This window comes from Callionymus lyra, chromosome 14, assembly GCF_982586985.1.
Source record: "Callionymus lyra chromosome 14, fCalLyr1.hap1.1, whole genome shotgun sequence".
In the NCBI taxonomy this organism is placed as follows: domain Eukaryota; kingdom Metazoa; phylum Chordata; class Actinopteri; order Syngnathiformes; family Callionymidae; genus Callionymus; species Callionymus lyra.
The window spans coordinates 17519801-17750132 of record NC_141831.1 but is presented as its reverse complement, the minus strand read 5'-3'; the positions used below and the strand labels follow the sequence as shown (position 1 = coordinate 17750132).

The following is a 230332-nucleotide window of genomic DNA, read 5'->3' as shown; positions in this document are numbered from 1 at the left end:
GAACAAAGTCTCTATTTTTCTTTTAGACGTACAATAAATATCACAGTATTATCATTTTTCATGTATTTCATGTATACTTGTGAATGTTTCAGGCACATTTGATGAATACTTGAAGTTTATTCTATGTACTCTCTTTGTTTACTTTAAATTTTAAGAAAATATTGATAAACTTATTTTTCACAATACTGTATTGTTCTTTTATGGTTTATATTTGTGTGTGAAAAATCAAATGACCGTTTTTTTTTTTTAAATTTACTATTAAGATGAAAATATTCATGCTGTTTGTTCATTTTTGCGTAGCGATTATACTTCCACTGCTAAGTAGCAGCAGTCATTATGTCCTCTGAAGCTAATGGAACAATATAATAACAGCCAGACCCTGGCGATTACTTAGGACGAGAGGATACAGTCAAGTTCAGCAGCCTTTAAAGCTGATGTTTGGACATGTTTTTGTTTTCAAAACAAGTAGCTACAAGAAGTTAAGACTTCATCAAGAGTCATGTGGTCTGTGAATTCTGCAACACCAGAGTCAAGTACTCGACAATACTACAAATATATCCTACAGTATCACTATATCGTACCGTTCCTCTCTCTCTGCGCTTGATGGATCTACTGACTCCTTTAAGAAACATCTTAAGATGTTTTTATTTGTTTAGGCTTTTCCTTGATTTTCTGGAACTCCTGTTGTGTTATCAGTTTTATCTTGATCTTTAAAGTATATACTTTATTGAATATTGTTTTGATTGCTTTAAGCGCTTTGTGACCCTGGTCTGGAAAAGCGCTATACAAATAAAAATGACTTGCTTACTTACTGTATCATAATACGTATCACCTGATTCACTACATCAATGCCAGTACAATTAAAGTACACTTCAAGCGTACTTTAAGTATTCTTCAAGTTTATACTCAAGTATATTTTAAGGATTTTTGAAGTACTTTTCAAGTTAACTCGGAATACATTTTGTATTGTATATATCTGAAGTAAATATTTTGATCATACTCTAAATAATCTTTGAGTAAACTTGATTGTAATAGTAAAATAAAATAAAGTATAATAAAGTACATTTTAGGTATAATTTTTTTTTTTTACAATTTAAGTATCATTGAGTTACATTTCATTTAATATTAACGAAAGGAGAATTAAATAAATTCACAATGTGTTTAAAACGAACATTTAAATATTCTGTGATATAAGGAGCAAGATGAGCCTGAATTAATTTGTTATAAACATTTGTTTTAATTGTCACTAAACCAAAATTATTTTCTTATTTGCTATTGTTTTATAATATTTAATTTTAATAATGTTGAAGTAAATTAAAGAGCCTTTTTGAAAACAACTCCTTTCATATATTTTATATATATAAAATATTTATTTTAATGCCATGGAATTTTTTACATGTTTTAAAAGTTTATTTTCCTTTTCTGTTGGCATGACGGCCCCTTACAGCGGTCACAGAACATCATGTGGCCCCTGACTAGAGGAAGAAGATGAATGGATCCGTTTCAAACATGATACAAAAGTAACATTAAAGAGGTGATAGTAGTAGCTACAAACACACAAACACACTCACGGTGACGCAATGTCTAAACTTAGCTCCACTTATATAAGCGTCATATAAATAGAACAAAAGAATAAAAATACAACGGTTTTCCAGATCTTAACGCGTCGTGAAGTTTCGGTGCTGATGAGACCCACATGTTGAAGAAGTGGAGCAGATGCGTCTCCACTGATCCGACGGTTCTTTTCCAGGCATCCACGAGAAGGTCATTAATGAATAAATCATCCGGCGATGAATTATGAATGAGACGGTGATAGCGGTTCTGTGTACAGAACCCTAAAAAACGTATGGCCCCGTCGTGTCCCGGACCACATCGATTGACTATGAATGAGGTCGTATGAATCATTTAGATATTAAGAAGAGGGATAAAAAACTTCAAATAATGATGTAAAAAGAGCAAGTAATACATGATCTGTTCGACGACGTATTCATAGAAAGTGCGTTCAGACCTCGTCAACTCTCTTCATCGGTGATGAGTTCTTCTCTCCGAGGAACCGCGACAAAAGCCGGCAGACACTGAGCTTGATTGTGAGAGCAGGTGAAGGTCGTGAGGGCGTCGCCCCGCAGACCCTCACCGACAGTATCGCCGGAGCCTTTTAAAAATTTAATCAGCGTCTTTGTTGTGCTCGTGAAAAGGTGCGACCTCTTGTTCAGTCTCAAGATGGAGGCTTCTCTTGACAATGACTCGTGTTTTTTCTTTGATTTTTTTTTTTCTTTTTTAATCGGTTTTTTTTTTGCTTACACACAAAATATTCCACTTGTCAAACTACTCGGATATCATTTATTTTTTTTAGAAGTTCAAGGGAAAAAAAAACTTTAAAAACATACTTCATTTTCGATTAATCTCTTAAGCTAAAGCGCTGAAAACAGAACCATAAGAACCTGTTTATTGGTAAAATGTTAAAATGGTAAAAAGGGTCTGATGCAAAATCACTGATCTTACTAAATGTCCCATAATGCACTTTAATAATTGAAGCTGTTCAACAGTTTTAAGAGCCGAATATCTAAATTATTTATCTACAGTATTTATTCTCTGCTCATCAAAAAAATAACAGTTTGTGCAACTGTTAAGTCTGTCGGCAAAAAAAATAAATCAAAACGTATATTTGAATAGAATGTTAACGACTGTTTCCATCTGGATCTAAAAAGCTTTTGAAGGAATCCTCAATTACTTGTATTGCTTGTGACGGCGGCGTTCACATGTTCGCAGAATCCGAACTAAGCTAACGTTACTAGCAGTCTAGTGGTTAGAGTTCCGGATCTTTACTAAGATTTGTTTTTTTCACTGTAAAAAAAAAATGTATTGGTTTGAGACTATTTTGAGTTTAAAAAGCATACATTTGAATTTAACTCTTTGGCAGGGGTATGTGCAGCCTCGGTGCTTTCTCCAAATGCTTTTTTTTAAAGCTTGTTAGACACGTTTTTATATATAAAAATGACCCTTTCGGTCTGTCCATCTGTACTTTCTGTTCCATCACTCGCTCACAATCCCCGACAGTGGAGCGACAACATGAGCGAACACACACTCGCACACAAGCAACAAAATGACGTTTCGTCGTAAAATGAAAACAGGAAGTTATTCAATGATCGTCTGAACCCTTCATACAACTACAAATCCTCAGGGGTCGCCAGAGAGACGGAGGAATAAACCCCAGAAATATCTTTATCTGAAGAGAGATCGACCATGAGTCATCATTTGTATCTGTTGTCTTGCACTGAAACACGACTCCTAGCAACGATAATAAAACTAGATTAGCGTTCAAAGCTACCCATTAAGTTGCATCTTCTATTTAAAAACATGCATCTAATTCTAAATCAACTTTTATTTAAAACGCTTTTGAGCGAGCTAGTCTTTCGCTTACTAGCATTTAGAGTCATTCTACCAAGCTAACGGGAAGCTAACCTCGCTAACATCGTATGTTTATTTTTCGCTCACTGGTTAGCAACATTGATCGGTCAATATCATGAGCAGTTGATGTCAAAACATGTAGAAATAAATTGATTTAAAGGATGTTCTGGAGATATATTTATTGTAAGTCACTTGTGACTTAATAAGATTATTTAAATCTTACCGACGCGCAGGATAATTGTTCAGCTGTGATTTGTCAGCCCCGTCTAGCCGGACCATAGGCGAGAATTCCCCAAAGAATACAGAGCAGATGCTACGATGCTACTTACGTATAAATAACAGGCTGGTGCCGAGTGTTTAATAATCATGCAAATTTTAATCAAATGCTGCAGTGCATTGTGGGACTTTCAGTATAAGCAGCAGGAGACTGTTGTTACCAATCATGTGTAAGCAATGTTGGGTTTTTTTGCATTTTTTTCTATGTAATTGAATTATTATTTTTATTTACACATAGACTTTGATTCTCTAATTTCATAAATTCCAAACATTTTTTCTAAATGTAATATTCTTTAATTCATAGCCTCTTAAATTAACTCTTTAATACCAACATTTTTTTATATTGAATTTAAAAGGCTATAGATGAGAAAATATTGAGTTTAGGAAATAGATTTTTGATTTACTGGAATTAGAATGTCAAACTCTATATTGAATAAAATCATTTAAATATCATAATAAATGTTTTAATTCAGTAACATATCCAATCGTTCAATGTACATTCCATTGAATTTAATCACTTTCAATCAAGAATGTATTGAATTCATTCATTAAAAAAACATTGAAATGTTAAATTCAACCATTTAATATTCTAATGGCACTACGATATATATATATATATATATATATATATATATATATATATATATATATATATGTACAGTATATACTTGGTTTTTAAGTGTCGCTGCCCACACCCATGTGTTTGTTTGCATAAAGAAAACATTATGACCCGGCGAGTCTATTGCCTTGTTGTCCTGACGTCAACTTTGATGAAAACAACAACTTCCTGTTCTGTATATTATATAACATATTACACTCTTAGTGTTAGGTACTCTGGTTTCCTCCCATGTCATATAGTAATGTCAGTAAATTGTAATTCATTCAATTGTTGTGTAAAAAAACCCCAACATTTTCTATATTATTGTTTATTTACTCACTGGCGGCTGCAGATGTTTTCCCGACCGACTCTAAACGAATAAACTACAGGCGGAGAAAGTGCTTGTGACAGATGTCAACGTCCCGTCAAAAGTGAGCTCCGCAGATTTCCAGTCCAAAAAAATCCGTACATGTACTTCCAAATGTTTCAGTGGAAGCGACAAAGAAGAGAACAATGATAACCAATCACACCCCAGACCCCAGTCAAGACCCTTTTTTCTCCCCTCTCTCTGCTACAAGTCTCTTTTGTTAAAGTCACCATTGTCTGGAGACAAAGAGGCGTGTGTTTGTGTGCGAGCGAGCGGCCATTGTGCGCCACTGTGTATGTACGTGCATGACTCTCTCCTACTTATATTTCTGGTAGATCCAGCCGGGCCTCATCTATAAAGTTCTCTAATGATCACGCGCCAGTGGCTCGCGAGGCTTCACGCGTCACAAGCCATTTGTCACCACAACGGTCGGCATCTCAGCAGAAATGAGCAGCGAGACATCAAAGGCACTGGCATCACTGCGGCCGGTATGAAAACACACTCTTTCACACACACACACACACACACATATACACAAGTGAAAAGGGACATGCAGAGAGACGGCGAGGTGAATAAGCCTTCACAGCAGCCGTGTTAATGGATATCCAGGCCAGCAGATGTGTCCTGTGTGGAGAGCACATGGAGTGTGAAACAGGTTTATATATGCAGACAGGTTCTAAACCACGACTATAGTCTGAGCCGCGCAACATGCCAATTTCACATGATATTAACACCAGCAGGTGAAACTGAACCAGAGTTTTAATTAAAGGTTAAGCAAAACAACCCAATAATATTTATTAATGACACATCTATTTACTGACTAGTGACTGACCCGCTCTAGTAGAAGAACTCACATTTCTCCGATCCTTAAAACTCTTCACTGGCTTCCAGTTTCTTTCAGGATCAACTTTAAAATTCTGGTTCTTACTTTCAGATCTATTCATGGTCAGGCTCCTCCTTACATCACTGATCTGATCCAGCCTTACACCCCAGCTCGGGCTCTGAGGTCTGTGGATCAGAATCTACTTATGGTTCCACGCACACGGCTCAGGACCAGAGGAGAGAAATCCTTCCAGACTGTTGCTCCTAAGCTTTGGAACGATCTTCCTCTCTCTTTGCGCTTGATGGATCTACTGACTCCTTTAAGAAACATCTTAAGACGTTTTTATTTGTTCAGGCTTTTCCTTGATTTTCTGGAACTCCTGTTGTGTTATTAGTTTTATCTTGACCTTTAAAGTATATACTTTATTGAATATTGTTTTGATTGTTTTAAGCGCTTTGTGACCCTGGTCTGGAAAAGCACTATATAGATAAAAATTACCTACTTACTTACTATTTATTTGTTTTCCTGGCGTACTTTTCAGAATCAAGTGTGTTGAAGATGAGAATGCAGACAGGGTGGAACTGAAAAGCAACAATAAAAGGACAAGATAAGGAAAACCTTTATTCTTCCCACATTTGGGAAATGTACGGTTGTCACAGCAGTCCACAAAAATACAAATAATATGAAGACATACAGTACACATATTAAAAACAATACAAGAAACAAGAACAATTGTATAATAATTAAAAGACAATGGTGATTAAAATAATGATCACATGTAAAAGGCAGAATAAAATAGCAGTAAAACATACAAATAATGATACATTTATCAACAAAAATAAACATTGAACATAACGATTAACTCACTACAGAAGCACATACCATTATGGTAACACTTTGATACTTTTGTCCCCAAACCGATTTTATTATTTATTTATATTTATACATCACAATTGTATCATGAAGAAAATAATGTTTATTACACGTATAACAAGTCTTGAGCTTTCTTTGTAGCTTCGGTAAAAAAAATGGCAAAATAAAATTAGGTAAAACGTTGAAAAAAAACAAAAACTACTTAACATTTTAAATTATTTAATACTTAAATAAGTAAAGTGCAGCTAAAAAACCCAATGTATATATCATTTTAACTTTTCTTTTGCATACTATAGCTGAACTAGAAACACTTTAGTTACACTGGGTAGCCAAAGCTTGTTTTAATACTTATTTCTACAAAGGAATTTTGGTCAAAATTATAATAATGGGGAATTATGTGAATCACAGCTAAGGCATGAAATGGTCCAAATCTTAAAAAAATATGTCAATAAAGTTTTAATTTGTAATCATTACTTAATATGTTTTACAATTTCATAAATTTTAGGGCGGATTGAGATAAAGTCTGCAAAATATGATACATGTAAGGAGAAGATTATATTGAAATTAAGAATTTACTTTAAAAGGTCAACTAAGTGTCTTAAATTGATCTTTGACCTCTATTGTAGTCATCAGTATGCGTTTGTACAAAACACTTGAAATATTTACATAAAAAAATATACTTAAGCTCCGCCCACTGAAAACACTTTGTTTTTCTGCAGATGAAATCCTTTTTATCACGACCACCCCCAGTCTGCCTATTTGGTCAATCATCGACGTTTGTCACCATGTGTCATCAATTCCAAAAAAGTCTCCAGCTTATTACGTCATAATGGACTTTGCTCTCGTAACCTCTCGTGCGCTCGGATTTCAGATGGGGGGAGAACTTTATAAAGTAACCAGTTCAAAACATGTGCTGTGTCTCAAATCGCATACTTCTCTTAGTATACTAGAAGTTTGTATGCATCAGGATAGTGTACATACTAACTAGTACGCAAATTCTCCACAGATAGTATGTCTCAAATCAAACACTGACGCTACACACTAACCGGAAATGACTCAACAGCTTCTTCTTCTACTTCTATTTAACGATGTTGCAACCAGCAGTTTGAACGCTATCGACACCTGCTGGCAGCACGTTTTGCAACTTTGGAAAAAGAAATAAAGAAAAATATGAGAATCTAAATATTAACGAGATATTTAAGCTGGTATCAGCACCGAAGACGTGTCATCCTTCAACTGCTGCTGAAAATGCACCTGTAAGTATATGAATATATATGCATTTATATAAGGTAAGGTAAGGTAAGGTAAAACTTTATTGATCCCTCAGGAGGTCTCCTTTGGGAAATTGTTTTTTTACAATAGCCAGCAATTTTTCATAAACAATAAAAAATAATACATAAAAAATAAAATAAGAAGAACATAAAGAGGAAGAACAAGATGACACAATCTAAGTCTAAAGACAAAGACAAAGAACATAGGTCAAGGAAAGAAAAACAACAAAGACAAAGATACAAAGACTAACATGGAACAGAACATCCAGATACTCTCACTCCACTCCTGCCCCCGAACTCAGAATTGTACAATTTAATAGCCCGAGGGATGAATGAGTCCCTGAGTCTATTTGTTTTGCACCTGGGTAGGAGCATTCGTGCACTCATTCTGCTTCTCTGCTCACTGATGACAGTGCTGAGAGGATGACTGTCATCGTCCATGATGGACAGTAGTTTGTTCAATGATCTCCTCTCAGCAACTGTCACCAGTGAGTCCAGCTTCATTCCAACCACAGAACCAGCCCTCCTGATCAACCTGTCCAACCTGTTGACACTCCTCTTGGACACATTTCCACCCCAACACACCACAGCATAGAACAGGACACTGGCCACCACAGACTGGTAGAACATGCAGAGGAGCTTCTTGCAGATGTTAAATGAACGAAGCCTCCTCAGAAAGTACAGTCTACTCTGAACCTTCTTATACACATGGTCTGTGTTGCAGGACCAGTCCAGTTTACTGTCCATCCACACACCGAGGTACTTATAGTTGTCCACTATCTCCACCTCGTCGCCTCTGATGGACACTGGACGTGGCTTTGTCCTGGACCTCCCGAAATCCAAGACCAGCTCCTTGGTTTTTGAGGTGTTCAGCTGCAAGTGGTTCCTCTCACTCCAGTCCACAAAGTCACGTATCAGACTCCTGTACTCGTCTTCGCTATTGTCCCTGATGCATCCAACAATGGCAGTGTCGTCAGCATACTTCTGGACGAGACTCAGCTCTGAGTTGTAGCAGAAGTCTGAAGTGTAGATGGTGAAGAGGAGAGGGGCCAGTACTGTCCCCTGAGGTGCTCCTGTACTGCACACCATAGTGTCAGACTTGATGTCCTTCAGCCTGACATACTGTGGTCGATCAGTAAGATAGTCCGTAATCCAGGAGACCAGACCAGGGTCCACATGCATCTTAGTCAGTTTGTCCTGCAGCAGAGTGGGTTGGATAGTGTTGAAGGCACTAGAAAAGTCCAGGAACAGGATTCTCACTGAACCAAATTGAAGGCACTAGAAAAGTCCAGGAACAGGATTCTCACTGAACCAATATATGACTTCCGTTTAAAACGTCATTAAGATGGCGGCTGTTTAGGGTGGTTAGTGTCCATCGAACCATGCTCAGTTTTGTGGGCGTTTTAGTACGCCAATTTAGTGTGCATGGCGCACTAAATTTCGCATACTAGGAATTGAGACGCACTTACGCACTAAAAATACTAACTTTGAGTACGCTAGTATGCGATTTGAGACACAGCACTGGTCATGATGAGGGACTTGATGCATGTTGGAGAGAAAGGCTTCAACATTTGAAACATGAGTGATTCAGGAGAGTTTTTAACAAAATGTTTTCGGAACATGATCTGGAGCTTGTAATCCATCCCTTTGTGTCTTCTCTCCTGGACTACTAACAGTTTATTTTCATGTCTTAACAAGAAGGATCTGTCTCGCCTGCAGTTGATTCAAAAATCTGCAGCGAGAATTCTGACCCGCTCTAGTAGAAGAACTCACATTTCTCCGATCCTTAAAACTCTTCACTGGCTTCCGGTTTCTTTCAGGATCAACTTTAAAATTCTGGTTCTTACTTTCAGATCTATTCATGTTCAGGCTCCTCCTTACATCACTGATCTGATCCAGCTTTACACCCCAGCTCGGGCTCTGAGGTCTGTGGATCAGAATCTACTGATGGTTCCTGAACACGCTTCAGGACCAGAGGAGAGAAATCCTTCCAGACTGTTGCTCCTAAGCTTTGGAACGATCTTCCTCTCTCTTTGCACTTGATGGATCTACTGACTCCTTTAAGAAACATCTTTTTTGACGTTTTTATTTGTTCAGGCTTTTCCTTGATTTTCTGGAACCCCTGTTGTGCTATCAGTTTTATCTTTACCTTTAAAGTATATACTTTATTGAGTATTGTTTTGATTGATTAAGCGCTTTGTGACCCTGGTCTGGAAAAGCGCTATACAAATAAAAATGACTTACTTACGCATTTAAAACATGAGGGAGTTTTTCACATTAGATTATCATTTACACTCTTTAAGATCTTGTCATGAAACGTCTCCACCTGTTTCAAATATTTAATATTCACAGTATAATAGTGGCTTAATGGAGTGGTGTGTCACTTTAAATCCTTGACTAACGCGTGTCTCCTCTGGATGGGGATCTAAGATTTGGAGGTGACTCCTGAGGAATGTGTTATCAATTCCAAAAAAGTCTCCAGCTTATTACTTCATAATGGACTTCGCTCTCGTAACCTCTTGTTCGCTCGGATTTCAGACGGTTGAGAACTTTATAAAGTATTAGGTTTAAAACATGGTCATGATGAGGGACTTGATGCATGTTGGAGAGAAAGACTTCAACATTTGAAACATGAGTGAGTCAGGAGAGTTTTTCACATTAGATTATCTTTCACACTCTTTAGATCTCGTCATGAAACGTCTCCAGCTGTTTCAAATATATACTATTCACAGTATAATAGTGGCTTAATGGAGTGGTGTGTCACTTTAAAGCCTCGACTAACGCGTGTCTCCTCTGGATGGGGATCTAAGATTTGGAGGTGACTCCTGAGGAATGTGTTATCAATTCCAAAAAAGTCTCCAGCTTATTACGTCATAATGGACTTCGCTCTCGTAACCTCTCGTTCGCTCGGATTTCAGACGGTTGAGAACTTTATAAAGTAATAGGTTTAAAACATGGTCATGATGAGGGACTTGATGCATGTTGGAGAGAAAGACTTTAACATTTGAAACATGAGTGAGTCAGGAGAGTTTTTCACATTAGATTATCTTTCACACTCTTTAGATCTCGTCATGAAACGCCTCCAGCTGTTTCAAATATATACTATTCACAGTATAATAGTGACTTAATGGAGTGGCTGTGTCACTTTAAAGCCTCGACTAACGCGTGTCTCCTCTGGACCGGGGATCTAAGATGTGGAGGTGACTCCTGAAGGAATGTGTTATCTCGCCTCAGTACCAGGGGCTCGGGGTTGCGCATGCGCGGCCGGAGCGCCATACCGCAGACAGGGGGCGTCAACATGGCGTTCTCTCCTCGACGACCGCACTGACTGCAACCTGCCAGCGAGAGACACGGGGAGAGGAGGACACAGAGAAACGCTTCCTTCTCCAACCAAAAAAACGCCCGTCTTTTTTCTCTCTCTTATCCCCCCCTTCTCTCCAGCCTTCATGAAGCCCTTCACGTTTCCCGGAGGTTAGGTGGAACGTTCCAGAAGATTCGTGCTCGGGATAACGTGGATGGTTTTCGCCCGGGCTTGAAGAGCAGGTGTGTGTGAGAGAGAGACTTCCTCTCCTCCCGGATATTTTCTCGAGGAGGGGTGGACATGTCGAGCGAGAAGCCGGCTTCAGCACCGACGGGCTCCGCTTCTCTGCTCACGGATACTGGCCGAGACCCGCCGCCGCCGCCGGGCTCCTGCACCGGGGAGAGGATGGTGTCCTCCGCCGGCTCCATGGTCCTCCCGGCCGGGGTGATCAACCCCGCCGTACCGATCAGGAATATCCAGATGAAGTTCGCCGTGCTGGTGGGTCTGATCCAGGTCGGGGAGGTGAGCAACAGGGACATCGTGGAGACGGTGCTGAACCTGGTGAGTTTCGGGAACAAACCGCTGCGTCCTTTACATCTTTTATGGACGCTGGTTTGTGATGATGTCATTTGTTCTCCTAGTAGCTACACCCGGGTTCATTTGTGTGTAAAAACGCGATGTAAGCGAATGTAAGGGAAGCGTGTGACACCTCGGAGGGTTCGTTCCATCACCGGCCTTTTGTTGACTAAACGTTCCGCTTGTCTTAGGTAAAGAGTCCTGCTTTTCTGACCCCCATATGGACCGTCAACAGATGCTGCTGCTGCGCACAGAACCAGGACACGATTGATCCGCTTTATTATGAAAAAACGATAGCGGATATTTAACATTAATCCAAGGCAAGACAAAGAGCTTTGATGCTAGTCCATCTACAGGAACGTTGTCCCGGGGTCTGCGTCCTAGGATGAGTCCCAGCATCATGCAAGGGGCCTATTGTTGGAGGAGAAGGCCCTGCATCCTGTGCGCATGTTATAGGTACAGCTGCGGTGGTTTGGACGGCAAGAGAAGGTTGTTCACCACCTTTATTTTTATTTTTTTAACCATCACTCCATCCTTAAAGGTGGTGCTGGTGAGTAAGGGTTTGACGCCTGTTTGTGGTGATGCTGAGGAGGAAGAGGAGCTCCCTGGTCACCCATCATGAAGTAAATACACCGAGGGTTGCTTTAGTTTTTCGTCGCCAGCTATAGCATCTGGGCTGAACCATTTTGAAGACCCGGTGAGCACGAGCGAAATCTTGTAGCCCAATCGATTGCTTGTATGACATGAGGGGAAAGGGGTAGGTGGTGGTGGTGGTGGTGGTTGGGGGGGCTCTGCTGGCTCATCCCGACCTCTCAGACCTTTTCTCACACCCCCTCTGGCTGCAACGGGGGAGATAACTATTCACCCCATTAGAGACTCCCCCCCACTCCGCCTTCCAATCCACTCTCAGGAGGCGCTGGCCCTGCACGTCCTGGCTGGCCAGCGCCATGCATTTAAAAGCAGGTGGAGAGGAGGAGGAGGAGGAGGAAGAATGGCTGGAGGAGGGTGGGGGAGGAGGAGAAGAGAGCGGTGGAGGAGGATGAGGTGGTAGGATGCTGCAGTGGCTATGTGCTCAGAAATTACCAGCTGATGCAGCGGAAGAGTAAAAAGAAAAAAGCCCTGGATTGGTCCATATCAGCTCATCAGAGCGTTCGCTCGGGATGCACTCGGCCTAATACGAACGCCTTCCCCCCCTTTCCAGGAGTCGGACAAAAGGACTCTCACCCTGACAAATTAAAGGAGTATGTGTTAGCACTGCAAATCTTTACTTTCCCAAATCCTGAATTGAACAATCCGTTCTGGTCGCAGGACTGCCAATAGCTAAAGCCTGTTAGGGACTTCCTGTTGCCCGGCGCCTTTAATTAAAAGAGTGGAAACAAAGAGGTGCGCGGACAGCAAAAACCTCAGTGGTCGGGGGCTTCTGGTAGAACGTGTCCACTGTGACCCAGATGCTGATCCATTATTCCAAGTCGATGCGGGAGACCACAGCAGCCACATTCTCTGTCGACCCATCGCTGTATTGATCAGATCACACTTTGGCCTCAGTGAGCAGATGGACCATTCAGAGATGGTTGTAGTGCGAGGATGTACGTCTGTGCTTTGGAGATCACTGTGGAGAACAAAAGTGGACTTAAAATCCATAGACTTTCTCAGCCACGCAAACCCAACGGCTGTAATTCTAAAAAAAAAATCTCCCTTAAGTACTACTTTAGGACATAATCTTTTAATATCTAAATATCTCACATAGAAAAGTCCTAATATACGAAAATAAACAAACTTGTTTTGTACAGAAAGTACATTTGGATATTATTTATTTGATCTTTATTTTGGTAGCTGCTGGTCTATTATTTTACTTGTCATTGTATTTACACTGGTTTCCTGTTGAGATGTCACTACAAGGTGGTGTAGGTAGGCGTGTTGTGTATTAGCAAGAATATGGTGGTATATTGTGATACTGTAGGAACAAGGATCCATTTGTAGTATTGTCAAAAGTACTTCTGGAATTGCAGCATTTACAGACCACATGACTCTTGACAAAGTCGTAACTGATTTAATTGGTTTTGAAACCAATATTTGCCCAAACATCAGCTGCTTTGGGCGACTGTATCCTCTCGTCCTCATTCATCTCTGGGATCTTGCGGGAAGTTTAATTGCAACACGAAAATTAACAAATCGATTTGTTTTATTTGATATATACTTTATTGAAAAATCAAATAAATATGGTTGAAAAATGGCTTCAGTGCTGTTAAATAACGATAAGTTATTGTCCCAAAAAATATTGCGATATATTGTTTTATCAATATTTTCTCACACCATGATTATATTATATTTGGAAACTATATATATATTTTTCTGCTTTAAGGATTCTTTGGTTAAATGCCAAAATGTACCACTACATTTTCTTTCTCTCTAGCAATAAACCTAGTGATATTTTATAAATATATTTATTTAAATGTAAGTATCCCCCAAAAACAGATTTTTAGAGATTTTTATTACAAACACGACTACTATTCAGAACCACTCAATAACATATTCCAAGTGCACACGTCAAATGCATTGGGGGGGTTGCTGGTGCTGATGTGCTCGGCCATTATCATCGACAAGGCATCACTGTTGTCACGGCAACCATGCTCTTTGACAGCCTGCCTGCAGACGCTCGACCACCTGGTGTTACGATCTACTTCTGGACTCCAGTCACATTATCGCTCTCTTCATCCCAACCTTTTCGCTCTTTTCCATCCATTGCTATTCGTCTCCGTCATCGTCGACCGTTAGCTTCGTCGCTTCGAGTCGCCAGTAGTCCGTCGACGTCAGATTCTATATCGTCAGATTTTGTCGTTTGTCACTATTTAACGACCCTCAAATGTACGTCCTGATCCTTTACTACACAGACATTGTTACAGGCTGAGTTGTGGCGTCCGATGATGAATGTTTTTAAACCGCCGCTCATCCTTGAAGTTAACTTTAGTCGGCTGTTTACCGTCCGTGATTCATTGCCGTGTTGCTGTAGTTTGTAACACATCGCGCTCGGTTCCTGCCACAGCGCAGCTCCGTGCTTCAGATCGCATGAATATATTAGATTCATAACTAAAAGGAGAGTTTGTCCTGCTTTAATTATTCCCTCGGAGTCCTTTAAGAGATTAGAATCTTTTCCAATGTTATTATTAGGGTAGAAATCGGGGTTAAACAGAAGGAAGTAAATGGGAAATAAAAAAAGCCTAAATACCTGAAGTATTGTATTATAAGGAGCTGAAAATATAACCCTCTTAAAACTTAAATGATGACGCAAAATGTCCAAAATTTCAGTGTAAACACATATAACATTCCTCACAATGAGGATTTAACACTTTTCAGCCAACATTGGTTAGTTTTCTAGAAGGATGTTCAGACTGTCGGCACTTCTACTACTATTTCCTGTAGAATGTTCGACACACAGATTGAAAATAGACGCACAATGATATCAATAATTTAGCGCTTATGTATTGAAGTAGAAACGTTGTCTCCTCGTGTTATACTCCTTGTCGAAGGTGTATCGTTACACATGGGAATGCCTTGAGTATTTCCTTGGTGTAGATATTTCTCATTCGTTGTTAAAGCTTTGTTGTTTAACTTAACTTTGCTTTTTAAGTGTTAAATGTTGCGTCACCTTTACTGGAGCTTCTCGACTTACCCTACATTTGTGGTCGAAAAGAAAACTAAAGTACCGGCAGCGTTGGACGAGCAGAATAGCTTCAGTCGTGTTGGCGCTTCAAACTTTGATGGAAACCAGAGGTGAACTTTCCTAGAATCTATTTTTAACCACTTTGAAAGATGTGTCTCTCTAGAGCCGAACGGGTTGTTGCGGTCGGAAGTGAGATGAATGATGACGGTAATCAATACTATGTTGCATTATTACTGTGAAAACCTTTATCATTGTATTATACAGTATGGATTTTATCGCAATAATAACGGTAACATCGTACTGGTCAGGTTCATAACCAACACTATAAAACTGGTATAAACTATTTGATGATATCCAGACAGGATGTAGTGACAGATTGAATCATCGCCAGAATGGAAACATTTCTTTTGGAGGATTTATATATATTATTTTTATCGTATACCAGATAACATAGAAAGACACAGTTAAAAATAGCATTTATATTAGTGCAAAAATTGATAAAGTTGTTCAGTCTACTTCCTTTTTCTAGCCAGTACAATATTAATGTGTTTCGACGCACTTCAAGCGCCACTACTGTAGTGCTCTCGTCGTGTCGTTCGCGTGGGCTGAAGCCACCGTTATTGTTTCCAAAGATGATGGTCGCCCACCTGTGCCCCCGGGCGGCTGCGTTTTTCGCTTTGACGCGACGTCACTCCGGAGCGAGGGGAGGCAGATCGGGGGTTTATTTGAGCAATTGAGGAGATTTCTCGGTCGCATCTGTGGCGGGATCGTCATCTCGCCGCCTAAGAACGGCATCAGCTGCGCGTGTTTATTGACGGATCAGTCGAGCTGTGATACATTTCTGTTTTTTTTGTTGTTTTTTTTACACTATTGCACGTGTTCAGACGGTTTTCAATATATTCCCGTCACATTGTTCTCCACCTGACTCGCACAGCACCTGGAGGTCACCTTGACGCAACTCAGTCGAGGAACACAATTCTGACGCAAGGTCCCGAATTGTAATATAAATAATACATTTGCAGTGAACCACAAGTCATTCTTGTTCAATGGAAACCATCTTTGTTGACGACATCTAATGAAAAAACTATTTTAATGAAGATCCGTTAAATAACATCCAAGTAAACAGAAGCAACAGAAGAAGAAACTACTGATGGTGTCGTCTAAAAGGCTCAAGAGATCACTGAGTGTAACACAGGGGTGGGCAATTGGAATTCTTCAAGGGCCACATTAAATGTTGTTAGGGGCCGTCAGGCAATAAGAAAGATGAAAGAAATCCCTAAAAAAAATTTTCAAAACATTTCTTCAATTAACTTGAAAAGTTTTGAGAGATTAATATATACTAAAAAACTTAATTACACACAAAAAGGAGGGAAGTACAAAATACATTTGTTAATGCATTAGAAGCATTTATACATGATCATACTTTGACATAACGAGGGCCGCATGAATACAGTCAAAGGGCCGCATGTGGCTCCAGGTCTGATCTAACAAATTAAAAACCAATACAGAAGCTGGAGAAAAAAAAACACACCTTGTAAGAACTGAATACTTTACACATCACTTCTGAAAAGTTGTGGCTCCAGATCAGATTCTGGATGAATCGAAACCCAAAGATGACGAAATATCAATAAACATTCACTTGATTTCTTTGGTTTGTTAGATTCAAACACATTTCTTAATAAGAAAGTTGATTATTCATGTGTTCTGGTTCAATTCCTAGTTTCCAGGCTAATCATTGGGATGTAGTTACTTATAAATGATTGAATAAGCATATTAATTACTAACTTTGTTCTTCCTTTAACTGTTACTTATTGCCTCGACTCATCAGATCATGTTGTTTAACAGTGTGTTGCTCGTGTGTGTAAATGTGAGGTTCATAATTACTAAATTTGACTCTTGTCCTGGAGCTAAAACTGTGCTTCACTAAATATTACTTTTTGTTGTGTTTACAGCTGCTGAAAAGTCAACTTTTTTTTAAATGGCACGATTTGAGAAGTAAAAACAAATGCAAAAACACTCGCCTGAGGGATCATCAGCTCGAAAAAACAAGAGAATTAAGAATCTGTTTAACATTTCTGGCCATAAACACTCGTTGGTTTTTCATCTTTTGGGGGAAAACATTTGCAGGGAAAGTTTACGTTCGACACACACCGGCTCGTGGCTCTTCCTCGCTCGCACAGCCGAGCAGAGGTGGAAGGTGTGGTCGTCCCTGCAAGGTCGCGGTGACTCGCCATATATCACTCAGCAGGGTTGTTTCCGACGCCGGTCCTCAGCCGGAGACAGATGTTCTCTGAAGAGCTTGAGGACGAAACGAGGAGATCTTGAGAGAGACATCAATGAAAAGGAGTTATAGGGAATAGAAAAGTGGAAGTCCTACAGGTTATCACTCCTGACTTGACTCTCCATGGACTGGAAGCGTGGAGTCGGTGATCCTTAACTTTTGCCAAGTCGTTGTAGGGGCCCGCTGCCCGGTTTTCTTGTGAGTAGTCAAGTGAGTAAAAATTAAAAGTGTTTAAGATAAACTAAAGGTCACATTTTGTCAAGTCATTGGATGAGAATACCGGACCTCCAAGAATGAGAGTAAAATACCACAATCCAACTTGTGCTTCTTGTTAAAGAACATTTTGGTAAATATACATTTTGTTTGGCCAAAGAGTTAGACAGTTAAAATGTTTTGGCCCCTCATGAATGGTTATCATCACTGCTTCACGTACTAGGATTTTAATCGGGTGTTACCTTCGCTGTTGAGGTTCCTTTTTTTTTGGATTAAAAAGACACTAGAACTGTTGCAAAAGTATCACACCTTTCAAACCAAACAAAAGGAGAAAACAACTAAACGTGTAAAACAACAATTGGAATCAAAAGCTCAATAAGAAATTATAAATACATTTCACTGTGAGGTCAAAGCTATAAACAAATTCTGGATATTCTTAATCTTTATGGAAACGCAGACGGTTCAATGCTCAAAACTTGGCTTTAGTTTTGCGCTTAAATGTCATAGGAATATTTGCTATTGAAAAGTTAAGTGTCATAGATTATGCTGAGACTTTAAGGGCTTAATAGTTGCAGTGCATTTTGGGCTGGATATTGAAAATCATTGGTCGGCCCTGAATAGCTTGGTTTTCGTTTCGTTTTTGGCTCCAAAATAGCGTTATTCTAAAAATTTCAACTAAGTACAAATTGCTACAAAGTGCTCTGAAAGTGTTTCCATTTTCTCATTTGATTTCAGGGTGAAATTGTGTGTGTGTCACTGTGTGTGAAAGGGCGAAGCGCGAGAGTGTTGTGGATGTAGTGCTCGGTTGGCTTTGAGTTCTCTGAATAAATTGTGGTGACGAATGTATCTGCTTACGCAGAAGACTCGCTTACATCCTCTTATTTTGAATTATAAGTAGTGGAAACCCAGCTATAAATGGACATTGGGAAGAAATGCCGTGGGTTGAATGTGGTCCATGGGCCATGAGTTTGTTTTGTACTTGTCAAATTGATTTTCGATAGATGTTAAAGTTCAACTCGTGCACGTCTCCTTGATTGCCCTTGTTTATTTGAACTCGTGCGAGGGACTTGAAGACTGTGTTGTTGTGTGTTCCGTTTGTGTGGGTTGTGTTCGGCATTGCCCTGTTTTTGGTGTTTTAAAGAATGTTTGACCTACAACCCAAGTCTTAAATATTGCTGAGGCACTACTAGATGTTCATTAGCGTACAGCATTTTTGCTACTGAAAATTTGAGTAGGAATCTAAAGTCATCTGTGATGTATTTTGGAATATTTTAGGTAAAAACTAATCTTACTTTAGTTTTGAACATTGTTTTCCAATCCAAGCTAACTTTATGTATTCAGGTGTACAAGTGTAAGTAAATACCCTTGGTACTTGAATGTCACAACATATTTTTCTTGTTGTTTTATCAAAATCAGAAAACTTGTAAACACAGCACTGGTATTTTTTGTGGTGGCAAAATACCATAAATGTAAAAGTAAATCAAGATACATTACCATAAATTGGCATATAAATAAGTACTTTATACTTAATACAAATACCATACAGGGTAGAAAGAGTTCTTGAACCGTGATATTCAACAGCGCTGTATCAATGTTTTTTTTAAATGTTACTTACAAATAAACTCAAATACATTTATTTTTAAATACAAATACCCTCTATTCCAAGCATGTCACATCTTTGTGTATTTGCTAATCTATGAACGTTTTCCTACTATTTAATAATTTTCGTTGACAAGATTGCGATCATCGTATCGTTGCATCTATACTGCGATAGTTATCTTATCACCTGATTCTCACGATACACAAACCTACTCAGTTGTCCGTTGCCGATCGTTTCTGACGAGTCCAAGTATCACCGCGGACCGTCTGAAGCCTGCATGTTTGTCCAGTTCTCTTCACCAATAAAAAAAAGCATCTGTTTGGCTTCTTTGTTGCTTCAAGATCCTCTGAATTATTCATGACATGTTAAGTCGAACCAAAAAGTGCTTACTATTTTCAAAAGTTCTCTCGGTGTGTTGTCTTGCTATAACGAATATGTATCCAGGTTTAAAGCCCGGAGCTATAAATGCTTGAGCGCTTCGCTCCTGCTCCAGTTTTCCCCCAAAAATTCCTTGTTCATCCTACAATTCTGGCTGGAATTGGGAGTCCCAGGAAAGCACCCCCCCGTCTTACAAATACGTTTTTTTTTGTTTCTGACTTATACATCTCGTCTCTCATCCGCTTTCCAATGCACATCTCCTTCTTAACCCCTGGTGTAATCCATCGTTCCCGCCTCTGTTAAGAGGCTTCTGGTTGAATGTAGATGATCCCCATTGTCGGGAAGGTAATGGAGCCGTCGCCACCGACAATCTTCTCCCGCTCCCTTTCTCCGCTCGCTCTCATCTTTCTCTTCTACATTTTGACTCTGGAGAGAGACTATTTGCCTCTCTGTGATCAAGTCCTGCCCTGGCGCTGCCTTTGTAAGCATTGATGTAGAGTTCAAGACCAGCAGAGAGGAAGACGTAGGTTCATTGAAGCAAGAGGCACAGTGTAGCGAGCGGAGACGAGAGCTTTTTTCGAATGTGTTCTTCAAGTGCTTTATTTTGAGGATTCGGGCTCAACGGCTCCATTTTCGTTGTGGTAAACACAACCTCCAAAACATGTCCTTATAACACACACAAATCTATTTTCAATCAATATTTCTCTCTTTCCCAATGAATTAATCATGAGGTCGTGAACTCTAAATATCAAGAGGTTATTTCTTAGGTCTTGGTCGTGCCAGTAAAAGTAAAAAAAAAAAAAAGTTTTTTTCTTTAAGACTCAAAAAAACATGTAGAAGTACAGAGTCCTCCAGTGGATCACTGAAGTGGACCAGAGATGGTGCACTCTCAGAAATGAAGTGTTTTTGCAAATACACATTGATACAACTTTGCATCTGAAAAGTCAAGTACAAGTACGATATAGGTAGAAATATTTTCTTCAAACCTTTTCTCGAATAATTTCACTCATCCTGATAATTCCTATTCTTTGGTTGGGAGAGACACTCTGGACTAGTAGAACATGTCAGTTTAGTATTCACCATAAGATATACTGTGGTACTGTAGCAACAAGGATATATTTGTTGTATTGCCCAAATAACTTCCTTTATGTAAAACTAAAATATGCCAAAACATCAGCTTTGAAAGCTGCTGCAGTCGACTGTATCCTCTAGTCCTCAGCCATCATTGGGATCTCACAGGATTTTGTTGTTCTTTCAACTGCGGAGGCTATTATGACTGCTGCCATCTAGCGGCCAGAGGTTTAATTGCAACAAAATAAATGATGGAACACCATGAATATTTGCGTTTTAATTGTAAATAAATGAAAAATTAGGTTTTATTTAAAACTTTATACAAAGGTTTACCATGACATTTTTTAAAATTAATTAGCAGCCAACAAATAGCAATATCATTATAGTGCTGTTTAAAATTATGACGAAAAAAATTGCGATATTTAAGTACTTCAAAGATGACAAGCCTGCTACACACACTATTAAAAATAAAATAAAAAAAAGACGACAACAAAAACACTCGCAATGTAAAAATATAATTGACATTTATTTGTTGATTGTTTTTACTTCCCGTACATTTAGTTTGGAGTCACACATGTGTGTTTTTTAAAATGAATGGTTGGCTACGCCTCCGTCGAAGTGTGTGTGGACGCTCGCTGCGTCTTGCAGCACTTTGGCTTCGGAAAAGTTAGGCTCCTCCCACCTACAAGGCGCTAATCTTCATGTGCTAACAAGCAGCATTGTTCGAATCACCTGGTGTTGGTGTGTGTGCCGAAGCTCCAGAGCTGATAAATGAGTGTTCTTACAAACCCCCTGCACCTTCATCTGCACACACACACACACACACACCAAAAAACACACACTTCTTGTAGCCCACATCATTGCCTGGCAGGGGTGATTCTATATTCATGCTGGCCTACTTCGACTCCCTCCCTCGGCTCCTCTTTCTTTTTTTTTTCTCTCTCTCTCTCTCTCCCTCGCTTGCGAATACATCTGTGATAGCGAGTGAGTTGTTTCGCCGTCATGTCGCGTACCGCATCGGTCCGAGGCAAACGAGAGCAAACTTTTAATGTGTTGTACACACGCCTTTGCATCATAACATCATCAGTCATGTTTGCATCTGGAGTCTGAGTCCACCATGTGTCCGGACTAGGTGTTCTTTCAAGGATTCCAGCTGCGACTACCCGTGAGGCATCTGAGGATTTCATTAAATAAATCCATCTCGGCCATTATTCATTGAATAGAGAGAAATATTTGATACATAGTAACATGTGTTTGTCTGTGTAAAGCGAAAACAATTGGTGTTGTATGTATTGAGCCATGTTTGGATTTTTTAAATGTTTCTTATTTATATTTAAATTCAGTTTTTATCTGTGCTTAAACATATATTATTATTATATACTTAACAAATGGCCACATATTTTTAAAATAATAATCAATTATTTCAAGCTGATATTTACCATATTTAAAATAATCTGCTTGTGCTTTGCATTTAAAAATGTCGCTAAAACAAGTATTTGAAAATGCAGCTCCTGGTTTCCCTGCACAGTCATGACTGTGGACTCAGGCCGAGGTGTAGAACATGTCGTTTTTGTTTGAAGTGTCGTGTCACCCGGACGACAAATGCCCGCAGGCGGCGAACCGTGTCGAGCGTTCGCTACACCGATCACTGCGCAAGACTTTGAGTCAGAAACGTAGCAGCGGTGACTCATTGTCCAGCGGCTTACGTCTGCTGCATTCACTGACCCGCTCGTCACGTCCTCCCTTCTTTACGTTTTCCACAAGTGTTTCGGCTCGTCTCGAGAGGAAAAAGGCTGATCTGGGATCATTTTCACATGTGTCTGAACATTCCACTTTCAAAAGGATTTGTTTTCCCTTCAAAACATACTTAATTAGATTTCATAATTCCTCTCTATTTGTCCTCTAATCATTCCTTTCTTCTCAATTATAAATCAGACTTCCGAATAATACATTTATTTTCATCTTAACCGTGCAATCTTTTGAAATTGAATCTGTTTTTCCTGGACCTCTTGATCAAGACGGTGGCAGTTCTGTCTGTGATATTTCACAATGGATTTTGGACTGATATGACCTTTCCAGATGAAATTGCTTTGTGATTGTGTCTGACATTTGACATAGTCTCTCTCCTCGCCTATTATTCTTTAAAAACAAACTCTCTATATGCACATATTTACCGTAGGGAACGATTTGCCATCACACAAGATGAGATGCTAAAAATATTCACTCTAAAACCAGAAAATAAATATTGTCTGAACACTTCTCAAGCGCTGAATGAATAACGTTGCCCCCCTCTGTGTGTCCTATTCGGGACTCCATAGATACACTATATTTAATCAATATTCCCAATTTCACTTCTTGCATTAGCATCTTTTTCGTTCGTTAATTTGCAGAAATACTCTCTGACTCAGAGAAATAAAGATGTTACAATTGCACACAGAAGATTTAAATCACAACAATCTGCAATTAAATGTATGTAAAAAGCTACTTTTTGCATTTATATATTAGGTGTTATAAAAAGTATTAGAAAATATTGATATGGCGATATGTCGCAATATTATTTTCAACAATACAATATCGATATTTGGCTGCACTGTATCTATTTCTTATTTTCTTAATTTTTGGCTTTTCCAATCATCTTTTATTTCTTACCTTAGTTATTGTATGGTGTGTAGTTCAATAATGTGTGTCGAAAATGAAATGATTCCAATTTCTTTTAAATTTACAATTTACCTGCCAATATATAAACCATGCATATTTTTGAAAAACATTGAAATCCCAAAAGATCCCGTCTGTGACTGAGGATGAGAGGATACAGTGGACTTTAGGAGCCTTTATAAATAATTTCTTTACTTATTTTGCTTTTGAAAAACAAATTAAAGCATTAAAGACTTCGTCAAGAGTCATGTGGTGTGTAAATTCTGCAACACCAGAGTCAAGTACTCAACAATACTAAACATATATATCCTTGTTAGTACAGCATTGCCATGTATCATGATGCGTATCGTTTCGCAAGATTCTTGCCAATACTAAGCCCGAGGAGTAATATTATTAGGCCTCTACTTTAATCACAATAAGTAAATGACAAACATTCTTAAAAATAACAACAACTTTGTATATTTATTGTGTATTGAAGCAGTTATCACGGGACCATTGGAAAAAAAAAAAAAGGATTTAAATAAAATGCTGACAAAAAGTTGACAAGTATGTTCTCTTTATTACTTTGGTTTTGTGAGACAGTTTTAAATTATTTTTAAAACTAGATTTTTATGTAAAATAAGTAAAAGAAATGGTCACTGAGAAAGTAGCACCTGAAGAAGAGCTACTCATTAACTCGCCTTAGTTCACTTTAGTGTAGCCTTGTATTTTAAAGCAATAATTTGATCCAATTTAAGATAAACAAAAGCGTGTTGTTTGGATTTTAATTTGTATAATCCTTATTAAAAGCGTGAGGAAAGGGTTAATGCAGTAAATTAATAAAAGAAAAGTGTGATTCTTTATCAAGTATTAATGGCATTAAAAGTCCGCTGCCAAAGCGGATAAGAACTTTAAGACTCTTAGTTTTGAACAAATAGTTCTGAAAGTGTCGGAGGCAGTGAAGACAGGAGTCCATCAGGGGGAGGTTTGGAGGCGGACTCATGGAGGCCAGATGGTCTCGAGTGTGAGGGGAGGAGGATCAACATGGGTCGAGGTGGAGTTAACATGCTGTGGAAACTGATGATGGGCAGAACGACAAAGAAGGAGACGGTGAATCTGACGATCAAATAATAAGACGTCATTCATTATGTATGTATAGTATTTATATATTCCAGAAATAAGTCATCGAGAACACACCGCGAGGAAAGATAATTGAAGAACCCGACGGAGAACAAATTAAAAAAAGGATGAAGTCGAACAATTAAAAACGACCTTGCCTTGGGAAACCACTGTTGAAATAAACTCTAATGAGATGTTTTCAAACACAAATATGGATGAACGAATGAACCACATTCTAAAGTGATGAAACACAAAACATGCCGTAAATATTTAGTTTGTGATTTCGCTGGAACCTGTTTTTTTCTTTTCTCTTTCATAGTTTTATTAAAACTGTAGTCTCTTGAGAGAACTTTGTTCCACTTTTCTTTAACCTTTGCGTTATCTCAGGCTGAAAACAAATGTGTTTGTCGTATCCCTTGTGTCGCCTCTGGCTCACATTAGTTTTTGGCTCTTCGGGTCACTTTGACCCAAGTTTTTGTCCATTGATATGATTGTATTTGGCCCACAAAGATGTGTTTTTTATAGAACTTTAAAAGTATCGCTTTTATTATCCATTGTGATCTGTCTGGTTTTGAACCCGTGACCTCCATGTGTGGTCCCTTTAACTAGAGCTACATCACACTCGACCGCCGAAGTATGTGCGCGACTCGCACGTGTGTCGTTCCCGACCCTGTCTTATGATGATGGATTACGGGGACCCGGTGGGGGGGGGCCCTCACTGCTTACCTGATTCCCCGTCAGCTTTAGCTCAGCCAGAACAGACCACCATTGTGTGAAGTGCGCTTGCGTACACACACTAGCACACACAGGTTCAGGTTCCGCTGGAGAAAACAAACAGATTACAGAGTCTGATGTGGCACCAGAGAGTTCTTTATCAGCTGACCTTTGAGCTCACCGTTGGATACGCTTGACCAGATCGTCACACCAGTTTAGCGTCATGCTAGCAACAGCTCTGTATGGTTAAATTCAAGAAGTAGGAAGATGATGAGCTATGGTGGAAAACAACAACCTTTTTTTAATTTACTGAGTAACTTTCTGTTCGTCCTTGAGACAAAATGAGTTTTGTTCAATTCAGCTTTTTTTTTTTAAGGTAATACTTTTAGGATTTGTTATGGCATGAGATGTTTATCAGGTTTTCTTTTAATAAATTGGTTTCGGACCATTTTTTAATGGAAGCAAATAAATAACAAATTATGAGAAAATAAAGCAACTTTTTGCAGCATTAATTTTGCTGTTAATTCTTTTGAATCTTGTTCAAACATGTTTTTTGAGACTTAAGTCATGGGTGAGCAATCATATATTTTTATTGGGGGGGCAACATTATATCCTGGGACGAAACCACAAGATCTACACAAGAACTACTAAATATGAATAAACCGTAATGTAGAAAAAAATAACTGAAAAAAATCATGTTTTTTTTTTAAATACTCAAACCATTTTATATCAATCTTATCATAAGATCCATTGATATGTCATTATAATTTTGTAATATTTGAAATGTAGTAAAAAAAAAAAAGGGTAAACAAGTATCCACAAAACAACAATATGAAAATATAAAGAAAAACACAACATATATACGTATACAAAAAAAAAATAGGCATGAAATTAAAAAAACGGGAAAATGAGGTCGTATTAATATATATAATACATATTAAATAATAAATATTGATATGAATAATTAAGATGGACATGGAGTCTTGTTTTTCCGCTTTTTCCTCGATTACAATTTATTTTTTCACTTTTTATTGCATATAAAACACATGTATTACAAATGTATACCAAAAATATCCCTTACTGTTGTTGAAATTTGTTAAAAAATGTGTTCAGTCGTGTGATTTGTAAGCAACACGGTCAAGAAGCATTTGATTTCTTGAATTAAAGATAAATACATGTGTAGCTTCTCAAAATAATGAGCTTCTTCAAAATTGTTCCCAGTTTCAAACACATCATAACTAAAGATGACAAGTCTTCGTACAGTGCGAGCCTTAAAACATGTAAAAAAAAATCTGCTTTTTGTTTGTTGACCAATCACATGTGACAAAGCTTATTGCTCCATCCGTTACTAAGCCTCTTTGACCAATCACATGGTCGACATTTTCAACCGCTGTGGGATAAAATCAGACTTCCGGTCACTTGCCTGCAATCCGTGTAAAGTGTGTCCGTGTGCGGGCGTCTTTTGAGTGAGTCGCTGACCTGGATTTCTTTCTGGGAAAACTGGCGGAGAACGGCGTGTTTTCTGCGCCGCGCTGCAGAGAAAAAAAACCTTCCTTGATGATGTTGTGTTGAGGATTTGAGGCGTCACTGAGGAGGCGAGGGAGGGGGAGCTGTCCCTTGTGCTGAAACGTCTGATGAATTCACTTCCTGCTCGCCCGTCATTTTACTCCTGCTCACTGAAGAGACACTGGGGCTGTTCAGGAGTTTGACTAACAACACAATTTTTTAAGTCTTAATGGTCAGAAATGTGTTTCTGGCAGCAAAACTGCATAATAGTGTATAATGCACATTTAATGTCATCTTTGTGAAGTTTTTACATGCAGTTTGTTCAAACCAGTATTTCATTAATTGTAGTTTAGTTCCATTTAAAAATGTATATCTAGTGATTTTAAAATGTTGTGTCACACAATCTTGTCAGTCATTGTGGCGCACAACCATTAGGCCACCTCAACTCAATCCAAATTCTCGTTCCACTTCTTGTTTCCCCAGGAAACACAAACAAAAACTATATGAGAAAACCATAAATATTTGAGCAGATTTACCGAGATCGCCATTTGCACCTACTAAATATGACACGTTATTTAGAAGGGCTGCACCACTGATTGCGGACGGTACACAAAGCTTGTAGGGTGAATCTCAAACATTTGTATCGTGTTTAAGACAATTATTCAAGCAGGAGCCGGATGTTACCAAGAGTTGGAAAAAGCTCTAAATTGAGAATTGAACTTCAGTTAAGTCTTGAAAACAACCAAAAGTAAACTCATAAAAAATAATGTAGAAGTGCCGAAAAATACATTGATTTGCATTTTCTCCTAACCCACAAATTAATGCATATAGTTCACCAATAAGAGTATTTACTGTGCCAGTCACTCTATTTGGAACCAGTGAAAGAAAAAACAACATTTATTTTGTCTGTTAATGAATGAATTTGTTAATTTGTTGCAAAGAAAACAAATATACTGTTTAATTTAATTTATCTTTGCGGACCTGAACTCTCACCTACTGACGAGTGACGATTCTCAATCGACCTCTGTATTCATTTGGGCTGTGGGAGGAAACCAGAGTGCCTGTTATTGTCGTGACAAATTGGATCAAAAATCACTGTGTAGTTCAATTGTGTATTAGATTCACAATGGAAGTGTTTAACTCACGATTTCAGCTTCTTAAGATGCGTCTTCGTCTAGAATTCCTACAGTTTTGGATAAAAACCAAACATCGCGTCGACTGTTTCCACACAAGGAACATGAATCACGCCGGTGGATCTGAAGATTCAATCAGATTTAGGCGAATTTGCGGCAGATTTCCCTGCCGTCTTCGCAGCCGTCATTTGATCCTTGTCTTTTCTCCCATTCTTTAAATCAAAACAGCCGCACATTGGTGTCGATCCGAAACTGTCGGGACAGAAAATCACTCTCTTGTTTTCTGAATTGGTCCCTGATCGGTTTCTCTCATTATTGGCAGGATTTGGGTTTAATAGTTGATGCTCAGAAGTGAGAGGATAGAGTCACGGAGTGATGGTCAGAAGTGAACTGGTGCTGAAATAGACTCTCTCTTCAAGTCTCGTCTTTCATCCGGCGCCCCCTCTGTTCTGACTCCTGGCCTGAGCTGTTAAAAGATGACTAAATAAATCACACAACACTCAGTAGCTCTTTCTTTGATGCGTGTACAGACACAAATACTCCAGTATTTGTTGTAGAAACTGGGCCCGGGGTTAGCGCTCTTGGCGCAAGCAACGCAAACGTCATAGTTTTGGATCTAATGAAAGTGTAGCGCAAACACCTATTTTCTAGATTGGATGTAGCAGTTGCTTGATTGTAATTTGTGCTCTGGGCAGCAACCTCCTCCTCGCTGGCTGATTGAAAATAAGCCTCCCTTGCTCATGGGCGGAGATTTTTATGCATGCATGAGTTTTTTGGACGTCGATAGAATCCTGGAAACAGGAAGTGCTGAGTAGCAAAATTTTGATTTCTGGATGTTTTCTCTCAGAATTGGTTGTATAGTGTCTTTATAACATCTCTGGGAGTATTAAACATTTTGTGAAAGATATTCTTTATTTTATGTTGTGTATGATATGTTTTATTTTCGATGACATGGTTGGAAAAAACAGGCCATGAAATACTTTTTTTTTCATCTGTCTTCTACCGCACCCGCAATACAATAAAATAAACATGTTAAAAACATATACATCGCCCAGTGAAAGGATCAAACTCGTGCTTTCCAGAGCCAGACTCTACCAATCGAGCTTTCTGGGTGAGTTACGAAATGGAAGAAGATAGTAAAATACCACAAAATATCCTCTTTTTGGCCTTGATTTAAAAACTAAATTTCGCCATTTACTTTCCGGTTCTCCGTACTATGAGGTTCATCCGAAGATTAAGAAAAATACACAAACAATTCCACTTTTAAATATAAATTCAATAGAAAATATCAACAATAGCAACCATTAAAAAGCGTTGGCGTTCCTGTTATAGAGCATTGGTAGCCACCTTTACTGTAGGCCTTATTTTCACGGAGACACCTTCATATCAACACGTTTTTCCACTAGTTTACAGTTTATTTTTGGAGTAAACTTGACTGAAACCAGCCTCTTGGCGTGTCAAGAGTCACAGGCTAATGTTACTTAAAAGAAAACAAAACATCTTTAGTAGCCAGTAAAAAGCAATAGAGGAGAAATTATATACATTATTTCTTTCTTCCTCTGCTAGTGTTCAACCAATGATGTCTTATGAGGTCATGAGTGTAATGTGAGAAGAAAACTATTATCTATTTTCAGCCTCCAATTACTACATAACACAATGATAAACCCAAGAATATATGATATTTCTTGTTCCCGTCAGTTGTAAGCCGACATCCATGCATCGCTTCTTTCAACCACTTTCATCCGTGACCTTGTTCTCTAATCAGAATGTACACATCATTAGTGTCTGAGAAGATATTGATCGACTGACGGAGAGCATCGACTCCGAGGTTTTACTAGCAAATGTGTCAAATGGTTTTTAAATCCGATAAGATTTACAGGCGAAAAACTGTCCTTGTAAAACTCAAGATGACATCACAACACGGGGAAGACCTTCACAGTCCTGCACATTATTTCATTATTATATAATATCCACATTGAAGATTAAACATGATTCATTTTGTGTTATATATTTTCAACTAAAGACCACAAGCTCAAGTTCCCTCCATTGAAAGCTTCATTATATCGTCAGTTATTGTAAGTGATAAATAAACTAGAAAAGCGACGAGTCAGTGAATGCTTTACAAAGTAAATACTCTTATGACTTTGTTAGATAAAATAACAGAAATAAAGAAAATTCATATCATTTTTTCTGTTTATAACATATTGCACTTTTTTTTAACTTATTTATATTTAGGTTAGGTAGAACTTCTATATGCAATATTTAAAACCTTATTATTTATTCTTTTTAAACTATATTGCACTATTTTTTAATTAATTATATTTATACTTTTATATACATTAATTATTATATGCAATATTCAAAAGGTTATTATTTATTCTGTTTATACTATATTGCACTATTTTTAAATTATTTATATTTATACTTTTACATACATTAATTATTATATGCAATATTCTAAAGGTTATTATTTATTCTATTTATACTATATTGCACTATTTTTAACTTATTAATATTTATATTTATACTTTATTTATATACATTCACTGTGCGTTTTTAATGGTTGCCAAACAACAAAATTACGTTGCCAGTTTCACGGCTGTGTTTTCTGTGCAATGACAATAAAAGAAAGTCTAAAGTATCATGGTAATAGTACTTCAAAATCTTCTAAGATCCAGATGGAAACGAGATAATAAATAAATCAGCATAGAATAGAATAGAATAGAATAGAATAAAAAACACACTTTTACAACAGCACAGTTGAAAAAAATAAAGTGCAAGGAAAAAAGAAATAATAAAAGAGATAATAAAAAAATAAAATAAATGATCTTAAAGATATACAAATTATTTACAATATTAGAAATTTAACACTATTAACAAAATAAAATAAAAATAAAATAAAATAAAATAAAATAAAATAAAATAAGATAAAATAAAAAATAAAAATAAATAAACACACAAGAAGAAAAACACACTACGGATTAGCATCAGGATATTTAAAGTAGAGAGTTAAATATCCTGACACCAGTAGGGATGAAGGACCTTCTATAACGCTCCGTCCTACACTGGCATAGCATGAAAACAAACGTTTTCGTAACTAGTAAACACTTTAAAAAAAGAACAACTGCTTTTTAAAAAAAAAGTGCATTTAAAGAGTTACAATCCCAATCAAACATGTTTTTTCTTCTTCCTACTGGTTCAAACCGACGCTCACTGGATGAATGCGATAATCGGTGCATTATTTCGAAGCTTTTTTTTTAACATCGTTTTCGTTTTTTTCAGTGCATGTTCCAGGTTTGTTCTTCAAACTCGGTCGATAAACATCATTATAATTTGCTGACTCGTCTCTCCGTGGCATATAACATGGCTGATGGAGACGCGTTCGCACTAAATGTTCCATTAGTGTGAGCTGTGGCCCTGCCAATGTGCCAGCTGGACGGACAATGGAAGGATGGCCCCTGGGACATGCAGTTCTAGGGGGCTGTGGGGGGGTCCCTGTGTCCCCTCCCACTCCTTATGTGCCCGTAGGTAACAGTCTGTCAACATGTCAGTGTTGCTCACCATCACAGGAGCTTGTGGAGAGAGTGGCACATGAGCAGCTTGCACAATTACAACCGTGGCCCTTGATGGGATCAAAACATTAAGCTCTTCTTTCATGTAAATATGGATCAGAGTGAGACTGTTTGTCGAGAATCATCATCAGAATCTATTTACAATCAATGTAAACATTCAGATTAAAGTACTGCCTTGATTTGTAAGCAGTACTGTTTTATTTATTTATAGTTCTTTTATGGTTTTATGTTTCAACCAAGTGTGTTTAAAATTAAATAATTGGATTTTATTATTTAAAATTAACATGCAAATATTCACGTCTTTGTTCACTTTAGTGTTGCAATTAATCTTCTGGCCGCTAGATGGCAGCAGTGGTTATGACGTTTGCAGCCAAATTAAAAAAAATGTAATCGCCTAGATCCCTGTGACTGAGGACAAGAGGATACAGTGAACTGCAGCGGCTTTTAACTATGACGTTTGGGCATATGTTGTTTTCAAGAGAGTCTTTACGTACTCGTGTGGACAATACTACAAATATATCCTTGTTCCCACAGTATCGATATGTATCGTATCATGGTCCCGTATCGTGATCCATATTGTAGACTCTTAAACATTCCTATTATTGACATCTTTCTAAATATTTATTCTGAAAGGTATTTTCCGGTATTTTTTAAAAGTTGCCGTCAAAAACGAACAAAGTAAAATCGGGAAATGTGGCTTTTGTAATATAAGCTTGAGCTGTCGGCTGCAGTGCATTATGGACTTCGAGAATTGCATGAAAAAAAGTTCAAATTGTGTTTGCAACCTTTTTTTTTTATTTCGACTTAAATTTTCAAGCATGTTTTTTAGTGTCACTACTAGGGATGTGAAGATACAGTTCCTATCACGATACCGTTGCAACGATACGATATATGTCAATATATGGCAATACTGTAGAAACACTGATATATTTACAGACCACAAAGTCATAACTGATTTATTTTAAAACCACAATATTTCCAAACATTCGCTTTAAAATCTTCTGTAGTCCAGTATCGGAGTATCCTCTCGTCCTCAGTCATCGCTGGGATCTTCCAGAATTGTATTCTTTTTGCTGCTAATGAAGCAATGAATGCCCAGTAGATTAGTGGCAACACAAAAATAAATATATATATGTGTGTATTAAAAAAACAAAAATCAATACAGTAATACATTGCTGCCGAATACCGCTAAGGTATCTTGAAATAAATATCAGGGTATTTAATATTTTCATAAACATCTAGCGACGAACGTCCTAGCACTTGTTTTTGAAAGTCGTTTTTTAACCAAACAGATGCCAGAAGCTCCTTAAAAAACTTTTATCCGTGAATCGATGAGGCGGTTCATGATTTTGTGTGTGCAAATTGGGTCAATCTGAAAATGGAATTCGGATTATCGAGCGTTTAGTGGCCAGTTTATCCCCGCTGTAATCCATCTTTTTTTTAGATTCGTGGAGGTCATCCGTGGAGCACTCGCTACACTGTCGGCCCCCGAAGGCAGTGAACTCGCTCTGCTCGGCAGAACAATGGCTCTCGTCCGGCATCTCGTCCTCATTTTCTTTTTATGCTCAATCTCGCTCGTTCTTCATCGCCGCTCTCTCCTCCGTGGAATTAGCTCTTCCTCCCAGAGTTCACGCTGCTCATTCTCTTGTTTGTTTTTCCTCCCCTCTGCCACTGTATCCCCCCCTCTCTTTTATTCCTCCGTCCTCATCCCCCTTCAATTTGGCTGCGCCGCGGTCCGTCGAGCGCTCTTGCCGGAGCGTTAAGTGTATAATCTGTGATCTCATGTCTAGATGGGCCTCCACTCGCTCTCCCGGCGCACAAAAGGGAACTGAATGGCGGCGGCGTCGCTCAGGGGAGGCGCATGAGTAATGAGCCGCAACACAAAACAAACACACACCTCTCCAAACACACTCCCGGGGGGCTTTTGAAGTTGCATATTGATGATTCCCCGGCACACACAAAAAAAAAGGACGAGGAGGCGTCTGTCGAACCGTCCACTTGCTCTCCTGACATGTCATCTTTAACAAGGCTAATGAGCAACAGGTGCCGCGGATTTGAGTTTTTGATCGGCGCCGGTGTCGGCCGGCCGCGATTTCCTCGCCGAGTGTTTTTGTTCGCATCCTTTGATGAACGCGATGGTCGACCGTGGCTCTGTGAGGTGTCGCTTTGAATTAGTGGAGGATTATTCAACCGCAGAAGAAAGCGCTTGGAAATATTTACATGAAGCGAAATGAAAGAAAAAAATGTTTTAGGAGCAACAATCAGTTTTAAAAGGATCAGCCTGTAGCTAACAAATGACTTGGAGAACTCCCATGATGCCTTTCCACACACTGCTTTTTATATTGTCACGGCTAATTATCCGCTACAATTCTTTATTAAAAGTCCACGTCTATGTTGTGATTTCCAAAGTGATCGACAGCTGAGATTGGTTGGCTGGGCGGCAAAGCGTCATTCAGGCCAGTGTTACTGAGAAGATTGTTGAGAGGGATGACGACTCAACTGTCATTTTTTCAAGTTTAAATAAACGACGTTGATAAGTACAAAAATAAAAGGGTCGCTACCTGTCGATGATCGTGTACTGACAGGGACCACTCTTAAGTTACTTTATAACAGGGAATGAGGATCAGCACCTCTAATTCTAAATGCAAAGTTCTCATTAGAACTTAATGCTAACGTCAAGTCAATTGTATTTTTCTACATCAGTGCAACAATAGTGATCATATCACAGCATCATTATGAAGGAAACAAGCTGAGCTAAAAGTTAAGTTACGCTACAACTTCTACTACTTTTCCTGCTCCTACTTCTGTTACTACTACATCTTCTTTAATTACTACTACATCTACTGCATTACTTTTCCTACTAATACTTCTACTGCTACTTTTTCTACCACTACTTCATCTACTACTTTTACTGCTACTACTTCTATTACCCCTACATCTACTACAAGTACATCTACTACAATTACTTCTACTAATACTTCTAACACTACATTTTCTACTACTATTTCTACTACTACTTTTTGTACTTCTCATACTACTACTACTACTTCTACTACTGCTGCATCTACTACAATTACTTCTACTAGTATTACTTATATGACTACAACTACTACTACTTCTACGACTACTTCTACTACTACTGCTACTACTACATCTACTGGTACTTCTACTACTACTGCATCTACTACAATTACTTCTACTACTACATTTTCTACCACTACTTCTACTTCTATTACTACTACTTCTATAACCACTACTACTACATCTACTACAATTACTTCTACGAGTACTACTTCTACAACTACAACTACTACTACTTGCAACACTACTTCTAGTACTACTACTTATTTAGCTTGTACTTTTTTCTCATGGACATAGACAACTCCGCTAATCACATGGGTTTCACCAGGATACTTTTGACAACATCTTATTTAAAAAAAAAAAAACTTCTGCTGGTGTTTTGCTTGTTTAACTGCTTGAATTGTTGCAGTACAATATGGGACTGGTAGTGTTGTGAGCGACTCTAGCCCAGGAAGGAGAGTGAAAGTGTAAGTTCCAGAGAAGCATGTGTGTGGCTCAGTAAAGGTGATTCTGTACTTGTTAAAACTCATTTGGCTGAGACTGGTGTGAAAAGGTCACATTAGAACCGTGTGCTTGTGGAACTCTGGCGGCAGCTTGACTCGGCCGGTGGAGGATAAAGTCGTTTCTGGTGTGAAAGCAGGCCCAGGATTCAACCCCGCAACCCCAACCTGGCTGTTCTTCTCATACTCCCACATCCCCTGCATAGCAAGAGTGAAGCCAAAGTGAACGCCAGCTGCCTCCAGGGCTGCACTCAACAGCTCTGCAATCTGGTTAGGACGGAATTAGAAACGGAGGAAGAAAGCCAAGGTAGAGGAGATGTGCTGCGAACTGTTACCGTTCAATACACACTGTTTCAGGAATAATGAGCTACAAACAAAACAATAGCTCAAGATGATGGAGATGAACTGAAAAAAAAGGCAAATTATAAAACATTATTCAACTATTTTTTCCCCCATTATTCTTCCCAATAGTACATTTTTTTAATTATTCATTTTAATATAAAATAAGATTAAATTGAGAATAAAAGAATTGTACAATTATACATTTTAATATATAATAAGTTAAAAACTTGAAAAATATGAATAAAAGAGAACTATTTGATTTATTTTTCTCCATAATTCCTTCCAATTCTATATTTTGAATTATACAGTTTAATACTACTATTCTTAATCATTTCTCCCAATACTATAGTTTTGAATCATTAATTTAAATACCTAATTTGATAAAATTGAGAATACAAAAAGAAAATTGTACATCTTTATCAATAATATGATACAAAAACAAACTCAAGCTACTGGATCTTAACTTGAAAAATATGAATGAATAAAACTCAAATACATAAATCGCTCTTAATAATTCTTCTCAATACTGTAGTTTTAAATTATAAATGTATATATATATATATATATATATATAAAAAAAATGATATAATAAGGTTAAATCAAAATTACATCTCAAGATGATGGGGCTTAATTTGAAAAATATGAAAAAAAAGAAGTATTAGATAAACAAATATAATTTCCCAATATTATAATTTTGAATAATACATTTTAAAATGTAATAATATATTATGAGTTAAAATCAAAACGATATCCTAAAATACTGGACCCTAATGTAAATATATATATATATATATACATATATATATATATATATAAAACAAAAATATTTTTTACTTTTTCAAAACATTTTCCTAACACTACGTTTAAATGACTTGACTGTTATATTTACATAATGATACATGTGTCGTTTAATTTTTATAAAATGCTCTGATTTATATTATATAAAATGAATGAATAAAACAACATTTTCAGTTATATTGTTTAGGCTTTTTATGAAACTTTAAAATTTCATTTATTCATCATACTTGATGAAAACGTTTGTTTATATCCTGGTGACACAGGCCAGACGTCGGGGGTGGAAATAATTCTTCATCTACAGCCAAAACAAACGTTCTGAAGCCGCCAAATCACCGAGGTCATTGCTCACGGTGCCTGGGAGGCAGAGACGGCTGGCAACGCTGATCTCCATTTCCCCCCCAAGGTGTGTGTGGCGCAGTCCGGGTGGCGGTTCATGTGTGTGTTAAATTGCCGGAGCCTAATCGGGGAAGTATAGGCCTCTTGTGAATGCTCACTGATGTGTTTACTTGTCCTTTTGTACCCTGCAGTCCACGGTCCTGGATCAGAGTGGTGGTTGTGGTACCACAAGATAATTTTGTGTACACTCAAATACCGCGATTTCTATTTCACGATACCGCATCGATGGTAAATGGCTCTTACTTATTTAGCGCTTTCTATGCTTATTTAGCACTTTACACTAAGTTACAAATTCACCCATTCACATACACAATCACACACCGATGGGAGTAGGCTGCGACGCAGCGCGCCAGCTCAACCGTCAGGAGCAATCAGGGTAAAGTGTCTTGCTCAGGGACACAACGCCTGGGAATCGAGCCCGCATCCTCTGAGACCACGAGTCAACCACTGATAATCAAGAGCACTGTATATATTTTTCATTTTATTAATTCATCATTTTTTAAGCTTTAAAATCATATTTTTGTCATAGCTATTTTGTGGTTTATATTTTAAAAAAGTGTGTTTGAAATAAAATATATAGGTATTTGACAATTAACATCCAAATATTCACAGTGCCCCCCCCCCCCCCACCTTTTTTTGGTTACAATTCAATCCAGCCAGTAGGTGGCAGCATTTATTATGTATCAAGCGGGTAAAAGAACAATAAAATCCTGCAATGACTGAGGGCGAGAGGATACATTCGACTCCAGCAGCTTTAAAGCTAATGTTTGGATGTATTTTGGTTTTAAAACAAATGAAATTCGTCAGCACTCTTGCAGTTTGTCAATTCTGCAAAGTCGTGTACTCAGGCAATACTCCGAATATAACGTTCCTACAATATCACAATATATCGTATCGTTGCCCTTGTATCCTGGTGCGTACGGTATCACCAGATTCTCGCCAATACTCACCCTTAATAACCTCATGTTGCTTTGCTAATGCTAACAAAAGTACATTATATAGGAAGCGTACTGACAGTGAAGGGTTCTATAAATGGGAACATAGGAGGCCCCTGTGGGATGGATAAGTGAGGGCCCCAGGAGAGGAAAAATTCAATGTAGAATGAATTAATTCATCTTCCATTTATGGCACTTCTCATTCAAGGGGTCCTGTCTAATCTGTGCTAATGCTTTGGCAGAGTGCACTGTCTCGCTGCACTGACGGAAGTGAGGGATAGAGAGGGAACGAATGAACGAGAGGAGGAGAAAAGGAATTAGTAGTCCAGAGAGGGAACCATGCAGGAAGGTGTTTTATCGATGACACCCAAAGGGTAAAACTGATCTATTACAAGGTGACATCACCGAATCGAAGGAGGAAAAAAAACAAAAAAAACAGAGATGCTAAAGGTCTCACTTCCATATCGGAGGAAGATAAAATGGGTCAACATGGAATCAATTCTGCCGAAGACGGACGCGGCCGATGTTCGACTATAAATCATGATTATGAGCCTTTTAGCCGCAATTCTCTCTCACGCTCGGGATGTCTCGAGTATTAGTATTCCTCTTTTGTAAAACACAATATGCATACTTTTCTCAAGGGGTTAAACAAATATTGGGTCAAACATCAGATTAACAGCTTTTATTCGACTTTCTATATTCAGATTGTTTTTAAATAAACCACTATATGACTTCATTTCATGTGCGAGTACAAGATAAGTATCACCTGATTACCTGCTTTAGAATTATACCTTGAAGGTGATAAAGGGAACATTTTTTACTTAATATAATTCCAAATATATTGAAAACAATGTACCTTTTTGCAAATAAAGTTAACTTTTTTGGATTTTAAAAAGGAAATTGACGGTTAATCTTGTGATACGTTGTGCTATGAATATCTTTCTAGTTTTTTCTACCAAACTCAAATTAAGAAAATGGCAATGGCAAAGATTTTCAGTCAAAAAATAAACTATTAAGTGTCAGCTAAACAACTTAGAAAGCAGTGTAAGCCCTGGGAAAACTTGAATGCTCCTCACGGAAAGGCATTCTTAAAACAAACTAGCAAACTTCTTGCTGCTGCACTAAACACTACCTTTACCATGTTGCCTTAGATAGTGTAACACGTCTGCAGTAAAGATTGTTGCCGAGTCTGACCATGAATTAAAACATTCTTGGGTCTTCTTCAGGCAAGACTTCAGTTTAAGAAGCGTGCATTATAGAAATACAGTCCTTCCCTTCTATTTAAAGTACTGTAGTGATGAAGTATATAACTGGTTGGTCGTTTAAACCAACTAAAGCTAATTTCAATTTATCTGTGGACATATAAATGACTTGGTGGAATAAATTATTTATACCCTTTTTTCAAAGCACTGCCTCTATTTTTTATTATTATTCAAATCATACTTCATTTTTTTCATAGTTAAAATAAATCAAGGTTTACTGGGTTTATTCATTTTTGTGTTTCAATTACACATCCGGCCGCTAGATGGCAGCAGTCATTACATCCTCCGCAGCTAAAGTCAGTATGAAATCCAAACGATTACTAAATACGAGAGGATAGAGTCGCAGTTTTAAAGCTGATGTTTCAACATATTATGTTTTTAAAACACAAAAACAGTTAGGACTTTGTCATGTGGTCTGTAATTCAAGTACCTGTATCAGATTATTAACAAAACACAGCCCTATAGGGATATCGAAACATATTCATCACCATCCATCTAATATTTCTTGACTTGCTAACGTCTTCTAGCTAATGAATTATCGGTTTCTACCTCGACAGTGAGCGTTTGGCTTGTTGGTTTCCCTGGCGACCGTTTCCTAGATAGAGCAGAGAGTCCTGTGGACCAACGGTTCGGGTGATTTTCTACTCAAACGTGTGTGGAGCCGAGGGATGTGAAGGCTGCACTCGCCTGTAGTTCTAGTCCATCAGCCATTAATGGAAGAGACAGGTTTGCACTTAAAGTTAAAAGTATCATATCCAGTGACTCACGCCATCTCAGGGACTAGACCGTGTGTTCCGGGCAGAGGAGGCGGCCATTGTTGGTGTCGGCTGTATTTTAGGAGAGATTGTGTACCGGCTCACAGCATGTGTGGCCTCAGGCAGGAGCTTTTCCTGACGACAATAAACATCCGTCAAACGCCAGACTTACCTGTCCTTTTGCACAAAGTGTTAAACGCTCTAACAAATCATTTCTCTCCCTCCTCACCTCCCGCTATTACACCTCCTCTCTCCTCTATTCGACCCCCGCCGTCCTCCCCTCTTTCCCTCCTCAGCTGGTGGGCGGCGAGTTTGACCTGGAGATGAACTTCATCATCCAGGAGGCCGAGAGCATCGGCTGCATGGTGGACCTGCTCTCTCACTGTGAGGTGACCTGCCAGGCGGAGATCTGGAGCATGTTCACCGCCATCCTGCGCAAGAGCGTGCGGAACCTGCAGACCAGCACCGAGGTGGGCCTCATCCAGCAGGTTCTGCTCAAGATGAGCTCCGTGGACGACATGATCGCAGGTGAGGCCCCCGGGGTTCAACACCGACCAAAACTGTTGATTCAACTTCACTGCTTCCTTATTAAAGTAACTGTTGAAATTGGTAAATAAACCAAAAAAACACGAGTGGATTTGAAATATTATTTAATGATATAAATTCCAAAAAAACAGGATTTAGTCAATTTATATTATATATTTTAAATTTTAACTATTTTTTATATTACCATTTACTTCTTCTATTATTATTGTTGTTTTGTTTGTCATTTTAAAGGTTCAACATATTTAAACAATCTAATGTAGAGAAAAGACACTTAAAAACATTAGTATTTTTACTATTTTCTCATTTGTATCAGTTACTAGACAATCACATTTGTTTTTAATTATTTAAAAAAAATAATCTTTTATTCATGCATTATTGACAATCTTTCACATTTTATAAACATTGCAATAAAATAAAAAAAAACCTACCTTAACCCCCTCCCAGCCACAAAAATAACAACTAACACAACAACTTCATCCATGAAATCTGTCTTTTTCTCCATTTAATTTTAAGCAATTCATATATATATATACAGTACATACCTAATTTACCGAAGTAGATCCTCAGAGGGATTAATAAAGTTTATCTCTCATCTATAAAAACAAAAAAAACTATAATTTTTACCCAATTATCAAAAAGTTAGTCCTTTAATGAGAGTAATTATTTTTTCTGTCAGTTTAAAATATCTATTTTAAATTTGCTCGTTGTGACTTAAAACGGTTCCTAAAAATGAATTTAAAAATGGGTAAAAAACCTGTTAACACCAGACTCGCCTTGTCTTACCCCCTCTCAGTAAACTCAGCACCGCAGCTGTGTGTGTTTTGTGTATTGTCTACTTCCAGAAACGGTTTGAAAATATAATTGTAATTATTCGGTACTAGATATAAAGTAGATATTGTAGATGTTGTAGATGCAGAGGGATCTTGTCTAGGTCTGGGTGGTGGTACTGCTGTAGTCGCAGGTGCTTAAAGTCTGATAAATACAAAATTAGACAGTTATAGCAGCGTGAATACGTGGTTAACAAACTGTGAGATGAGTCACGAGCTTCACAACAGAAGTATCAATGATTGGCATTACAATTCTTTGAAAAGCTATTTTTGTCGTCAGAAACAAAAGAACAAGAGCTCGGATGCGTGAACGCACACATTAGCTGACACTTTTCTCAACTGTTGATTCTTTCACGACAACTAAACACTCATTATCCTGCTCCGTGGATCTCCATGTTCTTTGCTGACGGAGATTTTCCAGTGGCAAGAACATCATTTTTTTTTTTCAAATTACACGGAGAGCTTTAACTCCCACGTTCAGCGGTGCGGTGTGTAGGTGTAAAACACAACTGTAACACCATAGAAACAAAAGCGTCAGGATCATGAGGTAGATCGCTTTGTTCTGGACTATATTGTGGAACTGAGCTGTGAATCACATCAGAGATGTGCACAATATTTATTTGCTTATTGTGTTTGTTTTGTATTATTGAACACAAGCTGTTGAAGTTGACGCTCTTATCCCTTCTACACCTTTACTAGTCATTGTTCTGAAAACGTTTACACCCTGCAAATTATTTGTTGAGCTTTGTTTATGTGTATGAAAACAATAAAATCACAAGTTAATACATGTTTTACAAACTATCAGATGTTAAATAAAAATTGTGTAAAACTGTTGAAAAGTGAGACTATTGCTGTTTAAAAAACATACAATTTTACTGAATCTGAGACAAGTTGAGACTGAAATATAAAAATAAACAATAATATGTATACTGTATATATATATAAAGTATTTTTAGTCATCAAAGTCATTGTACTGTTTCCAGCATTTCATCAGTGACTAGAAACTTTTTGTATTCATTTTAAATTCCAGACTTTATTGAGAATATGATTCATAAATTTGACAAGAACACCATATTATCAACCATTTATATTTTTTATAAACATGCTAACAAACCACTAAAAACCTAAATAAAAAAAAAACACTTTCTCCAGTTTTTTCCCGTCTATTTTCTTTCGATTTCTCCCTTTATATTATTTTTCGTTTAATTTCAGTAGGGAAATGTTTATTTTAAGCTAAAATACAATTTGTTAATTTTTTTTTTAAACTACCCAACTAAAAAAAATACTTCTAATCAGAGTCAATTTCGTATAAATAGTGCAAAAGAAAAATACAGTTTTCTGTCATAAAAAACAGGAATAATGAAAGTGTATGAAAGCCTTTGTAAATAAATAGAGTCGCTGCAAACATACGTCTTGTTCATAAAACTAATCTTTCCCTCAATGACCTGCTCGATGCCCCCTCGGGTGAAATATCCGTGACACCTCCCTAATGGGCTTCTTTATCTCCTCATGAACTCGCTAACCTTGACTGCCCATGAGCAATACTCCAGCTCCCTCTGAATCCACTTCCCATAGCAGAATGCATTCTGTATTATTGTCCACCGCTACACAACTCTTGGATGAAGCCCTTTTTCTTACACAATCTCTGGAAGCAGGCACCTAAACGCACAACACCAGATGACCTACATGGACCCATCATAGAAGAGCAGCTCAGGGGGATTGAATCTAGGACATGGTGCGTTGTGTTCTGCAGTCCATACCAAGCGTCTCATTGAGCTTCGCCCTCTGCCGCGGCCCCCGTGGCCCGGCGCCGGCTAATGAAATATTGTGGGCGCTCTAATGGGGGAGAAGAGCCTTTGTAAGCAGATTGGCTCGCTGTGTTCGTCGCTCTGCCACGTCCCGCACTGATCTGTTGTGGCTGCGTAACGTGAAGGTCAATGAGGCGACACGACAAGGTCATCTTGCACTGAACTAACCTCAAAGTGCTCAAATTAATGATGTCGTTTAACAATTGCAACAGAAATGGATTGAAATGAAACGGACTTGAGAAAAACAAAAATAATAATGAACCAATAAGTCAAACAATATATACGTACAATACATTCATGTTAAGAGGCAACCAGGTTTCTTACACTAGACATTTTTATAAGGTTTTTTGGATCTTACAGATACATGTAAAAGGAAATTAAAACATTGACAAAATTGAATTTCAACACAAGGTTATATTTGAGGTTATATTTTTATATTTGATATATACAAATACATTTTTTTTATTGTTTTTTCAGTAAAACTTTTTTATTTTATTTTATTAACCCCCAAAAAATGTGCTTGTGGTATCCCTTGTGTTGCCTCTGGGGTCAAGATGAACGACCTCTAGGGCTTTTTTGAAAACATATGCAGTGGTGGAGGTCGTTCACTTTGACCCAGAGGCAACCGAAGGGTTAACTTCATTTAAAATACAAAAAACATAATTATACAGAAAGTTAATAATGTACATGACAGAGATTCAACAATCAAATTAAACTAAAAAATACATAAAAAAATAAAATAGACAAATGAAGTGTTACACTAAAAATTATTTATGTAATAATAATAACATTAATAAAAGAAATGGACTAAAATGCAACATATTTTACTAAATGATATGAAAATGTTTTAACATTGGTGTCTCACTTTTAATAACCGTGTTTGTTTTTAAAATGTATTATTTAATTGGAATGATAAACAAAATATCAACGAACTAACAAGTCATGGAAACTGATATATTCTTAATAATGACCAACTGTGCTTCTTCAATTAAATCGAACCTTAAAGATACATTTGAAGGTAAATTAATATATTTACTAACTCAACATTTGAGCTGCAAGGTTGGAAATGTACATTTGTTTTTATTACGACACATAAAAGGACAAATAATGGGTTTGCTCACTAAAAAAGTAATTCTGCATAAAAAATATGAGTTATGCAAAATTTAAAAAATAAACATGACTGAGATTAAACAATCAAAATAGAAACAACCCAAACCAAAACACTACATACAATAGTTTCAAATGCAAGTGAAACATTTGAGTTATTAACTTGTAAATGTTCTGTTTCATTATCTACACACTATAGAAATGATTGCAACCGGTTTTCTAAATGTATTTTATGTATACTCTATTGAAAGATGACGTGTTACACAAAACAACAGTGAACTAACGAGTGAGAAATGATTTGTTTACAAGAAAACAATTACACTCCAAACATTTGACAGGAAATGAATAAATTGACAGACTCGACTTTAACAATTTAAATTATTCCGATCTTTTTAATAGTCGGTGTTGTGTCTTCAATTTGTCTATAAATGTATTTTCTTTTACCCTTATTCGGTGGGTCGACTGTTCTCTATCATATATCTTATATTAGATTAGATTGACTTTATTAACTCCTCTGGAGATCTGAGTCACAATGTTCAGCCACTGAAACCGTTTTCATTTAGAATTTCAAAATAAAATAATGACACAAAATGATATTTCGCTGCTTCTAAAACATGATCGAGAATGACGTCAAGCATGAGTGCCTCACTAGGGTCTCTTCTGTGTGTTTCCGGCAGACCTCCTGGTGGACATGTTGGGGGTCATGGCCAGTTACAGCATCACAGTCAAGGAACTGAAGCTGCTCTTCAGCATGTTGAGAGGAGACAACAGCATCTGGGTAAGATCTCCTTTCTTTTCCTGCTCTTTCCTGCTGGTGTAGATGGAACATCGACAACTTTTAAGCAACTTTACTATCATGTATATAAATACAGTATATATGTTTAGGAAAGATAAAGCTATAACAAGTCTGCTGACAGGGTCAAGTGAAAACGCTGAGTCAGCCAAATGCAGATGCTTTAAGTCTAATCATTGCAAATCTACTTGCTAATTCCTTTACATATTCGAGAAAAACCGCAGAGAATTATCACACCGAGAATCAAATCTAGCTTGTAAACATCGGATTTTCATGGCTGAGCGGTTATAAGAGAAAAGGCATAAAAGTCGAGGCCGATCAAATATTAATAGAATTTAAAACCCAATACGCCTTTTTCAAGATTTCGCGGACCGAGCCAGAATAACCTGTTTTCCTTACACAACCCCCGGTTCTAGCCGACACTTGGGTTGCGGTAGAGTACATTTCTGGGGCGGAATTTCCCCCAAAATACGATTTCTTGAGATGTTTTTTTCTGTCAGTAATGGAACGTTGTTCGTGTCTCGTGTGTGTCAAACGCCGCAGTGTGCAACCTTTTCTTAATGAATTATGGATGGAAACCTCCTTCAGGAAGGTAACTCCAAAAAGAAGATCACTCCGGTGTGATGGAAAATAATAGAGGAGAAGACTTGTCATAAAGTACAGCAGAGAAGGGAGAATTTTGCCCTTTTTTCAAGTATAAATGAACACAGACACCCTTTATTAAAAACAAATAAATATGTCCCTGTTTTTTTTTGCAGGGCTTTTATACTCTCGTAAAAACCTACTTTCTTTTCATAACATGAAATGATTAACACTTTCGACAAGTTTGAATTATCAACATTATTAATGCTTTATTCAAATACTTTTATTTGCATATAAGGTGTCATTCCTCCCAATGAACAACTCATTGAACAGCCTCTATAAGGCTTTGCCGCCCAGTCAACCCGTCAGAGCTGTCAATCCCTTTTTGACACAGCTACATGGACGTGGAATTTAAACACACAACTGTAGCGACCTATTGGTAGTCACTTAATAGAGCAGCGTGTAGAAAGGTATCATGGGAGTTATTTTATTTTAAGGAACCATAAGTAAGGTGCGTGTTGTAATCAGTGCCTCCCACTAAGTTTTTAATTTTTTCTGCTGTTCAAATAAATCGAGAAATTTGCAGCAACAAAAAAACATTTAAATTATAAATTTAAAATGGAGAAATCCTATTTTACAAATTTGTAATGAAGAATTACAACCTTTAGTTGTATTCATTCAAATAAAAAATAAATATATCATTTAATTATTTGTAAAAAAAAAACTATAAACAAAAGCTTCTACTATTGTTTACTTTTATAATGATTTAAACGAATATTATATTCAATGATATTTATCTAATTTTATATATATATATATATATATATATGTATATAGAAGTGTAAAATAATTATAATGGTATATATATATATATATATATATATATATATATTGCATTATTCATAATGAAATAAAACAACTAAATAATAAATAAATAAAAAAAACAATATTAAAACACGCATACATTCGGGAAAACAAAGAACATTTATTCATAGATAAACTAATATTATATTTTTGTTATTTACATTTAAGTCTGATCTATTTTTATCCTTGCTTTTCTAAACTTATCACGAGGGACTTGTGTAAATGAAACGATATTCATCAATAACAAGCGTCAATGGTTCCGGTCGGACCTCCACGCCGCCGCCGCCAACTGATGGGCTCACGAGGCCCAGATGGTGAACAAAGTGTTTCTGGTGCTTTAGCCGATCAATACGGCGTCTTCGCCTCTCGTCAATCTCCACCTCACGCAGCCTCCAGGACGACGACCACCGCTGGTCAGTGATCAGCGATCCGGAGAAAGAGCATCAACCTTCCTTTCACTTCTCCCTCTCCTCCTGCCTTATCTCTCTCTCTCTCTCTCTCTCTCTCTCTCTGAACTGACCCATCGATCCAGGGTTGCCATGGTATTATAGGTGTTGTTGAGGGGGAGGAGCGATCGAAGGGTCATCGATCCATGATGTGACGCCGAGGGTTTACTTTTCTCTTCCCCCGATGGAGAGACAATGAGCAGATAATAACTCGTCCTCTCTCACGTGTCTTCACAGCCCAGACACGCCATCAAGCTGCTGTCGGTCCTGAACCAGATGCCTCAGAGACATGGTCCAGATACCTTCTTCAATTTTCCAGGACGCAGTGCAGCGGTGAGAGACACTTCGGCGGAACCAACCGATTCAAAACTTCAAAAGCTCTTTTCAAACTGAATGTTAACAGGTTTTTTTTAAGAATATACCTGCAGTTGAATTCATCTTTTCTAATATTCAGAGGAAGATTTTCCTTCTCCTCCAAGATAGTCGGTTTGCATTCAATCAGAAAACAATCTTAAAGTTAATTTTCACTTATTTTCTCCTCATCCTCATGTAGACTAATGGTTGGGATTATTTTCACAGTGATCTGTCTCTTTTTAGAGTTATAGACAAAAATGTTTGTTCATTTTAAAGTATCGACTCATGCTCGGATGAATCTCTGTCCAAAAATACACATTTAAAAACATCCAAATACCTCCGTTCTCCTTGTTTGTAACGACCATCTTGTATTGAAGCCTCGACAAGAGGGATTGTTCCGGGGAAGATTAAACAAGTCCAAGTATATTTTAAGATTGTTTTTAGCAGGCGCTGCTAGGCTAGCTGCTAGGTTAGCTGCTAGGCTAGCTGGTAGACTGGCTTCATCTTCGTCAAAAAAGACGCTTAAAAACATCCAAATACGTCCACACTGCTCGTCTGTAACGTCCATCTTGTATTGAAGTCTATATTCTAAGCATGTTTTTAGCGGACACTGTTATGCTAGTTGCTAGGCTAGCTGCTAGACTGGCTTCATTTTCGTCAAAAAAGACGCTTAAAAACTTTCAAATACGTCCACACTGCTCGTCTGTAACGTCCATCTTGTATCGAAATCTATATTCTAAGCATGTTTTTAGCGGACACTGTTAGGCTAGCTGCTATGCTAGCAGGTAGACTGGCTTCATCTTCGTCAAAAAAGACACTTAAAAACATCCAAATACGTCCACACTGCTCGTCTGTAACGTCCATCTTGTATCGAAGTCTATATTCTAAGCATGTTTTTAGCGGACACTGTTAGGCTAGCTGCTATGCTAGCTGGTAGACCATCTTCCTCTTCAGTTTTGTCCAAAATGACTCGCCTAATAACAACCAAATACCTCCGTTCTCCTTGTTTTGTAACGGCCGTCTTGTGATGAAGCCTCGACAAAAGGAATTGTTCCGTAAAAATATTCAACAAGTGTATGTTTTAAACTTGTTTTTAGAGCACACTGCTAGGCTAGGTGACACTTGCATTGTGTTTCAATGACGAAAGACGTCAGGCAGGAACTGAGAGACCGATAACTTCCACTATTAACCATCTTAAAATATTGAATTACTTTCCGAAACAATTTCTCTTGTCAAAGCTTCAATACAAGATAGACGTTACAGATGAACAGTATGGAGGTATTTACATTTTTTTAAGTGAGACTTTTAGGACGAAGACTGAGCTCCAGTCGCTACATTAAAATGAACAAACATTTTTGTCAATAACTCTAAAAAGGAACTGATTACTTTGAAAATAATCACAACCCGTAGTCGACATGAGGGCGAGTAGAAAATGAGTGAAGATTACATTTTGGGGCGAACTATCTCTTTAAGTTTATTTGATAAGTTTGTTGGAATAATTGTGTTGAACTCACGTCTGAAACTGTTTCTGTCCTCCAGGCCATTGCGTTGCCACCAATTGCCAAATGGCCTTATCAAAATGGATTCACTATCAACACGTGGTTTCGCCAGGACCCGCTCAACAACATCAACGTCGACAAAGACAAACCTTACCTCTATTGGTGAGTAGAGACTCTGGCGCGCCTTCGAAAAGATGCTTCAAAATCCTAATTTTAATGAATAAAAAAAACAGTTATCTCAGGGTCGAAGTGAGATGACATGAAAATCATGGTCAGAACTAACAAATCGTAGTTGCATAATCTAGATACATTAAAACAAATGTATTTCATTTATTGTAAAAAATAATAATTAATACTATTATTTACTATTACTGCTGCTATTAGCATTTTTTTTAAATTATATTCTTTATAGTTATATGTTATATATATAATATTATTATATATAATAATAATGATATTTATTGAAAATGCATAAACAAATCATTCTAAAAAGTTAAAAGTGTAAAATAATTATAATGGTTTATATTATTGTATTCAACTCTTGAATTTAAAATAAGGCAAAATTAATAATAAATTATTTATAAAAAACAAATAAAGTAAATAAAATTTGCTCGTTATTTTGGGATTCTTTAAACCAAAAAAATATTTATAATGTTCTGCTATCAAAACCAAGCTAAAAAAAGAACTATACATTTAAGTAAAGTAATTAAAATAAATATATTTGTTCACGACAGCTATCTGATTTCCGAATCATGAATATTGTTTAATTCAATTTAATGTATTTTATGAATTGTTCACTATTTATTTAGATGCCGTTTTATCGTGACGTCTCTTATTTTATTTAATGATTTAGTTTATTTTATGAATCTCTTTTTACTTCATTCATATTATTTCATTTTTTATGTAACGCCACCACGACAAATTATATACATATTATATATTTAAAACACAGGCAGTAAAAGCTTCATTAACGTTGACCTTTGATTCAACTGAAGCGTTTTTCCTCGTCGCACCTGTTCGAGCCCCATTAGCCACAAAAAGCTTTTTTTTCTAAAGGTCTCAGAAGTTTACTGTCGACAATAGGAGTCTTCCTTCTTTTTTTTTTGAAGGACTTCTGAGAGAGGAGCTCAAGATGTAGTGGTGTTTCCATGGTAACGGGTTGAGGCGTGCGGGTGGGAGCTCCACTTGGCTTCAAGTGTTATCGTCCAGCCACAGATCCAGCTGTTGCTCCAGCTGTTACTCTGATAGTGGCCCGAAGACCCCGATAACACTCATGGATCCGGGGGTCAGATTAGCTCGCTGACCACGTTCTCCTGTGATCCTCCTTTTCAAAGTGTCTTCTCTTTGTTTCCTCCTGGCTGCGAGAATCTGACGACACGTGATTTATTTTCATCCATTTGAGGAACTTAATGACTCGGTTGAAGAGTTTATTGCAGTAAATCTGTGCTGTGGGAAATAACGCTGATGCGATGAGAGACGAGACCAAATTGGTTTCACAAGATCTTGGAATATTAGACGTGTGAATATGAAATAAGATTAATCTCTCAGCAGGTTTTTTTTGTAGAGGTTGAAAGCCTTGTTGGATTGTGGTCAAGTCAAGTAAATATAACAACAATATGATTTTTAACATCTAACATGTTATCCATATTATCTAACATCATTTTCTGCTGAAATATTGTAATATATTTCAATTTAAATGTGACTTAATAGAAGTCAGTGCTTCAAATGTATGTTCATCCGTCTGTTTATCACTAATTAAGGCTTAAAGGTTCCAACTTTAAAAAAAAGTAGAATCACTGATTTCTTTTGATAAATTCGATTTTAAATATTAAGAACTTCAGCTAATGCATTATGGGACTTTTCTTCGTTATAAATATGTTTTTGTTTTCGATCGTTTGATGCATGCTGGTGGGTTATTGATGTCGTACATGTATGTTAAAAACAAACACGTTAACATGAAGATCTGCACGTTAATGTTTAGAAAAATCTGCATCAATTATTTATTTATATTTCTTTGATCGCAAATGATTGCGTTGCTCAACATATTGTCAGTGATGTGTCTTTATTATTGTTTTTTAATTAATAATCATTAAGTAAATCGTTAAGCAATGTTTTAGTTTATTAAATAAAGCCTTTTTTTTATTTAAGTAAAAACAAAATGTCTAAGCTTTGCTTTTCTGCTGAAATGTCGTAATAAATGGAAACTTTATAACAATTTAATTTAATATGTCAGCTGCTAACCTTGCTAATTCAGGCTACAAGTAGCTGTTGCATTGTGGGACTTTTTGTATGTTCTACGTAGATTCAAGCATCCTGGTGGGTTCTAGTTGGAAATTTATGTTAAAAACAACGTATATAACATGACGATCTCCACATAATTGCGTCAGTTATTCATTTATTTGTTTGTTTCTCTATTGTCAGACCATGACGTCTGTTTTTTAAATCGTCTTTGAATTAATAATTAGATTAAAGGCTTAAATCATGTTTTAGTTTATTCAATAGTCTATTTTTATTCATGTTAAAACACCAAAGTGAAAAAAACCAACTCTTTTTTTGTTAAATATTTCACTCCAACATAAAGAAAAAGAGACTAATTAAAGAAACAGGAAGTAGAAAAAGAATCTTCTTAATCATTTTCTTCTTCAGTTTTCGCACGAGCAAAGGCATCGGATACTCCGCTCACTTCGTGGGAAACTGTCTCATCGTGACGTCGTTGAAGTCCAAAGGAAAAGGTTTCCAGCACTGTGTCAAGTACGACTTCCAGCCTCGGAAGGTGAGAGAACACCTCGTCTCCTCCTGTCACGTTTGTGTTGATACGATCTGTCTTTTGAGAACACACTCTGTCAGCACACACACACACACACACACACACACACACACACACACACACACACACACACTTGCTGACCTGGTAAAATCTCTTCGCTTCCTAACAAAGTTCCGAGGCTTCTATTGGATCAATTTAGAAGTCACGGTGCCTCACAGTGTGTTGTGTGCACGTGTAAGAGTGTGCGATTTTTTTTTTTGTTGCCGGCTTACACGAGGGTATTTGTGGATCCTGTGTGGAGTCTTCCCCTCGGGAGCCGTGCATGTTATCGGCGAGAACACTCCTCCTGGGAGCAGATGAATCAATGAAGCATCTTGTGCGTCTTTGATTGAACCAGACATTATTTCTGCTGCGACTTGAGCCGTAGATAGTTACACAAGTGCTGGAATAGCATTTTTTTTTAAGTCAAGTACAGCTTCGTCAGCAGATTCTTTAGAGCCGAGGAAAAACTCATCAACTCGAGGGATATTTTTTTATTGTGTGTAGAAATAATCGTTTATGTTATTTTTTATCTTCACGTGTTCCTCATGCACTGATTGACTGTTCAACGTAAAGTTTGTGTTTGTTTAAATAACACCTATTCTTCTGCTTTTTATAAATTGTACTTTATTAAACGTTAGTTAAAATCTATAATATTTTCATCTCTTATATGTATGTAAATCGCATATATATGTAGGGTTTTCCTCATTATTACAAATGTATGTAATTATATAAGTTGTTTGTATACATATATAAATATATATACAGTATATATATATATATATGTATATATACATATATATATATATATATATATATATATATATATGTATACAAACAACTTATATAATTACATTACATACACAACACTTATTTTTGTTGCTGGGTCTGCTTATTACTTATTGTCTGTTATTATAAATGTAATAATTATATATGATTTTCTAAAATAAAAAAATTAAATATAACATCTTTCTTTAATTATGTTTTTAATTTTTTTATACAATGTCAAATTAAGTCAGGTTTTCTCCTTGTTAATAGTTATATGTAATTATAAACTGTATACATATATTACATTATATAAATATAGTACAAATACATTTAAATATATAACATTTTCATGTTAAAAAAAAATGTTTTTGTAATTGCATATAAAAAAATAAAAACAAGTTTAGTAATTTGGCAACGTTTTTCTGTTATGTGTAATTACTGTATATGATTATTATTGTATAACATTGGCTTCTAAAATGTAAATCCATTATTTAAATTTTCTCTACAGATTTTTTTAAATAAGTTATTTAATTTGTGAGGTTTTTCTGCATATTGCTGTTTTCATGTTATCATACAATATTACAATATATTACAATACATTACAAAATACAACATTTTCTTTTCAAATAATAATCTTTTCTTTTTACTTGTATTTAACTGACTTATATTTAAAATACGACGTATTAATGTGGTACGTTTTTTTCTGCTTATTTATAATTCTATGTATTAATGTAGTAATAATAATACATAATAATGTAATGTAAATATATTAAGTACATAAGTATTCGATGTATTACATTTTCATCTTAAATGTTTCTTTAAATAACTTATTTATGTTGTAAGTTTTAGTGCTTTTTTATGTCATCATACAATACAATATATAACATTAGATAAATATATTGCAAATACAATCAAATACATCACATCTTCATTTAAGATATAAATGTACATATTTTTTATTTGCTGACTCGGCTAATCAAAGAGTCGACCTCTGACCCTCTTGTATGTTCTCCCTGCAGTGGTACATGATCAGCATCGTCCATATCTACAACCGCTGGAGGAATTCTGAGATCCGATGCTACGTCAACGGGCAGCTGGTCTCTTACGGTGACATGGCCTGGCACGTCAACACCAACGACGTGAGAACACACTTTTGCTTTCGCACAAATCATCTCTTCATCGTTGGAAACGAACGTTTGTCCTTTGGATCAGGTTGATGAGCAACTCGCTCTTAGGAATTCGTCCCAGTGGCTTTAAACTTTTGACTTGTGAACCATGCGTATGTTGCCACACACATCCATGTATTTGAACAAGTGCTGGTCTGGGTCAGTCAAGGTTTAGTGGAATTACAACAGAGCAGATTATTGCCTGAATTAAATCACATCCTGAGTTGCACAACTGCTCCATGGAAACGTACTGTTTGGTCGGAGCTGCATTTTATGTGTAAACATGACTGAGGGACAATTGTTACTGGGCCGCAAGGAAAGAAAAACTTGTGAAATGTTTATTATTTCGAAAAATGTTTTCTTTGAAGTAACCTGTTACTTTTGATGCGTCAAGATGCTAGCTTCAGTCAAGATTAGTAAAAGAAAACAACCTTTAAACTAGTAAAAAACATGACTTTTTTAATGTCAACAAATGTTATTTTACTGTTTGAATTTAACATAAAGTTTTGTTTTTTTTAGATAACACTTATTTTTCTGCTCATACAAATATTACTAGTATTAAACATATTATATTTCCATCTAAAATATAAGCCTTTTTTTACAGACTTACTTTCTTTAAACAACTCTTATTTATGTCATATTTCCATTGCAAATGTATGTGATTATTTCAGTATTTACAATATATTACATTTTCTTTACAGATTTGTTTTTTTCTAACACAATTATTTGTGTCATTGTGTTTCTCTTCTTATTACTAATTGTATTTAATTACAGTAGTAATAAATATATGACATTTTCTTAAATATGATTCTATTCATCTTTATTTAATTTTTTTGATAAATGCCGGTCAAGATTAGTTAAAAAACAACTTGTAAACTAGTAAAAAACAGGACTTTTTTTAATGTCAACAAATGTTATTTTACTGTTTGAATTTAACATAAAGTTTTAGTTTTTTTAGATAACACTTATTTTTCTGCTCATACAGATATTACTAGTATTAAATATATTGTATTTCCATCCAAAATATAAACCTTTTTTTTACAGACTTACTTTATTTAAACAACGCTTATTTATGTCATAAGGTTTTACTGCCCATTGCAAATATATGTGATTATTTCATTATTTACAATATATTACATTTTCTTTACAGGTTGTTTTTTTTCTAACACACTTATTTGTGTCATTAGGTCTTTCTGCTTATTATTTTTATTTTATTATATTAGTAATAAATATATGACATATTCTTAATACAATTGTATTAATCTTTTTTTTTTTTAAATAAATAAATGCCAGCCAAGATTAGTTAAAAATTAAAAACAACCTGTAAACTACTGAAAATAAATGAAACACAAATTATATATAATTAGTTTCAACTGTTTTTACGTGAATTTAATGCCGACATTAAACCACGTGCAAAATAGTGTTTGTAGTACTTTATGCGAAGAATATATAAATCCGCGAGAGAGCAGAATAACTGCGATATGGCGAGGGACTACTTTTATAAAACTAATTCAATCTGATTCGTTTCAATGAGCTTTTCTATTCTTCAGAGCTACGACAAGTGTTTCCTGGGCTCGTCAGAGACGGCGGACGCCAACCGAGTGTTTTGCGGCCAACTCGGCGCCATCTACGTGTTCAGCGAAGCTCTCAACCCGGCGCAGATCTTCGCCATCCACCAGCTCGGCCCGGGATACAAGGTAAGACTTCATCATCGCGCCGCGCTTCGGCACAAATGAGTCTCATGCATCACTCGACACCCCGAAGAGAACGACGGTGTCACATCGTCGGGGACGCGCCGTCGATCTTTCCCCGGCTTCTCACGTCGATAAATAATAGTAAATCTTTAGAAAAAGATTTTCAAGGCGGTAATTCTAGCCGAGCAGAGACGATCAAGATGCAAAACACGGCGGCGTGTTCATATTTCCCAGCAGCCAGAGCTGTCGGCTGCAGCTGTCGTCATGCAGGTAATCTAATAGGTGCGTGACTTTTTCAAAGTGATGAATCTCACACACTGTCAGGACATTTAATGGATTCAAACACCTATGATAGATGTTGAGCAACTTTTTGGACCTGATACCATTTAGAGGATTCGAGCAGAGAAATGAGGAGCAAATGGTGACGAATGGGTGAATTAGAGGCAGCAGATGGAAGTTCCAACACGACTCCATGATGCAGATGAAGACGGTTGGAAACTTAAATATTGGAAAATATATATAATTTCTTTCAATTTGTTCTTAATTCGGATCCCAGAAGTCTCTGCGTCTTGGCTGGACCGTCGCTGCCGCACCTCACCAACTGTCTCCCGCTTTTTCTTGGCAGCCTGTCGGTCATCTGGGCATCTTTCAGTTTGTTTACCCACGACGACCTGAGGCTCGGAAGTCTCGTGTAAAACTTCACCGCGGCTCCTTTAAAACACATTTACTCATTTATGATGCGGAATTTAGCTTCCAAGTCAGCAGAGGCAAAGTTTGGCCCTTTAGTTTATGTCAGGTACAAACTATAAAACTGATAATATTTATGATGAATCAATCATTATATTTAGTTTATTTACTATTATTATTTTTACTATTACTAGTTTACTTTAGACAACATTTTGAATATATTTATTCTGTATGTATATGTTAAAATACAGCACCTTTGTTCATGCATTTTTCCGTTATTTGTATTATGATTTAAATAAAATCGTCACCCAAATAAATGCTTAAATTAAATTTTCAGGCTTTTCCTTGAATTTCTCAAACTCCTGTGTTGTTCTCAGTATTATCTTGATCTTTAAAGTATGTACTTTTTTGAGTATTGTTTTGATTGTTTAAGCGCTTTGTGACCCTGCTCTCGAAAAGCGCTATATAAATAAATATTACTTACTTACTTACTTACTTAAATTACCTACTATTCTTTTTTTAACAATCTTTTTTTTTTTTTTTCCAACAATGCCATTTTCACATGGTAAGAAAAACATAATTATTGGCTACGGAATCCTAATTTATGGGTAGCATTTTTTCCCCTCAATTGTATAGAATTAGATCAAAATAAATCCTTTTCAATCTATTTTTAAATATTTGTGTTGTTTTTCGTAGCAATTTAAATACCCAACTATTTGCATTTGTATGATTCAAAATAAGATTTTTATTGGGATACAGTGTTTAATTGAGCTTAAAAAAATCTATTTAATACAGTCCTAGAATATCATGTGGGCTCAGTGGTAGAACTGATATTCTCACTTGATTATTCAGGCTTTTTGAAAGCACTTTATGGTACGTTTTTTAGAAAAGAAAACATTGTATTTCTTTTCGTCAGAAACGTTGTACTGAACGTTGTGATTTAAACCCACTTGTGGCATTTGTACCTGCCAGCCTCTCTTTTCTTATGCTAAAACATCAGCCAGAAAACTCTCCACGTAATGACCCGTTGCCTGGGGTTTGCTGCGTCTGTGGCCTGAATACTGATTTGTTCGACGGCTACACTTCCTGAGGCGGATCGTAGCGATGATTGCTCCGCTGTATGGAGCAGCAGAGGCTCCTCACAGGCCCGCGGAGAACATTAAAGAACCCCGATAGCTCCAGAAGCTGCTCCTCTTCAGGCTGCGTTGACGGTGGAGATGCTTATTTTATCCGAGCTCGTAGCAAATATACATGACACGGCATTTTGTGTTTCTTGCTGCATGTGTCGTCTCTCGGTGTGACAGTGGAACGATGATGCGTCGTGTCGTGTCGCAGATACAATGCGTGTCACTGACACAGAAAAAGCCGCGTCGGTTTTTTCTGCATCTTCTACGTCTCGATGCTGACATTTCATCTTCTGTCTTTTCTTTTCTCTGTGACTTATATTTCTATTGTTCGCGGTTCTTCTTGTCCTTGGTTGAGTCGCGGTAGAACGACGTAACCCGGGTCCAGATGTCCACGTTATAAAACGCTGCCAACAATCTAGACCCTGGTTAATGAAGCGTGTGAGTCAGTCTGGACACTCGTACACTTGTGTGTATTATTGTAAGCCTTTGTGTGTTTGTCGGATTTCTAGAGACAAATATTTGTTGTACCATCCATATGTAGTGCTTGTTGTTATGATAAGAGACAGAATATATGCGTGTATATACAGTATATATATAAATACTATTTTAAAACATAATTTAATTAAATAAATGAATGTATTTAATTGATCTAATTTCATCATAATATGCAGGTATTAGTGTTTAGTTTGTTGATTTAATCAAATGTTGGTCGTAGAATGCTTTTATTCATTCATTTTCTTTACCGCTTAATCCCTTATGGGGGTCGCGGGGGGGCTGAAGCCTATCCCAGATTCTACTTGCGAGAGGTGGGGACACCCTGGACAGGATGCCAGTCTGTCGCAGGACACACAAAGACACACAACCATTGACACGCACACACTCATACCTTACGGACAATTTCCAGAAAATCCCAGCAAATTCCTTCCTAAACTGCGATTAACTATTGATTTCCTTTGATTTAATGAACATTTTAATAAAACTGTTTAAATCTAATCTTCCTAATAATTCATCAGATAACACGTTATTACCCCAGACCCCTGCCAAGCAGCTCATCTACAGCCAGAAAGTATTTTACATGTATTTATGAACGATTCTTACAGGTTCAACCTCTTTTATTTGAATGTCTTCTTTCTCATTTTCTTATTTTTAATCTATTTCTTTAATCTTTCCATGAACTCTGACCTCAACTGAAATTCTGAACATTTAATTAATTGGAAGCAGTGAGGTCAGTGGGACAGTAGGTGGCAGTAGTGTTCAGGAACTCCCTTGCATAAGCAGGCATTAAGACCGTAAAGAGGCGTAACGAGTGACTCTTCAAATAATTTGTGGATCCAGATGGTGATTCGGAACCAAATTGTAATTTCCTGAACATATTGTTAAGATCCGTTTTTGAGTTATTTCACTCAAAGACAGACGATCACATACCGACACTTGGATGTAGCATTGATTCACCTTGAGAGACGTATGTAAAGAAACTGACCCAAAATTCCACTAAAACTCTACCGAAAGGGAACCGCAGACAAAGGTTGACGCTTGGAAACATGTGGATTGTTTTTGTGTTTCATGTGCAGCGCAATCTTGTCGTTAGTGTTAAATCTGGAGCAGCTCGGTTGAAACAGCTCAGGGCACATTTTCCACAGTAGACCTCGGATGAAAGGTTTGGAACAAGACGGGCCTGCAGGTCTCTGAGCCGCCGTGGGCTTTCCTGCGTGTACTGGCTGAGAACCTCTGATGAGCCGAGAAACAATGTTCTCCACTGAGACCGTTTCATCTTCATGTCTTTGTTTGTATCAGCGCCGAAAATACAGACCCTGGATCTGTGATGTATACAATCGTGCTGCAATACTGTATTTCGTTGGAGGTTTATTAGTTCAATAGGAATATTGAAGGGTTGCATTTTTATTTAATACTCATTAAAACAAGAAATTTCAATAACAAAAATTGTATATTAAAAGGTTGTATTTTAATTTTATTGCATTATTAAAATAATTGATTTTTTAGCGTAAGTTTAAATTTGTTTTTATTTAATAATATAATTCACAAACTTTTCCATTATAATTGAATTTAAAGAAATTGAGTAGCGTCAATATAAATCGTTTTTTTAACACATACTGTTTAATATTCTAATTCAAAAAAATCCATTTTCCTTTTTCAAAATATTCGTTGTAATTCTTAGCCTTTTAAAATATTTTTTAAATGATTTATTTAAAAAAAAAATGCAGTTTTCATAGAATTATTCTAAGAAAAAAAATCCATATAAAAATGATTCAATTTAATTTTACGATAAAAAATTAAGTATACTTCAAAATCAAATAATTATTGGAACGTGTTCAATGTATTAATTATTGAATTCAAATATTGAAAGAAAATAATCATAATTTGAATGAACAAAAGGTACTATGTTGAATTCCATATTTTGATGGCACTGATCTACTTCCATATAGTAGTACCATTTATGTAAGCACTTAGCACTGATGTTTTTATACACTTTATAAGATCATGATTTAACGTCTAACGTCGCTCTGAAAGTTGTAACGCAAATCTCTTCTCTCCACCGGACAGAGCACCTTCAAGTTCAAGTCGGAGAGCGACATCCACCTGGCCGAGCACCACAAGCAGGTGTTGTACGATGGGAAGCTGGCCAGCTCCATCTCCTTCACCTACAACGCCAAGGCCACAGATGCTCAGCTGTGCCTGGAGTCTTCACCCAGGGAAAACGCCTCCATCTTTGTTCACTCGCCCCACGCTCTCATGCTGCAGGTGAGCAGACCTATTTACATCCCATAATGCACTGCAACACTTGAAGCTCTGACGAGTGCAACATTGGTTATTGTCTCGTAGTATTTTGCTTTTGAAATATTCTTGTTGGTCATTTTGCTGTAAGAAATCTCTCAATTTAGTTTATCTATTGTATAGTTTCTTAAGAGAGTTGTGTAGCTTCCTGGTTTACTCACGAAGGAGCTTGATTTGTCCACCACAGCAGTAGATCTATCCTTTGTTCATACACGAAGAGATGAGCATCGTTTTATCCGGTAGTTTTGAAGAACTAGGAAAACACTCTAATGGAGCCATTTTAAGTTTTAAATGTACACAAAGTGTGGCTTTATTTGTGCAACCCTTATAAGTTCATAGTAAAACTATAATACTATTACGTAAAAAAAAATGTAAACAGCAAACTAACACTTCGATTTTTGACTTGTTTTACTTTTGCATTACTAGTTCATCTCTAAATATAACTTTACTGTCAGCACTTTACTGTACTTCTTTAAATTTTCCTTATTTTAAATATAATGTTAAATAAAATAATAATTTCCTTATATAATATTTTTGTCTGTCATTTTTTTAAATAAATAATAAACTCATTATAAAATGAAACAATATTCTATGCAGTTATGGTGTGTATTGGCGAGGATTTGTTGATACTATATGTGTACCACAACAGGGACGACATTTAATATATATAGTGATACTGTAGTAACAAGTATATATTTGTAGTATTGTCCAGTACTTGACTCTGGTGTTGCAGAATTTTCAGACCACATGACTCTTGACGAAGTCGTAACTGTTTTCATTTATTTTGAAACCAAAATATGTCCAAACACCACCTTTAAAAGCGGCTGGAGTCGACTGTATCCTCTTGTCCTCAGTCATCGACGGGAACTCGCAAGATTTTATGGTTTGCTTTAGCTGCGTAATCTAGAGGCAGGAAGTTAATTTGCAACAAAAGACGGAATAATACTGTGAATATTTGTAAGTTATTTATAAATAAAATGAAAACTATTAATCATATTTTAGACCAACTTTATTGAAATATAAACAATGAAATAAATATAATAAAAATCATTTTTGTCCTTTAAACTCAAGGCTTGACGACGCCTCACTAAAATAGGTGCAAAACAAATAGACTCAGGAACTCATTCATCCCTCGGGCTATTAAATTGTACAATTCTGAGTTCGGGGGCAGGAGTGGAGTGAGAGTATCTGGATGTTCTGTTCTATGTTAGTCTTTGTATCCTTTGTGTTTGTTGTTTTTCTTTGACCTATGTTCTTTATCTTTATCTTTATCTTTAGACTTAGATTGTGTCATCTTGTTCTTCCTCTTATGTTCTTTTCTTATTTTATTTTTTATTTATTATTTTTTATTGATTATGAAAAATTGCTGGCTACTGGAAAAAACAATTTTTCAATAAAGTTTTACCTTACCTTACCTTACCTAAAGTTACAGTATATATAAAGTGGTCGCCGAGAACTTCTTCCCTCCTTTGTTGTTAATTTGTTTCTCTTCCCTGCAGGATGTGAAGGCCATCGTCACTCACTCCATCCACAGCGCCATCCACTCCATCGGTGGCATCCAGGTCCTCTTCCCTCTCTTCGCCCAGCTGGACTACAAGCAGCTCAACGACAGCTCCGTGGACACGTCCGTCTGGTGAGAAGACGCTTCTGTCTCCAGAGCGTTCGTTACGACCGTGACGTGAGCAGGAAGTAGCTGCTTGTATAAGACATCTTTGTCAGATCCTAATCCGCTCACCATCGCGTGACCTCTAACGCCGTAACAAAGCGACATCAGTCACCGCCGCACACATGTTATCAGCGAGACGGTAGCCATAGATCCACCGTTGATAAACGCTGGAGTTTGTCTCCCGGCGAACTCGACGACACGATGATTTATCGCGCGTGTGTTCGGTATCTGGACGTCTGCGCGGCAGGTAATGAAATGTTTGTGTTGTAGCGCCACTTTATTGGCTTTCCTGGTGGAGCTGCTGAAGAGCTCCGTGGCCATGCAGGAGCAGATGTTGGGAGGGAAAGGCTTCCTGGTGATCGGGTACCTCTTGGAGAAGGTCGGTATCAGAACCTCGTAATGTCTTACCGGAATATACAGCTTTCACGTTTCTCTAAATGTATACATTTGTTGTTTAATTTACTTCTTGTCAAGAGAAATTCAAACAAATTTTGAAATTTTTGACCAAAAATGTAATTAAAATGAAATATAATTTTGGTGTCTGAGATTACAACTATTATAAACTAACAAACAAAAACGTTTTTTAAAGTAGGAAGTCACATTTAACTATATTATACATTATATTTATATATTGTCAAATTTGTCATAAAAAACTTTTTTATACTTTTTCAATAAAGATTATATGCAGTAGTTTCTTTTTGCACACGGTACTTCATGACATTTACAATATGTAGTAAATGATGTATACATTTTAATAATCTCTTAGATCAGCCCTCTGTTACAGCTGTTTTATTTGAATAGTAGAACTTAGTGGGGGGGGGGCACTAATTACCTGGGGGGTGGGGGGGGCACAACACTGAACTCCCATGATGCCTTTCGACACACTTATCTTTTTATTGACAGTGGTTTGGTTGCTAAATCTAAATTCTATGTCTATGTTGCTATGTCAAAAACGGTCGACCGCTATGATTGGTTGGCTGGGCGGCAAAGTATTACCGGGGCTGTTACAGTTACAACTACAGTGACTGCTGATTTAAAGAAGTTGAAAATGATCAGCTATATTTTGATTTTACGTACGTTTCATCAAAGATACTTTCCTGATCACGTGAAGTACGACGTAGCAAACGTGTGATTCCCTGTGTTCAGTCGTCAAGGGTCCACATCACCAGGGCCGTCCTGGAACAGTTCCTGTCCTTCGCCAAGTACCTGGACGGTTTACCTCACGGCGCGCCGCTCCTCAAGCAGCTCTGCGACCATGTCCTGTTCAACGCTGCCATCTGGATACACACTCCTGCCAAGGTCTGTTTACTCTGCTGCACTCGCCGGCCTGACCTTGATGTTTGGGGGGAAATAAGAAGCGAACAAACCTGCATGAGAGAGAGAGAGAGAGGGATGGGTTCTTAGATGGAAGTGGCAGCAGAGATACCAGGAGAATCAGCAAAGATATACATCGTGAGAGAACAAAGAGTCAATGTGACATTTGAAAAAGACCTGAGGATCCAAAAGAAGATGCTTCTTCAACTCGTTGTGACTGTTCCCACACAAGCGTCTTCTCCGATTCTTCTTAGAACTTCCTGACCCCCCCCCACCGTCTTCTCGCCTCCGACCCTCCGCCGTGATTGGCTCCTTTGGCAGAGTGTAGTCCGTCTCCGGGGCGTTCACGGCGTAGACACAGGAACAAGCTGGTGGAGGATTGAGAGCGTGTGAAAGTCAGAGCCTAACAAAGAGTAAACAAATTGATTTTAACTTAAATGTCAGGATAAATCTTGCGGGACTTAATGATTCCCACTTGGCTTCCTGACTTTGGTTGAATGCCAACTCGACTCCTTCTCAACTCTGGTGGTGCCGACGTATCAAAGGGAACATTTCATTAATTTGGAGGAAAAATATGAGAAAATCTTTTCAGCTTTTTAGCTTTTTAAATGTCAGCAATTAATTGTTTTTCACTTTTAAATCATTGAAAAAAGTTGCTCGTTTGAATCTAAAATAGTTTCTGCTTTCAGGATTTAAGGTTTAAATCATATTTTCAAGACTGTTGTATTTATAAAAACATTTTCTGACAAAGTGAATAAACAGAATCTTGTTAATAAACAAACAAAAAGGCACATATTTTTACTTCCTTTGTTTGTTTTTTTCCCCTGAAAATCTTTAAAATCTTGTGAAAAGTGATCAGTATATGTTCATATACTCAAGGATATATATAGTGACCGAGGCCACTAATACCAAGAATATTATAATTAATTAACTTTACTTGTTAGAAGATCCATCGATTCAAATAATAATACTTCAAATTAAAATTAAATAATTATTTTTTTATTACATTTTTTGAGTTATGTATAAAAGAAACATTGATTCAATAGACACATTTTAATAAAAAAGGACAGATAATAATCGTAATTTCAGAAATACAGTGACAATGACAGCAATAAAATCATAATTTTGGCATATTTAGCTTGATTTTATTAATGGATTTTTTATATATACCTGTATATTTGATGTTCCCTCAAAACAGCCACTTTATAGAATATAAACTGCGTAAATTAATATGTTTATTAAGCTTGGCATTTTAGGATAATCTGTCCCACAAAGTTGGTCCTCGGACGACCTTTAGCTCCGAGGTTTACACGAGATACTCGTCGCCAGTAAACTTGTGTGTGCTCGCCAAGAGTGCCCACGTGGGATTTCCTCTCCCTGTAAACTGGGCAGCGAAATGAAGACGGAGATGAAGCCGTCATTGTGGATTTTCACCGCCTGTATTATCCTGATCAGCTGAGATCAGACGAGCAGAGCGAGAACGCCGAGGATGTTCAGTCGAGCGGAGAATACTTGAGAGCAGAGGTGCTGGGTCGGCACTTCCCCGTCCATTTAGGACTTTATCGGAGGCTGGACGTTCGGAAAAGAGAGCGATCCGCCATCCGAACCTTCTCCTTATCTTGTAATGATAGTTTGTCCTTTTGCGCTGAAGCGCTTTCACACGTTTTCCTGCGTATCGAGCAGGTCAACTCAGGGATTCAAACCTGCAACTACCAAAAGAATCCATGCTGACTGAAGGAAGTAGATACAGTATATATCGCGATGTTTACTTCTTACTACTGTATCTATATATACAGTAACATATATATACATATATTCAATAACACAGTATCGGATTTATTTATTTAATTATATTTATTTTTGCTTTCAAATCATGTTAAATTTTATTGTAGTGCTTTTATAGTTAACAGTTAATAAGCATAATTCGATTTTTAAATCAATTATAATGCCAATATTCACACCATTTGTTCATTTGTGTGCAATTAAACCTCCAGCAGCAGTTATTCTGTCCTCTGCTGCTTAAGGAACAATTCAATCCGGTGAGATTCGAGCAAAGACTGAGGACAAGAGGATACAGAAGACTTGAAAAGCTTTGAAATACAGTGTTTGGACTTTTTTTTTTTTTTTTACAACACAAATGAAAACGGTTACGACTTCGTCAAGAATCATGTGGTCTGTAAATACTGCAACACCAGAGTCAAGTACTCGACAATACTACAGATATATACTTGTTCCTACAGTATCACAACATATGGTGTTTATCATTAAACATATCGTATCGGCAGATTCTCTCCATTACACACTTCTAGTAACTAGATTAGTTGATAAACTTCAGAAAATTAAGTAGAGATGTATTATTTTTTACTGATGAAAAAAGTAAAAGAAATGTAACTCTGACTCTCAAGTGAAGTCTTGCCGAGGATTGTTTCTCAGCCACGTCGGCATCCATCAAGTGAACAAAGGCAGCGTCCTACGTAAATATAGAGGCTGATAATTTATGGTTTGCTGCATGTGTGTCTTTTGTTAGTCTGGTGGCTGTGGCTTCCAAACGTTCTCCGATGATACTTTCTCAAATACCTCAGAAAACATGCAAATATTTCAGCACTTGGCTCACAGAACATGGAGGCAGATGTTCAGTTTAGTGTTTTGTCACATGTTAAGGATTCAAAACTGTGCACATGTAGAAAGACTCGAAGAAACATAGTGACTGATACTTTCTCTTCACCGCTTCTTACACTGGAATGATGCGTTCAATGACGCCGGGACAAGTATGATGCGTTCAAGAGCGTATGATACACTGTGTGGAATTGCAAAGCACACTATAACTGAACAGTTTACACATCTATGAACAAACTAACACATAGAAAAACACAATTTAAAAGAAATTCAATTTATAATCTGCATTTTTAAATGTTATTGTCAAATAAATATTTTCATAATATTGTACTTTAATTATTCTTTAAAGCATTTAAAGCAGTTGCGACGCCTTGATTTAAGTGAGTAAAGCATGAAGCAATAACCATAAATAAATCAATCAGAATTTCTGATTCAGTTCATTGCTACTAAAAAAAGGAATTTCAACTGTCCGTTAAGTCATCCGTTGTTGCATGTAATCCTTCTTTTGTCGCCAATATAGCTGCTCGGGGTGTTTGATTAAAAAGCTATGTATCGATTTGTTTGACTTTTATCATATTTTATTTTCTTTAGGTATTTAAAGACTTTTTTTTTTGTTCAGGCTTTTCCTTGATTTTCTGGAACTCCTGTTGTGTTATCAGTTTTATCTTGACCTTTAAAGTGTATACTTTATTGAATATTGTTTTGATTGTTTAAGCGCTTTGTGACCCTGGTCTGGAAAAGCGCTATATAAATAAAAATTACTTATTTACTTACTTATATTCAATTAAGTCAGTTTATAGGAAAAATGTTTGATTTTCTTTTTTAAAATTTAGAATCAACTTGCAAATCCTCACAGTGTTTGTTAATGTTTGTTTTGCAAGATGGCAGCAGTCATTATTTACTCCACAGTTTAAGGAAAAATGTAATCCTGTGAGATCCCAGTGATGACTGAGGACGAGAGGAGACAACACACATTTAAAGCTGTCGTTTGGACTTAGTTTGACTTTCAGTTCTATTACTTTACCAGAAGAGAATGGAAAAGAACTCAATATGTCACGGAAATTCAGTTTCTCTTTAGGATCATAACGTTAATGATGCAAGTGAACCAAATATATCGAATCGCATCTTGAGATCAGTGAATCGACTCAGCGCTAATAACTCAAGTGTCGACTTAAACTCGCCACTTAAAAGTCTTCAGATCTTCTTCGTCTTCATCCAAGTCGTTCGCTCTCGGGCTCTGACACTTCGCTCATTTCATCCGCTTGAATCAAAGCTGTTAAAGCTGGTCTGGGGTCGAAGTAATGAGTTCAGAGATTCGTCACCGGGTGACAAACCTGCACCTGGGAAAAAGGAGTGAACAGAAGGGAAAGGGGAACAGAAGGAGTCACGGGAGGAGGTGGTGTTCCGAGGGACGCATATTTACCGTCGGCGCCGTGTGAAGCTTCCGTCGCTTCAGGCTCTGAAACATCAAAAATAACACAAAGAAAAAAGAACGAGTCGCCGAAGGGGTAGTTTATGGTGTTATCTCTGACCTTCTCGTGGTGTGTTTCCTGTGCACAGGTGCAACTCTCCCTCTACACCTACCTGTCCTCGGAGTTCATCGGCACCGCCACCATCTACACCACCATCCGCCGCGTGGGCACCGTGCTGCAGCTCATGCACACGCTCAAGTACTACTACTGGGCCATCAACCCGCTGGAGTGCAGTGGGATCTCCCCCAAAGGTCTTGGTATGTTGACGCGCTCTCAGTCGCACACTGCAGTTACACAACTAAACTATCATCATGTCGGTCAAAAACAGTAAATATTCATGTGTAATATTGTTCTCTAGAGCGTTCTTTTTAATCTTTATCTACATACTTTTACAACAATAGGGTTTTTTTGTCGTCTCTTTTGACCCATAATTGCATTTTTCTTGCTCAAACCTCATTTATTTTCCTGACATGAACCCATTTAAAAAGGTGTCATTGATGATCCGCGGGTTACATCATGTGTAATAAAAGAAAGTGATTACATGGAGTGTAATAATCTGAACGCTAATGTAACAATCCCATCAAGGCACCAGATGACCCCCAAGGTCACCTGTCTTTCATATATAACCGTGTGTCGTTAAACAATAATTTATTAATGTTTTACATTTTTGACACACTTAAGATTATTGAGCAAATCTTAACAATTAATCAATGAATTTCCTATGTAATAGTGATTATCAACGATCAGGGATGGACTTAAATGTTTTGATTAAATCTAGAAAATAAATACTATTGACCTTTTGGGTTTATTTTCGCCCGAAAAAATGTTTTGAAAAAAAGTATATTTAAGTATTAGTTGAATATGTTACATTTTTTACCGTTGTTACAATGAATAAAGTATAAAAATACCCTTGTACTCTTTTAATCTTATTCTATATTGTAATCTTTATCCTTTTAAACCTTTCTTTTGTGAGGCTTTATTTTACCCCAAAAATATATTTTTGAATATTATATTTTAATACTTTGGTCACAGTTACTTACTTATTTTTGTTTTAATTAAATAAATAAAAACTTTTCGATACATTTTTTCCAAGTATGTATTCGTATTTGCTATCATTCAAATGTCAAATATATTCACAGTGATTTATGATCATTAATAACTGGATAATAATCTGTTAATCAAGTAGAAAGTTTGTTGTAATACACGTATATACTTATTATATATTTTTGTATGTCCAGAACATTTAACTAAGGCCATGGAATTATCAAAAAATGTGTATATTTGCTGGCTTTAAACTCACTGTAGTAAAAAAAAAAGAGGTTGTTCCCTGATTAAAATAGGGAACATTATTTATCACTGAACACAAGGGGAGTTTTTTATTACATCGAGGTCCCCGTTGCAGCCGGCGTCCCCCAGACTGTTATCATATCGTGGTCGTGAGGTTATAAATTGAGGTTTTGTTACGTGTAATTAGGAGAAGAGGCTGCTGGTATTTTAATGATTTACTTCCCAATGGAATAGTTGTGCATTATTGTTTTCCACGGTTCAACACGTTTACGTTTTCTACTGCAAAACGCGGATTTTCACTTTTTCTGTGTCTGATTTAAATGAGTTTCCGTCACAGTCTTTGCAACTTAAACAGATTTGTGCGTATAATTCTTCCCGGAGTGATTGAAAAACACTCATTTTTTTTCTTCACTTTAGGAACGGTTAGTTCTTGGTGATTGAATCATGGTAAATCATGGTTAAAGCTGCACTACGTAAGATTGAACTCTTCTTTCTGAGATCAGTGTAAATGCATTGTCGTGAAAACGGAAGTGTCTCCAGATTACCTTGTTTTTCAGTATAAAAGGTTACATTAAAAGGCTGTTAATAATATATATTTTTATTATTATACTTAAAACTCATCTGATTGAAAACGGACATCAACCAAATAGCCACTTTCATTTTACAAACATTTGTGTTTAATCCTCTCCTCTCTGGCTTCTTCACACGTCGCCATGACAACAGCCAGGTTTGATTGACGGAACCGAGGGAGCGTTTATCAGGTGGAATGCTGGTTCCTCTCTGGTGTTTCTGGTGTTTGACTTTTGGGACTCGGCTTCAGAGAACGGCGGCGGATAACGGCAGCAATTAGCCTCCGTGTATTTCTAATGTTGCTTTGAAGCCGAGCGATGCTCGCGCCTGCAGTCGGAGGAGTGTGGCGTTAATAGAATTAATTTGCATCGTTAGGTATTCACATGTTAAACATTGAGAGCTTTGTGCCAGACTATGAATTTTTGCTTGGTTGGAATAATCTGCCTGAATTTAATTTACATTTATATGCGAGCGTGTTCTACATAAACGCCCTTGTGATGTTTTTCGCCGCAGGAAGCTGTTGCTGGATCGTCAGATGGTTTTTTTTGTACGTTGTTGTTGTGCAAAAGGCAGTTCATGTTGAGATTAAATATTGTAACAGTTTTCAATCATTGATGTTCATAGCTCTGTACAGAGTGTGGCCACGTGCGGCCGCTGTTTATCCTTTCAATCCATTAAAATGAAGAAACGAACAGTCCGGAGATCATCGGAAATGACTTGAATTTAATATTTAATTGTGTGTTTTAATATGTATTTAATCCCAAATTATTTAGTGCAGTAATCAGAATATTTGTTTTATGTTCACTATTTTTATTATATATAGAAAAAATGTAGTCGGGCAGTTTTATTTCTGCATATTTAGTATATTAAGTGTGACGCGTTGTATATATTTTTTTCAATAGAAGTACATTTTAAACAACGAAGAGACGGATAAAATTTAATAGAAAATAATTAGTTTTTTCATACTTGTTGAATTATACTGAAAAATAGAAAGGTTTTGTTGCCGTTTTCTACTCTCAATCATATTGATAATTGTATCCATCTAAACCAATTTTACAAACGATAAATAAATACATGAATTAAGTATATTTTCTTTTCATAATGTTACATTTTATCATTGTTACAATCGATATTATAATATAAAAGATATCTGTTAATAAACCCATGTAGCCTTTTAAATTTTTATGATATATTTATGTCTTTATTCCTCTACATTTTGATTAAACAAACCCAATTATTACATTCTAAAATGTTTTATAAAATATTAACGATATACAGGATAAATTTATTGCAAGCGTTGTAAACACAAAACAGGATATGTTTCGAGGTAATGAGATTATGAACTCTAATAAATGAAATCAATCGAGTGAATAAAATACAATAAATACAATAAAAAGAGGCAATAAAGTGAGAACATCGCAATAAAATAACTAATTAATTCAATACAATTAAATACATTAATTTAAATCATATTCTGATCAGAAAAAACATTATATTCTTGCATCACAGCAGTTATTGTAGTTATTATCTCATGTCAGAAAATAATCGTTTACCTGTCGTAGAAACGATGATTGACAGTTCGAGTCTCCATCTACAAACTTGAGGACCAGATAAGAGCAAGACAAGCAGCAGAACCGACACTTTCTGTTTCATCCTCCACATGCTCGTATGTACCTGTTAAACTCTGCTGACGTGGAACCCGCGAGTCTTTCTTGTCTCTTTGTAGCATCTTTCAATTATTCAGGACATCCTGACACAGCAAAGGGGGGAAGAGTGTGAAAGCTGCAGTTGGGAGATCGTTGATGTCTATGGCTCTCGTATAAGATCAGTGAATCCTTTTGTTGGGAATGAAGAGAAAAAAAAAGCTGTTTTTGCTGGAGAAGGATGAATGGAAGTGCAGGTAGGGAGGCAGACGTGAGCCACAGCCAAGTAAAGTGCCCATTAAAATGCAAACACACTTATTTCTTCGGCTCTTACATCATCCAGCATTGATCGAAGTGATGTATCTGGCAAACTTTTCCATTAGTAACTTCTCTGGCAGCTGTTTTTTGGGCTGATTTTTCAAAGCCGTGGGTGTGTTTGGCATGTACATTAAATATCTCGCTTGTCGTTTTTATCTTGAGCCGTTTCTTCGCTACTGACGGCTTTGGCGACGGCAGCGTAGATGGATCCAACGCAAGTCAAGGATGGCAAAGAAATTGATCGTTTGAATACAAAAACTCAAAGTGCTAAACGAAGTTCACACATTATAGTGAGTTTGTTTTATAAAATGTTTGTCTGCTAGAGTGAATATTGGTGTAATATCAAAAAGTTACCACAATAATTTAGATTTCGAGAAGAGTTTGCAGTTCGTGACACTGTTTTTCCCGCTTACTTAAACTGCATTCCTGACATTTTTAGTATTATTTATGATGCCAGTATTAAAAGTAAACCATTCTCTGACTGAACATTTGAAAAACACGACACTCAAGAATTTAACCTATTTTAATTTTTTTTTAAATAGAACAGAAACTTGCACGCGCCAATAACTAGGGTTATATTTTTGCAAGAATCTGGCCATAGGATACATATCACGATACAGTCAACGATACAATATACTGCGATGCTTCAGGAACAAGGAAATATTTGTAGTATTGTCGAGTACTTGACTCTGGTGTTGCACAATTTACAGACCACATGACTCTTGACGAAGTTGTAACTGCTTTCATTTGTTTTTAAACTAAAATATGTCCAAACATCAGCTTTAAAAAGCTACCGGATTCGACTGTATCCTCTCGTTCTCAGCCATTGCCTGGATCTTGCGGGATTTCGTTGTTCAATCAGCTGTGGAAGACGTAATGCCTGCTGCCATCTAGTGGCTGGAAGTTCGATTGAAACATAAAGATAAACAAACGCTGCCTCAAATATTTGCATTTTAATTGTAAATTTAAAAAATATATACTGTATTTTACACATATTTAATTGAAATAAAATCCCTGAAAGAAATATATGAATCAAATAAAAAAGGAATGCATTTTAAAATGAAAAAAGAGAAGAACATTTGAGCTATTCAATGTACTTCATGTTCATGCATAATGGCCCAAGCAGCTACAGTGATGCGTTCACTGAGAGGGAGTGGGCAAAAAAAGTTGCAGTTCATTTTGTGTTTATTGAGGCAGAAAGACAATTCAAAATTTGATTTAATTTCAACTATATATTAAATTATTATGTATTTATCACTTTGTCTATCAGTCGTGCTGAAGCAGAATCATTTATGATTATATTTTGGGATATAAGTATTAGTGTAACACTTTTATTTCATGATCGTCTCACATCATGTTAATAAGACGCTCCATTTTATGTTTTCGTTTCAGATGGACCACGACCTTCCCAGAAGGAGATCATCTCGCTCAGAGCCTTCATGCTGCTCTTCCTCAAACAACTCATATTAAAGGTTTTTTTTTTTTATTCTTTCATGCTCTGATCTGACTGTATTGAAGTCAATGGTTGCTTCTGTGGATTCACCTCTTCATCTCCACAGGACCGAGGTGTGAAGGAGGACGAGCTGCAGAGCGTCCTCAACTACCTGCTGACCATGCACGAGGTGAATGTTGAGATGGTCCTGAGCTATGATCAGAACGATATTGTTAGAACGAGTGCGACGACATCCACGGAGGCGATGACCCACTTTTAAAACAGTTCAAGCTATTTTCTGTCTTCAGCTTTCCACAATGCTCTCTGAACCTCCTACGTGTCTGAGAAGATACTTTTCATGCCGGTTCACCTGCTCAACCTTTACCTCTCCCTGCAGGATGAGAACATCCACGACGTGCTTCAGCTGCTGGTGGCTCTGATGTCGGAGCACCCGGCCTCCATGATCCCCGCGTTCGACCAGAGAAACGGAATAAGGTGAGGAAAAAAAAAAGCCTTCCATCTGTCTCGCGACGTTATCGTCGAGCGGCGTCGAAACGCTCCCGACAGGAAGCCCTCGCGTGTCAGAAACAGTTGTTTGTATTCCGGGCCGAGGTTCTGACATCACCTCCGGCGCCATTCTTGACAATGACGGAACGTTTGCGGCTCACATATGTGAAGCCGGGGACGGAGGGAAGAGGAATGTTCTTCTTGCTGCTGTCAGGTAGATAACGTTCACCGGAGGATTTGTTTATCAAACATGACATCGCGTTCTCTTGGCGGGGAAAACTCATCGCTGCGTCGACGACAACCGTCTCGGAATCAGCCGAGGTTTTGAAAACGTGAACTTCTGAAATCAATTTAAATCCAAGATTTCAAGGAGATGAAGGAGACATTAAAGAGGGAAAACTGACAAACATTAAATATAAGATTTAGCGACAAGCTTTATTGACTTCCCACTGACATTAGACCCCCCTCTGACATCATTTGTGCTTAAATGATTCTAATAATAAACAAAAAACATGCTTGAATTACTTGTGCTTGAGGAACAATCATTCATTTTTATTCAACAAGAGTTTATTTTCTACAGTGTTTGGCTTCAGGCGGCTTCAGCTCTTGAAAATATATCACATTATTATAATATACTTTATTAGGAGAGATCAATGAATGTCGCCACACACAAGAAAAACTCCTCTTTATTTCAGGCGCCATAAGTACAAAAGGTCGGTCACTAGGTCTCGCACAGAAATCTGACAAATCCAGATGATGTGACGGGAGATTTATCGCGTCACGAAGATACCTATGTTTCCAATTATTTTTATATTTTGCACACTATTCTAAATAAAGTATTGAAAGCTGCAAACAGGTAATTTATTTAAACAGAAAATGAACTTCAACACAACCATAGAACTTATTGGGAGGTAGTATTTGCCACAACCACCTTAATGAAAGCTTATTTTTCACTACAATACTGTATTTAAATAATATGTTTTTTTGTAAAAAAAAATCGATAGCTGTGATTGGTTGCCTGGGCGGTAAAGCATTATGTAAGCCACAGGTGTCAAACTGGTCCAGAAAAGGGCCGAGACGGTGCAGGTTTTGGATCCAACCAGTCAAGCACATATGGTTGAACCAATCAGGCGTCTGAAGACAGTAATCAATTAATTGTCAATCAGGTGTTGCTTGTTTAAGCCGACGCCTGATTGGTTAACTCATGTGTGCTTGACTTGTTGGACCAAAAACCTGCACCGTCTCGGCCCTTTTCTGGACCAGTTTGACACCCCTGACGTAAGCTGTTAAGGTCACCGTAACTGAGAGTTATGGGATCTAGATGGATGGATAGATGGATAGACTTTATTAATCCCTCTGGAGGTCTCCTTCAGGAAACTGTTTGTGATGTTTAAGGGATTCTTTGTCTTCTATTAGGGTCATCATGACCCAGAACTGTGACGCCACCACGTGTCCTCACCGCGTGACCTTGTGTTTTCTTCTCTCTCAGGGTCATCTGCAAGCTCCTGGCGTCCAAGAGCGAGAGCATCCGTGTCCAGGCCCTCAAGGTCCTCGGCTACTTCCTCAAACACCTCGGACACAAGTCAGTACCTTCTCTCCCCGCTCGTCGTCTTCCTTGCGTCTAAATCTTCCTCGGTGTTGCATAAATGACACGGCCATGTTTTTTAATTTACTAATGGGACGTCAACACGCCCACAAGTCTTCACATGACGGCGAGAGGACTGGAGAGAGCTAAATCTAAATGGCAGCCGTGTGTGTGTGTGTGTGTGTGTGTGTGTGTGTGAGTGTGTGTGTGTGTGTGTGTGGAGTGTAATGTCCTCATCATGTCCAGCCAGAGTAATCATTGTGACTGTGGGGGGGGGGGTTTGATGAGCACAGTGAAGGCTCCAGAATTTATTCTCCCCGAGTGACAAGAACCTCTCACTGCTCGACGTCCGATGCCCAGAATGAATATCAAGTTGGTACCAAATGATGAGCAAATCTTTTATAAAGTACGTTGAAATATATTTTTTATGATTTATTACGGAATCTGAAACTTTGCTACTAATACTTACAAGTTAATTTCATGACCTATTAAGATTGTTAACTGTTTAATATAAGATAAGAAGCTGGGATCAAGGATCATAAACACAAAGAAAGTTAAGATGGATTAAGCCTCCAAATGTTGAAAGAAAAAAAAACATCTGTGTTGAGCAGGTGGATCATGATTTAGAGGTAGATCTCAAACATCAAAACAACACAAATCAACTTACGTTAGATGTTGAATTTATGTCTTTTATTTCCCATAACTTTGGTATCTACTATTGAAGTTAAAGCTTACGCATGTGAAAAGACGAGTGTGGATACACTCCTTACATTATTAAAAAAATGTTTTAAGTAAATAAGTAACTATTTGTAAAATGCCTTTCTAGACCAGGGTCACAAAGCACTTGAACAATCAAAGGCAATACACATTTAAAAACTCTAAAAGGCAAAGACACATAAGACAAACACAGGAGTCCCAGAGGATTAGGAAAGCGCCTCGAGATGTTCCTTGAAGGAGTCAGTAGATCATCAAACACAGAGGGAGAGGAAGATCGTTCCAAAGCTTAGGAGCAACAGCCTGGAAGGATTTCTCTCCTCTGGTCCGGAACCGTGTTCAGGAACCATCGGTAGATTCTGATCCACAGACCTCAGAGCCCGAGCTGGGGTGTAAGGCTGGATCAGATCACTGATGTAAGGAGGAATCTGACCATGAATAGATCTGAAAGTAAGAACCAGAATTTTAAAATTGATCCTGAAAGAAACTGGAAGCCAGTGAAGAGGTTTAAGGATCGGAGAAATGTGAGTTCTTCTACTAGAGCGGGTCAGAATCCATGCTGCAGAGTTTTGTATCAACTGCAGGCGAGACAGATCCTTCTTGTTAAGACATGAAAATAAACTATTATAATAGTCAAAACCCTGCTTATCGAACTTAAATAACATGTTTTATGTCTTATTAAGTGTTAAATAGACATTAAAGTTACTCTGACGTCCGAGCATCATCGAATGTTATTTTAAAATGTGTTTTCCGAACTACAACCAGAATCATAATCGTCTCTCGGCAACTGATTACACTGATTATAATTGACTCTCTGCTGACTATAATCCAATAGAAATGGACTTCAATGTCCAGTCAAAACCTCCTCCATCAGGTTTTCACATCAGGGATTTGCTTTGTTTTTTTTTCAGTGCTTTACCAAATTAACAATTAGCATCGAATGCATTGCAACATTTAAAAATAATACATTTATATATTAAATATGAATATTATCTCACTTTTATTATGAAACCTGTGGTAACAAAATACATAAAAAACTAAAGTTGAGATAATTGACGAGTAAAATACAGTAAATAAAATGCGTACGGTATATAAAATAAAAGATAAATAAATAAAACATGCTCATTTAAACTTGGATGGATGGATGGATGGATTCTATCCTTTTCATCTCATCTCCTTTTGCAACTTGGCAAGTTTTTTTAATTGATTTTATCAACAATTGCAGGTATTTTCTTACCTCAGGTGCAAAAAGATGACCCGAAAGTCCTGAAAACAAATATGTTTGTAGTATCCCTTGTGTTGTCTCAGGGTCAAGGTGACCCAAAGGTCCTGAAAACCAATATGTTTGTAGTATCCCTTGTGTTATCTCCGGGTCAAGGTGACCCAAAGGTCCTGAAAACCAATATGTTTGTAGTATCCCTTGTGTTATCTCCGGGTCAAGGTGACCCAAAGGTCCTGAAAAAAATATGTTTGTAGTATCCCTTGTGTTATCTCCGGGTCAAGGTGACCCAAAGGTCCTGAAAACAAATATGTTTGTAGTATCCCTTGTGTTATCTCAGGGTCAAGGTGACCCGAAGGTCCTGAAAACAAATATGTTTGTAGTATCCCTTGTGTTATCTCAGGGTCAAGGTGACCCGAAGGTCCTGAAAACAAATATGTTTGTAGTATCCCTTGTGTTATCTCAGGGTCAAGGTGACCCGAAAGTCCTGAAAACAAATAGGTTTGTAGTATCCCTTTTGTTATCTCAGGGTCAAGGTGACCCGAAGGTCCTGAAAACAAATATGTTTGTAGTATCCCTTGTGTTATCTCAGGGTCAAGGTGACCCGAAGGTCCTGAAAACAAATATGTTTGTAGTATCCCTTGTGTTATCTCCGGGTCAAGGTGACCCAAAGGTCCTGAAAAAAATATGTTTGTAGTATCCCTTGTGTTATCTCAGGGTAAAGGTGAGCGACCTTCCATAAATACATAGTTTCTTACCTCAGGTGCAAAAATCACCCACATTTCCTCCAGTTTTCACAAAAAAAGTAACCTGATAGCACATTTATTTGGAAGGGTAAATGTTGGAGAGTCTGACGCAGAGTCATCCCGGGTTCCTCTCCCGTGATGAAACGAATCCTCGTGACAGATTCTGGGCCCGGCTGCTGCTGGAGTTAATTCAGGAATTCATCAACGTGGCTCCGGCGGCTGCTGCAGCGTCGCCGTTACGATAATGAGTCTTGTTCCACTTTCTCGTTTCTAATCGGGATTCATTTCTCACGTCTGGCCATAACTGACCAAAACCACCTGCCAAAAATCAGGGCGTCATCCGGGCCCCCGGTGACGATCCGGGCCACTTCCTGTTGTCGGTGAGCTCCGCTCTGAGTCACTCACGGCTGCGTGTGTTTTCATGTTGCAGAAGGAAGGTGGAGATCATGCACACGCACAGTCTGTTCACGCTGCTGGGGGAGAGGCTCATGATGCACACCAACACTGTGTCCATCACCACCTACAACACGCTCTATGAGGTAAGCTGTTGGTGAGGCTCGGTTACCATAGCGACGCTGCACTGTTGGCTGTAGCTGTTAATTGCTTCTTCTTTTTTTTTCGCCTCCGTACACAGATCCTGACGGAGCAGGTCTGCACTCAGGTGGTTCACAAGCCGCATCCCGAGCCGGACTCCACCATCAAGATCCAGAATCCTAGTACGTCCACTTGAACCTCGTAGCCTTCAGAAGAATACGAACGATGTCTTGAGCGGTGGAGAGATATTTTAATTTCCTCTGGTTGATCGTTGTTACGCTTCAGGTTAAATCTGACTTTGACACAGATTCACATGAGGCTAAATCATTAGTTCGGTTCGATGCCCTCGAGCCGAGCCTGCGATTCAATTGGACTTGAAAAAACAAATCCCACAATGCACTGCCACAGTTAAATCTATATATTGTTTTGTTTTTGTTTTTATTTGAAGGGTTCAATTTATTAATTTTTATTTAATGATTGAATTTGTTTTTATTGAATATTATTTATATAAAGTTGTATTTTCTAGATAAAAAAATTACAAAAAAAGGACATATACATACATATTTATTTTTCAATAATACAAATGTTGCCACAGTTATACCAACATTACATTTAATCGGCACCAATTTAAACACATATTGAATTCAGAAAATGTATTTTAAAAACATGGGAATAAGATTTTTTAACTGAAAATATTTTCAGACTTTTAACATTTGTGTTATCTGAGGGTCAATATGACCCAAAGGTCCTGAAAACAATTATTCTTGTAGTATCCCTTGTGTTATCTCAGGTTCAAGGTTGCCCGAAGGTCCTGAAAACAAATATGTTTGTAATATCCCTTGTGTTATCTCAGGTTCAAGGTGACCCAAAGGTCCTGAAAACTAATATGTTTGTAGTATGCCTTGTGTTATCTCAGGGTCAAGGTGACCCGAAGGTCCTGAAAACAAATATGTTTATAGTATCCCTTGGGTTGTTTCAAGGTCAAGGAGTCCCGTAGGTCCTGAAAAAAAAAGTTTGTTACATAGTTTTGGAGGTCGTTCACATTGACCCAGAGGTAACAGAAGCGATGCCTCAAATACATTTTTGGGGGGTCCTCGGGTCACTTTGACCCCAAGATAACACAAGAGTGAAGTTTAACATAAAAATGTTTGCACTACTATACTATATTCAAGCCATAAATAAGAAAAAGTCTTATCAACGAAATAAATATTTTTGAATTCTTTTTAATTCTTATTTGATTTTGTCAACCAACTACAGTATATGTTTTTCAATCTTTTGTGGGTCACAGAAAAAAACAGACCTTGAGTTTGGCGCCTCCTTTGATCCTATTTTTCCATCTCAACTTGTAGTGATTCTCAAAGTGGTGGCGACTCTCCTGAAGAACTCCAGCCCCAGCACGGAGCTGATGGAGGTCCGAAGACTCTTCCTCTCCGACATGATCAAACTCTTCAGCAACAGTCGGGAAAATCGGCGGTGAGAACGAAAATCGCCGAACGATCCTCGTGAAATCCCTCGTAAGCGGACGACTCACGGTTTGCTTCGTCCGTTCAGTTGTCTGCTGCAGTGCTCGGTGTGGCAGGACTGGATGTTCTCGCTCGGCTACATCAACCCCAAGAACCCGGACGAGCAGAAGATCACGGAGATGGTCTACAACATCTTCCGCATCCTGCTCTACCACGCCATCAAGTACGAGTGGGGGGGCTGGAGGGTGTGGGTGGACACCCTCTCCATCGCTCACTCCAAGGTCTGTATATTTTAGAAGAAGGTTATATTACCTCCACGGTTGGCGTCACTGGTAGGATTGTGGTCTAACACGCTCCTGGTCCAGGTGACCTACGAAGCGCACAAGGAGTATTTGGCCAAGATGTACGAGGAGTACCAGCGTCAGGAGGAGGAGAACATGAAGAAAGGCAAGAAGGCCTCGGTGTCCACCATCTCCGGCCTCTCGGCGGTGCCCGCCCCGGTCGTCAACGGCAACCTGGAGATCGACGACAACTCCCAGACCCAGACGCCGGAGAGCGAGGCCGAGTACAGCGAAGCCAACATGTTGGCGGACGGCGCCGTGAAGCGACCCAACGGAGACGCGCTGTCGCCCACAGAGCCGGCGGCCGGGCCCGGCGTGAGGGTGGAGGTCCACGACCTGCTGGTGGACATCAAGGCGGAGAAGGTGGAGGCCACGGAGGTGAAGCTGGACGACCTGGACCTGTCTCCGGAAGGCCTGGGCGGGGGAGGAGGAGGCGGGGGAGGGATGGAGAACGGGCGTCTGGTGGAGGTGGACTCGCTCCTGGACAGCGCCTACTGCGCCGTGGTGCAGAACCTCAATGGAAATCTGGCGCCGAAGGACGAGACGTCGGTGTCCGGCGTCGGGATCGGGTCGAGCCTGGGACTATCGGGAGTCAGCCTGGAGGATGACGGGAACATGGGTCCCCTCATCACGCTGGCTGACGAGAAGGACAGTGTCCCGAGCAACAATGGATTCCTCTTCAGCAAGGTGAGCCTGGATTCAGGCACATTATGAGGAGTTACTTTATTTCTTGTTTTTCACAAATATTTTACTTGTATGGGGATGTTTGACCCAATTCAGCACAAAAAATTGATGCTAGAAATATAAAACTGTTCTTTAATATACTTCTTATAATACTTTTAAATATTCCATTGAACGTTTAACACCGGCTTTATGAATTATTATTCAATTTTCTGTGTCGTCAGAATATTGAATAACATTTCAAACGTTGACACTTTTAATTATTTTTAGGCATTGAATTATTTTATTTGAATTATTGAATTAACTTATTTCTATATTGAAAGGTTTAATTTATTTTGATTGAATTGTCTTTCTTTTTTTAATTGTCAAAATTATACTATTTTTTACAAATAAGGTTGGTATTTTAAATACGATAATTAAAAATAGATGTAACATTTTTTCATTCAATATATAAAAATGTTGCCACTATTATACAAACATTTTTCAGTCGATCAAATTTAAAAAATCATGAACCAAGGAGGATTTTATTGTTTTAATTAGAATATTAAACTCAAATATTTAAAGACATTTTTAAATTAAAATGTATTTTTGAAAATATTGGTAGCCTTTAAATTCACTATTATATTGTTGGCTTAAATACCAGAAAAAAAATCTGGTGAAATTTAAATTTGGTAATAATTTAATTCATTTAATTGAAAAAAATCAATACTAAACTAAATACTAAAAAAAAAAAAAAGTCAATTCAATCATTCAATATCTTGATTTCATCGGGTCGTCCCAAACCATGCTCAAAATATAATATTCTTAACAGAAAAAAAAACAAAAAATCAACTTTTTTACACATTTTTCTAATGTTTTCGTGTTTGATTCCTATTCCTTCCAGGTGGACGAGAAGCTTCTTCCAGCGCTGGCCGCCTCGGACTCTCTGGTGCTCCAGAGTCCGGACCCGACCCCAATCCCTGCACACTCCAGCGCCAGCGACGACCTCAGCCTCCTGGCCCACATGACCAGCTGCGGCTCCGACCTGACCCAGAGCGACACCCACGCCACGGGAGACCTGCCCGAGGACGGACCCTTCAAGATCCAGAGCCCGCTGGCCGACATCAGCTCCATCGCTGAGGCAGAGATGCAGAACAAGGCCGCCTCCAGACCGGACTTCCCGGACGGAGAGGGCACGCTGGGGGCCGATGGAGAGGGCGTCGGGCTGAAGACGGCGGGAGACACGGCGAGCATGACCTCCGACACGGAGAGGTCGGATGACGGAAAAGAGAAGAAGATCCAAACCACGGCTACAACTCAGGTAAGATCCGACACTTTAATATACATTTGAATCCAACAGGAAGTGTTAAAACTTAACTTATAAAATGAAATATTCCTATAACTACTCTTAACTGGTAGCGTTTTCTACAATGTGTATTGTAATGATATATCAATTAAATAATTACTAGTTATTCAAATGTTTATTAATAGTTAAGAACATAACAAAAATAATCAATATAAATGAAACGGAAAAATACAAAAATATTTTTAAAGTGTAAGCATTTGAATAATAAGAAGTAAACCGTTTTTTTTTGACGCAAACATATAACAAACTATGGAAGAATTATCTAAGAATAATGGAGTAATATTGAGCACTCAGAGAGTGCAGACCTCTGCCAAGCAGCCAATTCCCACAACATTGTGTTTTTACATTTAATTGATGTATTTGTTTTATTCATATACTTCGATTATTTTTTTAAATACAGTTTAATCGAATTTATGAATCGTTGAAATGAAGGCGCTCTTTTGAACAGCAGGTGGCAGTATTGTTCCAAATATACCAATTTAATCTGCTTGCTTTCTTCTACCATTATTACAATTGTTTGAAAAATATTGGAAATAATTTCAAAACTTGTCTGTTGCTTGAACTGACAGAAGAAATAGTACGAAGTTGGATATAAGATCTGTAAATAAATTATAATGGTGGCATTGAAAGTATCTTTTCAATCATCATCCATTTCAGCTTCATTTCTTTTCGTGACATTTAAAAAACTCATATCTTGAAATTTCTGGATTTAATTGATAATTGACCATTCCCTCTGATAAGTTAAGGCTGAGATCACATGAACAAACACCAAGTATATAGAACATTTATTTTATAAGAAACAAAAAATACTGAAAAATAATAAACAAAATGAGACGAAGATAAAAGTATCGGTGGTTAGTCATCGCGAGTTACTGGAGGTTAAGAAGAGGGTGCCGACAGGGTGGAATTATAGAGATAACTGATCGCTGCTTAAGGCGTTCTGAAGCGTCCTGGCACCATTTATTTTTAGTTTCCATGATTAAAATAACGCTTTATGTTATTACAGCGATTTAATTACTGGAATATTCATATCATCGAAACAAAAACCTTTAGTAAACTTATCAGAGGTCAAAGTTTTCTGCAGAAAATCCGTTAAATATATATATTCTGGTTTAAAGTGGAGGACTTTCTGAGAAATCCTCGCAGACATTATTAGTATTGACTTGTCGTACAAGTCTTTTTAAAAATACCATCTTGATCAAAACTATAAATAGCGACAGATTTCTTCTCTCTCTGGATCAATAATAAACATTCTTCACTTTGAGATTCATTCTGCAGCCGAAGAGTTGAAATGAAAAACATTCCTGCCGGCGACTCAGTAAATCCTTGACCCTCGTCAAGATGCTCGTCTGGCATCTCAGAGGTTGATGGTTGAAATTCCCGTTCCAGGCGCTCCACGGTCGCACGGCCGCTCAGCTGGAGCGAGACCTGCGCGTGGACCTGGGTTTCCGAGGCATGCCCATGACCGAGGAGCAGCGCCGGCAGTTCAGCCCGGGCCCGCGCACCACCATGTTCCGCATCCCGGAGTTCAAGTGGTCCCCCATGCACCAGCGGCTCCTCACCGACCTGCTGTTCGCCCTGGAGACGGACGTCCACGTCTGGAGAAGGTGAGCACGTTTGAATAATCACCCGATTTGACTTCTGTCATACCATTGAAATGGGCGCATATCCTCATATTATCATCCCATTCATATGGGCCAGTAGGGCCCTATTCTACCTACTATATTGTCTCGAGCAGGTTTCGATCCCGCGTCCCTGGGGGCAAAACGATGGCCTAACACCATAACACCTAACACCCTAACACCAACCCTAACCCTAGGGTCTTTAACCCTAACCCTAGGGTCTTTAACCCTAACCCTAGGGTCTTTAACCCTAACCCTAACCCTAATCCTAATCCTAATCCTAATCCTAATCCTAATCCTAATCCTAACCCTAACCCTAACATTTTATTTATTCCGTTTAAAGACAGATAACTTTATTTTTCTTGGACGCAAACCGGAAAGATATGGAAAAACATGAAAGGATACGGAAGTACCGGGTTAGGGTTAGGGTTAGTGTCAGGGTTTAGCTCAGTGGATAGTGCATCGGCCATGGTTGTCGTTTTGGTTGTCGTTTTGCCCCCAGGAACGGGGGGTCGCAACCCGCTCGAGACAATATACAGTATAACATTGGGTCAACCAGATGAATAGCTGATAACAGCCTATTCTACATGCTCGTAGGTAGAATAGGGCCCTACTGGCCCATATGAATGGGATGATAATATGAGGATTTACGCGTATTCAATGGTATGACAGCAGTCAGATCGGGTGCACCGATGGACTATTGGATTATAAATTCTCTCTCTCTTTGCTTTTCAGTCATTCCACCAAATCCGTGATGGATTTCGTGAACAGCAACGAAAACATCATCTTCGTCCACAACACCATCCACCTCATCTCTCAGATGGTGGACAACATCATCATCGCCTGCGGGGGCATCCTGCCGCTCCTGTCCGCAGCCACCTCCCCCTCAGTAAGTGGCTGTGTAGCGCCCCCGTGTGGGAGGAAGAGGCAGCGCCCCTCGCAATGCCGCCTCCCGTCACCTTTCTAACGTTGCTCTGGGATCGATTAAAAAAAAATGTCTTGACACTATACTGACGAGTTTCTTTAACGCAACTAACCACCGTCTGCTCGAACAAGTAACGACAATGAGTTGCCCTCGCTCACTCGCCCAAATAATGTATATATATATATATATATAAAAATATATGTGCTTATTATTCGTACCTGATGAAATTGTGATGAATATATAAAATGAAAATGCAAATTTAGGATATTTTACTGTCCCTGTATCTTGCTTGCATTGACTTTAAAACGATGTTAGCGTCATTGAATCGTCCGATCGCGACAGATTCCGAAAGATGGCTCAAAGAAGGTCGGAAACGTTAGGTGACTTGCGACTTAAAAAAACCCCAAAACATGTAGTTCTTCTTTGGTGGGAAACAGACATCAGACAGTGGTCGTCCATTACTACCACCGAGAATTCTGACCCGCTCCACTAGAAGAACTCACATTTCTCCGATCCTTAAAAATCTTCACTGGCTTCCAGTTTCTTTCAGGATCAACTTTAAAATTCTGGTTCTTACTTTCAGATCTATTCATGGTCAGACACCTCCTTACATCACTGATCTGATCCAGCCTTACACCCCAGCTCGGGCTCTGAGGTCTGTGGATCAGAATCTACTGATGGTTCAAGGAACATCTTAAGACATTTTTATTTGTTCAGGCTTTTCCTTGATTTTCTGGAACTCCTGTTGTGTTATCAGTTTTATCTTTGACCTTTAAAATATATACTTTATAGAATATTGTTTTGATTGTTTAAGCGCTTTGAGACCCTGGTCTGGAAAAGCGCTATACAAATAAAAATTACTTACTTACTTACTTGTGTGTTTTTCAATCCCCACTGCAATGCATTGTGGGTAACATACAGCTCTAACGTGAACATCGATGTTCACTCCATCGCTCTCGATCTCTAGCTGTTGTTAAGAGGGCGATGATCGTCTCCCGATGTGTACAAGTGAGCGAGGGCACCAGCACTAACTATTGGATCGCGGCCCAACTTTGTTTTTAATCTTTCCTCCTTGTTTGTTAATTATCTTTTTTTCCTTTCCTCTCTGTGTTCTATGTTTTCTGTCCACGTTCTCGTCTCTTTTTGTCTGTTCTTTGCATGTGCAGAGTTCTAAGAGTAGTGCCCACATTGTAAGTTGTGGTTTCCTCTTCTCTTCCCACTCGACTAATTTATTTTTTGGATCGATTCTCATCGTGACTGAAACTAACCCTTGCTTGTGATGCACCCATTTATTTGTTGTGCTTCTTTGCTGCTAATCACAATGATTCTCTACCGCTGGTGTCGTCACGACTCTTGAAGAAGCCTCGGACATGACCTGCTTGAAAAAAAAAGTTGCCACAGTATAACTATAACACGTGCTTATAGATACTACTTTGTGGCCATGAATTAGTATTTTGTGCTTATTTTATATATTTTTTCAAGGCCATGAATAACTATGCTGTGCGTACATTATACATTATTACGTAGCCACAAATTTGTATTTTGTGCGTTTAATACTAGTTTCGTGTTTTTTTTAAACAATTTTTACTATTTTATGTGTATTTTATTATTATTTAGTTCCCAACACAATTAGTAGTTTGTGCGTACTTTATGGATATTTTGTGACGATTATTTAGTATTGTGTGTGTATGTTATACTTGTCTCAAGGCCATGAATTATTATTTTGTGCGTATGTTATATTTATTTCAAGGCCATGAATTATTATTTTGTGCGTATGTTATATTTATTTCAAGGCCATGGATTATTATTTTGTGCGTATGTTATATTTATTTCAAGGCCACGAATTATTATTTTATGCGTATGTTATATTTATTTCAAGGCCATGAATTATTATTTTGTGCGTATGTTATACTTTTCTCAAGGCCATGAATTATTATTTTGTGCGTATATTATACTTTTCTCAAGGCCATGAATTATTATTTTATGCGTATGTTATATTTATTTCAAGGCCATGGATTATTATTTTGTGCGTCTGTTATATTTATTTCAAGGCCATGGATTATTATTTTGTGCGTCTGTTATATTTATTTCAAGGCCATGAATTATTATTTTGTGCGTCTGTTATATTTATTTCAAGGCCATGAATTATTATTTTGTGCGTATGTTATACTTTTCTCAAGGCCATGAATTATTATTTTGTGTATAGGTTATACTTTTCTCAAGGCCATAAATTACTATTTTGTGCGTATGTTATATTTATTTGAAGCCCATAAATAATTATTTTGTGCGTATGTTATATTTATTTGAAGCCCATAAATAATTATTTTGTGCGTATGTTATACTTGTTTCAAGGCCATAAATTATTATTTTGTGAGTATGTTATACTTATTTCGTGGCACCAAATTGGTATTTCATGTGTACATTATATATATATATATTCTGTGACTACAAATGTCTATTTTTTGCGTACGTTATACTTATTTCAAGGCCATAATTGGTACATTAAACTTTTTCTTTGGCTACAAATAAGGATTTAGTCTGTACTATATTCTTATTTTGAGGCCATTAAGTAGAATTTCGTGCGTACGTTATACTTATTTTGAGGCCATTAAGTAGTATTTTGTGCGTACCTTCTACTTATTTCGAGGCCATTAAGTACTATTTCAAACGTACGTTATACTTATTTCGTGGCCATGGAGTAGTATTTTGTGCGTTTGTCAAAGCTATATTGTGGCTACAATAGTTTTATTTTACCATGTACTATCCGGGGATGGTAAAGTTCCAGCGTCTTGAGGGACTCATGTAGAGTGTTGAGGGAAACCCTCGGTGGTCGCACCTGCTAAGCCTTTCCCCGTTTGTATCAACACTAAAGAAGACTGGAGGAGCTGGATCCCAGAGGGGGTCAAAGGGAGAGGAGGTCACCCCTGTTCCTGGGGGAGGAGGCGCGGGGGGAGAGGTGCGTAAAGAAGCCTGAGACCCCCACTATCACCAGAAGAGCTAAGAGCACCAAACCCTCGTGTCCTCACATTGTGTGTCCTTTCCTTGAATGTCTGTGCCCCCCCGCTCCGAGTCCAGATGTTCACTCCTCACTCCCCCCACTGTCCCCCGACAGAGACGTCGGGTGCACCGCGGTTGACTCTGAAACATTTGGGATATAAATGTTTGGGTAGCACCAGGATGTTCTTGACCGACCACACACTGCTACGATCACTGTCGCCATCACCCGTGTGTCGTCGATTTACCTCATGATGTCATCAAGTGTCTGCACATGTGACCAGCATGCTCTTCTCGGATCACTCTCGTAGACCTGCTATGACCCCGAGGTCATGCCGGTGAACGTTCTTCTGCATCCCCGTCCTCGCTGCTCCGGTGGAAACGGTTCCGGTCTGCTCTGCGTTTAACAGTCAAGAATCTGTCTCTGTAACCCCTCTCTAGTCGGAGCTGGAGAACATCGAGGCCACTCAGGGCATGTCCTCGGAGACGGCCGTCACGTTCCTGTCGCGCCTCATGGCCATGGTGGACGTGCTGGTGTTCGCCAGCTCCCTCAACTTCAGCGAGATCGAGGCCGAGAAGAACATGTCGTCGGGAGGACTGATGAGACAGTGTCTCAGACTCGGTGTGTTCCTGGATGTTCTGCTGAGATTGACTATTAAAAGGAGGGGTAGATGTTCTTAAGAAGGTTGTGAGCTAGTTTGATCTGATCATTTTTATAGTTTTCACTAAAATGTTCAGATGGAGTTTGAAGGGTTGGAGATGTTTTTTAAGTTAAGTTTCTTGGGCTCAAAATAATAAAAATGAGTCTTGATGAAATATTGAGAATTGATGCTCTGAAGGGAAAGTCTGAAGAAAGGGGTTTGGACGGTTTCATTTCAAACAAAATTATCTTTTCTACCTTTAAAAAAACTTGAATTTGGGCTATCAATCCAAGGCTAATATATATTGATATACTATAGAAATTGAGTATTAAGATCATTTTGAGAATTGATGCTTTCAAGGGGAGTCTGAAGAAAGGGGGTTGGAAGTACTCATTTTAAAACAAAACTGTCTCCTCTACCATAAAGAAAACATATTATTTGGCTTTCAACCCAAGGAGAAAAAATATAGAAAATATAAATGTATGCTCAAATGGAAAATGAATATAAGAAGAAAATATTGAGAATGGATGCTTTGAAGGGAGAGTCTGAAGAAAGGGAGTTAGACGTTTCAATCTCAAACCAAAATGATCTACCTTTAAGAAAACTTCATTTTTGGCTTTCAAAGTCTTTTTTTTTTTTAAATAACATGAAAAATATAAATATGTAAAAATAGTAAAAAAAAAGATTTCAGAAAATATTGAAAATTGATGCTTTGAAGGGAGAGTCTGAAGAAAGGGAGTCAATTTCAAACCAAAATTATCTACCTGTAAGAATAATGTAGTTATTGGCTTTTAAACCTAGCGAAATGTTGTTGTTTTTTTTAATGGAAAATATAATCGTGTGCTCAAAGTTAGATATTTTTTAAATTTGAAAATAAAAATAAGTCTTGAGAAAATAGTCAGAATTGATAGGTGGTAGAACATTTCAATATTAACGCAAAATGATCTTCTTCCCTTTTAAAAATGTCAAAGGAAAATTGATTTTTGTAATTGTAAATGTTATTTTTGGCTTTTAAACCAGGGCAAATGTTGAAAAATATAAACGTAAACTTAAACGTAAAATCTGATACGACTTTGTGTCCGATAACTGTTAGTAAGAGTTAATAGTTATAGACTTGAAAGCCAGTAAATGCTCTCTTATAACCTATAATCATGGATAACACGATCACTAAACCATCTCTGTCTCTCCAGTGTGCTGCGTGGCCGTGAGGAACTGTCTGGAGTGCAGGCAGAGACAGAGAGACCGGACCTGCAAGTCCTCCTTAACCAGCAGCAAGTCTCAGGACAGTCTCCACAGTGCCTCCTCCACCAGCAAGGTACCACACACACACACACACACACACACACACACACACACACACACACACACACACACACACACACTTTATTCAACACACCCTGCAGATAGATGTCACCACTGTGCACATGAGGATCACCCCAGTTGACCCGGAGATGTTCTATAAACAGCAGGATCCGGACCGACTCCTGCAGGACGTGGACATCAACCGGCTGCGAGCGGTGGTCTTCAGAGACGTGGTGAGTGCTGACGTGTTACCTTCGGGAGGGAAGTGTGAATAAAACATGTTGTTTTTTTTTTGGTTAAACTGCAGGACGACAGCAAGCAGGCTCAGTTCCTGGCGCTCGCGGTCGTCTACTTCATCTCAGTCCTCATGGTCTCCAAGTACCGGGACATCCTGGAGCCCCAGCGAGAGATCGGCAGGTCCACGAGCCTATCAGGACGAAGCATCCGCCACGAGATCAACTCGCCGACCAGCACAGGTGAGTCGGACTGAAACACAGGAATTACACAGTATAAAAGGTGCTAATGCTAATTAGCTCATTTAGCATTTTACATTAAGTTTTTAAGGTTTAGTTTTTAATAAGAAGCTAATGCTAACTACATTAGCTCATTTAGTGTTTTACATTAAGCTTTTGAGATTTAGTTTTTAATAAGCAGCTAATGCTAACTACTTTAGCTCTTTTAGCGTTTTACATCAAGCTTTTAAGATTTATTTTTTAATAAGCAGCTAATGCTAACTACATTAGCTCATTTAGCATTTTACATTAAGCTTCTAAGATTTAGTTTTTAATAATCAGCTAATGCTAACCACTTTAGCTCTTTTAGCATTTTACATTAAGCTTTAAAGATTTAGTTTTTAATAAGCAGCTCATGCTAACTACTTTAGCTCTTTTAGCATTTTACATTAAGCTTTTAAGATTTAGTTTTTAATAAGCAGTTAATGCTAACTACATTAGCTCTTTTAGTATTTTACATTAAGCTCTATAATTTAGTTTTTATAAAAGCAGCTAATGCTAACTACTTTAGCTCTTTTAGCGTTTCAAATTAAGCTTTTAAGATTTAGTTTTTATAAAAGCGGCTAACGCTAACTGCTTTAGGTCTTTAAGCGTTTTGTATTAAGTTTGGAATATTTAAATTGTTTTTTATTAAAGCTGTTAATGCTAACTACATTAGCTCATTTAACGTTTCACAATAAACTTGACAGATTTTGTTTTTATAAACAATGCTAATGCTAACTATATTAGCTCATTTAGAATTTCACATCAAACTTTTAAGATTTCGTTTTTATATAAGAAGCTAATGCTAACCACATTAGCTCATTTAGCATTTTATATTAAGCTTTAACGATTTAGTTTTTATATAAGCAGCTAATGCTAACTACGTTAGCTCATTTAGCGTTTAAGGTTTAACTTGACAGATTGCTAATGATAACTTCATAAGCATTTAATATTTAGCTTTGGAGACTAATATATTTCTTCATAAAAGCTGCTAATGCTAACTATATTACCTCCATTAGCATTTCACATGTTTAGGAGATTCAGATAGTTTTTCTGATTGAATCCTCCAGAGCATCCATCTTCCTCCTCCTCAGACCGTGACAAGCAGACCCCCACGCCCGTGGACGACTCCCCCCGCGCCGGCCTCCCTCACACAGACTCAGGGATCGGAGAGGAAGGGCACGTGGCCGGGTCCCTCAACGGTTCCGACATGAGCATGGGACTGGGCCTGGGCCTGGTGGGGCGAGAGACGGACAGAGACCGGGACGTGGGAGGAGGACCCGGGACGGACCTGTTGTGCAGCATCTCGGCGGAGGTCAGGAGGTCCCAGGAGAGTCTCTTGGATTCGCCCCACAACCCCAACCCGGGCCAAGCTCCGCCCTCGTCCATCTCCAGCATTAGCCAAACAAACAAAGGCATCAATGTCAAGGTCAGACCCTTTTCACGCACATTCATAACATTCAATAGATAAATTAATCTTTTAGATGGTTTTGTATAAACTTAAAATATACCGTCTCACTCTTTTTCTTTGCTATTTGTTGGAATCCTGCAGGAGATCCTGAAGAGTCTTGTCGCTGCTCCGGTCGACGGTGGAGACTCTGGACAGGAGTCCGGACCCACACCCTTCCATCCAGACCCAGCTCTGAAGACGCACCCCATGTTGCCGATGCAGTTCCACTCCTTTGACAGGTCAGCTCATTTAGTGTTTCACATTAAGCTCTTAAGAGTTAGTTTTTATAAAAGCAGCTAAGGCTAACTACTTAAGCTAATTTAGTGTTTCACATTAAGCTCTTAAGAGTTAGTTTTTATAAAAGCAGCTAAGGCTAACTACTTAAGCTAATTTAGCGTTTCACATTAAGCTCTTAAGAGTTCGTTTTTATAAAAGCAGCTAAGGCTAACTACTTAAGCTAATTTAGTGTTTCACATTAAGCTCTTAAGAGTTAGTTTTTATAAAAGCAGCTAAGGCTAACTACTTAAGCTAATTTAGCGTTTCACATTAAGCTTTTAAGATTTAGTTTTCAATAAGAAGCTAATACTAACTACATTAGCTCATTTAGCATTTCACGTTAAGCTTTAAAGATTTAGTTTTTATAAAAGCAGCTAATGCTAACTACAAAAGCTCATTTAGCGTTTCACATTAAGCTTTTAAGATTTAGTTTTTATAAAAGCAGCTAAGGCTAATTACTTTAGCTCATTTAGTGTTTCACATTAAGCTCTTAAGATTTAGTTTTTATAAAAGCAGCTAATGCTAACTACAAAAGCTCATTTAGCGTTTCACATTAAGCTTTTAAGATTTTGTTTTTATAAAAACAGCTAAGGCTAATTACTTTAGCTCATTTAGTGTTTCACATTAAGCTCTTAAGATTTAGTTTTTATAAAAGCAGCTAAGGCTAACTACTTAAGCTAATTTAGTGTTTCACATTAAGCTCTTAAGAGTTAGTTTTTATAAAAGCAGCTAAGGCTAACTACTTAAGCTAATTTAGCGTTTCACATTAAGCTTTTAAGATTTAGTTTTCAATAAGAAGCTAATACTAACTACATTAGCTCATTTAGCATTTCACATTAAGCTTTAAAGATTTAGTTTTTATAAAAGCAGCTAATGCTAACTACAAAAGCTCATTTAGCGTTTCACATTAAGCTTTTAAGATTTAGTTTTTATAAAAGCAGCTAAGGCTAATTACTTTAGCTCATTTAGTGATTCACATTAAGCTTTTAAGAGTTAGTTTTTATAAAAGCAGCTAAGGCTAACTACTTAAGCTAATTTAGGGTTTCACATTAAGCTTTTAAGATTTAGTTTTCAATAAGAAGCTAATGCTAACTACATTAGCTAATTTAGCATTTCACATTAAGCTTTAAAGATTTAGTTTTTATAAAAGCAGCTAATGCTAACTACAAAAGCTCATTTAGCGTTTCACATTAAGCTTTAAAGATTTAGTTTTTATAAAAGCAGCTAATGCTAACTACAAAAGCTCATTTAGCGTTTCACATTAAGCTTTTAAGATTTAGTTTTTATATAAGCAGCTAATGCTAACTACTTTAGCTGTTTTAGCATTTTAAGCAAGTTAGTAAAATTTTACATTGAGTTTAGAATATTTTAGTAGTTTTTTTTTATAAAAGCAGCTAATGCTAACTACTTTAGCACTCCTTTGACAGGTTTTTACTGCCGAGAAATCATATTGATCAGCTACAAAAATCTACTCTTCCATGCCTGCGTTAACAGATACAAATATATTTTTTCTCTTGTTATATAAACTAATCCCGTCATACTTTTGCAAAACCTTAAAAATAGTGATTTAAAAAAGTAATATGGAAAAATATCATAAGACAGTAATTAAGAACATGGAAAAACGGGCATTAACAGAAAGATATTGATCGTAGGAAATGAGCTTAATTGATCACTGACAACTTAGATAGATCCTCCCTCACAAGATGGCGTATCATTGAACTCGATGCTAACAGTGAAGAAAAAACAACACAAATAACGCACATTTTTTCCTCTCCTCGCAGGAGCGTGATGGTCCCGGTGAAGAAGCCGCCACCGGGCAGCCTGTCAGTCAACACCGTGGGCACGCCGACCACCGGCGGCGCCTCAAATGCCGGCAGCACCCCCAACATCTTCGCCGCCGCCACGGCGACGCCTAAGAGCATGATCAACACCACAGGTGAGCGAGTGAAGACACGCAAGTATTCTTGGGTAATTCCAAGATAAATAAGAAACATTCTTAAAGAATTAAAAGACATGCATGTCCTGTTTATTTCTTATTTGGGACGAAAGTATTTTAGTGTGTGTTTGGAAATACCTTGTGCGTACATGCGTGTAATTATTAGAGTTTAAAAAATATGTTTGATGAGATTAAATATCACAATATTTTCCTTTATCTATGTTCAACCCTCTCTATATATAATACTTTATGTAGTACCCTTTTTTAATTAAAAAACATATACAGTTCATGTATATATATGTATATGTTCATTGCTTTAAAATCATATTTTATTTTTTATCTTTCATGGTTTGTATTTCAATGAAGTTTCTTAGTTAATATAAATGGATTTCATTACTTATGAAAGGTGTGTGTTAAGAGTTTTTCTTATGTGAATTAAATTAAATTAAATGTATTAAATAATTAATTTTGTTAAAAAAATGTTTACAATTAACATGCAAATATATTTGCGAATAATCTTCTGGCCGCTAGATGGCAGCAGTCATTACGTCCAGCTCAAGCAATGAAATCCAGCGGGATCCTACTGATGACTGAGGACAAGGGGATACAGCTTTTTAAAGCTGATGTTTGGACATATTTTGGTTTCAAAACAAATGAAAGCAGTAACAACTTCTTCAAGAGTCATGTGGTCTGAAAATGTTGCAACACCAGAGTCAAGTACTCGACAATACTGCAAATATACCGTTGTTACTACAATGTTACAGTATATCGCAATAAATTGTAATGGTGTACTTGTATCGTGATACGTATCGTATCAGCAGATCTTTGCTAACATACACTCCAGTAATGACTCGCACCAATATTTGTTTTGGCTCAGTATATTAATCCGAATCTTTCTTCTTCAGGTGCCACAGATTCCGCTTCCTCCTCCACATCTTCTACTTCCTCCTTCGTCAACGGAGCGACCAGTAAAAACCTGCCGGCCGTGCAGACGGTGGCGCCGATGCCCGAGGACACCATGGAGAGCATGAGGTCAGAGTTCAGGCGATGGTTTTTTCGACGAAGAAAAACAACATCTACTCTCCTCCCTCATTTACTACATATCCTCCTTTTTTTAGCTTTTGTTTTCCTGTTGATTTGTCTATTTTTCCACTTCAATCCTGTCCCTTCTCCGATCTCATTCTTTGGTTTACAAACCCCCGAAATATACCTCAACAGCACAGCTGAATATTTCACCAAAGATTGGGTTTTTTCAAGCAACAATACCGTGATTTAAAGTTATATTTCTGCTGCGTAAATAAAGGTTTTCACTCGTAATAATGATTTATTTGTTGGCTGATGATGAATACGGCTAAAAAAATAACATGTAACCTTTGACCTAGATGTTTGTTTCGAAGTGTAAACCTATGGGAGCGTGTGCGTGTGTGTTGCTTCTCTTGATACGTATGTTTGTACGTGTGTTTGTTAATGTGGTTTGTATTGCAGTGCCTATTGTGAGGTGGCGCAGTGTGCGCTGCGCAGCGGTCAGACGCCCCCAGAGCTCAAGTCTTTTAGCTCTCTGGCAGGCTTCCAGGCAGCTCCCCGAGATGCAGGACAGTGTTTTAGGCAAGAAGACCAGAACCTCATGACCCCCCCCCCCTCCCCTACACCACCACCACCCCACAACCTCCTCTGCCCCACATCCACCACTGAACGCCAGGAACGATACTCTTTTTATGTCACTTCTGGCATGATTGACAGACTAACCCTGAACGTAACAAATCTGTCACAAATGATCCATTGAGAGGGTTTAATTTTATAGAAGATCAGAGCCATCAGAATATTGAACGCTTGATCTTAACAATTCAAATATTGAAGAAAAAAAAAGGGTTTTATTTATTTAGACATTTAATTATATTATTTAGCAATACATTTCAATATTAAATATATTCAGTTAATTCAATATTTAAAGTTTGAATTATTTGTTTTTATTATATTATTGCATTGAGTAATTTGTTCATTAAAATTAAAAAAAATTAAAAAGTATTTTATTTTGAAATATTTAAATTTAATAAACATATTTATAACTAACACATAGTTTGATTTTGAAATTTCAGTCATTCAAAAATAACTCTTCTATATTCAATATATATATATTTTTAATCCTATAAAAATGTTTTTTATTGTGTGACCAGAGGAATTTCATCAAATAGCTCGGTACTCAATTGATATAGTCTGCTATTATACCAACATTTGGAACATTTAATTTAAAATGCTATGAGTGAAAAAAATATAGAATTTCAAAAATGTTGGATTAAATGATTGGAATTATGATATTATCTATTAATAATGGAATTTTTTGTGGGGTTATAAACTTGTGTTAACTCCACAAATATAACCTTTTTATTTTTTATTCCACAAAAAAAGATATATATATTTCTATTTTAGACTACTTGCTATAGAAATAATTATGATTCTAATACATAATACTGAATTAAATTATTCAATAAACACTAACCTTTAAATATATATATATATATATATATATATATATATATATATATATATATATATATATATGATTGAATATCATTTAAAAAAAAAAAAACGTATTTCAAGCTTAAAAACCTCAATAGAAAAAAAAATTAAAGTTTCAAAATTTGAAATGTTAAATTAAATTGTCTAATATTCTGATGACACTGATATTCTCTAGGCTTAACTATATTCTTGCATTTAACACGTTGCAGATTTACTTCTAAATATTCACATTTACGACACTAAAAATAAACATAGATGTTTAAACCAAACAAATACTAATATATTGTCTCCATGTGAACCATCAAGATATCCATCAGTGTGTCCTCCGCATGTCTCTTCCTGTCTCTTGTCCTGTCGTCTATTTTTTCCATCCCTTCTTCTCTCCATCTTTACTTTCCTTGCATGCTCTCCACTCCCCCCCTCTCTCTCTCCCCCGAAATCATCTTTATGTGGCTCTCCTCCCGGTGACGTTTCCCGCTCAACTTCCTCTTTCTCTGGCTGGACTCGTCCCCACAGCATCACCACCAAGCTGGAGCGCGCCCTGGAGAAGGTGGCCCCGCTCTTGAGGGAGATTTTTGTGGACTTTGCACCCTTCTTGTCCAGGACGCTGCTGGGTAGCCATGGGCAGGAACTGCTCATAGAAGGTACAGGTGCTGTACACGGCTCCTTTTCCTATAACTGGCGTCTCTGTGGAGTCTCCCCATTTACTGTCGTCAACGTGTCGGAGAGCGTGAGTTTGAGTGAACGTGCTGGGGTCAGGGGTCACTGTCTCGATATTCTTCTCTGTACATTACATTTGATGGTTTTAACATTTAAAACTCAACAGATTTCATAGATTTTAGTTAAAGTTTGACCCAAATGAATCCATCTAATAAATAGCTTCAATTGTTGCTGTGTGTTATGGCTATTAATAGAAGACATTATTAAAAAAATATTATTGGTGTAAGTTTTTCATTTATTGATAATATGAACAATTCATGGAGCCTTTTTAAAAGATCGAATTAAAAACATTTTGCTTAAAAATAAAACAAGACAAAATGTATGTAATGACATAAAACTTGTTTTTATTTCTTATTATACTGACCAATTTCGTGTGGTTTGTATTTAAAAAGTCTTTCCATAAATTAGGATAATTTAAAACTATGACAAAGTTCCTTTTTTTCTAGATCATTTTTTATTATTATTATTCAATTTATGTCAGGCAAATATTGAAAGATTTTTTTTTTTAAATGGAATGATAAAAATAAGAAGATCATTTCCTAAAACTACAAACTTTGAGTTGAAAAAGTTATATATATTACAAAAAATGTCAGCTGTTTTTAAACTGATCTCACAAGAGTCATATAATTTAAGTCAAAATTGTCATTTGTCTCCGGTGTGGATCAATTAAGCTGGTAGATGAACTTGTAAAATTTCATATACAAATGGTACTTTTTAATTGAGTGTAATATTTCAGCGATCTTTCCAGCCCTACATATATTTCTCTAGGGCCGTGATTCAAGGCTCAGCTCCTCCATTAGGGTCTGCAGGCGACCATCTGACGCTATCATCCGTCATGATCTCGCCGGATCATGTTTCCCTGCAGCAGCGACTGTAAATCACAGCTCATAACTGTATAAGAATAATTGAGGAAAACCAGTTCAGAACCAGCTAAAGCCTTCAGATTTTTAATAATATTAAGCTTTTTTTTTAATGAAACGGCGCCCCCTACCGTCTGGTATAATGTAAACAGCAGCTCGTTATTTAGTTCTATTTATTATGCTTTAAAAGCTGCTGTATTCATCTGCTGTATTCATCTGTATCCTCTCGTCCTCAGTCATCGCCAGGATCTTATGGGATTTAATCGTTTCTTTAGCCGTAAAGGACGTAATGACTGCTGCTATCCAGCGGCCGGAAGTTTAATTGCAACAAAATGATGAACAATTCTGTGAAGATTTGCATATTAATTGTAAATAAAAAACAAATGGATTGCTTAATTTTTTTTACAGACTTTACCGAAATATAAACCATAGAATAACTGTGATTAATAAATAAAACATGATTTAATTGCCCAAACCTTTTTTTTCCACTATTACTTCCACTAAAGTTTTTTAAAGTTAAAATTCCACTTTAAATTTAATATATAAGTTTTAAGTATGTATAGTCGACATATGTTTGGTTAAAATTGTCCTTTTATATAATCCATTATTATGTTATTCAATTGTATTATTTAATCCACTAATGCATATTATTGCATTGAGTAATTTAATTTATTTAGTTCTATTTATTATGGCTTTAAATGACACAAGGTCGTGACCCCCCGACTCCAGTACGTCCAGTGTTTGTGTGTTTGTGTGTTTGTGTGTCCGCTGGCTTCTTCACTCACTGGTCAAGTAGGTACAAAGTTTTTTTTTTGAAAACCGATTTGGTCAGAAATGTGTAGACAAGTTGATATCAGTGGTTCCCTGCACTTCTTCCTCTGCTCTTCAGCGTCCTGTTCCTCGTCCTCCACTGTCTCTGTGTTTATCTCTCTCTCTCTCCCTCTATCTTCCTCTCTCTGTCTTCTTCGTCGCATGCTTCTTATCAACCGCACCAGGTTGCTCTGAGATCCGCTAACAATGCAGTTTCTTCTTCTTCGAGGATTGTTTTGATACACTTTTGTGTGTCGTTGAGAGAGAAAGACGGCTGATTGTGATGTGTGTGTGTGTGTGTGTGCGGTGTGTGTCCTTTAGGTCTCGTGTGCATGAAGTCCAGCACGTCTGTGGTGGAGCTGGTCATGCTGCTTTGTTCTCAGGTGGGTTCGGTTCATATCAAACATCACAGCAGAACTGTTTTTTTTTTAATTTTCTCAACCTTCTCTATGTGTCGTCTGGAAGCTTTAAACGCCGTATAAAACTTTAAAAAAAAATGTAATTGTAATTTGTGACATCAAAATAATAATTAAAATAAATGCTCCTTACATTGTAATAAAAAGTGTTATTATTGTTAAAGTTTAATTCTGATTGATTAAGTATTAATGTGTATTTTAAACATTTTTAAGGTCATTAATACTTTATATTTTTAATATAATGTCTCATTTTTATGTAATGTTTTTGAACATTTCTGATTCATATTGTGTCACTAGTAGATAAGTTTGTTTTATTTGTGTCTTTGCAGTTGTTTTTTTATCTCATAATTTGTCGTCATCACCTTTAAAAACATATTTTTTTAACCCACGAATCCTGTATCTTCTCGTTCTCTCTCCGTTCTCAGTCACACACACAAATTTTGGTTTTAAATGTTTCTTTTTGAATGAACTCTCAGACCTTTACTCTTAAATAACAGCCAGAAAAACTCTTACCTTATCGCCATGTTCTTGTGTTCAAGTTCACCTCTCCTTCCTTCCATCATTCCTTTTCATCCTGGGTTCAGCTCCTCCATCCAACACCTCTGCTGTCCTGGTCCAGATCTAGCAGTAGCTACTTTCCTCCTCTCCTTCCTTTCACCACTCCCTTCCTCTAATGTGCACCGTCTTCCTGCCGCTCTGCTCGTCAGCATGTATAGTATTACAAGAGGCTCCGGCCTCGCGGCCATTAGGAGGCTGAGCGAGCGAACATGAGACCAGATATTGATTCTGTAGATGTGGGACGGTAACGGGAGATGTTCCCTCGTGTCCTTCGCCTCCTAAAGTGCGATCAGAGCTAATGGAGCTTTGGTTGTTTTTGGCTACCGGCGGCATAATGCTGTTGTCGGGAAGAAAAACAACCTACACAAATAAGTCTTTTTGGTCCTGATTAGTAGTGTTTATTGGCGAGAATCTGGCGATACAACACGTATGACAATATATGGTTAACAATACAATATATAGTGATACTGTAGTAACAAGGATATATTTGTAGTATCGTCCGAGTACTTGACTCTGGTGTTGCATAATTTACAGACCACTAATGACTCGTTGACGAAGTTGTAACTTCTTTAATTTGATTTAAAACCAAAAAAAAAGGTTTTCAACAACAGCTTTAAAAGCTGCTGGAGTCATCTGTATCCTCTCGTCCTCAGTCGTCGCCAGGATCTTATGGGATTTAATCGTTTCTTTAGCCGTAAAGGACGTAATTACTGCTGCCATCTAGCGGTCGGAAGTTTAATTGCAACACTATAATGAACAATTCTGTGAAGATGTGCATATTAATTGTAAATGAAAAACAAATGGATTTTTTTTTTTTTTACAGACTTTATCGAAATATAAAACATAACAGAAAAATGATTAAAAAATAAAACATGATTTAATACCCAAAACCTTTTTCTTTTTACACTACTACTTCCAATATAGTTTTTTTTAAGTTTAAAATCCATTTTAAGGTTAATATATTATTATTAAGTATATATAGTCGACATATGTTTGGTTAAAATTTTCCTTTTATTTAATCCATTATTATTTTATTCAATTGTTTTATTTAATCCACTAATGCAATAAGCGTCGCTAGCGAACTCCAACCAGTCACTTTGTTCTAAAATACCACTCAAAGCAGCCATTTTAATCAGATTTGTAGTGTTTTATAAACACGTTTGTTCCCCCGCAGGAGTGGCAGAACTCCATTCAGAAAAATGCCGGACTGGCTTTTATTGAGCTGATCAACGAGGGAAGGTGAACAGTGGTCCAGTTAGCTTAGCTGCAGCTAACACCTGGAAGCTAACGTTCTTCTTCTCGTCTCACGCCAGGCTGCTGTGTCACGCCATGAAGGATCACATCGTTCGTGTCGCCAACGAGGCTGAGTTCATCCTGAACCGACAGCGGGCCGAGGACGTTCACAAACACGCTGAATTCGAGGTTTGAAAAAAAACCTCATTCGAGGTCGAGTTTATTTTAGGAAGACGATGGTTCAAGCTCGGCTCTCTTGTCCAGTCCAACTGTGCTCAGTACGCCGCGGACCGGAGGGAGGAGGAGAAGATGTGCGACCACCTCATCAGCGCCGCCAAGCACAGAGATCATGTGACCGCCAACCAGCTGAAGCAGAAGATCCTCAATATTCTGACCAATAAGCACGGAGCGTGGGGGACCATGTCCCAGAGGTGAGCCAATGACGAACGAGTGCTCCTCGGATGACTTGAACAGAAGTCTATGACACAAAGCAAGATTGTAGTTTATTTATCATTTAATTAAAAGTTTAAATAACACATTTTAAGTTCCGTATAAAGAGTTAGTTGCTCAGATCAACCCTATTTTACCCGTTTGTGTCTCTTTTTCAGCCAATTGCACGACTTCTGGCGACTGGATTACTGGGAGGACGACCTCAGGAGGAGGCGGAGATTCGTACGGAACGCTTTCGGATCCACTCACGCTGACATATCGCTGAAGGTCTTAGAGGATTACGGTCAGTCAGGAAGACATTATTGATGCCAGATGACGATTATTCCCTCGTTTCATGATTATTTCTGACCCTTATCTGGCGAATTCGCTGGGTTTTTACCAAGTTTCTTTTATTTGGCTTTTATTTAGTAGATGGATCACAAGAATAATTCCAGTTTTTGTCCAACTGTTTACCTTCACTTTTATTTCCTATATTGAAATAACATTTCCTCAAGGGCGACAGTATATTCTGTGGATGTTGGGAGATGCTTTCAACAGAAGAGATTATTAGGAAAGAGAGCATTATTATGAAAATAGAAAATTGTTTTATTTATGCTATGACATGTTGAACAATTCTGGATAGCTGTTTTATTTATTTTTCTTAATTTAATATTACTAAATTGTATATGAATTTATTTAAAAAACAAGATATAAAAGCACTTTTGTATAACTTGCATTTTATTGACAATGAACACATTATAAATGAAATTAGATGAACTTGAATAAAGGAAAGATTAAAGACAAAATTGCATATTTAAATTGAAAAATCTAAAAAAATCTAAAAAAATCATTAACAACCTTCTTACATATATTTTACACTATGTGGTTTTATAAAAGCATTTTATTTAAAATAATTTTAGTGAAAAAATCACTACCAAAAAGAGAGAAAAACACCTTGCAACAAGAAACCTTTTTTAGAGTTTTATTGAGATGTTAATTAGTTATGACAATTAACATTAACAATAAATACTTCTACAACTTCAGTTTTGAAGTTCTACTAAACTCATGATAGAAGCATGAATTAAGTCAAGCGACTGAGCTCTACTATCTACTGTACAAACAAATAAGGGTTTACATTTTTCCCTCACAGGCACTGAGGAGGAAGAAGAAGGACCGAAGTCGAAGAAGAGTTTCCGCAGCCAATCGGTGGTGGCCCAGAACCCGGAGGCGGAGCTTATGCTGGAGGGCGACGACGACGCCGTCAGCCTGTTGCAGGAGAAGGAGATCGATAATCTCGCAGGTGAGTTTCCACGGAGACGAAACTCATGGTTGAACTCTGCAGTAATTATGAATCTCACTTTTAGTACGTTTCCGCCCACGACTTTTTATCTCCAGAGGCAAGTTGAAAAAAAACATCCCGCTGACGCTCTAACAGTCCGATCATTAATCTCAAGTGATTCAGTAACAGCCAATCAAACGCCAGTTTTAATCCAGATTAGCAGATGACAGGATGAACAATGACTCTCACGTGATCGTCAGTGATTTGACCGAAGAACACTTGTAACACATGAGCACTCTCAGGTCCAGTGGTGCTGAGCACGCCCGCACAGTTGGTGGCGCCGGTGGTGGTCGCTCGCGGGACCCTGTCCGTCACGACCACCGAGATCTACTTCGAAGTGGAAGAAGACGACCCGGCGTTCAAGAAGACCGACCCAAAAGTAAAACCCAGAGAAACCGCGTGATGAAAGCGTACATGTTCTGATTCACTTCTTTCCTCCGCAGGTTCTGGCGTACTCCGAGGGTCTGCACGGCAAGTGGATGTTCAGCGAGATCCGAGCCGTGTTCTCCCGACGCTACCTGCTGCACAACACCGGCCTGGAGGTCTTCATGGCCAACAGAAGTGAGACTCTTTTCTTTTTTTTACCAGCAGATTTACACACCAGCTGTAGCAGCGTCTGAGTTAAGATGTGGTTTTATGTGTAGTTAGACGTCTCAGCGTTCACAGATGGTTCTGTTGTCAGAGGGCTCATGAGAAAACATGCTGAGCAAACACTTCCAGAGACAGTGTAGCCTTTCGTCCAGTTGAATGAAGCTGGACATAGTTATGAAGACATCATGAAGGACAAGAAACACATGATGGTTTTTGGATGAGATAAGAGGAAAAACTAAAGCAAGGCACCAAACAAGATGAGCGGAACTTCTCATTTTTCTACAAAGAAAACGAGAGAAAACACTTGATTAACACAATTAAAAGTGTGAAACTCTGAGGAGGAGAAATTGAAGATCACAAGGACCAAATGAAACCTCTTAGATACAAAATGAATCAGAGCAGAAGAAGAAGAAACCATTGATGGAGATTATGACTCTTATCTTGGAAAGGGAAGTAAAAAAAAAAAAAGCAAAGGAAACCGTCAAAATAAAACTAATTAAACAATGTATTTTGTCAAATAAAAATTGTAAATTAAATAAGAGTTAGGTGTAAAATAAACAGTCTAAAAAATAAATATTGATGGAAAACTGTCACAGTTAGTGGGAAGAGTAAAAATAAGAATTATAAGCAATTAACGAAATAACGAAATATTCTTAAAAGAATGAGAGTAACCTCTTAAAATAACACGAGTATTCATTTGGAGAAAAAGCAATTTATAAAAGAACGAGTCTGTAAAAAATGTCAAAATGAAAGAACATTTTCTTAAGTTAAGACAAGTAAATCAAAGAATGAGGGCAAACTCTCAAAATGAAAAAAGAATACAATTTTTAAAAATCCTGTGGTAATTAATAATTAATTAAACAACAAGGGGAAACTATCAAAATGATACATATTAAAGCAGAAAGGCAAAACAATCATCATGAAAGAATAATGAATAAAAAAAATAATAATAAAGGAACATATCAAACTGCAGGAAGTGACATAATAAATAAAAGAGGCATTTATTACTGGATGAGGGGAAACGGAGAGACAGTACAAGATGCAAAGTCAACAGAAGGAAATGGCCAAAATACATTTAATTTGTGACAAATGTGAAAGCTCCAATACTCACCTTGAACATATTGACTGTTGGAACAAGTCACATTCATTCACTAAAGCAAAGATTAGTTTATTTTATGTTAAATCTAAAGAACTATTTCTATTCCTTTTATCAACATTATTTTATTTTCAATTAATTCCTCTTTTGTTTCTCACAGCTTCGGTGATGTTCAACTTCCCTGACCCGGCCACTGTCAAGAGGGTGGTCTACAGTCTGCCCCGGGTGGGCGTCGGCACGAGTTACGGACTTCCACAAGCCAGGTAGACGAGACGGAACTCCACCTGAGCGCAGTTTTTTTTCCGGCTCATCCGTCGTGGAGTGACTTGTGATTCTCCTTCATCCTCCAGACGGATTTCCTTGGCGACTCCTCGCCAGCTCTTCAAGTCCTCCAACATGACACAGCGCTGGCAGAGGAGGGAGATCTCCAACTTCGAGTACCTCATGTTCCTCAACACCATCGCAGGTGAGCGATCTGCTCAGGTGTTGTAGAGCCGGTAAACTGGGGTTCTGTCCAGGGTGTCCCCCGACCGGTCAAACACTGAATTACAGTTCCTGTTTAAATCCTCTTCTGTCTGTGCAGGGAGGACCTACAACGACCTGAACCAGTACCCCATCTTCCCCTGGGTCTTGACCAACTTTGACTCGGAGGAGCTGGATCTGACTCTTCCTGGCAACTTCAGAGACCTCTCTAAGGTTAGGACCCCTCAAATAAATGAACCTCTCTAAAGTATAATGTGTTCATTTATTGCTTCTGCCAAGAAGGTTATTTCTGTCGACAAATTAATTTCAATAAAATTTTCAGGAATTGTTGATATCATGTGATAAAAATTTTTGGCATTCCGAATTACCATCCGGATCCACAAGACATGTAAGGATTTGTCACTCTCTGTGGTGTTAGCTTTACCCTTTTTTCAGCAGTGTTAGTCCTGTAATGTTGCTGCCACCTGCTGTCCTGTTGAGCGCATTGTAATCAACAACATTTCAAATGTTAAAAAAAAATGAACACAAAAACGACAAATTAAAATCAAATGCATTTTTAGAATTATTTGATCATGATGGCAAGGATCTCGTGACCACATTTTTGGCGTTTTGAGAATTACCATCTGGATCCAGGAATTATTCGCGGATCCGTCAGAATGTTAGCTTAAGCCTTCTTTAATTTTTTGTATGAAGCCTTAGCTCTGTAACTTTGCTGCCACCTGCTGTCCTGTCGACCTCATTGCTATCAACAATATGACAAATGCTAAAATAAACTTTTTTTAATCGACTAAACTTTCCTGTGTTTCAGCCAATCGGTGCTCTGAATCCCAAGCGAGCTGCGTTTTACGCCGAGCGCTACGAGACGTGGGACGACGACGGCACGCCTCCGGACCACTACACCACCCTCTACTCCACCGCTCACTCCACCCTCATGTGGATGCTCAGAATAGTAAGCAACGCTCGTAGATCTTAAAAGCAGAAGAAGCTGAACCGACTTCTTCTGTCTCAGGAGCCCTTCTCGACTTTCTTCCTCAACGCCAACGACGGGAAGTTCGACCATCCCGACAGAACGTTCTCTGGCATCAGCCGCTCGTGGAGGAACTGCCAGCGAGACACGGCCGACGTCAAGGTGATGGTTTTAATGTTGAAAATTATTTTATTATTATATTTTATGATTGTTTTTAATTGAATTTCCTTTTAACCTTTGCGTTATCTCTGGGTCAAGGTGACCCAGTGGCCCAAAATCAACTGTGTCACTTTGAACCAGAGATGACACAAGGGTTAAGCATTTTAATTTTTAAATCATTTGATAAAATATATATATATATATTAAAATGTCTCAACTGTTTTTATCGAATAAATAAATAAAATTTGATTTAATTGTTATTTATAGGGTGAGTTAAATTCATATATATATTACAAGGTTTTGCTTTTACACATAGAGTTTAACATTAAAATCCAATAATTAAAAAAATAAATCATTTAAATTCAATATTGTTCAATTTGTAACATTTTAAATTCAATATAAAAGTGTTGGTATCGTAGTTCCAGCAGACATTACCAATAGAATACCGAGCTACTTAACAAACTTTCAGTCAATCATTGTGGAACTTTTATTACAACACGTTTACACTGAATTTAAAAGGCTACGGATTATAAAATATTGAATTTAAACATTTTATTTTTCAATTATTGGAATTAGAATATCAAATCAAAGAAATTAATTTAAAAGAAATTCACCTTTAAATAAAGAAATTATTGGATTCAAATATTCCAAGAGATAAAACCTTTTTAATATTTACAATATTAACTTAAATCATTCAACATTGTAAACACACTTATTTACTTCCAGACAGTTAAACCCTCTCTGTGCTGCAACAATTTAAATCTTAAATAGTTTTACTGCTCGTTCCACAGGAGCTGATCCCAGAGTTCTACTACTTGCCGGAGATGTTCGTGAACAGTAACGAGTACGAACTGGGGATCCGCGACGACGGACTTCCTGTCTGCGACGTGGAGCTTCCTGCGTGGGCCAAGAAGCCCGAAGACTTCGTCCGCATCAACAGAATGGTGAGTGAAGATTGGAGCCGCTCGTGTCTCGTTGTCTCGCGTCCACACGTCCTCTCTCCGGCCCGTCCAGGCTCTGGAGAGCGAGTTCGTGTCCTGCCAGCTGCACCAGTGGATCGACCTGATCTTCGGCTACAAACAGCGAGGGCCGGAAGCCGTGCGGGGGCTCAACGTCTTCAACTTCCTGTGCTACGAGGGCGCCGTCAACTTCGACATCCTCGACCCTGCGCAGCGAGAGGTCGGTTTCCACGGCAACGGTCGACTAGAGATCGATTCAATTTGGCCTCCTCTCTGACGTCTCAACGATCGCCTCGACTCCGTTTCCGTCTGCAGGTGATCGAGGCCCAGATCCAGATGTGTGGTCAAGTTCCTTCTCAGCTTCTGATCGAGCCACATCCTCCCCGCTCCTCTGCCATGCACCTGGTGAGACCCCAATATTTGTTCAGGTCCAGCAAATACAACATGAGGAAGTCATGCTGCGAGTTTATTATCACCTATAAACCGTTGTGACTTAATGTTCTGCTGCCCTCTATTTCTAAAGTGCATTTTAGTTCAACATCAGGGGTTTTCAAAATAAAGGTCATCACATCAAATGGTACAATTTATATAGTTTGGATTATGTAGTTAAATAAAATAACACACAATACTTGACAAAAATGGTCCAAATTGACAGTGAAACCACACAATAAAAAAAAACAAATTAATACATTTTTATTTTATTTTGAAAGAACAGATTGGTACAAATATTTCATTGAAACAGAAAGAAACTCCCCCAAAACAAAACAATACATTTATTACTTTTAAAAGCAGAAAAAAACAAAAAATAAATTTACCTTGAAAACAGGATTTGTAGTTTTCATATTTCCTTCCTCTTTCCATGATAAATACATTTTTCTTATCTGGTAGTTATTTTGTTTTTTAATGCTTTGATTGTATAGTTAAGTAACATGTTTTATTAATAACATTTGACAAATATATGTTTGCATCTGGTGGTAATTTAGTATTTTGATTATTAAATTAGGAAACAGATCTGAAATAAAATAAAACACGCTGAACAAAAATGGTCGACCTTCACATTGAAATAAATGTATAAAATATTTAACAAGAAAATATAAATCTATCTCTATTTTCTCTGTGTTGAGAAAACATCTTTTTTTAAATGTATAAGTAAATGAATTATATCTTCACTATTGTTACTGACCTACAGAGTTTGGGTGTTTCAGTTGTTTGTGTCGGTTCAAACCAGTTCTCTGAGCCTCCTCATGGTCCGTCCTCCTCTTGGCCTCCGAGACCTCAGTGTCTCCGCATCCAAACCACCTCCTTGTCCGTCCCTGAACCAGTCCTCCTCCTCTCCTGGCCGAGAGCCTCCCTCAGTGTGTGAACCTGCTCTGACCCTTGCTCTCCCACTAATGTTACCTTTTCCCCTTCCTCCTCCTTCTCTGTCCCATCTGTTCTGTTTCCCCTCCATCTCCCCCTCTCTCCCCCACGTCCTCCCTTCTTTCTCTCTCTCTCTCTGGCTCACCAGTGTTTCCTTCCTCAGAGTCCTCTGATGTTTAAGGATCAGATGCAGCAGGACGTCATCATGGTGCTCAAGTTTCCCTCCAACTCTCCGGTCACACACGTGGCTGCCAACACGCTTCCTCACCTCAGCATCCCGGCCGCCGTCACTGTCACCTGCAGCCGCCTGTTCGCTGTCAACCGCTGGCACAACACCGTCGGTGAGTGACGCCTTGATCTCAACAGCTCCTCCTCCTGTGTTGGCCGTGTTAGTTTCCTGCTGTTGTTGTGTTGACAAACACTTTTATGTGTTGGGGTGGTGTGTGTGTTTCTGTGTTGGGGTGGTGTGTGTTTTTCTGTGTTGGGGTGGTGTATGTGTTTCTGTTTTGGGGTGTTGTGTCTGTTTCTGTTTTGGGGTGGTGTGTGTGTTTCTGTGTTGGGGTGGCGTGTGTGTTTCTGTGTTGGGGTGGTGTGTGTGTTTCTGTGTTGATGCGTGTGTTTCCATGTTGGGGTGGTGTGTGTTTCTGTGTTGGGGTGGTGTTTCTATTTCTGTGTGCTGGGGTGGTGTCTGTGTTTATCATGTTGGGGTGGTGTATGTGTTTCTGTGTTGGGATGGTGTTTTTATTTCTGTGTTGGTGTGGTGTGTGTGTTTCCGCGTTGAGGTGGTGTGTGTGTTTCCGTGTTGGGGTGGTGTGTGTGTTTCTGTGTTGGGGTGGTGTTTCAATTTCTGTGTTGGGGTGGTTTGTGTGTTTCAGCGTTGAGGTGGTGTATGTGTTTCCGTGTTGAGGTGGTGTGTGTGTTTCTGTGTTGGGGTGGTGTGTGTGTTTCTGTGTTGGGGTGGTGTTTCTATTTCTGTGTCGGGGTGGTGTGTGTGTTTCCGCGTTGAGGTGGTGTGTATGTTTCTGTGTTGGGATGGTGTTTCTATTTCTGTGTCGGGGTGGTGTGTGTGTTTCCGCGTTGAGGTGGTGTGTGTGTTTCTGTGTTGGGGTGGTGTGTGTGTTTCTGTGTTGGGGTGGTGTGTGTGTTTCTGTGTTGGGGTGGTGTTTCTATTTCTGTGTCGGGGTGGTGTGTGTGTTTCCGCGTTGAGGTGGTGTGTATGTTTCTGTGTTGGGATGGTGTTTCTATTTCTGTGTCGGGGTGGTGTGTGTGTTTCCGCGTTGAGGTGGTGTGTGTGTTTCTGTGTTGGGGTGGTGTTTCTATTTCTGTGTCGGGGTGGTGTGTGTGTTTCCGCGTTGAGGTGGTGTGTGTGTTTCTGTGTTGGGATGGCGTTTCTATTTCTGTGTCGGGGTGGTGTGTGTGTTTCCGCGTTGAGGTGGTGTGTGTGTTTCTGTGTTGGGGTGGTGTTTCTATTTCTGTGTCGGGGTGGTGTGTGTGTTTCCGCGTTGAGGTGGTGTGTATGTTTCTGTGTTGGGATGGTGTTTCTATTTCTGTGTCAGGGTGGTGTGTGTGTTTCCGCGTTGAGGTGGTCTGTGTGTTTCTGTGTTGGGATGGTGTTTCTACTTCTGTGTTGGGGTGGTGTGTGTGTTTCCGCGTTGAGGTGGTGTGTGTGTTTCTGTGTTGGGATGGTGTTTCTATTTCTGTGTCTGGGTGGTGTGTGTGTTTCCGCGTTGAGGTGGTGTGTGTGTTTCTGTGTTGGGATGGTGTTTCTATTTCTGTGTCTGGGTGGTGTGTGTGTTTCCGCGTTGAGGTGGTGTGTGTGTTTCTGTGTTGGGATGGTGTTTCTACTTCTGTGTCGGGGTGGTGTGTGTGTTTCCGCGTTGAGGGGGCGTGTATGTTTCTGTGTTGGGATGGTGTTTCTATTTCTGTGTCGGGGTGGTGTGTGTGTTTCCATGTTGGGGTGGTGTGTGTTTTCTGTGTTGGGGTGTGTGTGTTTCTGTCCTGGGGTTGTGTGTATGTTTCTGTGTTGGGGTGTAATTGTGTGACTAAGTGACTAAGTTTTAAGGTTGTAAATGGTTCAGAATCGTCCAAAAACGACATCAAAACTCATGAGGACGTTAAGAATTTCACTTCATAAACTTGTTTTTAAAAATTCAAATGTTAAACGTTAACTTGAGCTTCATATCAAGGCTTTACCTGAACGTGGTGTAAAATCTCTGACGGTAAAAGTGTGGTTGGTTTGTGTGGTGTGTGTGTCTCAGGTCTGCGAGGAGCTCCAGGATACTCTCTGGAACAAGCTCATCACCTGCCCATTGAGATGGACCCTCTCATCGGTGAGTGCTCTCGTTGACAACATCTACTCCAGTGACTCCGTCTTCACGGTCCAAAGCCCTCTCCGCTTGCGGCGCCACCATCTGTTGGCAGCCGGTTTGACTCCCTGACCCGTGATACGATATAATCTGACCTCACTAACGTGTCTCACCTCCAGCAAACAACTCAGGCATGAACAAGCGTCAGATCACGGACCTGGTGGACCAGAGCATCCAGATCAACACACACTGCTTCGTGGTGACGGCGGACAACAGATATATTCTGGTCTGTGGCTTCTGGGACAAGAGCTTCCGCGTCTACTCCACAGAGACCGGTAACTATTCATTCGCTGCATTGGCACTCAAGCCTGTAATTCGTCTGATTTAGAAGTGAACTGATGGTGATTCATATTTTTTCTGAGTATGTTATTTACTGGTTTATTTTTATTTTTATTTTTTTCGTGCTTATATTTTCCTAAATTACTAAATTATGTTTATTGTGCTAATCTTCTACTTTCTGTTCTATTTTTTTCTCTATTTAATATATGTTTTATGCTAATCTTTTTTTGGGGGAAGAATATTTTCAGTTTTTCCAGCTAATTATTTCTCTGCTTTTAGTGCAATTTCCTCCAGTTTTTTTTACTCATATTTTTCACTTCGACAGAGCTCATTTTTTTTACTACTTTTTTTTCCCTTATCGTGGGATTTCGTAGAATCTCAATGTTTCAGGAAAAATATTAGTTAAAAAAAGGTTGGAAAAAAATAGCATGAAAAACAGAAAATAATAAAGAAACCCAAAGGTAAATAAATAACTCACAGCAAGAAATTAGCAAAAAATCATAATAATAATAATAATAACAAAGTATTTAGTAAGTAAGTAAGTAGGTAAGTAATTTTTATTTGTATAGTGCTTTACAAAGCACTATACAAATGTAGGAGTTTTTGGTGATCTTTCCACTCCCGCTGGTTAAGAGGTTGTTGATTTAATTGTAAATAAAATCTTTTAAAATTTTATTTTTCAAATATCCTCAAATCTTTAAAGAACAAACCGTGGGAAAAAAAGGTTTCTTTTGACAGACAGGAATAACTCAAATGAAAATAAGTAAGTAAGTAATATTTATCTATATAGCGCTTTTCGAGACCAGGGTCACAAAGCGCTTAGACAATCAAAACAATACTCAAAAAAGTACATACTTTAAAGATCAAGATAATACTGAGAACAACACAGGAGTTCGAGAAATTCAAGGAAAAGCCTGAACAAATAGAAACGTCTTAAGATGTTTCTTAAAGGAGTCAGTAGATCCATCAAGCGCAAAGAGAGGAAGATCGTTCCAAAGCTTAGGAGCAACAGCCTGAAAAGATTTCTCTCCTCTGGTCCTGAGCCGTGTGCGTGGAACCATAAGTAGATTCTGATCCACAGACCTCAGAGCCCGAGCTGGGGTGTAAGGCTGGATCAGATCAGTGATGTAAGGAGGAGTCTGACCATGAATAGATCTGAAAGTAAGAACCAGAATTTTAAAGTTGATCCTGAAAGAAACTGGAAGCCAGTGAAGAGTTTTAAGGATCGGAGAAATGTGAGTTCTTCTACTAGAGCAGGTCAGAATTCTCGCTGTTACATTTAGAGTTGAACTAGTAGTTAATGTCACAAAGAAAATATGAATCATGAATAAAATATAAAAAGACTGTGACAGCAAGAAAAATGTAAACTGGGAGTTAATATATATATATATATATAATGTCGTGAATCTCGTCCTACAATATCAAGCTCACTCCCTCTCATTGAACTCATTGCTGCAGCATGATATTTTTAAATAATAGTAGTAAATATTAGTGAGTATAATATAAGTAGCCTTTAACTATGATTATAATCTGCTACTTTCTCCTCACAGGTAAACTGACTCAGATAGTCTTCGGGCACTGGGACGTGGTGACGTGTCTGGCCAGGTCCGAGTCCTACATCGGGGGCGACTGCTACATCGTGTCCGGGTCCAGAGACGCCACTCTTCTTCTGTGGTACTGGAGCGGACGACACCACATCATCGGAGATAACCCCAACAACAGTGAGCGCGAGTTGAGAATCCTCGCCTTCGATCCGATTCTCCTCTGACTCCGGCTCGTCTGCTTCTGTCTGGCAGGTGATTATCCGGCTCCGCGGGCGGTTCTGACGGGACACGACCACGAGGTGGTGTGTGTGTCTGTGTGCGCCGAGCTGGGGTTGGTCATAAGTGGAGCCAAAGGTTGGTGTTTTATTTTTTTTATTTTTTTATTAAATCACCTTTAGACAGATTTATATGTTAAGTCAATGAGAGGTGCTATTGCGCAATACAATGAAATAGTTTGACGCTGACACTTTTCCAGGAATCCGCTTAAAAATAGTTAAAATTCAGTTTATTTCATGAAATTAATCCGAATGCTGGTACCTCTGAAGGATCTGATCTGAGGATGGCAGCAGCCGCGATTTTCTTTTGCTTTTTCTACTGTAGATGATCCACCATTTTGACTTTCCATTAACATTAGACCCTTCCTGAACAGATTGTCTAGTTTAAGAGATGTTGGGATGCTGTTTTGAAACCACTTTGATTTGGGTTTGATGTGAACGCATCTTTATAGTTAGAGCAGAAAATGTTGGGGGCTTAATGTGAGCCCGGTCTGCCCCCTGGAGGTCAGAACAAAAATACTATTTGTAATCCTTATTGACCAGCTGTGTTAGAGAATTATAGGAGATGAATTCTGGAAATATGATATGTTTGACGATACAGTGACAACAATACAATATATTGCTGTATATTGATACTGTAGTAATAATAATAATAATAATAATAATAATCTTTATTTATATAGCGCCTTTCTAGACCAGCGCTTAACGGATATATTTTTAGTATTGTCGAGTACTTGACTCTGGCGTTGCAGAATTTTCAGACCACATGACTCTTGATGAAGTCGTAATTGCTTTCATTTGTTTTTTAAACCAAAATATGTCCAAACATCAGATTTAAAAGCTGCTGGAGTCGACTGTATCCTCTCATACTCAGTCATCGCCTGGATCTCTCTAGATCTTATTATTCCTTTAGCTGCAGAGGCGAAATGACTGCTGCCATCTAGCGGCCAAAATTTTAATTGAAACAAAAAAAATCAACAAACAAATAATAATTAATAATTAAAATAAATTGTAGAAGAACTGTGATGAAAACAATGATTTGAAAGACAATCGATTGTTTTTATTTAGCAAATTATTATTATTTATTATTATTTTGTAATTTATATATTAAAAGGTTAATTATGTTTTTAAATAATCAAATTCAAATTTCAATATTAAAATAATAGAATATAATTAATATTCCAATTCCGAGAATTGAAAATACAGTTTCTAAATGAAAATAAAATTATCCCAAAAAAAGTTAGGTTATTTTGCATGAAAAACAGAAAAGATAAAGCCGATCGATACAGTGCAGTTCAATAACAATATACGGTATTGTGGGAAAAAAACGACAACGTTTTCTTCCTTCGCCAGAGGGTCCATGTCTGGTCCACACCATCACCGGGGACCTCCTGCGGGCGCTGGAGGGCCCAGAACTGTGCCAGAGACCTCGCCTCATCTCCGTGTCCAGCGAAGGTCACTGCATCATCTACTACGAGCGCGGACGCTTCTGCAACTTCAGCATCAACGGGAAACTTCTGGCCCAGATGGAGGTCAACGACTCGTCAAGGGTACGGACCTTCTCTCTCCGGGATCAAGACTCTGTGTCTTGTCTCTGACGTGTCCTGGTCTCTGCAGGCCATCCTGCTCAGCAGCGACGGACAGAACCTGGTGACGGGAGGAGACAACGGCGTGGTGGAGGTCTGGCAGGCGTGCGACTTCAAGCAGCTGTACATCTATCCCGGCTGTGACGCCGGCATCCGTGCTATGGACCTGTCACATGACCAGAGGTGCGTTGTTGTTAACTACAGCACAGGTGGACAGTTACATTCAAACTTAAAAAACTCATCACGGATTGTTCAGTGATTTAATTTAACGTTTCAAACTTTGAAACTTTCTTTTTTTCTCAAGCAATGAGTTATGTTTTTGAATAATTTCATTTTTTTTAGTTTAATCTGTTTTTTTATTGATCATTTAATTCAATAAATATACATTTAAAGGTTTATTATGGTATTTTTATTAAATTATATATTTAAATATATTTTTTTTAATTCAATTTCCAATACTTGATGAATACGAGAATTACTTGAAAAAGTCAAGTTGCTCTATCTTTTTAGAACCCGAGTAAGAAAACTTCTATTGCCAGTGTTTAAAACACAACAAAGGATTTTTTTTATGGTGGTGACAGTATAGTATAAAAAACTGTAAAAAATTATATATAATTATATGTCAATAAATTTAGTTTTAACTTTAACTTAAAAAGGCTTTGAATTAAAGAATATTAAATTTAGAAAACATAATTTTTTGAATCATTTGTATTAGAATATTAAACTCTATTCGTAAAATAAATTAATAGTTTTCAAAATATATAGATTTTTAAATTTATTTATTGAATTCAAACCAATCATACATTACAATATAGAATTTATTGATTTTAATTATTCAATAAATAAATGCTTGAAAAATCAACAACATTTCAATAGAACAATGTTTTAAATGTTAAATTAAACCATTAAATGTCCAAATGGCTCCGATATATTTATATTTAATTGTTTCTAAATATAAAATCAGTAAATAATAAAAATAATTGTAAACTTTGAGTGATAAGTTTGTCCGAGAAATACGTAGATAAACACTTTTAAGCTATATTTGTGTCTATTAGCTAATGCTAGTTAGCGCTTGTCTGCTGCAACCAGGTTTTATATCAATATTGTTAAAACCTTACTATTAACTTTAAGGTGATGGTTATTTATCTCCAACTTCAATCTCATATTAGCCAATAAAATGATTTAAGGGTTTAATTAATTGATTATAAAACAGGCTTCAGCTAACTAGCGCTAGCTAGCATGAGCTAACAAACAAGCTTTCTCAGATGCAGTGTTAAAAACATGATGCTTGAAATATTCTCCTCTGTTCTTGAGTAGCAGCAAGAGTGAGAATGTTTAATTGAAAAGCGTGTTCCTCCCGCAGGACTCTCATCACCGGCATGGCGTCCGGCAGCATCGTGGCGTTCAACATAGACTTTAACCGCTGGCACTACGAGCACCAGAACAGGTACTGAGGAGGTGGAGCTTTGAATCTGCACTGTGGAGGAAACTACAGGTACTGAGAGGATGGAACCTTTTGCTCTTTTCGACACGTCTCTCCTTTCTACACACACACACACACACACAGACACACACACACACACACACACACACACGTGTGAGGTCACGGACACACACCTGCTGACCAGACAGACGGGAGCGTCTCGCCTGGACCGGAGCCCTCCATGATCCCGGTTTCGCTTCGCGCTTTTCTTTTTGGAGGGGAATCATTTTCGGGAGGTTTTCACTGGAACCGACTCTTGTATCCAACATCGGTGCTAGAAGCTCCATTTTGAATTGACATTTAAACGACTTATTTAACGTCCGTCGTCCCCCGAAAAGGCTTTGATTTCATGTAAATATTGATTTTATTTTGGCCTCCTCGCTTCACACCTTTAGTTTACGGACGACTCGCTGTGTGTAAAATACTGTGTAATAATGAGAAGTTGGCGACGATGATGGAGACGAGATGTCGCCGAGGACGAAAACTCAAACATGATTATTTGTATATTCGGTGATCGTTTTTGTCAAATATGTACATACGGTCTTGGTCGGAGACATGATCTGAGGGAAACCTTCACTCATCCACATTTATTGATTATTGGGCGCAAAGAAGATTAATGTTTTTGTTTTTTGTTTTTTTTGTATTTTGCACTTTGCACCAAATCACATATCATTATTTATTAGCTTCGTTCTTTCTGGTCGGCGGCCATTTTGTTTGGGTCCATTACCCCCTCCCCGCCTGCAGGGGGGGCTATTTGTGCATTGATGTTTGTATTTAAGACGTTGAGCCCACATGTGGTTATTACTATTCAGTTTGACAACGTCACGGTTGTGAGCAATATCATGATCCCGTAGCTGACGGCGGCGTGTGCGCGACCACAGCTAGGAGACGTGTTCCGTGCGCGAGGAGACGTGTTCCGTGCGCCAGGAGACGTGTCCCGTGCGCGAGGAGACGTGTCCCGTGCGCGAGGAGACGTGTTCCGTGCGCGAGGAGACGTGTTCCGTGCGCGAGGAGACGTGCGCTAGGAGACGTGTCCCGTGCGCGAGGAGACGTGTCCCGTGCGCGAGGAGACGTGTTCCGTGCGCGAGGAGACGTGCGCTAGGAGACGTGTCCCGTGCGCGAGGAGACGTGTCCCGTGCGCGAGGAGACGTGTTCCGTGCGCGAGGAGACGTGTTCCGTGCGCGAGGAGACGTGTTCCGTGCGCTAGGAGACGTGTTCCGTGCGCGAGGAGACGTGTCCCGTGCGCGAGGAGACGTGTCCCGTGCGCGAGGAGACGTGTCCCGTGCGCGAGGAGACGTGTTCCGTGCGTGAGGAGACGTGTTCCGTGCGCGAGGAGACGTGTTCCGTGCGCGAGGAGACGTGTTCCGTGCGCGCGGCGCCGTCTCGGCCAAAACATGCACATACTCCACTCACAGGTTCAACTTACGCATCCAAAAAAAAAAAGTTAAATATTTTTGGATCTATGAAAACCCTTAAAAACTATTGTATTCATGTTTTATTGCAAAGATGTAAAATATGACATGTGAGTTGAAAAAAAAATCATGATAAGAAAAAATAAAATATGCAAAGAATTTTGAAGTTTGATTATTTTATACGTAATCTGTGTGAAAACGATCATTTCTTCTTCATTTGTTGTGTTCAGAAGACAAAGGTGGTCATGATCTGTGCTGTGTTTTAAACTCTGCTACAAATTGTGTCAGAAGTAGGATTGGTCACAGCGAGTTTGAACAGGAAACACAATTTATATAGAATTTAAAATGGTACGAATGGAAAAATATGGTTTTCATAAAGTTTATTTTTCAATTATTGGAAATAGAATATCAAACTGTAAGTTTAAAACAAATGCATTCGGTTTTTAAATTTAAATTGTTTGAACTATTGAATTCAACTGTTCTAAAAAAAATTGAAATAAACCAATGTTTAGATAAAAAATTAAAACAAAAAATCCATTTGATGATAAACGTCCATACACAATAGTGTTTACACATTTGACCACAACAAGAACTCAAAAGAGACCTAACTATATATGGTGTCAGACGTAGGATGAACATCCTCTTACGTACAGGAGAAGCTGCTCTGAGATCTTCTCTACAGTTGGTGTCAGAAGTAGGATGGTAGAAAAATAACCAAAACATTTTTTTGCGATTTTGATTGTTGTGAGACTTTGTGTCTCCGAGCAATTGCGGTTCAAGCGGGTAATATCAACGAACACTCAGAGGACGAGGATATGATTTCGATGAGGTGTAACTCTACGAACAAAGCTTTACTTAAAAAGGTAAAACAAGTTTTTATTCGATCATCTCAGTATTTGTGCTGCTAGTAAAAAACATTTTATTTTATCATGTTTTAAATGGTGTCAAAGGTGGGATAGAACCGGCTAGTTTGAGCCAAATAAAGAGATGAGTAATATATCCCTATATTGACGTACTGTAGTGAATTTATATTTAAATATAGAGTTTGTATAATTAAAAAATGTCTTTTTTACAATTAACATCCAAATATTCACTGCATTTATGTTTTTTGTGTTAGGGTTGGATGGTAGAATTTATTACTTCTACCGCTGTTAAAGGAATGATGAATTCCCGCGAGATGCCGTTGATGACTGAGGACGAGAGGATACAGTCGACTCCAGCATCTTTTAAAGCTGATGTTTGGACATATTGAGGTATACCTCGATACATGGGTGCGGGAGTAGGATTGAGCTTTTGAGTCACAAAAAAAAGGTTTCGAACCTCTAACGTTGAGCACGAACGTCAACTCCTCACATGGAAAGTTGTTCTTTTCTTCTTCCTGTAAAACCAGATCCTTGCCTGGGGAACGTATTTGTGTTGAGGGAGGTCAAAGGTCACACTTGTTTACGACCAGATCACAATAGAAAAGTCAATGTTGCACCACTTTAATGGACCTCATGAGGTCATCGTCCTTGAACGTCAACATGCATCTTTACACGGAGTAAATGTTTTTATTCAATATTTGATCACAGACATCAATGAGGGTCACGACTGTGACGTCCGTCGCTCAGAGTATAAAAACAGAAGTTCACGGCGAGGCTGAAAATACCTCATGATTCCCAGGAGGATCCTCGAAAACATGGAGTCCAATGTTTTCGTTCTTCATGTCGGCGACGCGGGGCACAGCGCCCTCAGGTGGACAGTGTGGAGATGGTGGACCTCTGAGAGGAGACGCTGCAGATCTCCATGTTGGTGAAGGAGCTCTGACCTTCGCTGCTGCAGTCGGGCAGCGAGGAGGACGAGATGATGTTCTTCAGTCTGTAGAGGGAGATGACCAGCAGGGTCAGCAGGAACACCAGGAGGCCCAGGAACAGCCAAATGTAGACGTAAACGTTGGCCTGGGCTTCCCGGGACGAGGCGGCGGCGGCGGCCGAGGTGGAGCCGGCGGGCGTGGCGAGGCGGAGGAAAGTCCGGTTGTCGGCGGAGAAGAGCCCGGTGTCGTTGAGGTCGGTCAAGGTCAAGCCCAGGCCAGACATGCTGGCTGTTGGATTTAGAGAAGATATTATCAGACGTTGGTTAAGCTGCTCCACTTTCACTCAATCTCTGACGCTTCACTCGGATTAAAACCACAGAGCATGAAGAATCTGGTGCAAACATGTCACTTTAATACGATAAAATAAGACATTTATTTTTTAATAGTTGGAAAAACTCTGTCAAACAAATTAATTAATTTTAAGAATATAAGAATATATTTTCAATATATTTATATATATTCATTGAATTCAACTATTCAAAACTATCAAATACATAATAAATAATATAATAATAATAAATGAATAAAAGCTTCTCTTTTTTTTTAAGAATCCAAGTTCAAGTTAAATTAAAATTCGAAGTTTAAATTTAAATTGATACCGGTTTGGAAAATAAACGTACAAATGTCGCATCTTATGATTATTTAAATATATTTATCAAATATATATTTACTTATTTAAAGTATACTTGTAGCAAACTTAAAAAACATGGATAAGATTGTTACACATTTGGCAACATTTAAGTAAAAATATAAATAAAGTGAATAATGAATCGATATACAATCGGCAAACGTTGAAAGACAAGGTCGAATAGGATAAAGCAGTTTATATTAAGTTATTAAATAAAGATACATTGTCACAAATATATGTTTAACTACTTAATTTCAATATTATAAAAACAATTATCGCTTATTTAAAATATATTTCTAAATTGAAGGGACATTGAAAAAAAAAAACGTAATAAACAAATTAAAAATAATTAAAATGAAACTATGGTGATTAAAATAATAATATAATAATATAATTTCAAAAACCTCGTAGAATCTTTGTAAAAAAAAACCCGTAAAAGTAAAGATCAGTTCTGTTATAAATAAAAGCTAAGATATAAACGGTTTGGCCAGCAGGGGGCACTAATCTCCCAGCCATATTTCCTGGATGATCATTAGACTCAATTAAACTTTCCCATCATCAGCCTCAGAAAATCCTTCTTTTCGTCTCCAGACTTCCGAGCATCAAACGTCTCATTGTGTCGCTGAAATAACGTTTATGTTTTGTATAGTATTTTCTTTCATGTCTGCTGCTGCTGCTGCTCGTGTTGTGTTGACATGTGTAGCTCAAGTGCGTGATAATTGTGTTTAATGATGCTTTCTGTTCCCTGGCAACAGCATCGGAGACCCCCGCTGAGGGAACAGTATCACGACCATCACCAGAGACTTCCACACGTCGTTGGATCAATTTGAGGATTTTTTTTTTTTTTGTCAAAGCATAAATAACCTTTTTAATTTAAAAATACAGCTGAAATTAGTATTTGCCTTTTCATTCTAAAAAGTTAATTAAATAAAGACCTTTTTAAGGCTTTCTCTTTTCCTGATGATGCCTTCAAGTCCACTTTTGAAATGTCAAAAGCATTCTACTTCCATCCATCCATCCATCCATCCATCCATCCATCCATCCATCCATCCATCCATCCATCCATCCATCCATCCATCCATCCATCCATCCATCCATCCATCCATCCATCCATCCATCCATCCATCCATCCATCCATCCATCCATCCATCCATCCATCCATCCATCCATCCATCCATCCATCCATCCATCCATCCATCCATCCATCCATCCATCCATCCATCCATCCATCCATCCATCCATCCATCCATCCATCCATCCATCCATCCATCCATCCATCCATCCATCCATCCATCCATCCATCCATCCATCCATCCATCCATCCATCCATCCATCCATCCATCCATCCATCCATCCATCCATCCATCCATCCATCCATCCATCCATCCATCCATCCATCCATCCATCCTCAGACAATCTGATTTTTATTTCAGACTTAAATTTAAATCCTTGAAGTATTCCTTTAAGTAAGTAAGTAATGGTTATTTGTAAATATCTTTCTAGACCAGGGTCACAAAGTGCTTTAACAATCAAAAACAATACACAGTTAAAATATATACTTTAAAAGATCAAGACACAAAGCCTGCACAAATAAAAAGGTCCATTAGAGGTAGAGGAAGATCGTTCCAAAGCTTAGGAGCAACAACCTCAGAGCCCGAGCTGGGGTGTAAGGCTGGATCAGATCTCTGATGTAAAGTGGAGTCTGACCATGAAAACATCTGAAAGTAAGAACCAGAATTTTAAAAATGTATCCTGAAAGAAACTGGCAGCCAATGAAGAGTTTTAAGGATCGGAGAAATGTGAGTTCTTCTACTAGAGCGAGTCAGAATTCTCGCTGCAGAGTTTAAGTATTTAGTGCAGGTGAGACAGATCCTTCTTGTTTAACTCTGCGTCAAAGTCCGAGTCGTCCCGTTGACTTTTATTTCTCTTTAAATTATTTTTAAATGTTTATGTAAACTTTATCAGCCGGTCCCAGCTCTCCAGGGACATCCCCCCATCCCCCTCCGAAGATCTCTTTCACACAAAACGTTTTCAGAATCAAAAGTCCTCGAGGGGAATCAGTCGCGTGTCGATTATTCGGGCCAAGCTTCGAGGTCTTTGAATAATTGAGTAGATTTGTGTTTGACAAAATGTCACGGCATTTCAGCACTTGTGTGTTCAGTGTGTGTGTGTGTGTGTGTGTGTGTGTGTGTGTGTTTCTCATTCCAACAATGCAAACACAAACGAGCTCGACGCAGCTGGAGTCAAAGGTCAGTCGTCACATTTTATTTCTGATGCCTGAAGTGAAAAGTCTCGTCTAAACCTCTCGACTCGTCTTCCTAACCTGAACGATCGGCTGATGATGAAACGGAGGCGAAAGTCAGATCTCAGCTGAAGCCAAAGGCTCTTAAGCGTTTTTTTTAAAGATGTTTTTTTTCCGGACAGAAGATGACGACGGCGAGAGAAACGTCTCCGGGAGATGATGTAAGTGGGATTTATTATTATGAATATTTCCAGATGAAACTCAGTGTTTGTGCATGTGTGACCAACTTTGCTTTAAGAACTCATTATGAGGCAAACTTTTGCATTTGAGACAGATATTTAAGCTGCAAATGTGTCTCTTGAATTGAGGAAAGAAACACAAAAAGTTGTTTTGTCCCTATCTTTTCCGACAAAAACGTAGTAAAACTCCCATGATGCCTTGCAGCGAAGTCAGTCAATCTGCAACAATATTATTGTTGAGATTCTGTTCATTCTAAACACAGTAAATATCGAGTATTAAATATTTTTTTAGTGTCAGTCAACTTATATATAATAATATATAATAATCAAATATAACATTTTTTTTTATCGTAACATTTTTGGTTTAAAGAAACGATCAAGTACTCCTGGTCTCTTCAACTCTGACTCTTCTAACTCTGAATCCTTTCTTTGACTCTTTAATAATAACATTATTTTTTATTAATGTTTTATTTCACTCTTAAACATCTTAAAAACCCCACCCTGTCAACCATCCATCCGCCTGCACTCTCTTCTTCGCACACCAATTATAAGTTGTCCAAATGACTGTTTATCTCCTTAAAAAAAAAGTGGTTTAGTTAAAAATACATTTTAAAAATATCAAGTTTCTGAAGGAACGACACATTTTTAAAGATTTAACCCAAAATACGCAAACAAAAAAATCATTTTGGAATATTATTCAATAACATTTAAATAGTCAAAATCCTGAGCCACTGTGTTTATTAGAGTTTAAAGAACGTATATAGGATGTTTACGTAGTAACACATATATAGTAGCTTTATTCGCTCAAAAGACACATTTTAAATGCTGAAAAAATGAGAAACTATCAGTTTTTATTTTCGTTTGAACCTTCCTAAGAAACTATTGAACCGTATGTGTGGATTTTTTACATCTTCTCTCACTTTCTTTCATTGAAAAATGATCTTTCTTCCTCTATAAACAACCGCTGAGTACATTTTAAGTGAAAGACTTTTTTTTTTTTTTTAGTTTGAATAAACCTGGTGATATTGACGCAGCATCTGGACCCACAACAAAAGATGAACTGTGATGCATTCGCTGACACGCTTGAACACTTTCCAACATTAGGCGGCAGCAATTAAAATCTCCGGGCCTCGATAAATATATTACATAATCCAGGAAATGCAGTGTTGAGTGGACCAACACATGAACTGCCTGACAAATAAACGCCCACTTTCATTAAACAACATAATGACCGTTTCAAAGGCTCCTTTGATATTTAAAAAAAAAAAATGGAATAAAGATGTTATTTCAGTGAACATTTCAATTCAATTTTACTTAATTAAAGTCTTTAACATGTTATTAAATCACAATTTTAAATATATATATATTTCTGCGAATGAAATAAGTATTTTTAAAGGTCAAACTCTTGAGCTTCCATTCGTTCTACGGATGGTTCTGATCCACCTGTCAATCCAGACTCTCCTCCCGCCGTCACCTGCCGAGGTAAAGAAGGGAACCCACCTTTTTCTCGGAAGCGAGCGACAGATATTCCTCTCTTCCTCTCTTCCTCTCCTCCTCACGTCGGGCGAAAATCCATCCTGTTGCTCTGTCGCTTCTCGCAGACGCTCTGCTGCTCCTGAGAGCGAGTTTGCTTTCTCTCCTCGTTGTGATTCAGCGACACACACACACACACACACACACACACACACACACACACACACACACACACACACACACAGATGGAGCAGACGCTGTCAGATGATTGGACACACACACAGACACACACACAGACACACACACACACATTCAACAAATGTGTTCCCCACCAACAAGAGTGAAGAGGACAGAGACCGAGAGGTTCCATCTCTTCACCTTCTTCTTCTTGTTCTTGTTCTTCTTCTTCATCATCGTCCGTCGATCTGTGTCTTTGCTGTTGTCGCTCGAGCGTCTTCAATAAATGATGAGCGACGAGTGTTCGGCGCTCAATCAACACGAGAGACTCTCGACGTCGCCGGGTGAGAGTTGTGCTGAAGTAGCCGTGAGACTCGAATCAAGACTTAAGGGTTTTTTGAAAGAAATGAAAAAAAATAAAATAAAGGGAAGTCGTCGTCTCGCCCTCGTTAAACATCTTTTTCTTCAGTGGTCGATAAATCTGTTGCATCGTGTCAGATGAACCATGTGTTTGTTTTATAGGAAGTTTTATCCTTATCTTATCTTAAAAAGCGTCATCTTTATAGATCACAATATTTTTAAGAATATTCTTCTACTTGCTGTGGTTTTTGAATTGGGGGGCCACACTTTTAAGAATTCTGTGAAAGAACAATGTGTTTCCTAGATGGATTAAGAAGCTCTTAAGTGCTACGATCTTCTTAGGAGCACTTTTAAGAACTCTGTGAAAGAAGAATGTGTTTCCGAGATGGATTAAGAAGCTCTTAAGTGCTACGATCTTCTTAGGAGCACTTTTAAGAACTCTGTGAAAGAACAATGTGTTTCCGAGATGGATTAAGAAGCTCTGTAAGTGCTACGAACTTCTTCGGAACACTTTTAAGAATTCTGTGAAAGAAGAATGTGTTTCCTAGATGGATTAAGAAGCTCTAAAGCGCTACGATCTTCTTAAGAGCACTTTTAAGAACTCTGTGAGAGAAGGATGCGATTCCCAGATTGATTAAGAAGCTCTTAAGTGCTTTGATCTTCTTAAGAGCACTTTTAGGAACGCTGTGAAAGAAGGATGTGTTTCCCAGATTGATTAAGAAGCTCTTAAGTGCTACGATCTCCTTAAGAGCACTTTTAAGAACTCTGTGAAAGAAGAATATGTTTCCTAGATTGATTAAGAAGCTCTTAAGTGCGACTATCTTCTTAGGAGCACTTTAATGAACTCTGTGAAAGAAGGATATGTTCAAGAAGAGTTTAAGAAGATATTCCACAAAGAAGAAAAAGAGATCTGACCCATGCTTTAGAGGCTTCTTAGCAACCGAATGTTCAGAGATTAACGTCAAGGAAATTTATATTGTTGTTTTACTACTGTTTCTAATAATTGTTCAATGAAAAAAAAAACGTGTATATGCTAGTAAACTGTTAGCCACATGCTAAGTTACTTATTGCTGATCTAATGAATTGTTTTTAGCTTTTGTTTGAAACACTCACAATGTAATATTACTAATTACGTAATATTGATGGATAAATAAGTGTTTTAATGAATTGAATATCAAAATAAATACAGATTTCTCTTGTCACACGTTAATGTCCGCATTCTACCGTGACCCATATTTGCAGACTCAGAGCGTTCTTGGTACTTCTGACATCGCCAGGACATTTTAAACTTAATGACTCCTTCATGCACTGAAAATTGTTCTTTTTCATCACAATGTATGTTATGATTGTAGTTTTTTTTAACACTGGAAGAATAACAAGGCCGTTTAAAACTTCTTTCTCACCTTCAAGAGGATCACGACAAACACCTTATGTTTTCAAACGTGCTAACGTAGCGCTCCTTCATTAGCTCTTGGCTACGCTAACAGCTCGGATATTTTTCTACGGAAACTCTTGAATACGTGTTTGTACCTTTGAAAAATGTATTAATCGGAACCAGCAGCACAGTTACAAAACAAAGTGTCTCTTTTTCGTTTCATGTTATAAAGAATTTAGCGCCATTTTCTTTCATTCGCACATCTCACTTCGGTGCTTCCGGAACATGCAGGTCCGGACTCGCCAGACTTCAATCGGGCTCGCGTGTCCTTTCAAGTCGGCGAGTCTCGTCCTCGGAGCGAACAAGTTTCTGCCTCCAAAAGTTGTTTCTCACAGCTTGACTTGAACATCTGACTTACATATTCCTTCCATGTGGGATTCTTCAAGCTTCAGATGTTTTTTCCGATTGATGCTTCGGTTTTTTTTTATTTCGTCGCTTTTTATTGAACACGTTTACGCTAGCTTTTAATAAACACGTGCTTTTGTCTTTCTTCTCCAGGCTTCTCCCCTCACTCGTGAACATGATGACAACTTTAAAAAACACATTCGATTTATTGTAAATGTTTCACAACTCGACTCTCTTGTGGTTTGAAATGTTTATATGTTTTTCTTCTCTCAACCACAGGAGCAAATACTTTTGAATCTCCACATATTTACAGATTTCATAGAGAATAATTAAAATCTATGTAGATTAAAATCTTGTGTGTCCTTGAAGAAGCACAAACATCTTCTTAATGTGGAGTTTATTCAGTTTAAGGCTGTGATGAAGTAGAAATATTCAAAAATAATCTTATTTTAGTGATTCATGCACATATCTACAGTTATAACAACTTTATATTGTCTTTAAATTTTAAATATATTCGTTTTATTTTCTATAGTTTAATCATTTCATTTCTTTTTTTAATGTTCATCCTTAGATTTTCCCTCTTAAGTTTATTTAATCCTTTTTTATAACTAAATGTTGTTTTTTTTATTACTTCTGTAAACTTGACGCTGAAACGCACTTTTTATTTTCCTGTCTCTTCGTTTTACATTTATTAAATTAAATAGAATAATAAACACAATTATAACAAGTCGATTTTTTTTTCTACACATTTATCGGTTTGTGTTTTTAAATTAACTTAATTTACATTCATTTTCACTTTTCACAAGATTATTACATTCATTTTTTAGAAGTTTATATATCCGTGTCTCCGCAGTTAATTCAATATCTTATTTATTGTGTATAAACATGGATTGTGTTTGTGTGCGGCATGTTCAGAAGTTTATCAATCATGTCGATCCTCAAAGTTTGCACGTGAGTGAGTCAGATGAGCATTTTTTCCATTTTTTTTCTCTAAAGTTCAGCCTCTTGTCCACGTGACACTGACTTGGTTGATTTTTTTTCATAAACCTTTAGTTTTATCTGTTATAAACTTGCCAAGTTGACGCCTTGACTTCATTCATGACGGCGACAGACGACGGCGAACTCTGCGCCTCCTCCTCTGCTGCTGCTTCTGTCCTCCACCATCTGTCCTCTGGCGCAGGAACCTCTCAGAAATCCTTTGGTCTCGGGGACGTGGAGGCAGCAGCAGCTGGACGAGGTCGCAGGAAAATGAAGGACGACGTTCTAAATATAACGCCGAGAGTTTATGTTTGGACGTGACGCAGACAAACTCGGGGATCCTCGCGAGACACGAGCTGAAGGACGACGATAAGAGCCTCGTCCTCGTCGTCTATTGTCGCCGATCCCGGAAGATTCCGGGATCTTCCTCTTCATGTCGACGGCGGATCTCGAACCAGAGCGAGCGTGACTTTTAGACGCGTCAGCAGGAGGAACACGATGCAAACGTGAAGGGGTGACGTCTTGCGTGTTCAAGGAGGTCAAAAGGTCAAATGAGATTAGAGTTGCGATTTTTGTCTAACTTGCTATTTGGAGGAGAAAATAAAAAAACATTTTAATATATCTGGTGCCAACAGAACGCAGCAGCTCGTAATGGAGGATAAAAATGATGGATTACAAAGAAAAATGATCCTTAATGGAGAGAAATGGTCGACTTGAAAACATGTTGTCAATCAAACAATTAAGTTTTAAAAAAAATCACTTTTCTTTTGGTGAATATTATGCTAAAATATTATTACGATCTAAAGATTCATTTTAAAAACAATGATAAGAATTCATTAAAATATTATTTTCAAATGAAATCATAATTAATATAATTTTATATTATGGAATTTTACATACAATTGTACACAGTTATTATAGACTGTAATTAATAGAAAAATAAAGCTTGTGATTATTATGCTACAATATTGTAAATATCAATCACGACGTTTTGTTTTTATTATTAATATTTTTTTGTAGGTCTTCAGTTAACAGTAAATTTGAGTTAAAAATGAAATAAAGAACTTTAAATCACATATATTGAAGTGGGAGTTATAAATTACTATATAATAATTATATCACCTTCATTATGATTATAATAATAGTGTTTACTATGAATCTATAAAGTTGATGTTTAATAATAATAATAATAATAATAATAATAATAAATTCATCCATATGTGTTATGTCAAATAAGTGCAAAATCTGATAGAGGGAAAAAACCCTGAAGAGGGTTGAATATAAAAATTACAATAAAAATTAGTGACAAGTTAAAGTTGTTTATTTTCATGTCCCTATAAGTGACCAAACGTTTCTAAAGGTTTTAAAAAATAGTAGTGAAATAGAAAAATGCACTTTAAGGTTGGTGATTATTATGCAATATTATAAATAATAATCTTGTAAATATAGTGTAACTCATTTAAAATGTATTTAGTTTAAATCCCATATATATTAAACAAGAGCATTAAGAATTAGAAATAAATGTTATATTGAAGAACGTTGCATTAAATAATGATTCAAATTCTATATTTCACTGTGAATCAATAAATGTTCAGTGGAACGATCGACATTGTTTAAAAGAAAATACATTTATATTTATTTTAAGTGAAATAAGTGATGGAAAAAAACCTTTTACTTCTCAGTGATGTCATTGTTCATTTTATGTAATGACTTCCACCGAGGAGGTCACTCTTCTTCTGTAGTTGCTGCTATAAATGCTGCTGCCACCTGCTGTCCTGTTGAGCTCATTGCTGATAGAGTTTTCAAATGCTAAAAATGTATGGATTTGATAAAATATGGCAACAAAAGTGTGTAATAAATGCATAACTACAACCTTTATTGCACCATTTGAAGTATTAAAAACGAATGTATTTATTCCGGAGAAAGTTTTTACGGTAAATTCAAAGTATTTTTTAGTCAAAAGGTCCTTTATATACTTGTGTCGCTAACATGCTAACATGAAAGAGACATCATGGCGCGAGTTCAACTCCCGCTGAGCTCGTTTTGGCAAATATCTCTTGAAAGTAAAAGGTCAGATGAAAACTTTCTGTCGCTGGCGTCTCGCCGAGGAAACCTACTGAGCCACGACAGAGTCTGGACGGACGCCTGACCGGCCCGAGCCGGTCCAGAATAACAATGAGCCGGACGACAAAAACCCCAACAGTGTCAGCCGCGACTGTCGGGGGCGTGAAATAAAAAAAAGAGAAAACACGACGTGAGGAGAAAGTGCTCCTGCTGCTCGCCAGACAATTTAACCTTTCCCTTGAAGGATGCTCTCGGAATTAATGCAGACGCGCGAGAAAGTGTCCTCCAGTTTGAATTTATGAATTATTTAAGGGGGCAAGATTTGGGGGGTTGGGGGGGGTCTTAAATCCCTGACTGTTCTGGGCTGCATTATTCATGGCGTCATGTTCGTGCAGGGAAGTTTAAAATAAAGAGTGAAACAAGTCAAAAGCTGCGGGCGACTCTCGCTCTCGTTTCTCCGTTTATTTACAGTTTTGCTCGCCTGTTCGCACTCAAGGCTGCCAATGAGTCAACAATTAAACTTTAATGAAAGGTTGCGTGTGATTCTCCCCCTTCCTCGTCCCCCCTTCATCCCCCCTTCATCCCCCCTGTGGCTGCAGGTTTGATTCCTTCACATGTTTGTGCACAAGCTTAATTATTCCTCTGTCAACAAACAACAACACATCCTTCTTCTCATTCCTTTTTTTCATTTATTCTCCTCAGACCTGCAGAGAGGGAAAATATCAAATTACAGTTCAAACCGTTTCACTGCGAAGTTTATGATTTTATATTGTTTTTTTTAAACACACAATTTGTTTAAAAACGAATAAATTAAAATAACAGTTGTCACACAAAGGGAAGGAAAAACAAGTGCGTCGCCAGGGAAACAGTCATTTTCGTTGATACGATTTTTTTTCATGTGCAAACATCAAGATTTTAACAGGAAAATAACTGGTTTGATTACTACTTAGAAAATAATGAGTTAGTTCTTTACATCGGGTTGCCACAGTAACCATACACTGCATTGTTGCTGGTGATAATACATTTTATTTAAGGGCGCTGTGACTCCAAGAAAGAGGCTAATCTTATCTAATTTAGCAAAGTGTGGATTGTGGACCACTCAGGTACCATTTGATGTCTTCATCTGGCCGTCATGAAACAAGAAGAAACTTAAACTTTAAACTTAAACTTTATTATTTACACTTTTCAAATGAACTTAACCTTTTTATTTACTGTATTTAACTTATTTAACCTAAAATATATAGTGTGAAAAATGACATTATGATATCAACATGTTTATTAAGCCAATATTATTTATTATCAATACTGTGTATAAATATATACTTAATAACTATTTAAAGCATTTATTTATTTAACGTGTTTAGCAGCATCCATTTTCAAAGAAAATACGCAACATCAATGTTCCATTAGATAAATACAAAAATAAAAACTTGTGCAAATGTAAAATAAATTAGCAAATAGATCGATTTTTTAAATATATCATATTCATTTTTTTCCGTCAATGTATAGATTTAACTAAAGCTAAAATTAAACACCTTTTCTAAATGAACTTGAATCTTTTTTTTGTCACTTGAAAAAAATATATTTCATGGATCAGAGAAGAAGGTGGAAATAAAGATGCAATAAAAATGTTTAAATAAAAAATAAACAACAACTTTATTTGTAGAATTCAGTTCAACAATCACTTTATTTGTCCCACAAATTTAATTTGACCCAAAAGACGAAAAGTAATTGAGATTATTTTAGATACATTTACGGAGGTTAACTTTGAAGATCTTTAGTGTGAGTTCTTGATGATCCTGAGCTTCAGTTTCTCCAGAAAACTGACCACAAATCTGTAGAAACCAGGAAGAGTTTTGAAGCCTTTTCAACAAAATGATGAGACAGAACTTGAAACCGTTGTCTGCAGTCGAGGCGACTCGCGTGGATGATGGACTGTCACATGTTGACAGCTGCATGACTCGTCCTCCTGCGTGACAATACGCTGTCACTCATGGTTGTCTTGGCGATGATGGAACAGCAGCTCGGTCGAGTCGGAGACGAAGTTTTGACGCGAGAGACTTTGACGGTTGTTTTCACCATGTTTGCATCACGACTACGAGTTAGTTCAAGTTACAGTTTTCATTTTATATTTAGTGATTTATTTGGCTCAATAATATACTAATAAATCCTTGTTTTAACGTATTTAAGCTACTATTTATCATTAAATGTATCAATATCTGTGTAGTTACAAACTAAAATAAATAATAAAAAAGTCTAAGTTTTTTGAAAACATTTTACATCTTAATTCTGTTGCAGTATTATTGTTTTTAATTGTATTTCATAATTCCTTTTTGTTCTGACATCACTGGCAATAAAAAATGTTCTGATTCGGATTATTTTGTACGTAGAAATGATACCAAATATATAATGATTTATATAAAATAAAATCTATTTATACTAAATAATATGATAAAATCCGAATTTTTTAAAAAATAAATAAAAATAAAAAACGTGGTTTATGCCTTCACTTTCCTTCTGTTCTAAAAAATAATCTCCCAAAACTGTAGTTCACATCATCGGATTATTGTCTTTGTTAACGTCATACAGTAGTAATGTGTCAAACTCTGGGGGCCATAATGATCCCAATAAGATCTAATGCAGATATTTGAGTAAAAATAGTCATTTTAAGTGCATTATGTTCATCTCCCGATGTTGATATTATAAACAATCCCAGATATCTTAAATGTCTACAATATATATTTCAAAACTGATGCAGAGAAGAGAATTAAAAACTAAAGAATAGTTCAATACAATACAGATTATGTAAAATAATATTATAAAATCCCTTTTTTCCTTTGTTTTTTTTGCCATTTCATACCATTATTTATTTATTTCCTTCCTTTTTTTCTCCATAATAAAGCTACAATCTCTTCTTTCTTTAGTCTTGGCACCCGCCATACACAAGATATTTCTCTACACTGGGATTATTCATGTATTTCTGCCCTTTTTTTTCAAATTTTCTCAAAAAAACATCAACGACAAACACATAGTTTGCATCAGTTGTTATTGCTAACAGTCCTGCGGTCATTCATTCGGTCAATTTGATTTACGCAGCCCAGAACCAGATCAAATGTTTGGGTGAAAAAAAGTGTTAAACGTGTCAAAGCTTTGTCTTCTCTAGAAAGAAAACCTTTAAAGAATCTTCAATAAAACGATTCAAAGCTGATGCAGATGGAAGTGAATTCAATAAAAGAAACACTGAAGCAAAACAACTAAAGTTTGCTCATTCATATTCTCTCTCTTACTTACAGTTTAAAGATCTGTTTGTCAATGTCGAGAAGCTCTAGCTCTACACTGAGTCTCTCCCGGTTGACCAAGTTTCAGCCAAACTGAAGATCTTAATGTGTTCTGCTTGTTCCCTCGGTCACCACTAGGTGGCTAAGAAAGATTTCCTCGTTTATTCATCTTAAAATAATGTTAAATAAAAGTGTCTCACAATCTTCCTTCAAACACTTCCTTCCATTCGAAACGCAAACTCCTGAACGAGGCTTCATCCTCTTGATCTTATCGCGCCGCTGTAATGAGGTGGATGTCCTGTGAGGAACGACTTGTCAGCGTGATCACATTATCTGCGCCTCGCCCGTGATTGACCTCCAGCGCTGAGGAGTGTTTGACCTCGTCAGCCGAGCCGGGATCACAGTCGTCAGCGGACGCTGATACCATCTCGGACGACCACGTGTTCTGACGCCCGCTCGGCTCGCTCCCCTAAACAAGATGGCGGCCGCAACATGTCCAGCGTTATCTGTCGGCGTCGGATCTGAATGCGGCGGAAATGAGAAAGATAAATATGACGGAGAGATCTTTCATTGTTCACTGTGTCGGGCTCACAGCTGCCGTCGTCTGAGAAAATACTAGACCCACAAAACCTATTTAGTATTAAAGCATTATCTTGAAATTATGATACAATTGTATATATATTTTTGACAGATTTATCAATCATGGCTGATCAATAGTGAGAATTAATGTTAAATTAAAATGAACTGTGATGAAAAATGAAAGTGTTTCTTTGGTGAATAGTGCCAAGATAAAATAAAAATTAATACAAACTAAAGAGAGAAATACATGAATAATAAGTGGAAAGTCTGCAGCTTCAAACAACAAAATAAACATTTTCCAGTGTCTTTAATTCTATTGCTAATTCTACTCTAAAACTGAACATTTAACTATTTCAACTGTTTCTTACTGTAGGATCGCTGGCATAGTTGTTAAGATGGGAACGAGTGTATTTATGCAAGAAATGTGTTTAAAAAACACACATTTTACTTGTTATTTTATTGGATATTATGTCATTGTTTCCAACTATTTTGAGGTTTGAGCTATTTAAGATTTTAGCAATCCAGTTTTAGTGAAACTTTAATTGAGTGATTCCGATAGCACACTTTTTAGGAACCATTTAAAAAATACACACACAAATACTTGACATATATTAAAATAAATAGGCATCTGTGTTTCCTTTTTTGTTTGTTAATTTGTTTTGTTTTTTTTGTTTGTTTTTTTTTACAGATAAACGGTTTTAATTCACAACACAAAAGGGAATTGTTACACAAATAAAAACAAATAATATTCATTTGATTAAGAAATTGAGAAAACTTTACTATTTTTGCTTTAGTTTTATTGTCGTGTTATAGTAACGTAATATATTTAAACAATTATACATAATTATTATTATTATTATTAATTTATTACTAAATCTTAAATATGGGATTATTTTTCTTTTAAAACACTCAATATCTTGATTTTCTTTAAAAACTATGCAACCAACACAACTTTATTTTAAGGAATGAAAAACGTGTAGTCCTTTAAAAACTTAAATTACATAAAAACATGTTGGTGTAAATGTGGAGGGTTAAATGATGGAACTAATAAACATATCACTTTAAAGATGTAAATGGAAAGTAAATAAGAATTCACGCGGTAAGATGGACAGGTCACACGTCACAGATTTATTTCTGAGGTGTTTACGTGTTTACTTGTTAACTCACTCACAACATGAGACGATTTGTCCCACAAAAGGTCAACAAACTCTAACTAACAAACACAAACTTCCTCCTCAGCGTAACAAACGTCAGTTGTAACTGTGTTTTCTCGACACAATAGACACACGCTCGTCTGTAAATGAGATTAATGAAGAATTTGTGCGGATCAGGTCCAGTCTCGCACCTTCTCAGGTGGGTTCGGAGCCACTTTAGCACCTGAATGCAGCACCTATTAACATGATGTTCGGGTGTGGCTCTCACCTTTCACTTGCAAACACTCGGGCAGTTGAAGAATCGCTGATGAGGAGAAGATTGATCACCTTTTATTGATCAGTTATTTTCACTCAGGAGGGAAAATGTTGAGCATCAACGTTAAAATATAATCGAAACACCGCATTCTAGTGGATGAAGTAGAGCATTACACCTACTTTAACTCAACTACAGTGTACATCATCTGCAACTCAGAGAACATTTGTAGCTGCTTAAAACTATTTTATTAACATTAGAATAATATTAAAAATGATTTTCACTGCTATTCCAGTAGTGTATTAAAGCACCCGCATTACCCATAGATATTTATTCAGTCAAACATTCTGTTTTTAACTTTGACATTTAAAAAACAATAACAACGCATTTGTGTTGCTTCGTTTTTCATTTAAAAATGGAAACGATAAAAACAGAATTCAGATTAAATTAAACGAGTTCAATAAGGTACAAATAGAAGATTAAATGCATAAACCAGCCATATTTGACAAGATGGTTGAAATATGATGATTTAATTATCAATTCCTGCAAAAGTCTACATTCCAATATTAAATATTAATATGAAATCCTTCCGTTTTAAATGACGTGAAACATATTAGTTGGATGACAGCGTAAGCCTTTTTTTTAATTGATGTAGCAAAATTAATAAACAAATTAATAATTAACTGACCAACGTGAAATAAATCCTTTAATCTAAAACACTTGAAATGATTATAAATATTTTATAAATAATTTCTACCATTAAACCACTTTAAAAAAACACGTTTTATTTTAAGTGAAATTCACAAAACAGGTAAATAAATAAACGTGAGTATCACTTATATTTAATTATTCCACGCGTTGATGTAACTTCAGGTTGGACTCGTGCTCAAAATAGTTTCTAAACGAGAGAAAACGTTTTTAAAAACTCTCGATGATCTCGTTTGCATGACAAGCGGCGACATGATGGGCGGTCACGTGATCAGCCGTTGGTCAACGGTCGATAAATGAACGAGAACGTCCCTCAGGTTTCATAGTCAAGCTTCACGAGGAGGAGAAACTTCTGCTCGATCTCCGCCGAGTTTCTCCAGGAAAGGACATCATCCCAGTTTATTCTGGACAGTTTCGCTTCTTACCTGCGTCCAGTTCGACAGATCGACTCAAGGTAAGGATGCTGAGCCTCGACAGGAGATTTAAAAACTATAAACTGTGAACATCTGCGTTTGATTTATGATACATTTTATATCGTTTTATTTCGGTGGCAGAGGTGAGTAAAGAGCATATGTGATATAAACCATAACTCTGGTTCATTTAACGATCAACATTTTGTTTTTTAACCAAAGAATCTTAACAGAACAAAAACAAATAGTGAGGAATTATTTTCTTGTTTCTGTAGAAGTTACAAACAATTCCCAAAATAAATATTGTGATTTATTTTAATGTAGACAAGACACTGAAACAAAAAACGACAACAAAACGTTTCACATTTTATTTATTGAATGAGCTTTGGGTTAGACTGGGAAAGAACGAACTTTCAGTAAATAGTATTGCAGTGAACAGTAATACAAATAATTTACGATTAGGACGCAAATATGTACAAACTAGTAAACACAGTTACAAACAAAATGACTCTGAAACACATTTACAAACTTGTGATTAACAATAATATATGTGATAAATGTGACCATCATAAATGTATACTATACATAAAGTATTTATAATATAATAATTATAAAATAATCAACCATTGCCATTCATTTAATTATTATATTTTGTGTTGTACTTTCTAGTGTTACAATACAGAGGAAATACATTGAATATATAAATAGTGCATAGAAATATATAAATAGATGAATGAACAGTTTCACCAATGAATGTGATTATTTGACTTAAAGTTCATAATATATTAAAATAAACCAATAAAAATGTATTTTAAGGAAGAAAAGAGGGCTTGTAAAACACATTTTATAAACATTTTAATAACTATTTTTTATTAACTATTTAATTATTTCAACTGAGTTATATATGTACAGCATATGTTGAATTTAGAGCTACTAACAAAACTGGAGCCAAACTGACCTGAGAGTCTCACCTGGGATTAGCACATGAATACCTCAGCGACGTGTTCCCAGAGCAGAGTTTGTTTTGATTGACTTACAAATGTTCACCACCTGATCTTCCTTGAGATGGTTTGAATTAACTACAAACTCTGTTGACACGTTTGCATTAAAATTGTGTTTTTTTGTCGTTCACAGATGTATCTCAGCTCCAGCTTCGACAAAGAGAACCTGCCCCCTTCAGGCAAATCCGAGTCACTGCAGGTACAGAGGGGCAATCAGAGGACAGTTCTAGGGTTGTTGTCAGAATCTCCCTGAGTCAGGTAGGAGAGTCAGAGAGTTGGATCACACTCGTGATGATGGTTGGATCCTAACGTCTCGTTGTGTCTTCAACAGGACAGTCAATGCTCCAGAAGCAGCTCCACCACAGACTGCTCCTCAGACCTCTTCTTCTTCAGCTCTCCCAGCTCCTGCGGCGAACACGTCCACGTCGAGGACGCCTGTGAAGTGATTCTGTCTCCGACCGGAGATGAGGTTGACATGTACATGGAGGCTGTGGAGACGCCGGACATCAGAGATCTTCGGTACCTGCTCGAGCTCGGTGAGTGATCAGCTGTGGGCTTAAAATAACGTGCCGTGAAAACACATTTACAAACACACATAATAATATATACCTCACTCAACAATGAGTGAGTTTGAGAATACCAAAACACATTTTCAAACTCACTAATTAAATTTACAAAAGCTTAAACACATTTAAAAATTCCCAAAACACAATTAAAAACACTCAAACTCATTTTCAAACACACAAAACTTTATAACAAATCAAATGCTGAAACAGATTTACAAATTCATAAAATAGTTTAAAAAAAAAGTTACAAATGCTAAAACACAAAAATTACTGACCTTTGTTTTTTTTTACAAATTTTCAAAGGATGATACAAATCGCAAAATCCCTAAACACGCTTACAGACAATTTTACAAACGCTGAATCACATTTACAAATTCACAATCAAACACATTTACAAACTATTAAAAACGTTTACTAACTCTCCAACAAATCGAACCATCAAACACATTTACAAATTCACAAAACACAATTACAAACAATCAAACACATTTACAAACTATGAAAAACGTTTACTAACTCTCCAACAAATCGAACCATCAAACACATTTACAAATTCACAAAACACAATTACAAACAATCAAACACATTTACAAACTATTAAAAACGTTTACTAACTCTCCAACAAATCGAACCATCAAACACATTTACAAATTCACAAAAAAACAATTACAAACAATCAAACACATTTACAGACTCTGAAAAACATTCACTAACTCTCCAACAAATCGAACCATAAAACACAAAAAACATTTAAAAACTCCCAAAACAAAATAACAAATTCATAAAATTAATCTTTTTAGACCTAATCATAGTTTTGTTTTTTAGGTTCAGAACAGGATTCTTCTATGTCTGAACTGGAGGATGACGAGGATGCAGAGGAGAGAGTCTCTCGGGCATCTCACTATTCTCAGGACATCTACTTGAACCTGAGACAAAGAGAGGTGAGATTAAAACTCTCTGCTTGAACTTCTTCAAGTCTTGATTGTCTCTATAATATTTTCTTCTTCCTGCTCCAGGATAAGTTCCGGTCCAAACCAAACTACTTCGATAACCACCCTCAGCTCACCACCGACATGAGGGTGGTCCTGGTGGACTGGCTGGCCGAGGTGGCGTCCGAGTTCCAGCTGAGCTCAGAAACCCTTCACCTCGCCGTGAACTACGTGGATCGCTTCCTCTCCTGCACCAGGATCGTGAAGCGCAACCGCCTGCAGCTGATCGGAACGGCCGCTCTGCTCATCGCCGCGTACGTTTGTGAAAACACTCTACAGCTAAATGTGGACAAAACTGAAACTGCGGTGATTGCTTCTGATGATAAGGTTCCAGGGTTGAGTCAGTACTTGGGTGACTAAGGTCATTCTGTCAAACTGAGCCTGAGAAACCTGGGTGTTGTATTTGACAAAGACATGTCTCTAGTTCAACACTTCAGAAAACTGACCAGAAACTGTTTCCTTCAACTGAGAAAAATCTCTAAAATTAGGAAAATGATGTCACAACACGATCAGGATCTTGTAATCCATGCGTTTGTGTCTTTTCGCCTGGACTATTGTAACAGGTTATTTTCATGTCTAAACAAGAAGGATCTGTCTCGCCTGCAGTTGATTCAAAACTCTGCAGTGAGAATTCTGACCCGCTCTAGTAGAAGAACTCACATTTCCCCGATCCTTAAAACTCTTCACTGGCTATCAGTTTCTTTCAGGATCAACTTTAAAATTCTGGTTCTTACTTTCAGAGCTATTCATGGTCAGGCTCCTCCTTACATCACTGATCTGATCCAGCCTTACACCCCAGCTCGGGCTCTGAGGTCTGTGAATCAGAATCTACTGATGGTTCCTGAACACGGTTCAGGACCAGAGGAGAGAAATCCTTCCAGGCTGTTGCTCCTAAGCTTTGGAACGATCTTTAAGAAACGACTCCTTTAAGAAACATCTTAAGACGTTTTTTGTTTGTTCAGGCTTTTCCTTGATTTTCTGGAACTCCTGTTGTATTATCAGTTTAAGGCATATACTTTAAAGTATATACTTTATTGAATATTGTTTTGATTGTTTAAGCGCTTTTGGACCCTGGTCTGGAAAAGCGTTATATAAATAAAAATGTACTTACTTACACATGCTTTTATTAACGCTCTGTCTCCTGTAGGAAATACGAAGACGTGTTCCCGCCAAAGATGCACGACTGTGTCTACATCACAGACAACACCTACACCACCCTCGACCTGGCCCGGATGGAGCGAGCCCTCCTTCTTATCCTCAATTTCACCCTGTCGGCTCCGACCGTGCACAGATTCCTGCACCTCTACCTGTCGGTGGTACCGGTCAGCACGACCACACAGTACCTGGCTCAGGTGAGTTAATGGACTCTTAGTAGTGCAGACAGATCATCTAATGAATGTTTCGTATCTTTTTCCCAGTACATTGCAGAGCTGAGTCTGCTGGAGAACGATTTCTACATCAAGCACAACCCGTCCCTGGTGGCCGTGGGAGCGTACGTCATCGCCAACTACACCATCAACAGTCTACTCTGGGTACGTCGATCTTCGCCACAAATGTTCGACGGCGCTGTTAACTCTTTTTTCTTTTTTCTGTAGCCGGATGAGTTGGAGCATTTCACCAACTACACCATGGAGGCCATCGCTAACTGCGTGGCCGACCTCTACCAGGTCTACGTCCACGCTCACAGTCGCCCCCAACAGATCATTCGGAAAAAGTACAGCAGTACCAGGTAAGCGTGAGAGAATTATCACAAGCGTGTTCGCTATAGGACCATCATTTTTAATCATTTAATCTTGTCTTGTAGGTTTTGCAACGTCGGCACAATCCCCCCGCCGATCTTCTCCGCCAACTTCTGGTTCTCCTTCTTCTGAACAGCTTGCCAGAAGCATGAATTTTAAAAGAAAGATAAGCTTTTTTACGCTAAAACAAGCCACAAGTTCTAGCATTAGCCTGAGGTTTTATATTATTATTATAGTGTATGCTCTATCTCAAAGAACTATTTTGGAAAAAGTACAAAAAGTTTTTATTATTATTATTTTTTCCATGTTCTGTTGGGTAGTCCTGCAGGAATATGAACTGTCTGGTGTAGCGTTGAAGACATCCATTCCCCCACCAGAAGAGTGAATGTAGCCGAAGTGCCTTCATTGTGCAGCTAAGAATTAACTTCAGCAGTATTTTGTACAGGGGTTGATAATCTTGCTTGTATTGACTGAACCCAAGATTGAGAAGAGGAAGACACAATGTTTGTGTACTTGTGACAAATGATTTTGTGCATCACTCGAAAATATTTGTATATATATATATATATGTTTGCACACAAGTTTGCGCTATTTTTTTGTGGTCAACATGTTTTTATATTTTCTTGTACACCAAGTATATTTTGTTGTTAAGAATATGGAGATAATGCGAAATTTAAATGTAACACAAATCACATTATTTACATATTTATACGCAGTGAAAATGTCAAATTAAAAAAGTATGCAAAACCGATTAAAGTCTTAAATGTCAAATTAAAAAAGTATGCAAAACCGATTAAAGTCTTAAATGTATATAATAAATGTATTCAGTTTTTAAAGTTTTTACAGTCATTTAAAGTCTTGTAATCACTTATTGAACTTGTACTTAAAAGATCTTTCGAGGTGCTCTGACACTACAAATACTACGATTTACAAAAAACTCTGGATTATGTAAGTATCGCCCGATTTTTAAATTCCTTTACCACAGCCACAGGTACACAGACTCTTATTTTGAAAAGATATGAACCGGAAGCTTCTCACTGACAGGTAGATGAGGAAGACAACAGATTCAAAACCGAGATTTCTGTCTGCGTAAACATTTTTTTTTCTTGTATCGACGATCTATTTTAAAATAAATGAGGCATCGTTTTATTTGTCGAGTTAATATTTATGGTTTTTTAAGGTGAACTTTTTATTTATCCAGGTAAGTGTTATTTTTATTTCTCTGACACGACTTGTCAAAGACATTTATCTGTCACTGATGTTTGGTATAAATGTCTAACTTTAGGCGTCAGAAATCAAACTACAAAAGTGATTTTGTTTAACTCAAGTAGGTCTTGATATTCAGGTTTAACTAGATGCTTTCTCTGCTCAGTCACAAACTCTGAAGTTTTTATTTATTACCTATTTTATTTAGGTCATATTTAAATATGTGAAATGACTTCCGGGAAATTTGCATTCGATTAAAAAAAGCGTTGACTAATACAGAAAAACAATGATTTAAAAACCTTACAACTGAAAAAATGATTTTAAAAAATGAAAAATCCCTCAAGGAATGTTTTAATAAAGCGATAGATTTTATCTTCGTACACATTTTCAACATGTTCATTATTTATTAATCATTTGTCGGTGAAATGTTTTTTTTAGTCACACTGACTTATATAATTTTACTTAACTTATTTTAACCATAGTTCTCTGTTATTAATCTTCAACCATGTATCGTTTATAACTAACTTAATTAATTAACTAATTATTCAAAACATTTATTTTCCTGTTATGAAAATGAAATATTGTTTAATTTAGTTCTTCTTACGAATGTCGATAACTGCATATATCTTGAATCTTGAATCAGTGTTTGTACTTGTGTATCATAATTTCGCAAATGCAAATTGCAAAATGCAAATTGTTTATCAGAATCTTACAGAGGCTACACCCAAAGTTGAGTCCACAGTGTGTGTAAGACTCTGACACAAATTTGCAAATTAGGAAACACATTTACAAAGTCTGAGTTTACTTGTGCATTGTGTTGAGTTTAAATGTGTTTTATAGTATTCAAATTTTCATCATAATCTTAACCCATGTGTTATCTCAGGGTCAAAGTGAAAACAAATGTGTTTGTAGTAGGATTACCACAAAAATATTTATTGTTGGGCCTTGGGGTCACCTTGACCCTGAGATAAGACAAGGGATAAAGAAAGGGAGACCACACCTAGAGCCACATTGAGGTTAATTCAGCGATTTGTTATCCTCCCTTTCTGCAAGATTCTGACACACATTTGCAAACTCTGAGTTTGTAAATTTGTTTAGGAGTTTAAATGTATCATTTTTTGTTTTTTTAAAACGATCTTGTAAAATTTAAAATAAGCTTTAGAATCTGAAACAAATTTAGAACCTCTGTATTTGTAAATTTGTTTCAGAGTGTGTACTTGTGTATTGTGGTGATTTTGTTGATGTTTCTTTGTAGTTTGGTTTGTTTGATATTAAAGTTGAATGATTATCTTACATTCAAAGATACTATAACCAGAGCCATGTTCAGGTTCAGTCAACGATGGGTTCTTCTACCTTTCTGCAAGTTTCTGACGCAGATGTGCAAATTCGTAAACACAGTTACAAACTCACAACAAAATGACACATTTACAAACTTGTGAGTTTGTTTTGTGATTTTCTAAATGTTTTTACCGATGTGTAAATATGGAGCAGAATCTTACAGAAATAAGGCCAAAAAGTCGTGTTCTTGACGTTGTGTCATAATCACTTTCTGACGCACATTTGCACAATTAGAAACACATTTACATTTTTCTTCTGTCTAGAGTCAATATGTTGGAGCCTGCGGAGATACAGCTGGTCAAGGACCAGTACAAGTTGGCGTACCACTCGCTCAGTCGTGGGCTGACAGCGGAGGAGGCTGGTCAACAATCCAAGGCCCTGGAGTTCTACAGAAAGGGTCTTCTTCACCTGCAACAGGGGATCGAGGTGCCCACCAGGGGCGAGAGGCACCACGGACCGGTCTGGGACACGGCCCGCCAGCTGCAGCAGAGGATGCAGACCACCCTGAGCACCGTGAGCCTGCACGTCACCGACTTGCACGGCTGTCCGCTCACGCCAGGGAGTCAAAAGGGTAAACTGTTGAGAGATTTGCCTCCTGACTTCCACCCGGTCCCGCCCCCTCACCCAAAGCCTCCACAAAGCCCCCTCCGCTCGCCCCCTAGCAGACCTCCTCCCCCCTGCAGACCGACCGCCGCGGCCTCAGCATCATCACCCACCATGTCCAAACCAGGCGACCACCCTCCTGCGTATTCCCCCCTGCCCACCAACGGACACGCCAGCTTGGACTTGAGTCTGGCCAACCATGGGAGGAAGACGAGCGGCAGGACGGGCGAGTACGGCAACGAGCTGCAGTTCATCTCCTCAGGTGTGCAGTTGTTTTTCGTGGCCCCGAGCGGACAGGTGAGCTCGCTGACGTACCCGGGCTACCTCCGGATCATCGCCTTCGACGCGCAGCATCAGGACGTCTCCTCCGGGAGTCCTCCTGCCTTCCTGGATGTAAGTACCGAGCTAAAAAACAAGTTGTTTGCACTTTATTATGAATAAAAAGTAGGGGTCATATTGATCATGACTGGTGCAGAAAGTCAGGAGTTGAGGTTCGATGAAACCTCAGTCTCTACAAAGGCTGTATTTTGCTGCTGTGTGTTGGACAAATGTATGAGCCTTTGTGTCGCCGCACAACAGTCCTATTAACAGATGACTCTGCCATTCTGTTGTCAGGGGGCGAGGGCGGGGGGGTACCAGGGTTTGACTGTGCCACCTTATTTGATAGAAAAATCCAAACTTTTTCTAACTAAAAGCGCAGCTGATGTTGTTACTCACTAGGATTGTGAGAAAATACTGTATCGATATTCAGGCTCTGGATTGATTTTTTATTTTATTTCATGGCTTTATGATTTATTATTTACAATTCACACTCACTTTTTCAGTGTTTGTTCATTTGTGTGTTTTATGAAAACCCTCTGGCTACTAGATGGCAGCAGTTATTACACCACTACAGCTAAAGTAGCAATGAAATTCTGCCAGATCACTGGGCGGACTGAGAACAAGAGGATACAGTCGACTCCAGCAGCGTTTCAAGCTGATGTTTGGACATATTTGGGTTTTAAAACAAATAAAAGCAGTTACTATTTCGTCAAGAGTCATGTGGTCTGTAAATTCTGCAACACCAGAGTCGAGTACTCGACAATACTACACATATATCATTGTTACTACAGTATCGCAATTTACCGCAATATATTGTATTATTGACACTGACATCGTGATACGTATCGAATGGCCAGATTATACACTTCCCCATTACTCTCCTTATATTCTCTGGTTCTAGGTGTGTAACTGGTGGTACCCACTGACAGCGGAGACTCCGGTGCTGCTGGCGAACTCCGGCATCTACATGTTTCCAGACGCCCTGGCAGGTGCCACGGGGTCTTACGTGGGCATCGTTCTGTCTTCCGAGTTGCCCGACGCTGAAAAAGACATGTTCAAGGACCTCATGGCTCAGCTGACCGAATTCAGGATCCAGGTGATTATCATGTAACGTCAGGTAGAGTCAGAAGCATCTTTAGTATTTACTATTAAACTGAAGCCGAATGATTCATGTTCTTATCACACCTGCAGTGTGTTCTATGGTGTCAGTACACAATAAAAGAACAAAACACTCAAAATAAGCAATAGAATAAAATAACCAAGTACCAAGGCAGCCATTATTAGACAAAATAACAAACAAAAAGGAAAGTTTTTGTCAGAAAATTAAACATGTTAATGTTTTATTTGAATAAAACAAATATCAAATATTGTCTGAAATATTGTACTTAATGGAATTTCCTCTGGGACGCCCAGCATGATACTAAAATATATAAAAATATAAATAAAAATGAAAAAATTTAAGAAAAGATTATACATATATAATAAACATGTAATAAATAGGAAGAGAAATAAATAAATAAAACGCCTACATACTTCATTTTCTTCATAGACAATAAAACCCCTTTATCCTTAAAATGGTAGTGAGACAAAACAAAAGTGGAAAAATGCTACAATTGTGAAAACACAAGGAAAACTTGAAATTATAATACATTATGAGTCACTGAGCAGGGATGCATTAAAGTAAAAGAGATAATGTTGTTTATTATTAAATTTGTCACTTTGTAGGTGAAGTTTTCAATTGAAAAAAAACGGAATATTCTATATATTCATGATTTATTCAAACTTTAATCTTCTATAGGATTAGAAATAGATCAAAATAAAGCTTTACTCGTGTTTGTGTAAAGCGAGCAACTAAAATAAACCCTTCCTGTCAGTGGAAAACACTGATGCATAGTTCAAAACCAGTTCTTTGTGTTTCAGTCCGGACACACCCATTCATGTAATTATTTTTAGAATGTTTAGCTTGAAAACCTTTCCTTCTTCTTGATGACGTCAGTCGCTCACAGTGTGACTCACACAGTCATGCATGGTCTGGCTACACCTTTAAGTCGGATTGATGAGTGGTATTTGTTTTTTTTGACAGGGCCCCGATGGGTCAGAGGTCACCTGCCTCAGTGAGAAAGTTCCCCTCGGTCCCCTGACAGAAGAAAACGCATGGAAACAAAAACCACTGCTCCCTGGATGGAGTGAGAAAATGGGACATGGAATCATGTCTGGTGCGTTTAAGAAATACATCCAGCAGATGGCGCCATTACGATCTCACGTTTATTACACGTATTTTCTCTTCAGGAGCCACAAGGCTCAGCGAAGGGCTCCTCAAAGGCGCTGAAGCCACAGAGAGAGCCATCCACAAGAGTGGCTTCAAAATCCGACAGCGCATGACACCTGAAGAAAAGCCCACGGAAGTCAGTCCTCACGTCCACAGAAGCCTGAACGCGGCTAAAACGGCCACTGGGGGCGCTTTGAAAGTCAGCAAGTATTTAGGTGGGACTTTGATTTGTTCTATTGATTTTTTATGATTAAATTAAACTTTATAAAATATTAGTCTTGACTGCAGGCATTAAACAGTCTTATTATTTTGTGAAAATATACCCATAATCATAAATTAATAAATTATTTATTATAAATAGTTAATAAATAGGAAGTGAATCATATAATTTAACATGTTGACGCAAGCAAAAAGATAAACAACACAATCACACTCATGCTTACTGTTAGGGGTTTTTGTGTTCCGAGGAACCGACCCCTCCCCAGCCTCGTTCGTGGTGGAATGAAGGACAGACACATGGATGAGTTTAAGAAAAATGCTCGTTTAGTGAATTATGCAAAAGTCAGAGACAAACTTACGTGCACACGGGCGCTAGCAAGCAGAGAGATCTATCGCAGACGTCTTCGGATGCCAGAACGCAAAGATCAGACAAAATGGTGGATCTTTATAGTAGAATATTCAGGTTAACGCCTCTAGTCAAATGTGAATGTAGGATTGGTCAGTAACTGTAAACACTTGATTCTAAGATGGCCGTCGCACGTGATCGTAGTGGAAATTTACCAAAGTTGTTTTCTTATCGAATCTGTTCCCAGCGACTTGTGTCCTTCAGAGTGAATTCTCAGACAGGTGTCCAGACTTCCTGGAATCTGGAATTGTTTAATCTTTCTGTGTGTGTGAGGCTTTCTGACCTCGGCCTTTGAGTTGTGAACCTGAGTTTAGTTTAAGTGAATGCACTGCAAGACAATGATTATTTAATATGAATTAAATATGTAAGATTATCAGTTAATCAAGTGACTATTTGAAATGTGTGTTAAATCTAGATGATTGATTACAGTAAAGTTGTCATTTCCTTACATTACCAAAAGCCTAATGGTTCTGTCTCCTCAAATTGAAATTGTTTTTGAAAATATTTCAGTGACTGGACTCAGCAATGCAATGGGACATGCAGCAGAGAAACTGGCGCCACATGTCAAGAAACACGGCGCTAAACTCGTACCAGAGTCCCTGAAGACGAGGAAGGAGGGCGAACCTTCCAATGTGGATGGAGCGAAATTTGTGGCCTCTTCCAGCGTGCATGGTATCTACGGAAGTGTTTGCTTTTTAAAATGACTGATAACGTATCAAAAATCTTTGAACGCGACCTTAAACATTTTACTACTCAGTTTAAGTTTTTTTCACATTTCTTTTTAAACAAAAATGAGAAACATTACTTTTTCATACTCAAACATGGGTGTCAGACTCAATCAAACATGGGGACAGAATATAAAGGGCAACTAATGTGTTGATTTAAGTGTCTCTTAAATAGATGTTGGACTCTATTGTACTCATCACTATGTGTTTCTTTGTACAACACTCTCTTTTCATTGAAAAATTTACATTAGAGAATGTGCTTAAGCCCCGCCCACACACACTTGATTTTTCTGTAGATTAAATCTTGTTTACCATAACCACACCCCCTCTGATGTAATTAGGTTAGGTTAGGTAGAGCTTTATTTAACTAAATTGTTTTTTTCCAATTAGCCACAGCAATACAGCAATTATTCATAAAAATAAAGTAAGAACAGCAACAAAGAGAAATAAAGAGAAAGAACAAGATGATACAATCAATAAGTCTAAAGGTTGTGACCGTGCGTCATTAATCCTGGAAGTCTCCACCTCTAAGGGACTTGTTGTATAAACAAAGCGGGGTGTGATTACAGCTGACCGGTGGAGGAGTGAAGCCATTATTACGTCATAGTGGACTCGACTCTCGTAAACTCTCGTCCGCCGAGATTGTGACAAAGACGAAAAAAAGAATTCTAATGGTTTAGGTGCATTACAAGAAGCAACAGTTTTCACAGAATATTGCTCTTTTGATCACTTTTGGAGGCAAATTTTCGACTGAAAACGAAGGATTGTTTACTGTATATATTGGTGTAAAAGTACATCACACCTTTTTTCAAATTCCCTGTATTTGTGGATGTTATCTCCGGTGAGGGAGGATAGTGTTAGAAAAGACTGAGAAAAGACTTTTACTGATGATTACAAGGTTTTAATTATAGTAACAGTGATTATCCCAAAACAGGGTTCTCTGCAGTTTGGTCAAGTCTGGAGAATGGAGCCAAACTTGTGGGTAAAAGTATTGCAGCAGAGACGGTCGACAGCGTAACTTTCAAGTAAGTTGATTATTATCTTCTTCATTATGTCTCAATCTTTTCTCTTCAATTGCTGTTAAGGGTTTCTTTTTTTTCCCTAAACTTGGCTGTCTTCTTCTCTCTGTTTTTCTTGCTTTTTCCTTCCAGATTCTGGGGCTTAGAGAAACTGTTAAACATGTACAAAAACAAGTGACCTTCTGGGGAGCGCTGATCTAACAGTCTTATGTGATTGATTCATACTTTTGGTTGATTTTTTTTTTTTGTAATGCGTGCGCTGAATGTTTGTCTTTCTCTGCAGCTGGCGTCTGTGTCTCAGTGGTGGTTGATCATACTCACTGTAACTATGCCTATCCTACGGTACAAAATCTAATAAAACGCTTTCATTGGTGCTTCTTTTACGGCGTCCTCTGCGTGACACTAACCGACACATCAATGTATTTCAAACTGACATACGTTCCTGGTGAAGGTACGGCGCCGACGCGGGCAAAGCTACCGACACTGGCCTACAGTCGGCCATCAATGTCGGTGCGACTGCATTTAATATCGATAATCTGGGGATCAAAGCCATCCTGAAGACTGGAGGCAAGCAAATGGCCAAAGCCATGGTCAAGAGCCCAGACGACGAGAAGAAAGACGGGCCACAAAAACAGAATGAAGAGAAAAACAAAGAGGAGGGAGAGAAGAAATGATAGATTTACAAGAAGCACTTTTTTGTCTGATAATCAGGGCCAGTCTTGATGTTTATATGTTTAAAACAATGTTGTTGTGAAGGTTCGAGTGTTTGTTTATTCGTTTCCTCATGGTTACTAAGGGGTGCAAATGACTGTAAAGTCTATATTTATATACAAGTCTCTGAATGTCTGTGTGTAATGTTTTTGTTTCCTTTGTTATTTATGTTAATGAATAAATGCAAAAACATTATCCAACATGTGCGAGAAATAAGATATATTTCGATTCACATTCACCTCATATTGTTCTGTATCTCCTTTGCTTTTAAACTTTGTTGATTATTCGAGTTCAAGTAAGTTGATTGACACTTTGATGTGATCAGATAAAACATTTAGAGTGAGGGAGAAAAGAAGGGTATTCTAGTTTTGGTCTGTAAAAAGACACTCTGCAAATAAAACTTACTTACTTTCCTTCATAAATTAACAGAATAATTATTTAATTCTGATGTAATTTTAATAATGTAATACATTATTAGTTATTTTTTAACTAGTCTGTATTTATATTCAAAACTCTTTCGGGTCTCTTTTTTTTTAGATTCAAACTTTTTAGTAGAAACCTTTTAACCAATTGACCACTCGACAGATATAATGTGTATGTATAAAAATAAAAGAAATGTTGAGACGCAGATATAATATTTATTATTTAATTCACATTTTCATATTTTGCATGTATAGATGCCAGTGAGCTTAATAACTTAAGTTAAGTGAAGAGACGCTATTTAGACTTTATTTTGATTTATTTAATATTTTTCGGACTGAAAAGTTGTCAAGGTGACGTCATCTACGTGCGCTGGAGTGTGTGCGGACGGTGCGTGGATAGTACGTGTGGCTGAACCTGACTGTTCGAACCTGTCAAGTTTAGAAACATTAATAGTGCTAAGACGAATAAAGTACCAAACAAAAATTATCAATCTTAAAAGAATGGTTTAAAAAAAAAAAATCTACCCACAGTAATGATGGCGGTCGTGCATCTCAATCCAACGCAAAGTTATTGCTGTTATATGACTTGTCATTTTATTTCTAAAGTTTATAGAATATTTTCTTGAAAGAAAAGTTTATATTTCTACAGTTTCATCTCTTTTTAAACCAGCAGACGAAAAAAAAAAAAGTATCCTTTAATTGTCCAGTGATATGTGCCGTAGTGACGTCACACGCCCTGCGACCAAAACGCTTCCACAGGCGAGTCTTAGCACGTGCTCTAGTTTACCTCTCCACACTCGGCCACACGTTCTGTGTTTAAACGGACAAGAAATGGGCAAAACAAAGAAGGAGAAGACCTCGGTTGAAGAGGAGGACGCCGGAGAGACGACCCTGCCTCTGGAGTCTGTCCCCCCGAAGCTGAACCAGATCAGTGACCCACTGGCCCCCAAAAAACTGAGCAAGAAGCTCTACAAGTGCGTCAAGAAAGGTAGGATCCGGTTAAATTCTTACAACCGTGAGTTAAGATTATATCTAAACTACAACGTCTGTTCGTCCGATGATGTCCAACTATTTAAAGGCAAAAATGCTAAAGAAAACATTTTTATTTTTGCTAAACAAACATTTAGCTCTTAACATTTAGGACATTTAAAACAACACAATACATTCCTATAATAACTTCTTTGTTGCCTTTATTTTTTTTAGTCTTTTTTTTTTTTTTAAATCTAATATCAAGCAATTTTCCCCAATCTTTTATTTTCACTATAAATATTACTTTACTTAAGTCTATTAGAGGCAATAAATATTCACCAAACTGACAAAGTCTGTGGACAAAGGGCCTCAAACAAACTATTGTCAAATTTAGAGACCCTTTTAAAAATATAATAATATTGTAAGTTTCCACATGATGTTGGACAACATGTGGTCCACATAAATACAAAGGGTCACATTGGGCCCCCAGGTATGATATGGACCATAGTTGCCACTAGGGGGGGTGTGTGTATTTGCAATAATCTGGTGATATAATGGTTATCACAATACAGGATCAATGATACGATATATTGTAATACTGTAGTAACAACAATATATTTGTAGTATTGTTGATAACAATATTTATAGACCACATGACTTTTGTTGTCTTAACTACTTTAATTGTAAGAAATGTGTAAATAGTTGCATTTTAATTGAAAATGTAAGAAGTCGAATTATTATCTTATAAACAGATTGAATTGAAATGTAAACCATAAAATAATTAGGGTTAAAAAATAAGTACTGTTTAATATCAACAATGTACTATGCGAAACAAAATGCTATTCATCACTGTATCAATAATTTCTAACACCTAGTTACCATTTGTTTGTAATCTCAGCCGCTGTAGGGAAGAACATCCGGAGAGGCGTGAAGGAGGTTCAGAAGTTCATCAACAAAGGAGAGCGAGGGTGAGTGTAAATGTCTTCATGTTGATTCAACTGAGTCGCAGCAAGTCTCACTCTTCATGACTTCACTTGTTGCAGTGTGGTGGTGATGGCCGGCGACATTCTGCCCATCGAAGTGTACTGCCACCTGCCAGTCATGTGTGAGGATAGGAACATTCCATACGTCTACGTGCCCTCCAAAGCGGTAGGTCGTGATGAAGTGACGCTGTCAAAGCCATGTTGCTAACGTTAACTTTTTGCTGATGCTAACCTTCCATTTGATATTTTTATACCTCACTTTTTGGGAAGTGACAAACATCCTGTTTCGCTAACAGAACGTGCCCCTTGCGTTCTCTTGCTGCTAATAGACTGTGACGCTAACGTCCTCTTGGAGCTAACAGTCTGTGCCCCCAACAGCCCGTGCCCCCAGCGTTCTATTGCCGCTAACAGTCCTTGCCCCCAGCGTTCTCTTACCGCTAACAGCCCGTGCCGCTAACAGACAGTGCCCCCACTGTTTTCTTGACGCTAACAGCCCGTGCCGCTAACAGCCCGTGCCCCCAGCGTTCTATTGCCGCTAACAGACTGTGACGCTAACATCCTCTTGGAGCTAACAGTCCGTGCCAACAGCCCGTGCCCCCAGCGTTCTATTGCCGCTAACAGCCCGTGCCGCTAATAGCCCGTGCCCCCAGCGTTCTATTGCCGCTAACTGCCCGTGCCGCTAACAGTCCTTGCCCCCAGCGTTCTCTTACCGCTAACAGCCCGTGCCGCTAACACAGTGCCCCCACCGTTTTCTTGACGCTAACAGCCCGTGCCGCTAACAGCCCGTGCCCCCAGCGTTCTATTGCCGCTAACATCCTCTTGGAGCTAACAGTCCGTGCCAACAGCCCGTGCCCCCAGCGTTCTATTGCCGCTAACAGCCCGTGCCAACAGCCCGTGCCCCCAGCGTTCTATTGCCGCTAACAGCCCATGCCGCTAATAGCCCGTGCCCCCAGCGTTCTATTGCCGCTAACTGCCCGTGCCGCTAACAGTCCTTGCCCCCAGCGTTCTATTGCCGCTAACAGACTGTGACGCTAACATCCTCTTGGAGCTAACAGTCCGTGCCAACAGCCCGTGCCCCCAGCGTTCTATTGCCGCTAACAGCCCGTGCCGCTAATAGCCCGTGCCCCCAGCGTTCTATTGCCGCTAACTGCCCGTGCCGCTAACAGTCCTTGCCCCCAGCGTTCTCTTACCGCTAACAGCCCGTGCCGCTAACAGACAGTGCCCCCACCGTTTTCTTGACGCTAACAGCCCGTGCCGCAAACAGCCCGTGCCCCCAGCGTTCTATTGGCGCTAACAGACTGTGACGCTAACATCCTCTTGGAGCTAACAGTCCGTGCCAACAGCCCGTGCCCCCAGCGTTCTATTGCCGCTAACAGCCCGTGCCGCTAACAGCCTGCGCACCCAGTGTTCTCTTGCCGCCAACGGCCCGTGCCGCTAACAGCCCGTGCACCCAGCGTTCTATTGCTGCTAACAGCCCGTGCCCCCAGCGTTCTATTGCCGCTAACTGCCCGTGCCGCTAACAGTCCTTGCCCCCAGCGTTCTCTTACCGCTAACAGCCCGTGCCACTAACAGACAGTGCCCCCACCGTTTTCTTGACGCTAACAGCCCGTGCCGCTAACAGCCCATGCCCCCAGTGTTTTCTTGACGCTAACAGTCCGTGCTAACGTTTCCTCGGTGCTAACGTTCTCTTGTTTGTAACTTTCTATGTTCGCAGGATCTCGGGTCGTCGGCGGGGTCCAAGCGGCCAACGTGTGTGATTCTGATCAAACCTCACGCAGACTATCAGGATGTGTACGACGAGTGTGTGGAACAGGTGACGGCTCTGCCCAAACCTCTGTGACACACCTGGACACTTGTTTGTTTTTTTTATTTGTGTTGATAAACGACTTTCTTCTCTGCATTACAACATTCAGACTTTTACTTTACCAGTTGCTACTGGTTCGAACAGAACTGTCTTCAGTCAGTTTACAATTTTTTTTCCTACAGAGAATTTGTTGCAGATGAAAGTAGGAAAATAAAACGTCAACTTTGAAGAGTGATCTGTGTTTATTGATAAGTTCGGCCCGTTTGAGTGACGGCGTGTCGTCCCGCCGGGTGTGACAGAACACACTGGTTCTGTTGGCCCGCACCGCGGTTCTTGGCGTCGATGAGAAGCAGAGGAGTCGTGGAGTAGTGCTGGATGATGTCACTGACGCTGGGGAACGTCTAAACACACGTCTGTCAACACCAGTTCAGACCAGTTCACTTCAGACCGTTGCTAGTTACCTCCTGGACCTTAAGTCCGGTTCCGAGCTGGAACATGTGGCCCTGAGCTCGTATCTGGATGTTGTAGACCTTGTTGTGATACAGAACCATGAGCGTGAAGGGCTGACTCGCCAGCTTCTTGGTGCTGTCCCGGACCAGGAACGAGCCGTCCTGGGAACAGAAGCGGTGTTCAGGTTCATGGCACGAGTCACTTCCACGTCTGTTACCTTGTTGACGTCTCGCAAATGTCCTTCAGCTACTATTCTGCTTAATATTCCGACGTACCAGCGGCTGTCCAGGTCCTGAACAGAGTTTGTGTGGTTGTATATATACAGGTATATATATATACAGGTATATCTATGAAAGTATTTACATTTCAAATGTTAAAGCTTTGAATTTATTTAATTAAAAATTGTTTTAAGTATAGATTCTTTAACAAAAAACATTTAAATCCATTATATCTATATTAAGAGGTTGGATTAGTTTTTATTTAATTCAGTTATTTGTATATTGAATGGTGGGATAAGAAAAGGTAATAAACTTAATTTCATATTAGAGTTAATTAAATTTCAAATTGAATTGTTTTTATTCATGGCCTTTAAAGTAGAATACAGTGGTATAAGTACCAAGCTACTTGGCCAATCCAGTGAGGCGAAGACTATCATGTGACTTTGTGACACATGATCAAGTAACTCGGTACTCTATTGGTTTTGTCTGGTGGAACTATTCTATCAACATTTTAAACAAGTATTTAATATACATCAGTTTTATTTGAGTAATTGGAAATTAAATATAAAACCGTTTAACCTTTTTTTTTTATTCCATCACCCTTAGAATATATTATATATTAAATTCAGTGATTCCAAAAAACAAGTAACATTTAAAATGTTATCAAATATTGACACTGATTCCAAATACCTGAGCTCCAGTGTTCACCTGCTGGCTCGTGGCTCGACGTCCCGACACTTCACCGGGCACAGGAGAAGCAGCTTTGACAGGTAAACTGTTGAGGACAAGTTGAGCGACTCGTGGCTCGAATGAAGGTCGTGACCTTTACCTGTTTCCCTGGCTGAGGACTTCAGCAGGGCGGCAGCGCGGCGGCGGGAAGGTGCTTCGTTTGCTCGCTAACCGTGACATGACATGTTACGTCCATTCATCTGAGTGACACTGAAGTAGAACTCACCGTTTTGTACCTGTGAGAAACAATCCTTCATCATCGTTATCGTCATCACTGGAGTCTCTCACTCACCTGTCGATCCTCTTCATACCTGGAAGAAACGAGAGTTAGATTTCACTCAAGCACCAGCAGCAGAGCCACTCACCCTCCGGTCCAAGCTTTGTTGTGAGGCTGAAGACCAGGAAGTTCCATTTGAGCCCTGAGGACCAGAGACCTTCATCATCAGTTCTTGCAAAATTCAACATCTGTCGTCTGACTTCATTTATGGGACATTTTTTCAAACTTTTTTTGTTCAAATGGTTCGTCAAGACATCAACTGTGGTTTTCACAGCTTTTTTTTCTAGTTTCCTGGATGGTTATTTTTGGTATTTAGTTTTTCTGCATTTTCCCTCATTTAAAAAATTGAGCATTTGTTCACAACTTTTTGATGAAATAAAGCCGTTTTTATCGTGATTTGAGACATTTTTTTTAAATTATTGTAAAGAATATTTGTCCTCACATTTTCTGGACCTGATCTCTGCTTTAGCTAAAAAAAAATCCATTTTAGAGGATAATTTGTTTTAAATCTATTACAATTAAAAGTTAAAATTATTATAATTATTTTTTAAATCACATTTCTGAGATTTCACTAACATTTGTTTGTGCTCACACAGTCTTTGGTTTGTATGGCATTAAGGGATGTTCATTTTTCAGGAATTCTTTTTTTCCAACTTTTTGAAGTGAAAGAATGTCGCGGTTATTCTATTTCTATTTATCTTTTCTTTGTGTTCACATGTTTTTCATGTGTCATTTATCCCATTTCTTAGAGACGTAATTTGAAATTGTAAAAACTGTGCCTCACCTGTTGGAGCCTCTGCGCGGCTGCAAGAGAGAAACAAAAGTGACCATTGAGGAGAGACGTGTGATGTCAACAAACTACTGGAAGTGACTTACCTCGGCAGTCTTAATACGGGCACCTAAGAGGAAAAAACACTTGATACACAAGCGAAACAGCGTCGTCATGACAACAAACAGTCTTACCCGATAAAGCCGACGGTGCAGGTTCCCGGCCTGGTTTTTTATCACGGAATATCTGCGGCTTCTCCAGACCGGACGGAATTTCGGGTCTGACGCGAGACGGTGCTTGCAGATTACGCACATGTGGGGGCGCCTCTCTCCTGGAGTCCCTCTGAAAACAAGACACGTGTGAATGACCTCGCTGACCTCCTGCGACACAGTCAGACTCACAGTTAGGGAATGAGTGGGGGGTCGGGGCAGAACATCGGGGGGTTTGGCCGAGGCTTGGTGGTCCTGCTTGTCTACGTGAGGATCACACAAGTTTCATCACTTCATCCGTCCGTTACCATGGTTACCACCAAACTACCGCTGTAAATGCCGGTGCCCAACTTGGCGCCACTTCCTACGCGCAGATGGTTCAGATCCTCGCAAAGTTCCGTGGGCGGGTCCTCGTAATGTTCCTCAATGTCGTCCTCGCTGCTGTTGGGATCCACGTAGTCGTTCTCGTCGCTGCTCGAGTCCCCGACGTCGTCCTGCAGACACAGACCAAGGTCATTCTGGAAACCTTCAGTGTCAATTTTTAAATATGTGTTGAAAAGTGTAGCGGAAGTTTGAAGAGTCAAGAGTCTGGTTCTACTCAAGGTTTCTTCCTGTTAAAAGGAAGGTTTTCCTCTGTTCGCCCCCGTTCACGGTTTTTCTCTTCTCTTATAAGATGTAGTTTAAAAAGTAATAACTCTGTTTTTATTTGTTACTTAGAAAAATAAATGAAATAAAAAGTAGTTTTTTTCATTTTTAAAACAACATCTTCTCCATGAAGCTCCAACATTTTCAACAAAAAAAGCTAAATTAATTAAACTACGCATTAATATATGAATAACAATAAATACATGACATCTTGTTTTATTTATGTCAAACAAAGTTGCTATTTCTGTGTTTTCTCATTACTTTAATCATACATTTCTATTTCTTTAGTTTTTCTTCAATCTAAATCTAAAAAAAGTTTCTTATTTTAATATTGTAACTATTTGTACATTTAATTATCTAGTTTCTAATGTTGAACTTGTTGAAAAAATATAAATCATTTTCATATTTCCACATTTCATCTAAAAATGTTGTTGCCAATATATAAACCAAGTGCATCCGTCCGATGAAGTGGTAAGAAAACTTAAACAGACCAAAGCAATCGATGCCTGAAACTTCAGGACCAAACCTGTCAATGTTGCTCTAAACTATTGATTTATTTTATTATTAGGACATTTATGATGCTCTTGGTTCTAAACTATCTTTCTTTCCAATACAATGTTTAATTCTTTGCAAAAGAAAGAAATAACACGTTGTTCTTAGAATTTTATAAACCACACCATATCAATTGCAAGTTCAAAGACAACAGGAGCCAAGGTCTCTAGCAGACAAGTTTCCAAGCTTTTTGATCTATTTACTTTTAACACATGGAACATACAAACGGTTACAATTAATCTTTGAATAATAATAATAATAAACGGTTAACTCTACCTATTTAGACTTAGATTGTATCATCTTGTTATTTCTCTTTATTTCTCTTTGTTCTTATTTTATTTTGATTTATTTTTTATGAAAAATTGCTGTATTTTCTGTGGCTATTGGGAAAAAACAATTTCCTAAAGGAGACCTCCTGAAGGATCAATAAAGTTTTACCTTACCTTACCTTACCTAACTAACTCTAACAACCTTAGCTAGTGGCTAACAGTGCTAGCTGCAGTGAAGTGAAATTATATATTTTGATGAGTAAATTCTGTATATCTACAATTAAATAACACATATCATGACATAAACATGTTTAACAAACTAAACGTGTTCCTCTGATGCAGTAAAAATTTGCACATACACAAAAAAAACCTCATGTTAAAATAAAAAAGTTATGACTTACAAACTCGTCGTCTGCCCAGCCCAGGCTGTGTTCTGCTGGAAAGCAAGAGAGGACATGTCAGTTTGATTGTCCGAGGGGTTCAGACCGGTCTCACCTGGGTCCAGGTACTTCATCGGGGCGGGACTCCTGGTCAGCAGGAGACACACAAACTCAGAACGTGTGTCGACAACACTAACACAACGTGACATTTGAAAATAAAAACCTTCTGGGGAAGAATCTTCTCGACTGGTCCTTCCGGCTGATCTCGGTGCTGATCTTGCAGATTAACCTGCACAGACACACAGCCGTTGCCATGGAAACAAGGACAGACGACATGGACACTTACGGAGTGCAGAGCTTGGGAAACTTTTGGAGATCGTTTTCACTCAGATCCTGAAGGAGAAAACAACCTGCATCACAACTGTGTGGACGGACAGAAGAAATAATAACCATGGATTTAAGAAGACAATATTGTTATTGACAAGCTTCAAGATATTTATGAAGATAACTTTAAAAAGGTTTTTAAAAAAGGGTGATTTTTAAAATGACTAATTTCCCCTCAAAAATATTTGAATGAATATTGAGAAAATATTTTGTGAAAAAGGTTATTTTATACCACGTTGATATTAATGGTTTCTTAAGTCTGGAGAACGTGTTTACGAGTCAGCTCTGTGATTATCTCCATGACAACGATTAATTTGAGGTTTTTCAGTCCGGTTTTGAGGGAACACACAACACAGATACCGCCCTGGTAAAAGTTAGTAACATCCTGCTAATGACCACTGATCAGGGCCGTGTTTCAGTTCTAGTTCTTCTAGATCTCAGTGCATTTGACACTGTTGACACCAAATACTTCGGCAGAGGTTAAAAACTGCTCTAAACTGGTTCAAATCCTACCTAACAGATGGAAAGCACTATGTACATGTCAACCACCTCTCATCAACACACACTAAGGTCAGCTATGGTATCCCACAAGGTTCTGTTCTTGGTCCAATCCTATTCACAATCTATATGCTCCCACTAGGGGACTTGATCAGAAGACACTCTATAAACTTTCACTGTTATGCTGATGACACCCAACTCTACTTGTCCATGAAGCCAGATGAAAGAAATCAGCTAACACAACTACAGTCCTGTATTACAGATATAGTCCTGGATGACCAAAAACTTAATTTTACTGAACTCGGACAAAACTGAGGTGTTACTAGTTGGTCCACAACATCTCAGACACTCGTTAACTAATGATCTAGCTTTCCAGGATGGACTTGCTCCTGCTACTAGCACCACTGTAAAGAATCTGGGTATGTGCTTTGACAAGGACATTTAACTCACACATAAAACAAATCTCACGGACCAATTACTTCCACCTTCACATCCTTTGGACGCTGCTGAGAAACTCATCCATGCTTTTGTTACCTTCAGGCTGGACAATTGTAACTCTCTTCTGTCAGGATGTCCAAAAAAAGTCTCTCAGAACTCTTCAGCTCATTCAGAACTATGCACCAACATACATTCAAGATCTAATCCAAACTTATCAACCCTCCTTACGATCCCTAAACTCGATCTATTAGTTATACTACAAATCTCTAAATATAGATTTGGAGCCAGGACCTTCAGTTTTTAAGCCCCTCTACTGTGAAAACAACTACTGGCTTCAGTCCGGATGACAGACACCCTCTCTATGTTTAAAAACCTTAAACTTCTCTTAAAACCTTACTTTTCAAAAAGCCTATAATTATGACTGACTCGGGCTCTGCCTGAATCACCACTGCGTCATCGGATCCAGAGCTATCCAGCACCTCCATGGACTCTTCTATACTCTGCAGTCGGTCACAGCAGGAGGCTGTCAACAATGAGTCTGGTTCTACTCGTGGTTTCTGCCTTCTAAAAGGAAGTTTTTCCTCAGCCACGCCACTCTGTTATTTTCTCATTGTTGTGTTGCTGGATCTGTTTTTCCTTTCTCCACTATAGTCTTACTTCAACTGAGATAACTTTGTGATATGATAAGACATTTGAATTGAATTGAATTAAATACTTTATTGACATGTTTGGATTCACTTTTGTTAATCCTTTTTTTGTACTGATGTTTAATTTTCTTTTTTTTGCTTTTGGCTTGACGGTCGCTCACAACAGTCACAGTATATTATGTGGCCCCTGAGAAAATGTAATGGCACACTCCTTTCTAAAAACCTCTTCAGTGCACAAGACACAGCAATAGAAGGCACGTCTGAGGGCACAACTGGTGGGCGAGGGGATCCACAGGGTCTCGGGCTTAAACAACTTCCTGGTTGAGAGTCGACTGCTGATTCACTTACATCTTATGAAAAAATTAACTTGTCGTGTGACTGTATATTTTTAAGTGGTTCATCTGATTAATCCGTCACCACGGCAACACAAGATGGGCTTTGTATTGGAAAGGATCTTGAGATACCATACTATTCACGATATAGCAAAGATATGATATATTGCAATGTATTTTGATACTGTACAAAGAAGGGGATATATTTATATCAAATCTCCAGGTGCCTGACTCTGGATTTTACAGAGCACATGACTCTTGACAAAATCGTATCTGTTTTCATTTGTTTTGAAACCAAAATGTTGCTCAGCAAACAAATTTTTTTTAATCTCTGGAAAACTTTAAGGTTTTTATTTCAGGTAAAACTCAAGCTGCAAGTTCTGATCTCTTCTTTTTTGGACTAAAAATAAAAGTAGGTTTCAATTTAATAGTTTTTTAATTGATGCTGGTTTGATACTTTACTACCATTACTTCTTACTACTCTAAGAGCTACTTAACATTAATTCTCTTTAATTTACCATTTCAAAAGTAAAATAAGTTTTAATTTACTTGGTTCAAACGTTTTGATGTACATCAACAACTTATTTGTTACTTTTACTTAAAAACTCCCCCCCAAACGATTAACTGTTGACTTGTGTGGGTGTGTATTGCCAGTAATCTCTTAAAAGGATATGCATCATCATACAGGGGAAACAATACGACGTATTTAGATATTGTAGAGTATGAAGTATTTTCCGAGTACTTGACTATGGTGTTGCGGAATTTACAGTCCACAAAGTCATAACTGTTTTCATTTGTTTTAGAACCAGAATATGTTCAAACATCAGCCTTAAAAGCTGCTGGAGTCGACTGTATCCTCTCATCCTCAATCATTGCAGGGACTGCATTGTTGCTTTACCTGCAAAAGACCCAACGACTGCTGGCATCTAAAGGCCGGACATTACATCTCAAAACAAAAATAAACAAAACAAAATCTGTGACTATTTCCATTAATTGTCTTTTAAAATATCAATAAGGTTAGCGTAAAAAAAAAAACAGGATGTTGGGGGTTCAACTGACCAGGAATCGGCTCCCACTGATGGAGTTCTTGACGACGACCGTGTCGCATCCGGTGAGGTTCATCTGAGAGAAGAGAGTTCATCGTCTATTTGTGGATTCTGGACTCCGAGTCCGCGGTGCGAACACGCCGCAGCGAAAGTGACTCACCTGTCTCAGGTAGTGGGCGAGCTCCATGGGGCTCCAGCCGCTCACCTCTGACCTCGACGGCGTTCGGCTCATGGTCAAACTCCGTATCTCTACTTGAAACTGTGACCAGAAAAACCGACTTGTCGTTGTTTCTTCTTCCTGTTTCTGTATCACAGCTTTACTCCGGAAAAGGAAACACTCAACCCCCCTCCTCCTCAGTCCGCCTCCGTGACCACAAAGAAGAAGTGTCGAATAAAAAAGGGACTCATCGAGTCTAAATGATGTTTGTGAATCTTATCACGGCAGATTATCAGCGGATGAGCAAACAGGTCACTGTCACCTTCTTTAGCCACTGTTGCAACTCTTCTAGTTCCTCAGACTCTCAAAGGAAAAAAACGTGTCTAAAACCTTTTTGCTTCCTATGTAATGAACACGTTTAAACCTGGCGCAGCTACATGGTCGAAGTTAGACGTTTTAAGCCTTAGTTTAAAGCTAACTTTAGCATGTAGCATCGCAGTGAGTACTTTATTTTTTCTATGCATATTCTGTGAGCCAAATTAAAAATGATTAACATCATTATTACATAATTAAACCTCTTTTACTAGTTTATTTGTTTAGTAAGCTTTACAACGATACCGATTTTTCAAAATTGGGTAAATATTAAGTGAGTTTAGGATTTAACGAAAAGGTAACACAAATATAGAAACCTAAAAAAGTATTAAGGAGGTTGAAACGAGTGCATTTTCTCTGGTTTTAATAATAGCATAACTTTCCATAATTTTCTGGAAATCCTCTTATGTTATCAGTTTTATCTTGATCTTTAAAATATATACTTTATTAAATATTGTTTTGATTGTTGAAGCGCTTTGTGACCCTGGTCTGGAAAAGCGCTATACAAATAAAAATTACTTACTTACTTACTTAATAATTATATAACGTATGTATATAATGATATTTACATCATGTGGTCGTCGTCATAAGACCCATAGTATAGAAATAAATTACTCTTAATTTTGCACACAAACCTAGATAATTTGACCTGTCAGACCGGATGTTGATCCCCAGGCCTTGAAATTGACTTCTTTTTTGTTTTGTTTTGTTTTTTAGTATCAGTATCAAGTAGTATAAGTAAACATTTACAACTGCGGTGGGATTCACATCATGTACTGACCACTATAAGGTCGGACGCTTGACGTCACCGCAGGGGAGCGACTCTTTTGTTTTATTGTGAAAGCAACGAAGCGGAAGTGGTTCTCGGATGCTGCCACCGGTCCGTCGTCATGGTTCTGACGATGATGGAGTCCCAGTGTGAGTATTTCATGTATTTCCCGGCGGTTCCGATCTCGGACCTGTCGGACCCGGCGCGGTACCGGAGCCTTCCCCGGCGGAGTCATCTGTACCTGGGAGAGACGGTTCGGTTCCTGCTGGTGCTGCGCTGCAAGGACGAGAAGAACCCTGGTGGGTCAGGGGGCTGATGGGATATGTGGTGGTGCAGGAGAAGGAGAGGGGGGGTCTTCAAAAAACGATGTAGTCTTTTGTTATTATTATTGGATCTTAAGTGTGTTACTATTGTGATGGCGTGTGGTTCGCTTCTTCTTCCAGCAGATGGCGCCGACGAGCCGGCTGGAAGTTTCGGGTGTGAGTCGGCGAGCAGCCAGGCCTGGAGGGAGCTGGCCGGGTCTCTGTGCGCGGTGGCCAGCGTGAGTCCCGGAGACAGCCGGCACCGCGGGGACCACCGTCTCCATGACTACCGGGACGACGGGGACGACGACTACATCGCAGCGGCGGAGGCGGCCATCGCTGCTCTGGGCAGCAGAGTGGACTCTCGGTGCCGGAGCTTCCGAGACTGTAAACCTCTGCTGATCCACAACTCCTCCAGAGGCCCCTGCAGGGGCCTGGATAAGGTTGTGTGAGACACATGTATTATTAGTGCATTTAAGTAGTTTCAGAAGTTCACAACAACATTAAACATACCTAGACAATACAAATATTAAAAATAAAAATAAAAAACACACACAGATTATTGTTGCAGGTGCACTGAGGTCACGTGTGTCTCCAGGTTCTGGACGAGCCTCTGGTTCTGACCGATGAGGTCATTTTCCCGCTCACCGTCACGCTTGACAAACTTCCTGTCGGCACACTGAAGGTCAAAGTAAGTGAGCGCTGACTTCCTGCAGTGCATGAGTGGACGGAATCTGAACGTGTGTGTTTGTGTGTGTGTGTGTGTGTGTGTGTGCAGGTGATGGTCACGGTGTGGAAGAAGGAGGCGGAGAAGGTGGAGGTCCAGGAGCTCGGGTACCTGAGTGTCTTACAGCAGAGAGATCCTACACACACGTTTAGACACGACCTGAACACCTTTAAAGCTCAAGGTAACACACACATGCAAACACATTATTTCGCAAACATTAACACATAGACACACACACACATGTACACAGGCATTCACACACACACAAATACACACACATTTGCACTCACAAACAATCAAACACAAATACACACACACATACAAACATTCACACACAAACACAGTGTGACACACATTCAAACACACACAAATACATACACATTCACACTCTCACACAATCACACACACAAATACACACACACATACAAACATTCACACACAAACATTAACACATAGACACACTCACACATGTACACAGGCATTCTCACACACACACAAATACACACACATTCGCACTCACAAACAATCAAACACAAACACACACACATATACAAACATTCAGACACAAACACAGTGTGACACACATTGAAACACACACAAATACATGCACTTTCGCACTCACACACAATCACACACACAAATACACACACACATACAAACATTCACACACAAACACAGTGTGACACACATTCAAACACAAAAATACATACACATTCACACTCACAAACAATCACACACATACAAACACATTCACACACAAACAGCCACATACAAAGTGAGACACACATTCAAACACACAAACATTCGCACATGCAATTGACACACACACTTGTTGTCTCCGCAGTCAGCACGACTCTGACAGTGTTGGCTCCGCCCACTGTGCGCTGCAAACAGATGACCGTGGCTGGAAAGCATCTCCTCATCCTCAAAGGTCAGAGGCCACCGACACACTAACACACTCTCACACACACACACCACATCAATCGTGTGAGTCTGTTTGCAGTGCTGAACGAGTCGTCTCAGGAGGAGGTGTGCGTGCGGGACGTCCGAGTCCTGCCGAACCTGAACGCCTCGTATCTTCCCGTCATGCCCGACGGCTCGGTTCTGCTCGTGGACAACGTCTGTCATCAGTCCGGCGAGGTGGCCATGACGTCCTTCTGCCGGGTGGACAGCGTCAGTGGATGTCTGCCCAGCACGCTCAGCGCTCTGGAGGAACAGGACTTCCTCTTTCAGCTTCACCTGAACGAGCTGCCGGAGGACGAATCAAACGAGGTCAGTGGCCCCTGGGGTTCCAGCAGTGTGACGAGAGTGAGAAAAAAAGTGAGATTATGGTAAAACAATGATGGAGAAGAAAGTGATTTCGAACAGAACACTGTGAGGATGAAGTGCAATGATGGTGAGATGTTAAGACAGAGGTGGAACATAGCAAGACTACTTGGGTGGAATAAGAAATGAGACGACGGGTTGACGAGAGGGGACCAGGGTGAGACGAGATTAGGTCAAGGTGAGGGGGAGTGAGGTTAGGGTGAGAATGGGTTAAAATCAATGTGAGACAAGGTTGGGATTATAGTGAGTTTATGTTTGTGATGAGAGTAACACAAGAGTGAGATAAAGGTGAGACAGGGTTGGGATGAGAGTGACATTAGGGTGAGACAGGGTTGGAATGGGAGTGGGATTAGGGTGAGGCGGTGTGGTATGAGAGTGAGACTAGGATGAGATTAGGATTAGACAGAGTTGGAATGAGACAAGAGTGAGATTAGGGTGAAACGGGTTTGGAGTGGGATAGGGTTGGTATGAGAGTGAAACTAGGATGAGATTAGGATTAGACAGGGTTGTAGTTAGACAAGAGTGAGATTATTGTGAGTCAGGGTTGGAGTAAGAGTGAGATGAGGGTGAGACAGGGTTGGTATGAGAGTGAGACAAGATTGAGACTGGGTGAGCTAGGATTAGTATGAAAGTGAGTTAGTATGAAAGAGTAGGATTAGGATTGGACAGGGTTGTAATGAGACAAGAGTGAGATAAATGTGAGTCATGGCTGGAATGAGAGTGAGATTAGGATGAGCCAGGGTTGGAATGAGAGTGAGACTAGAATGAGATTAGGAATAGACAGGGTTGGAATGAGACGAGTGAGATTAGTGAGTCAGGGTTGGAATGAGAGTGAGACAAGAGTGTGATTAGGATTAAACAGGGTTGGAATGAGACACGAGTGAGATTAGTGTGAGACAAGAGTGAGATTAGGGTGAGACAGGGTTGGAATGGGAGTGAGACACGAGTGAGATTAGGGTGAGACAGTGATGAGAGTGATAATAGGATAAAATGGTAGTGAGAAAAGGGCAAAACGATTTCCTCTCAAACCGGCCGTAAATGTTTTGAAATGTATAATTTAAAAGATATGAAGAGTTTTCTTCTGCACGTTGGTTCAGATAAACCCTGGAGTCTGAATGTTTGAAGTGAAATTAATTCAACTCTGGACTAAAAAGTGAATGTTTTGTGTCAACAGGGTCTTGAGGTTCCATTAGTGGCGGTTTTTCAGTGGTCGACGCCCAAGATGCCCTTCACCAACAGCATCTACACCCATTACAGGTCGGTTCTGGTCAGTCGTCCGCCCGAGCTGGTCTCTCACAGACGACCCCCCCCCCTCTAGGTTACCCAGCATCCGTCTGGACCGGCCTCGCTTCGTCATGACCGCCAGCTGTCCCAGCACGGTCCGGCTCAAAGAGCACTTCAAGGTCAAATACATCCTGATAAACAACCTGCAGGACTTCCTGTCGGTGCGACTCGTGTGGACGCCTGAAGGTCCGACTCTCCTCTTCTGACCCGGTTTAGTGTGTAGTTGTTTCACACGTGTGTGTGTGTGTGTCAGCTCGTGGTCAGGAGGAGTCCGTGGTGTCGGCAGTGGTGTGTCAGTCTCCGCTCACCAACCTGGGTCACTGTCGGAAAGGAAGCACCCTGTCCTTCAGCGTGGCGTTCCAGATCCTCAGACCCGGACTGTACGAGGTACCGACGCCCCGATGTCCGTCCGCTGACTCAGCGCTCACGTGTCATTCATCCACAGCTAAGTCAGCACATGAAGTTGAAGCTTCAATTCACCGCGTCGGTGTCGAACCCGCCACCGGACGCTCGGCCGCTTTCGCGGAAGACGAGTCCGTCCAGCCCGGCGGTGCGGGACCTTCTGGACCGACACCAGGCCAGCCTGGGCAGATCCCAGTCCTTCTCCCACCAACAGCCGTCACGCTCCCACATCATGAGGTGAGCTTCATAGTTGGATTGACAGGTCAGGAGATAAAGATGTCATGAGGTTGTGTGTGTGTGTGTGTGCGTCAGGACGGGCAGCGCCGAGCGACGGGCCATCACGCCTCCCGTCGGGTCTCCAGTGGGTCGGCCTCTCTACCTCCCCCCGCAGGACAAGTCCCTGCTGTCTCTGGACAAAATTGCCAAAAGAGAGTGTAAAGTTCTGGTGGTGGACCCGGGTCTTTCCTAGCATTGATCGAGTGGGGGACGTTTGCAAGTTTTATTTATTATTGTGGAGGAATCAATGTCATACTCGCAGTGGTCAGTAGACCGGGAATTAAAGAAGCAAGTGGTGTTCTTGATTGACAGTTCACTGACTGGAAGTGGGATGATGGATCTTTATTGGAGCACGATGTCGATCAGTGTCATCAGAATATTGGATGATTGAAGATAACATTTTTGTTGTTAATTATTGTATACGCATTAACTTTATATAATATATAATTTAATTTATTAAATTGTATGTTTTTTTAAAAATAAATTACAATTTTTGAATATTTTTTTAGTGTGATATAATTCCAATAATTCTAAAAGAAATATTCAAAATTGAATATATTTTCTATTACATCGCGTCTTAAATGCAATGTAAACAATATTGGTATAAAAGTGACACTGTTTTTCTATCATATTTAAAGACTACTAATTTTATTTATTTATTTTTAAATTATAAGAATACCAAACTATATGTAAAAGAATATTTGAATTTGTTCAATTATTAAAAAAAAAAAAAACATTTTAATGTACAAATTACTTAAGTCATTACATAAATGAAGTGATTGAAAAATGATTTAATGCTTTGAAAAATGTGTCAATAAACAATTTAAACGTTCAATATTCTGATGGCACTGATCTACTTCTATATCCTGAAGTGTTAAAAACCGTCTCCATCTGCAAGTGGGAAAAACAGCTCCCATCACCCTCTGATTCTCTGCTGTAGCCCAAGTTAAATCAAATGGAAGTACAGTATTATTCTGCTTTTATTTTGTCTCAATGCTTAAAATATGTTGTGCGTCTGTTGTGTTGCTGTAACGCAGCTCAAAGACGTGTGTATACTGTAAGGAGTGACAGGCGACTCAGAACATTTTTCATTATTTAGGTTTATTGAAACTAAAAATGAGTTTTAACTACAAAAAAAATGCATTGTTTATTTCACATATTTCTCCATGAACTTCTTGTGGAACTCAGACCTCAGTGTGTCGTTTACGAAGCGTTTCTCCTTCCCGGCCTTGTCGACGCCTTTTGCGCAGTTTTTGAAGACCACGTCGTCGTCCCACCTGCAGAGAGACCCATGTAGTCACCAGCTGAACCCGGTCAACCGACCCTGACCCGTCACACGAACGTTACCTTCTCTTGACCCGGAAAGTATTCTGGGTCTGCGCGCCTTGTTGTTGTTGTTGCTGTTGCTGCTGCTGTTGTTGTCCCGCCAGGTTGATCAACGGGTTTCCACTCAGAATGTTCTCCATCCTGATCCGCTCCTCCTCTGCCTTCTGCTCTCGGTCCTGCACAGATGACTCAGCTGAAGGTCTGTCTCTCACGGGGACAGCCTCTTCGCTCAAGGTCTTACTTTGCGTTCCTGCTCCTCGGCACGTTCCTTCCGGATTTTGTCCAACTCTGCCACTAGGGCGGCGGTGTTATCATCGTCGCTGTCGGAGTCGGAGTCCTCATCCTCGTCGTCCTGCTCGGTCAACACAACACGTCAGAGCAGGATCACGAGCCTTGATGCGTTTATTGGCAGGAACTTGACATTGCGTATCATGATACGAACAAGTCTATATTGCGATATATAAAATAAACAAGGATACATTTGTAGTATTGTCGAGTACTTGACTCTGGTGTTGCAGAATTTTCAGACCATGCGACTGTTGACGAAGTCGTAACTGTTTTCAATTCAAAAACATCATAATTCCATTACAGCAAGGCCCTTCCAGTAGTCATCAGATGATTATTTACTCTTGTAGACAAACTTCAAATAGGTACTCAATAATCAAACATAACTGATAAATCCAGTACTTAATGTACCCTATTTTTTTGGCTACAAGGCGCACTTTAAGCCCTTGAGGTTTCTCATAAAACGCCAGTGTGCCTAATAATTAATTCTGCTTTTACTTACAGACCTCAAACTGATTTACACGGCATTCAGAAATCGATCACAAGGTTTGTAAACTAAGAAAGTTTCTGTAGTATTACTGTGCGAGGCCCCATAGAGATACGGTGCGCAGATTTAAAAATTCATGAACATTTTTAATAATTGTTCATAAAAGCTTGCGAGTCATGTATAAGATTATTGATTTTTCTAAACAGTGATTTATTGCGTAGCCGTTTACGACATTGACAGACATTATTCAAATATACACCACAAAAGATCTATAATTATATAAAAAAAATGTTTTAGATAAGATTAATATATAGAGTAAATAAGTCATTGTCGATACATTACGGTGAAGAAATATTTTATAAATGGCAATATTTAGGTGCACCAAACACTGCTAGTACTGTGATCCCAAACTAATACCTAGTACCGGTCGGTGCGGCGTTTGTTACTGGGCCACACAGAAAGAAGTGTTGTGTTGTTATATCAATTAATATACTGTGTGAAAAATATTCTGTGACTCTTGATACGTGAAGATGCTAAAAACACAACCTCTATTTGATTTCAATCGCTCTAGTTGGTGCCAACCCCGGGGCGAACACTCACGTCAGTTAATGGGTCGTCGGCATCCAGGTTTGCTGCAGGAATCTGGTCCAGGCGAGGCCTCTTGGAGGAGGAAGACGAGGACGATGAAGAAGTGGTGTGTTCTGTGGAGCACAGGTTTCAGTTATTTGGTTCAGGTCGAAGGTCACCTCTTCCAGAATCACCTCTTGGGCCCCTCTCTCTGGTCTTCTCTCGTGCGGCCACGCGCTCCCTCTCTTCCAGCTCTCTGCGGAAGTCCCGGGCACGAACCTCCTCTTGGTTATCCTGGGTCGGCTGCCTGCAGAGAACCACAGAACACTCTCAGTACCGAACCACATTTGATGACTACACCAGCTACGTCATCGCACTGACCTGTATTTGATCTTCGTGTGGCCTGGAAGATCTCGACTGGAGTACTGCTTAGAAAGAGCACTCAGGTCTCCTTCCCCTTTACCCCGGCCACCTCTGGCGGGTTCAAACGTGGGTCGGGCAGCAGTTGTCATGGTGAACCAACCTGTTAGGACAAAAAAAGGAGACTTCTATTAAACCATCGAGGCAAGATGCTTGTTTACCAGCACATTGTTGGGTCGAGCACTGATGCTAACTCTATCTGGTCCTGGTCTTGTTCGTTTTTACTCAAATCTAACGATACTAACTAAAACTATGACGCTTAAATAGGAGTCAGACAATAGCAAAACATACAAGAAAGACTAATAAAAAAACACATATTTACGTAAAGTCGATTATCGTCAAAACCGCTCAAAGTATCATGCTAACGCGGATTAGCATTCTTGAGTTTATCAATTTCTAATAGACATCGCCAACAAAAAAACTAAATAAACATTCGTTCACGAGGCTACAGAGCGAGTTAACGTGAATTAAAGACAAGAAAACATTATAATGCCCAAGAAAATGATGAACAAAAACCACTTACGATGTGTACACACAGACGAGGCGAGGGACGATACGTCACATCCGGTGTGTGCGCTGCTGTTTAAAATCCCCCGGAACCTGAAGACTTTCTAGAACTGGCTTCAAACAACCCACTAGGGGTCACTAGAAATCGTTCTTCATGTTCGAGACTTAAACTATATTCGCAACTTTTATCCGTCAACTCAATTGTGTGACAAAAAGGTTCTTTAATATCGTGTGTAGATAGGTAGGAACGTTCTTAGCTAATATATATTTATATCTTAGCTATATATTAGCTAATATAATAATAATAATATTTATTTATTAGCTATTCATTGTCAGGCTCCTCCTTACATCACTGATCTGATCCAGCCTTACACCCCAGCTCGGGCTCTGAGGTCTGTGGATCAGAATCTACTTATGGTTCCACGCACACGGTTCAGGACCAGAGGAGAGAAATCTTTTCAGGCTGTTGCTTACAAGATTTGGAACGATCTTCCTCTCTCTTTGCGCTTGATGGATCTACTGACTCCTTTAAGAAACATCTTAAGACGTTTCTATTTGTTCAGGCTTTTCCTTGATTTTCTGGAACTCTTGTGTTGTTCTCAGTATAATCTTGATGACTTTAAGGTGTATACACTTGAGTATTGTTTTGTTTGTTTAAGCGCTTTGTGACCCTGGTCTAGAAAAGCGCTATATAAATAAATATTACTTACTTATATATATATTTTTATATCTTGTTTTCAAATTATTATTCAAGCACTGTAGATGTTTTGTTGTATTTTACATATTATATAAAGGAAATAAAAAACAAAGGACGTGAAGTCGTGTAATAGAAAGAAATTTTAGGGCATGTTGAAAAATTTGACAAAGTTCAATTTTATTTGTTGTAGTTAAACTCTCACCAAACAGAATAGCTTGAAGGAAACTATTCGATTTTTTGCTTAAGTGACAGTCTCTATATATATATATATATATTTGACAACCTTCATAGTGACTTTACAAAAGTTGCAATATTCTACACAAATGCCTGTTTTTCAGTATAGCATTCTTATACAGTAGTACAATAGTCCATCGTATGAAACTAAATATAATAACAATAATGTGAATTTCTTGACCTGGAAAGTCAGACTTTTCTATAAACACGTTAAACAGTTAAAAAAAACAAAAACATTTCACAGAGTTAAAAAGAGGACAAATCAAAGGTGTAACAAAGCAGCATCAGTAGTTTGACCTTATTTCCTGAAGGTGGCGCTAAAAAAAACGTCTTCAGACTCCATTTTGTTCAGAGGTGAAATAACTTGTTGTGGCTCATTGCGCAATACTCTTTGATGGTCAGTAGGATTTCTTCTTCAAGGGTGAGCAGACCCTCAAGCAAACCCCCATCCACAGGTGTGTCTCGGGCAGCAGTGAGTTCTCTCCAGTCTTTTTATTCACCATCAGGCCCTAAACTCTTTAAGACCACCACTTATGTTAGGTCATGGTTCACTGAGCAGAGTCCAGGAAGGACTTGACTTTTGGATTTAACGGTTGTCATCGTTGGGTCACGTGCCCAGCGAGGGTCCCGGCTCCCTCATCGGCAGCACCTGGCTCAGAGAATAGACCACGTTCTGGTCCTGAGCCTCGTCTTCTCCCTGCTCCTCCAGGAGGACGCCTCTCAGTTCCACGTGAGCCTCCAGCTGTCCCTCGCCCACCTGCTCCCCGTCACGGCTCTGCTTCTCCCTCATCAGCTGCTCCGTGAGCTCCACGCTCTCGTAGCGGATCAGCTGCAGGCGGAGGAAGCCGTCCTCGTGCTCCTTGTACCTGAACACACAGGTCTGTCACAGCGGTCCCGGAGAAGGCCCTGGTCCAGACTCACCTGAACCTCGGGTGTCCAGAAGGCCATTTGAAGTGGTGTTTCTTGTGCAGGTGCACGGTCAAGTTGTTTCCTCGGGTGAAGCTCTGGTCGCACACGTGACACTTGTATCGGGCGACGACACTTCCCTGAGGAGGAACCGCAAGAGGTCAGGATCTTTTTTTTTTCAGGGTCCGCGAGCCTAATGTGATACCTCATGATGTCGTCTCTGGTGGACCTTCATGGTTCCGAGGGTGCGAGACGTGAAGCCACAGTCGGGGACGTCGCAGTGGTACGCCGGCTCACTGCTGTGAGTGTCCAGGTGCTTCCGCAGGTCGATCAGGTTCTTACAGCTGAGGACGGAGAAAATGTTGGTTTTTGATTAGAGGTGTTCGAAAACAGATACAGTGATGTATCTTCTTTTTTTTTTTTTTCCAGAATAGTTAATCGATATTCAACAGCAGTGTATATTTCTTTTATTTAAAAAATATATATTTGAAATCATACTTAAGAATTTGTAATCATAGTTGATTTATGGCTAATAATTCAATTCTTTTTTTTTTTATTAATTTATAATTAGCATTCAAATATTCAGCTTTTTAGTGTTGCAATTCAACATCCCAGCCACTTGATGGCAGCACTCATCACATCTTCTGCAGCTAAAGGAACACTAAAATCCTGCGAGATCGTGTCATTGACTGAGGACAAGAGGATACAGTCGACTTCAACAGCTTTAAAGCTGATGTTTGGAAATATTTGGGTTTCAAAACAAACACATACGACTTCATTAATTTTTACCCAGTACTTAAATTCTGAGACACAAGAGTAGAGTATTTGGCAATACTATAAATATATTATATTGTCGTCAGATTCTTTCCAATAAACTTCTTGATCTGAACCTTTTCATGTCCGACACACCTGAGCGACTCACCTGTACTCGCAGTACTCGCAGCTGTATGGTTTCTCATTACTGTGACGGAACTTGATGTGGTTCCTGAGCGAGGACGGCGAGGGACACGTCATGTCACACAGAGGACACTTGTAGTGACTCACTGAGGACAGAAGAGCTCAAGTTGTACATGCAGTTGATTTAGATTTTCAGTCTGAACTTCAAAAGGTAGCATTAGTGCCTTTTTTTTGTCTCTTTTTGCAAGATGAGTGTTCAACACTAGCAGTTATTCAACAAGATATTTAATGTGTAATTAAAAAACAAACTCAGTATCAACTTTACAACAAAATACGAATAAGAAAAACAAATAATTTAATGAATATGATAAATTTGAGATATTTACAATAAAACTTTTTTTTTTTTTTTAGTTTATTTTTAATATAAAGATGAAATAAGATAAATCTTATGGGGAGAATTGCATTCACACAGCAGAAAGTTCCCTAAATAAGCTTCAATATGTTTAAAAAAAATATATTCAGTATATATTTTCAAAATCTTATAATAACTATAAATATAACACGATTAATAAACAGTAGTACAAATGGTACACAGTACAGAAGTGGAGGGACCAAGTTATAAACACTAATATAAACTTATGCAACCTCATAGTAGTAAGTCTACTACGAGGGAACGGCAGAAACTCTACTATATAATATGTATTCGTTATTTCAGTGAGTGTCAAAAAGTCAAATTATTAAAAAGAATAATTTTCAAACACTTTATAACAAGATAAACCCTTTATTTGTTTAAGAATCTCATGCCCCCTCATTAAACTCTTGGCTGTAAACTGTAAACCTTTTCCAATCACACCAATTGTTTGTTATATTGAGAAGCCTGCGTAACTCTTGACTCATGTATGCGTGAACCTGGTCTGTGTTTGTGTGCGGAAGGTATTAAAACATAGTTTGATCGGGGACTCTGGAATTCTCACCGTGGTTCCTCATGTGGTCTCTGAGCAGACGTTCCGTGGCGAAGCGTTTGGAACAATGCGAACACTGGAACCTCTGACCTGCCGCACAGACAACAACGATACGTTACTCTCTGGCTTCGTATCGAAGGATTTCCCTGAAGTCCCGCACCTCCCATCGCGCTCTGACGGATGATGTGATCGAAAAACTTGGTGTTGTTGGCGTACATGCCGCCGCAGCCGGGGCAGGCCACCACCTTCTCCTGAGTGTGGCTGCGCAGATGTTCTCGCAGCTTCGAGCGCTCCTTCGCTGTGGCCTCGCAGTCTGTGGAGACGAGCAGCGGCGTTGAAACCTGACCCCGTCTTCAGTCATCATCGCTACTTGCCTCTCCAGCCGCATCGAATCAGGCTCTCGCTCTCAACCGCGGGAGCGTCTGCGCAGACGCTGTGCATCTCCACGTGCCTGTAGAACCACTCCACGTTCTCAAAGGCTTGCTGCTGGATGGAGAAAGAAGAACCAGGATCAAGGTACTGGGGAAGGAACGTCTCCGTGTAACTCACCTCACAGTCGTCCCACAAACACAAAAAACAATCGGGAACCTCGGGGAGGATGTTCCGGTTCTGGTGGCCGATGGAACAGGAGCCCAGACGGGCCTGCGTCTCGATGACCTGCTGACCCAGCTGCTTCAGCTTCGTGTGGTAACAGTGGAAGAAGACGTGACGCCGGAGCTCCTGGAGACCATCCACCGAGACGAAGCCGCAGTCCCTCCACAGACACTGAACCTCCCCTGAACACACACACAATATAACTCACATTTAGGGTCACCGTGTGACGTCACACTAGAGCAAAAGACTAGTTATAAATCGATTTAGATTCTCATTATTATCCAGGTAAGGGTTAAGCAGCTTCCTTGCTTTGGAACCTTCCGACTATATTTCTTTTTTAAATTCATACACGTTTTAAAATATACTTTTTCCTTTAATATTATTTCCTACTTGGTTGCTCGTCACCCTTCGTGCTGACGTCAGCCAGGTGTTCGTCAACATGCTGGCAGAAGTTCTCCATCCGACCGAACCGATCCTGGCAGGAGGCCCACTCGCAGTCCAGGCTCAAGGTCGAGTTCCGAGGCCTCTTGCTGGGCGCCATCCTGCTTCTGGGAGGGTTCGGTTCTACTTAAGGGACTCGGTACCTCCACAACGAAGCCACAAGTGACATGAAGTAAACAAGGTCCGGGCAAATCCCCGCTGCTGAGTGTCACTGCTATTAGGACCGGCTGGAAACAACAGGTTGTGACTTGAGTTCCGCCGGAGGCGTTGATTGACTGTATTCCGTTTCAAGGGTCATTATACTTTAAAACCAAACATTTAGTCTCATCCCTTCGAAAGTGAAAGAACTTACTCTCTTTGAATGATCTGTATGTACGTGCATTTTTACAATATTGTGAATTTTGTTAATTAATTTGTCAGTTCTCTGCAGCACTGTGGTAGAACATGCATGACTAGTGTGAGACTGGAACCATTTTTGCTAAAATACAGTTTTTTTTAGTTTGTTCCAGCGATAAACGAGTATGATTTCATGTTTATGAACATTTCCATCCTCTGTAAATGTTCAAATTAAGTATAGAATGCTCAAAGCTAGAATTCATGCATTTCACAATTATTTATTTTTTTCAATTTTCATTTTTTGCCACGAATGTTCATCTGTATTTATGATTTGTGTATGTCATCACTGACTTATTTATATCACCATCAAGTCAATGGTGGTTAGGTGAAGGTGCAATTTATTTTGCATGCCTTTGTCATTGGAATTTGCTAATACAGTAACAACGCAGTTCTTCAATCAAATATCTTTAAATTGATATGAATTTAAGTTATTATTTATTCATCTGACATGAGGCTCTTTAAGGAGGTTTGGATATAGCTCTTCCATTAAGAAAGTTACATTAGTAAATTAACTTATTTGGTCTCTTAATCTTTAGTTGTCAACTCAAATCCATGATTATGAAGTTCTTTGAAAAAGAAAATCCTCCAAAAGAAATGTGTTGATCTTGATTTAAATAAATGTTTTGTAAATAATATGTGAAGTGATGGTGATACAGCAGACCATAGTTTCACTGGACTCACAGTAGATATATATTGTCACAGGTGTACAATTATGAACATTGTGAAAAGTCATTTAAGATCGTACAGACAAGTCAAGTCCAGAATCTTTATTTCTTCAATCGTGTGTCGGGTGAGACACACAGGTTCATATGAATGGACCAGAACCACGTCTGATGACAGACCAGCATCATTCATGTAGCGCAGTCATGAACTATCTTGTGTTCGGATCAGGTCCACACACTGGGACAACCTGAAGCATCCAGGCAAGATAGATAGATAGATAGATAGTTCACGGTGTTGCAGAACCGTCTACACGTCGTAGAAGAGGCGGACCAGGTGATACCGGATCCCGAACGCCAACACGCTGCCGGTCACCTGAGAGAGACACGTCAGCTGCTGAAATTCAGTGGATCAGATCCTTTCTTTGGTACCTGAATGAGGAGCATGATGGTGGTGAGAGTCCTCTCATGGGTCGGACCCAGAACCATCAGAACCAGGTTGATCAAGGTCATGTTGTTGCACTGGATGAAGCCGTCGTCCTCGCTGACCTGTAGCAGGCGGGCCCGCTCGGCGACCTGCAAGACACCCGTCAACGACTGGATCCAGATCTCCTCGTCCTCAAGTCAAAACAAAGTCAAAAGATCAGACCTTCAGGATGAGTAGACCAAGCTTGGACAGATCCTTCCGCTTGAATTTCGAATAACTCATTCCCAGTTTTCCAGTTTCTGGGTTCAGCCTGTGATTGACAGTAAGGAAGAGTTCAGCATCAAAAGTGTGGGGGGGGGGGGCGGAGGGGGGTCACCTGGGGAGTCTGTGTCGTGGACAGGGGACGACATGGAACAACTGAGGCAACGAGTAGATGAAATTGACAACTTGAGGTATGAAGAAGAGCAGCATGGTTTTACTGAAGTGTCCCAGGATCCCAACAACTGCGAAGGTCATCCCGGCAAAATAGCAGAAGGTGTCGCCCACGAACACGGAGGACGGATACCTGAGACGGTTTGGAAGAATATATGTTCCATCAGAATATTGGATGGTTGAATCTAAAATGTTAGAACCTTTGATTTTTTTTTTTTTTTAATGGAATGTTGTTTTTTTAGCATTGGTTTATCAATCTTTAATTATATTTATATTGAAAGGTTGAAGTTGGTTTTATTAAATAATTTAATCAAAAACATCAGTATATATATAAACAACTTGATTTTATAATATTAATTTTAACACATACAGTTTTAATATTCTGATTACAATTATTAAAAAAATAAAATGTCTTAGTTAAATATATTTTGATTTGTAGCCTTTTTTATTCTTTTTTTAAGCATTTAATCTTTTTTTTTATTAATTAAACTAAAACATGTGTATGTTGAAAGGTTGAATTTCATTTTTTTTTATCATTATATAAAACAATTAGAATATTAGAAAATATATATACTTTTAAATTTACACAGAGTTTGATAATCTTATTCTTTTTAAAAATGTCCTAAATTCAGTATTTAATCATTAATAGTGTTTTAAATTCAATATTAAATTATTGGTATAATAGTGACACCACGATTGGCTAAAAGTAACTCGACACTCTTTTAGTGATGTATATATTTTTTACATGTTTTATATTGAATTAAAAAGGCAAGGAATTAAAAGAATAAGGGATTTAGAAAATGTATTCAGTAATATTGAAATAGGAATATCAAACTCTATGTGTAAAAAAAATAAATAATCAATTTATTCATTTTCAATTAATCGTACTTTTCAATTAAATAAGAAAAAAAAAATTAACAATAAATTCATAGTTCCGACATTCGAAATGTTCAACTGAACCATCAATATTCTTAGGCCACTGATAAACTTCCATAAATAGGTCAAAGACCAGCGTCGCCAGGACTCACCAGTTGTGGTAGAAAAGTGCCAGTGTGGTGAAGAAGAACGGCATCATGAAGTAGAGCGAGAACACGTGGTCGGCGCCGTAGTCCCCTGAAAATACAAGACATTTGCGTCAGAGGAGGAACAATCTCCAGGTGTTCCTGAACGCCTCACCGTTAAGTTCCATGAAGTTGAAGATGATGATGGAGCCGGAGATGAAGAGCGCCTGACCCGACTCGATGCCGTTGATGCCGGCCAGAATGTTGATGGCGTTGGTGCAGAAAACGGCGAGCATCCCCATGTAGACGTAGTAGAGGATTCCTGTGCAGGAAATAAACCCAACGATGACGACACGTGCACCACCTGAGACGTCTGACCGGCAACCTCGCTCACCCAAGTCCAGGTGCAGGCCCAGCAGCATCCTGAAGGGTTTGGGGACCACGATGACGGTGTTGCCGAAGCTGGTGAAGTAGACCATGAGGAGCGGCAGCGACGCCAGAGTGGGCAGCAGGAGTTTGTGCCGCCAGCGCAGGTTCAGCACATCGTCGGCAAAACCCAAGAAGATCATGCAGCAGATGGCGAGCAGCGCTCCGATCAGCTGCACAAACTAACATTGCACAGTCAGGCTCGGCGTGGAAACACAGCGGTCAGTTGACTCATATGGAAGTATATCTGTGCCAGTAGCATATATGATGTTTCAATTTTACATTTTAAATTTTGAAAAAAAGTTTAGACATTTAAATTTTAAACATTTAATATTCTGATGGCACTGATATTCTTCAACAGACTCACCTCATCATGCGGGAACGTGCACTCATCCCCGACGAAGCAGCCCAGGAACGGGACAGGGATGAAGCAGAAGAGGATGATGAGGAACACGGTCCCGCTGATCACGCCCTGGGACTCTGGACTGAAACCACAAATAATTGGTTAATAGTAAAATCACAAGCAACCTCTCTTATGAGCCAGAGAAACCTGGGTGTTGTATTTGATAAAGACATGTCTCTAGTTCAACACTGCAGAAAACTGACCAGAAACTGTTTCCTTCAACTGAGAAAAATCTCTAAACTTAGGAAAATGTTGTCGGAACATGATCTGGAGCTTGTAATCCATGCGTTTGTTTCTTCTCGTCTGGACTATTGTAACAGTTTGTTTTCATGTCTTAACAAGAAGGATCTGTCTCGCCTGCAGTTGATTCACAACTCTGCAGCGAGAATTCTGACCCGCTCCAATAGTAGAACTCACATTTCTCCGGTCCTTAAAACTCTTCACTGGCTTCCAGTTTCTTTCAGGATCAACTTTAAAATTCTGGTTCTTACTTTCAGATCTATTCATGGTCAGGCTCCTCCTTACATCACTGATCTGATCCAGCCTTACACCCCAGCTCGGGCTCTGAGGTCTGTGGATCAGAATCTACTTATGGTTCCACGCACACGGCTCAGGACCAGAGGAGAGAAATCTTTTCAGGCTGTTGCTCCTAAGCTTTGGAACGATCTTCCTCTCTCTTTGCGCTTGATGGATCTACTGACTCCTTTAAGAAACATCTAAAGACGTTTCTATTTGTTCAGGCTTTTCCTTGAATTTCTCGAACTCCTGTGTTGTTCTCAGTATTATCTTTATCTTTAAAGTATGTACCTTTTTGAGTATTGTTTTGATTGTTTAAGCGCTTTGTGACCCTGGTCTCGAAAAGCGCTATATAAATAAATATTACTGACTTACTTACTTATCTACACTTTTGTTTTAGCTTTTAGTGCAATGCTGTCTTTTGCGCTCAGATCCACCATAGTTTTTCATAACATAAAAGCATATTGTGCCATTTTATTTATTTAAAAGAGAACTCAAAGTGAAAACGACGATACTTTACAATGATCCCTAAGGTTTTATAAACAAACAACAATAACACAACTGCGGTCAAGTGAGCCGCGATCCAGCCGCAACTTTAAAACGCTTGCGCTGTTGTGAAGGTGTTACGGTAGTGAGAGAGAAATCACGCGCGGAAGGTTCTACGAAACTATCACTGATATATTCTCAAAAATCCTCTGATATGGTGACATTAAAGTACATTTTCTCTCAATAGATTCCAGAGACACTTCTGTTCTAGATTTGAAGCGACATTTACGTGATGAGACCAGAGTCTGCAGACGTGTGTGAGACTGTTGGAAGAAAAGCGGTGGAACTATTTTCTGCTGATCTGTTATAATTTCCCATTTATTATTTTGTTTTCTTGCAAAATTATTAAGTTACGGTTGTTTAAATAATACTGAAGTACTGACTTATGACGTTATTTTTGCTTAAAAGCCGTTTGTGCACTATGTATTTTATATATAAAAAATAAACCTTAATAGTTGACAAAGATCTGACTTTACTTTCATGTTCAGCAGGTTTTAAATTATTAATAAACAAAGTTTCATTTATTTTTACTGTAGAAAATATTGATTTATGTTCAATTTAGTACAGTGTATTGATGTCACTGTTATTCAAGCACAATCTATTTTAATTCTTATTTTAAAAAAAGAAGCTTAATAGTTGACAAAGATCTGACTTTGCTTTCATGTTCAGCAGGTTTTGAAGTATAAGTGAACGAAGTTTCATGTATTTTTACTGTAGAAATATTGATTTATTGTCAATTTAGTAGTGTATTATTGCCACTGTTAACTGATAACACGCATGTATTTGTATTAAAAGAGCTGACGTGACTCACACTTCCTGTTTCGAGGTCTTGTTCAGGTCCAATCCGAACAGTCTGGCCGCGATGAAGTGGTCTCTGAACGCGGGGATAAGTTTGGCCGTGGCCAGGCATCCCAGCACCGACAGCAGGCAGTTGACCGCCAGCGGCACGGTCGGAACCGCGGACATGGTCTCGGTTCTAGTCGGAAAGAATCTGGACTCTGGAACTAACGAGTCCTAGAACATGACCCACGAGTCATCGCCGCGTCTCGTTTTCTCTTTCGTTCTGACCATATGTCAGGGGATCCAAGAGTCCATGAGGCCTGTTCAAAAGTACACTTCCGTCCCGCGACGTCACAAATGTTTGTTTATTTAAATAATCCAGAGTTTATGGACCTCCGTGTGTTATAAATCCAACTTCCGGGTTGGACGTGAAGTGACGTAACGTCCGCCCCCTTTCAAAATAAAAGAACCCATTTGTACGGACAGTAAACGGATCACGTTTTTTCATGAGGGATTGGGAAAAAAATGAAGAATGTTGACTTATATTTAACGTCGGCGCCCCCTGCTGTCCGGTCGGGCCCCTGTCGTGACGGCGAGGAGAGAGCCTCTGCGTGACCGAGCCAATGGTTCCGTCTGGTCGTGAGTCAGTAAAAGATGGACGAGTCTCGTCAACATGTGTGACAACGTGAAGCAGCAGCGACTGGTTCTGGAGCGAAGTCATCGGGACGTTTTGTACTGAAGCTCTGGTCATGGCCGGCTGGTTCTGATGGAGCCTCCAGAGCTGGGCTGGTCGGTCCTGCTGCTCCTCTTCCTGGCCTCCTCCCTGGCCGTCCTGGACTGGCTCCTCCAGGAGGTGCTGTGGATCTCCTGGTGGAGGAGGAGGAGGAAGCAGTTCTGGAGCAGGTGGTCTGGAGAAACCAGGTCGGAGGTGGGTCTAAAGGGACTGTTAAGATCGCTGCTCTCATTCAAGACCCTCAGGGAGGCGTGGCTGGGGAGCTGGGTCTGCGCTCTGAACCAGCAGGCCCACGAACAGCAGGTAAGCCTCTTTGTGGATCACCTGTGTAGATAGAACCCAGAGAACCTTTAGAATATTTTTTTTTAATCTCAAGTTCTGTTCTCACTCTTTGCTCCTCAGAGTTCTGTCCAGATCACTTTCGAAAACGACCTGAAGGTGGCGTCGTCCTCGAGTATAGACAGTGTGACGTGCATCAGTCGCTCTGCTCGCAGGATGGTTGGTCACTCAACTCTGATCCATGTCTGAAGATAGTATAACTAAAGGTTCTATGGGTGGCTCAGTGGAGATTTCATCTTCCAGGTTCTTCAGTGTCAATGTCGAGTGGATGTGGTGACGTTTCCTGTGACAGTGACTCAGCAGTCGCCAGTGCTGGTCAACATGGAAGTCTTCCACGTCACAGTCTCACCTGCTGTTCTACAGGTAAGTGACAGTAGTGGGCGGGACTTGATAACTCTGTTGCAAAGGTGGGCTTGGCGCACCAAAGGCACCGCTTTGTGGTAATGTGGCTTCAGTGTGTCAATGTGGCATCAAGTTGTCGACGTGACATCAGCGTTTAATGCGCCATCAGTGCGTCGATGTGGCATCAGTGCGATAATGTGGCATCAGGTCGTCGACGTGACATTATCATGTTGATGTGGCATCAGCGTTTAATGTGCCATTAGTTCATCGATGTGGCAACAGTGCGTTGATGTGGCATCAGTGCGTTGATGTGGCATCAGGTTGTCGATGGGGCATCCGATCGTCAAAGTGACATCATCATGTTGATGTGGCATCCACGTTTAATGTGCCATTAGTGCATCGATGTGACATAAGTGCGTTGATGGGGCATCCGATCGTCAAAGTGACGACCTCATGTTGATGTGGCATCAGGTTGTCAATGTGGCGTCATCATGTTGATGTGGCATTAGTGCATCAGTGCGTTGATGTGGCATCTAGTCGTCAACGTGACCTCATCATGTTGATGTGGCATGAGCTTTTAATTAGACATTAGTGCATCGATGTGGCTTCAGTGCGTTAATTTGGCATCAGGTTGTCGAAGTCGCATCAGGTCGTCGATGTGACATCATCATGTTGATGTGGTTTCAGTGGGGCATCATTGCGTTGATATCGCATCAGTGTGTTGATATGGCATCTGTTTGTTGAAGTGGCATCAGTTTTTCAATGTGGAATTAGTGTATTGACGTGGCATCAGCATGTCAACTTTGCATTAGCATGTCAACGTATCATAAGCGTGTCTATCTGGAACCAGTGTGTCAACGTTGCATCAGTCTGTTGATAAGGCATTATTTTGTCAGTTCGCATCGGCGTGTCGATGTATCATCAGTGTGTTTATGTCGCATCCAAGTGTCAGTGTGGCATAAGTGTTTTGATTGTGGCATCAACCTGTTCTTCTGACTGTCAGATCCAGATAAATCTGGAGGAGATGGAGGACGGAGGTCTACTAGTGACATGGTCGGTGTTGAAGCCGCCATCTTTCAGTCTGCGAGCGACACCTTATGGTCGCCTGAAGCAGGTCAGTCCTTTGGACCATCTAGTAAAACTGGGAAACCAACCAAACCAACTTCTCTTCATCAGCCAGACGACATCGACACGATTCAGCGACTGACGGAGGAGGCTCTATTCACCTCTCAGCCTGCCCTGGTTCTGGACCTGCGGTCTGCTGGGTCTGGTCCAGGAGTAAGTACCAGACTGGGTTCCTTATGTTGGATGGACAAAACACCATCTATTATTGTGTCTATGATGTTCTCATTAAATTAAACTCAACTAACTTTGATTCTCAGATGGAGTGCACAGACACAGATCTCTGTCATTCCCCAACGTTGTCCAAGAAAGTTCACCAATTAGTCACGGAAGACTGGACGGTTGACCCCTCAGTGCAGCCGACTCAGAGGCCGAACCAAAGCTCTGGTACGTCGCTCAAAAGAACTTTGATATGATGGTTGCTTTGTCTTAAAAAGTTGTGTGACCTCATCTCCTTGGCAGAGGTATGCTCCACCGCAGTGCTTACTGTGGTGTGTCCTTACTCTTTTCTATTACATAACTTTTTTTTATGATTTCAAATTTGTGAGCGTCGTTGTCATCACAGATCCAGTTGCCGACACAGCCATTCGCCAGCTGACCGAGAGCAGAGCCAAGAAAACTCAACCAACCAACAAAAGCACACTCATCATCTCTGGCGTGTCAAAGGTCAGAGGAACATTTTGAAGTTTTACATTTCAAATATTGACACTTTGAATTCGTTATTGAAACAATAATAATAAAATTAATATTGTATTCATTTTATTTAATAAAATAAAAATAAATATATTTCTAAATGTTTTTTGTTAAATTGGATATAATAATTTATATTCAAGGTTGACATTTTTTTATATAATTAGATTAGAATATTTGAATATTTTAAAAATTAACCTTCTTTTTTAACACTTACAGTTTGATATTCTTATTCCAATAAATACAATTTTTAAATCCAGTATTTATTTTATTTATAGCCTTTAAATTAAATATATACAAACCATTTGAATATTGAATGTTTTTTATATTGAATTTAAAGGCACTGTAATGATACAGATATATGTCCCTGATATACTTTCATATCTCTCTGTCATGTCTGTGTTCATTATCCTGTTATTTCCTCTCAGGTTCCTCTCCCAGACCTGATGGTGTCCAGAGACTACGCAGCCTCAATAAAGGAAGTTCTACAGCATTCCGGGTCGGGTCTTCAAACAGAAGCGGGTCAAAGTAAAAGGGTTTCTGACGTGGACTCGGACACCGGTTCTACTGGAGTCTTAGAAACCCGGAGCCTCAAAGACAACAGAGGTGAGTCACTTTTCAAATCCCAAGACCATCTTCCCGACTTTCACCGTTTCACTACAGCAGGGTTCCTGCCCAGAGGGCTCTGGTTCCGGAGGAGACGCGGGCCGACTCAGTCCAGCATCAGTCAGTCTCACGAAGACGTCTCCAACATCAGCGGCTCTTCTACCTCCAGCCGCAGGAAGAAGTCTGGAAGTTTCTCCCGGCGTCTGATCAAGAGATTTTCTTTCCGAAAGACAAAAGCGTCCGAAGGCAGAGAAGGAAACCCAGGAAAGAGCTCTTTGGAAAACTGAAGTCTCTTTTAGGACGGAGTTCTTAACAGCTGCTTACTAGCGTCACCATCATGACGTGGTCAGAAATTATGTTGAACAAAATTAGTTTTTCTATCTGTGGACCAGAGAAAATATTATGGTCTGTCACTGTTGCTATGTAAGTCATGGTCATTCTATTGAAATTTATTTAAAATTATTTAAATAGTGTTGAGATTTAGCTAATTTGTTCCAATGTTCATGTAAATATTTTATCATATTACACTTCAGGAAGGTTCCGCATAGAATTATCACTAAATACATTCATCCACATAGTATTTTGTAAAAACATTTGTTCAAACTTTTAAATTATGCTCTTGGAACTAAATGAATAAAACTAAACAACAAATTTAATTTAATATAAAAACAATATTTTATGTCAGTCCAGCAATGACGAATACCGCCTAGTAACGCATGTTCTATTACAAACACTTTTTTTAAGCGACATCAGACGACATCACTAGAACCCTTGCAGGAACCAAGGTCTTCAGCAGACATGTTTCCTTAAAGTTCGATTTATTTGCTCTTTTATAGTTTGATCAACCTTACCACCACGTTACATGTGGAAACTGTACTGTAATGTGGAGGATAGTTTAAACTGAATGGTTAATTTTCTAGCTTAGCAAGTGGCTAACAATGTTAGCTGGAGTAAGGTCAAATGTACAACACACTTTGTATCTTTGTCTATTTTATAGATAAGAATTTAAAACTATGTAAATCCAGTAGTGTATAATAAAGGTAATATCAGATTGACATGGCAGGAAAAAAGTTAAAAATACGTTAATGCATCGTAAGAATACACAAGTGAAAATAATGCTGGTTTAGTGAACAATAATTAAAGCTTTCTTTGTTACAGGAAAATAATTACTTTGTATTGAAACAACAGAGAAACGTCATACTCAGGGTAATGTAAAGCCGGTCAACTATTATTTCAATTTGTAAATGAAACTGCACTGTTCCTTTCGGCGATGTAGTGACCGATTTCTGTTGGGGTGAATAAAATAAAATATATTCCTAAAAAAAAAAGATTTGTGCGGGTATGGATTCACGCGCCAATCTACAAATAAGCCAATCAGAGCAGAGACGAATGAGCAGCAGCCTATCATCAAGCTAGCTAGTGTCATTTCCGGTCTTTATTGCGCGCGCATTAAACGCTCCAGCCAATGAGAGCCGGTCGTTCGCAGCAGTGTAACCAATCGTGTTCGAGGGGGCGGGTTCTATCCGAACCTTATTAACCACTGGAGTCACTTTCATCTCAACCATTCTACGATCCAACATGTCTGGACGAGGAAAGACCGGAGGTAAAGCCCGCGCCAAGGCCAAGACCCGCAGCTCCAGGGCCGGCTTGCAGTTCCCCGTGGGTCGCGTCCACAGGCTGCTCAGAAAGGGCAACTATGCGGAGCGCGTCGGCGCCGGAGCTCCCGTCTACCTGGCGGCAGTGCTGGAGTATCTGACCGCTGAGATCCTGGAGTTGGCTGGAAACGCCGCCCGCGACAACAAGAAGACCAGAATCATCCCGCGTCACCTGCAGCTGGCTGTCCGCAACGACGAGGAGCTGAACAAGCTGCTGGGAAGAGTCACCATCGCTCAGGGTGGAGTGTTGCCCAACATCCAGGCGGTTCTTCTGCCCAAGAAGACCGGCCAAGCGGCTCCCAGTTCTGGCGGGAAGGCGGGCAAGAAGGCCTCGTCTCAGTCCCAGGAATACTAGTCTAGTCTTGACCCCCCTAACACACACACACAAAAGGCTCTTTTAAGGGCCACCACCTTCTCTGGAGAGCGCTAGCCTGGGAGCATGCTAGCATGTAGCCGCGCAGATCGTGCAGCGACACAGACTGACTTGGTGACGCGGACATTTTCTCAGCAAAGGCCACGTTGATCTGCAAAACTCTTGGGTGTTAAAGGTCAAAAGTGACGTTATGGCTGACCGTTGTGACGTCAGCCGCTTTATTCTCTTTTTCTGACTGACTCCTGTTGATTCTAGCGCGCGACTTTTTTCTTTTTCTGACGTGATCCTTTTTTCCAAGTCAATAAAGAAACACGTGACCTCGAACCGCCTCAGTTTCCTGCTGCCGTTTGATTCGTGATCAACCGGATGTTGGCGTGCATTTGTCAGCCATGTGGTCGAACGTGTAATTACTACCCCACGCCATCGGGTGGCAGCATTTCCCCCCTTCGGTTTTTGGCGTTTGTTTATAAGGTTAAGGTAGAAGTTGTATGATTTTACGATTTTTTTTTTTCTTCCAAATTATCCCCAGCAATTTTTCATAAATAATCAAAATAAGAATAAAGAGAACAAGATGATACAATCCAAGTCTAAAGATGGAGAACATAGATCAAAGACAAAGGATACAAAGACTAACATAGAATAGAACATCATGATACTTTTACTCCACTCCTGCCCCCGAACTCAGAATTGTACAATTTAATATATTGATAGTTGCTTAAAAAGAGTAGATATCACTTATAAAAGTTGAGCGCTATTGGCATTGGAACATGTTTATCCTATTGTCTATTCCACAATAAAATGTAAAGTATATTATGAGAATATTAAGTAGACATCCACATAAATACACAGTCGTGTATGATTACACTTTAGAGAGGTTATTCTTTCTATACATGTATAACCTATAGTAGTTAAATTGGAACACTTATTTTTCTAGATGAATCCCTCATCCTCGTCAATAAAATAATAGTTTTTAAATGCTTTATATTTGTACTTTATTTCTCCAGCGTGTCTCGCTCGATCAAAGATGGTGTTGTGTTCAAAATAAACGTAAGTCATTTTTATTTGTATAGCGCTTTTCCAGACCAGGGTCACAAAGCGCTTAAACAATCAAAACAATATTCAATAAAGTATATACTTTAAAGGTAAAGATAAAACTGATAACACAACAGGAGTTCCAGAAAATCAAGGAAAAGCCTGAACAAATAAAATGTCTTAAGATGTTTCTTAAAAGAGTCAGTAGATCCATCAAACACAGAGGGAGAGCAAGATCGTTCCAAAGCTTAGGAGCAACAGTCTGGAAGGATTTCTCTCCTCTGGTCCTGAACCGTGTGCGAGGAACCATAAGTAGATTCCGATCCACAGACCTCAGAGCCCGAGCTGGGGTGTAAGGCTGGATCAGATCAGTGATGTAAGGAGGAGCCTGACCATGAATAGATCTGAAAGTAAGAACCAGAATTTTAAAGTTGATTCTGAAAGAAACTGGAAGCCAGGGAAGAGTTTTAAGGATCGGAGAAATGTGAGTTCTTCTACTAGAGCAGGTCAGAATTCTCGCTGCAGTGTTTTGTATTAACTGCAGGCGAGACAGATCCTTCTTGTTAAGACATGAAAATTAACTGTTACAATAGTCTAAACAAGAAGAAACAAACGCATGGATTACAAGCTCCAGATCATGTTGTGACAACATTTTCCTAAGTTTAGAGATTTTTCTCAGTTGAAGGAAACAGTTTCTGGTCAGTTTTCTGCAGTGTTGAACTAGAGACATGTCTTTGTCAAATACAACACCCAGGTTTCTCAGGCTCAGTTTGATAGACTGACTTAAGTCACCCAAGTACTGACTCAACCCTGGAATCTTATCATCAGGAGCAATAACCAGAGTTTCACAAGAGTTTATGTATAACCTATAGTAGTTCAATTGTAACACTTATTTTTTCTAGATGAATCCTTGCAAATAAAATAATAGTTTTTAAACGGCTTTATATTTGGACTGTATTTCTCCAGCGTGTCTCGCTCGATCAAAGATGGGGTTGTGTTCAAAATAAACGTGTGTATAAAATCTATATTGGTAGATTATCGAGGGCTTTCTACATTATCTTGGCTCGATGCATAATGTCTGTTTACAGTGTTTCTCTTTGGTATTCACACACATGAACAACAAACCGTTCCTGGATCTGACCCCCCCAACTACCTCCCCTTTCTCTCACACGCGGTCCAACAGCTTCACAACTTTGTCATCTGAGTCGAGCTGTGCGCGTGCGTGTGCGTGCGTGTGTGTGCGCGCGTGCAGCAGCTGCTGAAGGACTTCCAGAAGAATCTCCGGGAAACGTTACTGAAGCTGTACGTCGAAGCTCTCGCGGAATCACAGGACTCGTGACGTTGAGCCGTCAGTGACGTCACCAGCGGACACTTTTGAAAAGTCTTCTTCTGTTCGTCTTCAATGTCTCAGTGACTGACGTCTGCGTCCTGGTCCACGAGTGTCCGGGTCAGATCGCAGAGGATGAAGATGAGCGAACCTTCCACTGGACTGACCCCTGCTGGTAAGAACGACCTGTAATGTTTACATGAATCTGTTATATATATGTGTAATAGATCAGTTATTATGATATAATTTTTCTTCTCTTTCTTGGGTTTGTCATCACATTTGTTAGTCCCTGATTTGAACAACAATTAAATATATATGTATTTATTTATCCACTGTGTTTTTGCTCAAACTTTATTTACAAAATATTGACCACTTTATTAAAAACATATATTTATGATGTCAATTGAGTCTCTATTATTATGTCGTCTACACGTTTTTTTTCAACTTATCCTTAATTTTTTTTATATTCTTTTGTTTATTCTTCTTCTTCTTAATTATTATTATTATTATGCGACAGGAGGAAGTTTAACTTTTAAACCAGTTGAGTTATTTAAGTGTTTAATGGGAGCAGTTTAGTCAACGAAAGAAAATGTTTTTTTATTATTTATTCTTTTATCACTTAACATTTTTTCTGTGGGTCTTAAGTTTAGTTTTATTCACGACAACAACAAAAACATTTCTCTCTCATCAAGAATGGATTTGTTTCCATGTATATTAATAATTTCAGACGTTTGTTTTATTGTTGTTTTGTGTGTCATGTCTGGTCTTCCAATTAAAAATGATTTAAAAATGAAAATAAAAAAATAAAATCTGGTTCTGTTTAGACTGCTTCTGCAACTAAAACAAACTGATCCTTGGTTCAGAACCACCACATCCAGCCTGTGTGTCTTCTGGGTCTTGATATATGATGTTTTGACTGTTGTGTGTCCGTTTGTGCAACTGTTGTGCGTTTGTTTCCCTGCAGATCCTCAGAACCCCCACCAAGAGACGGACCAGACCACGGTCCTACAGGACTGTCCCGGGTCCACTCACTGTTCCGGTGGCGCGTCACTTCTCCAGCTCAGGTCCTGTCAAGACCTTCGGCTGAGGAGCGGCTCTCACAGACCCGTCCGGTCCAATTCCCTCGACCTTAGACAGAACCTCCCGAGAAGTTCTCCTGATGGTCTACACAACAGGCCCCTGACTCTGACCCATGGATTTGATGACCCGGATCTGTTGTCGGAACTCTTATCGGCTCCGGGCAGCCCACGACTTAGAACTTTACTGCTAAAGAACCGACCCAGAACCCCGTTCTGGTACCAAGGTATGAGTGGACTGACCCAGCAGGAGGATCCTGAAGGCCCGACCAGGGCACCTTCAAGGTCGAAGACGGACTTCAGTAAGGTCAGCGAGGTCCAGTTGCTCGACTATCACCGGCACCAGCGGCAAGAACGACTTCGGGACCAGCAGACCCAGAAGCTGGTGAGTCCACGTGACGACACCCCCCCAACCCTCACCCAAACATCTATCACCCCCCCTCACCCCGGCCAACAGCTGACTGCCGGGGTGAGGAGGGGGCGGGGGAGGAATCGGCCTTCGACTATTTCCGGAACCAGCTGGTTTCTGGTAACAAGTGAGGTCCATGTGAGCATGTTGATCCGTTCGTATATCTCTCCGGTCACATGACTCGGACCTGACAGATTTCAGAGCAACTCAGATCTGTGTGAGCACTTTGAGGTTCTGATCCACTTGGCTCCGTCATACACAAGTTCTGATCTATAAAATCTAGTCTGTGTCTTCAGGACTTTGTGTCATTTCTCTCGCAGGAGTGTCAGAGACTCGAGACCATCCTCAGTCTGTGCGCCGGACACCGGGACAGATCTAACCTGGAGGGCGGCCCAGAGACACCGCGACGAGCTGGAGGACCAAACTGGAGAACCATGGACCAGAAGAAGACTGGACCGGACCAGCAGAACCACATAGCAGGACCTTTCCCTGAGGTCAGTTCCTGAACTCCTTCTGCTACGTCTGCATCCTGAGAGGTTCTGTGGTTCTGATCTTGAGTTCTGGTTCAGCAGCAGTTCAGAGCTGTGGACCGATACCATCCGTCGGCAGTCGGAGCCATTCCAGACTCAGAAGTGAGCCTTTGACCCATCGCCGTGACAAACAGACTTCATTCTGATTCTGCCAACAGGAAGTTCTTCACATCACAGAGTCGGACCTCCAGGCTGGTTCCCCTCACAGCGCCCCCTACAAGCACCGTGTTGCACTGCAGGAGGTTAGTTTGTTTTTGAGACAGCAAGAGTCATATTGATATTTCAAGAATTTATATTTATTTATATATATATATATATATATATATATATATATGCGTCAATAAGATAAACAAATTCTACCAAAAATATTATTTTGATTAAAAAATGTTTAATAAAAGAATACATTCAATAAGAAAGATACATCTTCAAATAAAAACAAAAGTTGCTTTAAATAATGATAAAGAAAAGGATTTTCAATAAAAAAGTTCCATCAACAAAAAAATTGTTCAATCAAAAAAGGAGCTTTATCCAAAAAAAAATTCTTGGAAAGAAAAACATTGTCAATAAAAACAAATAAACTAAATTAATAAATACAAATAGTCTTTATTTAAAAATAAAAGTTGCTTTAATAAAATAAAAAAAAGGAAATAAAAAAGCAAACAATATTTGAGACAATAAATAATAATTTGAAAAAGTTGCTTGAATAAAAAAAAACTAACTAAAAAAACAATACATAATACATATCGAGGAAACTTTATTTTGATTGAAACTACTTTTTTCTATTGAATGATAAAGAAACAAAACTATATGAGACTTAAGACAAAGTGAGGTTCTGGTCTCTAACTTTCTCTCACCTCCTCTGACCTGCAGGAATATCTTCTGCTGTCGGATGTCCACCAGTTATTTGGACCTCCTGCTGCCCCACACACCTCCTCCTCTCAGGTAGACACGTTTCTTTCTCTCTCCTACAGTACAACAGCGCTAACACTGCCCTCTGCTGCTCACATGTAGGACTACATCACGGTCGGTCAAATGTGTCAGATGTTTGGTCATTTGAGCTTCTCGTCTTCCTCCTCCACACTCATGGACTCATCCTGCAGCTCCTCCACTCGCTGTGACTCTCTCGAGGTTTGTTCTCAAACATCTTTCCTCATTTGTTCTCCTGTTCCTCATTCTTTCTCTCACTGTTGATGTTCCTCCTCAGCCTGCAGGTTCCTCTCTGGACTTGTGTGGGTTGAACCAGGACGTGGAGCCTCCACCTCTCCCTGCAAAGAGTCGTCAGGTGAAGGTGAAACTCTGATGTGTTCCGAGGGTCCAGACTGACCTCAACGTTCTGTTCTTTAGCTGCTTCAGTCCAAGACAGGTCCGGTGGAGGCAGGCGTGAGTGAAGGGACATCGCTGGAGATCAGCAGGTCAGCTCAGGTGAGAGCTTGTGTCTTCAGGTGTGTGATGAGTCTCTGATGGACATCTCTCTGTCTTCATACAGATGGTTTTTACTGAGACGTCACAACATATCGAAGCAACAAACTTCAGGAGGAACCAGAGCTACGGTACCAACAAACTAATGTTATTCATGTTTTTATTCCTTCTTTTTTCTCTTATGTTCTTCTCCTTCTCCTTTATCTTGAAAATTCTTCATCATCTTCTACTTCTTTCTATTCCTTTTCTTCTTCTCCTTGTTTCTCTTCTTATATTTCTTTATGGTCCACTTCTTCTTCTTCTTTTTATGATTCTCCTTATTTGTCTTATTGTTTTATTATCATCTTCTACTAGTTCTTCTTATTCTTCACCTTCTTCTTCCAATTATTTCTTTCTTTCCTCCTCCTTTTTGTCTTCTTATTTTTCATGATCTTCTTCCTCTTCCAGTTATTGTTTTCCGTTGTCTTTTATTATCGTCTTTTACTACCTTCTCTTCTTCGTGTCCTCATTAATCTTTTACTTTTCTTTATCATATTCTACTACTTCTACTTCTTTTCCATTCGTTCCTCCTTCTTTCTCTTGTTGTTTTCCTTAATATAGTCTCATTCTACCAATTTCTTTCTTCTCCTCCTCCTCCGTTGTCTTCTTATTTTTCTTTATTGTCTTCTACTACAACCTTTTATTGTCCTTTACTTCTTATTTTTCTTTATCATCTTATACTATAATTTTTTTTATTGTCCTCTTCTTGTCTTTTTATTTTATTTATTTATTGTCGTTTACGACTACTTTTTCTTCTTGTCTTCCATATTTTTCTTCTTCTCGTTTTAGATGTTGTCCCAGTGCTGCTTGTTCTCCACATGAATTTAAACTTAGTCAAGAAACGCTGCAATAACATTTTCATCCACTAGAGGGCTCCCTCTCGTCCTCTGAACTTCTTGCTGACTGTCCCTCTCTTTCTCGCTTCTCTCTGCCTTCACTTCTTTAACCTGTTATTCTCCCTCCGTCTGTCCTCCTCAGATGTCTCTGCGTTGGATGGAGCGCCCCCAGGTGGCGTCCACGCCTCCGACACAGAGAGTCTGCAGAGCTCACTGGAGAGCTCCGACAGTCTGGAGAAGATCAACCTGTCTCGACACTGCTGTCTCCCAGAGAGGTGAGAGACTGTTACCATGGTAACAGACGGTCTGCATCCGGCTCTGTGTTTTTGTTTCTGTCAAGTGTTTCCATGACAACCTCCCGGTCTCAGGTGAGCTTCCTTCCCCGCGCAGGTCGGAGTGTCAGAGGACGGAGGAGACGCACCGACTCATGGAGCAGATCCACCTGGTCCAGACCCGAGTGAGGAACCTTCAGACTCAGAGAAACATGCAAACACACACTTACTGTCACGAACACTCGTCATCAGTGGCATCACAATATTGAACTTTTAAAATGTTTTATTGGGATGTTTTTTGAGCATAGAATCCCCTTTTTAGTCATTGAATTAATTTCTATTTTAAAATGTTTAAATTGTTTTTAATGAGTAATTTAATTTAATAATTTAAATATCATAGGGTAAAGTTTCTTTTTTTAAATAATATTTTCAAGATGAATGATTATTTTCACCTACATTTATGATTGATATTATTATTCCATGAATTTAAACATACATTTTCAATTTCAATTCATTATTTTCCTTATTTGTATTCCTTTAAATTCAATATGAAAATGTTGTCGCCACCAGACGATATAATTAATTTAATAATAATAATTAAATAAGTTATACATCATAGGGTAAAGTTTCTTTTTTTTTAATAATAATATTTTCAAGATGAATGATTATTTTCCCCTACATTTATGATTGATATTATTATTCCATGAATTTGAATATACATTTTCAAATTCAATTCATTATTTTCCTTATTTGTATTCCTTTAAATTCAATATGAAAATGTTGTCGCCACCAGACGATATAATTAATTGAATAATAATAATTAAATAAGTCTAAAAGTTTGATCAATTACCTCTGTACTCTATTGCTTTTGCCTGGTGTCACTATTATACCCACATTTTTAAATACTTCTATTATTAGAAGTATACTGATTTAAGATTATTGCATTTAGAATATTTATTTTTAATTTATATCAATTATAATATCAAACTCTATCTGCAATTATATTCAATTATTAAAAAACTTTCAACATTTACAATGGTAAATAAAACCATTCAATGTCCTGCTGGCACTGATGTTCTTCCAAACACCTGATCCATCTGAGCTTCCACAGCCTTCAGTGCAGTGATTTTCCAATGCAGTTGAACATCTGCCTTTCTCCACAGGAGGAGGTGCAGGTCTGCTGGCTGATGTTGGAGAAGGAGCACAGGAGGAGAGAGGAGGAGGAGAGGAAGCTGCAGACGGAGCATCAACAGGTGGAGGAGGAGGAGGAGGAGGTGAAGATGAGGAAGAGGAGCTCCAGCCACACTCTGGTGAGAGAAGGAGGTTTTCGAGAAAGTGTCGGTTCGGGATGAAGAACACGATGGACGACGCTCTGCTGTCCCGTCAGACTCGTCCGTTGACCCGGTACCTGCCGAACCTGCAGGAGGAGTTCGACCTCAGGGCTCACGTGGAGTCGTCGGGTCACAGCGTGGACACGTGTCCCTTCGTCCTGCTCACCGAGAAGATGTGCAGAGGTCACCTGGTCAAGATGGGCGGGAAGATCAAGTCGTGGAAGCGGCGCTGGTTCGTGTTCGACCGGGTCAAGAGGAACTTCTGCTACTACACAGGTGAGCAGGGGGAGTCCCCTCACTCTAGAGAAGCCGTCGTCGTCCCCTGGTTCGCTCGGGTTGGCGTTGAACCCATTACACTCATTAAGGAGGTTCCGGTCCGTCAGCGGATGAATAATTCATACCAGTTACTTGACGATTACTCGCAGGTTCTTGCCGCTGCCGACATGTGATGAAGATGATGAGGATGATGAAACGAGGTGCAAGTCTTTGCAGAGACCCGTGTTCTCGGGCGGGGACTTGCTCTCGGCCGTCGTCATTAATGAAGGAAACTGGCTTTTACTCTCGTTACCGAGGGACTTTTAACGATGTTTGTTTCGGCGCCGACGTGTTTATTTACAGAACCAGAACCGCGCTTTAGCTCCAGGACCCGACTCTTCACTTTGATGAGTTCAGGCGTCGCGACTGTTCTCAACTTCACTCTCCAATCTGAAGCCTTCGGGAACCAAAAAAGTCGGACCTTTGAAAAAGATCAACTGGACCTGCTCCAGCCCCGATACTTCTACTTAAAAACAAGTTCAAGACGATAAAAGTTGGAACTTTGTCAACCTTGTTAGACGAAGACGTGACAAGGGGGTTGTATTGGCAAGATTCACGATACACGGGCAACGATATGATATATTGCGATACTTTAGTAACAAGGATATATTTGTAGTATTGTCCAGTACTTGACTCTGGTGTTGCAGAATTTACAGACCACATGACTCTTGACAAAGTCGTAACTGATTTCCTTTGTTTTGAAACCAAATTATGTCCAAACATAAGCTTTAAAAACTGATGGGGTCGACTGTATCCTCTTGTCCTCAGTCATCACAGGTATCTTGCGGATGTAATGACTCCTGCCATTTATCGCCTGGAAGTTGAATAGCAACAAAATCATTAAATAATGACATGAAATGTTGCATATAAATAATAAATCTAAAAAAATAATTATTTTATTTATTCATAAATTTAAACTTATTTTAATTAAAATAGTACAACGGGTATTGGGACCACTTAAATATTTTGTTTACAATTTAATTAGGAGATTTAAATCATATAAAATGCATTTATTTCAAGATTAATTGCATAAAAGATGATTTTAATACAAGATTAAAGTTACATCTATTATGGAATATTAAATGCATTTATTGCTTGATTTAAGTCGTACAAGTGGATAGGACGTCATCAGCTCAACGCTTTTGCCTTTACGTATGAATTTTATCAGTTAACAAATACTTTTTTATTGTATGACTTTAATCTTTTAATAAATGTATACGTCTTAATTCTCATAATAAATGTTTATACAGCTTGAATCTGGTAATAAATGTATATAATGCAACCTTCATCTTGTAATTAATGTATACAACTAATACATATATTTCATACACTTAAACAAATGTTTTACAGAATTTACTCCACAATAGATATTGTGGAGCATAAATAAGTATTTTATACAACTTAAATCCTGTACTAAATTCAAGCCCTAAATCTTGTAATAATTTTTTTTACAACTTTTATCTTTTAATGAATATACTTGATACGGCTTTAATCTCATATTATTCTTATTTGTTTCTTTGAGTTGCCCCTAGTTGTAAGATTTAATCCATATATTAATTATGATTTAAATAAAATTTGATTAGAAAGAAAGATTTTTTCTCACCAAAATATCGATATAGTGCTGTTGACTAACGAGTGATTGACAGGCGACTCTCCTTCACAGACAAACGTGAGACCAGGCTCAAGGGCCTCATTTACTTCCAGGCCATCGAGGAGGTTTACTACGATCACCTCCGCAGCGCAACCAAGGTCAGTACATGGTCTCGACCCCGGGATAGAAGAAGACTCGTTTTTGACTCCTTCCTCTCGACCAGAGTCCGAACCCATCTTTGACCTTTTGCGTGAAAACGCGAGAGCGACTTTACTTCCTGGTGGCGCCGTCCGCTGAGGCCATGAGGATCTGGATGGACGTGATCGTGACGGGTGCCGAGGGCTACACTCAGTTCCTGAGCTGAACCAGAACCAGCAGAAAACCTGGAGTCATTTTGACAATTTTTTTTTAATAATTGATATCTTGTTCATGTTTTTTTCTAAACTTCTCTGATCCAATAAAGTTCTGGATACAAAAACAAGTTTGTCAGTGTTGACGACCAAACACACACCATGACAACACACTTTTTTTAAAGTTTTTTTTTTTTTTTAGAATGGAATAATTTAATTCAATAGTACATGTATTGAACGGTTGTAATAGTTGAATTGAATAATTTGTATATTGAAAAAATATTTTAAATTTTGTTTTTACGCATACAGTACAGTTTTATATTCTAATTTCAATAATAATTATTGATAAATTCAATATTTTTTTATTCGTAGCTTTAAAATTCAAAATAAAACTGTTAGAGTAAATGTTAAATGTTAAAGTAGATCCACCAGACAACACGTCATGTGACGTCCTTGTGTCGCACGATTCGCTGTAAGTCTGTTCACGTAGTGCGGGCAATTTTTGGGGTTTCTTCTAGTGACACTATTATACCAACATTTCTACATTGAATTGAGAGGGCCTAGAATTTAACTTTCATTTTTAATAATTGGAATAAGAAACTGAGAATATTCAAAATATTCAAAACGGAAAAAATAAAGAATTTCTATATAGAAGTGATCCTTTAAAAAAATGAAATACTAAAGAAAAAGCCTCAATAAAAAGATTTCAATAATTGAAATGTCGAGTTCAACCATCAATATTCCGATGGCGCCGATACACTTCCATACTGACGCACACAAACACACACAAGAAAGTTTTGAGTGTTGTTGAAATCCTGACGAAACCGTCGTCTCAAGACTTCGGCACCTTTTCCTATTTTTCTCATCCAGGGAACTTCACACACTTGAAACGTGTGTTTGGATCTGAGCAGAACAATGATGTGAAAAATATCTGGAGGGCGATGGGCAACATAGAGGAAGGAGGAGGGAGGAGGGGGTGCAACAATAAGATGAGAAGGTTCCTGCAGCAGTGGTTCGTTATTATCGTCACCTGCAGACATTAAAAATATCATAGTCCACTTCCTGAATGAACCGGTCATCCTCTGACACTCAGTTTCTCTCAGTCAAAATGGATTGGTTGATCAATACGGTTGAGAATCTAGCTTATCACGATATAAAGCAATGATTACGATATATACGATATATATTACTGTAGTAACAAGGATATATTTGTAGTATTGTCCGAGTACTTGACTTTGGTGTTTCAATATTTACAGACCGCATGACTCTTGATGAAGTCGTGACTGTTTTCATTTGGTTTGAAACTCAAAATCGGCTGGAGTCGACTGTATCCTCTCGTCCTCAGTCATCGCCAGGATCTCGCGGGATTTCATTGTTCCTTCAACATTAACAAAAAAACGTTCTACAAATATCTGCGTGTGAATTGTAAATCAAATTATTCTAATTTGTACACATTTTATTGAAAAGTAATCCATGAAACTGAACTATAATAACAATGCATTCTTATTTTGAAGCCAAAAAAGAATCGGTTCGGTTCCGTTGGGTCAAAAGTTGTTCCTGCTCAACTTTATGCCCTCGTCAGTTCAGGCTGTGATCTGTTTTTTAACAGAGCAAAAGTTGATGACAATAATTTGGAAAGAGATTCTGATGAAATGATGGTGAAAGCAACGCTAACCCCGTCAAACGTGAATTCGCTTCGCAGCTCCTCGCCGAGACCGGAGCACAAAGTCGGCCCAGATCCTCGACCACCATCTTGGACTTCAACTTTATGGTCTATCTCGGGTTGTGTGTCCAGATCAACACAACTGCCATCATAATGTAAACACTGAGTTCTCGGTGGACCAATTAAGCTCCAGAGCAGCAGCTGCTCCGGGGAGTCGTTCTCGCCGAGGCTGAGCTCCAGGACCAAGATATTTATCGTGGTTGCATCACTGCTCCAAGTTCTCTGAGATCGTGGTCACTGGTGTGAATGACTCAGGTAACGTTTACGAGGACGTCATGAGATAAGACGAATTGATGACTTGTTTTTTTTACTAAACATAACAATAAAAATGTTGAATGAATTTTAAAAAACTGGCTTATGGAAGTATGTCAGTCGCATCAGAATATTGATTTTGATTGACACTTTCATCTTTTTGGCAAGTATAATTTTATTCGATTTAAATGTTTTTTGTTTTTTTTAAGCATTTAATCATTTTTTTAATAACTTGATTTAATTATTTCTATATTGAAAGGATAAATTTAATGAGATTTTCTAATTTGAATATTGATATTTTTCATCAGACAGATTTTATTCAATGTTTATTAAACACAACTCTTTTCTAAAATGATTATTATTTTCACACAAAGGGTTTGACATCTATTTCTAAATAATAATAATTTACAATAAATAATGTAATATCCTTTAATTTGTCGACTTTTGAATTTAATTAGGAAATGTCGGAACTATCAAAGTAACATATTTTTTAATTACATTTAAAATACTACGAATAAGAACATATTGAATTAACCATCTTTTATCCTAACCGTTAATAGGTTTTATTAAGTATGAAAATATTAAGTCTTTTTAAATTAATTTATTCAACGAACGAATCAATTCAACCTTTAAAATACAGTTAAAAAAGAAAAGTAAAACAACAGAAGGTTTGAACATTTGAAATTCAACCGTTAAATAATCAGACGGCACTGATATACTTCTTTATTCGCTCATCCTTCCCTTCTTCCTGGAAGGAAATAAATAAGAATAAAGATATTGACTAAACTAAAAACTAAACAAAAAATCTGACATTTTATTTCACGTTAAACACTAATATCCACCAAATCTCTCTGACTTGTGAAGACGTGTACCCTCTCTGTATATAAGTGTGTGTGTGTGTGTGTGTGTATGACGTCCCATGATACATCCATGTAAAACAAGTGTGAAATAAGGGCAGTGTCCACAGTCGCTATAGCAACAGAGAGCAGCTTTTGAGTCTTTGAGTTGAGAGGTTAGCAGCAGCGCTAAGATGGTTTATATATGATGAAAATAATAAATACAAAACATAACATTTAATAATGTTTATTAAAAACCATCAGTTCTTAACTAGCAGATATAAATAAAACATTTATACACAAATACAACTCATCCACACGGCAGCTGTTGAAATCTAACATACTTTGTTTCAGCAAATGTTTAAAACAGGAAAAAGAATGAAGAGGAGCTAATGTTAAATCACTTATTGTCAATGTTTGAGTTTAACCAGTAAAAAACATGTCTGCATTAGGTATTCATCATCTTATAATATGCTCTTATTTATTAGAATTATATTTTTATATATTATTATATACTCTAAATTAACAAGTGTTCCATTTAAAATTTAATGAAAAGACAATAACTATTTATCTATTCTTGTAACTGTTGTTGGTATGTTTAAATGAATACACTTTGTATTCAATGTATTAACGTTAAAGTTGTATAAGTTTATCCGTCAATAAATTAACATTTGGAAATAAAACATTTAAATAGGTTTCTTTAGTGTCTTTAAATCATTCTTACATTGTCTGTTTGTAAGTTTTTTGTTTTTCTTCCAGTTTGTTTACATGTCGCATGTGCATCGACAACAACACAGATCCCGGTGAACCAATCAGCAGTAGGCGCTCGTCCGATCCAGCCAATCACCGACGAAGCTCTGTGCTTCCAGTAGCCAATGGCGGGTGAGTCCCGATCCCTGATGCAAGATCGCTGCAACCCAACGCACGTCTACGTCATCACGTCTTACAAAAACATTTGTAAAATAGAAATCTCAAGCATTTGCGACTAAAAGTGTTTCTCAACAAATCTTATTTTATAAATGAGGATATTTCTATAATAGAAACGTCGTTTTTTTTCACGTCACATTTTCTCCACTAAGAATAAACATATATTTTTTTTAAATGATGAACGGATCCACTTTGTGTTGCCGCCGCGTGTCACGTGATCCTCCGGGGGGGCGGAGGGATCCGCGTTGCCGTCACTGACGTAGTTTGTTGCTATGAGCGCTCAGGGCTGGAGCTCCATCACTTTACTCCTGGAACACAACAGAGACGCAACACAGACCCTCGGACACTCCGGACCACAAACAAAACACGCTCCTCTCTCGAACCGACACCAACATGGACCTCTGAGGTTTAAGGACCAACTGAACCGAAACTAAAAGTCGTGCTTTGCTTCAGCAACGCACCCTAAGAGTTCTGCCAGAATGGAGTAAGTTTTATTTTTTTTTATCATTCTACTATTTTATCTCAGCTGTCAAGACTTTTGTTATTGAACAGGAACTCGTTGTTTTGACTTTTGTTGGTTTGTCTTTTTTAACTTTTGCGTCGAATCGGTGTAACTTCCTTTAAGTGTCTTAACGAAGATGATCAGTGAAGACTTCATGACACTGAGGCAGGTTCGGCTCCTCTGGGGCCAAAAACTTCCCTTGTGGTTTTGACAACTTGTTATCCTCCGGGAGTCATTAGCGTGACTTGATGATACTGATGGTGTCTCAGATGCTATAAAGGTGTCACCCCCCCCCCCCCCCCCATGACCATGACCCTGACCTGACCCCCCCCTCTCTCTTTTTTCTCCTTCTCCGCAGGTGTCACAATGCTTCCCCAGTCCTCCTCTCCAAGACCCGTTTGTCAGACCGGACTCATCTCCAGAACCAGCTCGGACTGAACCGCAGAACCATCGGACCGCGCCATGGCCACATATTTCACCATTTCGGGAAGTGGTGGCGTTCGCCTGGTAGACCTCGGCGCTCTCTCTCACCCACGGGCTAGCAGCCAATCGCAGTGGGGCAGGGGGGCGGGACCAGAGGAGAGGACGCACTTAATTGGTGAGTCGAGGCAACTTTGTTTTTTTTTTCCCCACACCATCACAGTTTCAGGTGGGCTTGGCACTGCGGCACTCGGTCTTCCCGAACAGTAAGTTGGGGGACTAGCATCGGTTCGTGGGTTTCTTTCGTGCGTTCAGGGAACACCTGCCTCCAACGATACGTTCTCACATTGCGTTTTGGTTCTGTCCTCAGGTGATGGTCTCAGCGACTGGATGACTGAAGAAGTGGATTTCTCCTCGTACCTCCCGAACCCTCCCTCCCCTCCCTCCTCCAGTGGTCACTCCCTTCCCTCCTCGCCCCTCCATCATGACATCCAGGTGCCCTCCGACTTGGAGGTCATGACCTCTCTGCTGCAGGAAGAACTCGCTCAGCTAGAAGACTACTTCCTGTCGGACCCGCTGCCAGAGAAGGCGCCTCAGATGGGGAGATGTGAGCGAGGCTCGTCGCTGCCCAGTCCTCAGTCCTTCGTTCAGCTTCCGTACACCTCGTACCCCTGTTCCGCCCCGCCTGACCCGAGCCCCCTGCTGGTTACCTTGGCGACAGGAGAGCTAGACCTTTTGAGTATCTGTGGGGGACCAGTGGGTCGATCCAAAATCCCCAGACCTGTCCCCTACAGCTGTAATCGGTCAGGTGGGGCCAGTAGAAAGCGCATTCCCGAAGTCCACATCGGCGGTTTGAAAGTGATCAGCGGAGAGTCGTCCGCTTCGACCCCTAGTATGAACCTGGATCCAGCAGCCAGGAGGAGTTGTGGTATCGGTTGTACAAGTGAAGTGCGAAGAGGCTCGGTGTCAGCGAAGGATTGTTTCGGGCATGAGGGTCCAAATGCCGGGGTTGGTTTTTCCGGATCAAACTATGAGCCGCTGAAGAAAGAAGAGCTGTTGATGTACAGCATGACAGAGGTTGATAGTGAAGCACCCAGAACCACCAACCCCTGGAAGAGCGCCGGCGTCGAGTCCTGTTACCTTTCCCAACAGTCCGAGGTCTACCACGGCTTCTTGGGGAACATCCAGCCTAACGTCAAAGACGAAGGTCCGCAGGTCCAGCAGCACCACGCCCACTGCTCCTTTCTTGAGGATCCGGACTGTTCCGCCCTGCCAGGAGCCGGTCCGAGCTCCGATGCTCTCGCCGCCGGACCGACGTGCCGCCTGGACGAGGACCTCGACTTCCACCTGGACCTGGCTCCACCCGAGACCGGGAAGCGCAAACAGAAAAAGAGGGATCAGAATAAAACCGCGGCTCACCGGTAAGACTCTTGAAGCCCGGTACGACGAATGACCTGCTAACCACTTCTTTCTGTCACAGGTATCGGCAACGGAAAAGAGCGGAACTGGAGTCTCTCGAGGAGCAACTTCATCGCCTGGAAGGACGCAACCGAGAGCTGCGGGACAAAACGGAGTCCGTGGAGCGAGAGATCCAGTACGTCAAAGACCTGCTGATCGAGGTTTACAAGGCGCGAAGCCAGAGAGCGAAACCGGATTCTGTCATCCCTTTTCCAACATAGCTAACAGACACACAAACGCACACTTGTTTCATTCTACGTGAACGCGTACAAAAAGGAGTTTTACATCCGTTACGACTCATGGTTCCAAGCTTACGGGTAAAAATGACAATCACTGTCCATCCATCAACGCCGATCTTTTCTTGTGATTCCTCTTTTTGTACGGCTGCGTTCGTCTGTTCAGAGTCGCTCCATAGTCTTTCATTTCGCTATTTATTTCGTGTTCGTTTGTGCTTTGGGCGGTGCCGATAATTCTTGAACGGTCTCTGCGCCAATGCGACATCTTTTTTAGATCGAAGTGGAGAACAGTCTTCTTCACAAAGATAGTATGAAACGTGTGTTTGTGTTTGACTAACAATATACTCATTTAATGTTTACACAAACCCCGACACTGGTCGACAACATCGCAATAACGTTGTTTCATCAGCTCCGACGTGTCGCCATTTAACATGTGTTTGTTTGGAAGTTTGCTATAAATAAAGCTTGTCAATAAAAAAGTTAAGACCCATTTAAGTCTTTGTGGAGACAAAGCCACGTCCAGTCTCTTGGCACCATAACTGGTACCGGCATGTTCACGGTGCTCGTGTCAGAGATGGTCATGTCATCAATGAGTCTTCACTGATCTTGGACCCTGAGAGGGACCCGGTCTTTGGACCGGATTTGTGTTTGGCCCTCACGATAACGCAATGCAACCAGTTCCCGACGGCGGAACAAGCAGAGCGTCGGACTGTTATGCAGGCGTCGTCCAAACAGTCGATCAACCTGCGGAAGAAGCTCGGCGGCAGATGAGGAAAAGTACTGAACGGGTCCAACTGTCCTAGAAGTCTGCAGGCGGCCGTCCGGACCTCCTGGTGAGAGTGGGTCAACGCCAAGTCCAGGTCCGAGTTTCTGAGAGGAAGCTGAAAGCGTGTGGTCGACCCGCGGGCCAGTAGAGAAAACAGGGTCAATAGTTCCGCTGCCGTCTCCCACAGGTCCATCTCTGGCAACAGATCGGAGAGCAGTGACGCTCCGGTCCTCGACTCAGAGACTGCTGCTGCTGAGAAAAACGAGGAGTCTTCTGTGACGTGGGTGAGAGACCGCTCTGGGTCAAACAGGAGGAAGCGGGTCAGCAAGGAGAGCGGAAGCCAAAGTTTTTGAGGAGGCAGTACCTCCATGGCCTGTAAAGAAGATCAGACCAATATGTGAGACTCCTGATGGGCTCTGGACTCACAGAAAATAAACTGACCTGCAGAAGACCAAGAAAGATCCCGGCTTTGTGGTACTGGTCTAGGATCCGGAAGATGCAGACTGGAGGGACATCTAGAGCAAATGGGATCATCAACAACTTACAACTCAAGTCCCAGATGCAGGCGAAACTCCGTTCCTGGTTCTGGGCCACGCGGTCTGCGGGGAGACTGTTGGAGAGGAAACAGGTCTGGTTTGTGGAGGAATTTGGCCTCAGCAAAGTGAGGAGGACCAGAACCACTCAACATACATCAGCCGAACCAGAGCGTCCACACTGGTGTGGTCGGATAGGAGAGACAGGCAGGTCCTGGGGTGTTTTGAGAAGACCAGCAGGGAGACCACTAGCAGCGAGTAGACCCCTGACCAGAACACAACTTTGTGTCAGTGCCACAAGCTTCACCCAAGATCAAAGGTCTTACCGTGGGCTGAACTTGAGTCCTTGTGGTCCGCTTCGAGCACCAGCCTTCTTCTGAACAGGGTCTTAAACTGGACCGGATCTATCCCAGAAACGCCCTCTGCAGTCTGATATCAAGGTAAATAGATTTCTATCAACTTCAAAATGACATTCTACTTTGTTGACCTTAAATCTAAATAACACATTTTGACATAATGTTAAAGAAACCCGAGGTGGTAAGAATACTTTTTAAAGCCGTTTTTCAAGGTTTTCAAGGTGTTTCTACTCAACTTTTTATGGTTTTAAACCTGAACCTTCTGAAAAAGGCTTCAACATGAAAACATCTGACAAGTTCATCAGGACTTGAATATGGATTTAAAAAAAAAAAAGTTAAGGTGGTTTTTGAGCGTTAGTGGCTTTATTGGTTGTTCCGTCCATTCTTGAACTCACCGTTAGAACATAAAGGTCGTGCTGAAGAAGTGCTGGGATACAGGATTCCATCAAGGCCTCCATTCTGTGAGGAGAACAGTCTAAATTATGACACTGGTCCGGCTGACATCTGACATATTCTTGGACCTTCAGTTAATGAACCAACCTCTGCCACTGCTCCCTTCTGACGGGGTCCTGGTCCCAGATTATCAGAAGAACAACCATCATCTCTCCAATGATCTGAAGCTGCTGTGCGAGGGAGTGAATGAGACAAACCACAGGACAATTACAACCCGAGTCTGGCACCTTGATGAGGTCCAAGTCCTCCACGCAGTCCTGGAGCAGGCCACACAGCAGGTCTGCCAGACCCTCTTCTCTGCTCAGATGGATCCACTGGATGGGGTCAGTGAGGATCAGATTGTTCAGGGTCTTCAGAGTCTGGAGGATGTGGTCTGGTTCTGCACCGGTCTTAAGCTGACCAGGGAAGGAGAGAGGAAGTTAAAACTGTGCAGAGTCTCAAAGGTGCTGACCAGAACCTGAACCTGGTCACCAGAGTCTTGAAGTCTCGAAGACCGGTCTGGAGTTTGTTCAACTGGTTTACTTCTTGGTCCATGTCCTGAAAGAGATCCCTGGATATGTCAGGAGTTCTTCAGCGTATAAGGGAGACGTGTGTTAAGATACCTGTTCCTGTTCCTCCTCAGAGGTCTGCGCCTGATGGTCTCTCCTGCAGAACAACAACAAACTTCAGTCTCATGACTCCACCTGGTCTCATGTGACAGTGGTCACCTGGTACTTGGCTCTATGCTAGTCCAGTTTCTCGGTCCCGATCTCTCGATAGGAGACTCAGCGCGAGTAACGGAGGAAATTTCCTGTGATGCTGCTGCAGGAGTTACACCTGTAACCGGGTCGTCTACCTGCTCACAACATAGTCTTTCGTCTTCAACTGTTTGCACCTGGATCTGATTGGACCGGGCCGTGACGATCCCGTCTTGAGTGGTTCCACTCTCCTGCCATGGACCGAACTCTCTCTCGTAGTCGATACTGATCCGAGACCTGCTGGACCACAGACCCGTCAGTCAGTCAGTCAGGCTGGTGGTCTGTAAAACGTACGACTCACCGAGGTTCCGGTCGTTCCTCGCACTGAGGCGAACTCTCGGGCGCCACCGAAGACCTGCTGGTTCTCCTGGATTCAGTGGACTTGAATAGAAAGTATTTAGTTGTGTCTCTGATTTTTATAATTTGTGCTTCCCAGTATTCACACAATTGAGATCCTGTTTTCTTTCTGACCTTAACGTTGTGCCGCTTCTCCTCCCACAAATTTTATCCGAGTTGAACCGTTCAAAATGTTATCAATTCGTCTTTTCCGAAATGCTGGCTTTGTTCTAGCTTTCTTTTATCTCTTCCACTCTTTCTTTTATTCCTCTTTTTCTACCCCATTCTTTTCAATGGGGAAAATCTTCAACTCATGTTTCAACTCCTTCCACTTTGACCTACTACTTCTACTTTTACTACGACTTCTACTACTAATACTACTACTACATGTATTTTTACTACTAATTCTACTACAACTTTTATTTTTCTACTACTTCCACCGCTAATCCTACTACTAATACTACTATTACTTCTACTTTTATTACTAATTCTACTACTATTTCATATTCTACTACTTCTAATTTAACTACTAATTCCACATATACTTCCACTACTACTTCCACTTCTAATACTACTACTACTTCTACATTTACTACTAATTGTACTACTACTTTTACTTTTCTACTACTTCTAATTTTACTACTAATTCCACATCTTTTACTTTAACTACTAATTCCACTAATACTTCCGCTACTGCTTATACTCCTAATACTACTACTACTTCTACTACTATTTATGCTACTAATACTACTAATACTAATTCCACTACTACTTCCACAGCACAGCAGGGTCAGCATCCACTCTGCATTTTCTTCTGGAAATGCACTCTTTCTAGTTTATTGTTTCATTCTCCTGAGTGGTACCGACCTTGAGAGGTACCGTTCTTGAGAGGTCCTGTTCGGCCCCCGGTGTGGGTCCATGGTCCGAGCTGTAAGAAAAGTCTGTCAGACTCCAGATGAAGCTTAAGACCATCTTCAGAAGGAGCTAGTTTCCGACCTGGGTTCTGATCTAGTTTCAGACCTGGGTTTTGATCTAGTTTCAGACCTGGGTTCTGATCTAGTTTCAGACCTGGATTCTGATCCTTCAATAATCAATTTCGGTGTGGATTTAGCTTCGCTGGGTTCCGTGAAGGTCTTGGTCTCCTCCTGCAGGATCGTCGTTGACTTGTCTCTGACATCGTACGTCACAACTACACAGTGGGAGGTCGGTCAGTGTCCACGTTGAACTTCTCATCGTTGCAGTGAAATCTCACCTTTGAGCCGATCAGCAACAAAGGGGTGATGCAGGAGGTCCGGCCACGACAGCCGCTCTCGAGGGTTTTTGGTCAGGAGGCCTTGCAGGAATCTCTGAAGGACACAAGTGTTGAAGAAGTTCTCTTTAGCTCTCAGTGATGTATATCCATCAGAATATTGAATTGTTGATTTTATACGTCAAATGTTGTTGTTTTTCAAGCATTGAATTATTGAAAGTTTCTTTTAAATTGAATTAAATATTTTTTATTTATAATTGAATTATATATATTATTATTTTAAATTATTTTTTCAAGTTGAGTAAACATTTTTACACACTGATTTTTATGTTGCTTTTAAGAAAATAATAATAATAATATTGGGTGAAAATAGCTGAAATCTTGCCGTTGCTTTAGAATCCACCATTGACGCGCCAGATCGTCCATGTCGTCACGTGATCGCCTGCACAATTATATCAACATTTTTATATTGTTTTTAATAGTTTACGAATTTAAGTTTTTTAATTTTATTAAAAATATTAATTTTGAAAATTATAATTGGTGTAACTCTAAAAAACGTTAATTTAGAAAATGTTCAATTTTCTTTATTAAATTATTTTTTTAAACATATACAACCTTCAATGTAAAAAGTATTGAATTAAATTATTAAATCATTTAAATATAGAAATGATTTAATTCGATTTTCTTTCAATTCAATTCTAAAAAAAACAACGAAATTTAAATCAAAAATTCAAAGTTTAAACATTTGAATTCCACCGTTCAACATTCTGATGACAGCGATCTACTTCCATACTGCCTCACCTGGCAGGTGTCACTCATGGAGGTAGGCCACGTGACCGGCTCCCTCACGATCAGCTTCACCAAGTCCACGATGTTGCAGAAGAAAGGAGGCGCCCCCGTGTGGACCTCATAGAGAACACAACCCAGAGCCCAGAGGTCGGCCGTGTGGTCGTAGGGCTGCTCCTGCACCTGCTCCGGGGACATGTAGATCGGTGTCCCCTTGAGGGACATGTGCACGCTCGTGCAGGTGCTCATGGACCAAGCGAACCTGGGACACAGGGAAACCTTCACGGCTCTGTGGAACCAGTGGTTCTGTCCAGAACTTACCCGAAGTCACAGAGCTTCACGGACCCGTGCTGGTCTAGAAGGATGTTCTCGGGTTTGAGGTCTCTGTGAAGAACATGCCGACAGTGCAGGTAGTGGAGCGCTGAGACCAGCTGGCAGGAGATCCTTCTGACCTGAGAGAGACGGGAATAGAGGGAGACAGGAGAGAGGAGGAGACAGGAGAGAGGGGGAGACAGGAGGAGACAGGAAAGAGAAGGAGACAGGAAAGAGGGGGAGACAGGAGGAGACAGGAAAGAGAAGGAAACAGGAAAGAGGGGGAGACAGGAGAGTAGGGGAGACAGGAGACAGGAGGAGACAGGAAAGAGAAGGAGACAGGAGGAGACAGGAAAGAGGGGGAGACAGGAGAGTAGGTGAGAGGAGGAGACAGGAGTGAGGAGGAGATAGGAGGAGACAGGAAAGAGGGGGAGACAGGAGAGTAGGTGAGAGGAGGAGACAGGAGTGAGGAGGTGACAGGAAAGAGGGGGAGCCAGTTGAGAGGGGGAGACAGGAGGGAACAGGAGAGAGGGGGAGACAGGAGGAGACAGGAGGAGACAGGAAAGAGGGGGAGACAGGAGAGTATGGGAGAGAGGAGGAGACAGGAGTGAGGAGATAGGAGGAGACAGGAAAGAGGGGGAGCCAGGAGAGTAGGGGAGACAGGAGAGAGGGGAGAGAGGAGAGAGGAGAGAGGAGGAGACAGGAGTGAGGAGGAGATAGGAGGAATCAGGAAAGAGGGGCGACAGGGGAGAGGGGGAGAGAGGGGAGAGGAGACAGGAAAGAGGAGGAGATAGGAGGATACAGGAGAGAGGAGGAGACAGGAAAGAGGGGGGGAGAGGAGGAGACAGGAAAGAGAAGGAGATAGGAGCATACAGGAGAGAGGGGGAGAGGAGGAGACAGGAAAGAGGGGGAGAGAGGAGGAGACAGGAAAGAGTGGGAGCCAGGAGAGAGGGGGAGACAGGAGAGAGAGGGAGACAGGAGAGATGGGGAAGAGGAGAGAGGAGGAGACAGGAGTGAGGAGGAGATAGAAGGAGACAGGAAAGAGGGGCGACAGGGGAGAGGAGGAGACAGGAGAGAGGGGTAGACAGGAGGAGACAGGAAAGAGGGGGAGACATTTTTCATAAGATAACTATCTTAAAATAAAGTCAGTCATGTGGTCAGTTTATTAGAAAAACAACATGTTTCCCTGTGAGTAGCTCGTGTTCACGAAAGGTCGGCGACCCCTGCCCTACACTGCCTCTGTTCTACCTCACCTGGTGTTCGGCCAAACTCCCCTCGTCCTTGAGGATCTGGTGCAGCTGACCTTCGGCGAAGTCCGTGACGATCACCACCTGAGATGAACCTCCTGATGAACATGGAAGGTCGAAGGTCACTTCACCACGAACTCACGTGTCTCTCCGTCTCGTAGCTGTCCAGCAGCCGCACGATGTTGGGGTGTCGCAGGTTCCTCATGATGTCGGGCTCGCGCCTCATCAGACGGAGCCTCCGGGCGGAGCAGCCGGACTTGGTCATGAACTTAAGAGCTACGACCTGACGGCGGCGGAGACAGGAGATGGTCATGGAGTCAACATCGACGCTCGCGGGAGCCTCACCTGTCCGGTGCCTCGTCTGCGGCCCTTGAACACCTGTCCGTACGCACCTCTGCCCACCTGTCTCATCACATGGTAGCCCTCCATGCTGCCATGTTGGAACTGTGCGAAGGAGAAGGTCAGTCTGAGCGAGTGTCTCACTCCTGAAGCTCACCCTGGAAGTGATGTCACACAGAAACACTTTGTTGTCAAAGCTGCTCTGATGAGTCGCAAACCTCAGAGAGACAAGAGCCTGGATCTGAACTCATGGTGGACGTCTTTCATGTTTCATTTCAGTGGAAAATACTGATGTTTTTAAAGTAGTAAGACAAAGATCTTGGGGTTAATTTATCTGCATTTGTTTTAGGGGCCTTCGGGTCACATTGACCCCGAGATACAAGGGTTAACAGTTTAACCATCTCAGTGATGGAAAGAAAGTGAAAGAAAACGTTTATATATGTAATGTTATGTTTATTCATTTCTTTAACAAAAGGTGGATTTTCTTTTCTTTTTTTATTGGTAAAACTGTTCCAACATTTTTATATTGACTAACAATTGACAAAAAATTATTTCCAAATACATTTTTTTTTACCCGTATAGTTATACTTTCTATCATCTGCTGTTTATATTGTTTCATTAAATGTAATGCATATTATTTTTTAATGATTAATTATTCATTTATATGCGGTATATTTTAGGTTAATATCTATTATTTAAATTGTAATGTATTGTATTTTTTTTTTTGCGCAGTGGTTAGCGTGAAGAAAGTTGCTGGTTTGCTTCCAGGCCAAGCCAACTTGTAAACGTTCTGTATGGAGTTTGTATGTTCTCTCTGTGTTGTGTGGGTTTACTCCGGGCACTCCGGTCTGTCTTTGCGTGCACTGCCGTCCTGTCCAGGGTGTCCCCTGCCTCTTGCCTAATTAAACTGGGATAGGCTTCACTCTCCCCGTGACCCCCATAAGGAATAAAGTGGTAGAAAATGAATAAATGAATGTTTTTATTTCATTTGGATTATTTCATTTTAATCCATATGGCCTTTTAATTCAATACAAAAATGTTGTTGTTACAAAAAGGTTTTTAATACATTTAAAACCCTTATAATTAAAAAATAGAAGTATTTTTAAATTACAGAAATTAATAACATAGTGTAAAAAAAAGTATTCATTAATTTAAAATATATATATATATATAATATTTATAATAATTAAAAAGGTAGCTTTCAATATTGAATTTAATGATCATAAAAAGTAAGGGGAAAAAAACTGTAAAAAACAATATTTAAACTAGAAAGAGTGCATATCCAGAAGAAAATGCAGTGTGAATGCTGGCCCTGCTGTGCAGTAGTAGAAATAGCAGTAGTATTAGCAGTAGAAGTAGTTGTAGAAATATAAGTGGAATTAGTAGTTAAAGTAGAAGAAGTGGAATTAGTAGTAAAGGTAGAAGTAGTAGAAAAGTAAAAGTAGTTGTAGAATTAGTAGTAAAAGTAGAAGTAGTAGTAAAAGTATAAGTAGTAGAAAAGTAAAGTAGTTTTAGAATTACTAGTATAAGTAGTAGTAGTAATAAAAGTAGTAAAAGTAGAAGTAGTAGGTCAAACTGGAAGGAGTTGAAACATGAGTTAAAGATTTTCCCCATTGAAATGAATGGGGTAGAAAAAGAGGAATAAAAGAAAGCTAGAACAAAGCCAGCATTTCGGAAACGAGCTGAATTGATTAAAGTTTTGGTTCAACGGTTCAAATCGGATAAAATTTGTGGGAGGAGAAGTGGCACAACGTTTAGGTCAGAAGAAAACAGGATCTCAAATGCTGGGAAGCATTCATTGTGTGAATGCTTCCCAGCATTCACAAAATAAAGATATTCAACGATTCAATATTTTAAGTCCTGATACACTTCCGTGATGAAGGAGAAAATAGTAATTGACATGTTCAAAGTTCCAGATGTGTTCTCTGGTCAGAAACTCTCCTTCTGGTCCACAAGTCTCTCTCTGACCTCGACAGATCCGAGGCTCCTAATTGGATTAGCAGGAGCTTGAGCTCGGGTCGGCTGCAGAACCGACGACGCTTCACTACCGTGACAACGACGACGACGACGACGACGATGATGTCGTCATCCGGTCTTTGATGTCACAGAACCGTCATGGCGGGAAACCTGAGCTGGTTCTGGCTGCTGCTGCTGCTGCTCCACGGAGCGGGCTGTCAGAGTCCAGAGGTGACCCAGGAGGTCGGTTCTGGTAAGATCCTCAGTCGTCTCGTCGTGTGTCGTCCTCTGAACCTCATGGGCTCTAGTGCGGAACATTTTATCTGAACAAAAACACCAAAATATTATGATTCAAGGACGATAAAGAAGGTTGTTTACAGCTTGAAATTATTTTTAAAGCGACAATAGGTAACATTTTGAAATGATCTTTGTGGAATGTTCTGACTCGTGCAGGTTTTAGCTGTTATATGTGTCAGAGTTTGAACATTTTATTTAAGAGTTTGTACATTTATTTCAGGAATTTGCCATTTTGGTTCAGAGTCTTTGCAATGTTTTTTTCTCCAAAATCTGTTAATTATTTTTGCCCTCCTGGGCCACCGTAGCATCTCCCATGAGGACGTTTTTCAAAAAAGAGCTTCTTAGTCGTGGTTCTGTTGACCTTGCAGCAGGTGACCCGGACTGGACCCCCACACCTGGATCCTACGATGACGTGTACTGGACCGGCACGGCGCCGCTCTGTGTGGGAGGCTGTAAGAACCGGCACAAAGAGCTGAGGCGGGACTCGTGCGGAGACTCCGCCTGCTGCTGGGTCGGGTACAAGTCCCTGTGCCGAGGTCAGTGCTGCAAGTCTGGAATGGTGACTCGTGGTGACTCCTGGTGACTTCAATGCTTCTGCTCCGTGACAGTCAACTGTGGACGTCCTGTCGTGGACTACAACGGTCTCGTCCACGGCAACGACTGGTGGGTCGGCTCGGTGGTGCGCTACTCCTGCCGGCCCGGGTTCCTGATGATCGGGAACTCGACGGGACAGTGCAAGGCCAGCGGGCGCTGGAGCAGACGACCCAGCTGCCTCCGTGAGTGATCGTGTGACCTTCAACTGTCCTCTCGCTGTTGTTGTAGGACTCACAGACTCAACTCCCTCTGGTTGGACAGTACGACTCACTTCTGGTGTTTGTGTCTTTCATTTTTTGACTCGCAAATATTGTTTGACTCGTAAATGAAGATTGACTCTGAAATGTTTTTTGACTCGTTAATTATGTTTGACTCAATAATGTTAATGGACTCAATAATAATGTTTGACTCAATAATAATGTTTGACTCAATAATAATGTTCGACTCAATAATAATGTTTGACTCAATAATAATGTTCGACTCAATAATAAAGTTTGACTCAATGATGTTGTTTGAATCAATAATGATAATAATAATAATAGTTTTTATTTAATTCGAACTTTTTAGTTACAAAGTGCTGTTTGACTCTTTAATGTTTGACTCAACAGTGTTGTTTGACTAACTAATGTTGTTGGACTCACTGATGTTGTTGTCTCAACGGTGTTGGACTCACTAATGTCGTTAGACGCTCTGATTTTGTTGGATTCGCAAATGTTGTTGCACTCACTAATGCTGTTGGACTCACTAATGTTGTTGGACTCTCTGATTTTGTTGGATTCGCTAATGTTGTTGCACTAACTAATGCTGTTGGACTCACTAATGTTGTTGGACTCTCTGATTTCATTGAACTCGCTCATGTTGTTGGACTTGCTAATGTTGGACTCACTAATGTTGTTTGACTCTGTGGTTTTGTTGGACTCGCTCATGTTGTTGGACTCACGGATTTCGTTGAACTCGCTCATGTTGTCGGACTTACTGATGTTGGACACACTGATGTTGTTGGACTCTCTGATTTTTGGGGAATCGCTAATGTTGTTGGACTCAAGAAGGTTGTCGGACTCTCCACTTCTGTTCTTCAAGATGTCAACTGTCCTCTCTCTGTTGTTGAAGGTATGTGCCGCAGGGGTCGCGTGGAGGTCAGCGAGGGGGAACTGGACGGGACCTGCAGCTCCACCTGCGAGGGCAAGAGTTACCACGGCGCCCCCAAGCAAGGCTGCACCAGCATCTACAACTGCAGGAAGAAGGACTCCGGCTGGAAGCGCTTCTTCGCTCGCTGCGTGCCGTGTATCTGCGACTGTTCGCTGGCGTGCGGTGAGTCACATGACCAAGCAAGAAGAAAACCTTCTGACTCGACCGCACGTCTCGTTGTCTTGCAGCGTCTACGCGGTGGTGATGAGGATGATTGACAGGCTTGTGGGTCAAGGGGCGGAGCTGAAGCTGTGAGATAATTGAAACATGAAGTGATTTAAAACTGTGCAGTTGTTCCTTTAACATTCATGAAGGAAGATAAATTCTATTATAAGTAAATAAATGGATTAATACTCAACTTTATCTGTTAATAAAAACATAAATTTGTGGACAAATTAAAAAATGAATTACTTCAAAGAATTGTGATATTCCTGTGTATACAGTATATACATTTATTTATTGATACATTTAACTTTAATATATTTTATTTAATAAATATATACTTTTAATTAACATGTATTTCGTATTTATACAGTTATTTTCCGAAATTCAATTTCAATTAATTTCAGTTTTACAGCTTTTCTTATTTTATGTCATTTTGCTGGCAGTATGCAAATAAAGTAGGCGGGACGAACTTCAATCAGAAGCAGTGATTGGTTAGACGAGCGAAACAGACAAAAGCAAACGATCTCGAGACCATCGCGTTTGCAGCGACTGGCCTGTTGTTCGGCCTGCTCACTTCGCCAACTTCAAGCGAAACGTTAAAATGAATAAAAGATGGAAAGTAGAAAAGCGTATATCAAGTAAATAAATGATTGTTGAGATAGTAGAAGTAGTATAAGTATTATTTATTTATTCCAACATTTCGATATTCATTCAAACATTTATGTATTTATGAGATTTATTCATAATACTTTTGTTTATCGTCCTTCATAAACATTATTGTGACGTTTGAAATATTTTAATATATAATATTTTAATAAATATTTAAGTTCAACATAATAACTACTCCATGTCTCTCACACGTTCTGTATTTCTTTCTAAAAAAAAATAAAAAAATAACAAAACTCAGAGAAAGTTCACCTTTAATATTTCATGGATCTGTCAGAACTGGAACATTCAAAGCAAGAGTCCACAAAACAGGGAACGGACTCACGCAGATTCAGATTTAGACCAGGTGGTGAACCTGAACATGATGTGTTCGCCTTCTACGGGGATGTAGCATCCGACTCCTGCAGGAGAAAGAACCTCATCAGTGGAAGTGCCATTTGATTTCCAACCATAAATATGAGTGACAAGCAGATGTAGGTCACCGACCTCTAGAGAAAATGTGGATGTTGGATTTTTCTCATTTGTTATATATTTTTAAGGTAGTTTTTTTTTGGGGGGGGAATAATTAAATTCAATAATTTCTATTTTAAAGGGTTTATTTTTTTATTGATTTTCTTCTTTTTTTTTTACTAAATAATTGAATTCAAACCCAGGGTCAAGGTGACCCGAAGGCCCGAAAACAAATATGTTTGTGGTATCCCTTGTGTTGTCTCTGGGTCAAGGTTAACATATCAACATATGCAGGTGGTGGAGGATAAACGACCTCCGACCTTGACCTAGAAGCAACACGAGGGATAAAACAATTACATATGTTTTGGGGCCTTTGAGTCACCTTGACCCAAAGATATCACAAGGGTTAAAAATATTTTCAAAATAAATTCATCTGTTTTTACACATAGGTTTTGCTACTTTTAATTTTGTGTAGTGGCACTATTATATTAACATTTTTGTATATTTTCATTAAAAGAAAATGAGAAAAAATAGAAGAAAAAAAATATATATACTGTATATATATATTTTAATAATAATCATTTTAGAATATTTACTTTGGAATTTATGAAATCCAAATAAAAAATGTATGTGTAAAAAAAATAATTCATTTTTTAAATATTCAAATTCCATTAAATACTCTATATCCTCACTATTTTTTTTTTACTTGAAATATATAAGTGATTAGTTATTTTAAAAAAAATAAATAAATAAAAACGTCAACATTTCTATAAAGTAATTCTAAATATAAAGTAATACTAAATGATTGTTATACTGGTAATGGTAATGCGGATGGCACTGATATACCTCCATGTGTGTTGGACTTAATTCGACTTCTAAAGTTAAAGTTGAAGTCAGAATGTTGTAGGACTCACCCAGGTTGACTTGTTTAAACTCCCCCGTCAAATCAGACAGGATCTCCCAGAAGGTCTGGTCCTCATCCTTTCCAGCGACTCCATTCACACTCTCAAGCGAGAACCCGTAATCAGGATGCTCAACCACGTTGAACCTGCAGCAGGAGGTCACGAAGAGGTCACGAGATGACGAAGATGTCCGGAGGAGGTGTTACCTGAAGTCTGGATAAGTCTCCTTAAGTCTCCGCATGGCGCCGAGCAGCACGCCGCCATGTCGGACGGAGGCGGAGTACGTCTCCGGGGTCATGTTGGACAGATCGTTGACCACGGTCAAGGTGATGGGCAGGACAAGACGAGAACGTTCTGTCTCACCAGGTCGAGAGAAGCTCCCTGGACTGAGGAGCAGCAGCAGGACGGTGCACAGCAGACCTTTCATGGTGTGATGAGTCCTGATCTGCTGCAGACCACTGGCCTTTATACCTGCCCGGCTGAGACGGACCCCAGCGAGTCCAGCTGAGCAAACATGGGCTTCTTCACCGTTGTGGATGATTAACACCCTCAGTGTGACGTCCAGATGAACATGCCCTCCTGGAGAGTCTGGACGTGAGGGAAGAATTGAACCTTGAAGTTAAAGTCAGACTGACCGTCGTTCTTTTCTACTGATATGTGACTCACTGATGTTGTTGGACTCAATCCTAACTTTGATAGCTTAATGATGTTTGACTCTCTAATGTGGAAGGACTTGAGATTTGTTTGTGCTTGACTTGAATGCTCAAATATTGTTGGACTCTACTTGGTTTGTTGGTGATTATGTTGTGGGATTCTCTACTGGTGTTGGACTCGTTAATATATATGACTCTGCTGTTGTTGGAATTGTAAGGTTAGTTATCGATGATTCATTAATGATGTTTGACTCTTTAATGCTGTTTGACTCATTTCTAATGTTGTTGGACTCACTACTGACATTTAAATTGTTTACGCTGTTTAATTCTGTTGGACTTCTGAGGTTAGTTAGCGATGACTCTAATGTTGAAGGGATTACTTATGTTCCTGCAGGGCTTGGATTATCTAATGTTGTTGGACTCACTGCTGAGGTTTTTAGTGTTTAATCACTTATGTTTACTTTTAGTGGACTCACTCTTATGTTGGGCAATCTAATTTGTTGGACTCGCTACTGGTATTTTACGCATTAGAGCTATTTGGCTCTTTGATGTTGTTCATTTGTTGGACTCTCTAATGTTGTCTGAGAGACTTATGGTGTTTGACTTGTTAATGATATTCAACCCTCTATTGTTGTTTTACTCTTGAAATTTGTTGGACTCACTAATGTCGTTGGACTTTCTACTGGTGTTCCACTCGTTGATGATGTGTGACTCGCTAATATTTTTGGACTCGCTATTGGTGTTTGACTCATTCATGATGTGTGACGCTCAAATGTTGTTGGACTCACCATTGGTTTTACGTCTGACTCTCTAACGTTGTTGCACTTGTGGGTTTGTAAGTATTTGGTATAGTTATATCATTTTACTTGTTAAATTTGTTGGACTCACTAATGTCGTTGGACTTTCTACCGGTTTTCGACTCTTTGATGATGTGTGACTCGCTAATATATTTGGACTCGCTAGTGGTGTTTGACTCGTTAATGATTTGCAACTCTCAAATGTTGTTGGACTCACTAATGTTTCTTGAGCCCTAGAATGTTGTTTGACTCATTTGGTTCGTCTTGTGAGGTTTTTTCAGTGTTTGTCCCACTGATGTCAGACAGTCCGGTACAGTCATTGGACAAAAATCTCTCAGAAGGTCTGGTGCTCTTCCTTTCCAGGGACTCTAAAACCTGTGATGGGGCTCTGACTGAGACGTCAGGATGATGCAGCAGCTCTAGAGTGAAGCTCAGTCATCTGACCTGTTTTTTTAATTCTGAGGTCATCAAAGGAAGTGTTTTTTGATGACGTCATATATTTGTGGGAAAAGCTGCTGGTCCACTTCCCTGGCTCCCAGCGAGCCCTGAACTTTAGTAACCCCTGAAATTTCTACCTGAAAATAACCCGGACACTGCAGCATCCGTGGCGACCACTGCGCATGCGCAACTCTTTAAAGGGACCGCGACACGTCTGTTTACATTTCACGCGCCGCTTTATCCTCACTTTTTAAATCCTCTCCGACGCGAACGTGTCCGACACTGCCGTGTCAGCCCGAGGTGACGAGAGGGGCTTTCGTCAGTGTGACTCACGGTCCACGGTTCTGAAGTGAAGCGGGCCGGTCCAGCGGCGAGGCTGGTCCCCTCCAGTCAGCTACGCCCTGACTCCAGATCAGCCACACACCAACCGGTGATGCTGATGCTGAGGATGATGATGATGATGCTGAAGCTGAGGATGTGACGGACAGAACAGCAGCTAACGATGACGGGACAGTGATATTTTTTTGGACCTGACCAGACCGAGACGTGGTTCTGGGGGCTTGTTTTTCTTTTTCCGCTTCCGAGGTTTTTTTTCTGGATGCGGGACGATGCGCGGCGCCGCACCCCACCAGACCCCCACTAGAGCCGTGTCGCCTCTTTGATCTACAAAGGATCCGATCTTCGTTCGTGCGACTGTTGCAGCCCAGGATTTGACACCGAGGAGCCCCGGGACTGGCCCTGTTGCTCTCAGGTGGGTCTGTTTTTTTGTTGTTGTTGTTTTTTCCACCTCCCCGTCATTCAAACTCCATCTCTTAATGACACCGGGAGTCAAATGTCTGGGGGGGTCCAAAGTAGACTTTGGTTATACTTCGAGGGCTCTGGTCACGTGACTTGAATATTTGCCTGCACATGAACCTGAAGGTCCATTAAAGGCCTGCGGGGTTTTTTTTTACTGAGCGAGGAACCAGACTGGTAATGGAAATTCACTAATGGAAGTGGATCGATACAAAACGAGGTCCATCTGCTTCTCCTTCCTCCGTGGCCGGAGGAAGTGTGGGGAGCACATGCGTGTCAGAGACGCATGTTTATGATCGGGAGTGAGCGAGGAGGTGCAGCAGCAGGGGAGGTCACGTGGATGAAGGTCACGGTGGTCATAATGATGTGTTCCTCTCCTCCAGCTCGTCATCATGGCTGAGAGGACGCTCGAAGCCGGCTCGGTCAGCATTCCGATGGAGGAGGCGAAGGTCCTCAGTGGAGCCCAGCAGGAGGCGCCGCTGCTCACGCACCTGAAGAAGGTGGAGAACCACATCAGTGAAGCTCAGAGGTTCTCGCACCTGCCGCGCCGCTCAGCCGTGGACCTGGAGTTCACTCAGCTGTCCTACACCGTCAGAGAGGGCCACTGGTGGAGGAGGAGAGGTACACACACTTATAACACCGACACACACTCAGAAGACAGACTCACACTCACAATCATAAGACACATTTATAACACGGACACACACTCAAGAAACACACTCATAAGACAGACACACACTTACGACACACAATCATAGGACACACTTATAACACTGACACACACTCAGGACACACAATCATAAGACATACTTATAACACAGACACACACTCACGACACACGCTCATAAGACACACTTATAACACTGAAACACACTTACGACACACAATCATAAGACACACTTATAACACTGACACACACTTACGACACACAATCATAAGACACACTTATAACACTGACACACACTTACGACACACAATCATAAGACACACGCTCATAACACGGACACACACTCACGACACACGCTCATAAGACACACTTATAACACTGAAACACACTTACGACACACAATCATAAGACACACTTATAACACTGACACAAACTTACGACACACAATCATAAGACACAATTATAACACTGACACACACTTACGACACACAATCATAAGACACACTTATAACACTGACACACACTTACGACACACAATCATAAGACACACTTATAACACTGACACACACTTATGACACACAATCATAAGACACACTTATAACACTGACACACTTACGACACACGCTCATAACAACGACACACACTCAAAAACACACACTCACGACACACGCTCATAACAATGACACACACTCACAACACACAATCATAAGACACACGCTCATAAAACCGCCACACGCTCACAACACACAATCGTATAATCGTATAACACTTATAACACTAACACACATTCATAACTCTGACAAACACACTCACGACACACGCTCATAACAACGACACACACTCACAATCATAAGACACACACTCATAACACACAATCATAAGACACACTTATAACTCTGACACACACTTACGATACGCGCTGATAGCAACGACACACACACAACACACACACAGTCATAAGACAAACACAAACTCAGGACACTGACACACACCCATAAACTCACCGCACACACAACACACCCCCACAACGCAGACCCGCCTCACAACAACGACTTGTCAGATATTGATTTACAACACAGGCTCACACCACAGGCTTCCAACATATCCACTCACAAAGACCCCTACTCACAACTTAGACCCAGACTCACAACAAAGACTTGCAACATATTTGCTGTGGCTCAAATCGCATACTAGCGTACTCAAAGTTAGTATTTTTAGTGCGTTAGTGCGTCTCAATTCCTAGTATGCGAAATTTAATGCGCCATGCACACTAAATTGGCGTACTAACACGCTCACAAAACTGAGCATGGTTCGATGGACAATAACCACCCTAAACAGCCGCCATCTTAATGACGTTTTAAACGGAAGTTACGTCATATATAAATGCATATATATATTCATATACTTACAGGTGCATTTTAAGCAGCAGTAGAAGGATGACACGTCTTCGCTGCTGATACCAGCTTAATATCTCGCGAATATTTCGATTCTCATATTTTTTCTTTATTTCTTTTTCCAAAGTTGCAAAACGTGCTGCCAGCAGGTGTCGGCGATAGCGTTCAAACAGCTGCTTGAAACATCGTTAAATAGAAGTAGAAGAAGAAGCTGTCATGTGATTTCCTGTCAGTGTGTAGCAGCAGTGTTTGATTTGAGACATACTATCTGTGGAGAATGTGCGTACTAGTTACTACGTACACTAAACTGATGCATACTAACTTCTAGTATACTAAGAGTAGTATGCGATTTGAGACACAGCAATTGACCCACAACACATACCCAGAATCACGACACAGACTTGCAACACACACACTCACAACACAGACTCATACACAAAACACAGATATTGACTCACAACACATGCATTTATTTCTTTGTAAACAAAACAAACAAGAATATTTATGCTTACATTGAAGCTTTTTGTCATTAACGTAATTTCAGTTACTATTTAAATATATTTTGACATTTCCCATCGTTATTAGATATACACAGAAGAAGAAGAACCTGTAGAACAGTTTAAAAATTGACCATTGCTTCATCACAGTGTAATATTTTTTGCAGATGATGATGTATTTTATGCACCATGAGGCAGAGGTTCTTTGACGCCTGATGCTAAAAACAAGTTTATGGATTCAAAGATTAATCATCAGCTTTACGAGCCACCGGGGCAACTTGTTTTAGTTGGTCTGGTCTCTCTGCAGGGTACAAGGCTCTCCTCAAGTGCCTCTCTGGAAGATTCAACAACCGGGAGCTGATCGGTATCATGGGCCCCTCTGGAGCCGGGAAGTCAACCCTGATGAACATTCTGGCGGGATACAGGTGAGACAAACACCAGGTTGAACGTCGGTGGCTTCATCTGACTTCTGTCTGAGTGCAGGGAGACCGGAATGAAGGGCCAGATCCACGTCAACGGCCGGGCCCGGGACCTGCGCACCTTCAGGAAAATGTCCTGCTACATCATGCAGGACGACATGCTGCTGCCTCACCTGACCACCAGGGAGGCCATGATGGTGAGGGAGCTGGACGACCCCGGGTGTTCCTCTTCGGCTTCACTGACATCTGCTGCTGGTTCTCCTGCAGGTGTCTGCGCATCTGAAGATGAACGAGAGCATGCAGGTCAAGAACGAGCTGGTCAGTCTAGACGTCTACCTGGAGAAACGAGGACCACGACAATACCTGGGTGTGAATGTATGAGTATGTGTGCAGGTAGATGAGATCCTGACGGCGTTGGGTCTGCTGGACTGTGCTCAGACGCGGACCATCTCTCTCTCCGGTGGTCAGTGCAAGAGACTGGCCATCGCCCTGGAACTGGTCAACAATCCTCCCGTGATGTTCTTCGACGAGCCCACGAGGTAATGATGTCACCGGTGTGTGAGAAGCGGAGTCACTGTTCCACGTGTGTGTCACCCGTAGCGGTCTGGATAGTGCCTCCTGCTTCCAAGTGGTCTCACTGATGAAGTCTTTGGCTCAAGGTGGAAGAACCATCATCTGCACGATCCACCAGCCGAGCGCCAAACTCTTCGAGATGTTCGACAAGGTGAGTCCACTTTCACTGCTGGTGAAACGGTAATTATAGTTGACAATTGTAAGTCTTTTATTGGTGTGAAGCAGAGGAACTTCAAAGTTTTGGACTCTAAAAACAGAAACGTGTTTAAAATTAGCCTCTTTAAAAGCGACTTTGTGTTCAGAAAAAACATTTGGCGCCGTTTGTTACTTGTTATTCACACTTGATAGGCTGTTAGTTTCCGGCCACAATGGCTTCCCACCGTTTCTCAGCTGTTTCATCCGGCCTGATGTCCTCCTTAGACATTTCTGTTCCCAAGAGCTCCACAGTGACAGGGCTAAGAAACCATCAATCCAAGTGCCTCGAAAGGATTGTCCTGGCCTACTTTCAAAGAAACTGTACTGAAGCCACAATTGCAGCTGTGTGTCCAAAAAAAAAAAACGCTTATTCACCTGGAGATTAAAGACTCATACCAGCTCTACATATCTTTTTAACACAACCAACTCCTTCTCGAACTGGGTGCTTGACCTCCTCCCTGACTTTGATTATCCATAACATCTCCCAATCCTCCATCTCAACGCAAAGTAATAATAACATACAACGATAAGTCAGAATTCTCAGATTTTTCGTTTAGTTTTTACAGTAAAGACCAGACGACAGTGGAAATCCATCCACACTGTTTCTACTAATGGGTGGATTTGTGGCTTAGATGAAGAAGTGCCAAAGCTTTACAGAGAAAAGGATGACGTCTTTGTCGATCATAAGTGACTCTGGCTTTTCTTCCTGCAGCTCTACATCCTCAGTCAGGGTCAGTGCATCTATAAAGGGACCGTTCCGAACCTCATCCCGTACCTGAAGAACCTCGGCCTGCACTGTCCCACCTACCACAACCCTGCAGACTTCAGCAAGTGTCACCTCACAAGGTTAAGAATTTGGTTACTTTCACTTTCTAACTGTGTCGCTTCTGTCCCGGCAGTCATCGAGGTGGCGTCGGGAGAGTACGGAGACTTGAACCCAGTTTTGTTCGAGGCCGTGCAGGGAGGGCTGTGTTCTGAAGAAGGGAAGAAGAACTCCCAGGACAAGAGCGACTCATGCAACTCCACCTGCCCCGCCGTTAGTGGCGTTTTATTTCCTGCCGAGGTTGTTGGTGATATAAGTGAAGACATGTACATTGTTTGCAGGACACTGGGACGCTGGAGAAACACAGTTTTGCCACTAGTACCTTCACGCAGTTCTGCATTCTCTTCAAGAGAACCTTCGTGACAATCTGCAGGGACACGGTACCTGACAATCAGTTCTTCTTCTCAAGTCTGTGTCATAACAATCTCTGATGGTCCTGTGAAGGTTCTGACCCACCTGCGGGTCATGTCCCACCTCTCCATCGGCGTGCTGATCGGCTTGTTGTACCTGAAGATCGGAAATGATGCCAGCAGGGTCTTCAACAACACAGGCTTCCTCTTCTTCTCCATGTTGTTCCTCATGTTCGCTGCACTGATGCCGACCGTACTCACCTGTAAGAACCCTGATATTGAGGTCCTGTAGACCTTTCACTGATGCTGTTGTTCTGCTGCAGTTCCTCTGGAGATGTCCGTGTTTCTGAGGGAACATCTAAACTACTGGTACAGCCTAAAGGCCTACTACCTGGCCAAGACCATGGCGGACATTCCCTTCCAGGTAAACCCTATAGAGACTCTGTAGTTTCAGTAAAGCTTGCACAGAATTATTAGCACAATCCTCTAAGTAGTTGAGCTAACCGGGTTGTGCTTGCTACCGGGTTTTAGCCATTCTCTAAGTGTTTTCTGTAACTTTTAACTCTCAGACGGCATGCTCTTGCAGTAAAGCTTATCCAGAAAACATTTTATAGGCGGCATCTGCCTTATAAAATGATGGATGTATCATTCTTAGTCAAACTTTTCAGGGCGTTCTTATGCGTCCCTTTGCACCCCCTTACAATTTGCCAATTGAGTTGAAATTCTGGGAATATCCCTTACTTTGTATTTAAGTAATATGTAATCATCATTAGTCAGGGGGAAACTTCAATACGAGGTCTACATGGAAGAAGTCTATTGTAAATGCTAATGTTTAACTAATGTTGTCTTCATCAACATTTCAAGGGGGTCTCCTGCTACTTTGTGACTCTTTTCCTTTGACCTGAGTTGCCCCGCCCCTTAAAACTTTCACCAATAAGTCAGTAGTCGTTCTAATTTTTCAAGCAATTTTGTCAAGCAAATTTGGAATCTATGAGACACACACAAACTCAGACCTACTATTATTTATACTTTATATAAGTAGAAATACTGCTTAAAATTGCCCAAAGGAACTTAAAATCTAACTTGAAATCAGGATTCAGTCCATTTTATGAATGACTTTTGAAAAATGGAAGGTTCTCCTTTCGTAGAAATGTAAATTGAATGATCAAAATCATTTTCTCCTTCCTGTTGCTTGCGCTGTTAGCCGCTAGCTACGATAGCAAGTTTACCATACTGTATGAACTATCCTTCACTTGACAACAAAATGCGTGATGGGTGGTAACTTTCCTGAACTTCAAACTCTGGGGAAATCTGTCTGCTTGATACCTTGGCTCCTGTAAGTGTTTCTGTAACTTGTAACTTTCTCCCACAGGTGATATGTCCGATCATGTACTGCAGTATAGTGTACTGGATGACGGAGCAGCCGCCTGAAGCCGCACGCTACCTTCTCTTCGTCGCCTTGTCAACATCCACAGCGTTGGTGGCTCAGTCTCTGGGTCTTCTGATTGGGGCAGCGTCAACGTCCCTTCAGGTGGGAAAGACTCCTATTTCTGGACCCTCTTTGAGTCTCATGCAATGCCAACTGTGTTCACAGGTGGCAACGTTTGTGGGTCCTGTCACAGCCATTCCTGTATTGCTGTTCTCTGGTTTCTTTGTCAACTTTGACACCATTCCCAAATACCTCCAATGGAGCTCCTACGTCTCCTACGTCAGGTACTCTTTCAGATCATCTGTTTTTGGTCAACATGTGCGTGTGTATTTACATATACAGGTCTGAAGGTGACATCAGAATTGTATATGCATTTCTGTATATGCAGATACTTTCTAGCGCTCACCTTTACAAACAAATGAAAGGTCCTCCCACCACGCCACCAACAAGCTGCCCCTAATATTGCAACTAACACTGATTTTCCACAATTAAAAAAACTCAGGACACACCTATATGGGTCATCTACAAATGACAAATATAAATAACAAATGTATAACTTTGCAATTTCCTGAAACACATTTACAAACTTTGAAATAAATATACAAATTCCAACACAAATTTACATTTTCTTTAACCAAATTGACAAAATCCAAAACAGAATTTACATTTTCTTTAACCAAAATGACAAAATCCAAAAAATAATTTAAATTTCCTGGAACAAAAAGATAAACTCAAAAACAGTATACAGAATCCAAGAATACATTATTTAATGAATGCATAAAAAAATGTATGATTACAATTACAAAATTACAATTACGGATTGCTGATTTTGTACATTAATTTCAAGAATTTGTATTTAGACATAGTAATTTTGTTTAAGTTGGCCATTTTTCTTTTGTTTTAGGAAATTGTAATTTTCTTTTAAATTGTGTAAATGCGTTTCAGGCAATTGTACAATTGTTTCAGAAAATTGTATTTTTGAGTTCATATTTACTTTTTCGGAGGTTGTACATTTTTATCAGGAAATTTCGATTTGCTTACAATTTCTTAAACTTGTGTGGCACTTCTTGGCCACTGTAACTTACCGATGGCATAACTGCTAAATGATGATCCCTCATCGGAATACACAGACATTGAGCCGACTCTTGTGATGCAGGTATGGCTTCGAAGGTGTGATCCTGTCCATCTATGGAATGAACCGCTCAGAGCTGGAGTGTCCGACTCAGAACTGCAAGTTCCAGAAGCCGGAGGAGGTTTTGCAGATGCTTGACGTGGAAGACGCAAAGCTCTACGTGGACTTCATGGTGCTGGGCGTCTTCTTCCTGGTCCTGAGACTGGCCACCTACCTGGTCCTCCGCTACAAAGTCAAGTCGGAGCGCTAAGATCACAGCTGTGGTCACCGAGGCCTCTCTTCAACCATCATCTCCGTCCGTCAGAATCACCGAGTGTTAGAGCTTGAACAGTGTTACCGAGTGCATGTTTACTTCGACATACAGTCCGGGACGCCGACTGCCACCAACAGGACAAAAGTGGGTCTTCATCAGAACCTCATTCTCATCAGCTGGACTCTTGTTTTGGATCAAGACTTCTGCTGGTGAGAATCAGCCTCTGGCTCCAGCAACAAGTTCAGCAACACATCCAGCCTCAATGTTCCAGTCCCTCCATGACCGACCGAGTGCCAGAATCTCTAAAGCTCCTGACCTGAGGAGTCCCTGTGCCTGTAGAACTGCTCCTCACTCTGAATGTCAGTATTTGCACTCGTGCGTGGGCCTCGCTGTCGCATCAACGACTTCATATCCGAGTCCTCATGCTGTGTCCTTTGGGTGACTCTGCTCTTCGACCTAGACACCCAAGTCTTCCATGAGACCCCACATCTGCATGAAAGCGCCTCAAAACTTCAGACATTCGTCAGATCCAAACTCCATTTTGCACGTCTTGCATGTTTACTAGCCCAAGTCAGAGTTCCATTTCACACTGGTCATTTCACACCCAAGTCAGGTCACGTGGCCAGATTTACTGTCGCTGAGATCAGAGAACGAAAGACCATTAACCAAAATGTCCTTGTCGCATCATGCGGTGTATGTCGGACCCAACACACACACACACATGGTGAGTTGCAAAATGTTGTCTGATGCTGCTGTGGACTCTCGATGTGAATGTTTCTTCTCAATCCAACATGAGTATTTAACCAACAACTGTACAGTCGGTGTGACGCTGTAAACAAATGTACATTTGCACCTTCAATATTTATGATCAACAATTATTTATTGTATAACCCGCTCTGTGACAAGTGCTGCCTTGGAAGTATTAGGAAAAAAAGTGCAACAGAATGTTGCATGTGTTTTTTGTTATTTTCTCTTGAATTGACGCAGATTGTATTGATGATGAAGAGGAAGATAGTGACATCACTAGAGATATTGGAGTGGTGAGATTGATAAAGTTACCAAAGAAGATGGAAGATGAAGTGATATGATTTTTAGAGAACGATTTTCTATATTTAATCCACAACCTGCCTGTACAGAGATTTCATTATTCAGTAATATACGAGTACATATGTACATGGTAGATTTAGTCTCTATCATTTATATTCCTTTTTTATAATAAAACTTTTAAAACTGTGTAAATATGTTCTGAGTTGGTCCCAAATTAAAAAAAATAAAAACTTGCCCAAACGATCTGATTACACTTCAGGTGTGCGAGTGTTTACTTCTTCCGGTTTCCTGCTCAGGTGGGAGAAATGCGATCGAAGATGCTAAACGGCCACAGCGGGCGCTGTGTGACACTGAGAGGCCGTGTTTGTCTGTACAAATGTGGTTACTTGAGGTAGATTTTGCACTATGAAATAAACTGGAGAAGCTTTGTTAAGTCAAATTGTATTTTTAATGTACTTTGGATGTCGCGCGGCTTCTGACTTCTGGTGTCCAACATCATTCGCTGAACTCGCCGATCTTCATCTTGTCGTCTGCCTGGTCTTTGGAGACCGGCATTTTCCCACAACACCCCGCTCCCACCCCCGCAGATATCCAAAATGGCGGACAGCGCATCATCGGTATATTTCGATGTTTTAATTAAATAAAGCTGAAATGATTGATAAACACTGAAAGCAAATCGTTTGTTTTTTTAGGTGGAGATTGTCGAGGGCTGTCGCCTTCCAGTTCTTCGTAAGAATCAGGAACATGAAGATGAATGGCGTAAGTGTTTTCCTACTAGGCTAAAGATGCTAACTGTTGTCAACGCTCTGGCCTGTTCTTTCAAGATAATATGCATAATAAACAAACATGAAATGGACATTTACACATAAAAGAAGCCTAAAATTGAAAATAAGACGGATTATATAGAAATTAATTGACCAAATATAACACTACGAGGTGTCGCCACTGTCCGACAGCCGTTGTTTACAAACCTGGAGCTCCATATTGAGTGTTAATAAAAAGTAAAACCAGGTCGAATGACTCCGGGTCTCTGTCCTCGTACAGTAAACTACTACTAAAAGGAACGTAAACTGGTGTAATGTTTATAAACACGTTCTGACTGTGATCTTTTATATTGAAATTGTCAGTCACTATTAATGTTGATTTGTATCCCTTTTATCTATGACGGTATATAGTTTGGTCAGGTATTTGTTATTCTAATTAGTGTGATCCCATTTGTTTAGAATAAATAATACACCATAATCGAAAGATGAGATTAAGTGGACTTCACAAACCCCACTCGAGGCAACATGAAGCTTGTTGCTGACATGATCTCTATGCTTATTTAATTGACACTATTGACACTGGTCTAGAAAGGCGCTATATAAATAGACATTATTATTATATACAGGCAGAAGGTTTCTGTTCAAACCACTTCGCACATGAGTCCCCAAGGAGTACAGCTGTATAAAGTTACAACGCAGACATGCGTTTTCCACACAAGTGTGACACAATGTAACTTCAAAATAAAATACAATTGTAGATGGATGGACAAACTTTATTAATCCCTCTGGAGATCTCCTTCGGGAAATTGTTTACATACATAATGGGTTAAACTAACTTGCAAGACTGTACCATCTTTAAGTCTTGTCTCGTCCATGTGTTGGACTGACACACATCTCCATCTAATAAAACCAACTCTAAATCAGAGCCACTGTTACTATTACTATTACTGAGTTTGTGTTAAACATTTGAGAATAGAGTTTGTGTTTTTATGAAATGTAATGATAAAACTGTTAATCATATATTGAAATAGAAGTTGCAGATATTTAATTAAGGAACAAAACGTCTTTGCATGTGTTTTTTGATTTGTGATGTTAAAAAACAATTTTGGGCATTACATTGCTTTTGATGCCTTTTTGGATAATTGGAACCTAACTGAAGAAGGATTTAAAGGGCAACCTAATTGGTTGATTTAAGTGTGTCTTAAATTCATCGTGGACCTCTGTTGTACTCATTATTATTAAATCTGTTTGTACAAGAGTAAGAGTAACTTTTAATCGAAATGTTTACATCAGAAAATGTGGTTAAGTCCCCGCCACTGAAAACACTTTTTTTTCCTCAAGCTTTAAACTTCTTTATCATAACCACACCCACTCTGCTGTGATTAGTCAAACATTGATGTTCATCACCGTGCCTCATAAATTTGGGTAGTCGCCACCTCTGAGGTCCTTGCTGTATGAACAAAGCGGGCCGTGACTAGAACCGTGGATAAACTTTATTGATTCCTCTGGAGGTCTCCTTCGGGAAAATTGTTTGACTACAGATGGCTGGAAGAGGATGGAAGACCATTATTACGCTATAATGGGCTCCGCTCTCGTAACCTCTTCTTCGTCAAGATTTTTATGAAGTAAATGACTTTATAAAGTAATAACTTCCAAACATCGTCATGTTGAGGGACTTGCTGCGTTTTGGAAAAGCAAGATTTCAACATTTGAAAGATGACAGAACTTGGAGAAGATACAGGCTGATGATTAATCCATTTTGAGTCAATTTGGTCAAGAGTCTGCCAGATGATATGTGATGTAATAATGTAATGGATCGTTAGTATGTCTGTTTTGTCTCACTTGCCTCGTGACACACATGGAAATCCAACAAAAATGGGAAATTCATCCGTTGACTCAGAGGACAGATACAAGCTTTGCACTTAAGGAGTGATGTGACGAGATTATTGAAAACGATTAAAGAGCCCCCAAGCAATCATACAGGAAGCATTTCAGGCTAAAATAAAGTGGACGGTTTTCTTTTCTTTTAGTTTTTCTATTTGTGTCAAACTTGTATAACCAAGAACTTCTGTTTACATGATTTATTTCTTCAGACAATTCAATTTAAATATGGTCATAAAACATTTTAGATTTTTTCATCAGCTAGTTCAGTAATGGATGAGTTTTGATCATATTTTGTGTCCAACAGTACGAATGTGTAGCTCAGTATGTGTTGTGCTTAACTGTCTTGCAGCTCTGGCTGAAATCCTGAGTGTAAAGGAAGCTTCATCCAGAAAACTCTACTATGTCCACTACATTGACTGTGAGTTCTTGACCGTCTGCTTCCGCTCGACTGTGGTTCCGTAGCATGTACATGAGACTGTGTTTGTGTTGCTCTGAAGTCAACAAGCGTCTGGACGAGTGGGTCACCGCTGATCGGCTTGACATGAAGAAGCTGCAGTTTCCCAAGAAGGAAGCCAAAACTCCCACCAAGAACGGACTCCCGGGCTCTGGACCCGGGTCGCCAGAGCGGGAAGTGGTGAGTTTAACACACAACTTCGACTTCCCAGACCCGTAACATGCTTTTGCAGCCCAAAATATATAAACACGACTATTTCATTAATCCCAGTGCACTGAGTCATGGTGGTTGGGTTTTATGTAATTTAACGATTTATCCATCCACAACATTATTTTTCTTTCACCACAAAAGTCTGTTGAAGTTGATTGACAGGTGTCTAAAATGGAATTGCCATAGCAACCGCAATGTGATTCTGAGACTGGGCGTAATGCTGGAATTGTATTTTTAGAATGTTGTGGTTGTTTTGATGTTGATGCGTGAGGATGAGGCCCAGTTCTAACCAAAGCTTGCTTCCCTCTCTTTTCTGTTTGATTCAGAGGAAGAATCTAGACCTACAATCCGCCACAGCGCCCTCCAGAGGCAAAACCCTGCCTACGCCGGTACAGCTTGAACCGCCTCACTTTGTCTGAGCTTGTTTCCTCCTGGTTGTTAACCCGAGTCTTGTGTTTATGTAGCTGTCGGCTCTCGCCGACCTGCACGGAAAACCCGACATTAACATCCAAGATACAAAACAGAAAGACGACCCCGTCGTGCAGGTCGCCCCCAAAAGTTTGTCAGATGTAGGCAGTGATCATGTAAAGCAACATTTCCTCTTCAAGTCAATCAAGGTACTGGACTCATGTGTGTTCTGATCTCATGCTGTGCTGACGTCTGCTCTTCTCTCCACAAGTCTGTTGCTCTTTACACTTGTATATGTTCTGATCCGATGAAGCCCAAACTGTTGCTGAGATTCCTGCCTCCGCTCTTACGAGCCCCAAACTTCTCTTTCAATTTCAGACTAGATCCTCGAAGGAGAAAC

At 39.3% G+C, this 230332-nt stretch overlaps 18 protein-coding genes and 1 pseudogene across 38 annotated transcripts in view; 12 read left to right on the top strand and 7 right to left on the bottom strand.

Annotated features, from left to right (window-relative positions):
• Positions 1-10937: 10937 nt before the first annotated feature.
• nbeaa (neurobeachin a) lies at positions 10938-115435 on the top strand. 10 transcript variants are annotated; one of them, XM_087806616.1, is made up of 61 exons: positions 10938-11478; positions 39741-39972; positions 44410-44510; positions 46655-46750; positions 48311-48432; positions 50917-51043; positions 52864-52983; positions 54561-54707; positions 59081-59278; positions 60811-60944; positions 61248-61356; positions 62124-62276; positions 66468-66636; positions 71590-71669; positions 71757-71819; positions 72027-72124; positions 73626-73718; positions 76831-76939; positions 77035-77116; positions 78284-78407; positions 78486-78678; positions 78763-79425; positions 80303-80719; positions 82154-82371; positions 83122-83275; positions 84478-84501; positions 86184-86267; positions 86747-86927; positions 88137-88261; positions 88413-88481; positions 88556-88724; positions 89837-90171; positions 90295-90431; positions 92250-92404; positions 93310-93436; positions 93890-94009; positions 95438-95571; positions 97633-97694; positions 99460-99524; positions 99599-99707; positions 99783-99949; positions 100127-100251; positions 101098-101247; positions 101520-101665; positions 101730-101847; positions 103134-103236; positions 103324-103439; positions 103557-103669; positions 104265-104405; positions 104466-104585; positions 105374-105526; positions 105597-105761; positions 105857-105946; positions 107049-107241; positions 109159-109230; positions 109386-109541; positions 111096-111266; positions 111342-111443; positions 112718-112914; positions 112982-113133; positions 114314-115435. In XM_087806616.1, exons 1-61 carry the CDS (start codon positions 11218-11220, stop codon positions 114402-114404), a joined length of 9000 nt encoding a protein of 2999 aa, XP_087662742.1. In that variant the 5' UTR covers positions 10938-11217; the 3' UTR covers positions 114405-115435. The 10 variants fall into 10 exon arrangements, with proteins under 10 accessions (XP_087662742.1, XP_087662740.1, XP_087662741.1 ...); XM_087806614.1 differs by having other exon boundaries at positions 89813-90171; positions 101529-101665; XM_087806615.1 differs by having other exon boundaries at positions 89813-90171; positions 107064-107241.
• Positions 115436-117333: 1898 nt separating this feature from the next.
• sertm1 (serine rich and transmembrane domain containing 1) lies at positions 117334-122423 on the bottom strand. Its single transcript, XM_087807667.1, has 2 exons — positions 122307-122423; positions 117334-117925 (listed from the first exon to the last, which is right to left on the bottom strand). The coding sequence occupies exon 2, from the start codon at positions 117918-117920 to the stop codon at positions 117576-117578; it is 345 nt and encodes a 114-aa protein (XP_087663793.1). The 5' UTR covers positions 117921-117925; positions 122307-122423; the 3' UTR covers positions 117334-117575.
• Positions 122424-133963: 11540 nt separating this feature from the next.
• On the top strand, positions 133964-138765 carry LOC148066235 (cyclin-A1-like; annotated as a pseudogene). Its single transcript, XR_015713316.1, has 8 exons — positions 133964-134064; positions 135155-135557; positions 136413-136528; positions 136604-136830; positions 137724-137928; positions 137995-138108; positions 138172-138305; positions 138381-138765. The product of XR_015713316.1 is annotated as a cyclin-A1-like (transcript).
• Positions 138766-139374: 609 nt separating this feature from the next.
• On the top strand, positions 139375-147334 carry LOC148066234 (spartin-like). Of its 3 annotated transcripts, none has more exons than XM_087807949.1 (8): positions 139375-139516; positions 141123-141855; positions 142685-142879; positions 143867-143999; positions 144073-144267; positions 145188-145349; positions 146337-146427; positions 146873-147334. In XM_087807949.1, the coding sequence occupies exons 2-8, from the start codon at positions 141130-141132 to the stop codon at positions 147093-147095; spliced, it is 1725 nt and encodes a 574-aa protein (XP_087664075.1). In that variant the 5' UTR covers positions 139375-139516; positions 141123-141129; the 3' UTR covers positions 147096-147334. The 3 variants fall into 3 exon arrangements, with proteins under 3 accessions (XP_087664075.1, XP_087664077.1, XP_087664076.1); XM_087807951.1 differs by having other exon boundaries at positions 146705-147019; XM_087807950.1 differs by having other exon boundaries at positions 146554-147019.
• Positions 147335-148283: 949 nt separating this feature from the next.
• nhp2 (NHP2 ribonucleoprotein homolog (yeast)) lies at positions 148284-151539 on the top strand. The gene is made up of 4 exons (XM_087807687.1): positions 148284-148542; positions 149422-149491; positions 149567-149672; positions 151221-151539. Exons 1-4 carry the CDS (start codon positions 148386-148388, stop codon positions 151344-151346), a joined length of 459 nt encoding a protein of 152 aa, XP_087663813.1. The 5' UTR covers positions 148284-148385; the 3' UTR covers positions 151347-151539.
• LOC148066232 (lymphocyte cytosolic protein 2-like) lies at positions 151534-159481 on the bottom strand. Of its 2 annotated transcripts, none has more exons than XM_087807684.1 (19): positions 159314-159481; positions 159167-159229; positions 156155-156201; positions 156032-156097; positions 155924-155955; positions 155830-155864; positions 154291-154456; positions 154155-154225; positions 153948-154095; positions 153861-153883; positions 153769-153788; positions 153073-153126; positions 153000-153018; positions 152934-152943; positions 152808-152874; positions 152669-152753; positions 151978-152052; positions 151772-151921; positions 151534-151711 (listed from the first exon to the last, which is right to left on the bottom strand). In XM_087807684.1, the coding sequence occupies exons 1-19, from the start codon at positions 159383-159385 to the stop codon at positions 151553-151555; spliced, it is 1362 nt and encodes a 453-aa protein (XP_087663810.1). In that variant the 5' UTR covers positions 159386-159481; the 3' UTR covers positions 151534-151552. The 2 variants fall into 2 exon arrangements, with proteins under 2 accessions (XP_087663810.1, XP_087663812.1); XM_087807686.1 differs by having other exon boundaries at positions 155830-155861.
• Positions 159482-159613: 132 nt separating this feature from the next.
• Positions 159614-165757, top strand: LOC148066231 (trafficking protein particle complex subunit 14-like). The gene is made up of 11 exons (XM_087807500.1): positions 159614-160750; positions 160895-161196; positions 161352-161444; positions 161532-161661; positions 162325-162411; positions 162484-162752; positions 163981-164063; positions 164125-164276; positions 164344-164477; positions 164536-164729; positions 164805-165757. The coding sequence occupies exons 1-11, from the start codon at positions 160573-160575 to the stop codon at positions 164959-164961; spliced, it is 1779 nt and encodes a 592-aa protein (XP_087663626.1). The 5' UTR covers positions 159614-160572; the 3' UTR covers positions 164962-165757.
• Positions 165758-165848: 91 nt separating this feature from the next.
• Positions 165849-168423, bottom strand: cwc15 (CWC15 spliceosome associated protein). The gene is made up of 7 exons (XM_087807502.1): positions 168377-168423; positions 167815-167956; positions 167628-167740; positions 167467-167567; positions 166336-166446; positions 166116-166270; positions 165849-166045 (listed from the first exon to the last, which is right to left on the bottom strand). Exons 2-7 carry the CDS (start codon positions 167943-167945, stop codon positions 165916-165918), a joined length of 741 nt encoding a protein of 246 aa, XP_087663628.1. The 5' UTR covers positions 167946-167956; positions 168377-168423; the 3' UTR covers positions 165849-165915.
• A 929-nt stretch (positions 168424-169352) lies between these two features.
• On the bottom strand, positions 169353-173277 carry hinfp (histone H4 transcription factor). Of its 2 annotated transcripts, none has more exons than XM_087807197.1 (9): positions 173041-173277; positions 172606-172832; positions 172431-172542; positions 172217-172369; positions 172069-172146; positions 171120-171240; positions 170403-170541; positions 170213-170337; positions 169353-170157 (listed from the first exon to the last, which is right to left on the bottom strand). In XM_087807197.1, exons 1-9 carry the CDS (start codon positions 173189-173191, stop codon positions 169899-169901), a joined length of 1365 nt encoding a protein of 454 aa, XP_087663323.1. In that variant the 5' UTR covers positions 173192-173277; the 3' UTR covers positions 169353-169898. The 2 variants fall into 2 exon arrangements, with proteins under 2 accessions (XP_087663323.1, XP_087663324.1); XM_087807198.1 differs by having other exon boundaries at positions 172431-172539.
• Positions 173278-174239: 962 nt separating this feature from the next.
• dpagt1 (dolichyl-phosphate (UDP-N-acetylglucosamine) N-acetylglucosaminephosphotransferase 1 (GlcNAc-1-P transferase)) lies at positions 174240-179026 on the bottom strand. Its single transcript, XM_087807161.1, has 9 exons — positions 178709-179026; positions 176800-176917; positions 176401-176614; positions 176182-176328; positions 176034-176118; positions 174950-175138; positions 174796-174883; positions 174579-174722; positions 174240-174522 (listed from the first exon to the last, which is right to left on the bottom strand). Exons 1-9 carry the CDS (start codon positions 178861-178863, stop codon positions 174457-174459), a joined length of 1206 nt encoding a protein of 401 aa, XP_087663287.1. The 5' UTR covers positions 178864-179026; the 3' UTR covers positions 174240-174456.
• A 172-nt stretch (positions 179027-179198) lies between these two features.
• c2cd2l (c2cd2 like) lies at positions 179199-183008 on the top strand. 2 transcript variants are annotated; one of them, XM_087807160.1, is made up of 9 exons: positions 179199-179713; positions 179813-179908; positions 179993-180112; positions 181095-181205; positions 181268-181369; positions 181474-181600; positions 181779-181879; positions 182332-182509; positions 182570-183008. In XM_087807160.1, the coding sequence occupies exons 1-9, from the start codon at positions 179444-179446 to the stop codon at positions 182794-182796; spliced, it is 1332 nt and encodes a 443-aa protein (XP_087663286.1). In that variant the 5' UTR covers positions 179199-179443; the 3' UTR covers positions 182797-183008. The 2 variants fall into 2 exon arrangements, with proteins under 2 accessions (XP_087663286.1, XP_087663284.1); XM_087807158.1 differs by having other exon boundaries at positions 182567-182799.
• A 985-nt stretch (positions 183009-183993) lies between these two features.
• Positions 183994-184861, top strand: h2ax (H2A.X variant histone). The gene has a single exon (XM_087807162.1). It carries the CDS (start codon positions 184088-184090, stop codon positions 184517-184519), a length of 432 nt encoding a protein of 143 aa, XP_087663288.1. The 5' UTR covers positions 183994-184087; the 3' UTR covers positions 184520-184861.
• A 2120-nt stretch (positions 184862-186981) lies between these two features.
• phldb1a (pleckstrin homology-like domain, family B, member 1a) lies at positions 186982-195302 on the top strand. Its single transcript, XM_087808135.1, has 16 exons — positions 186982-187071; positions 187861-188357; positions 188702-188875; positions 188951-189013; positions 189070-189153; positions 189782-189853; positions 189923-190039; positions 190116-190193; positions 190256-190333; positions 190398-190461; positions 191348-191480; positions 191596-191662; positions 192641-192787; positions 192865-193084; positions 194787-194872; positions 194938-195302. The coding sequence occupies exons 1-16, from the start codon at positions 187032-187034 to the stop codon at positions 195076-195078; spliced, it is 2061 nt and encodes a 686-aa protein (XP_087664261.1). The 5' UTR covers positions 186982-187031; the 3' UTR covers positions 195079-195302.
• Positions 195303-198970: 3668 nt separating this feature from the next.
• atf5a (activating transcription factor 5a) lies at positions 198971-201902 on the top strand. Its single transcript, XM_087807548.1, has 4 exons — positions 198971-199286; positions 199663-199902; positions 200095-201145; positions 201205-201902. Exons 2-4 carry the CDS (start codon positions 199767-199769, stop codon positions 201401-201403), a joined length of 1386 nt encoding a protein of 461 aa, XP_087663674.1. The 5' UTR covers positions 198971-199286; positions 199663-199766; the 3' UTR covers positions 201404-201902.
• stk36 (serine/threonine kinase 36 (fused homolog, Drosophila)) lies at positions 201741-208658 on the bottom strand. 4 transcript variants are annotated; one of them, XM_087807544.1, is made up of 19 exons: positions 208539-208658; positions 208336-208476; positions 208200-208277; positions 206956-207086; positions 206650-206896; positions 205852-205945; positions 205596-205788; positions 205467-205527; positions 204565-204644; positions 204234-204503; positions 204129-204171; positions 203998-204063; positions 203754-203921; positions 203614-203693; positions 203469-203532; positions 203044-203146; positions 202875-202983; positions 202626-202794; positions 201741-202557 (listed from the first exon to the last, which is right to left on the bottom strand). In XM_087807544.1, the coding sequence occupies exons 1-19, from the start codon at positions 208620-208622 to the stop codon at positions 201997-201999; spliced, it is 2742 nt and encodes a 913-aa protein (XP_087663670.1). In that variant the 5' UTR covers positions 208623-208658; the 3' UTR covers positions 201741-201996. The 4 variants fall into 4 exon arrangements, with proteins under 4 accessions (XP_087663670.1, XP_087663671.1, XP_087663672.1 ...); XM_087807545.1 differs by having other exon boundaries at positions 204234-204500; XM_087807546.1 differs by having other exon boundaries at positions 205668-205788.
• A 1989-nt stretch (positions 208659-210647) lies between these two features.
• LOC148066222 (C4b-binding protein) lies at positions 210648-212822 on the top strand. Its single transcript, XM_087808134.1, has 5 exons — positions 210648-210741; positions 211154-211321; positions 211394-211561; positions 212490-212685; positions 212756-212822. Exons 1-5 carry the CDS (start codon positions 210648-210650, stop codon positions 212820-212822), a joined length of 693 nt encoding a protein of 230 aa, XP_087664260.1.
• An 813-nt stretch (positions 212823-213635) lies between these two features.
• Positions 213636-215225, bottom strand: LOC148066221 (cobalamin binding intrinsic factor-like). Its single transcript, XM_087807535.1, has 3 exons — positions 214957-215225; positions 214763-214896; positions 213636-213799 (listed from the first exon to the last, which is right to left on the bottom strand). The coding sequence occupies exons 1-3, from the start codon at positions 215175-215177 to the stop codon at positions 213720-213722; spliced, it is 435 nt and encodes a 144-aa protein (XP_087663661.1). The 5' UTR covers positions 215178-215225; the 3' UTR covers positions 213636-213719.
• A 1563-nt stretch (positions 215226-216788) lies between these two features.
• Positions 216789-226404, top strand: abcg4a (ATP binding cassette subfamily G member 4a). Its single transcript, XM_087807534.1, has 15 exons — positions 216789-217389; positions 217817-218054; positions 220299-220416; positions 220475-220607; positions 220678-220728; positions 220804-220949; positions 221011-221134; positions 221891-222005; positions 222078-222214; positions 222283-222381; positions 222446-222614; positions 222675-222775; positions 223724-223882; positions 223946-224064; positions 224937-226404. Exons 2-15 carry the CDS (start codon positions 217826-217828, stop codon positions 225160-225162), a joined length of 1926 nt encoding a protein of 641 aa, XP_087663660.1. The 5' UTR covers positions 216789-217389; positions 217817-217825; the 3' UTR covers positions 225163-226404.
• Positions 226405-226729: 325 nt separating this feature from the next.
• LOC148066219 (histone acetyltransferase KAT5-like) overlaps positions 226730-230332 on the top strand; it is a 7136-nt gene continuing 3533 nt past the window's right edge. For 2 of the 3 annotated variants that reach the window (XM_087807622.1, XM_087807620.1), the window contains exons 1-6: positions 226730-226829; positions 226905-226971; positions 229210-229278; positions 229358-229494; positions 229851-229913; positions 229989-230141. In XM_087807622.1, coding sequence (XP_087663748.1) covers positions 226809-226829; positions 226905-226971; positions 229210-229278; positions 229358-229494; positions 229851-229913; positions 229989-230141 — 510 coding nt within the window. In that variant the 5' untranslated portion in view covers positions 226730-226808. The remainder of the gene's footprint in view (positions 226830-226904; positions 226972-229209; positions 229279-229357; positions 229495-229850; positions 229914-229988; positions 230142-230332) is intronic. The other variant, XM_087807621.1, reaches the window with a different exon arrangement.

Bases quoted from the DNA above. Each gene is read 5' to 3' on its own strand.
- nbeaa (XM_087806613.1), top strand. From the start codon at position 11,218: ATGTCGAGCGAGAAGCCGGCTTCAGCACCGACGGGCTCCGCTTCTCTG. The intron at 72,125-73,625 runs GTGAGGAAAAAA...CTTCTCTCTCAG, and splicing joins GACCAGAGAAACGGAATAAG to GGTCATCTGCAAGCTCCTGG. The intron at 88,482-88,555 runs GTGAGTGCTGAC...GTTAAACTGCAG, and splicing joins CGGTGGTCTTCAGAGACGTG to GACGACAGCAAGCAGGCTCA.
- sertm1 (XM_087807667.1), bottom strand. From the start codon at position 117,920: ATGTCTGGCCTGGGCTTGACCTTGACCGACCTCAACGACACCGGGCTC.
- LOC148066234 (XM_087807949.1), top strand. From the start codon at position 141,130: ATGTTGGAGCCTGCGGAGATACAGCTGGTCAAGGACCAGTACAAGTTG. The intron at 144,000-144,072 runs GTGCGTTTAAGA...TTTTCTCTTCAG, and splicing joins GGGACATGGAATCATGTCTG to GAGCCACAAGGCTCAGCGAA. The intron at 144,268-145,187 runs GTGGGACTTTGA...AAAATATTTCAG, and splicing joins GAAAGTCAGCAAGTATTTAG to TGACTGGACTCAGCAATGCA.
- nhp2 (XM_087807687.1), top strand. From the start codon at position 148,386: ATGGGCAAAACAAAGAAGGAGAAGACCTCGGTTGAAGAGGAGGACGCC. The intron at 149,492-149,566 runs GTGAGTGTAAAT...CACTTGTTGCAG, and splicing joins ATCAACAAAGGAGAGCGAGG to TGTGGTGGTGATGGCCGGCG. The intron at 149,673-151,220 runs GTAGGTCGTGAT...CTATGTTCGCAG, and splicing joins TCTACGTGCCCTCCAAAGCG to GATCTCGGGTCGTCGGCGGG.
- LOC148066232 (XM_087807684.1), bottom strand. From the start codon at position 159,385: ATGAGCCGAACGCCGTCGAGGTCAGAGGTGAGCGGCTGGAGCCCCATG. The intron at 159,230-159,313 runs GTGAGTCACTTT...CTCTTCTCTCAG, and splicing joins TCGCCCACTACCTGAGACAG to ATGAACCTCACCGGATGCGA. The intron at 153,884-153,947 runs GTAAGACTGTTT...TTTTCCTCTTAG, and splicing joins TGCACCGTCGGCTTTATCGG to GTGCCCGTATTAAGACTGCC.
- LOC148066231 (XM_087807500.1), top strand. From the start codon at position 160,573: ATGGTTCTGACGATGATGGAGTCCCAGTGTGAGTATTTCATGTATTTC. The intron at 162,412-162,483 runs GTCAGAGGCCAC...GTCTGTTTGCAG, and splicing joins GCATCTCCTCATCCTCAAAG to TGCTGAACGAGTCGTCTCAG. The intron at 164,064-164,124 runs GTCGGTTCTGGT...CCCCCCCTCTAG, and splicing joins AGCATCTACACCCATTACAG to GTTACCCAGCATCCGTCTGG.
- cwc15 (XM_087807502.1), bottom strand. From the start codon at position 167,945: ATGACAACTGCTGCCCGACCCACGTTTGAACCCGCCAGAGGTGGCCGG. The intron at 166,447-167,466 runs GTGAGTGTTCGC...TTGACCGAGCAG, and splicing joins CCGACGACCCATTAACTGAC to GACGACGAGGATGAGGACTC. The intron at 166,271-166,335 runs GTAAGACCTTGA...TCATCTGTGCAG, and splicing joins CCGAGGAGCAGGAACGCAAA to GACCGAGAGCAGAAGGCAGA.
- hinfp (XM_087807197.1), bottom strand. From the start codon at position 173,191: ATGGCGCCCAGCAAGAGGCCTCGGAACTCGACCTTGAGCCTGGACTGC. The intron at 172,833-173,040 runs GTAGGAAATAAT...GTGTGTGTTCAG, and splicing joins GAAGGGTGACGAGCAACCAA to GGGAGGTTCAGTGTCTGTGG. The intron at 172,370-172,430 runs GCAAGTAGCGAT...TCGTCTCCACAG, and splicing joins GATTCGATGCGGCTGGAGAG to ACTGCGAGGCCACAGCGAAG.
- dpagt1 (XM_087807161.1), bottom strand. From the start codon at position 178,863: ATGTCCGCGGTTCCGACCGTGCCGCTGGCGGTCAACTGCCTGCTGTCG. The intron at 176,918-178,708 runs GTGAGTCACGTC...TTGTGGTTTCAG, and splicing joins AAGACCTCGAAACAGGAAGT to TCCAGAGTCCCAGGGCGTGA. The intron at 174,723-174,795 runs GTCTGATCTTTT...GGTGTCTTGCAG, and splicing joins TTGGTCTACTCATCCTGAAG to GTCGCCGAGCGGGCCCGCCT.
- c2cd2l (XM_087807158.1), top strand. From the start codon at position 179,444: ATGGAGCCTCCAGAGCTGGGCTGGTCGGTCCTGCTGCTCCTCTTCCTG. The intron at 180,113-181,094 runs GTAAGTGACAGT...TCTGACTGTCAG, and splicing joins TCTCACCTGCTGTTCTACAG to ATCCAGATAAATCTGGAGGA. The intron at 182,510-182,566 runs GTGAGTCACTTT...GTTTCACTACAG, and splicing joins GAGCCTCAAAGACAACAGAG to CAGGGTTCCTGCCCAGAGGG.
- h2ax (XM_087807162.1), top strand. From the start codon at position 184,088: ATGTCTGGACGAGGAAAGACCGGAGGTAAAGCCCGCGCCAAGGCCAAG.
- phldb1a (XM_087808135.1), top strand. From the start codon at position 187,032: ATGAAGATGAGCGAACCTTCCACTGGACTGACCCCTGCTG. The intron at 190,040-190,115 runs GTTTGTTCTCAA...GTTCCTCCTCAG, and splicing joins CTCGCTGTGACTCTCTCGAG to CCTGCAGGTTCCTCTCTGGA. The intron at 192,788-192,864 runs GTGAGAGAAGGA...CTGTCCCGTCAG, and splicing joins GGAGCTCCAGCCACACTCTG to ACTCGTCCGTTGACCCGGTA.
- atf5a (XM_087807548.1), top strand. From the start codon at position 199,767: ATGGCCACATATTTCACCATTTCGGGAAGTGGTGGCGTTCGCCTGGTA. The intron at 199,903-200,094 runs GTGAGTCGAGGC...TTCTGTCCTCAG, and splicing joins GGAGAGGACGCACTTAATTG to GTGATGGTCTCAGCGACTGG. The intron at 201,146-201,204 runs GTAAGACTCTTG...TTTCTGTCACAG, and splicing joins AATAAAACCGCGGCTCACCG to GTATCGGCAACGGAAAAGAG.
- stk36 (XM_087807544.1), bottom strand. From the start codon at position 208,622: ATGGAGGGCTACCATGTGATGAGACAGGTGGGCAGAGGTGCGTACGGA. The intron at 207,087-208,199 runs GTGAGGTAGAAC...CGTCTCTCTCAG, and splicing joins GGAGTTTGGCCGAACACCAG to GTCAGAAGGATCTCCTGCCA. The intron at 203,694-203,753 runs GTGCCAGACTCG...CTCGCACAGCAG, and splicing joins AGGACTTGGACCTCATCAAG to CTTCAGATCATTGGAGAGAT.
- LOC148066222 (XM_087808134.1), top strand. From the start codon at position 210,648: ATGGCGGGAAACCTGAGCTGGTTCTGGCTGCTGCTGCTGCTGCTCCAC. The intron at 210,742-211,153 runs GTAAGATCCTCA...TTGACCTTGCAG, and splicing joins GACCCAGGAGGTCGGTTCTG to CAGGTGACCCGGACTGGACC. The intron at 211,562-212,489 runs GTGAGTGATCGT...CTGTTGTTGAAG, and splicing joins CAGACGACCCAGCTGCCTCC to GTATGTGCCGCAGGGGTCGC.
- LOC148066221 (XM_087807535.1), bottom strand. From the start codon at position 215,177: ATGAAAGGTCTGCTGTGCACCGTCCTGCTGCTGCTCCTCAGTCCAGGG. The intron at 214,897-214,956 runs GTAACACCTCCT...CTCCTGCTGCAG, and splicing joins GAGACTTATCCAGACTTCAG to GTTCAACGTGGTTGAGCATC. The intron at 213,800-214,762 runs GTGAGTCCTACA...TTTCTCCTGCAG, and splicing joins GTTTAAACAAGTCAACCTGG to GAGTCGGATGCTACATCCCC.
- abcg4a (XM_087807534.1), top strand. From the start codon at position 217,826: ATGGCTGAGAGGACGCTCGAAGCCGGCTCGGTCAGCATTCCGATGGAG. The intron at 221,135-221,890 runs GTGAGTCCACTT...TTCTTCCTGCAG, and splicing joins TCTTCGAGATGTTCGACAAG to CTCTACATCCTCAGTCAGGG. The intron at 222,615-222,674 runs GTAAGAACCCTG...GTTCTGCTGCAG, and splicing joins GATGCCGACCGTACTCACCT to TTCCTCTGGAGATGTCCGTG.